The 288358-nt window shown below is 45.5% G+C and overlaps 1 protein-coding gene and 1 long non-coding RNA gene across 9 annotated transcripts; one reads left to right on the top strand and one right to left on the bottom strand.

Annotated features, from left to right (window-relative positions):
* Positions 1-108875: 108875 nt before the first annotated feature.
* LOC144781676 (uncharacterized) lies at positions 108876-190170 on the top strand. Of its 8 annotated transcripts, none has more exons than XR_013601029.1 (5): positions 108902-109099; positions 110975-111122; positions 112019-112084; positions 160742-160841; positions 189298-190170. It is a non-coding gene; the product is annotated as an uncharacterized LOC144781676 (long non-coding RNA). The 8 variants fall into 8 exon arrangements; XR_013601027.1 differs by having other exon boundaries at positions 160742-160856; XR_013601025.1 differs by lacking the exon at positions 110975-111122 and having other exon boundaries at positions 160742-160856.
* LOC144781675 (flavin reductase (NADPH)-like) lies at positions 164782-264646 on the bottom strand. Its single transcript, XM_078660649.1, has 5 exons — positions 264419-264646; positions 240396-240557; positions 220526-220615; positions 195070-195201; positions 164782-165785 (listed from the first exon to the last, which is right to left on the bottom strand). Exons 1-5 carry the CDS (start codon positions 264501-264503, stop codon positions 165634-165636), a joined length of 621 nt encoding a protein of 206 aa, XP_078516775.1. The 5' UTR covers positions 264504-264646; the 3' UTR covers positions 164782-165633.
* Between the last annotated feature and the right edge of the window lie 23712 nt (positions 264647-288358).

Genomic DNA, 288358 nt, shown 5'->3' with positions numbered 1-288358 from the left:
TGGTGCCTCAACTTGCCTGGTGATTGCCCGCCTCCTGCATTTTTTGAGACAGAGATCACTTGTTATAGCTGGCCCAAGCACATCACCCTTTTCCAGTGGACAATATCAATGTATCCTTATACCGTTTTCACACTTCAGGTCCAGGATCAGAGATCGTTTTTCCTTGCAGTAAAGAAGAAACTGCTCGACCTGGGTTTTCTTTATTCCTTGCTGTTTCCGGCTCGGCTGAGGGTGCAAACGGAAGACCAGGTGCACTTCCTCACAGAGCCTACGGCAGTATTGGACTGGCTCGAATTATAGGACAAATGCACTTTACGACCTGACACTCTGCAGCAGCAGCGACTCCCGCGCCCACAACATTGTGGATCCAGGTGCGGAAGAGCATCTCTGCCCACCAAGTCCCAGGTGGCAATGGAACAGACGAGGGCAGTGGAGACAGCTGCATCTCTCGGAGCTGGAGAGAACTCCCCGCAGCACACATTCCGGGCCCATTCTAGCTCAACTTCCGTCTAAGAGGACTCTGTGGTGCTAGTACTACAGTGCTTAATTTAAGCTGGAGGTTTCCGGAGCTCGGCACCGGCACTTAATTGTCAACACCGGCGTTTGTGACAGTCTGCCACAAGGTGCCGCTATCTGGCTAATTTAGAGATGACCACAACGACAGGTCATTATTAATTCAATATACACTGAAAATTACTATCACCTGCTGCCCAAGTCATTCTTTAGGGGCCTGAAATAGTTTGAATAGTTACACTCGTGTCATATGGTTAGTAGTTGTGTTTTTACTACCATTGGCGGCATGGCAAGGGCAATGTGTGGTGCAAGCTGCTGTGGCCTCCTGACGAGAGCCCTGGCACCTGTTGGTTTACAAATTAAGCACTGTGGAGAACCATCTTCTGGTTCTCCACAGCGGCTGATGACCTTGTGTAATGCAGGTCTACTTGGCAATGACTAAGAGTATCACAGTGGCAGTAATTATCCAGTCCTGCTTTAGGAGCTGCACCCTTTATTGCACTGTCAATTTCTTATGTTTTCCCATTCTTTTTGATTTGTATCAGCTGGGGGAGCTGGTCGGGAAGGGGGGGGCTTATGCAGGATGGTTGCACTGTGTTGGATTGCATTTCTTTTGCTCTGCCCTTTCTTTCCTACTGGCTGGTGGCTCAGTTACTCTACTTATGTCTTTCTTTTATGGAACTGGTTGGTCCTCTTTGGACTTTATTTAGCTTCTTGACAGGCCTGAAGCTTTTTGTTGTTTGGGCGAGATGGTTTTCTGTTGCAGTCCTTTGGGGGTGTTTCGGACTTATAGTTTGGTCTTATTGTTTGTGGGTTTTTTTTTCCAGTGGAAGTTGTATGGATGCAGATGTTTCAAGTTGCGAGTGGAGGAGGTAACCCAGGACGACCGGAGGGAGTGCTGCGGGCGGGGGAGTCCTCCCAGGGTCTTGTTTGGACAGATCTTGATGGTGGACCAGATTAAGTTGATTACATGGAATGTGCAGGGCCTCTCCAAACCTTCTAAACATTATAATGTGTTGATGTATTTGAAGCGTGGGTCGGTTGACTTTGCGTTCCTACAGGAGACTCACCTTGAAGAACCTGAGGCGTGGGCCCTCCGCAGGAGCTGGACAGCACAGCCATACGTTGCTACTTATTACGCTTTCTCACGGGGTGCCTTTATCTGGATTGCACCTAGGGTGCCTTTTTATTTGCGTAGGGTAGTTATTGGCCTGGATGGTCGCTTTGTATTGGTACTTGGCCATCTAGATGGTAGAGATGTCATCCTCCTAAACTTGTAGGTGCCAATTATGGATCTGCTTGCTTTTCTGTTGCATCTGGCACCTCTCCTCCCATTGATGATTTCTTATATGAAGATAGTGGGGGGAGACATTTAATTGCATGGTAGATCTGGGGTTGTATAGATCGCACCCACCCCTGAATTCCGCACCTGCAAGTGGATTAGCGGTGGCTATCTGTGCAGTAGGATCTGGTGGATTGTTGGAGAGTGCGGAACCCGGAGGCCCAGATGTATTCCTATCGCTCTGGATTGCATGACTTAGAGGTTCGCTTCGACAGGATCCATAGTTGCAAGGCAGCATATAGCAAAGAGCTTACTGTAGAGAACCTGGAGAAAACATACTCTGACCACTTTCCTGTGCTGTGCTCTCTCTGATGGTCTGCATATAGACCAATTGTCCCTACTTGGTGCCTAGATTCAGTCATGCTTGAGGACTAGGCTTTTCGGGTCTCATTAGGAGAACAGATTGCACAATATTGGATTGATAATGCAGACTCGCCTCATCAATGCTGGTGAAATGGAAGGCTATGAAAGTAGTTGTCCAGGGTTATTACGTTTCTAATAAGGTGGGAGTATGAGATAATTTATATTCCAATATTAAGAGACAGGCGGTGGTATTAGATGGCCTACTCGTGAATTAGCGAGGACCTCTGAGTGTAGGGAGTGATTGCTGGAAGAATAGGAGAAACAACTCAGTCTGATCAAATGTTTGTGGCTATTTGAGAACAAAGCCTATGTGCCTCTGGCCCATGTCGAGAGGGATACATCTGGTAGAATGCTCATGTGGCTACTGCAGAGTAAATATCAGGGGCACACCATTTTCCAAGTGCAGAATCCTTCAGGACAAGCTGCCCTTGCTCAGGAGGAAATTAACACAGCATTCCTCCTCCATTACTGGGAGTTATATTCGTCATCGAGTAGGGGTTGGGAGATGGATATGTTAGGCTATATTCTAGAGTCCTCACTGGAAACCCTTGATTCCACAATAGTGGAGCAACTGGATGCGGATATCACTGAACATGAAGTGCGGGCGATTAAAGAGATGGTGAGGGCGAAGGTCCCTGGATTGGATGGTCTGCCTATTGAATTTTATGCTTTGTACACTACGGAGCTTGTCCCTAGACTCGCAACCCTCTTTAACGACTCTCAAAGGCGGGGACTGCTTCATCCCTCCTTGCGCCAGGCCACTATTGTGTCCCTTCCTAAGAAGGAAAAAGACCCGCTTATCCTCGATTCCTATCTTCCCCTCTCAATGCTCAACCCAGATTATAAGATTTGAGCAAGGTCCTAGCAACCTGTATACTCCCTCAAATGTGCAACTTGGTGCATCCCGACCAAACTGGTTTAATTCCCACGCGAAGCACTATGCCTAATATTTGCCAATTGCTAATGGCTATGGACCAGCAAGAACAGTTACCACCGACTGCTCAGGTCATCTCTGTAGATATCTGCAAGGCAGTTCACTCACTCCTCTGGGAGATTTTTAACGCCACCTTGTTTGGTATGGGATTAGGGGTGCCCTTCGTTAAATAGCCGAAGCTTCTTTACACTAGCCCATTGGCTAGAGTTTGCACCGACTCTGTGCTTTCAGTGTCATGCGCAGTGGAACAGCGTACCCTTCAGGATGCCGTTTGTCCCCGCTACTATTTACCCTGGCACCTTTTGCCTGCACTGACTGGGGGGGGTGTGTTATTGAAGTTTACAACTTTCCTCCGATTGTTTATATCTCTCCTTATTTGCGGATTACATGCTACTATATATGAGCTGGGACGATGCTGATTTTGAGAAAGCAGTGGCCACACTGACGGACTTTGGCCGTCACTCTGGTCTTGAGGTAAGTCCTGTGCCTTTACCTTCTGCTGTGATGACAAGAGGTGTAGACGTCTCTTGGCTGCCCTGAAGCTACGCTGGGAATCAAGCACCATTTGGTGCTGGGAGGGGGGAGGGGGGGGGGGGGGAGAGGGGTCAATATTTACTGCTTGGCTGATTTATTATATGAGGGCAATTTCTGCTGTGCAGTCACTACACTATGACGATTGGTGGCCTTCTGGACCACACTATCGCTCAAGCTGTGTGGCCGGGTATCTGTTTCTAAAATTGTGGTGTTGCTGCAACTTCTTTTTTTGTTTGCTGCTCTCGTCATGAAACGTCCACATATATTTTTTCTAGAGCTGGATGTTATCATACTGATGCTATACAGGGGCACCTCCTGTTGCGTGGCTCTCAAGAAAGTCCATCTGTCAGTGAAGGAGGGTGGCCTGGTTGCTCCAGATTTAGAGCTATATTACTTGGCTGTGCAGCTGCAATGGGTGGCCCACTGGAGGTCTGCACTATGGAATGGGATGGGGTGGGGTGGGCCCTCGTGAGTGGGGCTCGCCCTTCAAAGAAATGCTGTCTGCCTTCTTAATGAGGCCAGTACCCGCCTCTATGGCGCAAGGTAAAAATGTATTGATCAAGACAATGCCCTACGTCTAGTCCAGGACACAACATAGAACGTCCACTAAATTGGTATATACGTGCAAACTCCTGCTGATGGCTGCCCAATGCTGGGAACGGCCAGGTGGATGGATGGGGCTTCATAGATGGATAGAAGTGGAGGTCACTATATTAGAGGATTTATTTGTGGGTGATGAGGTATGTCCTTTCTTGAACCTCCGGGAGACACATGACCTCCCTGTGGGACACTTTATACAAAAGATCTGTGACTGGTGGGGCTGCAGAGCAGCGGAGCCTCCAGAACATGAATGCTTAGGACACCTCTTCCTTATCACGAGCCAGATGAGAGCAGTCACGCTGCATTACAGGGCTCTGCTGAAAGGGGCGCAGCTGGACCTCACTCACCTTTGTAGGCGCTGGGAGGAAGATCTGGGGTCCCACTCGAGCGCACTCCTAGAGTGTCTAGGAATACTTGTTTCAAGCATATTCAGTTCTATTACTTGCACTGGGTATCTCACCTCCCCAGCGAGTACATGCCAGGTCCTGCTGTGACTTGGTGCGGTGTGGACGATACATTATGTTTCCATATGGTGTGGTCCTGTCTGATATTACTTCCATACTGGATCACTGTTCTCCATGTCCATGGGCAATGGATCAAGACCTCAAGCCCACCCCCCAGGTATCTCTTCCCGGCCTACACGAGTGCGACTCAGAAAGTGATGGATAGATTTGCAGATCTAGCATTGGTTCTAGCCTGCAGGCAACTAACAATGAGTTGGAAATCTCCCTGTGTCCCTGATATTTATAGATGGATAATGGAGTGAAGTGATCGGAATGTGAGAGGTGGGCTATTAGGAAGGAGGAGGCCAGGGGAATCCGAACTGTGCCAATACTACCTGCTGGGGATGTAGTATTGTTGGCTTGCCCCAGAGAGGACCCGGGTGAGCAAATTTTAGAAGATGGACTTCTCTCAGGGGCTGCTTCCCCAGATGCTGAGATGCAGGACAGGATCCCGATCCTGGGACACCAAGCCTGAATGAAGCTGAGGGTATGTGAGAGACAGGCCCCTAGATTTTGAATGGGTTTCTGGACTACGGAAATGGTAAACTACTTTCGCATATTATTGTTGTGATCAAAACAACCTTTTGTGGCCCTCCTCCTGTGGCCCTTCTGTAACAATTACATGTTACACCCTTTGGCCTACGACCTTCTCACTGAAATGTACAACGTTGCTGTATAACGTCCTGCTTGATGGCACCACTCCATTGCGATTAGTTTGCTTTGATTAAAACTGTTAATAAACAAATATTTAAAAAAATAGGAAATTGTGGATCATGCTGAGGAGCTTGGGGGTTGAAGAAGCTCTGGTAGACTTCCTTTGTTGTCTTCATTGGGACACGTTCATTAAAGTTTGATTTAGCCAAGACGGGGAATGTGCCTTCTTAATTGCATCTACTTTGGGTGTTAGGCACGGGTGCATTCTGGCCCTTTTCCTTTTCCTACTTTACATTAATGGTTTTGAGACTTTCTTAGCTCAAAATAGAAAGGATATGCCGCAAATAGCGAGGCGAGCAACCCTAGGACTCTTGTATGCGGCCAATGCTATTCTCATTGCGAGAACAGCAAACACACTACAAACTTTGTTGGTTTCTTTTATCCAATTTGTGAACGATTTGGGTTTAAATGTTAATATGTCTAAATTTGTTACTATGCCTTTGGGTCCACCGAAGACCAAGGTTAAAACACATAAGATAGGGACAAGATTGACCGGGTCAAACATTTGAATTATTTAGGTATTTCCTTTTGTTGATGCATTACACTGGAGATGCTTAATTGAGTTGAGACGTATGCAGTTTGAGAGATTGATTAATGCAGTATTTAGGTTTGCTTTAAATTTATAAATTCAAGTGTATGTCAGTTGCATTTTAAAGGGACTGGAGACTGGGGTCATTACAACCCCTCATGTCTTCAGAGGGTTGAGAACGGCTTCCTGCACACCCTTCTCGCGGGGTCACCTAAGAGTACAGCACATGCTTTGTGTCTTGATGAAATCGGGTTGAATTATCTTGAGGACTTAGTAGGTTTGGACCCTTTGTTATTGGGCCACAAATCTGGCTCCCACCAGAAGCTCGATTTTCAAGGTCATCGCTTATGGATATGTTAGCGCTTGATCATGCGGCTACAATTCCATGGTTTCTGTAGTTGGCGCCGCGGCCAAGGCGACTGACATCGAAAACTGGGGATCACGGTTCGATCCCCGGTGCCGGCGGCAGATTAGCCCAGCACCATGTGACTCTGGGCAATAGCTTGCTTAATCTTCCCGATGGCCCCCAGCGCCTAGAGACCCTAACGGGTGATTGTTCGCGCTTTACAAATGTGGATTAATATAATTATTATTATTAGTTGAAACAGACTTTTACCAAGATGGGTGTCCCAGATTGATATGATTCCAATGAATTGTTGGAAACTGTTTTCAAACAGGCCTTGAAAAAACTATATTTTAGCTATAAAGATGAATTACAGAAAAAGACGGTACAATCTATGTTGACTGTTGCTGCTCACTCTGCCCTTTGTACCTATAAGGCAGAGGTCTTCAAACTGGGGCACGGGGCCCCTAGGGGAAACAAAGAGTATCAGTAAGCCGCTCTGTAACGGGCCATGACTAACATCTTTTGTCACTTATATCCTAGCTGGGAGTGTGTGCCATAAGTGAAGGGACTCCAAATATTCTTCAAAACCCACACCCCAAATTCAAATAATCACAGTGTGAATACTTTTACACGTTAATAAGGCCTGTCTGACCAGAATAATATGTTCGGCAATCATGTATTTGGATGCATTTTTAAAACGGCATCAGAATTTAACTGCAATGTTTACATATGTCTCCTGTTTACATAAGTCGAGACATTTAAACACTGCCAACTTAATACCATAATTGTGAAAAACCAGAGAGGGGGGCAATTAATTGTATTTCTTTACTGGGGGGGGGGGGCTCAGCATTGAAAAGTTTGAAGACCACTGCTATAAGGGGATTGAACCCTATTTGATGCTTATCCAATATTCACAGTACATGGTTTATCTAACAAGCTTTAGATTGAGTTCCCGGCATTTATTGCTTGCTTTTCCGTCTAAGGGTACATGGTCTGATCAACTCCCCACCTGTCATTGTGACAAGTCACAATATTAATATAAACAAAACAAGTTGCCAGTACTGCTAAATCAATCAACTAATTTCACATGCACAACGACTTCAAACTGTTGCTGCATATATATAGACACACAAATGTCAGACTTAATCCTTTTTATTATTTTGACACTTTCATACATTTTTACACAAGAAAAGGGTATTTTCAAATTTTGTCAGGGCGGAGGGAGAGTGGAATGTCTTAAAAACTGTTTTATATGAAAGTAGTGGGTAAAGATAAGGAATATACCAAAGTGGATGGGAGAATAAACCTCAATCACACAAGCTCATTTAAACATCAACATTCATTTCGTGAAAAGCTTGCAAACACTTCTTACTCACTCAAACATACATACAAGTGAAGAAAAATGAAAATAAAGGTGAGAATCAGTGTGAAGATACCCTCATCTAGACACAGGGGAATCTATTATGGTTGTGAATGATGGGGTATTAATGGGATGATTTCACAATTTTTTTTTACAAATGACAACGAATGGTACCAAAAAACAGGCTGTCAGAAGAATTTTTAGACACTGAACGTTTTGACAAATAATAATAGCATATGATAGGCCTGAACACAAAAGACAGGGTCGAAGCGTTTCGAAGCCCTTTAGTCGCGGGCTTCTCATCAGGACCTTGGGGGATTCACTCCTGAAAAAAGACAAAAAATATTCCTTACTAGCCTCACTCCTGAGTTGAACCTTCGACTTCAAAAAAACCAGCAAGACTTAAAATGTTACCTTAAATTCTTTCCATCAAATAATGGTCAAGCTCGCATTCCCGTGTTTCTGCAAAGCGGATTTGGTAATGTCTGGTATTAAGCCCCAATCGTGGACTGTTGGTAAAAGAAGAGTGAATGATGTGTTTGCGTTCGTACTTGTGTTGAAACAGTCCTAAAGAGAAAACAGTTACCAAGCAATCGAATGAAAGTCAGGCAATTACCTTGGGGGTCTTCTTTCAACAATCTCTTCTGTTGTCGTTATGTAGTTTTCGACAGATCGTGTTAAACTTGGTTATGAGTCCCAGGGAACCAGATCCTATTAATTGTAAAGAGACGGGTCACTAAAGGACGTACTCCCGGGTACTAGATGTTCTAATACGGTTCGAACGTGTTTGACATGAAAGGAATGGCATAATTCCCCTAACGCGAGACAATCCGTTATTTGGCACGAGGAGGAATAGATATCTCCAATATCACATCACATAAGGGGCTCCTAGCCCGTGTCTATAGTCTCGGCGTGTTGTATGGCTTACCTTAATCGGGTAACGAGTCTCCTCTCCGAGTCGCGGCGTCTGTCAATAGACCGTCGCGCTGCGTTGAACGTCAGTGCCGGCTTGTAATATGTGACGTGAATGGTGCCCCGCGGCTTTATAGGAATTGTGGTTCCTTCGAGATTGAGTGGACTGTCGTGTGCTCGGACACATTTAAAGGTGGAAGCTACGTTTGTTTACCAAATGTGTCCTTAAATTGTATATAGTACAAAAGATTGGCGAAAGTTGGGGAAGATTTTATATATACTGCAGACATAAACCCTTTGAAACTTGACTATACAGGACGCTTGTTCAAAAATAACCTATGGTGGTATTTATAGGTGAAATAATTCAGACATCTCATTTAGTCCTGTATATAGGAAAAACGAGCCAAGAAGTCAGACAGCGAATAAACCAACACAGATCGCAAATTAAAAGAGCTGTCCTCACCGCACCACTAGTGCAACATTGGATTAACCATTCTCACACTGAAAATGACTTGAAATGGACAGTCATTTCCAAGGTTGACCCTGATCCAAGAGGAGGTGACCTGGAGGCAAAATTATCTTCTCGAGAAGCATTGCTCATTCTCAAATATAATTCGGCAGTCACAGGAAACAGCCTTACTGCGCTTTAGCCAAACCCTTTAGTTGTTTTCTTAAGTCACAATATTAAAGCACTAGTCACTTTACGCTCTTTTGCACCCTTTACATTGATCCCCATAAGCGCTTTTTAGCACCTTCCTTACGTGCTGCTTGCTTTATTGTTTTTACAACAATTGGCAGCTCCTGAAATATGTTTTGCTGTTTTATTAGGGTTGCTCTGAGCATTCGAAAGCAGTATAGTTTCTCTGTTTTTTCGTAAGCACTTATGATATTAGTAACATTGTTGATCCTCTATAAGATACTATTTTATTGGATTGTGCCAATTTATTTTTGGATGATTGTTTTTAGGATTGCACGGTTCTTATTGAGCCAAGTTTTATTTTTTCTAAGTATGTAAACTGTCGTAATGTTTTGTGTGCTTTTATGGTGATTTTGCCTAATATAAGAATTATGACTGACTTACTGAATTGGGGAGGGGGGGGGGGAGTAATTTTCAAGACCGATTTAATTATTTATTACAGTTGGTATGCTAGGCAAAGTTCTGAGATAACATGCTTTTGTGCAGAGCATACCCAGTTGTCATACTGCCAGGTACACTGGGGTCCATGTTTGGCCTCAAATGTATGCCTGGTTTGATTTACTCAATTTAGGCCATGCTTACAAGTGGGCTACAAAATTCAGGCCGTTTTTGGGAAGGTATCGTAATGAGAAGTTCTGTGGAGTTTCGCACACCTGGTGATAGTGGGTGTGAAAATGCCCTCCTCTGCACGTTTCTTAAGGTACAAACCCAGACGTGGATGTATGTGCAGAGGGCACCAAAATCCGCATGTTATTCCCCATTTTGAAAGGCCTAACTCATAATAATGAAAATAGCAACTTTCCAATCAAATCATTTCCAGATGAATACAGGAAGTATATGTCCTTTTTCTTCATCCCTCCATAGGCTTGCCTCCATGCCTACCCCATAAAGGACAGACTGCATGTGCAACCAGTTAAGCCGGTATATATCACCAGATCAGTTCTGTTTGTCAGTACAGCGCAAAAGACATGGCAATTTTGCACACACACAAAACCTTATTCTGCTTGCTTTACAGAACCAAAGCAAGAAACCCATTCATTTTAAGGCCTTGTTCCTGGCCTAATGCTAAAGGGCCACACTCATTCACAACGATAAATCATGTCAACAGATGTTAAGGCCTGTAATATATATATATATATATATATATCAACCCCTCTAATACAGAGGAAGAGATGTTCATGCCTTTCAAACAACCCCTTCCCCGCCTATGTCCGCATGTGAACATCTCTCCTTCTTGGGAAGGAAGAAAGGAAACTCTAGTGCTTGCATATGGCGTTTCATCATAGCCATTGCAGAAGAGCTTCTGCGTCAATTTCCGCCCCATCCCGGTACAAGATCAATGACATCAATGTATTCGTCATTGATGCACCGCAGATGTGGCTGCTACAGACATGTAAGTCTTGTAATCTGCATCCTAAGCCATATCTTCTCCCAGGACCAGCTTTGGGGCAGTGCGACAGGTGCGGCCGCACTGGGCGCTGACCTGTGGAGGGGGCGCTGTGACCTCAGGGGGCGCTGTGTTTCGCAATATCTTATGATAGGAGAAATGAGGGGCACTTTTGCAGGTGGTAGTGAGAGAATCCGATGACTCTGCCAAATCTCTTGGGGTCATTTTGGACCGCAACCTGAATATGATTGAACACATCAACGCGATGGCCAAAACTGTCAGATTCCATCTGAGCTACTTGAGAAAACTAACACCATTCCTTGGAACTGCCAACCTAAAAACCGCTGTGCAGGCATTAGTTATTTCCAGAATTGAATATGTCTGCTCCACACTATCTGGCCTGCCCAAGACTTCGACTGCCCCCCTAAAATCCTGCCACAACGCAGCAGCCAGACTCTTATCCGGTTCATAAAAATGTGATCATATCTCACCACACCTGAAGGCCTTGAACTGGCTTCCCCTTGAAGGCAGAATTCAACTCAAGCTGGCCTGCATCACTCACAAAGTCTTGTACACGAACTCCCCGGCATATCTCACCCAGAAAATCGAGCTATCTGGGAGATCCAGAAACTCCCGATCCGCCAGAGACCGTGTGCTCCAGCCACCCCGCTTCTGCAAGGCAAAAACATACACTTGAGCAATCTCCGTAGCTGTACCAAGAATCTGGAACTCGCTTCCTTCCTCCATCAGAAGAATACCTTCTCTGGCACGCTTCAAAAAATAAGCTAAACCCTTCTTAATTAGCAAATTCCTCCGATAACGCTCCATTGATGCACATACTACCTTTGTTGTGATCTTTTTTTCACGCTTGGCCTGCAACCTGTAACAACTCTCACTCCTTAAAAAGCGCCCTGATCTTTGTACATATCTTTGTCGTCCTATTGCTATAAAATCACCCGCTGATTTTGGATCTGCATTGACACCTGTACATATCCACGGCTTTGTCCTTCGTTTCTCATTTCCCTAACCCCCTTCCTTGTACTCTGACCACGCCATCCTGTACTTGGATCTGTACCTTTTATTGTATATATATCTCTTCCTGTGCCCTATTCTACTCATGTCATCACTGCTTTTGGAACTGTATTGACTCCTGTGTTTACATATCGTGCACTATCAATTTAAAAAAGATAATAATGCACGCAGATACTGAGTTTTTTCAGCTAGTTAAAATGGATCTAGATTCTAAGCACTCGCTCATAGTTATTAATTTATATAACAACATTCCTTCTAACAAGACAAAAACTGTAATTGACAACTTGTTAAATATGTTAAAAAATACAGGCAGTAGTAAAGATGCAATGCTGATTGTGGCTGGTGATTTTAATTGTACTTTATGTCCGAATGCTGGGGTCAAACTATGTGAAGAGTTAAACGATGATGGGGCATGTATATCTCATTTTTGACATTCGGTATTGGGGGAACAATTTAATGAGCTCATTTTCACCCTCGATCTGGGATTTGCTAATGAAATGTGCCCAATCCCTGTCCAAATGCCCCCCACATTTAATGGTAGGGGCTTTTGCTCCACCATTGATTATGTTTGTTTCCAATAGCCACGCACATAGTCTTCACTCATTCTACGTGTCTGATAACCCCCTGAGCGATCACTTCCCTCTTTGCTTTGCCTTTTCACTCCGGACCAAAACCATCTTAAGACGGGAAAAGAACAACCATCTACTCAGCAATTTAGCAATAAAGAGCTCCAACGGGTTTACACTGCGCTGGACTATGGTGGATCAAGACGCCCTGGTTAAATCAGTACTGGGTAAAATTAGACAAGCAATAGAGCTGTGCCTGAGTGATACAGCCACCCCAGAAGCAATCTTAGCTTCATTCCAGGCCATCACGAACGCCGTCAGAGAGTCCTTAACTAGACAATGTAATTTAAAGGGTCGCAATAAGGGTTGGTTTGACCCTAAATGTACTCAAGCTCTTTCCTATCTGAAAAAGGTACTACATAAAATCCCGAGGAACGGTACTGAAGTAAAGGTGGCAAGGGACGCATATAATTTAGCACTAAATGCTAGGAAGGCCACTATCAAAAAGGAGTTGTGGGAAGTATTAATCTCTGCGTAAACGTTTAATGACAGTGCGGCCTTCTGGAAAGTGGTTAGGGCCCCTTTCCTGTCTAGAGAGGATAGTCCATCACTCGAAATAGCTATAACCGAGGAGCAATGATTAACCATTTCACCAAGGTCTACCAGGGCATGGGTAACTCTATTTTGACAAACTGTTTTAAGCAGGATGTTCGCAATTTGAACTCCCCGCCCAAGCAAATGCTCTCATGTTCACCTTTGGATGAAGTAGAACGGGCCCTGTCCGTAAGTAAGGGCAGCAAGGCACCTGGGCCTGATGGGGAACCCATTGATTTGTTTAAATCTAATACTAACCTCTGGGGACCCATCCTAACGCAGGTTTTAAATGCTAGCTGTGAAGCAGATTTCCCTCCTACATGGGTAGAATCAACTATTGTCCCCATTTTTAAAAAGGGGGACAGACAGGACCCGACATGTTATAGGCCCATTTAATTATTAGATGCTTCAACAAAAGTATTAGGCAGAATAATATTAGAACGCTTCCAAGCATGGGCGGAGGAAAACTCCGTCCTATCGAACTTACAATACGGCATCCGAGCTAGTGTAGGTACAGTTGCGCAGGGCCTGAACTTGTCCCTTTTAGTCGGAAAATATACTAGGGCCAAGGGAGGAATTTATTTTTAGCTTTCGTGGACCTCACAGCCAGATTTGACTGCGTGGTCCACGATAAACTTTGGTCAATTTTGGACACGATGGGGGTTGATTCACAGGTTATTTATTTTCTTAAACGTTTTTATAGCGAGGCTAACGCTTGTGTGAGTTGCGGGCTGCAGGGTGAACGCACAGCCTCCTTTCCAATTAATAACGGAGTCAGGCAAGGTTGTGTCCTTGCTCCATTTCTTTTTAACCTGTATATCAATGGCCTGGGAGAGGCTCTCCTAAAAGATAACCATGATTTTCCCCAAGTGGCAGGACGACCTATCCCAGCCCTTTTATACGCAGACGACGCGGTACTGATGTCCCGCACCAGTATTGGACTGCAGAGGCTGTTGGATAGCTTCTCCAAATTTATGCATGAGATCGGCCTCCTCTAAGACCTTCACTATGCGCTGCGGCTCGAGTACTAAAACCTAAAAGTATGTTTGTGTCTGGACAAAAGATAGGGGTCACTAAGAAATTTTCATATTTGGGCATCCTTTTTGCACATAATCACTCCTGGTCACAGGCGGTGGCGGTCAAAAAATTGGCATTACTGCGCACCATGTCCGCACTTAGAGCCTTTGAGATTAAGCTCGGGAAAAGACCACCGGAGGCACTCATTAAAATTTATAGAGCTAAGTGCGTCTCTGCAGCAATCTATGGGACTGGGGTTTGGGGACCCGTTGATTTGCTCCCCATTCAAAGAGTAGAAAACTATTTTTTAAGGTATATTTCATCTGTCCCTAATGGTACCTCTGCGACTATATGTCATGCGGAGCTGGGGCTCTCCTTTGTTTCAGATTTAATAAAACTCGCGCCAGTGCTATTATGGCACAGACTCTGGTCAAAGGATGAGACAAAATTAAATAGAGATATCATTTTGGACGTTTTGAAATTGGATATGGCCTCGAGAATTCCTTGGATGAGCTATGTGCAAAGGTTTTTCCAAGATCTCGATCACCCTGAGTATTTTCCCAACCGCAGTACCATAAAGGAGTTAACCAGGAAGGAATTAAAACTAATGGGCCTGTCTCTACTTGACTCTGCTGGCTGTCAAATGAAATTGTAAAACCTACAGTCCTGAATAATCGATTGATTTTTAACTACTTTTAATATTCAACCCTACCTCACCGTGGTCCTCAGTGATTTTGATAGGTTCCTTTTAACTCGCTTTCGTTTGGGAATATTCTATAGATTAGTTACCCTGCCTAAAGCGAATGACTGGTCCCAAACTTTACAGTTGTGCCCTTGTGATAACAGCTCTAAGCACACATCAATCCATGTTATATTCTTCTGCAAATATTTCTTGGACGCCAGAAGAATGAGCATTGTCCCTGTGTTAAAACGGTTTGGCCTTCGTCAATGTCGATCTGCTCTTTTGGCACTAAAACAACTAGATAATGTCCACATTGTTTTCAGTATGGTCACTTATTTGAAACAAGTCCTGCGTTTAAGGAAACAATTGTTTTTATCTTAATCTTCCTTTTTCATGAATTTCAGGAAAGCATGTATAGTTTAATAATGTTTTATAAAATTGTCTAAGTGTATATTATATATATTTTTACCATGTATGAAAGGCTGCTATTGCGCTTTTATGATTGTTTGTCTACAATCGAATAAAGCTTTCTTGACTTGACTCCTGTATATATCCATGGCTTTGTCCCACTAGTGACTTTTCCCTATCCCCCTCCCCGTACTTTGCCCATGCCTCATGTACGTAACGTTTCTCTCCTTGTAAAGCGCTCTGATACCCTAACAGTTTATGTTCGCACTATATAAAACTGCAAATAAATAAATAAATAAATAAGTGGTCATGGGACGTGGGGGGCCAAAAGTGATTGTTACACCGGGCGCCACCAGTGCGAAAGCCGGTCCTCCTCCCTTCCACCGCTCTGCACTATTTAAGTTGGCAGAGGTGCCGTTGGAAAGGGGGAGGCTCCCTTTTCCAAAAGTGCCTCTCTCTTTTGGACTCCTGCTTGAGGATCGCAGTCATACCTCAATTCTGGAGTAGGAATCCACCATTAGACAACAAGGATAATTTTCTTTTTCTTTGTTGGGGGGCGAGGGGGGCTTAAAATGCAAAGTTCTCCCTTCTCTGGAGGGGCTGATCAGGCCCCGGCTCCTCTAGGGAAGGTGAAATGATGTTGACCATTTTCTTATTTTAAAGGTTGTGCCAAATGACTTTGCTTTGGCACCCTAACCCTCGGTCAACTTTATGCACATTAGGGGCACCACCGGAAAGGGGACAGTCTCTCCTTTCTGTGGATGTCCTTCTAGTATGGAATCCCACTTGGTGAATGCCACCAAGGCACAATCCACAAACAGGAATACACCCAGGACCGGACTGGCCGTAGCGGGCACCGGGCAATCCCCAAGTGCGTCGCACGGGTGGGGGGCCGGTTTGGGGCCCCTGGGGGCCGTTTTTGTTACAGGGCCGTTTTTGCATCATAGCTGCAAAATTAGCCCTGTAACAAAATTGGCCCTGGCAAAGAGCTCGGCGGCACCCACAACACCCGGGGGTCGGGCGCCGGCTGAGCACTTTGCCAGGGCCGGTTTTGGTTCCCAGTCCGTCCCTGAATACACCACTAGATATCAGGGATTTTTTTGATGCCACCATCGTAGGGGCCAGTCCCCTTTGGCGTGGCAGTTAAAATTTAAGCAATTTCTGTTCCCAGGTGGGGCCGATCAGGTCTCACCCCCTAGCCCACTGCCACGCTCTAGTAAAACAAAGAATTATGATTTTTGTTTAAGAGTTTTCACTGGCGTGTCTTGTGCCACCCCCTGGCAAATGTATGCACATGAGGGGTACCACTCAAAAGGGGACAAGCTCCCCTTTCCAATGCCGCCCCTGTGGGAAAGATTCCTCTTTGGGGATCCCAGGTGGGCAGCAATCATTGAGCTTGAATACTCTATGAGGCCACCAGGGATGGTTTTTTTTTCCGGGTGGTTTCCACCCCAGCACAAGGGCTATCCCTCCTTGGGGACAAACTAATTATGGCTGTTTTGCATTTGGCATCTCTGTGTCTAGTGTCCTGGTGCTCCCTGCTCGCACCAACATTCCCACTTCGGGGAAATACAAAATGTGTACAAACTCCTATGTTAGGAGAAGTTTGCTTATGAATTGTAATCCTATTTTGAAAGCACATGGGGGTTTGTGGCCTAATTGTTTTTTGCCGTCCAATTGCAGTCACCGTCTGTACAGTTTGCTTAGTTGCTTGAGTATTGTTCCTCAGTTGGCGTTTTTGTCATATGTGTTGCAGGTTGAAGAAAACTTTTGTATTTATCTTTCCCTGTAGGCTCTTTTTCGTCTGTCAGCGAAAGCTTCACCTGGACCGTGGTTTGATTTAAATTAATTGTTTGCATTCAACATTTTTATTTTCCTCTAATGCTTTTGTACCCCACTTTCACTTGCACTGCATTCTGATTTTCCATTCATATCTTACAAACTTATCAGCATACTCGATAACTAAACATTTCCACAAGTACATTTGTATCCTACCTAGCTCACAGTATTGGAGGAAAAAACATTAGGTGGGACAATATCATGACATCTTGTTGGGTGTCTGCTGCCGAGGCCTTAAGGCAGATAATGGAGGAGAGCGCTGAGGCTGGTTCACTTGCTGAGACTGCATCTGAAGGCGATGATAATGGATCAGAACCTGGAAGTGATTTTTTCACTTGGTGGACTTCTATCAGATGGTAACTTCTTTTCATTGATTCTGAAGATTATGGCCAAGCAGCGCAGGAAGGCAGGCGAGATGCTTCTTCACAAGCACTATCTGTGACACTGCCAGAGAGCAGCCCTATGTGAAGTGCAAACAGGTACAGCACGGGGCTCAGATAGAGAGCTCAATGGACAGCCCGGTAATAGAAAGAATGTTGGGGCTTTAAACTGCTCATGGGAATATTGAGCAAATCATCAGTATAGACTTACTGGTCTTCCTTTGCAGTTTGGGTAAAACCCGACTTCCCATCTGTCATGAGACAAAATTGTATTTTGATTCTGCATCTGGTGCTGCATATGGTTGTTAACTCTGCTGCACTGCCAAAGGACCATCCAGACTGTGATAGATTGTTCAAAATGTGGCCAGTTGTGGTACATTTCTAGGTCTAGTTTCATGAGATTTATACTCTAGGGAGGAACAACGAATCCTTAACCCTTTACATAGGGCAGCTGTAGTTCAAACCAAGTATACTATGCAAGAGATCTTGGTACAGCATCAAGCTTTATATGTTGTGTGGGAGTTCCACTGGTTATGCATACAGCCTGAGAACGTATACTGGGAAGGACTCTAAAATAAATCCTGTAGGTTGCCCTTCCACATTAGGAATTAGTGAAAAGAGTGTGTGGGATCTTGCTCAATTACTCTTTCATAAAGGTTATACGCTTTTAGTGGGCAATTTCTATTCAGAAGTACAGCTGTTCATTGAGCTGTTCAAATGGTAGGTAGCACTGTGGCTTGTAGGAAAGCTTGAAGTGCCCGCTAAGGCGTTCTTCAGGAGCTGGGTGTTAGCTCCAAAAAGTTTGGTGCAGTGCATTAGGTTGCCATGAACTACTTGCTGTGAAATTCTTAAACAAAAGGATAGTGTAAGGATGTAGTGTATTATGTGGTGATGCTGGTTAGGCTTCACCTTGAAATACTCTCACAGTAACCCAAAGATGATCCTTGGATTCACAATAATAAATCCTTAGCTCAGTCCTGGTAGAGTGGCAAAGAGCAATCAGGCTTTACAAGAGGATCATGTGTTAAGCATTTCAGAGTGCCACCATGGACGATAAGTAATTGACACGATTTAGAAGAAATCTGACACCAATTTATTAAAATAAAGGAGCTTTTTAAGTAAATTTAGATCCCAAAATGAAGTAAATCAGATAAGTATAACCAGAGTTATGGATTTTAGAAGCAATATTAAATCAGTGTAAAACATTACTGCAAAACCTTATCATTGCGGTCAACAGGAAAAAGCACTAGTGGCAATCGGTCACTTGCAGGTAAAGTTGTGGGTAACCCAAGGTGGGTAATGGTGATTTGGGTCCCAGGACCAAGCCACGAAAGACAGTTTGATTTTACCTGGTTTGAGAAGCCCAGGTGCAGAGTTGTCCTAGGTGCTGAAGCGGCAGCTGCGGGGAAGCTAGTTTTACCGCTTACACAGTGCTGGTGGGAAACAGGGTGCAAAAAGTTGACAACAAAGTCACTGCTGATGTCGGATGAAGGTTTTGCGGAGGTCTCTCGAGGTGCAGCGTTAGGTAAAGGGGGTGGTTGCCGGGCTGAAGACCATTAAGCCTTGGCAACGGTAAGCTCAGCAGAAAGTTATTTTGACGTCCTGTTACCACCCCCATCACTCTGCTCTTCTCAGCAAGTGCATCGTTTGAAAACAGGAGCCTGTGATGGACCACCCCTGCTCTTTCATGGTAAGAGGTTGGTCAAGATGGACTCACAAGTTCTTGACTAACAGTTTAGGTGTTGGAGCTGTGCCAAGTTCAGTGGGCCACCAATCAGAGGCCCCTCACTGTTGGGCCTTGTCAAACAGCATAATCTCTGTTTTTCCGGCATTCAACTGAGACAGTTCTTCGTCATCCAGGCAGCAATTGCTATCATCCCTGCTGTAAAGCTTTCTTTCGCTTTGATCAAATCATTGTCAAAGCAGGTTATAAGCAGTGTATCGTCAGCGTACAATATTAATTCGAAATCTAAGGATTTTACAATCTTGATGAGGTGGAACATATATGTTAAAAAGCGAGAGGTTGAGACAAGAGTCCTGAGCACCCCCTCGTCCAGCCTCATGGTGTTAGACTTATAAAAACTCAGTGATGGTTTGGGTTCAGTTGGGAAGGAAACTACCAAGCCAGTGTAGCGCTGTTCCATGAATTCCAATCTCCTGCAGCCTTAGCCAAGGATGAGACACAGTATCAAACACTGCGGACAAGTCCAGCCGAAAGAGCATGAATAATAGATTAGCTTCTACTGTGGTCAGTGACCACTACCAATGCTGCCTCTGTATTGTGTAATGGCCTAAAGCCAGATTGGGGTGGGTCCAGAAGGGGCGGGTCCAGAATCTTATTAACCTCTAGGTACTCCTTGAGTTGTTTATTTATTAGTTCTTCCAGTACCTTGCCCAGTAGAAAAAGCACCGAGATTGGACAGTAGTTGTTGTAGTTGTTTGGAGCCAAGTTGGCCTTTTTTTGAAACAGCATGACCAGAGCTGCCTTCCAAATTGATGGAATTTTGCCACTGTTAACTGATAGATTGAATAAGGAACAGATAGCAGGGTCAAGCTGGTTGAAGAGATCAGCAGTGATCCCAGGAGGACAGATATCTAAAGGAGAGCCTGATGTGGCCGATGCAAGCAGCTTCTGAGCTTCCTCCAGAGAAAAAGCATTGACCTTTAGTAAGCCTGTGGCACTGTCAGAGTAGGGTAAGATAAAATGAATCTCCTCAAGAGGGCTAGGGAAGTTCTGGTAAATATCTTTGATTTTGTCTTCAAATTGATTAGCCTGCAAATCACAAAGTGCTTGAGCCGCCTGTATTTCTTGAGAGCAGGCTCCAGGGTTTATGAAATCGTGAATCACTTTAAATAGCACTTTGGGCGAATTTCCGGCCTGGCAGATTTGGTTAGAGATGAAGGTTTTCCGGGTTGCTTTTATGTTGCGGTGGTACAGTGTTAAGGCTGCTCTGTAAACTTCCCTATCAATTGTATTGTTGGTTTGTCGCTACTGTCTTTCTAATCTGTTGCACAATGCTTTCTCTGTCCTTAGGTTCTGGTGTGTACCACGGCGCATGAGATCCATGTTTGAGATTGGGACTCAATTTATAAGGGGTAATCTTGTCAAGTGTCGAGTTTAAGGCTCTATGACAGGTGTCTCCTCCAGTTGATTCCAAGCTGCTAGTAGCTCCCAGACACCTTCAGAGTAGCTAGCAGCCTTGAGTTCCCTATTATATAAGCACAAGTTCATATTTTCCTTTTAGATTTTAAGAGAAGGCTGTGTTTATTTTATATTATTATCATCAGGCTGCAGAAAGCACAGTATGATAATGAGCAGGGCTCAGTCAGATTTATGACTCAGACAGGGGCTGGGTCACAAAGGTCAACGACTTAAGCACTGAGGTATTTAACATAAATAAAAGTCCTCGTCAACTCAATATTGGAGCTGAGAACAAAATGATGTTTCTGAATTCTTTAAAATGGAAGAAAATTAAATTGAAAAGTTACCTTAATGATTAGGTTAACTCTTCATTTTAATGTTCTCCCATTCAAAGTGTCGCATTTACAAACAGCAGGCCCCTTACTCCCTGGCCAGCAGACTCTATGCCGTAAGTATAACTAAAAAATACAGCCAAAGTAAGCAAAGTCAAGCGCACACAACCTGAGTTGGTTCCTGGATTAGGTTTTGTATCATTCAACGAAAGGATAAGATCAAACTCCAATTTTCTTGTTCGTTTTTAATTTTTTTCTCTGGTGAGTATTTGTTTCACAAGAAACCAGCCGACACGTGTTTCGTCAATAATGGGGTAGACCCGTGACTCTTCAGGGCTGTGAAGTAAGGTTGAGGGCTGTATCGTGGGGCCGGTGATAATTCCAACCTGGTCCTAATCGGGTGCAAGTATTACAAGACGCGCGAAGGGAGTGCTTTCAAAATATCAAGTAAACGTGTTCGAGGTGGCCAGGTCCGCCGCCAGGTACGCGGTCGGTCTTAACAGGCAAGCCAATCAGCTTGTCCTTGTTTGTAGGCTTATTGCCGTGTTATGCAGAGGGGATGTAGTCCGTGGGTTCTCCGGGTTTGTGGTCTCACAAACCCGGGGACTACATCCCCTCTGCATAACACGGCAATAAGCCTACAAACAAGGACAAGCGGATTGGCTTGCCTGTTAAGACCGACCGCGTACCTGGCGGCTGATCTGGCCACCTCGAACACGTTTACTTGATATTTTGAAAGCACTCCCTTCGCGCGTCTTGTAATACTTGCACCCGATTAGGACCGGGTTGGAATTATCACCGGCCCCACGATACAGCCCTCAACCTTACTTCACAGCCCTGAAGAGTCACGGGTCTACCCCGTTATTGACGAAACACGTGTCGGCTGGTTTCTTGTGAAACAAATACTTACCAGAGAAAAAAATATTTTTTTTTAAAAACAAACAAGAAAATTGGAGTTTGATCTTATCCTTTCGTTGAATGATACAAAACCTAATCCAGGAACCAACTCAGGTTGTGTGCGCTTGACTTTGCTTACATGTATACAGGAGGCAGAGCTCCTCTCCCGCTTCTTTTCTCAGAGACTAGGGTTATCTCTGACCAAGAAGCACCAACCACCCTAAACCTCATAATTACTCTCTAACCACTACCTGTAGAGCGCCATCATATTTCTGGACACTCTCATAACCCTTCGCTGAACCTTGTAAAAAATACAGCCATTTGTTAAAATAAGAGAACTTTTAAGTGAAAAAAAGTTCCACATTATGAACATTTTTGCTGAACACTTTTCTGCACTGTAAATTTCTCACATGTAAAAACGTTATTGTAGATTTTTGTTATACATGTAACAGTGCCACACATGGTGAAAGGTATATATATATCCTGTGCTGAAAGTACACATGACACAAGCGCTCAGTCACCCAAACGAACATATCCCATTCATATGCACACGTGTTCATACATCCCCAAAGACTGCACTTTCACTGACACACATGGCAACCCTGTCATAGTGCTCTTAGTCAAAGTATTTTGTTCAAAGCATAGTATCTGGCTCAATGGAAATTAGGCTCAAAGTCAAAGAAGCTGGGTGTGGGGTGTCTGGTAACAGTGCATGAGTTGTTTAGCCTTCAGTAGCTCTCAATGATTTTCACTTATCAGAAATAGTTGTCACTACAGAAAAGGGTGGAGACCAATGCTCTACGATAATCTAAGAGTGCTTGAAAGACATCTAAATTTGCTGATGTGATGGTAGTCAAACTCCTTAGCAAAAGAGTCTAGAGTGATTTTCCGCCAGTGTCTGGATACATTTTTATGGGCTTTGGGTATTTTATCAATCACATTTAGCTTGGTAATCTTGAACTGGATAAGTGAGTGGTCCGTCCAGAGTAAAAGTTGGGGCTGTTCCCTTGTTAGAAAGATGACGTTATTAAAGATTAAGTCTAATGTGTGACTGGCAGCATGAATAAGTCCATTAAATCTTTGGTGCAAGCCAAATGTGGCTAGATTAGAAATGAGCTGACTTGCCTAACAAAGGAAATAGGCTTGATGCCAGGACATAGGGTTGCGGTATATTCGATTAGGCAATGGCTGAACTCCTTTTTTGGCCCTGGCGGGCGATAGACTAAGGCGCCTTTCCAGCAGTCCTTGGGAGAAAGTTCCAGTTTAAATATACATATCTCAGCTCAATCCACCATTAAGGTATTTATTATACAAAGTTTGATGCAATCTTTAAAAACAAGCATTGGCATAGCAAATAGGACTCTGTATGTATTTAACCATGCAGCACATTATCCTGGGTACTACAACATCTACTGATACTTTACGTGCCACTGGTGAACAAGGGAGCTAGAGCCGCGAGTTAAGCTAGAAGGGGCTTGCACGGGCCACAAGAGAGTGAACAAGTTGCGAGTGTCAGGTCCTACACTATAAAAGGGCGGTTAAAACTTGCAGTCCCTTGTAACAGTAACAGACGTGATGGTGAAGTGAATGTGTCTGCCCACATGTTACAAGAAGAGAAAAGACCGGTATACGTTTATTTGCAGAGATGCGCACATACAAGCAGAACACAGACTGCCACTGCAATACACAACCTGTGCTTCAGGCTGAGGGGCTAGCAGCATCTAGAGGGTGGGGCTTACAACGGGTCGCTCTAGAGCTACATCGTTTTTACAAAGACACGCACAGAAAAGTAAACAAACACTGGAGCATATAACTAGGTTTCTGGGACAACTTGTGTTCCCGTCTATAAGGACATATAAGCTTGCCCTTACATGTCCATACCTTTAATAAAATGCATCTTGCTTCCTGAGCTTAGGAGGCCTTCCTTAGGTGTGACTGGCATATATTAAAAGTAATGCATTGACTTTGCACACATGGCGAAGGCAAAGTTGAGTTTGAGCAGTTTGCACTGCTCCTGCATTCTGGAATGGCAGGCTTGCTGTCAGTAGTTTACTTTGGTCACTCCAGGTAGAACAAACAGTGCTTCAGTCCCTGCTGACCCCTTTAACACCCATACCATGGGTACCACTGGCCCCATATACCAGGGACTTATAAGGGAGTTAAGGTCCTTGCCAATTGGGGTTACTCAGGGCCGGAGTGGCTGTAGCGGGCATCGGGCGTTTCCGCAGTAGGCTGGAAGGGTGGGGGCCAAATTTGCAGTGGTGGGGGCCATTTTTGTTACTAGGGGCCGGTTTTGCAGCGATGCTGGTATATAGGACCCAGTAACAAAAGCAGCAGGGGGGGCTGGTCCGTCAACATTGCCAGGGCTGCTTTGGATTCCCAGTCCAGCCCTGAGAGCACTGGCACTGGGGCCAGGACAGCAGGCTCCAGTGCACTTTCAGAGTCATAACCATCAGCATTGGAGCCAACAGTGTGTGTGGGGGTGGGGCAGGAGGGAGGGACCAAACAAAAAGGGCACTTTCCTAAAGATTGTACATGTATTCAAAACAAGTTGTGATGAGAGCACTTTTCCTGTCATGGTTTGGGACCAGTGGGCAGAGGTCCTTAAGCCCAGCTATACAACTTATTACTACAAGTACATGGGAAGTTCTGGTTAATCTTACCAGCTACTTCAGCCTTATGATGAGACTTGTAAAACTCTTCATTGGTACTTAAGTGTTGCTGTCTGCCTTCACAAATTATAGTGTCAGATTACTTACCTGGAAGTCCACATTTTACCCACAAATCCAATGTACCTCAACGAAAAATCAAAGTTGTCAGAGCCCCAGAGAACCTTCGTTAATACTTTAGAAGATTGGGAGTTTCTGAGTAGAGGGCTTCAGAGCGGGCATCGGAAGCCGTCGGTTGCAGCAGCGCAGAGCAAAGGGGCTGGGTGGGGGAGTTAGGTGGGGGTGGATGATGCATTCACTGTCTCCAGGGACCAGTGAAGTGGAGCAGCAGAGGCGCGCGCAGACGCACAAACGCGCGAACCGACCAGCAGCCAACCATCTGCACCACTGATTGGAAAGGCGGCCAGCACTCCCTCCTTGTTGCTATAGGGCAGCCACAGACTCCATTATCAGCTTGGAGGAGGGACGGGGCCTGGGAAGCAGGGCGGGGCCGTGGGGGGCGGGGCGGGCGCTTTTTCAGACTCTATTATCAGCCCGGAGCAGGGGCGGGGCCTGGGAGTTAGGGCGGGGCCGGCGCTTTTACGTTGAGGTCGCCAGTAGGCGACGTGGCCGCCCATTATCTCTTGTCCCTCAGAGGCAGTGCTACGTAACGCAGGTACGGTGAATTCCGAGTGCTGGCTCTTCCTGGTATATCTAAATCTCCTGTTCACACTTTTCTGCAAAACCGGCCAGTTCTCAGAGGGACATTTCGTGCCTGCTTTCTCAGAAAGAAAGAAGCAAGCTTTGATAGACGTGCCTTTTTCTTTTCTTTGTTGCGGTCACCGGCTCCAAGAAACATCACCCAACACTGAGGGAACACCGCAGGCCCGTTATTTATTTATTTTATTTATTTAATGCATTTTTATAAAGCGCGGACTTTACCCGAACGTGTCCGAGCGCTGTACAATAGAACCAGTTACTGCCCTTAAGTAGATTGGGTAGATAGTGATACCTTACTCAGTACACGATTTTAAAATAATGATACCACGTTATATGTTAATATGGTTTAGCTGGGGAGGCTAATTAAAAAGTTGATGCCATTTCCTAGTGGAAATTACGATGTTCTTCATAATCTGCAAAAAGCAAATGTTTTGTATACCCCTGTTAGATGAAAATTCACGGAGTCTGTTTATCGCTGTTTTCCATTGGGGTCCTTTAGATAGAAAACATATTTTTTGCAACAGAGAAATTAAGAGTTTGTTCAAGTACCATCAGAATTCGCCTGGATTTCCTCCCGCGTAAGGCAATGCTGTTTACCAGAGATCAATAAAAAAAACTGCAGGCTTTTATTAAAGAAAATATGGTTTCTTTAATGGTATTCCTCATTAAACTGAAGTCCTGCCCTGCATTTAAATTTTGTTTCTAAAGCACGAGCTAGGCTCATGGTCATCGGAGCACTGTACAGTGGAAGTACAGTCCAAGTATAGATTTCATGCATCATGTGTATTATTCGTGTAGATTTATACAGGGAGCTGTAATGGGTGCGAGATTACTGTGTCCGTTGGTAAAAAGTTTGAATCATGAGCTCGGAATAATTATAATCAGTAAAGAGAAGGTAGACATATTATACATAGAGGGTTAGTTTAATGTAGCAAATTAAAACAGTTCCGAGCAAAGGATCAAATGAAATGGTGTTGCAGGGATATTTAAAATGTCTAGAAAAAAATAGATGCGTTAAGTGTTGACCGGTTGATGTGGTTGAGATTTATTATGTAGTATACCTTTTCTTTGTAAGAAAGATTTGACTGAAACTGAGTGTTAGTATGTGGTATGGAGATGGGCAGTTTCAAAGATGTGTGGTCTCTTGAGCCTGCGTCAGGGTCCAGTGTTTTATAAATTGGAGTGATTATAGGCACATCCCTTACTCCTCTTTCTTACTTTTGGACAACTGTGTACCTTTGGTGAGAGCTTTAATTCTTATCTCATTACTTAATGTAGGATAACTCAGATAGACACTTCGAACATCTTCAACCAGTTCCGCAACTAGGATTGACCTTTCCGGGGAGTGGGAGTGGTAGGGTAAGATTGCAATTGAAGGGATGTGCCATTTTTGGACCTTTAGTCAAAATTATTTATGGCGATTTCCCTCACTACATGAAAGGAGGGTCATTCTTTTGGACAGTATATAACAGTACTACAGCCCGCTTCAGTGACACCTAGATTGTTGCTCTCTTTTAACAAGGCTTTACTCTGCCCTATCAAGACAGCTTGTAACAAACCGACTTTAGCCTTGACTTTAAAACAGATTAATTGATCGCTGGTACACATCGGCTACAGGGGACCCTGCTTTTTTATAAACACTCCCTTTGTCAGAAAGATTGGTAGTATATGTTTCTTCCTGCCTAAGAAATTGGAGGCAACTGTGCTCCATGAAAGTCATGTCCACTCGCCAGGTTCACCTTCACATTATGTCAAATGCAAACCAGGTGTTAACAAGCTTACCAGATCATCTAAAGTAGTACTTTGCAGTAGTGGTCAGAGACGGCCAATATGCCCTCAGGCCTGAACACAGTAGATTTCCAGCCAGTAGAATGGACTCCCCTGTAGGTCTAATGTGGCACACATGGGTGAAGTCCACTTGCTTCTCTGACGATAAGCAGACCAGTTTCATGGTTATGCCATTTGATGTCTTTCTCCTGTTCAGTGAATAAGCCAAACCCGTACTAAAGAGGTGTAAGGGGTGGTAGAGCAAATACCTTATCCTTAGGACTTGTGTCCCCAGATTGAGACTACGGACAATATCCGAAATTTGAGGCTACTCAAAAGTGTTCCCCTTTCGCCAATGCTAGCTCTCCCACCCTCTGCAACAGCTGAGACAGTTTCTCCGGCAATATAGGGACAGATGAGACAGAAGAAAAGGATGACCGGTCCAGCAAACCTCCTCCTCTCCTGTGCCACCTTGAAAGATGGTTTAGTTCCCCCATATGTTGTTGTGAGTATATCATCCTTTCTACATCCCTAGGGCATTATAATGAACGTGTGGGCCTTACTGAGTATGGAAAGGGGCAGGGGCACAACACATACCTCAGTGCTCCCGAATTCTTCAGGGACATCCCATATTCTTCAGGTAGCCCCCGTTCACCCCAAGGCTAATGACTCAGTACGATATGGCAGACTTGGGCCTCTCATCACATTCTGCAGAGGGGCCTCATCATTTTGGATTAAGCCACTGGAAGGGGTATATGCCCTTCCGTTCCAGTGGGGTTCTTCCCAAACTCCAATGCTTCAGCCACTTCAGTTGGAGGATCGCCTTCAGATTCTGCAGCAGGCGGTGGTGGCCATGTTCTAAAAAGGAGAAGTGAAGTTCATCCCAGAAGAAGTTGGCTAATGGACTACTCCTAATATTTCCTGATTCCCAGGAAGGTGATCTGTGTCTGAATCTAGAACTCAGGATGTTAAAATGTTATATTTGTGAGAAAAAGTTCAAGGTGCAGTGCTCCGCTCAGGTACTTTTGGCACTAGAGTGGAAAAAGGGATGGTGTCCCTTGAATTGCAGGACATATTTTCAGATACTGATCCTACACTCGCACAGGAGGTACCTGCAGTTTGTGGTAGGTTCCACCCATTAAAACATGCCAAAAGTGCAAATGCCTCCAGGATTTTAATATGTATCTGAATACCATGTCTCTCAGGGATATTTAAAGTATTAAGATAAAACACATCACCCACAAAACGGTGGCATGCTTCATCCTCAGCGTCTTTTCTTACCCTAGTTGGTAAATACCGCTAGGGTTGGCTCAACCAGTTCCTGTGAGCTCTTATATATTTGTGACTTCTGGACAAACCGCTCTTGGTTTTGAAAATTACACTGTTTTTTACTTTTTTTTTTGTAGATAAAAGAGTGAAGATATTTTCATAGTGCTGTTGCCATTCGTATGACCTTGCGGTGCTGAAGAACCAGAAAATGGGACATAGGTTATGAGGGAGGGGAGACAAGAATGATATGCTGGTTCGAAGAAAAAAAAGTAACAACATCCTAGAAATAGGAAACACCCATAGGGAGTGCAAGATTAAGCACAGCATGTGAAATATAAGCAGGAACAACATAGTTACCTCATCGCTTTTACACTTATTATTCAGAAATCATTGAGTGTTTTTGCCTGAAAAGTTAAGAACATTACTACAGGCTGGAAAGGACCTCTTTCAATGTCCATTGCTTATATTCTTACAAAACACAAGCGGTATAGTTTAAAAAGACCACATCCCTGAACACAGGGCAGCTGTACACATTTTATCAACTAAAATAAGGAAAACCGATGATAAGGAATCACATTTAATGTTTTCCAGTTTAAGCATCAATCAGGTATTGCAGTACCTCCAGGAATAGTGTACTTTCCCACTCGGGGAAAACAATGCTGTTCAAAGAGAGAGGAGAAAACGAAAGTAGAGCTTCCCTGGCAAACTCTGTAAAGTGGCACTAATCTGTGTGGTTGTGAATAAAACCAATCTGGCCACTTTGCGACCACTTTGTCTTAGTGTTTATCTTTTATTTTTTGGATTTTTAACCTTTTTTTTTCTCTACGCCCAGATGCTGCACTTTGGAATCAAAAAATTTCTGAAAAAGACGACATTTGAAGCCAAAGTGTTGTTTTTTAGATCCATTTGGCAAGGGAACAAATAAATAAAGGAAAGTAGAGGAAAGAGGGTAAGACTCATTTGTTGAAGTCATGGTTTTGAGCAAGTGAGACGGAGCGAGACGGACAGAAAGAGGGAATAAGAGGAAGAAAAGGAGGGATGGGGTAGCAGTGAAAACCTCTGAGGCATGCTTTGTAGTTTGTAGCTCAACTCCTCTCACACTCTCAGCCGGTGTGCTTTGGGTAGCTTCCTTGTGACATGGCATGCCTTGGAGTTAATGCGGAAGCATTCAACATAAACAAACGGTTCAAACTGTAACCATTTTTCTATAGAGAACTACCTCACCTCTTTCAGTGGAAGGGATGGAAAATCTGCTTGATTGCATTTAAATTACATTGGAAACGAAAACTGAAACATTTGGGCTCCTCAGGTTAAAAAATGATTGCACTGCCCAAATATTGTAATCGGTGTAACGATCTAGACTTAGCACAAAACTTTAACATAATATTTCAGTTCAGTTATACCAATGCAAACAACAGTTAGTAAATGTAGGCCAACCAAAGTTTACCAGCGTCCGCACTTCTCGGTGAACATTGGTGAAGTCAAGGAACAGGCAAAGCTCACTGTACGCAGCCAATTCTATGCAGCCCCTCCAATTTGGAATGTTTAAAAAAAACAAAACTATACTGAAGGAAAGTGTCTGCAGATCCTGAATCCTCGTGAGACAAAATGCAACACTACAGTCACCATTTTCAATTGGGAGCTTTGAACACAAAATAAATGAGGGCCTGTTCAATCGTCTTGTGAGCTGCAGGGCTCTCAATAAGTAAAAAAAAACAAGTTTGATTTTCAGGCTAGTAATGTGGCATAGCTTACAGATCTGCCAACCTTGTGCCTGGGGAACTGGGTTCAAGTCTCAGCGTCGGCTCTACAAAAAAATGCCAATCCTAATAAGTAAAATTGAACTCCTAACAAATAAATTGAAACAGTGGCGAATCTGAAACAAACGGTGCGGGAGCAATTTAAAGAAAACAAGCTGGCACAAAGTAAACAACACAGGAGAGGTAAGTGCAAAAACAGTCACCAATGGAACGATTCTGATGAGCAGGAAACCAAGAAATGCAAATGACAAGTCTGTTAGTCGGAAGCGAAAAGTCAACCACAACAAGAAGCAGCCGCCATTGCTGAAGCTGGCTTACATTAATTAAGTAAATAGTTCTCCTGAAATGCAACTTCTCTCTGCCCTGCCGTGAGGGAAACTGCTTACCTTAAGTGAATTACCGGCCCCTGGCTGCCACTAACTTTGACAGTATCTCGCCGTGAGGGGAATGGCTGACGGATTCTCTTTGCCTCACTGTCTACATTTCCCAGAGTGCCTTCCTGTGGACGCCTGTCACCGCGTCAGCAGAGGGCGCCGGAGGCCCTCAAAGGACGCCCGGCCCTCACGCAGCGCGGGAAATGCAACTTAGCTCTGCCCTGCCGTGAGGGAAACTGCTTACCTTAAGTGCATTACCAGCCCCTGGCTGCCACTAACTTTGCCAGTATCTCGCCGTGAGGGGAATGGCTGACGGATTCTCTTTGCCTCCCTGCCTACATTTCCCAGAGTGCCTTCCTGTGGACGCCTGTCACCGCGTCAGCAGAGGGTGCCGGAGGCCCTCAGAGGACGCCCGGCCCTCACGCAGCGCGGGAAACGCAACTTAGCTCTGCCCTGCCGTGAGGGATACGACTTACCTTAAGTGAATTACCGGCCCCTGGCTGCCACTAACTTTGCCAGTATCTTGCCGTGAGGGGAACGGCTGACGGATTCTCTTTGCCTCCCTGCTTACATTTCCCAGAGTGCCTTTCTGTGGACGGCCTGTCAGCAGAGGCCGCCGGAGGCCCTCAAAGGACGCTCGGCCCTCACACAGCGCGGGATGCGCGCGGGCATGTCAGCGTTGCCCGGGCCAAGGGCGGGCCCGTCCCGCGCCAGAAGGAGCCAGGCCAGGGCCACCCCCCTTGAGTTTTCGTTTAAACCGGCCCGTGAGTTGGTGGCATAATAGATGTCTTCCACACAAAGGTACTGTCATTCTGTCTGGGACATTTGTTTTGTTCTTCAAGCCGGGGGGCTCATTCTTTTCCATTCTTTCCTATGGACACTTAGTGGACTTTAAATTAAGTTGCGTCTTATTGTTATTATTGTTTTTTGTTATTCCACTAGAAGGGGGCGATTCGGATGGGGAAGCGTAAAACAATGGAGGGGGGTAGTGGGGGGCTCGAGACTGGAACTTCTTCTAAGACACGTAAGGGCAAAAAGGCAAGGAAGGTGGCTAGACATGCAGCAGCCAATTGTGTCCTTGATGGTATTGACAATCTGGTAGAAGAATGTGAGGCAATTCTAGGCAGTGATCTTAATACAAAAGTAACTGGTGTGGTCTCGCAAATTGTCATTGGTGAGGTGGGGATAGAAAAAGGGGACAATGTTTTGCCTGTTATTCCTGCCATGTTTCGCACAAAACACAAGGGTGTTACTGAATCTGACCCTGGCACAAGAGTCTCTAACTGCACCAAGTATGAATATTATAGAGAGTAATACTGATAACTTGAATTTAGTAGATAATTGCCAGCCTTCTCTAGCTAATCAATTTGTCCCATGTGTTAACAGGTTCTCTGTCCTGGCTAATATACATAGTGATAGTACTACGATAGATATACCCCCCTTAACTGACAACAGTTTAGGCACCCCCGACAACTCTATTCCTAAGCTCTTTCCAAATGGAGTACATCAAGTTTCTCTAGTACAACCTGGCTCTAAGGGCAACAATGTTTCGCAGGAGATCAGTATGTTAACGAGTTTAGTTTCCCTTTTAAGAGACAAAATCGAATCTATGAAAACCCTAATTTTAAATTTAACAGCCATGGTTGGACCCCAGATAAGTGAGAGGTCACCCCTGACATTGAATTTAAGCTCGAACAATGGCAATGCGTTCCCCTTGAAAATCAGCAGTGTTAGGCTGAGGTCTCAAGCTGAGGGTTTTATAGCCAGGGGTGGGAATATAACACAATCCACAGTTATGGAACAGGCTAGGGCAAGTGAATTCATTACACTTGGGAAAGGTCAAAATAAATTACCAAAACCAATGGAGTATAAGTTGATGCACCAATCGAAGACACCAGTGAGGGAGCATCCCATACCCGTTAGTGGAGAGGGTTTCGCTGATACGGTTCACAATAGAGCTAAAACCCCATCTAGGAGAGAGGGTCCGGAATCTAGTAGGCTCCACAGTTCTAACAAAATATATATGATAAATGTCCCCAAGTTAGGCATGGGGGGTAAATTCGAGAGTGCAGACTCCCTGACCAATAAAGCCATACACTTGCTACGTTATGTTAGAGGCTGCCGATCAGTAATTAGGGAGGACATTACTAAGGCAACTAGGCTAATCTTGGACGCAGGCCAATACGACTGTATAGAATTGGTCTTAAGAACGGAGTCACTGGCCGATAACTTGTTTGCCTTAGAATTCAGAACTAGCCCCCCAGCCCACTCTCGCATCCAGCTGAGGAAATCTCCCCTAAACTCATCTTATGAGCAGAAACCACGGAATATCAACGGGGGTTCGGGCTTAGAAAACATTGACTGACTCCCAGGTGTTGTTTCTGCGATGACTTTCCCTGGCTCAAGTTCTGGGACCTTGTTAGGGGTGGAGTTGATATAGATATGAATATAGTTGATAGTAGTTTAGGGTCCAGTAAGAGGATAGTAGTACAAACGGGTAATGATAATATGGCCGACCACTCTATTAAAGTAAAATCTTGTAAAGGGCCTGATTCCCCCCCTGGTGCTTGTTCAATTACTAGGGCAGACTGTTCAGTACGAATTAATATATCCCCCTCTTCTGTTTCTAGTCTGGATATGTCTATTAGTTCAACTCAGCCATGTACTGCTCCTGACATAGGGATGGACGGGGGTTCTAGGGCAAATGTTGTGAACGAGGGCAATGTTCCTTCATTTGTGGACGGTGGCCCCAAGGGGGGACACTAATTTCCTGGAATATTGCAGGCTTGGGCGCCAAAGTGTCATCACCGGAATGGTTAGCATTCATTGGAGGTTATGATGTCTGCCTCTTCCAGGAGACTTGGTTACTTCAGCTGCATTTTTGCCCTGGCTATTTAAACTTCTTTGTACCTGCAATAAAAGGGGCTAAGGGGCGTCCAATGGGTGGGTTAACTATTTGGGTGCGGCAGCAACTCCCTTTAGCCATCAAAGAACTACCCTCAGGGAGTAATGATATTCAAGTTCTAAGACTGGACTTAGGCTCTATGGGATGCTTGGACATTTATAATGTCTATATGAGGGAGGTCCGAGGGGGTAGATCACAGGTTATAGCGGCCTTGGATTCCCTCATCGAGCTCCACTCGCAGGGCACTAATGTGATTGTTGCAGGCAACCTCAACTCTACCTTTGAGCCCCTGGTAGCTACTGATTTGTATCCAGCCGATGAAGATGAAGATAGTCAGTGGGGGGTACCAAAAGTAGAACTTGAACCTGTCAAGAAGTGGTCAGAGGTAGTCATACAGATTAATACAGTCTGTTATGAAAGGGGCCTTAGGGCACTTAATGGCAGGACTCTGAATGATAGGCTGGGGGCTGCTACATTCAATAACGGGCGTAGCAAAAGTAGAATTGATTATGTCCTTTGTAGCCTGAAGTTCTGGTATACGATTGCCAACATGGTGGTTAAAGACCGCATGGAAAGTGACCATAATCCCCTGTGTGTCGTACATGACTGGTAGGAGCAGGACCTACCTCAAGCAGAATGTGTTGTGCCTTGTCCCCCTACTATTGTTTCTACCAATGATATGAGGCGTATCAATTGGTTAAATGTAGCCTCCAATTCAGAGGTTTTGAATAAAATAGCTAAGGAGGCAGACAGTGCTTTATTGTTACTAGAAGCGGCTACTGTCAATCCTGATTTGAGTGGTGTCACTCCAATTCACAATAGCCTGTTTAAGTCCATTAGTGCCCATTTTCTAGCACCTGCCAAAACTAAGAAAGCAGCTACCCCAAAAGCACTAAGGTGGTATCATGACGATTGCAGAAAAGCTAGAGCTGACTTGGGCAAGGCCATAAGGGATGGCAATCTGGATGCTGTCCGTTGTGACAGACAGATGTACAAAAGAGCTATTCTTAATGCCAGAAGACAATGGGGCGAGCGCCGATGGCTGGAGCTTAAAGAAGCTAGTGACAAAAAGAATTCCAGATTATTCTGGAACATTATCAAGTGGGGCAGAGGGGGCAAGTCTGAACGGCCTGAACATTTTGTCTCTCAAGAAGGGTGGATTGATTATTTCAGACCGCAGTACGTGTTTAATCCTGTAGGAAATCAAGTGGAGGATTAAAATTTTTTTTTTTAAGACGATGCTTTTAACAGTAATGATGTTTCAATTGTCCTCAATGCTGTGGCAGGAGGTAGAGCTCCGGGGCCCGATGGTGTCCCTGCCGATGTCTTTTTCTATGATAAGGCTCGTTGGGGTAGATACATATTGCTGCTGGTAAATGCTACAGCACAAGGTGCCCCGGTCCCGGCCTCCTGGAAAGGGGCGGTGATAATTCCTGTGTACAAAAAGGGTGACAAGACTCAACCTGGAAATTACAGACCTATTAGTCTGATAGACACAATCCAAAAAATAATCGGGAGGATGACCCTGAATAAGGTTCTGGACTGGATCGAAGAGAATAATGTACTGTCCCCCTTTCAAGCGGGTTTTAGAAAATATACCAGTACTATCGATCAAGTCTTTCGATTACTCTCCTCTACTGGAAGTCTGTGTTTCTGGGCAAAGGCAGTCTTTATGATGCCTTTGTCGACCTCCGTGCAGCCTTTGACCGTGTACCCCGTTTACAGCTATGGATGACATTAGAGCAATTAGGTCTCCCTGTGGAGATTTTAACTATGGTGATGCGGCTGCACAAGGCCAATTATGCTAAAATCCAACTTTGTTCTCTTTGTACATTAACGGTATAGTTGATTGTTTGTCACCTGTAAATACAGATGCCCCTTCGTTAGATGGTGTTAAGGCTCCGATTTTAATGTTCGCGGATGACACGTTAATTATTTCCAAAACGCCAAGTGGCCTCCAGCGTGCTTTAGTAATTTTTGAAGAGTTTTGTTCCGCGAGGGTCCTTGAAGTTAACGTGGCTAAAACTAAAAGGATGATTTTTAATCCACATCCTACTTTTAAGGGGAATGTTTTTATGAATGGGAAACCTCTCGAACGTGTCAAGGCTTTTACTTACTTGGGTGTCCATTTGGGTAAGGACCTTAAATGGGAACATCATATAGATATAGCTGCCCTTAAACATCGCCAAATTGCAGGAGCTCTCAACTTGGAGCATAAAAAGTCGTTGACTAAACCAATCCAGCCTGTCTTGCACGTCTACGAATCTAAAGCTGTTAGCTCCGTGCTCTATGTCGCTGAATTATGGGGCTATGAGAAGTTGGCACCACTGGCATTGTCTGAAAATAAGTTTTTTCGTAATATTATTAGTCTCCCGCAGAGCACACCCCTATTGCCATTAAGATATGATCTGGGAAGAAAAGCTATTGTTGAAATTGTCAGGTTACGCCCCATTTTATATTGGCGCAGACTCTGGTCGACACCTGAGTTCTCTGTATATGCCGCAGGGTTTATAGACGTTATGAAATCAGACTCATTCCATAAGTTTAGCTGGTTTTGTCACTTAAGAAATAGTCTGGTAGCCCTGGGCATGCAAATGTCCTGGGATAGCCCTACGGAAGCCTCGTTCCCGTCTAAGAAAATCCTGAAGGAAAAATACTGGGAACTGATTGCGCACCAGGCATGGAGCAACATTGATTCATCCACCATGGCGGGGGTCTTTTTAGGGGCAAAACTTGTGCCCAAACTTGAATCTTATTGGGAGACTATTACCAAGCCTGGGGATAGGAAGCTCTATTTTCAGCTTAGAGCTGGCTCCTTGCCCCTGAACGCACTGACCTCTAGATGGTCTGCTGCAAGTATTAACATCTGCCCGGCCTGTGGGAACCATACGGAAACCCCCGCACATCTTCTTTTTGTCTGCCCAGGCTATACGATCTCGAGGCGTGTTTGGCTTACGCCAATGTGCAAGTTGCTGGGTACCAACAGAAGCTCTGTAGCGGAGAGGCTGATACGCACTAGCACCATACCATTCATTTCAATAGCAGTAGCTAAATACCTGGGTTGGGTATGGGTGCTAAGGCAGAATGCAATTCGAGGCCAATTGATTGTTTCAGAATAATGTACAATTGATGTCTTTGACTATGTATCGACGATCTGTTAATCACTTTTCAACTTTGTATCAAATGATTCTATTTATCGTATTTTATGAAATTGGTTACTCATCCCCTCCACTTGCTACTTCTATTTCTACTTTTAAACTACTATTGTTTACCCTATTTCTTAGTCCAGATTCATGTAATCATGTTTGAATTATGGATAATTTGTCTTGCTTTTATGAGTTTTTATTTCGAATAAAGCAAATTTGACTGACTGACTAACAGTTCTCCTGAACTGCTAATGAAAGCTACAGAGTAAGGACACATGTAAGAGGGGCTGTCCTTATTATGGGAGGTAACAACAGGAGAGAGGGAGGTACTAAGGAGGCTACTAAGCCTATTGATGAATCAAAAGCCATAATTTACAAAGGCCAGGAAGAGGAGCCAATTGTAAAGATGGGCAGAACATGGGCAGAGCTTAATCCCCATATACTGAAAATACAGCATGTCTCAAAGAAACAGGGCAATCGCTGCCTGGCAAACCTAAACAAGGAATAGTATGTCCTCTGGGAATACAATGATTCCAGGATCCTTAATCTGCCTACATGTTTCGGCCAAATTTATTACGCCCAAGGGGTCGCTCAGCCTTCTCCAGGGCATCTAGACTTTCCTGCCTACCCTCAACTGTGTGTAGGGAAATAAATGGGAATAAGGAGTCATAAGTTTCTCCTATCCTTTATCCTCGTAGACCTCTGTGGCATTCATAAGAAAAAAACTTAGCCTGATATGAACCATACTAATAAAAGTATAATAAATGTTCTGGGCTCTCCACCCCACTCATGTTAACTAAAAACCAGGGACCCCATAGTGAACAATGCTGTGACACCATCTCCACAAAACCACACCACGTGGCATGCTCGGGGATTTATTTTTGTCTGTATTCAGACTCTCACAAGGGAGAGACCCATGGGAGTGGATTATATGTATGTTGTAGTGCATGAATCATTATTCTAACCTAATCTCAGGTCTGTATGTGCTCCATTGGCTGTGATAGGGTACACGCTTCCTTGTTGTCACACTTGGGAATTATATTAAAAGTCAAAAGTTAAAAACACTAACTACTCTTTAATACTCTCACTAAGATTGCCATTTTAACCCATCTAAATCTGGTACAGTCAGTGCATGGATCCCCCAACTAATCATGCCTAAGGTGCTTCTCATTTACAAAGGCAATATTTGCTTTAAAGATATTCAATAGGGGGCGTGGCCAAGATGGCGGGCTGAGAGGTCGCTCTCTTCGTGTGCTCCCGAGGACCCGGAGCCCTTGTGCCGCCTAATACCGCTGATCTCCCCCAGGTTGCGCGGAAACCGCGGCCGAAGCGACAGGACGAGCACCAGTCCAGCTTTGAGCCCCGGCGACTCCTCGTTCATCGAGGCGCTGTGCCGGAGCGGCCCCCGGAGCAGGGTTGGCCTGCAACGCGACGGAGGACAGTGGAGCCAGTGACCGGGGCCAGCCGGGAGTCCGGTGTATAGCCTAGACGACGCTGCGAGGCACAGCGCACCGGAGACACCCCCCCCACGGGTGCCCGGGGAGGCGGACAGACAGAGTTCTCCAGCCGGTCGCCGACGCGCCGGCCTGAGGGGGCGGATCCGGCGAGGCACTGCTATGACGGCCCGGGGATCCGAGGGGCCTGGAGGCCTGGTTCTGCGCCCTGACCTTCGAGCCTCCTTCCCGAAACCCCACAAGATCGGGGGTAGGCGGGCTGCAATTCAGCTGGTGCCCCAGTGACTCCCTAGCCGCCGCCGCGTCACACAGGAGCGGACCCCGGAGCGGGGGGTTGGCCGCCGAGCCGGCGGAGACCGAGGGGGTCGAGGACTGGGACCCACCGTTGGCCAGAAGTATAGCAGCGGCGACTCTGAAGGGGACCGACAGCCTTGAGACGCACTCCGCACACGCCGCCATGGTGGCTGAGGGAGCAGAGGTCCCGGTGAGACGACAACGCGCCGTCCAACGACCCAGGGGACGGGGACGGCGGGAGGCAACTACGAGAGCCCGGGCTTGAGTAGGCCGGGAGGCCTGTATTTGCGCGCCCTCCTCTGTGCACCCCCCCCCCCCCGGGGCCCCACAGGCCTAGAGGCGGAGAGCGGAGGTGGGGAGACACCCGGAAGAGACTCGCTGGCCCCACACACGACGAGGGGCCCCCGCCCCCGCCACAATTCCGAGGAGGTCCTGGCTGGGCCTATTGTGCGGAGGTGACGCAGATCCTGCGGGCCTGGCCGGAGGAGGGCCTCTGCCTCGTCGCCCTCCTCTACATTGGGCCGGAGCTCGGCCGCTACACTGGGCTCCCTCGAGGGTGGCCTCCTTGGAGAAGCGGAGACCGCCTAGCCCCTGCATCACGCGCCTCGAACTGCGGTGCCGGGCGCCGACCCCGGGGGGGGGGTCTGCCCGCAAAGCCTATCACTGGGGCACGGTGGAGGTGACCTCGACTCCTGCAGACGAGCTGTGCCACGGACATCATCCCAAGGGTGTGGAGGGAGCCCTGACGACGAGGCGCTTTGTTCTTGGCTGGGAAGGGAGACACCCCACAGTCTCAAACCTATAGACATTCCCTTGTACTTCGCGAAGCAGAGGGGGTGCCCTGCAGCTGAGGGGGGACTACCCCGCCTGTCCTAGAGGCGACACTCCTGGGGTACGGGACGCTCCCCGGCTGGGACTTCGCCGAAGCGTGACGCACCAGAGGGAACCTTTGCGTGAATCCCAGCCCTTACGTCATCCGGTCATTCAGAACTTTTGCGGCGCACCCCCCCCTCCACGATGTCAGGCAATAGGGGGGGAAAGAAAGGAGACCGCACCTTGCCAGAAATGCTGGGCAGAGGGGCCCCAAGACATGATAGGACTCAGCCGGTCCTGAGCCCCCCGACTAGCTCTCGAGGTGCTGAAGGAGGGGAACCCCCAGTAACTTGAATCTTTCCTGGAGTCGCTGTTCGGCACCCTCAGGGAGGACTTTCAATCACTGAAACAGGAGGTGGCCCGGGAGATCCGTGAAGTAAGGAGAGAAGTCGACTCCCTTGGAGAGCGTGTGTCCACCATGGAGGAAGGCGGCGACTCCCGTGATGAGGAGATCGCGCACTTACAGCAAGAGGTCCTACGACTCAGAGTTCAACAGATTGACCTCCAGGCCCATGCCGAGGATCTCGAGAACAGGTCCAGGCGCAACAACATCAGGGTCCGCGGCGTTCCATCTAACGCGGAGGGGGACGACGTAGCCGCCTTCCTGAGAGACTTGTTCCGCGACATTTTGGACGAACCCAGCGATTTCCCGGTGAGAATTGATAGGGCGCACAGAGTGGGCCCCCCTCGGCGCCACCACCAGACATCCTGGCCTTCCTACCGGACTTCCCTTTGAAAGAGCGAATTCTACGCGAGGCAAGGCGGCGGCGGCGGAGGCGGCGGCAGCCTGTGAGCTTCCGAGGACATCAGGTGGCCCTTTACCAGGATTTGTCAATGGTCACATTGCAGAAACGCAAATCCTTCAAGATTGCCACGGACTTTTTGAGAGAACATGACACGCAATACTCCTGGGCCACCCCTTCAGGCTCATTTTCCGTTGGAACAGGACTTTGCATCAGCTACGGTCCCTTCAGGACACCTGTGGTGTGTTGGGAATCACCGCGACGGACGAAGATGCTCCCACGCCTACCCGCCGACGCAACACCAGGGAGGGTTGGCAGACAACTAGACGGCCACGCTCCACAAACTTGCCTCTGCGACCTGACTCGCCCACGATCCGAGCAGAAATGGACGGCGCAATACGAGAGGTGTCCAGAGACACCTCATCTGGTGATGTGGCCTTGACGGCTTGAGCAAGCTCCGGGGGGAGATCTTTTTTGCATCGTCATCATTGCAGGTGCGAGGGTTCCGGGGGGGGAGGGGGGCAGCGGGAGGGCATCGGTGGTGGCTGGACGTCCACTCTAATAACTTTCCACGGGCTGGTCCGTCCCGGACCAGACTGGGACAATGGTGTTCTTTGACCGGTTGGGCTTGAGGGGGGCGGGGAGGGGGGTGGGGGGGCCTCCAGTTGGGGTGAGGGGAGGCGGGAAGTTGGGCTGGTTGGGGGAAGTTTGGGGGGGATCTGGGGTTTGTGCTGTGCTGTCGTGTTTTGCTGTTGCTCCTGCCTTGACCTCCCACCACGGGTACAGTGTTACGGGTGTCGTGCTAGTTGGTTATTGCATTTTTTACGTCCCACACCACCATACCACACGGCAGTCACTGCTGACTCAGGTTCATTGAGCGCCACCCTCACGATGATCATTCATGACCCTTAAGATAGTTACCCTTAATGTGAAGGGGCTGAACAACCCGGTCAAGCGTAGAGCTATGTTGTCCCTACTTGAAAACACCCAGGCAGACATCTGTCTTTTACAAGAAACTCACCTCCTAGCCCGAGATTGCCACAGGATGAGGTCACCGAAATTCCCGGTACAGCTCTTTTCCTCAGGGGCTACCAAGACGGCGGGGGTTGCCCTCTTGGTGTCTAGAAAGTTTAAGGGTGAGGTCCTGCACAAGGTAGCAGAGCAGAGGGGGAGGCTCCTGGCTTACAGGATCAAGTTGGGGGGATTTTTGTTTACTGTAGGTTCAATATATAGCCCTAACGACCGCCAAGACCAGTTTTTGCACTCAGCCCTTGAAGACATTGCGACTACCCCGGACAGGCACATAATCCTTGGAGGGGACTTGAATATGGTCTTTAACTCATCCTTAGATAGATCCGCGCAGCGACGCCCAAATGCCGGGGAGTTCTCACAGCTGAGCAACTCCCGCTTAGGTGATCTCGATATGCATGATTTGTGGAGACGCCTACACCCCACCACCCAGGCCTATTCCTACTACTCCCACGCGCACAAGACGTACGCGAGACTGGACCATCTCCTGGTTACAGGACCGGTTGCCGAACTGGCGACGGCTTCCGATATAGGGGTTCTTACGTTGTCTGACCACGCCCCGGTATCGGGCTCTTTCCAATTGCCGCCGGTGTCTCCCTCAAGAGGGGTCTGGCGCCTTCGGGATACCCTGTTACATAGGCAGACGGTAGTAAAACGAGACGCGATCGCTGAGTATCAGAAACATAATGATAATGGAGATACCACCCGAGCGACGCAGTGGGCCGCCTTGAAGGCGGTGCTCCGTGGTGGGTTTATCGCCATTTCCTCCGCGGAGCATAGAGAACGACAACAAAAAAGGGACGAACTTACGGCTACGGTGCGGGAACTGGAACAGGTGCATCAGAGGACGGGGGCCCCCAGAGTCTGGAGGCAACTCAAGGCTGCCCGGAAACTCCTATCCGCACTGGACATGGACAGGGCGGAGTATGCAGCGCTCCGCCTGAAGCATGCGTATTACACTGGCGGCGACAGGTGCGGGCGATTACTCGCGAACAAACTTCGGGTAAAACACCAACACCAGCGGGTTAAAGAACTGTCCATTCCCGGCGGGGCGACGGCTACAGAGGACCACCAGATAGCGGACAGGTTCTGTTGCTATTACGCCGCCTTATACGTGGGCGAACCCCCCTCGGCATCGGCCGAGGCTGATTACCTCGCATCGGTCGAGCTCCCCACCCTCGCCCCGGAGCAGGCAGAACACCTGGAGCGGGACATTCGACCAGAGGAGGTGATTGCGGCTATATCCTGGCTCAAGCATGGGAAAGCCCCGGGTCCCGACGGCTACACCCCGCTTTTCTACAAAACGTTCTGCCAGGAAATGGCGCCGCTGTTAACGCGACTCTTTAACTCCTTTTCTGAACCAGGAGCTATCCCTCCAGACCTGCTCCAGGCAACGGTGTCGGTTATCCCCAAACCGGGGAAGGACCGGACTGAATGCAACTCCTACCGGCCGATCTCGCTATTGAATGTGGACCTCAAGCTCTACACGGGGATCCTAGCGGCCCGTTTGGCGCCCCATCTGCCGGGGCTAGCGGACCCGGATCAGGCCGGGTTTGTCCCCGGTCGGCAAACGGTGGACAACACTAAGAGGGTGATCCACATCCTAGAGAAGGCCTCCCGTATTCCCGGGGAACGCATGCTGCTCTCGGTTGACGCGGAGAAAGCGTTCGACCGAGTGCATTGGTCTTACCTTGAGAAAGTGCTCTGCAAACTAGGTATAGGTGAGAAATTCCGCACCTTCATATTTAACTGTTACAGATCCCCTTCCGCGTTGGTGCGGGTGAATGGGTGCGGCTCCAGCCGATTCGCGATAGAGAGGGGGACCAGACAAGGGTGCCCACTGTCACCGCTTCTCTTCACTCTCTACATGGAGCCATTTGCTCAGAGGATTCGTCGGAACCCGGAGGTGACTGGCGTCCGGATGGGGGGCTACGTTCACACCATTAGTTTGTATGCAGATGATGTGATCTTAATGCTTGATAATCCGAGGGAGGCGCTCCCCGCTTGCATTGCCGAGCTGGACGCCTTCGCCAAGGTAGCGGGTTTCAAAATGAATATGAGGAAGTCGGCAGCCCTAGACATCTCGCTAACCACTGCGACGAGACTTGATTTACAAGGACGCTTCCCCATGCGTTGGTCTAAGGATCTGGTCCCGTACTTGGGCATACTACTGGCACCCTCTTTGCCTGCCATGGTGTCGGCCAATTACGCAGCCTTAGGCAAGAAAATTAAGGAGTAGCTGTCCCGCTGGAGCAAAGGTACGTTGTCATTGCTGGGTCGGATTGCCGCGGTGAAGATGACTCTCTTGCCGCAGGTACTATATTTGTTTCGGGCCCTACCGCTTCAGCCACCGAAGGGGTGGATCCGACAGGCTCAGGCCGACGTCGCACGCTTTGTCTGGCAGGGCCGCAAGCCCAGATTCAGGAGAGCCCTGTCCACACTGGCACCTTAGTCCGGTGGACTTGGCGTGCCGGATCTACACAATTACTTTCAGGCGGCGCAATTGCGGTATTTAGTGGAGTGGAGCAAGTGGGAATCTGACAGACACTGGCTGTTTCAGGACCAGGCGGTGGCGGGCAGGACCCTACAGGAGATACCCTTCATGCGCAGAGCTCACCGCCCCCCAATCTCTATGCGTCCTTTGTCACACAAGTTCCGCTCCGAGTATGGGATGCCGTGAATGTTACGCATGAGCTCACCACCTTCCCGTCACCACTTACACCACTGATTGGGAACCCCGACTTTCAACCCGGGATGGAACCTGGTGCATTCTTGCTCTGGCGGGCTGCCAGATGCTGCGCTTTGTTTCACATATACGGTCCGGAGGGAGCCGTGTCATTTCAAGACCTCAGACGGGACTACCACCTACCCGAGACTGAACGTATGCGGTATCTGCAGGTACGCCATTGGGCGCTTCAACCGCAAGTGCGGGACCTAGCCGACCGGAAACTCACTCCATATGAGATGTGGCTGGCGACACGCTCCTCGGACGCCAGGCTCATCTCGGACATTTACCGACTCTTACAGCCCCCCCCTTTCCACATCCACAACCCCGGACGGGATCGCTGGGAGCGGGAGCTGGGGAGGGAACTGAGCCACAAAGACTGGGACAACATTTCCTACCGGGCGCGTCATTCAGCATATCACACTGGGCTCACTGAAACCTTCACTAAGATATCCACTTACTGGTACTACACGCCTCAGAGGCTGCATGAAATGAACCGTAACATCCCGAACACTTGCTGGCGCGAATGTGGGCAGGCTGGCACACTTACACACATTTTGTGGGACTGTCCGTTACTGAGTCCTTACTGGAAAGAGAGCTTAGATGAGATAGACCAGTGCTTTAACATTGAATTGCCTCGCTTCCCAGCCTATGTCCTGCTGGGATTACCTAACGGCTTGATGTATCCTCTAAGGTCTAGGAGGGGTAGGCAGATAGCGATCGCTTTAGGCTCGGCGATTCAGAACATACTCATATCTTGAGCACCACCAACCTTCCCACCACTACAGGCTGGTTACACAGGTTATGGCACGTTTTGGGAATGGAGAAACTGTCCCTCACAGTGGCAGGAGAAGTGGATAGGTTTGAGGACCTGTGGCAACCTTTCCACACCTTGCTACTGTCGGAATTCAAAGAAATCACTTGTTCCCGATATCTCAGACTAATGCGGCTAACATCCCTGACTAACCCGCTTACCTAGTTGGTATGCATGGAGAACATGATGAGAGGTGTGGATCCATCACGGAGGTGATGGAGGTGCAAATCTTTCGCTCAGCAGAGGGGGGAGGGGGGTTTTGCAGGGGGGGGTAGGGAGGGAGGGAGTTGGGGGTGGGGGGTTGTTGGTTCTGGAACTTTTCGTCACTGCACTCACACCTAGCCTGAAGCTCTACACAGGGTTCTGATTGTAATGTCTGGAATACTGATGGCGCTCCTGGAGCAGAGACTTTGCACTACATCCTTATGGCGACTGTATTCATTGTTGTATTGTTTCCCTTGTTCATTAAAATGCAATAAAATGCTTTAAACCTAAAGATATTCAATAAACCTGGTGCGCATCCCATGCATCAAAAAGAGATGCAAACTAATTTTCAGCTGTTATTTATGAGCATGTATTCCCTAAGTGTCAGTATATTGCTGGTTGTCTATGAAAAGGTTTGTATCTACCATAGTCTCATCCTTCTCAACTGGATTATTTGTAAATGTCCATATATGCAAGTACATTATCAATCGTCTTGTGGTATCTCAAATAACTTTCACTGGATGAAAAACTCAGCTCTCCACTGGTCACAGTATCGTACTTATCCACAGTTGCATATGCCCCAGAGGCTCGTGCTCTCTCTCAAATATTTAGCTAATTAGAACTGTAGTATCTGTAACACTTTTCTTTATTCAAAAAAGTATTCTGTATCATAAGCCAAGAAAACAGAGCAATGGTACAGCTCGTGTCGTATTTCTTTTTTTTAATCTTAAATATTCTTGAGAGACATGGCATTCAGATACATATTAAAAACCTGGAGGCCTTTGCACTTTTGGTGTATGTTTGGCTAAACTGGAAGAACGTGCACAGGCCTTACTACAGCTGGCTCTCTGGTAATTGTGTTAGAGTAGGTTCCATCCACTACTAATTTGCGGTCCTCCCGTTTGAACTGACATCAGCACCATGCAGCTTCACCAAGGTAATGGCAGTGGTTTCTGCACATCTGTGAAGGTTGTGTGTCTTGGGGTTTTCATATCTCTATGATTGGCTACTTGTGTCAGACCACCTGAAGGAAATAGCATACCTGCTGTCCAACTTGGGCTTTTTATCAACTTTCTCTATTCACACCTACAGCCCTCTCAGCATGCTTCCTCTTCATAGGTACAGTTCTGGAACAACAACCTTACAGGCTCCCCCCCCCCCCCCCCCCCAAGAGTCTAGAACATTGGGATAGGATTCTGATGTTTCGGGAAGGAGCTCGAGTTCAAGTCCTGACAGTTCTATTCTTGCTAGATCTTCTGGGTTCCTTTATTTTGGTCATGTATGCACGCTGGCACATGAGGGCTCTCAAGCGGTGCCTCCGCTTGCAGTGGTTCCAGCACTGGGGTGATATGTCAGACATAACCATAAATTCCGTGGACACTACAATGGATTTGCTATGGTGTTTGGTCGAGGAGCAACCTTTTTGAAGCACCTTTGCCCACCAGGTACAGTGGCCACAGTAGTGATGAAGGCACCCACCTTGGTGTGGGGTGCACCTCTGGAGGAATTGAGGTTCATGGGTCTTTGGTCTCTAGAGGAACATGTATTACACACCAGCCAGCTCGAGCTGCAGACAATTTGCTTGGCCTTGAAAGCTTTCCTGGCTTGCCTTCACAGTTGATCTGTCCAAATCTTGATAGACAATCGAGCTGTGATGTTGTATGTCAACAAGCCAGAGTCTTGGGGTGTCCCTTTCTTTACGAGAGGCATGGTGGCTGGGTGCAAGGACATGGAGTCTGACTGGTCGCTAACCATTTAGCAGGCTACCTTAGCACCAGAGCCAGCAGCTTGAGACAGCATTATTTGGACAACCCTGAGTGGCATCCTCATCCAGAAGTGGTGGAGACCATCCCCTGCCCATTTGGAACTCTTCAGATGGACCTTTTTGCCACTCATGAGAATGCACACTGTTCACAGATCTGTTTTTTACTGGGACCGATGCAGGATGCCTTAGGGGATGGATTTCGGTTAAATTTTCCCTCATGCCGTTGATTCCTCGGGTGTTGAGGAAATTTGCCATGACCGGCACAAGTCATCTAATCGGACCTAATTGGCCAAGGAGGGTGTGGAATGCAGACTTTCGGTGACTTGACTTATGTCTTCTGCTCCAACTGCCTCTCTGAGTGGTGAGTGGATCTCTTCCCAGTTGGAGGGTTTCTGGTGCTGCACCTCATCCTCCTGAGCTCCACCTTCATGCATGAAGATTGAATAAGGACAGCTCAGCTCCATTCGCCTGCTGCCAATGGTGGTTGACATTATACTTTCAGCTGGCTACCCTTTCACAAATTCGGGTACTCTGGATGGTGGAACCACATTGTTGCCTATTGCAAATAAGAACCTAAATCCTCTGAAGGCACACCCCTCAAATGTGTTGTGGTTTTCTTAGCACAGCAAGGTTCTATGGTGGGAACACTAAATAATAAATTGCAGCACCTTTTGTATTCCTTTTTTTAAAATTTCAAATAATTTTTATTGAATTTCAAGAAAAGAGCAAATAGTGATGACGTAGTAATAATGCAGCAATTTAGGTTACAAAAATTAGTTAGCCCGGGTTACATTGCTGTTAAGTCATATGGAGTGCAAGAAAGTCAAAAGGACATCAAACAAAAAACAGAGAGAAAGAAAGAAGGAGAGAAAAGAATAAATAAATAAGTGAATAATAATAGGAATAATAGTAATAAGCTACTCAAGTGCCTCGCCACGTTAAATACAGTGAAGCTGTAGAGAGACAGCAGACATAGTCAACATTTGTCTAATACTCAGATTATTATAGAGTCAAGGAATATCAAACAAGTATAGGTATCATAGTTGCGCTATTGGAAAGTACAAAACGTTATAGTCCAGACATATCAAGCGGGTACAGTTCTACATTTGCGGTAGGGAGCAATACAATACATTACATGTGTGTGTGTCATCACAAATGTAGCCTTCTGAGTAAGGCTATGTGAGGAGATAAATCTACTTTCACTGTGGGTCATATGAGAAAGAGTGAGCGTCCAGGGCCTTCCATAGCTTTCTGTATGATTTCCGCCATGGAGAGGTTTGAAGTGCGACGTTGTCTGCTCTTCTGAGGAAGGATAACCACTCCTGTCACATCCTGAATGAGACCTCTTTGGAGTTTTTCCTCTTGTTCAGAATGATTTTACAGGCTAAAGTAAGCATTAGATCTAACAAGTATCGATCATTTACATCAGTGATCTTAGGGTCTAGAGAACCTAGCAGGACGTAGGAAAATTCCCCGGGAGGGGGGGTTAAGTTGAAAGTATTGCCTAAACACTCGTATATCTTATCCTAATATGTTTGTAGAATAGGGCAATGAAAGAGCATGTGTGCAAGGTTACTGACGTGAGATTTACAGTTCCAGCATGTGGGACTGTGAAAAGTTGGCCTGGTATATGATGTTCACTATTCTAGTGAGCCCCTTGCACCAGTCCAAACAACCCTTATGGTGATGGTTGCAAGTCAACCTTATAGACCAGCTATCCTAGTGGTAGCGTGGACAGAACAGTCTTAGGCTAAAAGACTCTTGAGGGCGTGTAAAGTCAGCTGTTTTACCATATGCAACCCCTTGAATACCAAATGAAAGGACACCACACAGGATATATATAAAATATATTTGTATTTATTTACTAACACACTCCTCTGAACTCTTTATGAGATCAGAGGCAAAAGCACATAACAAGTTACTTAATCAGAATACGTTAAGTTGCACAAATACAGTTAGGCCCTAGGGGCGAAGCAAACCATATAGTAAGAAAGTGGTATAAGTACCACGTCATGAGAAAAGGAAAGGCCTAGGGCCTAGAGAATCGCTGGGGCTACACTATCTGACCCTTAGGTTAGGAGTAGGAGGCCCACAGGCGGCGCGTGCAGTGTCTTTACACACATGCTAGAGTCAATGTTAAGTCAATGGGAACTTGGAGTTTAGAAAAAGAAAGATTTAAGACACTTCCGGTCTAGCTAGAAGGAAACAACTAAAAACCTAGTCACTTGGATAGTCAATACCATTGGGAGCACCGAAGTACTCGCGTTACCTCACCCACAGGAAGCGGGTGCATAGGTGTGAAGATGTGTCGGGTTTCGCCGTTGAAGTCTATGGAGCCTGTGAAAAAAGATGCTGCAGGCGACCAGGAGGAAGATTTCCGGGTGGATCCAAGGGTGGATCGAGGATGAAGAAGACCTGAAAGCAGAGGGGACAGATTCTGGGTCACTAGCCAGTGACCGGGTGGAACCAGGAAGGAACCAGACGACGTCGAGGAGCAGTCAGGTGCTGTCGTGAAGCTTGTCTCTTCAGCCACGCGGACCAGGAGGCGTCGAGGACGACCAGATGCTGGAGAGGAGCTGTCCCACGAAGGTTCTCGCAGATGGAGGGGTCGACTGCCGGATTGGAGTCAACAAGCCTTGGCAAAGGCAACCCACGCAGGATTCAAAGAAGGCTTCGGATGCAGACCAGCAAGGTCTGAGGTGCCTCACCTTTGTAGGGAGGCGAGGGCCAGTCTGGAGCAACCAGACCAGCGAGTTGATTCAAAAGGATTGTCGTCACAGAGGCTACTAGCCAGTGGGCCAGCAACCGGACAACACGTCAAGCAGAACACAAGCAGAAGGGCCCCATGCAGAATTTGTGGAGTGTGGAGGGCTGATCTTCGGTGCAGGTGGAGCTCGGATTCTGGGCTTCTCAATCACCAGTGCACAGCTGCGAGGATACCTCAGGAGCTGCACAGTTAGCAAGTCGTGGACTTTTCAAGATGGCCGGTCCCACGTGTCTCGTCGCCTCCACGGATCTCATCTATGCTGCAGACGTGAAGAGAGGATCAGAGAGGTCTGGAAGTCTGGGTCTTGTCAGGCTCTGTGCTCGGGTCCCGGCGGGAGCGTCGACAAAGCAAGCCGTTGATTTGCTGGATGGTGCCTGGTTGCCCAGGGTGATTCAAAAGGGGGTGGTGATGGACAGAGTATCTGAATCAAGCAGAACACTCCTACCCAGTCAAAAGATCAGGGCTTGACCCATCACCGTTTTTTAGCTCACTGCACCATCCCAGTTCAGAGCCTGGCTACATGCAAATTAGTCTGACCCTGGCCCAGTGCATCATGGGAACAGGGCAGACCAAACTACCAAGCCAATTCTTTACTGGAAAGGAAACAAGCTTCCGGGGACCGGTTTCTGGCATTACAGCCGTCTTCGGCCCGGCTTGCTTGAATCCTGATGGTGCAGTGAGCAAGGGACTCACATCTGAGCATACCCTTCCACACTTGTGGTGGCCAAAACGATTCAAAAGGGGGTGGTGATGGACAGAGTATCTGAATCAAGCAGAACACTCCTACCCAGTCAAAAGATCAGGGCTTGATCCATCACCGTTTTTTAGCTCACTGCACCATCCCAGTTCAGAGAGGTCTGGAAGTCTGGGTCTTGTCAGGCTCTGTGCTCGGGTCCCGGCGGGAGCGTCGACAAATCAAGCCGTTGATTTGCTGGATGGTGCCTGGTTGCCCAGGGTGGTCACTCCTTGGCCACAAGGGAGATTCTTCAGTCTTCAGCTTCAGCAGAATGTCCAAGGTCCAGAGTTTTGTTTCAAGTTTCAGTTCAGGATCAAATCTAAAGTCCTGGGGGTCAGCTCCTACCTTAATACAACTAAAGGGGGCTGGATTACTTTCTAGGTCCCTCCTATGGGTGGGACCAGGAAGGGGGGTAGTTACACCCCCTTTCCTTTGTCCAGTTTCGTGCCAGAGCTGGGGCAGGAGTGCCCCAGCAACCGGTTTGAACCTAGTGTGCCCCAGGCAGTGTCTCATTCTATTCAGCCCTCCCTGTCCCAATACACAAAGTCCTGTCTGGGGTGGTGCTCGCACCTCTCGAGGCAGGAAACCTATTGTCCAAACCTCCGTGACTGGAAGGACTCCCAGCAGCAGGAGGTCAGACTTGTGTCTGTGGCAGCAGCGTCCATTTTGTGACGCTGGGGCTCTGGTTAACTTTAACCGGAATAGTCAGCTACAACATGTCTTCTCCCTCTAGAAGGGTGGAATGCTACCCCCGTTGCCAGAATTGGCGAGGGGGTAGTATTCCAAAGCGAATGACACCTTACACGACATGTTTAGATAAAGCCAAACCAAAGTTAGCATTCAAGCGCGAGGATTATAATGCACTTAAGAGTATATGGTATGGCGATATCATAGAACAGCTATAAGGACATGGTTCCGAAAGCTGCAGACAGGCTTAGCTCATGCTAGAGCACCATCTCACACATAACCAAGCACTCTGCCTCCAGGATTGTTAAGGCCTGACATAGGAGTGACTTGTAGGTTACTGTGTGTCTATATTTAAGGGTAGATATAGGAATACTATACCTAAGCAAGGGGTGATTACACGACCTTGCCCCAGCTGAGTGGCCAGCCAGGGGTGGCATAATACATGCTGCAGCCCCTGGTAGGCCTTGGTTACACCTATGCCCTGAGTACCTAGGGTACACTTCTACAGGGGCTGAAAAGGTGAACCAATTCCCAATTGTGGATGTACCTAGAGTACATGGTGTGAATTTAGAGCGAGTGCATCTGGGCTGTGGGTCTGATTAGCAGGCCCACAGCCACATCTAAGTCGAAAACCAGTAAAGCAAAAGCAAAAAGTGGGGGTGACCATAGGAAGCAGACCCTACTCTCCTACAGGGACTATCACTGAGATTGAGTTTAAAATTCCTGTCAGGTGTCCAGTATGTCCTATTTATTAGCATCAGTTTGGTTTGCGATAATATTGGAGAGATTTTGTCCGAGAAGGGGGTGGTATGTATCTTTTCCCATTCGAATTTGATATTGCTAGAGTTGGCGTTGGGATTCCCATTTTTCTTTACATTTCATGTGAGATTTGCGAGGTTTGGAGGATAGGAACTTATATATTTTTGAGACAGTGTGTGCTGACTTTAGTAGTTGTGACATCTTTAAGAGTATTGATGAGTCGGATCGTTTAATAGAGCGCATCGTGAGGCGAGATTTTAGTTTTAGGAATTTCTAAAAATCTTAACATGTTTAGCCTGTGGCGAGTCTGAAGCATTGAGAAGGATAGGAGGAGGTTTCCTGTAAAAAGGTCTTTGACTAGATTTATGCAATTTTTTGACCAATGGGCCCAGTGGAGCATATTTCCGTCAACCTTCAGATTCTGATTATTCCAGAGCGATGTCAGGTTGGATTTGTTAACCTTTAATGATAAGAAGTGTTCTAGTCGGATGTGAGGCGATGATCCACCGACCCCTACCAGGAGGGCGCCCTCCCCCTCGCGTACCTTGTCCGGCACCCCCGGGACTGTCTTCAAGACGCGAAAACGCCGCAACCAAGGCAGGAAGCCGAACACCAGCCATCACCAACGAAACCCCGCCCTTCTCTCTCCCACAGGAACCAACCAGAACGACAGGGCCAGAGGAACCTTATCACGATGACCCCGGAAGTCCCGCCCCAAAGGCAGAGCCAGCACAGGATAAAAACAGGGATTCAACACAACACGTCGTCGGAGTTTCGTGGCAGGACCCTCTGGCTGGAGACGGAGAAGGAGAACAGACGTGCGAGGACGAAGTGTGGACCGAGGAGTGGTGGAGTCCCTTGGAGGTGGCTGGAGAGCGGCCGTAACTCGGAGGAGAGTTACGGCGGACCGCGTGAGTGCCTTTTTCCTCCTTTATCCCTACTCATTAGGAGTCCGTGTTAAAGTCCCTGTACATATTCCCTCTCTCCATAGTCTCACCGCCCCTGCACTGTATTATAAGTATACAGCACTTCACTCGAAGACCCCTTCCGTCCCTCTCACGCCCCACCCCAGCACCCTCTCTATCTTCCCGACCTATATTCCGTCCTCCCGGTGCCTTCCTTCCCGCACTGTCGCTTTCCGCCCCTTCCTGCACAACCCGGGTGTCGGTGTCCAGTTGAGTCTCGGTACTTGCTGGATAGGACTAACGGTCCCTTGTTTTTCCTCTCTTCCGGTCCTCCTGGGAGCCTCCCCGTCACCGGAACCTTCCCCGGACCATCGGTGGACGCCGAGTAGCAGAGAAGCACCGACCCAGAGACCATCGCCTGGAGCTACACCTTCCGCCTCTTGGAGCTCTCTGTACTGTACAACCGTAATAAAAGCAAACTATTGCCCACTACATACGGCCTCCTCGCCTGCTTTTCCGGCCCGCTACACCCACTCCACCACATCGTAGTAGGGCTCTTTTGGTATTAAGCTAGATATACTTCGAGTGGGGTAAGGAGGGTATATCTATGGTGAGGAGAGCAGATAAAGGCATGTCGTGGATGATTGATCTCTCTATGTCCAACCAGACTGGTTTGTATTCAGTCTGAGGGATTAGCCAATTAGATCCCTGTTTACATAAATATGCAGTTTGATAGTTCCTAAAGATCGGAAGGCCCGGACCACCTTTTTCTTTGGGTAATTGGAGTTTTTTCATTGATATTCTGGGGTTCTTACTTTGCCAAAGGAATGTGTTAAAAAGCTTATAGATCTTGTTTAAAAAATCGTTTGAAAAAGTCATCGGTAGCATGCTGGCTAGATAGTTGACAAGAGGAGTAATCCTCATTTTTAATGTCTTAGCTCTTTCCCACCAAGATAGAAATATAGGTGGCCAGCCATCTAACAGCGAAGAAATTTTCTTAAGGAGAGCATTTTCATTGGTCTGAAGGGTGGTGATCAGATCTCGCACGAAGTCTAGACTTAGGTATTTAAAGCACTTGGGTTGCCACAATAGGCCGGAGTTACCAATGATTTCTTTTCCCCCTAGGTTGTTCAGGAGTCTTGTCTCCGTCTTGTCTTTGTTCAGCTTATACCCGGATACTGCAGCGAAGTCATCAATTGAGGACATAAGTGCAGGAATAACTGCTTCTGCGTGTTCGGAGACAACTAACACGTCGTCAGCATAAGCTGTAATTTTGACAGTGCAATCGTTGAAACATATCCCTGTGATCTGTTGATTGTTCCTTTGATGGTGAAGGAATGGTTCAATTGCAAGGAGGAATAGAGAGGGTGAAAGGTGGCAGCCCTGCCCAGTTCCCTGTTCTAATTTAAAGGAAGATGAGAGGCAACCACCCGCTTTGACTCTAGCTGATGGGTTAAAATATAGAACCATTACCATACGTTTAAAATTCTCACCCAGATTACATTTATCAAGTGTTGCTTCCAAGCGACCACTGTGCCCTCGGCCTGGTTGCCCCCTCGCTCCCCGCCTGCTGCCTGCCTCGTACCTGCCTGCCTGCTACCTGCTGACGCCGATCCAGTCCGGAGCCCCAGCCGCAGCAGGGCCGCCCGCCTGGTTTTTCGCGCCGGTTTTGCCGCGACCCCGCCCCCACGCCTGCCGATAGGACCACGCGCTCCCCGCCTCCCTGCTGACCCGCCCTCCCGGCTCCCTTCTTAAGGGGACCCCGACCCCGGATCAGTAGCGACCACGGTGCCCTCGGCCTGGTTGCCCCCTCGCTCCCCGCCTGCTGCCTGCCTCGTTCCTGCCTGCCTGCTACCTGCTGACGCCGATCCAGTCCGGAGCCCCAGCCGCAGCAGGGCCGCCCGCCTGGTTTTTCGCACCGGTTTTGCCGCGACCCCGCCCCCACGCCTGCCGATAGGACCACGCGCTCCCCGCCTCCCTGCTGACCCGCCCTCCCGGCTCCCTTCTTATGACGCCCCCTCAGCGACCGCGCAGCGGACGCGCGCAGCGGGAGCACCGACTGAGCGCCGAAGGTGCGCCAAAGGTAAGCCCGTCTGCGCCCGTCCGCGCCTGGCCCGCGCCCAGCGCCAGGACCCCTGGCCCTCGCAGACCACAGCCCACCCGCCGGACGTACGACGCCGCCACCCTCAACGCACTCAACGCCGGCCGAACCCCTGGATGCTACCGAGCCACCCCGAGACGCACCCACGGACCCTTCATCTGCCAGTCCTGCAAGTTCTCCTGCATCCGGACCTGCACTGCACCAACGTCCACCAAGCAGAGCACCAGCAGCAACCACCTGAAGTGCATCCTGCTCAACACCCGCTCCGTCCACAGACACGCCGTCGAGCTCTGGAACCTGCTCGACACCACAGCCCCAGACGTCGCCTTCCTCACGGAAACCTGGATGAACGCCTCCTCAGCGCCCGACATCGCCATCCCGGACGGCTACAAAATCATCCGGAGGGACCGCGGCAACCAGACAGGAGGAGGCATCGCCATCATCCACAGGAACACCATCCGCATCACGACCAACACCGATGACAACATCGCACCCGCCGAGCACCTGCACTTCCAGATCCACGTCAACCCCAAGACCACCCTCAGAGGCACCCTCATCTACAGACCCCCGGGACCACGCACACAATTCAGCGAGGACATCGCCGACTTCATCAGCCCGCTCGCCCTCCCCTCAGCCGACTACATCCTCCTCGGGGACCTCAACTTCCACCTGGAGAACAACAACGACCGCAACACCACCACCCTGCTGGACAACCTCGCAAACCTGGGACTCAAGCAGCTGGTGACCACCCCCACCCACTACGCCGGACACACACTTGACCCGATCTTCTCTTCCAGCAAGGACATCGCCTTCAGCCACGCCACGGGACTCCCATGGACGGACCACAGCTGCGTCCACTTCAGCTTCAGAAGGACCACGCTCCACCATCACCAGCAACAGGCTCCCCGCAGAAGCTGGAACAAGATCACTGCAGACCAGCTCACCACGTCCTTGAGCAAGAACCCTCCCACCAGCACAACGAACCCCAGTCAAGCAGCCACCAACCTCACGAAATGGATCAGCGACTGCACAGACGAACTCGCCCCGCTGAAGACCCCGCCGAGCCGACCCGGCAGCAAGAAAGCCCCATGGTTTAACGACGAACTCAAGAGCTCCAAGAAGAACTGCAGAGCACTCGAGAAAACCTGGCGCACAGACCCAACACCGGACAACATGACTGCCCTCAAGCTCGCCACCCGAAAACACCACCAGCTGATCCGCGCCACCAAGAAAACTGCATTCAAGGAACGACTGGACAACAACGCACACAACAGCAAGGAACTCTTCAACATCGTGAAAGAGCTCTCCAACCCCAACGCCGGAAACAACGACATCACCCCTTCGCAAGACCTCTGCAACTCCCTCGCCTCCTACTTCCACAACAAGATCGCGGACATACACAACAGCTTCAGCACTCAACCGGCGCACGCCACGACCGAACCACCGCCCCCCACCACCACCCTCCGCGCCTGGACCCCGATCAGCACCGAAGACACCATCCGCACGATGAACTCCATCCACTCCGGATCTCCGACAGACCCCTGCCCGCACCACGTCTTCAACAAGGCCGACACTGTCATCGCACCCCACCTGCGGGACATCATCAACACCTCCTTTGACATCGCCACCTTCCCGGAGAGCTGGAAGCACGCCGAACTCAGCGCTCTACTCAAGAAACCATCAGCAGACCCTACCGACCTCAAGAATTACCGCCCCATCTCGCTGCTCCCGTTTCCGGCCAAAGTCATCGAGAAGACCGTCAACAAGCAACTGGCCGCCTTCCTCGAGACGAACGGCTCCCTTGACCTCTCGCAGTCTGGCTTCCGGGCCAACCACAGCACCGAGACCGCCCTGATCGCAGCCACAGACGACATCCGAGCCCTGCTCGACAACGGAGAAACAGCGGCCCTCATCCTCCTGGACCTCTCCGCGGCCTTCGACACGGTCTGCCACCGCACCCTAGTACAGCGCCTCAGCAACGTCGGAATCCAGGAGAAGGCACTGGAGTGGATCACCTCCTTCCTCACCGGAAGGACACAGAGAGTCCGCCTCCCCCCGTTCAGATCGGAGGCCACCGAAGTCATCTGCGGCGTCCCTCAAGGCTCCTCGCTCAGCCCAACACTCTTCAACGTCTACATGAGCCCCCTCGCAGCCATCGCACGCCAGCACAACCTGAACATCATCTCCTACGCCGACGACACCCAGCTGATCCTCTCCCTCACCAACGACCCCGCCACCGCCAGAGCCAACCTGCACGAAGGGATGACAGAAGTAGCCAAATGGATGTCGAACAGCCGCCTGAAACTGAACTCAGACAAGACGGAAGTCCTCATCCTGGGCTCCTCGCCCTCCGCCTGGGACGACTCCTGGTGGCCCCCCGCCCTGGGCAGCGCACCCAAACCAACTGACCACGCACGCAACCTGGGCTTCATCCTGGACTCCTCCCTCTCCATGACCAGACAAGTCAACGCCGTCTCCTCGTCGTGCTTCCACATCCTGCGAATGCTACGCAAGATCTTCCGATGGATCCCCACCGAGACCAGGAAGACGGTCACCCAGGCCCTCGTCACCAGCCGTCTGGACTACGGCAACTCCCTCTACGCCGGAACCACCGCCAAACTCCAGAAGAGACTCCAGCGGATCCAGAACACCTCAGCACGACTCATCCTGGACATCCCCCGCCGCAGCCACATCTCCGGACACCTGAGAGACCTGCACTGGCTCCCGGTCAACAAGAGAATCACCTTCCGGCTCCTCACCCATGCACACAAAGCCTTACACAACCAAGGACCAGGATACCTCAACAGCCGCCTCAACTTCTACGCTCCCACACGCCAGCTTCGATCGACCAGCCACGCCCTCGCCGCCGTCCCCCGCATCCGAAGAGCCACCACAGGAGGAAGGTCCTTCTCCTACCTGGCCGCCAAGACTTGGAACTCCCTTCCGGCCCACCTCCGCCTGACCCAGGACCACCTCGCCTTCAGGAAGCAGCTCAAGACCTGGCTATTCGAGCAGTAGCGGACCCCCCCCCCAGCGCCTTGAGACCCTCCGGGTGAGTAGTGCGCTATACAAATGCTCTGATTGATTGATTGATTGATTGAGTATGCCCAATCAACTTTGTCAAAAGCCTTTTCAGCGTCCAAAGTGATAGCGACTGTTGGTGAATCGGTAAGTTTGGCTTTCTCTAAGACATGTACTAGGATACGTGTATTGTCGCTGGAAAGTCTGTTTTTTAAGAAACCAACCTGCGAGGGGTGAACGAGTTTTGGCAAAAAAATTTGAATACGTTTAGCAAGGATCATTGCATACATTTTGCAGTCTAAATTAATTAGAGATATTGGCCAGTAGTTTTTAGGGAGTGTTGGATCTTTACCATCCTTTGGGATTACTGCTATGATGGCTTCTACTGGTGTTCCATTAACCTTGCCAGAGTCACTAAGGGCCATATGCAGGTAACTTGGAAATACCGATTCCTAAATACCGAATTTTACCAGTTCGGTATTTAGGAATCGGTATTTCATATGTAGGGAATAATTCGGTAAAAAATAGAGAATCGTTAATATTCCTTATTACCAAATCGGTAATACCGATTCGGTAATAAGGAATCACCTACCCATTCATTCCTATGGGCTTGGAGGCCCATAGGAATGAATGCGGAGAAATTTGGTATTACCGAATCGGTATTACCGATTCGGTAATCGTGGGAGGTATTTCAAGGGTGCCAGGGTGTCCAAATGACACCCTCTGGCACCCTTGAAATGTGCATGTGTGCACGTGGCGCATATACATGCCCTAAGGGCTCACTCCGCCCTCCTAAAGGGACTAAAGGAGATACCAAGAAATAAAATAAATATAGTCCAACTTAGGAAAGCATACAAACAGGCAATTTATGCCCGGAAGAAGCAGATTAAAGAACAAGCATGGAATGACCTCCAATCAGCTGAGGTCTTGCGGGATAGCTCCAAATTCTGGGAGGTGATTAATCACCCCTATTTTTCAGGGGTGGAGAATCACTCCGCAGAATGTGTTATACCAGATGAGCAGTGGCTTTCCCATTTTGACAATATTTATAGTCAGCCTACATCTGGCCACACGCAGGAGTGCCCCACCCATTTTCACATGGAGTTAATTCAAGCTTTTGAGCCTGAGGATGTAGAAAAAGCCATAAATGATACATTCAAGAACAAGGCACCGGGGCCTGACGGGGTCCCTGCGGACCTATATAAAGCGGCACCGAAATTTTGGGCCAAGATTTTGACAAATGTGTTTAATTGTGCAAGGGAAAATAAGTTTCCTCAATCTTGGGCAAGGTCAATAATTATACCGATTTTTAAAAAGGGCCTAAAGAGCGATCCTGCTTGCTATAGACCCATTTCCCTAATAGACTCTGCCGTTAAGATCTTGGGCAGAGTCATTTTGGGTAGGATAACATCTTGGCTAGAAGGTAGGGGAATTCTATCAAATGCCCAATACGGATTTAGGCCCAAAAGAAGCACCCTGGATCAGTGCCTAAATTTACATCTGATCATTAGTAAATACACAACAGTGAAGGAAGGGGCTTTGTATATGGCATTTATGGATCTCTCCTCAGCCTTTGACCTGGTCAACAGGTCAAGGCTGTGGGGAGTCCTCTTGGAAATGGGTATGGAGCGACCACTGGTGGGATTTTTGGCAGACCTTCACCAAGGATTGCAGGCCTCTGTTAGAGTCACTCAAGATGGAAGATGCACTGGACTTCTTAAATCACAGAGAGGGGTGAGGCAAGGGTGCATCCTTGCCCCTCTCCTTTTCACTTTATATATAAATGGACTTGAGCCAGTGCTCTCCACCATGGGTGTCGACGTCCCGCGTGCAGGAGAGATTAACATTCCGGTCCTCCTGTACGCGGATGACGCAGTCCTATTGGCCCGAACGGGCGTGGCCCTTAATAAGTTATTAGCTTCTTTTGGGGATTTTATGACCTCGTTAGATCTGAAAATAAACACACAAAAATCCCACGTCATGATCACGGGACTCAAGGGCAGGAAAAAGAAACCCATAACCTTTAGCTGCACAGGAAAGGAAGTACAAAGGGTTTCCTCCTTTACCTACTTGGGCGTGATTTTCGATGATAAAGGAACCTGGGGCGGCCAACACAAGTTTAAATCAAATGCAGTTACCAGATCCGCCGCAGCCCTTCTGAATTTTGCTAAAAGAATGGGGTCACGCCCAATGGAAGCCATTCTTAAGGTGTATAAAGCCAAATCCCTAGCAATTGCTACCTATGGAGCTTCAATATGGGGATATACAAACCCAGACAATATCCAGAGGGCGGAAAATAGATTTTTTAGATCATTACTTTCCGTCCCCCAGTCCACTCCCACTTTCACCATCCATTCAGAGCTAGGCATTGGGTTTGTTTCAGACCAGATAAAATCTGCCCCTGTCATCTCCTGGCTAAAAACTTGGCTAAATGAGGAAATCTCCCTAAACCATCAAATCCTCAAAGATTGCTTGGCCATGGATGGAGCCCTAAAAATCCCATGGCTGGCCTATGTAAAATCTATGTTATCTCACGTGGGACGCATTCATCTTTTCTACTCCCCGATAGCATTCAAAAGGAAGATGTCATGATGATAAAAACATCATTGATAAATTCCTTTATAGCAGAGCGGGAGGAAACAGAGCTTAAAAAAACGACTGTTAGAAGAAATTACGCCCTCATTACTGTCCCAGGCCCACAACCCTACCTGGTCTTTGTTAATAAATCATTCCACCGTTTTCTTTTAACTAGATTTCGTTTAAATTTGATACACTTTTTGTTAGGCACCTATACTAGATGGGAAACACCTGATAATGCAAGTCCTTGTGATTGTAATCATTTTTCATCTCAGGACACTCTACACTTCGTTATGTTTTGTGATCATTATGCACAAATCAGGAAAAAATACCTTTTACCAATTCTTCGTGAGGCTGGCTTTCTACAGGTCAGGCCAGCACTCTTATTTCTGCAACTTTTGCACAATGCACGAATAACTTTTCATGTTGCAAACTTTTTAGTAGCAGGAGTCCGTATAAACAAAAGGCGTAACAAAGGAAGACAAGGACAAATTCTAAACGAAATATTTTAGCAAATTCTGATGTTTTAAATTTTTTACGTGAATTAACCATTTTTTCTGGTTAATTCATTTCGATGTATAATTCGTGTACATATATTTTTTATGAACTTATGAAATCTGTTGATATGATGTATGATATACTATGTAAATATTTTATTATTGTTGTACTTTACTGTTTATTTCATGATCTGTATCCTGTGTCTTTTTGTGATTTAAAAAAACCCGAATAAAAGTGTTTGACTGACTGACTGTGTGCCTCATGGCATACTTCAAAAAGCAAAGAAATGCTTTTTTAAAGGAAATCGCTATTTACCACCAACTAGGAGGTAAATAGCGATTCCTTAAGGCTGAGGTGTACTGGAAGTGCTACCTACATTGCATTTAAGGAATCGGTATTACCGATTCCTTAAATGCAAGGCCATAAGGAACCGGTATTAAGGAATCGGTATTTACCGATTCCTTAATACCGAATCCTCCCTACATCTCTAATGGCTTAATACCGGTCGGTAACGGTGAAATTTAACAAATTTCACCCTTACCAACCAGTATTGGCCCACCTACATATGACCCTAAATTCCTAGAAAAGGTTTAGTAGTGGGAGAGACAGTGTCGAAGAGAAGCAGTAATAGAATTTGGCTCTAAACCGATCAGGGCCCGGGGCTTTCCCAATTTTGAGAGTCTTGATCGAGCTTTCAATTTCTGAGACAGAAATTGGGTTGTTAATTTCAGATTTTTCTTGTTCTGAGAGTACAGGTAGTACGTATTTATTTAGATATTCCTGTGTTTTCATGTTATCCAGATCTTGATTCTTACCATATCTGGTGGAATAGGAATTCTTAAAAACCTCTGCAATTTTTTGAAGGTCAGATTCAACTAAGCCATTTTGATGTATGAGGTTTTCAATCGTGTTCTTCTGTAGTTTGAACTTTAAGTATGATGCTAAACTCTTCCCTGCTTTGTTGGATTCACAGAGTTTGATTTAAGGCTCTCCTCACTTCTTCACAGATCATCTGCAGCTGAAAAGGTTCCTTGATGGACCAGATGATCCTTCTATGGAAACGAAGGCCTCTGAATCTTCTTCATAATTTCTTAAATCTCCATTATGTCAAATCACAAGAACACTACAGCGAATTTCTCAGCGGCATCTTGAATACTCGACTTATTTTAACATTTCCAATCTATCAGTCATCTTCATATGAAAATGTTTATGCGCTCTTCTGGCCTCATCTGAAGCTGCATGTTCTTCATGTGACATAAAAGGAAGACTCTATCGATGTATTAGTATTGCAGTCCTTGTACCGGTGATATCTATCCTTACGGTAGATTGAGTCACTAATGACAACTCGAGCACAAAGATCTGGTTCGTATATCCTTTCCTTATTAATTCTGGCTTCTTTGTTAGACCCTCAATACAGCTTTACTCAGTGTTATACTTAATGTGTTAGACTGTCAGGGTGCATAATGTACAGACTAGTAATACGTTCATGTTCTGTGTTAATTATGCAACTCATTGCTTCATACCTGGTTTGCTATCCTTAGTGTGTGTGGATTTATACTGGACCTTAGTACAGGACGTCAGACAAACTGTTATTTGCTAAATAGTTAGATAACCAGTATTGCCAGTATTGTCCACCTATAGTCACAACCAGACTACGTAACTAGACTATTAATACGCAGAATGCATAGATCTACATGCTTAGACAAACAGTACATCTATGGATAGCAATGATCTATAATACAGTCTAGCTGCACTCAGTTTTATTAGTTCTCATGTTTTTATTAGTTCTCATGTTTTTAACCCATGAAGTTTAATATCCCCTATGCTATACCATAGGCTGGCCTCATGCATCCAGGGCACTATGTCTGGTTCCCATGGGAGGAGAGCTCTCTTCCCTTGTCACCATGCAAGCATCTACCTTCAGGGTCGGGTGGGTAGGGTTGGGGTTTTGGATCTTCTTTTACTTATTGTATTATTAGTCTTCTTCCCCTTCTTCTTCTTCTTCTTCTTCTTCCTCCCCTTCTTCTTCTTCTTCCCATTCTTCTTCTTCCTCTTCTTTTTTGGTGTAATTGTTTTCCTTACTCAAGTGCCTTGCCTCTTTCCTGTAGCAATGATGTTTGCAATGTTTCACACAATGTTAGCCTTGCACATGCAGGTGAAATTACGGTGGGAAATATGCTTGATGTACATGTGATACCTTCTTCATCAGATGCCACGCTCACTTGCTCAAGTAGATTGCTCTACTGCACTGTCAATATATTTGTACAGAGTATCAAGATGAATAGTATACAAAGAGAAACAACCCAGCGTATGATATACTTTTTATTGTTATCTTGATTCAATTGTTTTACTGTGACAAGACTGTATATACACGTAGTTCCTCTCCAAGTGGCAAGCTCCACACACATGTCTTGTACAGATGGCTAATCAATTCAACACAATTGAGCCCAACAACTTCACCACAAGCACAAGAAGGGATTACAACTTCCCTCCAGATTGTAAGTAAACCGTACAAAACTTACTCTAGAGCTAAAGAGCCACTTACAATGTATATAATGCACCCAGGATATCGCACATCTCTGCCACTACTTTAACACATAGCTCCCTCAAGATAGTCTCACTGAATGTCAAGGGCGTAAATCACCCTATCAAAAGGAAAAAGATCCTTGATTATCTCCATAAACAGACAGGTGACGTCTTCCTGCTACAGGAAACGAAGATAGACTCCAAGCAATTCAACTCACTTAGAAATAGGTTTTAGAGTGACGTTGATGGCTCTAATGCAATGGGGGAAAAGAACGGTGCCCTGACTCTGGTAGCTAAAAAGTCAAATATAGACCTGGTGACAAGCACATCTGACACTAAAGGGAAGTGGATTACGAAAAAATTGATAAAGGACAATACGGAATTTTACATTACAAATATTTATGCCCCTGGACGTCAAGATGGCCGCTGTGTGAGTGCTGTGGACGTCGCTTGCCCAGTGCTCCTCAATGGTTTAAACCTTCCCACTAAACCCTCCACCAAATAACCCTTCACTTTGATGGGTAGTGTGTGCTGGGTTTTCTTGCTGACAATCCGGAGACGCGACTTAACGGGGAAACCGAGAATACGAAGCTTTCCTCGTCTTACTTGCTCGCTTACCGGCAGACTGTTGAAGACGGCTTTGAAGGCATGTGCGGCGGCGGTGCTGGAATCAGCTGAGGAAAGATCTAACATGCCGCCAAAGCAACCCAGGCGGGATCGCGGAGACAAGCCTGATAAAGCCGCCACGGCCGGTGTTACAACAGAGACAACAGCGGGGCATGCTGATCCACGCAAAACAATAAATGGAACAAAAACCGGGGACGTTACTCCTGCAGCAGGATCAAATGATGGGGAAGTGCTGAAATCTAAGATGCACGAACAACGCCCCGGTGAAGTGACTGGTGCTGCCAAACAACGAGTAATCCCCGGAATTTTTTCTGGTTTTGGCAAATTTTCCACAAAACCGAAGAGCGCGGGGAAGGAGACACCACCAGCACCCTCTAAAAGGCAACCAGGAAATGTGGAGACTGTAGAAACAAGTGAGATAGCAGAGAAAGACACTGTGAGTGCTATAATTTTTACTAATAATAATCTCACTAATGTGATGGAATTAACTGATCCTGGCTCTATACAAGTAGCCTCAGGAGACTGAAGCCTTAGAATTGGAGTGACTGATGTTGCTAATAATGATAAAGATGTGGGCAAGATTGGAACTACGGCTGGGATATCGCATATGAAAGAGAACTTAGTCATACCTCCTAAAAAGCTGCCAATCGCTACACCGGAATATGGAGAAAAATTCTCTCTCAATGAGGATTCAGAATTGTCCAATAGTAGTGATATATCAGAACTTAATAACTCTGGGACTGACTCTGACAGCCCTCTTTCTAATCCCAGCACACAAAAAAACTTTCTTCTCTAATCAAACGAAGAAAAAATCTAAAAATAGTGGCGCATTCCATGAGTCTGGACAATCCGGATCTGATCATAGTTAACTTAAATGGGACTATTAACTACTCAGCTATTGGGCGATAAAGGCGACAGTTGCGTTGGGACGATCACATCAACTGATAAACCTGGCAATGCAAATGAGCCCCCCCCTCAAATAATTTGATCTATGCTATCTTGAAACAAATACAAGGGGAATTAAGATTAGAACATAAACGTGCTCATCTCGCAACAAAAAAACTTCAGGGTGCAATACGTAAAGTGAATCAATATTGTACCGAGATATCAGTGAGAACTACCGCTTTGGCAGAGCGAGTGGTAACACTAGAAACTGGCGCAGAGGTCTCTACTCGGCAAATTTACTCAAACGAATTCCGAATGACCGACGTTATGTGGAAACTTGAGGATTTCGAAAATCGCTAGCGCCGCAACAATTTAAGACTTCTTGGCATCCCTGAACATGTTGAAGGGGATGACAGAGGTTTTGTCTTGCGTTTAATGAAAGGGGGCTTTCCTGACCTTGGGCAGTGGGATTGGTAGAAGGAAATCCAGCGGGTACACGTTTCCCTCTCATGCTTAAAAAGAAACATGACCCCAAGAACTCTAGTGACGAACCAAGAGCTATACTAATCTTTTTTGGCAACTTGCTACTGCTCCAAGCAGTGTTCGATAAAGCTAGACCTGAATCACGACGCTCAGCGGAGGGTTTTTCCTTTTTTGTAAGACCAGACTTCTGCCATTTCACGGTAGAGAGAAGGTGGAGGCTTCGCCAACTAATCGCTCCTTTCCAAAAGAGCAGGAGCAGAGGCTTTTTTACTCAGTCCAGCTAGACTTAAAACTATCTATAAGGGTACTCCTAGAATATTTACTTCGGAAATCCAAGCCGAGGAGCACTTGAAGGTCATCTCGGGGACCCGAGGGATAGCGGAGAGTCAATCAAGGGATGATTAATGGACAATTTTGACTCCTTGGGCCGGATAGAAATTACTTTTTTTTCCCTTTGTGTTGGGCTTTTTTGTGGATTGAATAGGCTCTATTTAAACCAAAATGTTTGAATCACTCAGCACTACTGTGGACATAATCTGGAGGGGGAAGGTTGGGGAGGGGTCTATCTTTTTATTTCTTGGTGTTTTGGGGGGAGCCAACTGGACGGGCAGTGGGGGTAGCAACTCCATACAGGAGGCATCACGAGGGTTTTTGCGGTGGGTCAGAAGGGGGTGGGCACACAAGGGAGGGAGGGGGGACGGCATGGTGATTTTGTCTGATATGTTGAAGATGTCAGAATCTGTGGTTTTTATGTGGGGTTTGGTGTCAAAAAAGGAAGAAAAGCAGAATGGATAGGTTATATATCAAAAATGGTATTAAATAAATTAAGGATGCCTCAATGTCTGTGGCCTGAACAACCCTTTGAAATAAACGCAGGATTAATATAGAAGTACAATATCTAAAAAAGATACAGTTTGTCTCCAAGAAACCCACATTGAGGCTAGCAGAATTAAGATTAATGAATTAGAAGGCTATCATTTAGTTTCTGCCACTACACAAGGGACCCGAGGAGTAGCAGTCATGGCAAAAAAGAACCTAGGTCTAAGGTTTTCACGTTCTAAATCGGATTTGTATGGCAGATGGGTTATTACCCAATGTTTTATCGGGGCTATACTTTTACTTTATGTTCTTTGTATGGCTCGATACTAGATGATCAGGCTCTATTTGACTGGTTAAGCATTGAATTAGTGGGCTGGCCTCTCCCTGTCATCATCTGTGGTGATGCCAATATAAATTTATGTAATCAAACTTAGGGTAATTGGTGGAGTTCTTAAACTGGACGTAAACCTAACGTTTTTAAGGCATTATCTAATCTATGTAATACTCATGGCCTTTTAGATATATGGCCTAAGCTTAATACTCAGGATGTGGGCTATATACTTTTTTTTCTGCCCCACATCAGACTCGTGCTAGGCTCGATAACATTTTTGTATCTCAAGAAATATTAATGAAATCTAATATACAGAAATATCCACGGGTGATGTCTGATCACAACCCACTAGTCTTAGAGATTCTGATACAGACAAGAACACCACCTATTTCTCGCTGGACGTTTAATAGAGCATTAGTATATTAAGATGAATATGTACAGCATATGAGGGAGTGGATTCCTCAATTTTTAAACGAGAACAGAGGAAGTGCACCGGTCAAGATAATCTGGGATACACTCAAAGCTGGGATTAGAGGGGAAACAACTGGGTATGGGTGGGCTGCCCAATCAAAAGAGAAAAAACGTATACATGAACAATATCAGAAATTGAGTATAGCCGAAACGCAATTGATTCAAGCCATCACCAGTAAGTAAGGAATAGAACAGGCACTAAATAGGGTTGCTACCACCAAATCTGTTATTACAGAAACAGCAATTAAAGTAGCAGGGAAATATACCGATTTTCGGCCGTTACCGACCGGTATGTGGATACTCAGATGTAGGGCATTAAAAAATTCAGATTAGGTAATTCTACCGATTCGGTAAAATTACCGAATCTGTATTTTGAAATGTAGGTAGCACTGTAAACAGTGCTACAGGGCTTTAAGGATTCGTTATTTACCACCAACTATTACTTGGTGGTAAATAACGAATTCCTATGTAAATGCAAATATGTGCATTTACACCTGTGCCATGTGGCACACATACATGCCCTAAGGGCATGTATGTGTGCCACATGTCACACAAACACTAATCAGGGGTGCAATAGGGTGTTAAAGTGACACCCTGCCACCCTTGACTATTTCCCAATTTTACCGAATCGGTATTTACCGATTCGGTAATTGACATTCATTCCTATGGGCCTCCAGGCCCATAGGAATGAATGGCAATTACCGAATCGGTAAATACCGATTAGGTAATTACCGAATCTTACCGATTTGGTAAAAAATACAGAATTATTACTTACATCTAATTTACTGATTCTAAAATACCGAATCGGTAAAATTCGGTATTTTAGAATCGGTAAAAAAGATTTACCTACATCTAGCCCATGGTTCATGTAATATGTGATTGATTAAAGTGGAAACATGACTTGATTGTGGATAGCTTCCCCTTTGAGAGATTATTCTTATTTGTGAATTAGAGAGTTATAGGGCAATCCGAATCTGAGGTTCTAGCACGAAGTAGAGTAAAATTCTGTAATGTATACTTGTGCGGTGGAGTATAACAATTTCTTCCACAATCCCATGTGAGCCTATTGACCAAGTGTTTTGTTTTGTCCTGATAAACAAGAAATATCACAATGCTCTTCATTGGTCTTTAAATATTTGTATGGGGTCTTCTAGTAATATCGCCACCTCGAGAACCCAAGAGTTAACACACACAAATGATGGGAGGCGAATAAAGTGGCCCAAAGTAGTATTACATCAAGGACTCAGGGACCACATGATTACAGAGTTGATGAAGTCTATTCCGGTCTCAAGAATTTGATGTCCAGCACCTATGATCTAAAGGCTGTTGCTGAGGCACACCACTCCACACCCTTTTTGTAATTTTGTGTGAGTGTTTTTTGTTGAGACTCCGTACCAGAGCGAATGCACCTAAACCATCTTGCACCTGGTATAATAAAGAATGTGGCAAGGCCAAAGAAGAGCTCATGAAGGCCTTGAAAAAAGGTGATTTTCCATCTATTACAGATTGTAGGACAGCCTACAAAATCCACTATGGAAAAGGCACTGATGGAGTGGGAACATAGGTTTTGGGAGGATTTAAATGCTACTTCGGAGAAGATGGGTTGTAAGAGGTTCTGAAAATGAATAGCAAATAGAGGACCACAGTCTAGCAGTAGATTCAGTTATTGTATTCAAATGGACACATAGCATACCCACTTTGTAGATCTGAATGGCTGCTATATAGCTGGAAATAAAACTGAGACTGCTGCATTAATTGTGGTGGATTATTTTCCATGCCCACCAGCTAGTTCACTCCACATAACCTTGGTAGATACTAAGAGGGCAATTAAATTAATATCCCCTGGAAAAGAGTGGATAGAGAGCAATTCAATACTGTCCAATCTTCAGGCAGGCTTCAGACATCAAATTAGCACTATCGACCAGGTTTTTAGCTGGTAGCGGTTAATTGGAAAACGGTGTTCCTGGAAAAGGCCCACCTATACCTGGTCTGTATCTGAAAACTGCTTATGATCTGGTTACCCGTCCAAAAATGTGGGAGGTGTTGAGAGATATGGGTTTACCCTTTTGATCTTTTAGAAGTTATTATCTGTCTTCACTATGACACTTACGCACAGGTTCGATGGAGTCCAAAGGAAGAACTCGCAGAAAAAAAGTATTTTTTCAAGGGATTCCGACAAGGATGTGTAATGACCCCCACTTTGTTCTCTTTGTACCTGAATGGGGTTGTATCACATCTTGAAGATTGTGTTAATGATGCACCTAAATTGGTGGGCAGGAGAATTTCTGTTCTCCTGTTTGCCAATGACACACTCCTAATTTCTAAGGCGCCTCGAAGGTTGCAGCGGCTGGTGGATAGATTCCCTGAGTTCTGCAAACAAAAAGGACTAGTGATCAATCCTGAGAAATCTACGTTCATGACGATGAACCCGCACAGATCATTTACTGGATCTGTTTGCTTGGAAGGTGTATCCTTGAAAGGAGTCTCTGATTTTAATTATTTGGGGATTAAGTGGACGAAAAATATGTCTTAGGCGAACCAGATCAGAAAGAGTGCTCTTAGCTTGTCCCGCCACGCAGCAGTCATTCTTAGACCCTTAAGATCCGCCAGAACTAAATGGATCCTCCAAATCCTAACGGTCTGTAGGGCAGAGGCTAGCGCCTTATATGGGTCAGAGATCTGGAGCTCTTTAACCGCATGCGTGCGGGCGGAATTCCGCCCGTACGCTGGGTTTTTAAAAAGCGCACTTTACGTGACGAGCTGGGCTCGTCATGAGCGTGCGAGGAGGCTACGCCATGACGAGCCCAGCTCGTCATGAGCGTCGAAGGGGTTAACAATAACAGATCTTAGTAGAGCTGAAAATAATGTTCTGTGTTCTCTGGTCAATCTTCCAAATAGCAACCCCCAGACCTCCCTTGTACTACTGACTTATGATTTGGGGCTGCAACTAGTGGCTAAAAAAGCCAAACTACACCCTTTCCTTTTTTGGTGGAGACTTAAAAACACACCGGCTCTTGTATAGTACTATTTAGCCTATAAGGAAGTAGCTACCTTGGATAAGTCCTGTTCCATTAAGTGGGTATCTTACATCAAAACTAGGCTGATAGAAATTGGTCTGGGTACATATTGAGCAATGAACTCCCCACCCTTAATCAGAGAAAAGCTCAGAGCTACATACTGGAATTATGCTACTGGGATGGTGCTTTGTAGCCATGATGGTGGTTCCCTGTAAGAGGCCTTTATAGCCGCTCTGTGCCTTTGAGCCCCTGATGGATTTTCTGACAGTACCAGGGGATAGATCAATATTTCTTAAATACAAGTAAGGTACACTGCCTCTTATGTCTTTTACATCGAAGTGGAAGCATCAGGCTGGTGGTGGGGTCCACTGTCCTGTTTCCTCCAGTGCTGAGGATTCCCTTGCTCATTTTATGTTTTTTTACCCTGGGTATCTCCAACCAAGGAAAAATGATGGAAGTTATGCGCAATAGTGATGATGGATTATATGATAAAATGGTTAAGGGCCAGTTAGTTATGGCAGCACCTTGAAGGAGTCATACTGACTTGGTTTTATACTGTATATTATACTTAGGCTGGGAATAATGATGATCTGATACATTTTAAATAGTTTTAAAAATGTATATTTTACTCATTTAAAGATGTATTTGTTACTTTTATGGTCGTTTTAAATGTACAGAGTAAAGGAATTGAAATGATTAACTGTAAATATGTGCTCCTTAGAAATGAACATTTATATGTTGTTTTTATCAATCTCAGGGCGGCATTTGATCCAAACCCCGTTTCACCCTATGGGAAGTGGTTGGCTTGATTGAGGTCCCTGAGCAGTTGTTTAATGTACTTCTAAGGTTGCATATGGATAACTGCGCACAGGTGAGGGAAGAAATGGGGAGTTGTCAGAGCGCATCAGTGTACAGAGAGGGATAAGGCAAGACTTTGTCCTTGCACCTACTTTGTTTACAATTTATATCCATGATATTATCGGTCTATTGAATAAATACCCAAATGACTCACCTACACTAGTGTGCTGTAAAGTCCCAGTATTGATGTAGGTGGACGACACTCTCCTAATCTCCAGAACCCCCATGGGCCTAATAACTTTGATTAATTAATTTTTAAACTTCTGCAACCGGCACGGCCTTGAAATAAAAAAAAAAACTTTAAAACTAAGATTGTTAATTTACATATGAATTATAAAGGTGTTTTTATGATGAATGAGATTGCACTTGAGAGAGTAAAAGAGTTTGATTACTTGGGGTGAGTTTGTCACTTTTCCTTAGTTGGGAACCACAGATTTGTAAAAGTTCTTTGTCACTGAAGCGCAGGGCTACATCTCAACTTAAATTGTTAAAGTCCATGCTCTCAAGAGCAGTGTCCCCCTTGATGCAAATTTCTTGAGCTCAATGCTTATTATAGTCTGTGCTAAATAGAACTGAGATTTTGAGACAGTGTAATGTCTTGTCACTTGTAGTGGCTTAAAACAGTTTTGTAGATATTGTTTCAGTTTTTCTTTGAGTTCTTCATTGCTCCCTTTGATTTTTAGGCTTCAGCTTGAATAGGGTAGGTGGTACAATTTCCTTGAGACCGTTAATGTATTGAATTTGTATCTGGACTTTTCAGTAACTTGAGCCCTGAAGAAACTCTCTGGAACTGATCACACAGGACAGATCATTCAAAACTCCCTGGCTACCCTATGTAAAATGCAGGTTCCACAAATGAAACCCAAAAAACTGTGGGTCTCACCTGAAAATTTAACCTGGAGGTCAGGTACTGTCCTCAAGACCTCATACTGATCATCTGTAAGAGAAAGATGTATTGTGCAGGCCAGGACTAATTGAAAAATAGTCCGTTTTTAAGACCAAAAATAGATCTCAGCTTTTGAAGACTATATGGATAACATTATACCCCCTTTGTTAAAAATTGTCTATCAAGTTCTGTTTGAGAATACTCCCACTTAACGATTTTACTTGCAAATGAGCGACTGGGAAAACCAGATGTAATCTTTGTCCAGTTTGTAAATTTTGTGTTTAAACCGAAGAATGTTTTCTGCGAGGGTTACACTCAGTTAAGCATAAAATGGATCACTCCAGTTTGTAGGTCCTTGGCGTAGCCACCATCTTGTTACACTGTGCTTATTGAAATCAGAGACAAATTATTTGATTATTTTTGCCCTAGCCAGGTTTTTACATTATCCTTGGATTGTAAGGAAGTGTTGTGTTACACAGACCCTTAATTGTATAGAGCTTGAATAATCGTTCATCTCGATTTTATGATCCTCATTTTTATGTTTTTGTATGAATTATTCCTACAGATTTTTTTATGTATATCTGTATGTGTTTTTAAGGGACTCACTCTCGAAATAAAAAATTTCGGACTGACTGACATGTTATTTTGCAGATGTATTACGCCATCACCTACTGATATGGCATATGCAATGAAAGTCAAATAATCAATCCTAGCATTAGCGCTTTGCACTTAATTCCAATCTTTCATTTACATAGATGTGCAAACCTGAAAAATCAAACTATGACCCCTGAGAGTATGGCCAAAATACTGCAACACAATGAAAGGTATATTATTTTCCACTGCAATGCCACCTCAAGGCCTCTTAAGCCCCCACTGGCAGCTAATGATCCATCACTATTGAAACAGCCAAGCCCAAAGCAGATTGTTACCGAGGAAAATGAGCGTTTTCAAAGGAGCCCATGGAAGGCCAAGAGTCTTGTGCATATTTTAGGGTTGCGGAGAACCCCCCCCCCCCCTCCCTTGACTACCACAACCGCCTGCTTAGAAATAAAATGTATATTAAACCTTGTTTTCTCACAGTGGGAGACCAGAGTCTGATTAGCAAGCAGCACCTAGACGAAAATGAGGCAAGGGAAGCCTCCACATCAGTTCTCTTTTGTCTGAAGAAGAAGGACATGCCACAGCATCCTGTTAAAACACAGCCTCACCACAAATGTGAATTTGTGTCCTGCTTTATCTTAACACAGAACTTGAGAAAACAGATGGATCCTGTTAAATGCAAAGCCCCAGCAGAAACAAGTAATACAGTATCCAAGCCTGAACATAGAGCAAGAAACTGAGAGTAGATCTTCCAGCAGGTCACAACAGGTTCACCACACAAGACCGAACCTGTAGGCTATTCCAGCAGACACTTTCTGGGATGAAAATCCCTTTAAATGGAATACCTGACACATTGTCTGCTTGAACGTTCTCTGCTCATGGATTGCCGAATGCCAAGAGCAAAAAGAGATGAATCACTGCCCAAATTCCTATAACACAAGATAAGACTACCGACTCCTCAGTGATTGTCATGACTCTTTGCAATCAGATGGTTCATCTTGACCAGGATCGCCTGATGGAAAAAGACTTGAGAAAATGCTTTGAGCCTGAAAAATCTATGACTGTTCTTTAAGTTAGAGAGTCTTCTTGCATCGATTGGTAAGCAAACACCCAAAATTGACTCTGACTTTGGAATTGCCCCCATTCTTTCATGCTAGTGTTCCTGGTTAAAAGAATTCAGTGACCTGTCCATTGCCTCAAACCCCTCTTCTCACACATCCACTGGGATGGGATAGACAAAACCCGGGGATCAATTACTTGTGGTTGAGCATATCGACATGAAGTCTGGCCCAAGGGCACTGAAGATGCACATACCTCCATGTTCCCCTAGACTTGAAGCCACTGACATGTTAGCTGTCTCTTCCTGCACAAGGTTTGTAATGTGACCTGTAAACATTTGAAGATGAAGAATGCATTCCTTCATTTCAAACCATTAATTCCTTTCTTAACAGGGCACCAGATAAGATTTCTTGATACTCAGTACACACCCATACTCTCTTACGGCTCCCTGTGTCTGCTGCAAAGGGAAAGAATGGACCAGTCCATCATCCATTTCAAGTTGATCAAGAGTTCCTGCAGTATACTGTAGGGCATGAAGGAGGACAACACATTTGTGCAGATGTGAGGAGCCAACTTCAATATAAACAGAAGGACTTTGAATTGGAAGCATACCCCAGTATTTCGAATGCATTTGTTTAATTAAAATGTATATGAACCACCGCATGCACTTCCACCAACCCCCCAGAAACTTCTACTCCACACATCTTGTACAGATCCCACACATATGCCTCTGTCACGCCGGAGGGTGCTCCTTCTCCCATCTAGCCACCAAAGTCTGGAACACCCTCAACCTCCACACCGCTGCCTCGCTGACCCACTAGAGGAAGGGGCTTAAGACCTGCCTCTTTGACTGAGACCTGCTGCAAGCACCTGGATTCCCTCTTGGGTGACAAGCCGCGCTTTGCAAGTACGGCCTGATTGATTGACTGGTCTAAGGAGGACAGATGCTACCAGGAAAGAGGAAATATCAATGGACACTCTCCATAGATTTTGTGATTTTTTTTTAATGCTTTCTAATTTTGAAGATGGGTAAAAAATGTTCTGACACCTTCAAACTAAGAACAGGATTGAGCCCTATTTAGGTCGAACCTGGGGAGCACATGCGCTGCTCTACGAGGCATGATGATGATGATGAGAAATTTATAAAGCGCGATAAATACCCTGGGGTGGCTAGGTGCTGCGTTGGATCCAATCAGTGCGAACAGAAAAGTAAACAACTAAGCCAAAAAAAGCCAAATTTTAATGGCCTTCCTAAATTTGAAGAGATTGGGTTCTTTTTTCAGCGTGGTAGGCAAAGAGTTCCAAAGGCTAGCAGTTGTGACTGTGATTCTCTTACCGCCCCATCACACCCTGCTGACTCTAGGAACAATTAGGTTTCCCAGTTTAGCAGATCTGAGGGCTCTGGCAGGAGTGTATGGCTTAAGGAATTTCGTCAGCTGTGTTGGCCCATGTTGTTAAGAGATTTAAAGGCAATACATAATGATTTAAATTGGATCCTCTTGGCTACTGGTAGCAAGTGGAGTTGAACTAAAGCTGGAGAGACCAAATCAAATTTAGAAATGCCCAACAGTACTCTTGCTGCTGCATTCTGAGCCGTTTGGAGTTTGTTGATGCTACGCTGCGGAGCACTGAAAAATAGGGCTTTACAGTAGTCCAGTCTTGAGGAAATCAGCACTGATACCACTTTCTTCCTTAGATCCTTATGTATTGCTGGAAGGATTTTTTTTTTGCTCAACATTTTTAAGATAAAGAAACAGGCAGAAGTTGCCGAGTTGATTTGTGCCTCAAAGGACAGCTTGGTGTCAAAGATGACACCTAGTAGTTTGGCTTTAGGCACTGATTTCGGTAAGGAGCCCAATTTGACCGGCCACCATCTGTTTGTCCAAAATGTTGGATTGTTCCCCAGCAACAAAACTTCAGTCTTGGAAGGATTCAATCTCAGACAATTGGCTGACATCCAATTTGCAGTCGCACAACCTGGGAGCTGTCTGGCTGGCGGAACTGCTCACTGAGACAACGATCTGAGTATCGTCCGCGTACGACACAAGGGCAAAACCGTAGCTTCTTACTAGACTGGCAAGAGGGGTGACATAGAGGTTAAAGAGCGTTGGGCTCTGGGAAGAACCCTGAGGAACCCTGCAAGGCAGCGTATTTCAGGTATTCAGGTAGGGCCTTTAAGTTACTCTCCGCCCATATTTTTCATTGGCTTGTATCATTGTCCACTGTAAACTGTGGCTGTTCATTGGTCAATAGGCTTAGTGGTCCCTCCTTAGTACCGGCTTGTCTCATTTTGTAACCTCCCATGGCTACACCCCCTGTTATGTGTGTTGTTACTTGGTAGGATTTAATTACAGCCTCCGAGCTCTATTTTCTCAAATAGCTTTGTCATGCCTGCTGTTGCAGGCAGGACAAGCTCTCTCCTAACGCTTTTTATTTTTATTTTTTATTTTTATAGCACGGGCGCGGCATTTGCAATGCAATAGCTCTCGCATTTGTGAGAGTTTAGGCTAATGGCATTGTAAATGACAATGCCTTTTATTTATCTGTTTTAAAAACAACACATAAATAAAAGGCATTGTCATTTACAGTGCTGATAGCACAAACTCTCTTAAATGTGAGACCTATTTCATTGCAAATGCTTGTTATTAAGAATGATGGCACATTTTTGTAAAAGTTCCTGAGCTTCTTGAAATAAAGCCTGAGATTTTTAAATATATCTCTGAAATTGTGGCTCGATAGTTCATGAATGAGTCCGAAGACATTTACCAGTGCCAGACCGAAGACCCAAAGGTCTTAAACATGTCTCTAAATTCAAAATCCAGCCTCAGAGTAAAATGTAATGTTGTTTTAAGGATTCCTGTGGTCCATAGCAAGGCGTATTTTGGGACACCCTGTTCTGAACAACTTTGAATTGATTACCCATTTTCAACAAATGAACAGCGATGATGCCTAAAATATTAAATTATATGATAAAACAGCTGAAACTGTAAGCGGTGCAGCATCTGCCAAGCAAATAGTTCCAAAACAAAGCTCGAACAACGTTTCATGAAGCCCTCTCTTTTTTGCATCTGAATTTAGATTTAGCAAGAGAGGAGGAATACTGGTAGAAGGGTGGGAGAGATAACGTGAGAAAGAAAGATCAAGAGAAGTGGAAATAGGAAGTGATATGTAGAGAAAGAGCGGTAGAAAAAAAGATAAGGTTCAAGAGTGAGGTAAAAAGACTACCATTAAAGATAAGGAAATATAGCAAGAAGGGTGGGATACATCGAGGTATGAGGTAGAGAGAAAAAAGTAGAAGGGTGAAGTTAGAACGAGACAGAAGCAGAGATGGATAGAGTTAGATAGAGTAGTGTGGTTGTGAGAGACGTCTATTAGGGCAATGCAAGTTAGCAAGAGCAGAGGTAGAGACAACAAAATGAGAAGAGATAGAGGAAGACATGTCTGCTAGAGAGAAAATAGGCAGAGAGAAAGGTGGAGGGTGAAAGGTGGAGGGGTGAACGGTAGAAAGAGTGAGGGTAGAGAAAGAAAAGTGGTGAGGTAGAGAGACAGAATGTCAGGATGCACTGACCTGGAAATCCAGATGAGAGGGGAGCTATGGTAAATTCCACACTTCGCCAAACCCACAGTTTACCTGAAACTACTACCAGAGTCATGCAGCAGGCCTGGGAAAAAAAGAGAGTGGGATAAAAGAGAAACAGAGACACAGGATAGCGACCCATGCCTGGTTGCACAGCTGGGCTCAATCAGCACTATAGGAGTGTTGATTTCTAAATACATTAGATTAGCTTAACCATGGTTAAAGCATTTAGATTTAAACTTGAAACGTTGCCTTTTGTGTGTCAATGGACACTTTCAGTATGTCTACACTATCATAATTTGAAACTCGATCTTTTTCCTGAAATTGTTAAGTTTCTACATATTAACTGAATAACAATCAGGATTACAAAAAGTGTGTTTGCTGACATGAACTATCTTCAATGTTGAGATATAACTTGTTGTGCTTAGTTTGTGTTCAAGGTGACTATTAGCTAACTGTTACATGAAAATATTTGTTAGAATTGTATGTTTAGTTTCAACTCCTGTCAAATTGTTATTCACTATCTTTGATATTTAGCAGTTCCATACATCAATAACTCTTTGCTAATACACTTCCAGTGCAGCATGCAAAGGTTCATAACCAACGTGGGCAATTCCTTGTGAAGTAAAGTGCAATAGAGTACTTTTCCAAAAGATAACTTGTGGTGAAAATAAGCATGAAAAATTCATAATTTTCTAGGATGACCTCAATGAACAAACGAGTGCTCTTGAGTTTGTAATTTCTATGGATTATGAGCAGTAAGAATGGTTTTTAGATGTCAATCTGGATGGGCGCACTGCCAGTATGGAAGCACTATTAGAGGTAGTATGTGGTGCAACTATGTGAGTGGAAAACCATGTAACCACCCAATGGAGATGTCCGCAAGCTGAACACGCCCTATAGTTAATGGAGAGACGTACCCTGTGCACACACTCAGTGATATTGCAGACGTTAGTCAATGTATAAATTCCTGATAGTTAGAAAAATATGCAGAGGAACAACAGAATGATATCATTAGAACAGTAATGTCCAGTATATATGATGACAAGAAAGAATCGTAGTTTCTTCGTTTAAGGGCTCTAGGTGGCTGTGCTTAAGCCAATCGGTCGCTCTTCCGGTGATAATTCCGACCCGGAAGGGCCCAAGACCAGCAAGTATCCTACTATCCTAAGATTGTAATTCTTTAAGCGAAATGCGCTTCTAAAATCACCCGGGAGATATTGTATTTGCTCAGTTGAACAGGTAACTTCCGTATCCGGTGGGTTTGTAGTATGTAGAGGAGCAAAAAAGAGGTAGCTCTATGCTCACGTATGGACCAGGAACACGGCGAGCCGGGAGAAAAGAGTTCACCAAGACGTTCAAATATAACCTTTTTATCACGTGAGCATAGAGCTACCTCTTTTTTGCTCCTCTACATACTACAAACCCACCGGATATGGAAGTTACCTGTTCAACTGAGCAAATACAATATCTCCCGGGTGATTTTAGAAGCGCATTTCGCTTAAAGAATTACAATCATTGGATAGTAGGATACTTGCTGGTCTTGGGCCCTTCCGGGTCGGAATTATCACCGGAAGAGCGACCGATTGGCTTAAGCACAGCCACCTAGAGCCCTGAAGATTAGCGTGATGCGATGAAACATGTCGGCTGGTTGTTGTCAAAGCACTGATAATTAAACGAAGAAACTCCGATTCTTTCTTGTCATCATATATACTTGACATTACTGTTCTAATGATATCATTGTTTTTTGCTGTTGTTCCTCTGCATATTTTTCTAAATATCAGGAATTTATACATTGACTAACGTCTGCAATATCACTGAGTGTGTGCACAGGGTACGTCTCTCCAGTAATTTCTATGGATGACTCATTATGAAACCAAACAAGTGCTATAGAGTTTATGATAACTATGTATGACTCCTGAAAAACAAGCACACGTCTATATCTTCCATGGTTTTTCTCAGGTTCCAAGATGTCTTTTTTCAACTTCATGTAAAGTCAGATGACAGAATTCCAATAACAAGTCCCGACTGCGGCAACTATGTATCACAATTGCCTAAATTGCCTAACAAGGACGTTATGGACCACGAGGAACTAACACTGTATGCTTTCAAGATGGCCACCACCTTCGGCAAGACTTGTGAGTTCTGTGGCCTTATGGAACATGTAGTCCTGTTCTCTACTCAGCTGTTTCACAAAACTCTTTTTTTAGGTCGAGCCTTGGCAGCGCATGTGCTGCTCTGTGAGGCATGCTGTATTCAGGTAGGGACTTGAAGCTCCGCCCACTCTCTGCCCAAATGTTTCATTGGCTTGTGTCATTGTCCTTTGTAAACTGTAGCTTTTCATTGGTCAATAGGATTAGTAGTCCTTCTTAGTACTCATGAAGCAAGATTTCGCATATTACGCGACTTGCTGAAATCAAGAACCTCGAATCATTTATAACACTGTAATCCAATTGTACATCCTACTAAATTTCCTTTATTTTGATATACATGTATCTTAGTGATGCTTGCCTATGTGTTCCACTAATACGATTAATCATTGTTTTAAAAATGGACGCTGCTTGGGAATTTACTACTGCGCATGCGTTAGTCACACTCACGTGACGTGACGTAGTCGCAGTTGTGGTGGGAAAATGTGCGCATGCGTATTTGCCTTTAATATGGCCGTCTGTATACTCACATGGTGAAGCTTGCGCAGATGCTCTCGTGTTATTGTCTGTTGCGCTAACCCGTACTTGCATAGTGTATTTTTATAAGTAAGAAATATAAAGTAGTTACTCATGGTATATGGTACATTCATTTATTTCTATGTTTAATTTGTTCTCGCTTACTTTTTCATGTATCCACGGCATGGAGGGTTGATGGGATGCTTGGGAGTCCATTTTGAAGTGCAGTACTGCGCAGGACCAGAAGTGGCAAAGTGGCATTGAAAAAGGGCCAAGTGAAAGACTCTGCCAAGATGCGCCTGGGAAGATGCACCTTCACCCAGCCAGAGCAACTAAAATGTCCTACAGTGGATACATTTGTATATTCTCTATTGTATTCTGTCAAATCTCTCATGGGAACCCCAAACCTGCTAGGCGGTGCCATAAAATGTTAATGTGGGCTTGTAAAAGTTTGTTCTGATTGGTGTGCTGACCTATCCTACTTGGGGACCAATCGAAATTGGGAATTCTGACACTTTGCAACATTGGGGGGTGGTACACTGACCCGAAAACAGTATAACTAGCCTATGTTTAGCTAGAGAATTTGTCCGACTTGTCTGAATAGCTGACCTGTCACTGACCCAACGCACTCAATAGGTGACTGATACAGAGGTGCTGCGGAGCACTCTGTCCGAAATTGACCATAGATTTTTAAAGGTTTTACTAAACCTTAAGTGCTGGCGGAGCACTTTGCTGGGGAGTTCGCTAACCCAATCGGGGTTCTGACTGATAGCTGCAGAGAGGGTGGAGCGCAGGCGTTGCTTCCGAACTGCGGGTGCTGGTCGTGCCTTGGTGGTCCTGTCCTGATCCTATTCTGGTTTTCCTGTCCTGTCCTGGGGTGTCCAATCTGCACCTGCTGTCCCATAGATGCCTGTCCTTCCTTGGGGTATTTCCTGTCCTTGACTGATCCGTGGCCAGGGTTGGTCTGCACACCTTTCTAGGTAAATATAGTGCGAAAACTCTTCACTGCATCTTCTATTTTTTCTGTCTTTGCTTCAATAAAGACATTCCTTTGCATATGTTAATTTTCCATGCTTTCCGCAACCTACTATAAAGTCATTCAGTATATTTTCCTTAGCATGTCCCTATGTTTCCCTACCTTTTAGAACACATTCTCTCCATACTGTTTATGAAACATAACTGTGGTGTATAAAAACTTCTCCTAAATCTGATTTCGCGTTAAGATACTAGAACTATAGTGTTCCAATTTTCCCCTCCTATAGATGTATAGGATTAACTTTCTGGTAGACTCATAAATGGTAGCCCTAGTATACTTACTTTACGGATATGTGATTTTCGTTATCTTAATCATTGATTGCCTATTAACTGTGAATTTGATCCTATCTGAATTAGAAAACTAGATAAAGCTTTTTAAAACTTCCCGGTAGTCTGTGGTCATTTGAGGAATACAAATGAAGTAAATTTGGTATTGTATTTTGCCTGCCTTTCTTTTACAGCTAGCTCCCTGATCCATTGTGGATCTTAGGTACCTGCAACGGTGGATTGGTAAGTCAGGTACAATAGAAATAAATAGGTAGGAACCAGGGTTACTGGTAGTAGAGTTGTTAGGTCACCCGATTAATGTATATGATAAATTGGAAATTTATGGGCCTGGTACGTGTATGGTGAAATTGTTGGCCGGGTGACCTGCGATCTCTATCAGTAATTTACTGGTAGCAGAGCTATGGTTAGGGACTAGTTAAAGTTAGGTAGGACTAGCTAAGCTAGATAAGTTGGATGCTGCTAAGTTTTTATGATAACATTTTTTGCTGCTAAAAATAAACTTTCTCGTGGACTGATCACTCACGTGAAATGTTTGCTTTGAAAAACTATGAAATGTTTTAAATTGTTTTTCTTATTATTGTACTGATATATGTATTAACCCACTCGTTAAGTAAACTGTTACATGTTTGTTGGGAATCCCCGGGGAATTGAATAGCGAGTGGTGAAGAGAATCCACTTGCTTTGAGGTCACGGACTCCAGGAAAGTTGGTGCAGGTTAAGCAGAACTGGAAGCACTAACTAGGGTTTTTTCTCTGAATGTATGTTTGAATAAATGATAGCTACGAGATCACTGGCAAAACTTCTGTTGTGAGGGTCACACCGGAAGAAGTAGCAGGTTCATCGGAGCTTGGGTGATAGCACAGGGGTTCGCTGGTGAAACTTTAGGCTCGGTATATATCCCGAAAAGAAGTGGATGAGTCAAAGAAGTAGCAGGTTCCCTAAGGCTTGCGTGAAGGGTAGGCGGAAGAGATCTATCCGTAGTGTATGAAAAGTAAATGGAAGTAGTTTACTTGCAGTGAAACAAATCTTTACTGTCTAGACACTTGAGTACAGTGGCAAATGTGTATTCGTTGTTAAATAACCAAGCTCTAGCACTTTAAAAGGAAAGAAAGTTTCCGTTACCTTGTGAAGGAGGGAGTCAGTTGCGAAGCTGCTCTGACGTCATTCCGTGCCGCGCTGGGATTGGTAGACGCAGCGGGTGTGTAGCGGAGCTGGAATTGTAAAGGAGGGGTGAGTGCCGAAGCGTGAGAACTGTCTCACGAAAAGGCCGCGCACCCATTGGTCGAGATTATTTGAAACCGTGCACTTCATTGGTTGCACGAAAATAAAAGACGCATTTAGATTGGAAGTGAAGTTGTAAACAAAGTCGCTTGTAGGAGGTTATATGTGGCACTCATATAAACCACATACTAGACCTGATCCTCGACATTTAGGGTTTGAGAACGATCAGTGGAAAGGTCACAATACCAACATTATGTACGGAAATAAGAGAAAATTGTCTTTTGTAAACAAAGAGAAGAATTATTTCAAAAAGGAGAAACCGATTAGAACCAGAGAAGGTGTTGTCATACCGCCACTGAATACTCCCGCATCTTTTATGATGTTCGATAAAGGGTATCACTCGTGTGTATGGTTGGAAAATTGGGCAGAATACACAAAGGATGACGGAGTATTGGCTTTTCCGTTAGAGGGTACATTCAATGGCAGGATTCTATTTAATTTGCGAACCCGAATGAATGACTTACATCCCAGACCTAGATTAACACAATACGAAGCTTTAGAGGAATGGGAGATCGAAGCGTTTGAGACAAGCCCAGAATGGATAAAGGGTTAACAAAATTTTATCCAAAATTAAAACAAGAGACCCGTGATAAAAAGATGAAACAGTGGAGACAGAATATGATTGTAGAAGGGCTGTGCCCAATGATGTCAATGGGTGGTCCTCCTGCAGGAGAGAAGAAAACAGAAAAATGCAAACATTGGGTACCCATTGGGGAGTCGGATGATGAATTGTTAGATGACATGTTTTTAAGAAGTCCGCCTCCTTATTATGAAGGACACCGACCCTCTAGTGAAGGGGATAATTCACGGAAACCTCTTCCCCAGGAAGAGGCCAGATCAGTAAGTGTAGGAGAGAGTCGGCAAATACCTCCATATGATGAGGGTTTGGGACCTCTAGGTGCTAGAGATAACTATCAAAGAGCACCACTATATGGGGAGTAAAGATATTCGAGAGAAAGAGACTTCTGCTCTAGACTTCCCTACGAGGGTGAGGCAAGGCCTTCCACGTCAGCACTTCCGTTCTCAAGGCCCCCGTCAGAGGAAGAACCAAGATCCCTAGGTACAGGAAGTCTGTTCCCAAAACCTAATTACGGTGAAGGACCAAGTGAGACACATCCCACTGCCCCGAGTTATGCCCCAACTTTGACCCCGCAGGTATTACATGACAATTCTTTAGGCAGGATACTGGAGGACAGGGAACGAGAAGCATTAGCTAAGCAGAGAGCCGAGATAATTCAGAAGATTTCCCAGCTAAATAAAAGTCCTGAAGCCTTGACCATCCCGGTAACTATTGGACCAGTTGTTCCGCTGTATGGGGATAGACCGGGAAGTCCGAAAACTCCAGTTATTACCCCAGTTATAGCACAGCCAAGACCAGAACCTTTAATTGTGGATGATCAGACAAGTGAATGCAAGTCTGAGGTCTCGCTAATGGATCTGCCCATTAGGGGTGCAGGGAAAAGGTTACAGAAAAGACACAATCCTTTTAACACGAGGGAGATTCAAATGGAAACGACTTCGGGTACCAAGAGTGTCACATTAGTGACTCCTGAAGAAATTGAAAGATGGAGTCGAGACTTAGAAAAACAAACTCCTCAGTCGAAACCTTTAGATATTTTCAAGCTCAGAATAGAAATGGAAGAACTAATGGCAGGAAATGTAGGTTTAGACAGATTAAATACCTATTCGGAAGAAGAGTTGCTGTTTATCGGCAAGAGTTTTACCCGGAACACCAGAGTGCTCCATGAAAAATTAACAGACACTGCAGCTAGTATGGGAATCGATATTTCAAAATCAAAGCCCCTGCAGAAACCCTATAGAGCTGATTTTTCAAACAAAGATCTGGAAAATATGAATGTGTCAGGAAAAAAGGCGCAGGTTAAAGAATTATTGACTGTGTTGCAAAAATGGGGAGACGTAGAAAAGTGGAAAGCCAGGTGGGCAAAGAAGAAAGATGAGGCCAGATCTAAACAGACGACTTCCAAGTTCGTTCTGAAGGAAGCTGACAAACCTGAGCAGTTATACCCTATGCGTGAAGTGCCAGGTGGAAAATATGTGCACGTTCCATGGTCCCGACAGGATATTGTGTCCTTTACCAATGACTTTCCAAAATTACGAGAGAAGCCTGTGGACTGGTACAGGCAAGTAGAAAGGTTTGTAAAGGTGCAAAAGTGCTTGTGGAAAGACCTGGATGGGTTTTTCGACATTGTGGTTCCTGTGGATTTATGGACCGAATGCAAGGTTGCCATTGATTGGCCCAACAAGGAGTATGATAGGGACCCAGTAACAGGTGCTCCCTCTGATGAGGTAATGAGAAAATATGACCAGGTCATGTTACATCTGAAATTGAAGGTGCCTGCAAAGGAAACTGATTGGACTAAGATAGATAGAACTACGCAGGAAAGGGATGAGTCTGTGCACTCCTTTTATGAAAGACTGTTACAGGTGTTTAAAACTTACAGTGGAATAGATAACATCGAGATGAAGGATATGACCCACTTCATTTACAGGTTTGTAAATGGTTTAAGACCCGAAATTTGTCAGTGGATCAAAGATAATAAAATATGTTGGCAGTCTAAGAAAATGGATGAGGTCCTACGGTATGCAAAATACTGTGAGGACGAGATGGCAGATAAGAAAAAGGCACTCAAGGAGAAGGTCATGTGGGCACAAGTGAAGTTAGCAGAACAACAAGAAAAGCAATTGACTAAGATGAATAAAAATACCCAAAATCAAGGCTCTGGGGGTGGAGGGAAGCCCAAAGTGGAAATGAGCAGGGAAGAAGCTAAAAAGAAATTTCCCTGCCACCAGTGCGGAGAAATCGGGCACTGGAGAGACGAGTGTCCATATTTACAGAATGATAATGCCCAAACCCCTGATTTAACTCCACAGACGCAGAATGGAAAACCAAGAAAGACTCAGCATCAGGTAAAAGCAAGTCAATTGCCCCGAGCGCCAAAACCGAATTATAAGGGAAAATCACCACAGGGTGATGACATAGAGATCTGGGGAGGCGATGAAAATAGAAATGCAGCAACTTCGCAGTTTTTGTTGAATGATACCTTTTTCTGTGATGACCAATACTGACGAGGCCTGAGAGGGGAGGACAAGGAGTGTGTTCTTGGCGCCTCCTTGCCGGTAGACCAGTCAGGGCCATACATTGAAGGAAAGGTTGATGGAAATGATGTCACCTTTCTATTGGACACTGGTGCTACCCGTTCTACTGTGAGAACAGCGGACGTTCCAAACCTACCCCTCTCGGGAGAAGCAATCCAAGTAGTGGTGTGTATCTAATCAATTGATTAGTAGCCCAGTTACCGAGCCCATGGAGATCACAATAGGGAATTTTAAAGAAATGCATAGATTTGTAGTGTGTGATACCAGTCCAGTAAACTTACTGGGACGTGATTTGTTGTGCAAAATGAACTGCACCATCTTTTGCACACCAAAAGGCGTCAAAATTCAAACCCCAGACGAGGATGGCATATATAAATTAATGTTAATCAGACCTGACTCAGAGATTAAACGAATGACTATACAAGACTTACACGAAGAACTCCAAAAGACAGTGAAATCAGAAGTATGGGACTTTACTGGGAAAGATGTAGGGTTAATGGCCAATGTAGACCCAATACAAATAGCCATGAAAGAAAATGCAGTTTACCCCAATACCAAGCCATACAAAATGAATGCCGAAGTGAGAGCAGGAGTTGCGATTGAAATACAAAAATTGCTAGAAGCAGACATCATACAAGAAGTAATGAGTAGCCCATGTAACTCACCCATAATTGGAATCAAGAAACCTAGTGGCAAGTACAGAGTAGTGCAGGACCTGAGAAAGGTAAACAAAATTGTGGTTCCTTGCTGTCCTATTGTTCCAAACCCAGCAGTGATCCTATATCAGATTCCCTGGGATGCTGAGTGGTTTACCGTGATAGATCTATGTCATGCTTTCTTTTCGATCCCATTGCATCCAGATAGCAAATTTCTTTTCTCATTTGCTTTCGACAGTCACGTGTATGTTTGGAATCAGGTCCCCCAAGGGTACACCGAAAGTCCCTCTATCTTTAATCAGATCCTGAAAAAGTGCCTTGAATCTTTAGTCTTACCTGGAAAGTCTGTATTGGTGCAATATATAGACGACCTTTTGGTAGCGTCTAAAAGTCATAGAGATTGTGTGATTGACACCATTGCCTTGCTGAATCACCTAGGCGAAAAGGGACATAAAGTGGCCCCTGAAAAATTGCAGTTCTGTTCAAAATCAGTGAAATATCTGGGGCACCAGATCGAAAAAGGCATCCGAAAAGTTACTTCAGAAAGAGTCAGGATAATTCAAAAGATGCAGTTACCCCGTACCCAGAAAGAGGTCAGAATGTTTCTTGGAGTGGTAGGTTATTGCAGGCAATGGATTGTGGGATTTGCAGTCCTAGCAAAGCCTTTGATAAAAATGACAAAGAAAGGAGTAAAGGACCCAGTGGAATGGGATGATGAAAGCTTAACAGCTTTCACTAAACTACGAGATTGTCTGTGTACAGCCCCTGCTTTAGGGATGCCTGACTATTCTAAGGAGTTTGCACTGTTCTGTGACACACGTGACAACTGTGCATTGTCAGTTTTAACTCGGGAGCATGGTTCGACTAGACGTCCGGTGGCATATTTCTCTGCCACCTTGGATCCAGTAGCTGCTGGACTACCCGGATGTCTGAAAGCAGTAGCTGCAACCTGCACAAGTTTAGAACAGAGTGAATCCATTGTAATGGGACATCCTGTAACTGTGTATGTTCCACATGCAGTTGTGATTTTGTTGACCCGAACGAAAACTCAGTATCTCACCCCTAGTCGGCTGACTAAATACGAGAGGATTCTCATGGGTGCTGCAAATGTGGTCATTACTCGGTGTAATATCCTGAACCCAGCCACCCTACTCCCTGACACCATGATTATGGAAGCCGAGGGAGAGGATGAGCATGACTGCATTGATCTGACAGAATTCAGTACCAAACCCCGCCCAGACATTAAGGACACACCTTTGCCTGTGGAAGACTTGGAGTTATTTGTGGATGGCTCATGTATGAGACACGAACTTGTAGGCCTAAGCGCTGCTTATGCTGTAGTCACTTTAAACAGCATTAAAGAAGCTTCCTGTTTATTTGGAGTGAAGTCTGCACAAGTAGCCGAATTAATTGCATTGATAAGAGCCTGTAAAATTGGGAAAAATCAAAGTATAACAGTGTATACTGACAGTCAGTACTGTTATGGGGTTGTGCACGACTTCGGCCAATTATGGCTACAAAGAGAATTTCTGACTTCATCAGGTACTCCCATTCGAAATGGAAGGGTTGTACAAGATTTACTGGAGGCAATCCAATTACCAAAAGAATTGGCAGTGGTCAAATGTGCTGCTCATAAAAAGGGCCTTGACGCTGTATCTTTGGGAAATAATTTTGCTGATGAAGTGGCAAGACAGTACGCTAGGGAACTCATGTCTGTAAATATTAAACTGGGAGGAACTGGAAACAGCTGCCAACTTATGATGTTTGAGGAAGTGCCGACCTGGGAAGAGGTGAGAGATTGGCAGCATGCTGTGCCTTTGAAAGAGAAAGAAAAGTGGAGAAAACTTGGTTGTCGACCGAGAAGTGAGGATGGTGTCATTGTGGGCCCAAATGGTATGCCTGTGTTGCCTAGACATCTGCTTGCCCCAATGGCCAGGTTGATACATGGAGATTCACACATGGGTAGGGATGCCATGGTCCTGGTTTTCCAACAAACATGGTATAATCCGAAGTTCAGGAGGGTAGCAGAGTCACTCTGCCAGAGGTGCTTATCATGTCAACATTTCAACGCTGGGAAAAGAACAGTGGTTGAATTAGGCAAGATTGGGAAATCAGGGGGTCCCTTTGTGAGAATACAGATTGACTTCATCACCATGCCTCGTGAGGGAAAAAGATATGTCCTTGTGATTGTCTGCCTGTTTTCAAAATGGGTGGAAGCCTACCCTACTAAACAAAGTGACGCCATAACGGTAGCCAAATTGTTACTACGAGAATTGATACCTAGGTTCGGGATTCCAGTTACTATTGAATCAGATAGAGGAAAACATTTTCAGAATGAGGTAATCGATCAGCTCTGTAAAGCATTCAAGATCACACAAAAACTGCACTGTGTATATCGTCCAGAGGCTTCTGGAGTAGTAGAGCAAATAAATGGCACTATAAATTCGATATTAGCAAAAATGTGTGATTCTACTGGCATGAACTGGATAAATGCATTGCCTCTTGTTCTGATGGGACTCAGAAGTATTCCAGACCGAAAGACAGGCCTGAGTCCTCACGAAATCCTGATGAGAAGAGTGATGAGACAAGCATGGGTACCAGGATACAAACTGTTAAACATTTCTGATGATTTGGTACTTGAGTACTGCAAGCAACTAGGTGACCAAGTGCGTTCTATCTCTCGCCAGATTGGGGAAGACGCCGTCGCCAATCCAACAACTCCAGTCCACAAATTGGTTCCTGGCGACTGGGTTAGAATCAAGAAACATACTCGTTCAAGTTGCCTTGCACCGAGGTGGGGAGAAAAACGCCAAATAATACTGGTGACCACGACAGCGGTGAAGTGTGCAGGAGTTCCCAAGTGGATCCATGCCAGCCATACAAAGAAGGTAATTCCAGACAAGGAACCTGGAGCTGAAGGTTGTCCTGCTGAGGGGTCTACAGACGTTGGTCCTGAAGTAGCTGATGACGAACAGCCGAGCACCAGCCAAGAGGATTGGATACCATTAATAGACTCAACTGAAGACCCAATCAGGACAAGAGAGCGAACCTACACAGATAGAGAGTGGGATAGAGAGGAAGAGACAGGCACAGGCGAAGACCCTCAGATAATTGAGATTCACGTCAAATCTGAGGAAGAAGAGGAAGGTCAGACAGGGACAGAGCAAGTGATTGACACACCTCCACAAACTCCTGAAGTCGAAAAGGGACAGTCTAGATCTAGTGAAAAGGTTCGAGCAGAAGAAAATCAAGAGATCGAAGTGCTTGAACAGGATCAGATAGAATTAGAAGAACGTGTTCAGGACACAGAATCAGAGACATTCAAAAGCCAGAACCAAAATTTACCTGAACCAGGCCAGCTTAGTAACCAGGCAGAAGAAATAGATACAAGACCTGGAACTAGTCAGACAGGAAGGGAAGAAAAGGAGACAGAAGTGCCACAAACAAACGAAAATAAAAGAGTGTTAGAAGAAAGCCAAATCACAGTGCCAGCTAAAAGACTTAAGAAAAAGAAAAATATTGAACCAGGATATATTAAGAAACTGAGACTGAGAATAAAAACAGTAGAAGAAAAACTTGCAGAAAGGAGGAAAAGTCCGCGAATAGCAGAACAAGCTGGAGAAAGCTCCAAAAGAAGAAGTGATCGAATAAAAAGACTGAACGAAAAATACCAAGATCCTGAATGGACTTACCTAATATTGGAGGAGTTTGAGGATCTTGATATAACTGACGAAAGTGACGGAGAACCGATTACTGATCAGTCTGCAGAGGAAGAAGACGAACTCACCTGAGGTTGCCCAGTGTGAGGTATCTGGGTAAAGTTACGAAGAGGGGTTGAAAACTTCTTCTGAGCAAATGTCTGATTCATACGTGAATGGAGGGCCTAGATGCAGTTGTTGTAAAACATGCTGCCAAGTATGTTTATGTAGTGTAGCTATAGTACTGATCCTTTGGATAGGACTAACTGTAACACTTCCTTCCCTGATAAGTAAAAACCCAAATTTGTACCCGAATAATAACTTACCTGACGATACTGTAGAAACACATACTAAGAATGCACCACGAAGAATAGACACCTTGGACAAACCCCTGAGCCTGAAACGGAGACAGTTAAATTTAGAAGCACCAGATGAGGATGAATTACACTTCAATAAGATTAAGAACAAGACGCATTTAAACGTTTTCGCGAACCTATTATTGCACTATGTAGAGACCATGGAAGTAGAAGACTGTTATGTCTGCATGAAGCTACCTACTTCTGTAGCTGAAGGCGTGACCTATCACCACTTGCCCTTAATCTATGGAATTTCCTGTAGCATACTGACTAGCTTATTTTACAAGAAAGGACCTTTACAGTATTCCTATTCAAACTATGATATGACGTTTTCACGACTTCCTGTTAGAAGAGACCTAAATCCTGTAAAGACGACCAGAAACATAGTAAAATCTATGGGTGATTATTTTCTAACTGTAGGAAAAATTAATATAGATGATGCACATAAAAACAACCTGACCTGTTCTTTACATGAAAAGGAAAAGGAATTCCTGGACATGGTAGAGAAGAGAAGAGAAGAGAGTTTTCAGAAGAAATCTAAAGACAAGAACCATAAAGTTCCTAAATGGGCTGAAAACATAGAAAGCACCTCAAATGGTGGAGCTGCTACTACTATGCTCCTGGACTTTGAAAAGAAGGGAAAGCTCTGTCTTAAAAGGGAAATGACTAGTTATTATAACAATGTTTTCATCGGTTCCAGTGAATGTGAACATGCTTATAAGGTAATTGGGGGTTGGGGTTTCAAAGATGGGACAGAGCCTGTGTTTCCTGGAATCTATTTTATTTGTGGGAACAAGGCTTACTTCAAACTGCTCGACCATTGGTACGGGAGTTGCTACTTTGGTATTGTCTTCCCAAAGATATACCATGTGGGAAAAATCACTGGAAGCAATGAAGAAACTAACCCATTAGTGCGCAATAGAAGAGAAACTGCTGGAGAGATGGTAGGAGATATTTTTAGCGCAATAATACCTGCAGTGGGAGTGGTTCTGAACTCAAACAAAATTTGCAAATTGTCATCAGTAGTAGATCGGTTATCTACCGACACTGCTGGGGGTTTCCTAATGGTCAGTACCGAAATGGTTGCGATCAGATCAATGGTTTTACAGAACAGACTTGCACTTGACACCTTATTAGCAAAAGAGGGCGGAGTCTGCATAATGTTGAAAACGCAACATTGTTGCACTTGCATACCTGACAAAAGTGTAGGCATTCAAAGGTATGTGAGGAATATTACAAATTTGGAAAAGGAACTTAAACCACTGGAGGTTGACAGTGCCTGGAAAAGACTCACTGATGGTCTCGCTGCTGTAGGTCATTGGTTTGCCCAATTAGGTAGAGGGTTGTTGTTTACGGTACTGATGCCAATTGCCATAATAGGTTTCATCCTATTCCTCATATTTGTCTGTTGTAAATGTCGTAAGCACACCAAAAGATACACTGTAAATAAGAGAGGTGTGAAACGAAGTGTGGATGAACTTGAATTGGAAGAACTGAATAATCAAATTTACAAAAGGGTGAAAAATTCTCACCCTAACAAAGATGTGAAAGAGAAACTGAATCGAATGCTGGAAGAAATAGAAATGAATAAAGTGTGAAAGAAAGTTGGCATCTGTTTCCATTAGTTTGTGATGATAGTAAATATCATCAAAGAGGGGATTGATGAAGCAAGATTTCGCATATTACGCGACTTGCTGAAATCAAGAACCTCGAATCATTTATAACACTGTAATCCAATTGTACGTCCTACTAAATTTCCTTTATTTTGATATACATGTATCTTAGTGATGCTTGCCTATGTGTTCCACTAATACGATTAATCATTGTTTTAAAAATGGCCGCTGCTTGGGAATTTACTACTGCGCATGCGTTAGTCACACTCACGTGACGTGACGTAGTCGCAGTGGGAAAATGTGCGCATGCGTATTTGCCTTTAATATGGCCGTCTGTATACTCACATGGTGAAGCTTGCGCAGATGCTCTCGTGTTATTGTCTGTTGCGCTAACCCGTACTTGCATAGTGTATTTTTATAAGTAAGAAATATAAAGTAGTTACTCATGGTATATGGTACATTCATTTATTTCTATGTTTAATTTGTTCTCGCTTACTTTTTCATGTATCCACGGCATGGAGGGTTGATGGGATGCTTGGAGTCCATTTTGAAGTGCAGTACTGCGCAGGACCAGAAGAGGCAAAGTGGCATTGAAAAAGGGCCAAGTGAAAGACTCTGCCAAGATGCGCCTGGGAAGATGCACCTTCACCCAGCCAGAGCAACTAAAATGTCCTACAGTGGATACATTTGTATATTCTCTATTGTATTCTGTCAAATCTCTGATGGGAACCCCAAGCCTGCTAGGCGGTGCCATAAAATGTTAATGTGGGCTTGTAAAAGTTTGTTCTGATTGGTGTGCTGACCTATCCTACTTGGGGACCAATCGAAATTGGGAATTCTGACACTTTGCAACATTGGGGGGTGGTACACTGACCCGAAAACAGTATAACTAGCCTATGTTTAGCTAGAGAATTTGTCCGACTTGTCTGAATAGCTGACCTGTCACTGACCCAACGCACTCAATAGGTGACTGATACAGAGGTGCTGCGGAGCACTCTGTCCGAAATTGACCATAGATTTTTAAAGGTTTTACTAAACCTTAAGTGCTGGCGGAGCATTTTGCTGGGGAGTTCGCTAACCCAATCGGGGTTCTGACTGATAGCTGCAGAGAGGGTGGAGCGCAGGCGTTGCTTCCGAACTGCGGGTGCTGGTCGTGCCTTGGTGGTCCTGTCCTGATCCTATTCTGGTTTTCCTGTCCTGTCCTGGGGTGTCCAATCTGCACCTGCTGTCCCATAGATGCCTGTCCTTCCTTGGGGTATTTCCTGTCCTTGACTGATCCGTGGCCAGGGTTGGTCTGCACACCTTTCTAGGTAAATATAGTGCGAAAACTCTTCACTGCATCTTCTATTTTTTCTGTCTTTGCTTCAATAAAGACATTCCTTTGCATATGTTAATTTTCCATGCTTTCCGCAACCTACTATAAAGTCATTCAGTATATTTTCCTTAGCATGTCCCTATGTTTCCCTACCTTTTAGAACACATTCTCTCCATACTGTTTATGAAACATAACTGTGGTGTATAAAAACTTCTCCTAAATCTGATTTCGCGTTAAGATACTAGAACTATAGTGTTCCAATTTTCCCCTCCTATAGATGTATAGGATTAACTTTCTGGTAGACTCATAAATGGTAGCCCTAGTATACTTACTTTACGGATATGTGATTTTCGTTATCTTAATCATTGATTGCCTATTAACTGTGAATTTGATCCTATCTGAATTAGAAAACTAGATAAAGCTTTTTAAAACTTCCCGGTAGTCTGTGGTCATTTGAGGAATACAAATGAAGTAAATTTGGTATTGTATTTTGCCTGCCTTTCTTTTACAGCTAGCTCCCTGATCCATTGTGGATCTTAGGTACCTGCAACGGTGGATTGGTAAGTCAGGTACAATAGAAATAAATAGGTAGGAACCAGGGTTACTGGTAGTAGAGTTGTTAGGTCACCCGATTAATGTATATGATAAATTGGAAATTTATGGGCCTGGTACGTGTATGGTGAAATTGTTGGCCGGGTGACCTGCGATCTCTATCAGTACCACCTAGTCTAATCTTGTAAACTCCCATAAGGCTGGCCCTCTTACGTGTGTTGTTACTCGGGAGGCTTTAATTACAGCCTACGAGCACTATTTCCTTTAATTAATTTTACCTGCCTGCTGTTGCAGGCAAGATACGTTCTCTCCTAATGCTTTCTTTTATTTATAGCAAGGCACTACTCTTATTTATTCACTTTTAATTGAGGCTGTGCCCCTTTCTTTAGATTATCCGCGTCTAAAGAAAGGGACGCGCCCGCCATTAAAGTGAACCCGCGGCATGGGGCGCTTTTACCAAAAAGTACATTTGCTTTTCAACTCGACAAACAAATGCTTTTTTTTTTTAAGTACCCCGTACTGCGCTTTCACTTTAATGGCGGCCGCGCCCCTTTCTTTAGACGCAACTCATTTAAAGAAGGTGGTGCAGCCTCTATTAACGTGAAAGTGCGACGTGGGCACATGTAAACAACAAAAAGTATTTGCAATGCAGTAGGTCTTGCATTTGCGAGAATTTAAGCTGTTGCCATTTACAATGCCAATAGCTCAAACTCTCGTAAATGCGAGACCTATTGCATTACAAATGCTTGTTTGTCTTTGCAGTGCACAGCACGTGAGCACCATTCCATCCTACTCTGCCCATGAAGAAATGCATGGTCACGAGCCTCAAAGTGTGCACCTCTCAGGACCAATGTGCAATAGTAAGTGCATCCTAAACAGAAGTGAGGAAAAGAAAGGAATGGCTGGTATAGAGGTAGCAAGACAGCATACTAGAGAGAGTAGCAAGTTAGAGATAGAGATAGAGGTAGAGACAGAGATGAGGCAGAGAAATATGTTAAGAGAAAGGCTTAGGTGAGATAGCGAGGGTAGTTTGAAATGAAAAAAGAGGTGCAGAGACAGATAAGAGAAGAGGTAATGATAGCGAAAATATGTAGAGGTAGGGTGAACGAAGTAAGATAGGGAGAGTGTGTGAGTTAGAAGAGGTGAGGATAAAGACATGAGACAGAAAATTCTTTTTTACCTGCCATCACCTGCCTGAGAGTGCAAGGGGCAGCCAAAGTGTATGCCCAGCTGTAAAAAAAAAAAAAGGTTTTATGAACACTATTGTGCAGGAATTGGAAGTATTTTGCTCACTTTACCTTTGGCCTTCTTGGAAGGTGAAGGCCCTGGCCAATTGCTCAATTCCCTCGTGCCATAAAATGCCTCAGACTTGATGTCCAGGAAGCTGCTTAATTTAGCTGCATCACCAAACTGTTGACCAAAACATTTCTACCATCTTTTCTGATTTGTCCTTCATTAATGGAAGCCAAAGTTTCTTGATGCCATTGCATGGACACCGCAGCAAATGCTGAGGTTTTGAACCCACCGCCAGTCAGGAAATGAACCATCAACCACTGGCAACCATGGAACAGCCACAAACAGTCCCATCCATACTTGCTGTTTAAAGTGACCAATAATTCAACATCAGCCAAGTTTCCAGTACTTTACTTTGGTCAGTGACCATAAAAGCAGTACCAAATAGAAAGCACATAGTGATATTAATCAAGTAAATAAAAGATAAACATTTTCCAGGTAAAAGGACCGCAATGTAAAATCAGTCATTATCTTGAATACACAGCGATAAAAAATGGAGGCAGAAGATATCTCCAGGAAGACCTCTTCTGGGCTATCATGGGACTACTTGGGTGAAGTATCCCCTAAAAATACTGTTGTATGTCTGGTGAGAAGTGGTGACGTAGAGTTCACCATCAGGTAACCTTGTCACTAGATTAAGTGCAAACGTTGCTATTCTTGAACCTTGGAATTCCCAACAACTTCATTTCCAACCATTCTCTCTTGCTGCTCTTGTTTTCCGCTTTAGGTGCCCGTATATAGGTTTTCCTGAAACATGTCCTTAATAGGCACAATTCGTATTGCCCTTATATAGGCATAAGATCCCAGTCCTTATTTAGGCATTAGCCATGCTATCCAAATACAGGCATGGTTACCTACATCCGTCCACCCCAACGTCACAATGAGTTCTTAGAAACCAGACCCTTAAGCTCTTGGGGGTTTCCCCTAGCACAGGATTATTGATTTCTCCAAGAACTCATTTATTATGCATCAACTGCTATTCCTTAAAGGTTCATTCCTGACGTCTTCCTCTTCCCGACTTTACGTCAATGCTAACATTCCAAGGTATAGTACAGTGGAGTAGCAAATATCCAAGGGGCATGACTCGTTGAAACACAGCTTTCTCTGACGCAACGTGCTATGCAGGATTGCAAAGATGAATGCACGTTTTTAACTATGTGTATTTTATCAAAGCAGTGTATCATATTGCAGATGTTCCACAGTTATGGTGTTTTCTGGATATTTGTAAACTTGACTTTTATGGTTTTTTACAAAAGCCGAATAAAGTATTGTTGTTGTTGAATACAGATTAGGGGCAGAATCTCTTCCATGATGTCCCTCCTTATGTATCTGCTACTGGACCTATGCAGATCATTTAAACCTTCCTGTTTAGAATCAGAGAAGTATTGTGAGAGAGTGCCTGTGCTTCACAGAGTTATTTAGGATTTTCCTAAACTTAACCCTTTTGTACAATCTCCTCAATCTCAGTGTTCTCAAGAAGCCTCATTCTTTGGTCTCCTAGAAAGTCAGCATGCTTCCTACTCTGCTTGTGCTTGCAAGGGTCACAGGTTGCAATGACAATTTGCCTTCTTAGCCTGGTACTACTTTGTTTTAGATCTGCTGTGTGAAATGTCGGAATGCACCATAGAAGTGTACACCACAACCAGAGTCTAATATATCGACCTAAATACACATCCCTCCATCTACTTCCTCCCTTCCGCCACCCCATCTCTCCCCTGGATATATAGAAAGGTCAGCAGCTTAAGAAGTTTGTGATGAACTTCCACACTCCACTACCGAGAAAAAAGACACATATTTAGTATGTCTGCTCTCGCTCTTTGTCTCACTCCCCATCAATGCACTCTGTAGGTGCCAGTCCTTTTCTTCAAGCCTCGTGGCAGCTAGCATTTACTTTGCTATAATTTTGGTGGTCACAGATGTTTGAAATGAAATTAAATGAAAATAGGTATTTATAAATCGCATGGCTACTCACATAGAGTGTCTCGGCGCTTAAACCACCAGAAACCGCAACAAGAGGAACTCAACCTTGCCTACCAGAGTGCTATTGCTGAAACAACCACGTTTTTAGTTGTCTCCTAAAAAGCAGCAAGTTCTGGACCTGTCCGAGATGTAATGGCAAGTCATTCCACAGACGTACTGCTAAAACCGGAAAGGAGCATCCCCCTGCCCGAGAACGGGCAAACTTGGGGTGAGCATGAGGGATTGCCCTGAGGACCTCAGGGACCATTGGGGCTTGTAATGTTGGATCCTCCTTCTCAGATAAACAGCACCAGTACCATGGAATGCTCGATAGGCCAGGGCAAGTGCCTTAAACTGGATCCTCTTTCTGACCGGGAGACAGTGCAGTGCCTTCAGGTGAGGTGTCATATGTGTTCTGGGATTCACCATAAGAATAGCTCTGGCTGTGGCGTTCTGAACAACCTGCAGCTGATTAAGTATATATTCCGGTAAGCCCACGTATAGGACATTAACATAGTTCAACCTGGATGAAATTAAGGTTTGCACTACGGTTTTACGGTATTCAACCGGAAGCAGAGGAAGAACTTTTTTTAGCAGACCAAAACATGTGCCAGCAATATTTTGAATTTGAGTATTCATTGCTAAATTAGCATCCAATATAACTCCCAAGTTCTTTACCGAACTAACTGGAGCAGAGGGAGCAGACATGTCCCGGGGCCACCATTGGCTCCACTTCTCACCTGGAGGACAGCCCAAAAAGATGATTTAGGATTTTTCTGGATTGCACTTTAGTTGGTTGAATCGCATCCAAGAAAAGACCTCTGACAAACATCTGTTAATCTCACTCCCTCTGAAGTTCATCCCATATGTCGCACGTGAACAGCAGTTGCTTAACATCTGCGTAAGAAATAATCTTCGCAACGTACCACTGATGTTTGAGGTGATTGGGCTCCTCTGCTCAGAAAATGGTTATCCAAAACACCCTTTGTCAGTTAATCTCACTCCCTCTGAAGTTCGTCCCTTTGTCTCACGTGAACAGCAGTTGCTTAACATCTGCGTAAGAAATAATCTTCGCAACGTACCACTGATGTTTGAGGTGATTGGGCTCCTCTGCTCAGAAAATGGTTATCCAAAACACCATTTGTCAACTTCACTCTCCGGATAGCTAAGACGTGATATAGTAGAGTATGGCACATTAATCATCCAAAATAAAGATACATCTCTAGTTAAAATGTTCTTTTAGAAAGCACAGACACAAGTACACTGAAATCATTTAATGTTAAAGTCTATAGCTAATGTCAGCTTGTGATGAGAGCTCCAGAAGTCTTTGAAACAGTTCCAATAGCAAATCTCAGTCTTTCACAAAGGGGAAGTCCTATAAATGAATAAAAGGCCATATGGGAGTATGTCCTCTGGATACCTACCTACAACACTGCACTAAATCATAGTGCGACTAACCAACAAAATTTTAAAATACCTTGTTGGAAACTTCTACACCTAAATTACACTTTGCTATAGTGACACTAACCCCAGACTATGCAGCATCCTATACACACTACGCTTAATTGGTAAAAGAATAATTGCCTAGGTCTAAAGTATTTTTCAGAAGCCATGGGTGGCGCTCCCAAATTTTGGGGGTGCCAGATGCCAAGGCAGCCTAGTCTTAACCACACCCCTGGTCTCTTTCATCATCCACCATATACTCTGTCCTTTTATCTCACTCCCGTGGGTTCTTATTTATCCCTAACTTCTCCTTTCATCAACATATTGCTATCTTTCTCTTCCTTCTTATTTCCATTCTTTTCTGCCTATTCCTCTCTTTTCTTCTGGGTCAAAGGTTGATGATAAAACAAATAAGTTTTGGTCCCCAAAAATGAGCGCTGGGAGGTCCCACCTGGAACCACTGGCTCAAATTAACCACCGCCAAACCACTGAATGACACTATACTGTATCCTTGGGCATCAAACAAACACCATTCACCATAGGGATACTAACATGTTCCATTGACTGTCCTCAGGACACTAACGTACCCCACTGCACCCACAGTACTGACAATAAACAACAACTCTGCACTGTGATGTATGGCTACTGACCTACCACACTACTTTGCTACCCTTGGGAACCAGCTTATGACACTGCATTGCATTCCAAGGACACTAACCCATCACTATGCTCTGTATCAAAGAGACACTAAACTACTACACAGTAATGCATCCCATAATCACCGTACCATATTGTTCTCTAGGAACACCATCCTATCACAGTGTTTCCTAGTCAACCAATCCACCACTCCAGACTGGATCATACCACTCAAGACTGGATCATACCACTCCAGACTGGATCCTAGGAACATTAACCTCCCTCAATACATCATAGGAATACTAGTCCCCCACACCTCACATAAATGCATCTTATGGACACTAACCCAGGATCTCCAGACATTAATCAACAACCATGCATTGCACCCTAGGTCAAAACACTACATTGCATCTTACTGGTGCTTACTTATCTATCCCACTACCCTGCACCCTGTGAGCACTGTGCATTTAGCTGGGTCTGGTGGCTCAGTGGACTAATGCGTCCACTGCAGGGGCCTGTGTTCGATCTCATGGTCACAGGTTCAAATCTCGGCTTGTCCGCTCAGCTTTTTATCCATCTGAGGTCGATAAAATAAGTACCATTGATTTGGATAACAATAAACATCTGTTATTCAGGTCCAAGATGCCTACGGGTGAACGTGCGCTACAAATGCACATTATGTTAAAACAACTTAGTTAATTTTCTTAAAAATTAGGAGGGTCATCGGGGCGTGGCCTGCAGCCGTGCAAGATGGCCGCAGTCTAAAGGGACTCCGAGGGTGAGACTGTCTCCCCAATAATCCGACTATTTATCCGTCCTTAAAATCATACCCAGAGGCTATATATGCATGGCGGAGGAGGAGCGGAACGAAACAGGCCGACACTAATGATTCTCCATGGTCGGCTGCGCAATTTATTGATGGCGGAAGACTGAGGCCTGGTCGAGTGGTGGGAGCCGGGGGCTCAATTTTGGTGGCTGGCCCGCGCGACTGGAGAGCGGTCTGTTGTGGCGGCCGCGGAGGAGACTGCGCCCCTTGGCAATAAGTGCGAGTGAGAGCAGAACTGATGGCCGATGCCCGTGACGGCAGCAGAGGTGAGGTGAAGCCCTCCCGGGGAGCCGTGCACTGTGGACAGGGTCGGAAGCGGAGGCCTGTCAGGTGACGTGTCCGGAGGCTGACGCCTTGAAGTCACGAGCCCTGAAGTAGTACCCTGGGCAGCTATACTGTGGGCCGCGCTGGGGCATAGGTGGCGGCCCCCTGATGGGCATTGACTAAGCGGGTACAGGAACACTTGACCCGGGCGGCCCGGAGCCTCACTGGTGGGAGCCGGGGGCTCAATTTTGGTAACCAACCAGCAAGACTGAAGCGCAGACTATCTTGGAGGCTGCGAGGAGAAGGCACCTCTCTGCAGGGAGGGCAGGATCGATCGGAGGAGGCGGCGGCGCTGACAGCCTGGAGCGGAGATGAAGTGTGGCACTCACGGGGAGCCGTGGGCTGAGAGCCGAGTCGAGCGCGGAGGCCTGTCTGGTACCGGGTAGAGAGGCTTGCGACATGAACTGAGCAGGCCCTGTGGCATATTATCGTGTGGCTCTACTGGGGACAGTACCAGGACGTAAGCGGCGGCCCCCTGGTGAGGCCTTGAACAATCGCCCTACTGTAAGTACTCTATCTTTGGAACACGGACGTAGGTACCAGGAGGCAGTGCGGGGCGCAAGGGTTGCGAGGTGCGGCACTTAACGGTGGGCATGAGAGTCTCTTGCACCCAGTAATACATCAGGTGAACTCTGGCGGGGAGGCACAACCCAGGTGAAAGTCGCAGTGGGCAGGACTGAGTGACCTATTGCGAATTCTGAAGTGAGCAGATAACGGCTGGAATTGGCGGAGGCACAAGTAAGATACCTCCCAGGGCGGTGTTGATCTGCAGCAGGTCCCAGAGTTACACATCACAGCGGCGGTGCAACGCGTGTGGGGCCACTGCGTAGGTGGCAGCCAGTGGCCCTCCGGGCATAAGCTATCACATACTCTGGGCAGGTGTGAAGTCGTGTAAGGGCGCGCCTCGCAGTAAACTAAGAGTGGAAGGGGATCCCGCACAACCCAGCAGGGGAAGCTGGACAAGTTCGCCTACACTAAAGATTTTCCGCCAGTGCCAGAACGGAAAGGTCAAGCAGATAAGGGAGTGGAGGAAGCGGGTGCGCCTAAAGTAACACTGGAGGACATTATGGCGGCCCTCAATATTGTACAGAGGACGGTGGGCTCCATTTCAGCAGACGTAACGTTCCTACGGGCGAATTTCCCAAAAATGTCCGCCAGGGTCACGGAGATGGAACAGGCGACAACATCACTCACTAAAGACCCTACAATTTTGATTAAGAAGGTAGCGCAATTGGATGCCGATAATAAGCGAATAGCAGCAAAACCAGATAACCAAGAAGGGCGATCTCGCCGGAATTATGTGCGAATTACGGGGATTCCCGAGAAGGAAGGGGGCCCCGCCATGGACCTATACATTGAGGACTTAATAAAAACAAGACTACAGCCTAAGGGTCTTTCTAACTACTTTTCAGTAGAACGCGCGCATAGGGTGCCAGGTGGCAGGCCTAAGCCCGGTGCCCCCCCCAAGACCGGTGCTGACCCGCATCTTCAACTTCCGTGACAGAGACGCCATTCTTCAAACGGCCCGAGTGGCGCCGCCCATCCGAGTACAAAATTCTGTGATCTCCTTCTTCCCGGACTATACGGCGGCAGTCTCGGCACACCACAGGAGCTCTTTGGAGGTCAAAAAGGCGCTGAGGGTCCGCGAGCTAGCATACTCAATGCTCTTCCCGGCAAAGTTACGAGTGGTAGCAGACAATAAGACTTGGTTCTTTGAAACACCGGACGAGGCGCACGACTGGCTAGAAGGTTGGCCACAGGTGGAGAAGCCTTGACGAGAACAAAGGAGGCGCCGCCGTCTTGGGAGGGAGGACGATATTGCAGACACTGTGCAAGAAGAGGGCGAGGATGACCAATTGCGCCAGGATTCCGGAGAATGAGACCTTGTGTGACTTCACACCACCATGTGACGAAGATATAGACTGATGTAGATTCTGGCCCTCCTCGGTAATATATCAACGATGGAGCTATCGCTGAATAAGGACTCTGGGGCGTGGGGAAGATGTGGTCTTCCTTGGACTTCTCGCTCCCAAACGTGCAAGTAATGGTTAAGGGATTGGGTTTTAAGCACTCTGCTGAGATGGGGAGGCGAGCAGTTCTGGGTCCGCATGGCAGGGAGGCAGGGAGGGGGGTGGGGAGGAAGGGTTTGTTTCAAGTTTTTTCACAAGATGGTTATTAGATGATTATGTACACTGTTAGTTATGCAGTCATAGCACGCACTGAGGAACGCTCTCAATCTATCCTGGAACATCTCAATTGTTTTCACGGTCATTTCGGGCATGAAACAGAAAGGCGCAGCGCAGGTTGAATCAACTGTAGATCCTAGTATTATGGTGCCCACTCTCTCCCTACTCACATGGAACTTACGGGGTCTTGGTGATAAGATTAAACGTGGCTTAGTTCTACAATGCATTAAAAGGGGTGGCCCGGCAGTAGTGTTCCTGCAAGAGGCACATCTTACTGGCACGTCAAGTAAAGCGATGGACAGATGGGGATACAAAATGGTGGCTCATTCGGAATTCATGTCAGGGTCCAGGGTGGTGGGCATACTGCTGAAGAAACAATTCCCATTTATAATACATGATGTTAGGTCTGATGGCTCGGGGAGATTTGCCGCCATAATTACGCAGTGGGAGGGTCGACCCCTAAACATAGTGTCTGTTTACATCCCCCCAGCGTTGCACGCAGTGGCCTTACCAGACCTCAGTGAGTTCTTGCTCGGACTGCCAGAGGGGGAGCTCATTATTGGAGGGGATTTTAATGCAACTCTGAATGAAACCTTAGATAGATTCCCTATCAGGACTGGTGCATCGGAAGGGTCACGCCTGGTGAGCTTTCTGGATGCCATGGGCCTTATAGATATGTGGAGAAGACACCACCCAACAGAACGACAATTCACGTATCACTCCGGGGTCCACAATAGTCTGACAAGCATAGATTATCAATCAATCAATCAATCATGCCATTTGTATAGCGCACTACTCACCCGGGAGGGTCTCAAGGCGCTTGGGGGGGAGGGGTATGCTACTGCTCGAACAGCCAGGTCTTGAGTTGTTTCCTGAAGGCGAGATGGTCCTGGGTCAGCCGAAGGTGGATGGGGAGGGAGTTCCAAGTCTTAGCAGCTAGGTAAGAGAAGGATCTTCCTCCGGCGGTGGCTCTTCGGATGCGTGGTACGGCTGCGAGGGCGAGGCTGGTGGACCGTAGCTGGCGGGTGGGCGTGTAGAAGGTCAGGCGGTCGTTGAGGTACTTGGGGCCCAGGTCGTGGAGAGACTTGTGTGCGTGGGTGAGGAGCCGGAACGTGATCCTCTTGTCGACGGGGAGCCAGTGCAGGTTCCTCAGGTGGCTGGAGATGTGGCTGCGTCGGGGGACATCCAGGATGAGTCGCGGAGGCGTTCTGGATGCGCTGGAGCTTTTTCTGTAGCTTGGCTGTGGTTCCGGTGTAGAGGGCGTTTCCGTAGTCCAGTCGGCTGGTGACGAGTGCCTGGGTGACAGTCTTCCTGGTCTCGGTCGGGATCCAGCGGAAGATCTTGCGAAGCATACGCAGGGTGTTGAAGCACGATGAGGAGACGGCGTTGACTTGTCTGGTCATCGAGAGGGAGGGGTCCAGGATGAAGCCCAGGTTGCGTGCGTGGTCGGTTGGCTTGGGTGCGGTGCCCAGGGCTGGGGGCCACTAGGAGTCGTCCCAGGCGGAGGGCGAAGATCCCAGGATGAGGACTTCGTCTTGTCCGAGTTCAGTTTCAGGTGGCTGTCCTTCATCCACTCGGCGACGTCTTTCATCCCTTCGTGTAGGCAGGTTCTGGCGGTGTCGGGGTCTCTGGTGAGGGAGAGGATCAGCTGGGTGTCGTCGGCGTAAGAGATGATGTTGAGGTTGTGCTGGCGTGCGATGGCTGCGAGAGGTTTCATGTAGATGTTGAAGAGGGTGGGGCTGAGTGAAGATCCTTGCGGGACGCCGCAGATGACTTTCTTGGGTTCGCTGGGTAGCCTTAAAAATGTAGAGACTATAGAAATCAGGCCCAAGGGTATATGCGACCATTCCCCAATATTGCTTAGGTACACCTACCACCAACAGAAGAGGCGCCGGATACGCCCGGGTTATTTGCAAGTCGCGAAAATTAGAAGGGCGCTAAAAAAGGAACAGACGAGAACTTTCAAGAAAATATGGGTTCCGTTACCTCACCGACCACCCTCTGGGAGGCGTTTAAGACAGTTATCAGGGGTCAAGCCTTTGCCTCTATTACGGCACATAAAAGGGAGGGGCAGCTAGAACTGCAGAATCTAGAATCCGAATTGCACACTGCAGAAGCCCAACTCGCTAATGAACCCACCCCTGACACATCCCACAACCTCCCACTGAAGCAGCAGCGACACAAAGAACACCTCACAGCATTGACCAGACGACAGCTACAGGCAACGCAACACAAAGTATACGACATCGGCGATAAAGCCGGGAAGTTATTGGCGTGGCTAGATAGAAGAGAAAAAAGTGATAGGTGGATTGCGCAGCTCTGCACAGAACGGGGGCGGGTCACAACTGACCCACACACAATAGTAGGCACACTGGCGCGACACTTTCAAACCATTTACTCGTCATATTCGGAGATGTCCATAGAGGAGGCGCTAACTTATGTACAAGACCTCAACATGCCCAAACTAACTCCGGAAGCGGCAAAAGAAGTGGAGAGTGATCTAACGGTCGACGAGCTGCAATTGGCCATCGGAGCGCTGCAGTCGGGCAAAGCTGTAGGTCCGAACGGCTTACCGGTTGAGTTTTATAAAAAAAACTGCAGAATCGGCTACACTTCACTCATTAAATATGTTTGTCGATAGTCTGAAGGTGGGCGAACTCCCACCCTACCAACGCACGGCCACAATAGTGGCTATTTTAAAACCTGGGAAGCCTGTGGATAGGTGTACCTCGTACCGGCCTATCTCCCTGATAAATGCAGATGCCAAAATCCTAGCAAAATTGTTCGCAGGTCGTCTCACACAGCACTTGTCAGCACTCATACACCCAGACCAATCGGGCTTCATGCCAGGCAGAAGCACGGCCCTTAATCTGAGGAGACTCCATGGGGTACTTTCTCGCGCGGTCTATGTGGAGGAGCCGGTGGTGGTGCTCTCACTGGACGCACACATGGCGTTTGATATGGTCAAATGGCACTTTCTATTCGCAGTGTTACAGCACCTGGGGTTTGGACCAAAATTTTGCTCCTGGGTTAGGCTCCTATACACCAAGCCGATGACACATGTCACTGCCAATGGTCACATTTCCGAAGACTTTTCTTTAGCGAGGGGCACACGCCAGGGCTGCCCACTGTTGCCGCTACTTTTCGCGCTGGTGTTGGAGCCTTTGGCGGCATGGATACGATGGGAACCGATGATACGACGCCTCAAATGGACAGAAAGTTGGGAGGACCGAGTGTCCCTCTACGCCGACGATATCCTGTTGTATCTGACCACACCGAGGCGCTCCATACTGACCCTCCTTAATGTTTGTACGGTTTATGGTACGGCTTCCGGGTATACCATAAATTGGTCTAAATCTATACTCTATATGCTGCACGGCCACCCGCCACATCTTCCTGAGAGTTGCCCGCTTAAGATTGCGGAAAGTACGTTTAAGTACTTGGGTATCTACGTAACCGCCGACTCTGGGGAATTTTTTAACAGGAACCTACAGCCGCCACTGGAGCGTCTCAGACGAGATGTGCGTCACTGGGGGACATTGCCGCTAACATTAATAGGAAAGGCAGCGCTTTTTAAAATGATGGTCTTTTTCGCTTTTTATATGTTTTAGAGAATACGCCATACCAAGTACTGCCAACCTATTTTAAGGCTATCTCGGCACAGGTTTCTAGCCTCCTATGGGGTAATAGGCCAGCATGCATCGCACAAGCCAAATTGGTGCGAGGATGGTATGATGGGGAAATAGCGCTCCCTGATGTTCAACTCTATTACTGGGCAGCGCAGCTGAAAGTGATTAACCAATGGTTGCATGTCCCGCAATCAGATCCGGCATTTAATGGAAGACAGAACGCAGCTTGGCACGAGGGGTATGCTTTCTCCACTCTATGACAAGAAACTGGCATCATCAATGTTTGGTCCTTTGTGCCACACTCTGACGTTATGGCATACCGCTAAGGCCAAATTAGGATGGCGGGGGGGGGGGGGGTTTAATGACCCAGCTTACTCCACTATGGGACACGAAAAGACTAGGCAGACTTCGAAACAGCAAAGGCTTCGGTCAATTGGATGATATAGGAATATCAACGTGGGTGATATGTGGCGAGGAGGTGAAATAGTGTCATTTGAGCGTCTACAACAACTCTACGAATTGGCTCCCTCCGAATTATTTAGATACACGCAGGTTAGACATGCCCTGATGTCGGCGCTGCCACCCGGCTCCGAAGTCCCGGAGGCATCCCCTATGGAGGATAGGCTGCTAACTGATTATATGCCAAAGAAGGCCACCTCTTTTACATACCGCAAATTAGTTAATAACCTGCCCGACCCGACGGGACCACTGACAGCTAAATGGTCTCATGACATAGGTGATATTAATGACTCAGAATGGCAAGAAGTGTTGGCGTCCCCAAGGGAGGTGGGCATACCCTCACGCCTTAGGCTTGTGCAGCTCCGAATTTTGCACTGATCATATTACACCAGACGCGCTCTGCACAAGATGGGAAGAATAGAACACCCCTTCTGTCTCCGTGGCTGCGGAGAAGAAGGAACCTTTTTTCATACTATGTGGGACTGTCCTAGAATAGCAGCATACTGGACACAAGTACTGCGCACTATATCACATTCAGAATGGGTGTCGCTCAGCCTGAACCACGACGATGCCTGTTGAATATATGGGAGCCAAATGATCTCACACGACATGGACAGAGTTGGGTTGCGCTTGGATTAATGATTGCCAAGAGGAACATAGCACAAAAGTGGGGTGGGGCGGAGGTACCATCTCTTACAGCGTGGGGGAGGGACATGGATGAAGCCATTATAGCTGAAAGGACAGTATTTAGTAATAGAGGATGCCCTAAAAAATTGACTAAAATCTGGGGGGCATGGAATGCGTACAGGGGGGGTATTTGTGATCTACCGTCAGATAGAGAAGATGATGACTCAGATTCGGATGAAGGATGAGAGGCTGTGGGTGGCAGGACGGGGTTTGATTTTAAATGATGAAAGCTGGCAAAACTGTACCTTGTGCTAATTGATGAAATGTGTAATAATGAAGTGTGGTGCTATACTGATTTCCTATGTAAACGACTGCTTCATTTTGTTGAAATAATAAAAAAAGTTTTTATAAAACAAAAATTAGGAGGGTCTATTATGCAGTCGCTTTTTCTTCAGTTTATTTTAAGTAGCACCTACATTTTAAAGCACCAACATTGTCCATGATCCTGCTCCCCTGCGCAGGAAGTACCAACAAAAAAGAAATACTCTCAATACTATGACTAGAGGCAGCCTATAACCATATTCCTCTTTTCTTTCTGCTGAAGTTAAGTACTTGCCGAGCCTTGTACTGGAGATGCTGTGATGTTAAAGTGAATTTGGCGTTTTGTTTATTGTTCCTGCATAAATTGGGTTTGTTAATGATAATCAGTTCATGTTGAGGCAAGAACGAGATGCAGACAATATTATTAATTTTCTTTGGGCAGGTCAATTGCCTTTTTCCCTTAGGGGAAGCTTTTGAGCTTCTTGTCGCTTACGATATTTGACACTGTTGCTTGGTTTAAAGGGAAGCGTTTGGCAGGCAAACAGCTTGAGGAATTGTAACATCATAGCATTGTTTCCATCGAGCACGCATTGCTTTCATTGCTCCCGCATCTGAAAGCTTTTGGTTTTCTGGCTCGTTCCAAGCTGGCTAAAGGTGGATTCTCCCCCCCCTGCCAAAGATTAAAGAGTTACTGGTGGCAAAGGCGTCACTGGTGGCTTAGCAGTTAAAGTCTTAGGGGAGTTTACTAAGATTTTACACCGTTTTTGTGTCTCAAAAGTGACGCAAATCGGGGCAAAATCTTTTTTCCCCGATTTACTTTCTAGTGCTAACCTTGTTCAGCGCTGGAAATAATGGGATAGTAATGCAAAGCAGCGCATAAGGGGGCGGACCGTGGGTGGAGCATAGGCGTTCCATGCAATCACCCAAGGTTTCTCACGCTACACCCAATTTACTAAACAATGTAAACAGGGGTTAGCACGAGAAAACTGCGCCCTTTCAAAGTAGGCGCAAGGAAAGACAAATGCTTTCATTTCTCCTTCCTTTTCCAACTTAGCATGTGTGCTGCACTGTACAGCACACGTACAAAGAGGAAAAGTACTTAAAGTTAGTCTAACCATAGTATTTTGTACGGGAAGGATTCCCTTCCAGTACAAAACCTATGCTAGACTCACAGAGACACCCTTGCACCCTGGCGCAAAGGTATCTCCGTGGCGCACACCAGCTAATTTCAGCACCGGCGCAAGAGAGAGGGGAGGAGAGTGCCTTATTTTAGGTAATTGGGCGCTCTCCTTTTCACGCAGCGCAACATTGGCGGCTGCTGCTGTGCATTACGTCAAAAAATTGTATATCTCCCCCTTAGACCTCCAACCTGTAAGTTAACCATTTGAATCTTGATATCTATATGTTCACATGTCTGTTCAAAATCTGGTCTAACATAAATGATCAATGAGTAAGCTAAAATGTGATTGTTTTTTTTTAAATTTTTGCTTATCGAAAAAAGTACAAAAGTAGCAAGAGAAGAGAGACACTGATAATAAACGTTCAAAACAAAATTCTGATACACAGACAACTGTGGGGTTAGTTCTTTAAAGGATGTTATTCATTTTAAATAAATTCACTAGTTGTGAGGGTTCATTTCTTATTTGGGAACATTATGAATAATAATTAAAAGCATGCTGCAAATTCAGCAACGCAGCAAACTCCATCCCTGCAAAGCAGCACGGCTCTCCTGCGAATATCCAATGCTGCAGACATCTTCTCCCCCGCAAATCCAGTAACGCAGTGAACACCATCCCTGTAATGGTGCACCTAAAAGGAGGAAACATGGTTAAGTACCACCCTTAAGGATAGTACACTAATGGAAAGCATATCAGCCAAAGGCTTGTTTTTATGATGCTGAAAATTAGAAAACAGGACAACTCTTGAACATTGAGACATTGTGGATATTATTTAGCACGCATTCAGAGGCCTTGGTATTAGCCCCCAGTGACATTCTTATGTGCCTCCATTTATTGTGCTTTAGTCTGTGAATCCAAAAGCTTACTCTTGCACACCTTGTGCCTATTGGTGATCAAACAAGGTGTACCTTAGTGAATGATGTGAAAACACAATATAACGTCTGTTAGAAGTGCCACAACTCCAAGGGTAACACTCGATTATTGGAAGTCTATGCAGCAATTGATTGATTCATCATCATGTAAAGGACTGTTAGTATACATGTCAAAGCCAGGAGGGAATATTTCATGACTACTCATTAGTTGAATAACTTCTCTTCTTATATTTGCGGTACAGCTCACTGCACACTACAGTATCCACATATCACAATGACGCTCTCCAGGACTGAGAAGAGGCGTATGTCTACTCCAAGAAGTTGGTGGCTGTGCTCGAAGGCACGTATTTTGTCCCATCCCATCTTCCCTTCTGGGCGGCAGTTGATTCATGGTTACAATTCTCTGATTAGACACCACCCTTGGAGAGATAGGAGGTCCAGCATCCTCTCTGCAGACAAGAGCCAGGTGAGTGGCATGACATTGAAAATTCTCAAGGGAATGAATATGATGTTGATGGTCGCAGTTTCGTTCTGCAAGGTGAAAAGAACTTAAAAGTCCTTGCGGCAGGATTTTAATCTTGGAACAGCTGGCCCAGACAAAAATGTTGTTGAATGATTTATACGATCAATATTGGGATGATTTATATCACAATGATGCATTTTGTGCTGATGATGATGCCACTAATGGCGCTAAGAAGTTAAAATCAGCTGATAAGCCACCAATGGTAATATTGGATGGCGAGGGCAATCCCATGTTTGCACCAGGTTTGTTGGAATAATCACACTCTGTTGAGTGGATTCCTCTATCTGTCGTCGATGAGTATCTGTCACACTTGGTGCTTAATTTGTAAAATATTGCAAGCCGGTGCCCAAAGCGCTGCTCAGAAGTCCACAGCCGGCGCAATTAAAAGTTAAGGCACCGAATACTAAGGCTGCGTAGTCCTGAATCCACATCAGGTCTCTTTATTTCACTGCCAGACACTCTTTGCCCCTTTATCTCACTCATCCAAGTTCCTGCTTTCTCCCTTGGTGACCTTTTTTCGGTCTTTCTTTTGCTTCTACTTTTCTGTTTGTGTGTTTCCCTTTGTTGCTCTCAAGAAATATCTGACAAGGAAAATAAGTGCTGGCTCCCACAAATAAGTGCCATGGCTCAAATTAAGCACTGACACTATTGTCAACCAGGTTTCCTACTCCAATCCAGTTTTCTCAGGAAGGGATCGATTTGATTTCCATGGCGGCACTAGATTTACTCCTGAAGGAGGCAATACAGCCTTGTTCACTACATCCTCAAGAGATTTGTAAGCAATACATTTTTGTTTCTGAAGAACAAAAAGTTTCAGCCAGCCAACTCAAACAGTTTGTTCGCTATTGCCATTTCAAAATAGAGTCAATAATCATTCTCAGAGATATTGTTCTTCAAGTGTACTGTATGATGCATCTGGATTTGAAATATGCTTATCTGTCAATATTTCACACTCACAGAAAATATTTGCAGTTGCTTTGGCAAGTGCAGGCGTACAGGTTCAAGTCGCTACCATTTGATCTGGTCTGCTCCTTGGTATTTCATCAAGCTTCTAAAAACCAGTGGCCGCAACTGTCAGGTCCCAGGCAGCTGATGATATACTTCGACTACATGGAATTTTTGGGCCAGGAGGATAGTCTTTTGTTGAGGAATGTACAGGCGGTCATAGATTTAATTTGGTTGACGGTTTTAGCATAAACGTGGAGAAGTCGCATCTGATTCCTGTAGAATAGATAGAGTTCCTTGGGTTTGTGGTAGACTCAGAAAAGAAAAGACTTTTATTTATTTAGTTTGTGAATCGTCAGCTTTCTAGCTACAAAAAGTCCAACAAGCTATTCCTGTCAGTCAGGGTTCAGACCCAAATTTAGCACCAAAACTGCCCTTCTGGAAGTCCCTGAGGAGATATAACTCACCTTAGATGTGGGGCGGGGGGGCAAAGCAGTCCTGGTTCTGTTAGATCTCTCTGCTGCCTTCGATATAGACCAGACTTTCCAATGACTGGTCATGGAATGCCGTGGCACTTGGAGCGAGGAAGGAAGAAGAGCAGCGCCGACGGTTGGCGACTTTATGAAGCTGGCCGTTTTGTTTTGTTATAACAATAAATTCTTTCTTACAACGTGGTGACAAATGACCCTGCTTACGACTCACTGCGTGTCCCCGAGCCATAAGAACACATAGAACTCACCTACTGAATTTCTGATTTAATTTGTACGAGGTCTACACTGACCATACTATTTAAAGTGCATACTGTGGACTGTGGAATTGTGGCTAGCACAGGTACTTGACTTGCTGCTTTCTTTTTTCTCTTGAATGGCAAAGTTTCCACGCACCCAAGCTCCAGCACCAAGAAGCTTGCATGGCTACTGCTGTTTCAGCTGCTGACGTCATTACATCACACTGCAATCCTGTAAAATCATTGCTCTGTTGCAGCAAAGTCTATGCCAAATTTACAGTGTTTTCCACCGTGGTGAGTTATTGATTGCAACCTTCTGACTCAATTTTCTTTTGTTGGTTGTTCCTCGTTTAAAATACTGTCTGTCGCCTGGCTGTACTCATCTACGATTTCACGTCAATTTCTACATAATTATGCCTAATGTGGGCACAAACTTTCTCGTTACACCCTCCTCAGCCATTTCTGCCTGCACCAGGTGCGCCTGTAATGAAGCGGCCATCATGGTGGACATATTTTCTAAATTACATCTCAACCATCCAAGAGGATGTTAAAGAAGAATTTTTCCCTCGGAAGAAGAAAAGTTTGTTGTACACATTAGGTCTGGAAGGATTAGGGTTATATGAGCAAATGGAGAAAAAAACTAAATCTGTTGATGAGACAGGTGTCTTTGCACATGCATAGGAGGATCTAGACAACTATTTTACACCTTCAATTTGCATTTCTGTTGACAGATGGCTTTTTTTCTAAAGAAATCAAAGCACTGAAGAATCGATTGAAAATTTTGTGCAGATCTTAAAAGGTAGCCATAATGTGCAAGTTTGGAGCTTTGCATGATGATCTCGTACAAGATCAAATTGTCATGCACACTAATGATTCTAACATTCAGGAAATATTTAGGGCTAATGGAGAAGCCACCCTCAAGGAAGCTATTGCTATTGTCAAAAAGGCACAGCAGGATGATGAAGATGTTTGGTGTTTTTTGAGTATCGAATATAATGTTCTTTGGTTACATTAGGATTTAGAAAAGAAACCTACCTGTTCCGTTATTTTAAGTGGAGTTTCTCTGGATATTGTGGCTGAATCTAGTTCGATTTATACTTTAATCAATCATTCGGTCTGGGTCTAAACATTTCAAAATGTTTTAGATGATAACCTATTACCACCTGACATATATTCGGTACATTTTACAGGAGACTCCATTCCGATGGTTGGCTATTGAAACCTGTATTTTGAATTCAAATGAAGGGAAGCAGATGGTAAGTTATATGTTTCAGAGAAAGGTAAATTTGTGCTACGTTGGATAGATCAGGAGAATATAGGCATCACCTTAAACCCAAAGAGCCCTGAGCAAGTTTAAGTTTCTAAATCAACACCTACCTTTTTACAGTCTTTATGTACGCTATTTCCCAATGTCTTTTGAGGCAGCGGTGGGACTATTACAGTCTTTTCAGTACTGGATACTTTTGAAAGACATTTAAAACACCCTTTACACATAAAATAAGGAACATTTCTTTTAAGCATCCGGGATGAAGCAAAACAGGAATTGGATTATTGATGGCTTTAGGTGTTCTTTTAAAGAATTGATGCAAGTAAATGGTTAGCCTCCTGGTTGTGGGCAAGGCCAATAGAAAGGTCAGATTATGCTTTGACCACCGTGATTTAAATTTGAATATTCTAGCTGACAAATTTTCCCGGCCAAGAATTTGTGAGCTGCTTACCATGACGAGCGGAACTAAGTGGTTTACCTCATTGGGCTTAACTGCAGCATATCACCAAATTCCTGTATACCCTGATAGTAAATATAGCACTGCATTCACTACACTCTATGGTTGCTTCCGATTTAATTGCATATCGTTTGGACTTGCTTCTGCAGCTATGTTCTAACGGTTGATCTATTAACTGTTCAAACACAGCAGGGTGAGGTTTTTTCATAACAATATATTGGCTATGGGAAGGAATAGAAAAGAGCATGATGCTAAACTCCGAAGGTCTTACACATACTTAGCAACAAGGGTCTTACTATAGAATTTAAGAAATGCAAATTTGCACTAAATGTAGGTAATAAAATCAGTTGAAAGGGCTTTTTTCCAAAGAAAGACCTACTGGACGCCATTCACAATCAATTGTATGTAGAGGCACGACTGGATAAACCACACATGCCTCCACCACGAATGCGCCGTAGCCACACATTCCTTTAACACGCATGCATTTACCACGTAATTTCGTGATAAAGGCATTAATGGCAAAGGTCGCAACCACCCTCCCCCGCCCTGAGCTACAAATTCCCCCTGCCCCCCTCCCCGTCCGAGGTCCAAATACACCTTCCGATTCCCAATCCCTTGCGCTGTCCTTTCAACAAAACCAACCCCTTTTACTGCCCTTAGGCAAAACCCTATTTTAAAAAACTACCATGACCCCCCAGCCCAAAAAACGACCACGCCCTCCCCTAAGCCCTAAAACTACCATGACAACCCATTCCCCTGCCCTTAGGCCTAATACCCTGTCTCTTAACCTGACCCAGCCCTAAAAACTACCCTTCCCTCCTCTAAGCCCAAAAAACGACCCTGACTACCCATTCCACTCCCCCTGAGGCCTTCTAGCCTAACCCCTAATTTAGAAAACTACCGACCCTCCCCAGCGCTGAAAACTACTCCGAGCTCTGAAAACACCTTGATCCCCTCCCAGCCCTGAAAACTTCCCCCAAACCACAGCCCTGAAAACTACTCAATCCCCTGCTTTGAAAACTACTCCTGACTTCCCCAGCCCTCAAAACTACCTCGACCCCCCAGCCCCCAAAACTAGCCCAAACCTCACCCAGCCTTGAAAACCACTTCCAACCCCCCCCCCCAGCCCTGAAAACTAGGCCTGAACCCCCCAGCCCAGAAAACTACCCCGGCCCCCCAGCAATGAACACTGCCCGACCACTCCCCAGCCCAGAAAACTACACCCGACCCACTCCCAGCCCTGAAAACGACCCTCGACCCCCCCAGCCCCGAAAACAACTCTGACCCCCCAGCACAGATATGACCCCTGATTCACCCCAGCTCAGAAAACTAACCTGACCCATCAGCCCTGAAAACTACCCCGACCCCCCAGCCCTGAAAACTAGCCCAAACCACATCTAGCCTTGAAAACTACCTCCAAGCCCTCAGCCCTGAAAACTACCCAGACCCCCAACCCAGAAAACGACACCAACCCACCCCCAGCCCAGAAAACTTCCCGACCCACCCCAGCCCAGGAAAGTGACCCCAACCCCCAGCCCTGAAACCTACCCTGACCCACCTCAGCCCATAAAACTATCCTGACCCACCCCAGCCCAGAAAACGAACCCGACCGCCAGCCCAGAAAACGACCCCAACCCACTCCTGTTGTGTTTCTATCTAGGACCCTAATTCGATATTCCCGATTTATGTCCTTATATGGTTATAATAAATAGTATCCTTATAAAGGCATAAGAATCATATCCATATTTAGTAATAGCCCATGCAGTCCAAATACGGCAAGGCTACTCCCCTAGACTCCTAGAAAGTACAACGCGTTCTTTAAACAAACCAAGCCTCCAGCAGCCCGGAAATTCCCACTGCTTTTGTTTTGATTTGCACAAGAACTCCTGGAGTCCAGAAAGAACTGTTAGTTCTTATTGACATCTTATGTCCAACCTTACGTCAAACCCGGCACCTTTCAGGTATAAATATACCAACGTTGCCTTAAGCAAACACACGGTGGTTTGGAGCAGAGCGGCTATCTACTTGCCCGACGCCCAGCTGATGTGAGAGCCGAAGGAAGCCGACCCTCCCTTGACGCACTGAGAAAGCCGCTGTCTTTTCTCTTGCCGAGAAATCCCGCTCCGTTGTTTCCAGTCAACCTTGCGGGTTGCTGGGAGATCGAGTCCTGAGAGAGAGATACAAGACCTCCTACATTCTAGAACCAAGGTACGGAGCTGACTGAACCCTTAAGAGATTTCTTGATTCAGATTCTTGGCAAAAAACCAACTTAACTTAAACTGCAACTTACTTACTCCTTCAAACGTATTAGGCTTAGGTCAGGTACACTGGGGTAGGCGTATCTTAGAAGCACCAGTTGAGTATGTTAGTCAATGTTTTTATGTATGTATATATTTTATCCATTTTAAAGTATCATATGGCTAAGAAACCATATCAATGCTTTTACAGTATTATTTCATAATACTCCTTTTACTGTACGCACTTTACTTTATGATAAGTATTGCAACTGTGGCAATTCATTTCTCTTGCATGAGAAAGAAGACTGCTCAATAAATAACACCTTTTATTGAGAACGCCCGTCTCTCTATTTCTCTGCACTCTGGTGAAACTAAGTATGCACGATTGACTGAGTGAAATAACTGTCTATTGTTTTCACACGACTCTAGAGATATACTCTTTATTCTGAGGGAGCAAAGTTGTCATGTTTATGCGGTTCTCAGAAGCTAGTCCCTTCTTGTCTAAATCAGGAGAGTTAACTCTTTCCTGAACATTCAAGAACGTTTCTAGTGACCTCTGAGCTAGCTGGCAAAACTAATTAAGTCTAATATAGTCAGTAGAGACCTAGATGACCTCAGTCCTACGTCTAAACTGCTGTTTATATTATTCCAATGCGCAGAGCCTATTGGGAATATACACTACACTCCCAGCCCAGAAAACTGCCCCTGACCTACCCTGTACCCCCAAGCCAGAAAACTAGCGCCCACCCCCACCCCAACCCAGAAACCTACCCCAACCCCCAGGCCAGAAAACTACAGCCCAGCCCCACTTACCTCACTGCGGATCTCTTCCTGTGAGGTCTTCCTGCTTCCGTCCCCAGCAGCGAGCAGCTAGACCGCGCATTGCCTTAACCACGCATATGCGTGGTTAAAGCATATGGGTGGTGGGTGGTTAAGGCAAGCGTGGTTTAGCTTACGTAGTCAGAACACACGTGGTTGAGACCCTGGTGTTCCCGCTGTTTCCCTTCGCAATCCCCCATCACCCACCTCTAAGGATGGTGAAGTCTTGGGATTTGCTGAATTTTATTCTACATTTGTTAAAGATTTTGCACAAAAAAAGGTTCAAATGATGGAATTGTTGAAAAAAGTGTAAACCATTTGTGTGAGCAACTATAAATCAAACCTATTTCGAAGGTATCACAAATTATATTTGCAATACCATTCCTTTGCAGGGATTTGAGCCTAATGATAAAACCATCTTCTCTACTAGTGGGAGGGGTCTTGGTGTGGTGCTGTCACATAAAAGGATAGGGGTGAATTTGCCATATCATTTGCATCTCTCTTACTTACCTCTGCAGAAGAAACGTTCTCCACCATTGAAAGAGAGATGCTAGCATATGGTTGGGTTATCAGCAAGTTGAGACAGTTTGTATGGATGTCTCATTTTGTCATTCACACAGACCATAAACCATGAACCAAAATTGTTACCATTGCTGGCATGGACAAGATTACACCCAGGTTAGCACTGTTGTCATTATAGTTGTTAAATTATAATTACAGCGTAGAGCATTTGCCAGGTGTGAAAAACAAAGTCGCTGATTTCTTGAGCAGGGCTCCGTTATGGACGTAGTCACACCTTAATGATAATGTGTGGAATGAGAACACAGTTGTAGTTGTGGACAAGTTGGAGTGTGTGGCTATATCCAAGGATACAAATTGTATTCAGTGTTAAATAAAGTACAGGAATACATGTTGGAAGGTTGTCCCCCTAAGAAGAATGCAGTTAGAGAAGCTAAACACTTGAGAAATCAGACATGACATCTCCTGGGAAGAAGACACATTTCAAGTGAGAGTTGAGCATGAGTTACGACCTTTGAGTTTCCTGGAAAAAAGTTCTACAGATTAATCATGAAGGACATCTTGGTGTAATTAAGAATAAGCTTAAGCCTCAATATTGGTGGTCTGGCATTGATATTGTAATGGAAAGAATGGTGAAGAATTGTCTGGAGCAGTGTCTCCTACCAGTTGATCACGAGCTCCCATAGCTCCCAGACACCTTCAGAGTAGCTCGCAACCTTGAGTTAATTTTTAAATGGGCACAAGGTCATATTTTCCTTTTAAATTTTAAGGGAAGGCTGTGTTTATTTCAAATTATTATCATCAGGCTGCAGATAGCACAGCAGGAAAATGAGCAGTGCTCAGTCAGAATATGACCCAGGCTGGGTCACAAAAGTGAACAACTGAAGCACTTAGGTATTTAACTCTTAAAAGTCCTTCTCAACTCAGTATTGGAGCTGCAAACAAAATGATGTTTCTGAATGCTTTTAAATGGAAGAAAATTAAAATGAAAAGTTACCTTAAGGATTAAGTTAACCCTGCATTTTACCGTTCTACCATTTACAAACAGCAGGCTCCTTACTCCCAGTGGCCAGTAGATGATGTGCCAATAGTATAACTAAAAAATACAGCCTTTTAAAAAAAAATGAGAGAAATCATGTAGAGAACCCATATGGTGAAAGGTAAATTTTAATTGTAATAGATTCTTATATAGCACAGACTGCCACCCTACGGGTATCCTGGCGCTTAGACTTGCGTGTGACCATCATATGAGCAGACCGGAGTAACAAGGGAGTCAGGGATCAGTCCTTAGGAAAGAGCCAGGTTTTCAGACTCTTTCTGAACTCGGTCAGGGAATTGACTTGTCTAATGCTCTCGGGGGGCTCGTTCCATAGATGTGCAGTGGCCACACTAAAAGCCCTCACCCCCCCCCCCCATCCTAGAGCGCCTAAATCTGGCAGTCGTCATCAGATTTGAGCTGGAGGAGCTGAGCTGCCTCTTGGGATTGTACCAGGTGAACTTCTCCTGCCATGGGGCTGGGCCCAAGTCATGTACTGCTCTGTTTACTATGCAGAGCGATTTAAAGCAGACCCTTACCTTAATAGGCAGCAAATGGAGATCTCTTAAGGCTAGAGTGGTAGAGGACCTGCGTTGCCTGTTTAGCACCAACTTTGCTGCAATGAACTGGACTCTCTGCAACCCCATAAAGATGTATTGTGGTGCTCCCAAGGACAGGGAGTTGCAATAGTCCAGCCTACTCAGCACTATATTCCTCACAACAAGGGAGCGCGAATCCTTTGGCAGTAGCTGGAGAATCTGCCATAGCATGCGCATCAAAGAGAAGCACACGCTAACGGTTTTGTTTGCCTGCGACTCCATTTGGAGATTACCGTCTACCAAAACCCCCAAATTGCGCACCGTATTGACTGGAATCAGAGGTTCCTCCTCAGAGTGAGCCTAAACTCCAGCGGTATCTGCTGGGACATTCTAGCAGTGGAGCAGTATACCACCTCTGTTTTCCCCCCATTAAATTGTAGAGAATTTTTCCTGAGCCAGCCAGCAGTCTTGACGCATACACTCCTGGAACGTATCCATGGATACTGCTTGATTCCCTTCCAGGGAAAACACCAGTTTGGTATCGTCAGCGTAGCTGACCAGGTCGATTCCAAAGGATTTAATAATGGGGAGCAGGGGCCGTAGGTAGATATTAAAAAGAATAGGGCTGATCGCAGAGCCCTGTGGTACCCCATGGTGTACTGGAGATTTGCTGGAAGTGAACTGTGCCATAGTCACCACCTGTTGTCTTCCTGATAGATAAGACTGTAACCACTGTAGGGCCCGTCCTTTCAGCCCTATCTTCTCTAGTCTCTCCACCAGTACCGTATGGCTCACCGTGTCGAATGCGGCTGACATATCGAGTAGCACTAGGACGGTAGCATTCCCATTGTCGGCTCGCATTCGTAAGTTGTCCAACATGGTTGACAGAGCAGTCTCGGTGCCGTGACCTGGGCGAAACCCAAATTGGTCCCTATCCAGCAAATGGTTATCCTCCAGATAGCATGATAGGGTCTTGCTTACTGCTTTTTCCAAGATTTTAATCTGATTTGGCAGAAGGGAGATAGGTCTGAAATTTGCTGGGATCGTAGGCTCCAATGAGGGCTTCTCAAGCAGGGGTGTCACTACTGCCTGCTTCCACACCTCCGGAACTATTCCTTCTTCCAAGGATTGGCTGCAAATCTGTCGCAGCCAGGGGAAAGTTTCTTGACCAAATGTTTTCCAGATTCTGTGTGGAAGGGGGTCAAAAGGAGAGCCCGAAGACACACTGCGAGCCAGGTTGTTAAAAGAGTCATTAGTGAGGGCATGAAAAGTTTCCAAGGAGGTGTTCATCCGAGGCTCCACATCCAGCTTCTGGACAAGATTATCCTAGTCACCAATATTGTTAGGATGGAAATCTCCAACAATTTTGGCAATTTTATCTTAAAAGTGAAGGGCAATCTCATCACAGAGTTTCTGCGATGCAGCCACCTTATTGCTTGTACAGGTCTGGCTAGAGAGGTCCCTGAAGATATTAAAAAGAGCTTTAGTGCTAGTGGGTGCTTGTAAAATTGAGTTAGCATAAAAGTCTGTCTTGGACTTTAGAATAGACTCCTTGTATTTAGCCTGTGCTAATATCAGTTCTTTCTTGTCTAGCTCTAAGTAATTCTTTCTCCATTTCCTCTCAGCTTTCTTGCAGGACACTCGTAGTAGTTTCAATCCTTTGTTGTACCAGGGGGCTGAGGTTTTCTTCCTATTTTTCAGTCTTTTTACCGGGATTAGCAAGTCCAGAGTGTCAGCTACGTGGTTACAATATATTTGATAGTTTTCCTCTACGGTGATGGAGGAGGCAAAGAGATTTAGGTTTGGAAAGATCGGATGGGTCCTGTTTTTTCTTAATTTAGCCCACTCTCTTCCTTTCCGATATGTCACAGAGCGATTATTATTGTCCTCTAATCTAGGTAACTTGATGTTAAAATGGATAAAATAGTGATCAGTCCAACTTTGCGACAGTATATTTATCACTTCAGCCTCGGTCTGATTAGCTAAGAAAAGGTCTAGAACATGCCCCCCTGGATGAGTAGGTTGTTGTATCAATTGTTGTAAATTAAGATTCGCACATGTGTGCCTTAAATTTTTCAGGTGACTGCCTAAACTCCGGTTATCCCATAAGTTGAAGTCTCCCAGTAAAATCATTCTGGAGTGAGTTAGGGTCAGGTTGGTAATGGTGTCCAGAAGTGCTTGATATTGGGTGTCTTGTCCTGGGGGTCTATACCATACCATTCCTGTGTGTACCCTACCTTTGGCCTCCTGTAGCGAAAAGCCCAGGAGTTCGATCCCTATGAGATCATCTATCTTTAGGGGCACAAAGTACATATGACACAGGCTCTCAGTCACCCATACAAATATATCCCATTCATATGCACAGATTTTCATACATCCCCAAACACTGCACTTTCACTAACACACATGGGAGCCCTGTCATAGTGTCCTTAGTCAAAGCATTTTCTACAAGCCATAGTATCTGGCTCTATGGGAATTAGGCTCAAAGTCAGTGAAGCTGGGCGTGGGGGTGTCTGGTAACAATACGTGAGTTGTTTAGTCTTCAGTAGATCGCAATGATTTTCACTGATTAGAAGTAGCTGTCACTACAGAAAAGGTTGGAGACAAAATTTCTGGAGTGTGCACATGCTGAGAAAACTATGGTTACCTTTAGACCATCTTTGACTTACATAAAGGGTCCTGACGGACTTTAGGAGGCACCAGCCATAGATATCTTGGTACCTATATTGAACATAGTTTTGAATGTTATGTCCCAAAATGGCCGGAATTGTGCATACTTTTTTTTTTTTAAAACTCTTTATTCACAGCTGTATCATCAGAAATACGACATTGCAATAAACTTCTGCATTACATCAGCTGGTATTTTTCATTTTTCTCCCAAGCATAACCACCCACTTTGTCATATTTAGTCCTGAACGGGGAACTATTGATAATACAGTTGGTCCAATTACGATGTGCAGCACATCTCATTCACATGACTGTATTTGCACTCTATAATTTCGTGGGATCAAACAAATGGCTAACTCATCTTCCCTCCCCCCTCCCTTCCACCCCCTCTATACCATCCCTTACCTATCCGTGCAATTCTCGTCATTTAAGCTCGGTCTGTGCTGGCTTTCACATAACAGCATAAGCGTTGTATCCTGGCGTATCATACGACCTGCAGGGGCCATCGATTCCCATCTATACGGTTCCTAACTCCTGCCTCTTAACTCTGAGAGCCAGGTCCCGGTGCCGGGGCCAGGTCTATATCTTCAAGCGCTATGAGCATTGCCTCCCAGTCTTGGGACATGGGGTGCTTTCTGTTGCCCCGCATTTCCTCCTTCCTGAGGGCTGCCCCCTCCGCCCTGCCCCATTTCAGTACCTCTGTTTGCCATAAGTGTGGTCCCGGTGGCCTAGGGGATTTCCATCTCATTGTTATCGCCTGTATTGCCAGTAGGATAGCTAGGTCCAATAATTTCAGCTGGCTTTCTGTGGTTTAGGTCGTCTGCGCAGCCCCAGAAGACAGGGCAGTGCTTCTACCGGCACCGGCAGGTCCGTGACCGTATGTGGCACCCGGCACACCCCCGACCAGTACTCGCGAAGTCTAATGCAAGTCCAAATCATATGGAGGAACGCAGCTTCATCCTTTCCACAGCATGGGCAATTATGGGGGACATCTGGGAACATTAAGTGTAGTTGTTTAGGGGTGAGGTATGCTCTGTGCAAGACCATGACTTGTATGAATCTGAACCTAGCGTTGCGTGATACCCTTCGGGGATGCTCCAGCACCATGCACCATTCTTTCTCTTTCATTATCCTATCCGTGTCCCGCTCCCAAGTGTGTTTCAGTGTTGTGATTTGTATCGCGGCGTGTGCCCTGATGCCTGTGTATAGCTAACGTACTAGGTGATCCCCCGGGCCCATGTAGTATAGTAGGTGAACTAATTCATGTTGTGGGGGTCGGAGACGTTGCGGTGCCCATTTTGTGCGTATGAAATGTGTGACAGTGGCATGAAGCAAGTATAACTGTGGGGGAGCACCAGTGGCCTGCGGGAAGGCGTCGTGGTCCAGCAAATTGTCATCACCGAAGAAGTCACCAACTTCAAACACACCAGCCTCCTGCCAAGGGCGCATTGTTCTGCCAGTAAGTCTACCCTGTGGTGTCGGGATTCCCAATAGAGGGATATTATCCGCTTACGCTACCGTGAGAACATCATCACTGATGAGGTCAAGGATATTTTGAGTGAAAAAACCTATGTCAAATACAATATTAAGAAGACTGAAAGGGCAGCACTGGATACTCTTAAATCCAATCCAAATGTGGTTGTGAAGCCAGCCGATAAGGGTGGGGCCATTATCATACAAGACGTATCCAAATATAAAGACGAGATCCTGCGCCAATTGAACGATGGTGTAAGTTATAGAAGACTAACATCTGATCCTACACGTGATCTGGCTACTGAAATACAACGGGTAACCCAGCAAGGAGTCCAACAGGGTTTCCTAACTGATCAGGAATACCAATATCTCAATCAGAGTCACCCACGTATACCAACGATATACACCTTGCCGAAGGTGCACAAAGATTTACGCAATCCCCCGGGGCGACCTATTGTCTCCGGATGTGGTTCCATCCTTGAGCCTCTAAGTCGCTATATAGACTTCTTCTTAAAACCACTAGCAGAAGCTACTTCCACCTATTTGAGAGACACCACACAGACCATCACCCTGGTAGACGACAAAGCGTTCAATCCGGACGAAGAGCTACTTGTAACCTGTGACATAGTGTCACTGTATACGAGCATCCCGCAGGACGAAGCCCTTATGGTGGTCACTGAAGCCCTAGACAGTCGTGAAGCCCCAGTACAAGTGCCCACCTCATTCATAATTCTCCTACTGAAAATAGCAATGATGAGAAACTTTTTCATTTTCCAAAATGTATTTTACTTGCAAACAAAGGGCGTGGCAATGGGGGCAGCCTTTGCCCCAGACCTGGCCATCCTTTTCATGGCCTTCTATGAAAAGACATTTGTCATCTGTGACCGTAATCCCTATCAACATCATATACAACTTTGGGTTCGGTACATAGATGATGTGCTGTTACTTTGGAAAGGCAACAACAATGAACTCACACTTTTTCATACATGGCTTAATTCACGGTCTCCTGACATCCAGTTCACCATACAAGCCAGCAATGAAAAGATTGACTTTCTAGACATCACGGTAGTGGCAGAAAATGGCACACTACATACTACTCTGTTTAGAAAACCTGCAGAAAGGAATTCCCTGTTACAGTATTCTAGCCACCACCCTAGGAGCCTTCGAGATAACTTGCCCTATGGGCAGTTCCTTCGTGTCCGAAGGAACTGCAGTAAAAAAGAAGATTATATGCTGCAATCGGAGATTCTGATGAAACGCCTAATAGAGAGAGGCTATCCCAAACGGCTCACCAAACGATCCAGGAAAAGAGCCTGGTTTTGTCACCGCGAAACACTTCTTGAACCTGCAACACGTAATACCCAATCAGAGGAACGCATGATTTGTGTGACTACTTTTTCCACGAAGAGTAATTCCATTAAGAAGGTCATCAACAAACACTGGAGCATGGTTGCTAAGGATCTTGGAATAGCAAACGTACCGATGCATGCATTCAAAAAGGCCAGGAATGTTAAAGACTATGTAGTCTCATCGTTTTTAGAGTGCCCACCTGAACCTACTATAGCCTCATGCTGGAAACTCCCGCAGATAGTGGGACACTATAGATGTGGGAAATGTAAGGCTTGCCCTTCAACGATTCAATCGAAAGACTTTGTTTTTAAGAACCATCGCCATACTCACAAACACCACACGAACTGTAACACTAAAAATGTGATCTATGGAATAATTTGTCCATTCGATCTCATATATGTGGGTCAGACTCAGCAGTGCGTAAAGGCACGTTTCCTTTCACATTGCAGTAGAATCAGATGCAAGGTACCTGGTGCACCTCTAGTTGAACATTGCACGAAACATAATCATTTACCTGAATCACTGAAATGGGTAATTTTGGAACACATCACACTTGGCCCAAGGGGCGGAGATTTGTCCAACATTCTGAATATTAGAGAGCTAAAGTGGATGCATATTTTTAACTCTGTGGCTGAAGGTCTTAATGAATCCGAAAATAGCTTTGCACAATTAGTGAATCTCTAGGTAAATACGTTGTACTCTCCCCTAGTCGGATAACTGTGAGCTTTAATGTATAACTTTGCTTCAATAATAACATAGTAGAAGGGTAAATATGCCGTCAAGGGAATTCGTTTAGATAGTGCTTAGTAATTTAAAACTGACTTGATAGGATTAATTAATAAATCCAGAATGAACTAAATTCAACAACATTAATTAAACCAACAACAGATAAAAAACATGAAACATGAAAAACAAACACAAAGGTGTATTGAAAAAAGAATTTATCAGAAGTTCAATGGTCAAAATTTTGTATACAGATAAAGTTCAATTAGAGATATTTAGGTTTGTAGGTACAAAGCAAATTAATTGTGAGAAGACTCAACAAAACCTAAATCCACCTATCTAAAATCAATATGAAATAAAACAGAAAATAGATGAGGTGATAGTCGACGTTTCGGTCTCTTAGATGATACTTTGTGAGACCATCTTCAGGACAGAAGTAATGTGTTTACTGTATAAAAGACCAGCGTAATCTGAAAATATAAATATTTACAATTACAAATCCATATTTAATATGTACATTATAATAGCACCTTTGTAAACAGACAATTTACACTAGCTAAAAACAAGACTCTTACAAAACTCTTTACACTAACTGAAAACAAGACTCTTACAAACATAAAAAATGTGTAAACATTCAATGAAATAGCTTTACACAGATGGTATAATTAGACATTTTAAGCAACCCAATATGTGTAGTTCTACACATAACAATTTAAGTACCTAAGAAAAAAGGGTTAGTTGCAATCATTAGGACGTTCACATTTATTTAGGTCATCTATTTAGATTTACTCTTCGACATTTCAGTGAGATATCATATCTATATAAAAAGGCAGTTTGCGCATTATTTCAAACCATTATAGAACAAATCTCATCAACGTTTAACATTTCAACATTTCAACACAGGTGTCAATTATGGTTGCTCATCTCTATACATGGTGCATTTTTCAAATCCATAGAGTGAATCAATGCGAATGTTTTGTGTTGGAGGTACTTCGTTTACCTTAGTCAGTAAGAGGAGCCTTACATGCATCTAGTTGCGCTTTTCGGATAGAGGCGATTTATTCTTTGCAGCCCCTAGAAGAACCATACACTAAGTCAGAGACACAACTATACAAAGTTCTAAACCGTCATTATGGTCTAGCTTTCACAACTACCTTAGATCAATACAGTAGCTGTCTGTCAACCGCTGTAAATTAAGACAGACATCCAACTTGGACTGAATTAGCCATAATACAAGCAATATGGGAGACGGAAACATACCTATTCTCCAAGGTAGTTGCCTCGCTCAAACAGGTTAAAATGTAAATTTTGCGTTCGTCCGCAGGTCCTGGAAATCAGGACGAGCGCCCAGGCATCTAAATGGAAATGTCAACATGAGGAGATTTTTTAATATACGGCATTTGAGTGCTCTAGTTGAGTTAATAGTCAAGATTTAAAGACAACGTACCTAACGGATCAATGTGGCAGCCTATCCAATAGATTCCAATATAATTGCCGAAAGAAGTTGTGGCGATCAAACAGTATTATTATTTTTAAGGTAGGAGGAAGAATCTCGCCCAATGACACAGCGTGAGTTGTCAACACGAGGAAGTATTCACTCTGAAAGCGGAGAAAGAATATACCGTCAGTTTCAATGGTCTAAATACCGGGAAATCTGACCTGCGAACAATCAGATATCGTGGGCTTACCTCATATCTCTATGCGCATCGGTCATAGAACAGGAAAAAATACAGCGAGCAGGTAGCCGCCCGACTCCTTCATTTTAAGGCCAGTTTGGAGTGTGAAAGAGGACTAATGCGGGCCGCCATGTTGGAGAGGGAAATTCGAACCGATTTCGAACATATGTTGCAGATTATAAGGCAGCGAAATAAATCATGTTATAAGAATGTGAATTAACCCACAAGAACACGCAATTAATGCCTATGTGACAACGGGCATTTGATTGATTTTGAGCCTAAAAGGTCTATATTTGCAGAGAGTGTTGTGATGAAATCAATAAGGGCCTGAATGGGTCCTAGTTGGACAGTACGAGAGCCGCCATCTTAGAAGGGGTTATTGTATCAGAAAGGTGTAAACTTTTACTCCGTTCCCATTCGCAATTGATTCAGTCCGTATATCATAATGCACAAACACAGTTATAGATATATATGTACATAAACAGAAATAAGGTTTTCTAACAAACAGGGATTTTATACAGTAGCAAAGCATAACAAATAGTTCAGAGATATTTCATACAGATGTAGTCATACTCGTCTTAAATATAACAGCAGGTACTCTTTAGAACAATTAGGTCAGGCATGCAAGGGCATGCCATTCGCTTGCGGAGTTCAGGCCGCATTTGACAGTATTAGTGAGACAAATGAGTTTACCCTCCCTGAGTGAGAGGACTTTGTCAACATTATTTTGGCGTTTATTTGGTTTAATGACCTCAAGCACCCACCATGTCATCTCAGTTTCTTTATGACCCAGTCGAATATAGTGTTCAACTAGAGGTGCATTTTCTTTTTTACACCTGATCCGCGATTGGTGTTGCAAGATACGTTTCTTTATTGGCTGAATGGTTTTGCCCAGGTAATGTAACAGGCATGGGCATTGAATGCAGTACACGACGTTTGAGGTGTTACAATTTGAGAAGGTCTTGGCTGTGAACGTGATATCATTAATTTTACAGGTTTTTACAGTCCTTGTAGTGGCACAGGCAGCACAGTTGTTACATTTGTGATGGCCTAATAATGGAATTATTTGTCTCATGTTGTCAACCGTATTATCACAAGAGGTATCTTGGTAGGCATGAATCAGCCTGTCCTGCAGGTTCGTACCCCTTTTAAAAGCAAACATCGGTTTTTGCACCAATTCAGGGATGGCTTGCAATAATTTCCATTGTCTAGATATAATTTGCTTGATTGCATTGGACTGAGTGCCAAAAGTTGACACACATACAATATTTGAATTGCTCTTACATTTCTTACTGGTTAATAAAGCCTCACGGTCGTTGTACCAGGCCCTCTTCATGGATTTTCTGAGGAGTCTGGATGGATAACCTCGACTCTGAAGTTTGTCTTTCAGTTTTTTTGCTCCAGTGGACCATAGTACCGTTGAGATGCCATTTCTTGATATTAACATCAAAGTAGACACTGAATTCCATCTGTATACAACTTTATTCACCAAAAAAACGGCTACAAATACCCTCTTGCGCTACACAAGCCATCATCCTCAGGCGTTGAAGGATGGACTCCCTTTTGGGCAGTTCCTCCGCCTGCGTCGTAATTGTACGTTTAAAGAGGATTATTTTTGTGAAGCAAAAAAACTGAAAGACAAACTTCAGAGTCGAGGTTATCCATCCAGACTCCTCAGAAAATCCATGAAGAGGGCCTGGTACAACGACCGTGAGGCTTTATTAACCAGTAAGAAATGTAAGAGCAATTCAAATATTGTATGTGTGTCAACTTTTGGCACTCAGTCCAATGCAATCAAGCAAATTATATCTAGACAATGGAAATTATTGCAAGCCATCCCTGAATTGGTGCAAAAACCGATGTTTGCTTTTAAAAGGGGTACGAACCTGCAGGACAGGCTGATTCATGCCTACCAAGATACCTCTTGTGATAATACGGTTGACAACATGAGACAAATAATTCCATTATTAGGCCATCACAAATGTAACAACTGTGCTGCCTGTGCCACTACAAGGACTGTAAAAACCTGTAAAATTAATGATATCACGTTCACAGCCAAGACCTTCTCAAATTGTAACACCTCAAACGTCGTGTACTGCATTCAATGCCCATGCCTGTTACATTACCTGGGCAAAACCATTCAGCCAATAAAGAAACGTATCTTGCAACACCAATCGCGGATCAGGTGTAAAAAAGAAAATGCACCTCTAGTTGAACACTATATTCGACTGGGTCATAAAGAAACTGAGATGACATGGTGGGTGCTTGAGGTCATTAAACCAAATAAACGCCAAAATAATGTTGACAAAGTCCTCTCACTCAGGGAGGGTAAACTCATTTGTCTCACTAATACTGTCAAATGCGGCCTGAACTCCGCAAGCGAATGGCATGCCCTTGCATGCCTGACCTAATTGTTCTAAAGAGTACCTGCTGTTATATTTAAGACGAGTATGACTACATCTGTATGAAATATCTCTGAACTATTTGTTATGCTTTGCTACTGTATAAAATCCCTGTTTGTTAGAAAACCTTATTTCTGTTTATGTACATATATATCTATAACTGTGTTTGTGCATTATGATATACGGACTGAATCAATTGCGAATGGGAACGGAGTAAAAGTTTACACCTTTCTGATACAATAACCCCTTCTAAGATGGCGGCTCTCGTACTGTCCAACTAGGACCCATTCAGGCCCTTATTGATTTCATCACAACACTCTCTGCAAATATAGACCTTTTAGGCTCAAAATCAATCAAATGCCCGTTGTCACATAGGCATTAATTGCGTGTTCTTGTGGGTTAATTCACATTCTTATAACATGATTTATTTCGCTGCCTTATAATCTGCAACATATGTTCGAAATCGGTTCGAATTTCCCTCTCCAACATGGCGGCCCGCATTAGTCCTCTTTCACACTCCAAACTGGCCTTAAAATGAAGGAGTCGGGCGGCTACCTGCTCGCTGTATTTTTTCCCGTTCTATGACCGATGCGCATAGAGATATGAGGTAAGCCCACGATATCTGATTGTTCGCAGGTCAGATTTCCCGGTATTTAGACCATTGAAACTGACGGTATATTCTTTCTCCGCTTTCAGAGTGAATACTTCCTCGTGTTGACAACTCACGCTGTGTCATTGGGCGAGATTCTTCCTCCTACCTTAAAAATAATAATACTGTTTGATCGCCACAACTTCTTTCGGCAATTATATTGGAATCTATTGGATAGGCTGCCACATTGATCCGTTAGGTACGTTGTCTTTAAATCTTGACTATTAACTCAACTAGAGCACTCAAATGCCGTATATTAAAAAATCTCCTCATGTTGACATTTCCATTTAGATGCCTGGGCGCTCGTCCTGATTTCCAGGACCTGCGGACGAACGCAAAATTTACATTTTAACCTGTTTGAGCGAGGCAACTACCTTGGAGAATAGGTATGTTTCCGTCTCCCATATTGCTTGTATTATGGCTAATTCAGTCCAAGTTGGATGTCTGTCTTAATTTACAGCGGTTGACAGACAGCTACTGTATTGATCTAAGGTAGTTGTGAAAGCTAGACCATAATGACGGTTTAGAACTTTGTATAGTTGTGTCTCTGACTTAGTGTATGGTTCTTCTAGGGGCTGCAAAGAATAAATCGCCTCTATCCGAAAAGCGCAACTAGATGCATGTAAGGCTCCTCTTACTGACTAAGGTAAACGAAGTACCTCCAACACAAAACATTCGCATTGATTCACTCTATGGATTTGAAAAATGCACCATGTATAGAGATGAGCAACCATAATTGACACCTGTGTTGAAATGTTGAAATGTTAAACGTTGATGAGATTTGTTCTATAATGGTTTGAAATAATGCGCAAACTGCCTTTTTATATAGATATGATATCTCACTGAAATGTCGAAGAGTAAATCTAAATAGATGACCTAAATAAATGTGAACGTCCTAATGATTGCAACTAACCTTTTTTTCTTAGGTACTTAAATTGTTATGTGTAGAACTACACATATTGGGTTGCTTAAAATGTCTAATTATACCATCTGTGTAAAGCTATTTCATTGAATGTTTACACATTTTTTATGTTTGTAAGAGTCTTGTTTTCAGTTAGTGTAAAGAGTTTTGTAGGAGTCTTGTTTTTAGCTAGTGTAAATTGTCTGTTTACAAAGGTGCTATTATAATGTACATATTAAATATGGATTTGTAATTGTAAATATTTATATTTTCAGATTACGCTGGTCTTTTATACAGTAAACACATTACTTCTGTCCTGAAGATGGTCTCACAAAGTATCATCTAAGAGACCGAAACGTCGACTATCACCTCATCTATTTTCTGTTTTATTTCATATTGATTTTAGATAGGTGGATTTAGGTTTTGTTGAGTCTTCTCACAATTAATTTGCTTTGTACCTACAAACCTAAATATCTCTAATTGAACTTTATCTGTATACAAAATTTTGACCATTGAACTTCTGATAAATTCTTTTTTCAATACACCTTTGTGTTTGTTTTTCATGTTTCATGTTTTTTATCTGTTGTTGGTTTAATTAATGTTGTTGAATTTAGTTCATTCTGGATTTATTAATTAATCCTATCAAGTCAGTTTTAAATTACTAAGCACTATCTAAACGAATTCCCTTGACGGCATATTTACCCTTCTACTCAATTACCGAAGCCCTCAAGGGTCTATTGGGTCGCTCACTGTTTTTCTATCAATAATAACATGACAAAACGGTAGAGTCTTCACTATCCTATGAGATAAGTGCACTCTCCCTGTCTTCCAACTAGTAATTTCCCATAGGGAACAACACAGTAGAATGTGATATGATGGTGAATAATCCACTCCGTTTTATATAATGTCCACTACAGTAATCACGTGATTCATTGAATCTGTACCGCTCTGTGTGGTTTGTGCATGCTTCAATTTCCACACTGAACATCTGAATAGATGTGCAATAACGTGATTATACGTGACAAATTGCTGGGAAACCCCTTTCTTCATTTTGTATATAGGAATTCTTGTAGAATTTAATCGCATTGTTCACTGTAGTGATGAGTCTACACTAACCTGCGAGTCAAGTGCACTCGAATCGCTTTTTTGTATATAAGAATGTGTGTGGAATTTAACCGCAATTTTGACTATAGTGATGAGTCTACACTAACCTGCGCGTTAAGTGCGCTCAGCACATGTGAAAATGGTATGAAAGTAAATAACCATCAGGCATGACCATAAATGAAGGCTTTCGCTTGACCAATCTATATGAATATGGGGCCATGTTTTGAAAGTGGCACGATGAGTTTTGAGTGATTTGTAGTCCTAATAACCCAAGTGTCTTTCGAACTACGATTCCCTAACCAAGGATAGTCTCTTTTCTAGCTCCACAATAGTAGTCCCGCCCCCCCTCAAGCAACTAGGAAGTGCGGTTACCTCGGCGTCAGCTCTGAGTGAGAGTTACCGGCGAGTTGATGTCAGTGTAGCAACGGCTTGGCGTTCAGAGCAATCATATATTTGAAGAATACCCGACGATCTTTCGAAATAATTCAAGACGTCTTAAGGTATTTACTGCGAGCCCCGCTTTCTTTTAAAAAAAAATCGCGCTATAAACACGAGACACCGTTTTAAAACGTGGTTGTCTGCTTTATTGTCCAACAGAAAGCTGTGAACAATCATATATTTGAGGAATACCCGACGATCTTTCGGACCAATTCAAGACGTCCTAAGGTATTGACTGCGAGCTCCGTGTTCATTTAAAATTCACGTTATAAACATTAGACACCGTTTTAAACGTGGTTGTCTGCTTTATTGTCCTAACAGATAGCTGTGAACAACCTATAGGATCCAGTCTTTCTCCCTTGACAGTTATCATCTGTTGAAGGTATAAATTAAAAAATTTTGTGATTCCTCTGAGATCGCGAACTTCTGTTAAATATTAATTACAAATGACTTTCTCTTACATTTTTAGGCTTTATCCCTTACTTATCCTACCTGACAGAAGCCACATTAAGGAAAAGCGGTAATTTCGAAGTATGATCATAATAGCAATAGTATACCCTCTTTCTTTGAGTGATCACGCATACTAAGACAATCAATGTATGATTTTACTTGTCATTTTACGATTAAGGTTTCACCTACCCTTCACGCGATAATGATTTTGAAATAGAGCTCACAGGAAATAGTAACTCGATGCTGAACCCAATAATACTACCAGATTAAGCCGGATGGTTTTTTGAAGCACGCTTTGAGGTACGGACATACTAAATATATTGTGGTAGAATACCAATCACGCCTAGAAAATGATAACCAACCTCCTTTTATTTTGTAGGGTTCCATAACTAACTGAGAAAGAAAATTTATCATAAATCCTCTTAAAGCTGACTTTGTAGAGGCCAATAGGTAAAATTATAATGTGTTATTCTCTAACGTGTGCGTAAATGCTCTCAGTGTTTTTGAGGTCTTGTTGTGGTCTAGGATTAAAGACGATTGAATTGGTTACACTGAGTCTTAATTTTCGTTTTCCTTAGACATTATCAAGTACGCTGCACAAACCAACTTACTATCTACGTCACAAGAAAAAAGATTGTATCCAGGATCAGATAGTCCATCTTGAAGTAGTTCCTCCTTCCCTCGCCTTCGGCGTTAGGTGAGAACTAGTTGTGTACGTAGTGTTAGACGTAACAGTGTGCAATTCAGACACTGATTGACGACACGGTTTTAATTGTCATTATTTTCCACCATCCATTGAAAATATAACTGGATGTGTCGGTTTCTAATTAACTTTTTAATTATTCCCTAGGAGGTTGCCCGCCCACAACTTCTTTGTCCTGATGAAGACCCAATTGTAAGGAAAAGACTCCTACTGTTCTTTCGGGTCGAAACGTAGACGACTACACATCACCGACCAACTCCTGTCCCAATATAGACACTGACCGCTTCCAGGGAGTTAGGTTCTTTCTACTTGACTAAATTCGGACTCTCTACGAGCCTTGTAATGTGGCCTTTATCTTAAAGGACCACCTATATGTATTGTTTTGAATAAGAATAAGATTTGTCACTGAATGACTCAGATCACGTTTATCCTTTTCCCGACACTCCCTTCACTTCACCCCTCCCTGTTGTGAATGTGGGCACAAATATGTTCAAAAATGTGTTTATTGTCACATAAGTTCTAATCCATTGAAAAGGATATATATGCAAATTTCGAATTAAATTCTTTTGCATCAAATAGCTTTGCTTTTTTGAATTGATTCAATTTAATATAATGGAATGAATTTGTAAAATTAGTTGTTCTAAGTCTTAGGACCTTTTTCTTTCATTCTATACGCTACCGTCGGGGCTCTATATGCTAGAGCCCTCCTCCAGCATGCCAAGGCCGTGCGTAGGAGCGGATGGCAGTCCGCGGGGATGTGGCTCCGCGGGAGTAGCAATGTGTGTAGTTCACCCCGGTTTAGCTGCTCTGGCGTGTAGCCTATTTCGTGTAGGTTCCGTCCTGCCGTCCAGTAGGAGAGCCACTGGAGCTGACTAGCCAGGTGTAATAACCTTTGAAATCTGGGGCCCCCAGCCCTCCGTCTTTAGTCCCCAACTGTAGCTTCCGGAGGTCTATACGGCGTCTCCCGACCCCCCATATTAAAGTAGCTAGTAGCGTATTAAGAGTGACAAAAATGGACTGAGGCAGACTAACAGGGAGGTTAACAAAGAAGTACAGTATCCGGGGGAGCATCACCATTTTGGAAATGGCGATCCTGCCCATGACCGATAGTGGCAACGCAGTCCAGAATCCCACGAGCTGCGGAGCCGCGTAATGGCCCTTTTGATGTTTCCGTCTATCTGGTCTTCTGGTGTCCTGTACACCTGAATCCCCAGGTACTTAAACGTAGTCGGAGTTACTGGGAATAAGATGGGCTCCAAAGGGAATGGGGCCCGGATTTGGGATGTCCCGAAAGTAAAAGCCGTTGGACTTTTCTGGGTTAATATCATAGATCGCAGTGTGATCAATCCCCAAGGCTTGCACGTATAACGGGATATCATCCGCGTAGATCGATATCCGGTCATACGTACCATTATTCGGTATACCTCTCTGTCCTTCCTTCGTACGCAGGGCTATGGCCAGGGGCTCTAGGGCAAGCACAAATAGCATCGGGGACAGGGGGCATCCTTGTCTGGTGCCCCTGTGCACTGCATACTTGTCAGACACATGACGCCCTGTGCGTGCTCGTGCCGTGGGTGCCGTGTAAAGCAGTCTGATCCACGCCAGGATGGAATCTGGGAGCCCAAACCTCTTCAAGGTTAGAAACATAAAAGCCCAGGATAGGGAATCAAAGCCTGTCTAAGGTCCAAGGCTATGCAGCCTGCTCTGGGGAAGACCTGTGGGGTCATTGCCATGAGAGCATGTAATCCTCTCGTGTTCATGGAGGTGCTTCTACTCGGGAGGAAGCCGCACTGGTCTCTATGGATCAAGGTAGGGAGGTGTGCCTGGAGTCGTAGGGCTGTCACTTTACTAAGAATTTTATACTCAGTAGAGAGCATCGATAGGGGCCTGTAGTTGGACATGTCAAGTTGATCCCTACCCGGCTTCGGCAATGAGACCACCAATGCTTGCATAGTGGAGTCAGGGAGATGGCCCTCCTCCAACGCCGCCCGGTACACCTTTTCCAATACAGGTACCAGGGTGTCTGAGTAGGTCATGTAAAATTCCACCGAGAGCCCATCCATGCCTGGTGTTTTGTTACGATTAAGGGACTTGATGGCAACACGTATCTCATGTTGCGTAATGGGTCCCTCGAGGTCTTTCTTAGCATCCGCAGTTAGTGTTGGGAATGGAAGGTCGGCCAGGAAATCAGACATTCGGTCTATATCCTCCCGTTCAGGTCGCGCATATAGCGCTGTCAGATGGGCACAGAACGCCCGGTGGATATCACTCTGTGTACCAACCAAGGCACCTTCTCGAGTTCGAATTTGGGTTATTAACGGGACATCCGGGCGATCTCTCACCAAGCGGGTCAATAATGCTCCGGACCTGTCCGCCTCTGTGTGTTGTCGACGAAGGTATTCTTTGTGATCTATGACACGAAGCGTTTCTAGTGTATCTGCGTGTTCTATGTTTTCCCTCTGCAGATCTTTTGTTTTTTCCGGATCTACTCCAACTTCTCTCTCTAGCATCTGTAATCTAGCCTCTATGCTGAAAAGTTTCTGATGTATTTCCTGTCGGGCACCTACGAACTGTCCTATCGCTGCGCCACGAATCACCACCTTCATGGCGTCCCAGACCACCAAATTAGTTGAGGCAGAATCCCAGTTGTCAGCAAAATACCCAACTAGAGTTTCGGACAAGGATGTCCGGAAGGGGCAATCCTCCAGTAAGAGCGGATCAAGGCGCCATGTGGGGACCGGAGTCGGAACCCTGCCCCACAGGAGGCGAAACGTCAAAGGCCTGTGGTCAGAGAAAGTTTTTGCCAGATATTCCGGGGTCTCCACCTTCGCAACTATGGAGTCGGAACATAGGAACCTATCTATTCTAGTGTGTAGCATGTGTATATGTGAATAGCGGGAGTATTCCCTGGCCTCTGGATAAAGTGCACGCCATATGTCCCTCAGGCTCCAACCCGCCGTCCATGTTCGGAACAAGTCCGTCAACCTGGACACCCCAGCCACCTGTAGGGGGGGATGTGATCTATCCAGGTCTATATCCAGAATCATGTTCCAATCTCCTCCAATGACCCAAGGCATGTCCACCCTCTCCAGGAATTTGTCCTGGTCAAAGTTCGGTGCATAAACACAGCCCAGGACTATCAGTGTGCCGTCTAACTAATATGTATCTGCCCTGTTCGTCCACCCGTTTCTCCAATGCTACAAACGGTGTAACATGCCGGACCCAGATTGTCGCCCCCCTAGAGAAGGCGGAACAAGTTGTAGAAAAAATTGTGCCCCTCCACTTTTTCCGCATCTTAGTGGCTTCAGAGTCAGTGAGGTGGGATTCCTGAAGAAAGGCAATTTGCGTGTGATGCCTAAGCAGAAACGAGTGTATTCTATGCCTCTTCTGCACCGTCCCCAGGCCTCGTACATTCCAGGTTGTAATTCTATAAGTTCCAGTTACTTCAGCCATAGTCTACCGGGCACTTGTATTGCGGCCGCTCCAGACGATTTACCTGAACTCTGCGCCCTAGCCACCAGGAGACGTCCCCTCCCCAATCCCATACTCAAAACTGAACAATAACGGCGCAGCAGAAGAACAAAGCTGTGCCCAACAATTAACCAAGGTTAAACAAGTTTAGAAATCTGGTGCATTCGCCTTCGGGGGGTTGGCCCAGCACCATCTCAGTCCACTGTCCCACCTAGTGGGCTCTACTGGCTCAACGGCAGACTGACTTCGGGGGCATCGTTACCAAGGTACATTTGCAACAGGTGAAGCATGAAACCCCAGCACTGTCAATCCCGTGCAACAGCAAAAGACTTGTACAGAGTGTCTTCCACCCTTCCCCCACCAAGGAAAACACCTCAAAGCATAGTATAATTAAACAGCAAGATACAATACAGTTCGCAGATGGGTCAGCCGCTTCCAGTCTGGTCCTCTCTCCCACAGTTGTTCATCACGTCATCAGCTGCGCGCGGTGTCATGGTAGGGAACAGTAGCACACTGTGGTCCGAGTCCGAGTGGACCGTGCTTTCTTCCGAGTCCATTGTAATTTTCTGAGGGTCATCTCTGAAAGCACCCATCGTGTCCCGCTGATTCTCCCTTTGCTGCTTCCGTGAGGGTCTGTGTCTCGGCGGTCCCCGCCGCTGTTTTGGGTGACCCCGTCGGGCCACGTGCTTGCGTGTTTCCCGCTCCGTCGGCGTCCGGCTCCTGCGTGGTCCTTTGGCTCCCGTCAATACCCATTACCTCCAGCCATTCCTAGGCATCCGAAGGGCTCTCAAAAAAGTGTGTCTTCCTATCATGTATTATCTTCAGGCGAGCTGGGAAGAGCAATGCGTACTTGATGTTGGCCTTTCGCAGTAACTTTTTCACCTCAAGATATGAGGAGCGTAGTTTTTGGACCGCGTTGGTGTAGTCTGGGTAGAGGGAGACTTTCTGGTTCTCGTATTGGATGACGGACTTCTCGCACGCTCCCTGCAAAAGGACATCCCGATCCCGGTAGTTCATGATGCGCACTATGAGAGGTCGCGGGGTGTAGCCAGATTTAGGTCTGCCCGTCGGGATCCTGTGTGCTCTCTCCACGCAGAAGTGCGGTGATAGTCCCTCTTCAGCAAAGTGATCTCCGAACCAGCGCTCCATAAAGTCAGCCGCCTGAAACCCCTCACACCGTTCCGGAAGGCCTATAACGCGAATGTTCTTAAGGCGATTCCGGCCTTCCGCATCTTCAACTCGATCTATGAGAGAGGTGACCTGTTGCTGGAGCTGTTGTATGGAGACGGTATGTTCCGTCACCGCCGGCGTGATCTCCCCCAACCCCAGTCCGTGGTCCCTGACTTTATCCGCCAGTTTTCCGTGGTCCGCCTTGAGCAGGGACAGATTTGTCGTCAGGGTACCCATCTGCTGTTCCAATACCGCCCTAGAGTCTCTGATTTCCTGTAATATAATGTCCAGTTTATCCATGGGTTGGCCCTCTACTTGATGTTGCTCAGCGGACGTCGACGAGGCTCCCTCCCCCTCTGTGAGCGGCATTGCACGGGCCGTGGTCAGTCCTCCCAAGTTGTCCGCGGTCTTGACTCCTTTACGGACCATGGCGCGTAGCACTCCCGGTCCCACCGTAGCCCACCTCGTGGGTGCTCCCGCGTCAGAGCCTCTCGAGCGGGACAATTTCCGCAGCCACCGCAACCGGCTGGATGTAGGAGTGGGCAGCCAGTCCAGGGGGGAGGGGGCCCCGCAGCTCACTCGGCTGGTAGCGCTGCTCTTGCCCAATCTTTGCCCCGCGGGGGGGGGCACCAGTCCCTCTCCTCCTTCTCCCACAGGAGTCACCGGTGTGAGCACGGCTGGGGGGGAGGAAACCTTTTGCCCGCGTGTGTCGCTGGGGGGGAGGGGAAGGCTGGCGTCTCCAGTCAGCACCCCGCACTCTCACCGAGCGGCCCCCGGGCCTCCAAGGTCTCGTTGCCGCCGGGCGCCTGCTCCAGACCCTGCGCTCCCTCAAGTCTGCACAGTGCCCCCCTCGCTACCGCTGTCAATATTGGAGCGTTATGTAAGGAGCTCGCCGCCGCCCACCGGCAGTCCCCTACGGTCCTCGGCTGCTGATGCGCCACAGTCCGGAGAGTGCGGGGGGGGCAAGGAACGGACACGGGTGGCGGGAGGGGAGGCAACTCAAGTCCGAACTAACCTCCTGGGGCGCTAGATCGCTCTCGCCCCCGGGCCTTCGGCAGCACTCCCGGTCTCTTCTCCTGGAAACGGGCCCCCTCGCGTTGTGCACCGCATCACCGGCCGCCTCGGCAGTCCTCCTGGCCCCCGCAGTCCACACCCCGGGGCCGGAGCGACAGCGGGCCCCCCCCCCCTGCCACCGCTGTTCACAGTATGTTCCTCCGTCGGTGGCCCGGCGAAGTCCTCGGGCGTCCCCCGATGGCTTCCGGCGGCGCCGGCAGCGGGAATCCCGGCCTGTCTTGCCACTGTTGGTTCCGGCTCCGGCCTGCCCGCATCCGCCGCGGGCCTCAGTCCGGGGATCTCGGCGAGGTGCACGCCGTCCGCGCAATCAGCCAACTTCGAGGGCACCAGGGGTCCCTAGCTATGCACCGGCCACAGAATTCGGCACCTTGAGGCCCCCCAGGATATTTTAATACCGGATTAAGCCCACGTCAGCGCCGGAGCTCAAGCAGGGCCCGTCTTCTCACATGGCCTGCTAGCCACGCCCCCCAATTGTGCATACTTATGGGAGTTGATTCAGTAGCCATAACTATGTTTAGGGATGAGGTATTATTTTTGCATGAAGTTGTTCCCAAGTCTTTGCAGAGTGACAACACAAATCAATTCACTTCAATAGCATATCAAGATGTTTTAGCTAGGGATAATATTTCTTGGGGATACACTTTACTTTATCATCCTGCTGGTAATGGAGTTGTGGAACGCTTTAATAGAGTTCTTATGGGCAGCATTTGTATGGCTATAAAGAGTTGCAAGGGATATAGAGATCAAGAAGTTGTGGGCATACCACATTTTACCTACTGTGATTTTGGTACAGTCTTTCAGGTTATCCAGAGGGAGAGATCCTTGCAGTAAGGCAATCAAGCATGGATGAAGAACAAAATTATTAATAACTGGTCTTTAGAAAAAGTCAGAGAGAACATCTGCATAGCACAACACCATTACAAGGCACCATGACCTACAGCATGGTTCTGTTCAGTTTAATTATTTGCATAGTTGCAATGCAATAAAACTACAAGTTAAAACAATTCTATATATGATATTAGAAAAAAAAATCATAGTTTATGTATTTTTTAAGAAGAAATATAGCGAATGAGAAGTTCTCCTGTCCAAACTGTTTTTGGTTCAGCGCATAATGTGAGGGATCAAAGGTACTCAGTTCCAGTCTACTACTTTCCATCACTCTTGATGCCAGGCTTCAACTGAAGTGCTTCTAAGTGCAAAAAGAGCTCAAGTCTTTGATAAAGTGCATTATTTATTTGTTGTAACTGAATATTACCAGGACTGATGTAATAAGTGCAAGTAGCCCTCTTCCAATCCCCATGATTAAAATGCAGTTGTTCCAAGGGGACTGTCCTAAATCAGGTTTATGTCTTTTGTACTGGCATTTTTTTCCACTTACCTCAGGAACTTCACTAGACAGCAATTCAACTGTGGGTCATTAGGTGCCAAACAGTCCACCACTGCTTGTCTCCTAGTGTATAGCCCTCGATGGTTGAAGTGGTGTTTTAGTAGTTTTTTACGTTCTTCCGTGTGCCCTTTTCAAGAGAGATTCCTTGTCCTTGATCCACGAAAGATATTTGACTGTCTTCCAAACCAATTTTTTTAATGTGATGTTGTTTGTAGGAGTGTCCCAGAGCTGGTTTAGCCCCAAATTAGTCAGGCTACTTTTGAGGTATTTAGCAGCGGGTGAGGCGGCCTGTTGTTGTAGCTCCTTCCACAGGTATTCATTAAGAGTTCCTTGTTCGGATTTCCGGACTGTGTCCCAGGTGATAATGTAAGCCCACTGTCTTGCCAAAGACTGTTTCTGTATACCACATTCTAGCCTGATTTGCGCTGTTGAGGTATATTTGGCAGACCAAGAATAACCCTATATGATGCTGTAACTGTTGTCAAGTACCTTTGCATCTCTTCCCCTCAGCACTTCACTGCCATAGGCAGTTGTTGGCAAAAGCTTGACACGTACCACTTGTGCAAAGGGCAGAATCGACGGCCTGCTTAGTTTACTATTTAGTGCTTTTAGTGAGATTGCCATGGCAAGGCCTTTACGTCTGATGCTGTTTTTGAGAGCAATGAAATGCCGCCTTTATCTATCGTCACACCAAGATATTTGTATTCTGATGTGACTTCAATATGGGTCCTGCCCCAGAACCAAGCTGCTGTTTTTTTTCTATTTTCGCTGACTGTCATGGTTCTTATCTTCTCGAGGTTAATGGTTAGTCTGTTGACTTTAGAGTAGTCCTGTGTGCTGTTCAAGAGGTGTTGTAAGCCTACTTGTGTGTGGCTGATCTGGTTTATGTTGTCCGCGTAAAGGAGGCATGGTAGTGTTCAGCCTCCTAATCTTGGGGCATGTGAATTACAGGGGTTTAATATCGGGACGAGGTCTGCTAAAAACAAATTGGTCAGTATGGGTGCTAAGACACATTCCTGTTTAAGCCCTTTTTTAGTTGGTATGCGTCTTGACAGGAGTGACCCATCACCTAGCTTTATCTGAACCCATGTGTAAGTATGCAGATTGATTAGCAGGTGTAGCAGAGGCTGTGAAATCCCCCAGCTTCTCAGTTTGGACCATAAGCTGTTGCGATTTACGTGATCAAAAGCGCCCTTATAGTCTATAAAACATAGGTGTAGTGGCATTTTTGTTGATTCCGCCTTGTCTATTAGCATTGCCATAGCTAGAATATTTGTATTTGTTCTAACTGTTTTAGCGAAGCCAGTCTGATTGGGTGGGATTACAGATTTCTCTTTGGCCTAAGCCTGGCGCTCCTCTAGTAGCGTTCCTGCAAAAAACATTCCCTCATTATCCACGAGAGCCACTAGCCGATAGTTTTGTGGCAAAGACTTATCGACTGACTTGAAAATTGGAGAAATAATTGATCCTCTCCAGATGCGATGAAGTATGTTCAATAGCATTATTTACGTGAAAAGTGTTCTGAACGCTACGGCCCATACGTTTGCATCCTGTTTGTAAAGTACCGGTGGGATTCCGTTGGGGCCTGGAGCCCCCTCTCTGCTTCTCTTCCCTATTTGCCGCTTTATGGTACTGATTTTGCTCTTTCATGGTACATCCGTTGGTAAATGTCCCTCTGGCTTCCCAAGGGCTATGTAATTACTTGCTGCCCAGGCAGTGTCATTTGATACACATCCTGAAACGATTTCGGTTCTTAGCTCCAAAGCCATTAATGCAGTGCTCTGATTGAAATGATTCCTGAGGTAATTTATCAAGTCAAGTCAAAAAGGCTTTATTTCGATAAAAAAATTATCATAAAAGCTGCACAAAGAACACAATACACAGTAATGTATAAAATCAATAAGCACATATAAAATATTTCCCAAATTTTGCTAGCAATTCATTAAAAGAATGACTTTTCTAAAAAAGAATTAAACAGTTGATTTTAGCCTTTTGATACGAATGGACCAAGCCCATGATAAAAATTTAGCTAAAACACAAACATAGGTGGGACGGCTATCAGACATTAATATCCTGATTGCAGTCACATGACTGTTGGTACCTAACTGCCGACATAAGTTTTTGAGCCAGACCCTCCTTGGGATTGCATACTCTGTGCATTCGAACAGAAAATGCGCCAATGTCTCTGATTTTGTTGAGCATGCTGGGCAAAGCTCAGTGGTTTGAACGTGTGATTTCCAGCTTGAGATAAAAGAATAAAGGGGAAGGGTTCCTGTTCCAAATTTAAAATATAGAGCCCTATCAAAGGGTTTTTCTATGATGTCGAGGTACACTTCCCGTTTGGGTTGGTCTTTAAATTTCAGGAAATCCTCGCTAAGTCTGCCAATGGTAGTACTGGTATTTCTTTTTGTGGAGATCCAGTCCCAGTAAAGTTTCTTCAGCATAAGCTTCGGTGGAGAAGATCTATTTATCCACGCTTCATTTAGGCCCAAATTGGCTAGCAGCAACCTCATGTCTCTTAACCATTTAATTTTGTACCACCCTGGTGATGACATGATTTCTGCAAGGCCTTGGGCGTATTTGCTGAGTTCCTCCACACGCCACAACCGCGCCCATAGCAAAAGTGGTCGAAATTTTGCAAGATCATCAATTGGGCGACAACCTAGGTCTAGCATTAGCGGGACCGTGGGGGTTCCCTGCGGTAAAGACATGATCGCTCTGCAGAATTTCTTCTCAGATCTTGGTAGAGCATCAGAAATGGATGACCCCCAAAGTTCGGCCCCATAAAGAGCAGAGCTGACACCTTTGGCCGAGTAGATCTCTAGGACAGTAGCTATAGGTCTTATTTTACAGGAGCATTGCTCTTTCAAAAGAGCTCCTGTAATTCTCTTATGAGTTAGAAGCATTTTGTCCAAATGTGGAGTCCAGTCCATTTTATGAGAGAGGCGTATCCCAAGATAGTCAAAGACTTCAACCCTTTCCAGCGGTTCATCATTCAAGATAGGAGAGCGAACTGGTTTTTTGGGGGGATTCAGCACCAGAAATTTTGTCTTACTTGTATTGATTGTCAGGCCACGATTTGCACAGAAAGATTGAAAATTATTGAGGAGTCTTTGGAGTCCAATTGGGGTCTTAGATATTAAAAGCGTATCATCCGCGAAGAGGAGGGTTGGTATACGTTCGCCAGCCAGGGATGGTTCGTCTGAAGGATGTTTTCGTAGATGCTCAACCACCCCATTGATGTAAAGGGAGAAGAGGGTGGGAGCCAGGACACATCCCTGGCGCACACCTCTCTCTACCGGGATACTATCAGTTTTTTCCCCCTCTGGGCCCCACCTAATCTGAGCAAAACTGTTTTCGTGCAGCCTAACAAGCAACACAAGCAAGTAATGAGGTAGCCCCATATCGGCCAGTACACACCATAAAGTCTCCCTAGGTACAAGGTCAAAGGCAGTCTTTAAATCGATAAACGCGAGATAAAGACTGCCCTTGCCTACGACGAAAACCTTCCAGTATACCATCATGAGCCTAAAAGCTTGCTCGATTGTCCCAGTTCCTGCTCTAAAGCCCGCCTGGTAGTCAGTAAGGATTTTGTTTTCTTCTACCCAATTTAGGATTCTTAACAGTAGAACCTTGCCAACTACTTTTTGGCTAACATCCAACAGGCTAATGGGCCTATAGTTTGACGGGTCATCCCTGGGGCCTTTTTTGTAAATAGGGACCACCTCCGCCCCTTTCCACGAGGAGGGGACGGGGGCGCCCCTACAGATAGCAACAAGTAGGGAATGGATGAGTTTTCCCCACTTTGAGGTGTCTGATCTTAGTAGGTCACCAGGTATACCATCCGGGCCAGCCGCTTTCTGGGGAATGATGGTGCCTATTGCGTATTCTACCTCCTTGATAGTAAAATCAGAGTCGCTAGGCTGAATATTCCAGGTTAAAGGGAGCAATGGTGTGCCCGTAACCCCCCCTTGGGAAACGCTCAATAGCGATTGGTCAGCTTGGCGGGTATATAACTTAGAAAAGTGTTTAACCCAAGCCTGACTAGGGATATTACAAGTTATCAAATCGCTGTCAGGCCTGTTCCGAGCTCTAATAGCATCCCAAAAACATTTAGGATCCTTCTTAAGACTAGCTTCTTTAAGAGTAAGCCAGTAGGCCTCCTCCCACTCCTTTTTGGCTAGACCCAGTATTCTCTTATATTCCTTCCTGGCTAGCTGTATTTGGATTTGGGATTTGCCTTTAACGGCTTCAATTAGTCGAGACTTAGCTTTCCTACAGGCTCCTGTATACCAGGCGTGCACTCCCTTTAATTTAGTCTGGGGCCTAATCCTCCCTGCGTTACCCTTGACCCAAAAGGCTTCCCCTATAGACTTAACTGTAGCTTCGAAAATGGATGTTACTCTGTCCACTGCCGTAGCTAAATCGATAATACAAAGTTCGGTTTGTGAGGCCACAAGAGCCGCCTCTATATTAACAAGTTTGTCAGGGTTATTGGCAACTTTGTCCCACTTTAGGCGCCTTCCACAGGAGGATACAGTGACCTTTTGCAAGCTTTTCGAGGGTGCTGGCAGTACTGCATTAGACCAGGGATTCATAATAGTTAGAGAAAGCGAGTTATGGTCGCTCTCGACAGTTGGTATGACTGTCATGTCATCAACCCAACTCCAGAACCCTAAGTCCAGTAGGATGTAGTCAATCCTCGAGGTATGACCAACCCTATTGAACGTCGGGGCACCCATCCGATCAGAAGATGTACGGCCATTGACGGCTCTAAGCCCAAACTCTAAGGTCAGTGCATTTAGCTGCACTGCACTGCGAGTCCAGCGTCTAATCGGAGGGATGGAGAGTGAAGGGATGCCCCACCTACTGTCTTCTTCACCCAGGTCAGGAATACCATCTAGGGGGAGCGGCTCATAGGTGCAATTAAAATCACCTGCTACTAGGGTATGATAAGCTTCTTTACAATCCCTAAGCTGGACCTCAAGGTCTGATATTACGGTTGAGGTATTCCCATTTTTTATACCTCTTACATAGACATTGTAAAGAGCTAAAGACAAAGCTCTACATGGATTATATAAAACAATGCCCAAGATATCTGGATTGTTTAACTGCTTAAATGTTATTCTACAGTTTAGGGAAATGCTTACCCAAATAATAAGGCCCCCCGATGGGCGCCCCCTCCCATTGATGGGTTTTACAGCTGGGACAAAAAAGGTGACAAACCCAACCCGATGGAATGGTTCTACACTCCAGGTCTCTTGGAACATGCAGATCTTATGTGCTTCAACCAGGTCACTCCACTCAGGTAGGTCCAGTTTCCTATAAATACCTGCAAGATTCCAGCTAAGGATTTTTATTTTCTCCTTGCTGATTTCTCCTCTATTGCCAACGGTGTCTCCAAGGCTGAGGGATTCTGTACATTCTCTCTGGATGACGGAGGACGGTAAACTAATCAAGCTATTGGAAGCCACAGTTGGAGGATTAGGGCATGACGGGTGAAACTTAGCAACTAATCCCTCCTCCTCACCCCTGTTGATGGAAAGATACATGGGGAGAGCTTCATTAAGTTTAAGTCAGTCCACCTCTTCCAGCGCACTGAATCTATTCCAGTGGGCAAACTGGGATAAAAAAGGGTCAAAGGGAGGAGGTGGACCTTGCCATGGATGCTGCCATTGGTGAGCAGTATGATGGGGAGCGTGTGTATACCCTCTATTAATTGGGAAAGTGAACTGAGGGGGGAATTGTCTTGGGGGCATGGGAAGGAAATAAGACAAGGGAAGAGGATGTATTTGGGAAACCGGCCCTCTATTAGGTGAGTTGCAAATGTAATTCACTACCTCTGTGTTCCTAAAATTAATAGTTATAACATCACCTGCTATAGACTTTGTATTTCTGCCTACCCAGTCACCTCTTCTAACTGCGTGTATTTCGCCGCATATATGATTGGGCAGAGGTTTATGCATGTCAAGCCACTGGGCACATTTATTTTTTAATTCGGCCAGAGTTTCTCTTTTTCCCTCCTTCAGTGGTGGCACCCCCGTCAGTACGACCACAAAGGGTGAGACTTCCGGCGGCAAATTAATTGATTTAAAACGAGGCAGTCTAGGCTTAGGATCATCAGGTTTGTTTAGAGAAGTGGTTGCTGTCGTAGCGGTGGCTAGATTTTTAGGCCCCTTGGCAGATTGAATGGGCACTCCTTTGGGACCAGAGGGTGATTGGGACTTTGAGATAGAGGCTGCACCACTAGAAGTTGGTGGGGGTGCGGAAGCCTTTTCCCCCCTTTGGGCCGAATGGTGCGTTACTGCTGCTGGATTGTCCGGTATGGTTCTAGCATTTACAGTGGAATCTTTTGGTGGGTTGCTATTAATGACATTCGTCGAAGATGGATCTTTAGCATTCCCTTGTAGCAAAGTTGGCACATTTCCACTTGCCTTATTGGACCATTTAGTATTGATAAAAGATGTTAGTCTATCAATTTTGGACATTAAGGGCTTAATTTGGGCCGATATTGAGGCTTCAAGATCAGATTTTAGATCTGCTACCATATTTTCCACCCAACAGGGTATGCCTGATGTTGAGTTAGGAACTGATGTCACAAGGTTATGGTTCCTGATGTTGGTTTTGGATTTTTTCTTCATCTTGGACATATTCCTTAGTTCTGGCGCTACGAGAGTGCGTCCTTTCCCTGAATCCTGAGGACAGTTGCCTGTGGTAGGCTCTGGCCTATCAGGTGTTTGGCAAGCTTCAAGATCTGGAGTGGTCTCTAAATCAACAAACGATGAATCGGACTCCAACTGTGAGACTGATAGATCTACTAAGTTTGGTACAGTAAGTGTACCAACAGCAGGTTGAGGTAACGGAGGAGAACGATTAATTACAATTTGCTGGGGAGGCGAGCTTACAGTTGATATAGGGCCCAAGGACGAGCGTTTAGCGTTCATAAGGTCCAATGATACTCTTCGCTCCAGTAAGGAGATACTTTGGTCGATTGTCTCGTTGACCCGAGATATAAATTGGTCAATTGGCCCAGTTATTTGGGCTACAGCCATTGCAGATTTAGTTTTGCTCCTGGTTCTTCCAGGCATGACGGACATATATACTAACTTGTAAGGTGGCTGTGCGGGCAGTGTAAAAGAGCCAAGGGGGGTGGCCCGGTCCGGACTCTACCGGGCACTAACGGGCAACAACGGGCCCGCCCTTGGCCCGGGCTTCGCCCCGGGCTGCGGCCCGCGCGCATCCCGCGATGCGCGTTGTAGGCCTTGCTTAAGTGTCTGCGAGGAGAGAGGGGGCGAGGCACTGGGAGGGGGCGCGGCTCACGCGGGAAGAGGGAACAGCTGATGTTGCTGGCGCTGTCCCTCGCAGTCCCGGGGCCGCGCCTCTCACCTCCTCTGCGGCCTCGCTTCTCCTCCCTCTGGGACACACTGAAACGATGTAGGCTACTCCTGTAGCAAGGTCTGGTCAGGACGTGGCAAACGCTGGAACAACCTCTTATGCGAGCGGCTCCCGCGGAGCGGGGGCCGCGAGAGGTTAAGTACGCCTTGTTGGGGGCGGGGCACTGGGAGGGGGCGCGGCTCACGCGGGAAGAGGGAACAGCTGATGTTGCTGGCGCTGTCCCTCGCAGTCCCGGGGCCGCGCCTCTCACCTCCTCTGCGGCCTCGCTTCTCCTCCCTCTGGGACACACTGAAACGATGTAGGCTACTCCTGTAGCAAGGTCTGGTCAGGACGTGGCAAACGCTGGAACAACCTCTTATGCGAGCGGCTCCCGCAGAGCGGGGGCCGCGAGAGGTTAAGTACGCCTTGTTGGGGGCGGGGCACTGGGAGGGGGCGCGGCTCACGCGGGAAGAGGGAACAGCTGATGTTGCTGGCGCTGTCCCTCGCAGTCCCGGGGCCGCGCCTCTCACCTCCTCTGCGGCCTCGCTTCTCCTCCCTCTGGGACACACTGAAACGATGTAGGCTACTCCTGTAGCAAGGTCTGGTCAGGACGTGGCAAACGCTGGAACAACCTCTGATGCGAGCGGCACCCGCGGAGCGGGGGCCGCGAGAGGTTAAGTACGCCTTGTTGGGGGCGGGGCACTGGGAGGGGGCGCGGCTCACGCGGGAAGAGGGAACAGCTGATGTTGCTGGCGCTGTCCCTCGCAGTCCCGGGGCCGCGCCTCTCACCTCCTCTGCGGCCTCGCTTCTCCTCCCTCTGGGACACACTGAAACGATGTAGGCTACTCCTGTAGCAAGGTCTGGTCAGGACGTGGCAAACGCTGGAACAACCTCTTATGCGAGCGGGGGCCGCGAGAGGTTAAGTACGCCTTGTTGGGGGCGGGGCACTGGGAGGGGGCGCGGCTCACGCGGGAAGAGGGAACAGCTGATGTTGCTGGCGCTGTCCCTCGCAGTCCCGGGGCCGCGCCTCTCACCTCCTCTGCGGCCTCGCTTCTCCTCCCTCTGGGACACACTGAAACGATGTAGGCTACTCCTGTAGCAAGGTCTGGTCAGGACGTGGCAAACGCTGGAACAACCTCTTATGCGAGCGGCGCCCGCGGAGCGGGGGCCGCGAGAGGTTAAGTACGCCTTGTTGGGGGCGGGGCACTGGGAGGGGGCGCGGCTCACGCGGGAAGAGGGAACAGCTGATGTTGCTGGCGCTGTCCCTCGCAGTCCCGGGGCCGCGCCTCTCACCTCCTCTGCGGCCTCGCTTCTCCTCCCTCTGGGACACACTGAAACGATGTAGGCTACTCCTGTAGCAAGGTCTGGTCAGGACGTGGCAAACGCTGGAACAACCTCTTATGCGAGCGGCTCCCGCGGAGCGGGGGCCGCGAGAGGTTAAGTACGCCTTGTTGGGGGCGGGGCACTGGGAGGGGGCGCGGCTCACGCGGGAAGAGGGAACAGCTGATGTTGCTGGCGCTGTCCCTCGCAGTCCCGGGGCCGCGCCTCTCACCTCCTCTGCGGCCTCGCTTCTCCTCCCTCTGGGACACACTGAAACGATGTAGGCTACTCCTGTAGCAAGGTCTGGTCAGGACGTGTCAAACGCTGGAACAACCTCTTATGCGAGCGGCACCCGCGAGAGGTTAAGTACGCCTTGTTGGGGGCGGGGCACTGGGAGGGGGCGCGGCTCACGCGGGAAGAGGGAACAGCTGCTGTTGCTGGCGCTGTCCCTCGCAGTCCCGGGGCCGCGCCTCTCACCTCCTCTGCGGCCTCGCTTCTCCTCCCTCTGGGACACACTGAAACGATGTAGGCTACTCCTGTAGCAAGGTCTGGTCATTTATCCATACTTCTTCTTAGATGTTAGAAGAAATTCCCTCATGTGAGGGACGAATGAATTGGTTTATTGTTCTCCAAAATCTAGCGCTGTTACTCTGTTTGGTGTCGGCGTGTACCCAGAGTTCGTCCTCCACAGATCTGTTGGCTTCCCAGTTGTATTTTCAAAAACAGTACATGCGATAAATTGAGTTTTTATTTAGCTTAATTTTCTTTTTGACAGTTTGTGACATATGCTTCATACTGCTGTGTCTCTGTTGGACTATTGGCTTGATCGAAGTAGCATATGCTGCCATTGTTGTAGTAAAATTCTCCCTTTTCTCCACTTCACTTGATCCGACCCTTGATTTGAAATGCTGTATTGCATTGGCTTGGCCATTCGGTCTGGACTAACGGGCAACAACGGGCCCGCCCTTGGCCCGGGCTTCGCCCCGGGCTGCGGCCCGCGCGCGTCCCGCGATGCGCGTTGTAGGCCTTGCTTAAGTGTCTGCGAGGAGAGAGGGGGCGAGGCACTGGGAGGGGGCGCGGCTCACGCGGGAAGAGGGAACAGCTGATGTTGCTGGCGCTGTCCCTCGCAGTCCCGGGGCCGCGCCTCTCACCTCCTCTGCGGCCTCGCTTCTCCTCCCTCTGGGACACACTGAAACGATGTAGGCTACTCCTGTAGCAAGGTCTGGTCAGGACGTGGCAAACGCTGGAACAACCTCTTATGCGAGCGGCTCCCGCGGAGCGGGGGCCGCGAGAGGTTAAGTACGCCTTGTTGGGGGCGGGGCACTGGGAGGGGGCGCGGCTCACGCGGGAAGAGGGAACAGCTGATGTTGCTGGCGCTGTCCCTCGCAGTCCCGGGGCCGCGCCTCTCACCTCCTCTGCGGCCTCGCTTCTCCTCCCTCTGGGACACACTGAAACGATGTAGGCTACTCCTGTAGCAAGGTCTGGTCAGGACGTGGCAAACGCTGGAACAACCTCTGATGCGAGCGGCACCCGCGGAGCGGGGGCCGCGAGAAGTTAAGTACGCCTTGTTGGGGGCGGGGCACTGGGAGGGGAGCGGGGGCCGCGAGAAGTTAAGTACGCCTTGTTGGGGGCGGGGCACTGGGAGGGGGCGCGGCTCACGCGGCAAGAGGGAACAGCTCTGGCCCCCGCCCGGCCGCGCCTCTCACTCTCTGCGGCCTCGCTTCTCCTCCCTCTGGGACACACTGAACGTGTAGGCTACTCCTGTAGCAAGTCTGGTCAGGTCTGCATCATGGGGAGCGGGGGCCGCGAGAAGTTAAGTACGCCTTGTTGGGGGCGGGGCACTGGGAGGGGGCGCGGCTCACGCGGCAAGAGGGAACAGCTGATGTTGCTGGCGCTGTCCCTCGCAGTCCCGGGGCCGCGCCTCTCACCTCCTCTGCGGCCTCGCTTCTCCTCCCTCTGGGACACACTGAAACGATGTAGGCTACTCCTGTAGCAAGGTCTGGTCAGGACGTGGCAAACGCTGGAACAACCTCTTATGCGAGCGGCTCCCGCGGAGCGGGGGCCGCGAGAGGTTAAGTACGCCTTGTTGGGGGCGGGGCACTGGGAGGGGGCGCGGCTCACGCGGGAAGAGGGAACAGCTGATGTTGCTGGCGCTGTCCCTCGCAGTCCCGGGGCCGCGCCTCTCACCTCCTCTGCGGCCTCGCTTCTCCTCCCTCTGGGACAGACTGAAACGATGTAGGCTACTCCTGTAGCAAGGTCTGGTCAGGACGTGGCAAACGCTGGAACAACCTCTTATGCGAGCGGCTCCCGCGGAGCGGGGGCCGCGAGAGGTTAAGTACGCCTTGTTGGGGGCGGGGCACTGGGAGGGGGCGCGGCTCACGCGGGAAGAGGGAACAGCTGATGTTGCTGGCGCTGTCCCTCGCAGTCCCGGGGCCGCGCCTCTCACCTCCTCTGCGGCCTCGCTTCTCCTCCCTCTGGGACACACTGAAACGATGTAGGCTACTCCTGTAGCAAGGTCTGGTCAGGACGTGGCAAACGCTGGAACAACCTCTTATGCGAGCGGCTCCCGCGGAGCGGGGGCCGCGAGAGGTTAAGTACGCCTTGTTGGGGGCGGGGCACTGGGAGGGGGCGCGGCTCACGCGGGAAGAGGGAACAGCTGATGTTGCTGGCGCTGTCCCTCGCAGTCCCGGGGCCGCGCCTCTCACCTCCTCTGCGGCCTCGCTTCTCCTCCCTCTGGGACACACTGAAACGATGTAGGCTACTCCTGTAGCAAGGTCTGGTCATTTATCCATACTTCTTCTTAGATGTTAGAAGAAATTCCCTCATGTGAGGGACGAATGAATTGGTTTATTGTTCTCCAAAATCTAGCGCTGTTACTCTGTTTGGTGTCGGCGTGTACCCAGAGTTCGTCCTCCACAGATCTGTTGGCTTCCCAGTTGTATTTTCAAAAACAGTACATGCGATAAATTGAGTTTTTATTTAGCTTAATTTTCTTTTTGACAGTTTGTGACATATGGTTCATACTGCTGTGTCTCTGTTGGACTATTGGCTTGATCGAAGTAGCATATGCTGCCATTGTTGTAGTAAAATTCTCCCTTTTCTCCACTTCACTTGATCCGACCCTTGATTTGAAATGCTGTATTGCATTGGCTTGGCCATTCGGTCTGGACTGTTCCCATGAGGCACAGGGTCAAGACTGATTTGCATATGGTTGGGTCTAAACTGGGGTGGCATGGTGAGCAAAAGAACAATGGATTTAACCCAGATCTCTTGACTGGGGGTGAATGTATGATTTATTCAGCATTCCGTCCATCATTTTTTGGCATAGCGTATTGCATTTTCCAGCATGCTACTATCTGCTGCTTGCGCAAACTTAATTCTTTTAAAATTGATTGTAAAAACTGATACTTGAGGGTCCAAAGACCGCTCAAACATAGGCATGTTTGTTCTAAGCATGATTTCTTGAGGCCGATGGTCACTATCAGCTTTATCGCCCAGCTGAAATGAGGAAATTTGGTGAAATAGGGCTAAGGACATAAAAGTTTAGTATAGTATTGCATTAAGTGTTGACAAGCAGTGTGGTATTGAGGGGGCGTTATCCCCAGCAGATCTTCCATTGATTGCTATGAGGTAAAGATGTTCAAGTTTCTCCAGTACCCGCTTTCAGGTTTTGATTTGTTTGCCTGGTGGCGGTTTCCCTTGCGGTGGGATGTTCCAAATTGAATTTTGAAGTTACTTCTTCGTCTGTTGAGGCACCCATTAGATTGAGGTTTAGCTCCCCGGTGAGAATAAGGTCTGTTGTGGGCCCTTCGCCTATGCATGCTTCCAAAAAGTCACACAGTTCCTTTGCTGGCTTCGTTTTACGTTTCGGGTGGACATAAGCAGTGATTATCATGATGTCAGTACCCCTTTTATCTGATGTTGAAGACGTAGTGAGGAGGTTCAGTGCAATTGTTACTAAAGACATTGGGCCAATTTCACGGGCTGTAGATATACTTGTATTTGAGACAAACATTACTAGACCTCCTTGAAGGTGACCGTATTTTGCCCCCCTAGGTGCTATGATGAAGAAACGCAAAAATCCCTGAAGGTGCAGAGGATCTGTTTGCCAAGTTTCTTGTAATGGTGCGATATCAAATGACCTTATGTAGGTGATAAAATATAGGTCTGTTATTTTATTAGCTAGACCGTTTACATTCCATGAGCATATTCGTAAGAGTCCATTTATGCTGGTTCTTCGCGATGGGCTGGTGTGTTGTCAAATTTTTTGTTATTTATTGTCCTTGAAATCCATCTTAGGTCTGTTTGCCAGTTTGGTGGCATTGTAGAATCCTGGTGGCTTCTGCGGTTTTCTAGAAAAACTAGTTGTTTGTTCGACAGTGCCCTCAGCTCCTCTAAGCACTGATGTTTCAGGTCTTTTTAGAATTGCATGTGCCGCCATTGTGTGTTCTGTGGTTAGCAAATCAGGGTATCCTGGTTTGGTGTATGGAGTGATGGCTATCCCCCAGCTTTTAAATGTATGGCCCTTTAGAAGTATTTTTTTGTGCAATTGATGACGATCTACATGTTGTTTTTGTTTTTTCTCCTTCCACAGATTCCTTGCATTTAATAAATTCTATTGAGACCAAGTCCAACGTCGTCACCTCTGTCAGACTTGGTATATGAGACAGCAGGCGCAGTATGTTACCTTGATTCATGATGTCTTGTCTGCCTTTAGATCTATATTCTGGTGTGAACCATAGGGTGCTTGTTTCCCTCCCTGTTGTCTCAGGAGGGGCTGTTTTGTGATTTTTTTAGGGGCTGAATGATGGTCTTGTTACCTAATACTTCTGATAAGGCCAGGTGCCTTGGGGACTCTGTATTGTCTTCCTCGTTTTGAAACTTTGGGTTGTGTACAGTTCCAGGCGGTTGTCCTATGCTTCCCTGCCAGAGAGATTCCAAGCTGCTCCAGTTTTGCTTTGGGGATACCTGGAGTCCCTGCCTCCCTTGAGCACCTGGTTGTATTATAGAGTCTAGTTGTGTAGTATTTATACTTTTAGAGTAGGTTTGGCTTGTCTGGATGTTGTGTTTTTTCAGACTTCTCATGATTGCCTGTTCGCCCTTAGCGGCGCAATGATTAGTGAGTGATGTTGAGGGATTACTGATTTGCGAATGTTTTCAATTTATTTCAAGCAATGGGATACTCGTTGTTATTCCTACTGACTCCTCCACTTTGTTACTTCGAGAGTTAGTAATAGTGTCTTTTAGATGAGAGAATTTTATCTCTTCATTCACAGCTTTCACAGATGAATGAATCTTATTTAGACCTTGCGTTTCTCTTAAGTAGATTTGACTTGATCCTGTTATAACGTCTGTGTTCTGTTTGTATGTCCCTTCTAGTTTGGATTGACTTTCTTGATTTATCTCTTTTTGCACTGATGTTATCCCAAAGAGGCGCAGGAAACCATCTTGATTAGAGTTCATTTTTTGGTGTTGGCCTTTCCGTCTTTGTGCGCATCTTTGCCTTGCATTCATTTTGTTATCCAGCTTATTTTCCAGAAGGCCAGAAAAATGGCCTGGTGTTATTGCAGTTTTTCTCTCCTCATTTATTATGATGTTGTATTTTGGTTTTGTCTCTGTGGAGGAGATCTCTTCGTTAAAGGTTGGGATCAAGTGTGTTGCCATGGATTCTAGAATTCCAGTAGTGGATTTATCATCTAGAGGCCATGTGTTTGAGCATTGTGAAGCCCTTTTAAGTTGTATGCACAAGTGCTCAGCATAGATGGGAGGGAAGCTAGTTTATCAACAACCGGGCCACATCCACAGATTTGGTTGTTAGCTTGTGTGTAATCCTGTATATTTTTTAGAAAGTTGTTTAACATGCCTAGCTTTCCATCGATGGCAACCACAAAGACTGCCAGAGTGTTCAGTAGAGTTAATTGTGTGTCCATTTTATCGAATTGGTATTGAAGGGCCTCTACCAGGAGTTGCACTGTTTTTAACAAGCTTGTCCAGGCACTTCCGTGATCTGTTTGTTGCGTATCACCTGGTGGTCCTCTGGTATCCGTAACTGAATTACACCCCTCTTGAAACTCCCCAACTGCCTGATGTGCCTGGTGCCCCTTGGCTGTCGAGTTTGCAGGTGGGTCATTCTTACACTTATCCTGAGAGTAGGTTGCCAGGAGGTCCTCCCACTCTTCCGTGCCTAAATAGGAAAATTGTTCCGGGTCTTCCGGCTCCAAACTTTATGACCTCTCCAATTTCGTTAATGATGATGATGGAAGTGATTTTTTGTGTTCTATGTCAGATACGTTCATTGATAGTGCAGTTAATGCAAATTTGGGTTTCGTATCTTTCCTCTCTTTCGCTGGGTCTTGCAGTGTGTTGTCCAACTGCGGATTTTCCGGCAGGCTATCCAACTCGCATATAGTTAGTGCCTCAGTTGCAATGCAGTTACCTCCTTTGTGTTTGCTGTGGAGTGCGATTCCAGCCATCGATAAATCTGGTATATCTGATGTGCGATCTCCTGATCCTTCTGCAGAGGTTTGCCACACTTCCTTGGGCATGTGCTCTCGGATTGTGGCTATATCGGCCATAACCAGCTTGACCGGAATTTGGGGGTTCTGGGGCCAGAGTTTAGTTTGGCACTGTGGAGTCGATATTGAGTACGCTGGCCTGGAATTGTCCACTCCAGTAATGGGGCTTTCCCTATTGTTATCATTACCCTGTGAACGAGTAGGTTGTAGCAGCTGGAGGGGTTTCTGAAGACCCGGCAATGCTGTGGTTCTCGAGAGGAGAGTGTTGCCCGCATTTAAAAAAAAAAGCAAAATTTCATGTGGATCTTTGGCTGAAAGAGAGTTTGGCAAGGTGTTAGGGATTTGGTATTTTCCATTTTCGAAAAGGCGTCGCTTGAATCGTTTGTGTCAGAAATTATTTCAATTAAAGAGCAGTCTTGCTGTAGGTCTGGCCTGATCCTCACCTGTGATTCTTCCGCAGAGCCTTCCGATGTCTTGAGTTTTCTTTTACACTTGTGTGCGTTGCTTTTAAGCGTAGGACCTCTTCGTACACAGCCTGCTCTCATGGTGTGCTGTAGCTGTCCTTTTGTAGGTTGGAGCTTGGTATATCCTGAATTAGTCTTGGTTGTCTGAGACTGTATTACTTTCTAGCCTTCTTGCTTGATTGAGCCTTTCCTGATGGGGTGATCAGCAAAGAAGCTATAGTCCACTAGTGGCTACTGCAGACTGGAGTATTGACTTATTTTCCCAGGACCAATTTGTATTAGTTGATATTTAATTAAGCGATAAGCCTTTTGTTCGTTTGTTCATATATCCTGGGGCCAGCAAGGTTACGATGACACTCTGGCTCGTAACGAGATGTTGGAGAGCAAAAGAGGCTAGTTTGGCTCCCTAGTTGGCACCCTTGTAGTTTTTAATAATGGCCTGCGGAGGCTTTAAAAAGAGATATGCAGCCTGAGTCTCAATATGCTGTGTTATTGTTGTATTGTTTTTCATTTTAGTCGCAATTTAGAAGCTGAAGCCCTAGAAACTCCCGACCTCCCCCTTCTGTGTGGCTGCGGGTGCAGCTGCCTTTGCAGTGGTGGGAAGAGAGGGAGAAAGTCTCTTGCCACCCTTAGCCTTATCCTCATCAAAACCCCTTGCTGCTTACCACTTGATGTTTTGCTCTTGATGCTGAGCCTGTCGTTGGCAATTTACCCCCCCAGGTCCCCACTGTGGCAAGCGGGGCCTCCTGGCGATACTGCAGGCCGCACCCACACCTAGATGGGCCACCTTCGCAGTAACACCAAGGGTACGCTCTCCGTGACCACCAACTAACGGTGGCTGCACTCGCCTGCTCTGTCGCACCTCGCTTACCGCACAGTGTCTCTACATGCTGGTGCTGCTGGTACCAGCGACGTGTCTTCGGAGGGGTGGACAGGCAGTCTGCGAGTCGTAGCACGGGCCTGCAGAGTAGCATTTTTCTCATGTGGCGGTGGTGGCGATCCTTCCGCCCTGGCTCCACACGGTGCCCGCAGGCTGGGCTGCCACTGCCTTGGCCTGCCGCTGCCTCGGTGTCTTCCTCCCCTGTACTGCTCCGGGCTCGCCTGCTCGCCACGCCCACTGGTTACTGCTGAAAATGATGCCTACAGCATGGTGTAAGGCCTCTTAAGTTTAGCACTGGGGGTTGGTTAATTTGAAGGAGCAGAGGATACAAAATAAAGGTAGCTGTAGGTTGAAAATCCCTTTCCAAGTATTCAAATTATTGCCTAAGTCTGCAAAGTTGAGTGTTGGAGAAGTTTGGCATTTCAACGACAATGTTCCGGACACCAGCACATATGACTCCTTGAACAACAGAGTTAAAAGTTGGCTGATGGACCTTAATGTTGAAGATCGCAGGATTTCTAGAGATGCTCATGCAAAGGAGTTTGATAAACAGTTTGTGCTGAGTTCTCTTAGTTCTTCAAGGCGTTCTCTGTCATATCACCCAAAATCTGGGGACAATGAGATGATAAGTGAGGCGAGTGTTACCATATCGGCACAAGTTCTTGACAAATATATTATTTTGAGGGTGTGGTTGGTTAGTTCCCATTAGTATGTTTTTACACAATTCTCACATTCAGCCCTAATGATATGTGCTTGATGTATGTAAGTGAATGTTACTTAGTACTTACTGAGTCACTCAGTGCCTACTTTTGAATCTAGTTCATTTAGTTTTACTTTGTTAGTTTATTTAGTTTTTGTCATCTTTAGTGTGTTGTACCCAGTTAAGGGGGGAAGTTGTGTGGCATTGGAGTGTGCACGCAACTATTTTCCAGGCTTTCTAAAGACTGGTCATGGAACGCCGTGGCACTTTCAGTGAGGTGGGACAAGAAGAGGAAGCGGCGAAGGTTGACGACTCTGCGAAGCCAGACGGCTTTTTTTAAAATAGAGCTTATTTTAACGGATGTATGACGTTACAACGCATACTTTTACATCGCACGCCTTTACAACGCAGTATTTACAACGAATACCTTTACAACGCATAGTGCTTTTAGGCGCTGGATAGTGAATAGTTTAATTTACTATTCCAACTCCAGTCCCCGTGGATAGTAGGGAAGGTGTTGGATAGTACATTAAACCTATTCCCTATCCTAGAGCGCCCCCCAGCGCAATGCGTTGTAATGGTTTGCGTTGTAAAAGTTGCATCGTAAAGGCACTGCATGGTAAAAGTTGAGTTGTAAAGGTTGTTTACCTATTTTAACCACAGCTTCCAGGGTTCTGTCATCCTTAAATTGGGCAGATGGGAGGATGCATGTAACGATGAAGGGATCGCCTCTAGCTAGGGTCTGCCTCACATGCTTCGCTCGTTTGTTGTCATTAGGCTTTGGTTCACAACAGGGGGACCGAAGTATTTAGATTTTCTGGCTACTCCATTGATAGTAGTGGCGGTCACTAGCAAAAAATATTTGTGCCACTATTCTCTGGTGTATATACGGTAAAACTTTGGGTACCGCAAACAACCCCCTAGAACTGCCTTCAACATCCATACTCATTGATATGTTTCCCTCAATTGCTTCTACATTTTCTAATTGAGGATCATTTTGCCAAAAAATAACAAGTAGAGGCAGTGTTAGTGAATTTTCCCTTTACAGTTCTATTTAAATCATGTCCATTTTCCAAGATGTTACAATCTAAGTGTGGTGTGAACCACTTGCCACATTTCAATCATTGGTGTGCCAACAAATTGCCTTGAAATCCGATCCACTTGATTTACAATGGTCCATTGTGCTTAAGTGTACTATTTAACACATTTCAAAACATTTTCCTGGGGGTAAGCTCCAAACATGACACTAGTTTATCTCCTTACCTCCCATTGTTGTAATTGTTAACGATCCAAACTAAGGCCCTTAAAAGAACTGACCACATGGTACATACAAAAACCAGAACCATTAGCAATCGTAAAACTACGAAAGGAAGAGGCGAGGATTGAGTGATAGGCTAAAAAGCGTTTGCTTTACAGTGCTTAATTTCTGCAGGGATACGCTGGTGCTCAACATGGGTATTTAATTCTGAACACTTTTATAATGACAATCCACCACATGGCGGCGATGTCTCTCTATTTTCAGCAGAACACAGTTTAGCAAATTTATATACAATAAAAATTAATGAAAGTAGCACGTCCAGGTCATTAGTCCTGGAATTTGGCAACACTTGCATTGGCAGTGGGTGGTGCAAGCTGCAGTTGCCCCCTAAGGGATTTCTTGGGCCGTGAAACATATTTTGTCAAATTAAGCACTCAGAGGGACCTTGCAGCACTTTTGTCTGGGTTGCCGTTGCTAAGGTGTGCTGCGCCACGGAGTATTTGCTATTTTCTTCTCTGTACAAGCATGCACTCTTTCTCTGTTTTTTTTTTGTTCAATTACATTTCTGCTTCAGAACTAAGTCGCACCAAGACTGGTAAAAGACCGTAAGGAAAACAAGACGCTGCCACCTTCGAATTAAGACACCTTGGGTAAACAACGTCGAAGCAAAACAACGTGGGCGTTGATTTGTACGTATTCCCATAGAACTACACAATTTACAATTTAAGTGAGAAATGTGATAATACTTAACCCGTTGCTGCCATCCAGTGGTTTACAGTGCAACTGTTCAGCGATTTAGTTTAGAATCTGATGTTTATGACATTCGAGGCTCAAAACTCCTAGATTCGGGTTTGCATTGCAACCCCTCCTCGAAATGGAAAAAATATACTCCGGGAACACATAAATTGATGTCAAAGTGTGGCAGCAGCACGGGGGCGCAGTCACAAGAGGAGTTCTGAAAAGCGGAGTCTGACAGTAAACGATATATGTACATTGTTGATGAAATTGAATTGCAAGAAGTTGTAAGATTGTAAATATCAAATGTATTACATATGCAATAATACATGGAAACACACAATGCACTGTTACTTTAAATGGTGGAAAAAAATCACTAAAATAAAAGAAAATGAAAAAAGTGTGGGTATAAAAGAAGTCAGGTGACTGACTCATGTGTCATGTGATCAAGGCACTTCGGTGCTGAAACGCGTAATGGCCGACAGAGCACAACCCAAATAAAGGAGATTCTGGGCACTTAATGCACTTAATCTTCTCCGGTTTCACACGGACCCCCCTTCGATATTCAAGGGCTGACATCACGAAAGGAAGATATCGTCTGGCAACAGACGAAAAACTGCATCTTAATCCAGGAGGATTCAGTCCGTGAAACAGCCCCCCAACAACGCCAAATCTGTGGATTCCTACAACAGTGAGCGGGACAACGAACCTGTGTCGGAGGACCCGGGAGAAATTGTCAAGAGCCGAACGCGCGATTACGTTGGGTGAAGGGTGTACCGAAAATGAGTTGCAAATCGAGTGTAAGAACATTTTCAGGTTACACCGATCGTGACTAACTCAGTAGAAGATTGCCATAAAGAGCGTTGAGCAATGTCGGCCAACACGTTAAGAGACCGCGAGTCCGCTGTGGCAGAAATGTTCGATGATCAGAACTCGCCGCCAGTGAACTATAATGCCCAGAATGCACCTAGCGGAACAACAAACAGCACGCTTCGGGATAAATTCCGTACCCTTGAAAAACGAAATAAAAGCGAACAGAGCAAATGGTGGGAGGGTCGCTCCCTCCAACTCTATTTAGACGTGGGGCGCGTACCAAGGGGACTGCGCTTATTAACTGCACCAAGCTATGAGACACCCGATCCCCTAATGATGAAAGAATGGGCGGAAACTAATCTAGAGTCATCCCGTAAACTGATGGTGATACTGGTAAAATATGCTGAATCAGATCGTTTAAAAATACAGACACAAATTGAAAATCTAAATGAAGACATCAAAAAAATGGGACAAAGTGAGGAGGCAAACAAATTAAGGAAAGAAATGACCGCACGACTAAAAAAAGTGGAGGACAGAATAAGAGAACGCAAAATCTACAAATACCACAGAGATAAGGCTGATTATGAATGCGGGCGAGTCTTCACCTTTGCTAAAAATTACGAAAATATGAAAATATAAAAATTCAGCGGAATATCCAAGAAAGCAGCTAGAGGCAATCAAGGGGCAGCTCAAGGGGAATCATCTGCCTCAGAATGGAGTTCGGCAGTAGAAAGCGAATATTAAGACACAAGAGACAGGAGAGTACCAACGACAATCTCATTAGCAGAAGAATTAGATTTTTTAGTGGAGGAGCGCAAACAGACACTGCGCCCAAAGAAACAGCCACTAAAACCAGAACCCGCAAACGTAGAGAAAGGCGAAGGGCAAGGCAAAGGCGAAACCATCAGATGGTATCAAACACAAAGGTGGAATCGGAAATAAACAGTGAAGATGACTTACAAAAACATAGGGACATAGCCATCACAATAACAAATGTATCTAATATAACTCTAAATCAAGCGGAGTTACAGCTTTTGTCCTTAGGCCTATCATATGCACCTGAAAGTACCTTTGACTACGCAGCCATGAGAATGGATATTTATAGGGGTATAAGAAACTAAAATTGAAAAAATATCACCTACGTCCCAGATTTTTGTTATGATTTTCTTAATCGCTTGGGAATGGGTACTATAGGTGAGGATGAGTCTAGGTGAGGATGATGTCTCTCCGTCGTTCTTCCATACCTTAGTGATGGTTTTTAGTCCTATGTCTGATATATGGATTGATGTATTGTGACATCGATTATGTTTTTAATCAAATGATGTATTTGTTTACATTTCAGGAGTAAGAGAGGGGGCCCACTTTATCTGCACTTCACTTCACGGGATTCCTCCCCTTCTCTGCCTCCTTCATCACATGGGCACTTTTTGCTGGAAACCTTGGTACTTTGATGGACGGTAACTGAATATGAATTCACTTGGTTGGTTATTGGGCACTTGCCATTACCCACAGTTTACCTATGTGTGTCTCTATGATACAGGACTATTTTGGAACCTCAGGGCACTGGCCAATATGAGGTTTATTTATTATTTTTCATGACTCATTTCCCTTCTGGGGTGATGTTCACGTGGACACTAGTGATGTTGGGAGTCTACACTCAGTTTCACACGCATCCAGTGTGAGAATGGGAGGGGTCACGGCAGTTTCGACCACGTGGTAGAACTGCAGGGTATGCCCCATGATATCACAACATGGCTCAAACATAATGTGCTTCTCACGCTATTGATTTAACTGACTTCGGTTTGAAAACGTTGCAAATTTATGAGAATACACGTATGTTTTTTGGAAGTTTTTTGGAACTTTTTGGACACAAGTGCAATTTATTTTCTTGTATTGTCTTGTGGTGAATAACCAAGATGGTATTATTATTTAGTATGTTTATCTGAATTGATATTACATATGAGGCAATGTCACGACTTATACGTATGAAGGGAAATGTTTGTACTAAATGTTTTACAATACGTAAGTCCTCTTTTCATGACCATGTGTACACACAACAAATACCAATGGTGAAACAGCAATTTTTCACGTGATCAAGCCGTTTGTCGGCGAAACGCGTTGGGGAATAATCAGCACTATGGAGATTGTGTGATTACCTTGTTTTGTCCTGAGAGCGTGCTTTATGAACTTTGGGCGCAAGAAAGCAGAAATTTGTCGGCATTACTCCGCCGGCGTGCACGCCACCTCTCACGGGTCGCAGGGGATCCAGAAGGAGTTGGTTGTTTGTGGATATATATATATATATATATATATATATATATATATATATATATATATATATTTGGACCCAGCCAAATGCAAATCAGTCTTGACCCTGCGCCCCAATGGGAACAGTCGAGCCCGAACTGCCAGGCCAGGTCCTCCCTGGACTGGAAACAAGCATCCTAGGACCGGTTTTGGGCTTTCAAGTCACTGTTTTGACTCATAAAGTAGTGTAGAGGTTTAATGTTCCTTCTGCAAAGCACATTGTGTAATAAATAGGCAGATCGCAAACTTGTATTCTCCGTAGATAGTAAGTAGAGTACTGCTTTTGACACAGAGATCTTTTTGTTACTTGTTGTTGGTGCCGGACAGGCCTTTTATTCCACCGGGTATTTGCCCAGTGGGATGGAGCACTTGGAGGCCAGTTTTGAAAGCCCAGGGGCAATCCTGGTGCCTCTGCCACTTCCCCAGCATCCTGCAGCAGGCAGTGGAAGCTCATAGAGAGAAAATGAGGGTAGAAGGAAAGAGATCAATGAGGGACCAGAAAGTGGTGCCCTCCATGCATAGTCCAGTTCAAACCAGTTCAGGGAGCCGTTGGCTTCCGCTCTAGCAAAAACCTGGACAAAGGACAGTGGAGTATCCTCCCCCTTGTCCAGCCCCTCCTTAGGGCGGGACCCCTGTATCGTCCCAACCCTTTCCTTAGGTATTTAAGGGCTTACCTGTGGGTGGGTCCTCAGAATCATCGTCTGACAAGATATATTTCCGACATCACTTCCTCTTCAACCGTCAAAGCACTCTGGACTTTGCTGGACTTCGCTCTGGGCATCAAGGCTGCAACTAGGAAGACTCCTGCTGCTCCTGATCTCATTGTCCAGCTCGTCTGCTGCAACGTATATGCCTGTGCACCATACAGGAACCTTCCAAGGACTGTGGGGATCCAAGACACCTAAACGAATTTCCCTCGAAGTGAAGGAGTCACTTCCCTGCATCTGCAGGCACTGCAACTAAGCTGACGGGTCTGCTGATCCTGGGCTTCCATGGGCTCCAAAAGGCTCAGCAACACAGGTGGAGGTTCTTCACATCCCTCTAGGCCTGCTCTGTCCTCTCACCAAGTTTGAGGCCAGTATCCCTCATCTGAGCCACAGGAACCTAACCTCTGTGCACCGCATTGGCTTGCAGTTGCAAAGGCTTGTTGGCTTCTTTCCACCAAGATCTTTGGGCTCCAAGAAGCCCCAACCTCAGGCACCTCTAGTGACCAATATCTTCATCCTTACCGCTTCTCTTGCCTAGTGGGCTTGCATCTTTGGTGAGCTGCTCGAGGTCCTCTTGCGACACCAGTGCCTCCAGCCTGTGGGTCCTCTTGAGGGTCATCTTTATATTCTTTGGGCTCCCCTGATTGCTTGGGCCTGCCCTGACTCACCTGCTTGTGGCGAGTCTCCTGGACCTTGCTGGTCCGTTCATTGCACTTTTCTCTACTTCCACGTTGGTAGTAGTTGCCAAGGCTTGTTGGTGCTCCCGCCGGACACCAACCTCTCAACATCCGATGTGGGACAGCTCGTGTACAGCTCCTGGTCTTCCACAGCATAACCCGGACCACACAGCTGCAGCTCCAAGGTCACCGTCAACTCTCCTGCAGCACTCGACATTGGTGGGCATACGTCTTCCATGCCTCCTGGTCACTTCCAAGTGGCTTAGACTCTGTCCCCTCTGCCTTTAGGTACTTCTCGACTTGATTTTGTAGTACCTTTGGGTTCCACTTTCTCCTTCTCCAGCAGTGGCGTCTTCCTGAAGTCCTCCATTGGGTTCGGCAGCGGTTTCCGACGCCATATCACACCAATGCACCCGGCTCCCCTTGGGCAGGTATCCTGGTTCCTAAAGTATACATGGGTGGGGTGGCTCTCCAACCTTCTGTCTTCCACAGGGTTTCTTCAGTGTTTACTGGGAAGGGCCCTTCTTTAAAATTGCAATCGCGACTTACCCATTGATTTGCATTGATCACGTGTTCCCACTCTGCACACGGCCTCCGTGGGGCTCCTAGTTACTTGCCTTGGGTCCCCGACACTTATACGTCTTCTGGGTATAGTCTTGACTCGAATCGTGGTTCACATACCACTATTTTAGTATATGGTTTGGTCCCACCCCGGTGACCACTGTGTACTACTTGTTACTTACCTGTTTCTATTGAAAAGTATTGTGTGCATTTTGTGTATCTCCAGCTAGAAGATACCTGTATGTGTTAGTGAGTGTTATATAATAAATACATATTTTTATAAATACACTGGGTGGTTCTTTTTCACTTAATCTATATCAACAAGATTATGATCTGGTAAAACAACTGCTTTACACTCCTTCTGGACTAAATCTGAAGGCTGCTCTCCACAGCTACCAGGTAGAGAGCTTTCTAAGGTTGTCTAAGACCACTAAAATCACCATAAGGGCTGTCTGGATTGGTGCAAGGTGCCCACTTACATTAGTGTGCATCATATACCAAGCCAGCTTCTCACAATAACTCACGTAGATGTGAGCTTACAACTCTCCAAGCATGGATGTTCTAAAGTTTTATCAAAACAAACTGAACAAGAACAAGTCCTAAATCGGCAAGAAATAATGAGCCTGGGAGGCATCACTTCACAAATGACGAGCAGCACCAAGTCCTCCCTACTTCAAACCCCCTTCGCACAGAAAACCAAAAGCACTTGTCAGCCACTCTTATTAGTCCGAAGAGTGAATTTGTCTTCCATCTGCAAGGCAAATTCAAAGTTTTTAAGTTTCATTTTGACTGGGTCAACACTCAAGTTGCCAGTATACCCAGTGGCGTAGCTAGGCCTTTGGCCGCCGGTGGCGGCCCCTGTGCTTGGCACACGCAGCCGAAATTAAGAGCAGGATGGTGCTGACGATTCTCCCGTGGTGGATGCAGGCGGGGAAGGCCGCCACCCCCAAAACTCGTTCCCCCACCCCCTTGCTACACCGCTGAGTATACCAGAGACCTAGCAAGCCTCTTGAAGAACATAGTGCCTGCTGATGCTCGCATAATAAAAGGCCTCAGTAAATTCAACTGGATAACTACTGGTTACAGCTACCAGCAGGAATCCTGTTAAAAACAACCTGCACATATATGTGTAAAAAGAATGAATGTTTCATTTATACGCGCGAGTGCTGCTTTGTAGGTAAAAGAGAAAAGCACAATAACAGCCCAATGTCAAAAGTAATTTACACAAAATGAGACTGAGACAAAAGGATTCTCACCTGTCACTTCTAGTCAATTATAACAGTCCAAATATAGGTGGTGCACAGATCTTGAAGATCAATCTCCTAATCTTCCACATGAGCCAAGTTCCATTATATCGTTATATAAGAGTATTCTGCACACACCTTCCATCACATACAATTTTTATCAGTTGCAAATTATTTCATTTAACATAATGCACAGACTCCATCCATCCATCCTGCAAAACAGCATTGTGTAGTCAAACAGAATTCGAACTCTGACTACACAACGCTGTTTTGTGGGATTCTGCGCATACAGATTCAGATAATGGCTATACAGTCGGGACTATGAAAAAATACATAGGAAATATAAGATATCACAAACTGACTTCAAATTGAAGGTGGAAGAAAGATCTGATATTTTAGAACGATTGCCCAGCCATATGGTGGATTCTAATTATTAGTCAATATTGGTGTTACCGCATCACAAGCACTGAAGAAGTCTTTTCTAAGAGATTAAACATGTTGGCTACACTAGAGAAAGAGTTTTTATAAAAAGAATAAAAAGATGTGAATAAAGGAACCCTTTTAGAAAAACATAGATGAAGTCTGTGCATGTTAAATATGTCACTCTTTTGTAGTCCAATGTCTAAAGACCAAGTCTTTAAAGGCCGGACCATCTTGAAGAAGGACGGGAGACGTCAGATACAACCGCTGCTGGGCCCTTTAGTCTGGATTGGAAATGTCGCTGCTGGACCAGACATTTCAATAATCTCTGGAGAGTGCGACTCGCTTCCCATCATACTCCGATGTGGTCAGGCACTTGAGGAAGAAGTGAGCCAGGTCATGTTTGGAGATGACGTCTCCACCCGGGGAATCGATCGAAATGCTGTAATCTCCTGTGAAGGGCTTGTCACCTGCAGAAACATATAAAAAAAGTAAATGTTACAGATTTTCCAAAATTTCCTTTGAACTAGTTCTGAAATTCTTTTTTTGCAATTAAATCCAATCTACCTTGATTTTCTCCTCTCTACCTGCGTGCTACAAGCTGTATTTAGATTCATTGGATTGCTAGGAAACTGATTCTACTGGTACTCTAAGGGGCATATTTACTAGAAAATGACGCAGTGCACTGCTGCAAGCCATCTTGCTGCACAGAGCTGCGCACTAGGTAAGTGCAGGGATGAGTAGTATTTACGCAATATGACACATCCCTGTGCTGGTGCAGAATTGGCTGCCTAGCGCCAACGCAGGCATGATTGTTTTTTGTGCTGGAAGGGAAACCTTCCTGCACCAAAATAATCATTGATGGCATGGGTGTCATTTGGAGGTAGTCAAGGGTCGAAGCTGTGACCTCTAGCGTGCTCCCTGCTACTCCTAGCAGTTTCTTGGTCACCCCAGGCCTCAGAGGAGGCAAAGGTTTTGCCCCCACTGAGGCCAGGGGTCGCAAAGGAAGTGCAAGGAGTAGCAGGGAGGAAGCTAGAAGTCACAGCTGCGACCACGACTACTTCTGAGTGATGGCGTTTTCCTTCTTCTAGGTGTGCTGTAGAATGCAGCACACACAGAAAGAGCACAAACCGAGAAGAAATAAAGGAATTTCTCCTTGTTGAGCCACTTTAACGCCTCTCCTCTGGAGGCAATGGAATCGGACACTTTCACGGTTTATGAAACCTCATAAATCTGGGAATGGGTCAGAATCTATGGGTGTTGCGTGGAATACCTATAGCAACACCCATGGAATGCCCCTTTCTAGCGGAGTAATGCGTGAAAGGGGGACATATTTACTAGGCCATGAAAAGCCATACAGGGTGGCTTTGTGTGGCCTTGTAGAAATGGTTCAGCATTGTGCGCCACTGTAGCGTCATAAAAAGTGACGCTCCGATGGCGCAGGGGCCTTCTAAATATGCTCCTATGTCTACTACTCTCGCTCTCTACCTATTCCAAAGGAGAAGCAGGCCCTACTGTGATTTCAGAGATGAGGCATGCAGGCCACATCTGGAAGCCTCAGCGAATGCTTCGATATTGCTGCCCATCAGGGAACACTGCATTGCCGGTAGATCTCCTTTCCTACTGCCTTCTCTTTTGTACCCCAATCACGGAGTGGTGTGGCTCACTGGTTAGAGGCGGCAGACCTGGAGGAAGAAGTAGGCCCGGTCCAGGGTTCGATTCCCGACGCGGCAGGGTCGTGGACCAGGGTCAGTGGACTCGATAATTCTCGCCTCGGTGCCTACTCTAACCAGGGTCCCACGTGGCAACTCTGGGCATTAGCTTGCCTAATCTCCACAACGGCCCATCAACGCCGGGGATGCCTGGCTCCACCTTGGGGATTCCCAGCAGGGACCATCCCACAGGGAAAGCCAGGACGGGTTCCCCAGCGGTATACAGCGCCAGGACGCCGACTGGCAACAGTGCGCTTTACAAGTATACACATCACATCACTGTCCTATTTAAATTAGCTACACAGCTCCTACTGCAATTTTATTTGTTTCTAGACTACAGCCAATGGTATGCTCTGACAGGCCACTAGATGTCAGTATTACCACTTCACTTGTCTCTTTTGTTCTCTCGTACGACAACGTCGCATAATCGAATCCACCTCTGGGCGTTTAAACTGCACCCTTTTCTGCAATCTGGCATGCTATAAAACAAATCAAAGGGAGGTGAGATTCAAGGGGCCTGATTCCGAGTTTGTAGTTTTCTGAAAATCATCCTTTTCTGGGAAAACTCTAAATACGAAGTAGATTGGACCATCTGAATTGCTTGACAATAATTTCCTAATGGAGAAAATAAAGCCGATGGTTTCTGCTGCCCCCTACTTGCCCGTGAAAGATATTATCATTCATATAAAGCCCATACTGTGAAAAACGACATGTCCCTTGAGGCCCCATCCTTTATGAGTGGATGTGTGCTACGTTTTTTTTTGCCGAATTAAACAAAATTACACCAACATTATATGAAGTTGGATTAAAATTCTAATGACCTTTAGCACAATATTTTAGATGGCACAAGAACGCATTTCGTGCTAAAAAAAGTGAAAAACATACAAGTGCTGTGAACAACAGCCGCTCACGTTCTAGTCGTCTGCGTTGTTCAGGGGCCCCTTCGCATAATTATGCCGCGTGCCATATCGGCATAATTTGGGGAATTTTGCTTAACAGGTGTATAGCAAAATTCCATAAATTATGCAAGATTACGCTGGTAAATCCCTGTGTACAACCTTGACTGTGCTGGAATATGCCTTCTCGTACATCACCAAGGTACTACTAAAATCTAGAAAAAACAATAGGATACAATAAGAAAACAAGCATTTGCAATGCAATATGTCTCGCATTTGAGAGAGTTTGAGTTATTGGGATTGTAAAGGATAATGCCTTTTATCTATATGTTTACAAAACTTGCAAGTGGTGCGTAAACACTTCTCGGTGGTTTTGTAAACACATAAATAAAAGGCAATGCCAGTAAGCTCAAACTCTCGCAAATGAGAGACCTTTGTGGCACCCACGCTTTCGCTTTCAACATCGTAAGCTAATGCATGGGTGCAGAGTAGCTTGAAAAGTTTCCTATTTATTTACTTTTGAAGCAATCACGGCACCTGCGCTTTAGCTTGAGATGTTGAAAGCTAAAGCGCCGGTGCCTCAATTGTAACAAAAGTAAATACATTTTTTTAAAAATTGCGGGAGCACACTTTTTCCCTTACTTATTTACTTTTATTACAATCGCGGCACCTGCACTTTAGCTTTGAACATCTTTAGCTAAAGCGTGGGTGTCGCGATTGCTTCAAAAGTAAACAGAAAAAAAGCAACATTTTTTTTCTATTTGTTTACTTTAGAAGCAATCGCTGGGCCTGCGGTTTAGCTTAAGAAAGGCTTGAGACCGCGTTCGGCCAGCAAATAATAAATGAAAAGCGTGGCCGCCATTATTCTTGCCAAGGCGTGCCACGAAGATTAAATAGGAAAAAAATATACGCATTGAGGGGCAGCGGGTCCTACCTTCTGACAAAGCTATTTAAGAAAAATAGTTCTCAGAGGCTGTAATTAAAGCCCTTGTGGGAGAGGTGTGGCGCCGCGGCCAGGGCGACTGACGCTGGAAGCTGGGGACCACGGTTCGATCCCCGGCTCCGGCCGCAGGTTAGCCCAGCACCATGTGACTCTGGGCAATAGCTCGCTTAATCTTCCCGACGGCCCCCAGCGCCTAGAGACCCTTACTGGTGATTGTGCGCTTTACAAATGTGGACTTTACTTTACTGAGTAACAAACAACACATGTAACAGGGGGTGTCCTCATGGGAGGTTACAAGAAGAGAAAAGGTGGTACTAAGGAGGGACTACTAAGCCTATTGACCAATGAAAAGCCACCATTTACAAAGGTCAAAGACAGGAGCAATTTGAAAAGATGGGCGGAGAGTGGGCGCAGCTTCATGCCCTATCCTGAATACGGCATGCCTCGAAGAGACAGTGCAAGGGCTGCCTAGGCGAGACCTTAAAAAGATCTTTTAAAGCAAAACCTTTCTTTAAACTACATCACTGCTGGAATTTGTTCTACCATCTCAAGACTTAACAGAGGCTCCTCAATTAGGGAAGACCATTCTAAGGCTCACGCTCTTTAGGTCTGCATTCAGTCGAAGCCGGCCCACGCCACACTTGTGGGGGCATGAAGACTTTGGGACCTCCAGAGGGCTAAAAGAGGACATCCCACTAGACCTATCACTTTTATTTTTCTGCTGGTACCAAGTATTTACTAATCCTCCCCCACCCACACAGACACAAACACACAAAAGAACATTCCGTTATGGCTCACACGCCAAAAGGGATATTAACAGCCTACTTGAAAACTGCTGGATTGCTGAAACTCTTACTTATGTATCATTGATTGGTACAGCGAAAGTTGTAATATCTCCCCCACCGCCACAGTTTTCCCCATTAATTGGGTAAAGAGAAAAGAGGGGTCACTGGTAGTATGCCCATTCGGATATTTATGACCTGAAACAAAAAAATAACTGCAACAGTCAACTTCTCTAGTACACATCCCTCCCATACTTGTGCACATCCCACTTACATGCTGCTCTCTCCACCCCCAATAGGGCCCTCCTAGCTACCCAAGTCACTTGTAAAATTGGATGAAGTATGCCAAAAGTATACATACGGTCATCTGTGCTATCTGAACACCAAAAAGAACCAGTAAAATATCTTTAAGAAGGGAAATAATGTCCTTTATCCAGATTATTATTCCATTCTTAAGCCTTTAGCATTAGGGCTGTCCAAAGCCTTGGATCAACCTTTGCAAAGCACACCTCTGCCATTAGTACTGCTTTGTAGTGCTTTTGGCCATAGGGCATAGGATTCCAGATGATTCCATGGATTCCTTGTGGAAGGGAGTCTGAGTACCAGTATGATGATGTGTTTTGTGAACTGTGTTATGTATAATTAACTGCAGGAGTACTGTTTGTGGTGATGTTAGCACAGAACAGTATTGTTTATTAGTTGAAGCAAATAGTTTTAGTCTAAGAGAGTTGTAGCCACTAGGAGTTAGCATTTGCTTTGCCGTGTAGTTCCTGTAGAAAATATACAGGATTTGCGCGTTTAGACAACATACACAGTAGGACTGGTGTCAGACGAACTCTGATCATCCCCACCGGGTATGCTGGCCTTCTTGTACCAACTAGCTCACAGTGCCACTAGAATCTCCTCTTACCAGGGAGAGAATAGTTCCTGGCAACCTTCGAAAATGACTACCCTGATCCCTCAGGACCGTGGAAACAATGTACTAGCTTTCGCTCAGTCCCTCGTGCATACTTAGTTTCTCTCAGAGAGATGCACTGAATGAATCAAGCTGGGCGTTTTCAATAATCATTTATTGAACAGTTGTTATTCTGGTGTAGAATAGATGTGCTGCAACAACCATTAGACAGTATAGGATATAAATAATTATCAGTACTATGAAAGTAAAAGGATGGTATAGTTCTGTCATAATACTAAAATCATGAATACATTCAAGTATATAAAACACATGATAATAAAAGGTGCGTACTCCTACAATGCCTCCCTATCTAGATGTACCTAGCATGGGTGTAGGTGTTAAGCCAAGAATTCCTCTAGGATCTAGTCAACCCCATTACTTTAAGTGAGACTGTGGAACCCTGTCCTGGTCTCGAGTTGGACACCTCGCAAGGGATGTTTTCAGACCACTGCAAGCTGGAGAGTCTGCATGCAGGAATTTCAGCTTCCCTGGTCAGTGTGTCGGCCGGAAAGCCTCGGTATTCTCTAACTATCTTAGCAAGATGTGATGTATATATACCAATAGGTCTCCCCAGGGGTCCTACCTTGCTGTATTACTTTGTCGGCCTAAGGATGACGTTGGGCTTGAACATTGTACATAGATTTTATACAGGAGATGGCAGACCTGCTGTGCCTTCAAGAATCCTCATGCACATAGTATGAGATTTCGAACTAGGGAAAACCGCGTTCTGAATGCAGTGTAATATCTAGGTAAAAAGTCCCTGTAAACCATGACAAGTGTAATGTAGGGAGAGAATATAGGTGAAGGGTAACGAGTTTACAGAGGCCTATATTATAGTATCTATATGGAATATAATAGCTTATGAATATATTCTGCTGGTGTGATAAAAGCTGCAGTTAGAGTTAGTTAGTGAGCGGTGTTGCTGGCTATTTTTCAGTTTTTTTTTGCATCAGTTAACTAAAACCATAGCAAAAAATATAAATCACAATAAATAAGTACATAGCTACAAAGGTTAAGTTTAAAAGAATAAAGTGCTTAGTGCAATTACCGGTTTATGATAAATTTGATCCTAAAAGTGTATTCACTACAGGCTGCGCGCTCCTGGGACTACGTTTAGCAGATCATACTTGCTTCATATATCGTTTTTTGGTGTTGCACATTTACAAGGTATTCTAGTTTCTATATTCACATTGAATTTTGCTCTAGTGCTGCCGTTACGTTGAGCAGGAATGAGGTCAGGGGTTAGCCTCACCGCATCTATATCCAGAGCATGTTGGAATTTAATAAGAAATTTAATAAAACAACAATTCAGAATGGGATCATCAAGATTTAAACAGGCAATAATGGTCTGCCTGCAGGTTCGAATACCTCTAGAATTGAAGGCATCTTTCAGTAAGTCTTGCCCTGCTTTCTTTAGATACGGGCAAATACAGACCAGATGAAGTAGGTCTTCTTTTGGTGCGCCCCAAATACGACATACAGTTCCTACTTTTACGAGTCAAGGTGGTTTCTCTGCTAGTGATGGAAATGAGTCATGACAGAGTCACAAATTTCAGTATCCTCTGTACTGGATATGTAGAACCAAAGTAAGGTGTCTGTTTCAGTAACTTGTAATTATTAACACAATAACACTTATTCACCTGTCTCTCATCCATTGCACAATTAGGAACCTTAAAACATAACCCACAAACTTCACCACCACCCCCAATAATCCATACACTTTCCACCCTAAACAGACACAAACAAAATTAACAACATGCCACACTTCACAACTTCGCATCTCCGTGTCTATTACACTACAAGGCTATTCTACATAAAACAGCACAGCTCACCAAGTCACTCTCAATCACCATCTCCACCGCCCACACAAGCAGACCAAACAAAATGCCTTCTAAACCTGCTAAATGAGGATTACAATATAGAAAAACAACATGATGGCTATCTTCATACAGTTAACACCAACGATAATAATACACATACTACAAGTTCAAAGAGTACTACTCCTTCAGCAAACAAAATTCACACCACCACCAAAACACAGTCTCTAGACTGCCTACTAACAAATGCTTGATCACTCTCTAAAAACAAGCACCACATCTACAACCTACTCACTGACACATGACCAGACTTACCCTTCATAACTGAATCAAGGTTGGGAGATGACGTGGCTTCAGTATTGCATGAAGATTTTTCTCCAGGCTATCAAACTGTCAAAGCAAATCGCGTAGGCAAAAGAAGAGGTGGACTAGCTGTCATATTCAAGGAAACAATAAATGTCAACAAAGCTAACCACATTTCTATACAAGGTTGTGAGGCCCTCCTAACCAGAAGCAACCCTACACCATTGTCCTTCTGTAACTTCCTCCTTCTTTACAGTCCACCACCAAGCAATGCAGCATTCTCACATACGTTTCTAGACTCCGTTTCAAAACGTATGACACTACACTCCAACTTATGCATCCGTGGTGACCTAAACATATGGTTTGAAAAACCTAATATGCCCCATCCAAGAACTATCATCACAGGTCGGGATACACTGAAACTACATGAGATCGTCTACAAAGCCAAACATATAAGTGGATACCTCCTACATGCAGTTTTCATAAATCAATAACTAGTTACCTTTCAAAGGATTACTCCAGCCACATGGTCAAACCACCATCTGGCCGCTACTTATCGGCAGTGGAACAAACTAAATTTTGAATACTTACAAACATAACTAGCTTCCAACACAAATCTATGCACAATCATTCCATTCAAAAACTTTATGAGTGGCTCAAGGAAGTATTCGATAAAGTAATACCACTAAGAACAACAAAATTATAAAACAACAAATTTCATAGCTGCAACGTACCTGGCTCAAAACAAATAGCAATTAAGACAAACGTCACCTACACAAACTGACCAGAATATACGAGTTAACAATCAAAAAAGCAAAACAGGTACTATTCAGACAGAATTCAAAATGCTAAATGTGTAAAGAATTTGATAAAATTCTCACAGAATTTTGCAAACCATAATAACCAGAAGTTACTCATCCCATGATTCAAGAATTTACAAACAAACTGGCAAGTTATTACACAACCAAAGCAGACATGCTGGACTACTATTTAAAACAAAAGAAAACCACCAGCACCAACCCATTTCCAACAATCTCCTCCAAGAGTAGGCTATCCCAAGCCACTGCATCCCTTCAAACAACTATCACAAAGTGAATTCACGGTCCTGGTCAAAAAGCAAGCAAGCCAGCCAGCTGCCCTTCTGACCCCTGTTCAATACAAATCTTCAAGAACATTCTTTTAACTACCTCTGTTGCCACACCAGTAAGAAAAATTATCAATAATTATTTAACTACAGGAATCTTTCGAGAAGACTTTGAAAAGGCATATATACGGCCCATGTTAACCCCTTCCATGCTCATGACGTGCTCAGCTCGTCATGCAGTACAGTGCTCCTGTGCTCATGACGAGCTGAGCTCGTCATGACCACACCCGTTTTTATTGCTGGCCAGCACAGCAGAGGAACATGTGCAGCAGCCATGTGGTTAAAGAAAAGAATCCTAGACCGCAAGACCAAGACAACTACAGACCGATTACAAATGAACCTTTCCTAGACAAACTGATAGAAAGAGCAGCATTCGCCCAGATGTCAAAATTCATGGAAGATAACTCCAAACATTTCAACTTCCAAATAGGTTTTCGTCCAGAAAAAGGCACTGAATCTGCCCTCATCACCATCTGGGACAACCTTAAAAACACAGTAGACGAGAGCGGGGTTGCTGCACTTCTTCTGTTGGATCCTTTATCTGCCTTCGACACAGTTGAACAGGAAACTCTAATCCAAAGACTGTACAAAGCCAGTATAGATGGGACTGCTCTAGACTGGAACACATCTTACCTTCAAAACAGACAAATGTCATCCATACTCCCCCTAAACCGTACTACACAAAAGCAGGAGTCCCTGAAGGCTCCATTAGCTCACCCATGCTTTTCACCACCTAAATGAAGATGGAAGTCTTTACCAGCAATGATCAATTTCAGCCCACATGCTATAACCATGCAGATGACTCACAAATACTTCTTAATCTGGAAAACACCAAAGTCACTAGACACTCAAAAATCTTCAATTGTCTCAGAGCCGTTGATCAGTGGATGACATGGAGCCACCTCAAATTGAATGCTTCCAAAACTGAAGTACTCGCATGTGGCAACTGGAAAAACTCTGCCCTGCTCTGCGCCTGTCCTGACAATCTGACACCGCCCCCTAAAGTATCTAAGGAAGTAAGAAACCTTGGAATTGTTATGGACTCCAAATTATCAATGAATGCCCAAGTGGACTAGTTAGTACGATCCAGCTTCATTACCATGAAAGCTCTTCGACGCATCTTCCCACACCTAGGATTTCCACACAAGGTCCAAGCTACTATCTCTCTTGTACTGTCTAAACTTGATTATGCCAATGGCCTCCACCACAGATCATCTTTATCAACTATGAAAAAACTACAACGAATTCAGAGCTCTGATGACAGACTACTCGTACATGTAAAGCCACAAGCCCACATCTCCCCTGCCTGAAGGCCCTACATTGTTTACCGGTTCCCAGAAGATCCACATTCAAGTTGCTTTGAATCACCGACAAAGCAATACATGGAACTGGACCACTTTTACTCCGGAATAAAATCACCAATTACAAACAACAAAGGAACCTCTGCTCAAGATTGACACCTCGCATCAAAACTCCAGCATACAATAAAAAAAATATGTTATACATCTTTCTCTGTTCAAGAAGCCAAACTATGGAATCCATTGTCCCCAAACATAAGAGCCACGGATAAGTACCTCATCTGCAGAAGACTACTCAAGTGCTGGCTCTTTCCTACATGACCACCACACTCTAACACAAACGTGCAGCATATGCCTTTGCATGGAAATATGTATAATTTGATTATAGGTATGTATTTAGATATTTGCATTTCTTTGTACAAACATGTCGATACATTATTATGGAAGATTTAAATAACCAAAATCTAAGACCTCAGGTGCTTGATTGTTAGATTGAGCATTCGAGTCTGGATGTCTGATTTTGCCTTGGATCTGAGTGAGAAGTTCCAGCCTGTTGGGGAGCTTCTCATGCAGATGTACAGATCTGGAGAAGGGTGGACAACCACAGTTGGCTGGCCCATGTCTGGGCTACCAGGAGGAGGGTTAGGGAGGGGAGGTCTGCTGCATCTTCCTGACCACCTACGGAAGGAGTGGGAGAGGAGGAAAAGCGTTGGCAAATATCCCTGACTTGTTCATACATAGTTCATTGCCCACGGACTGTGGGTTTGGAAACCTGGAGGCGAAGCTTTGGCATTTTGTGTTTTCGTGTGGTGAAGAGATCTATTTGCGAAACCCCCACCACTGTAAATAGCAAAGCAGGACTTGTGAGTGGAGGTCCAACTTGTGGACCTGTTGGTGTGCCCTACTGAGCAGGTCCCCAAAGTTGTTGTCTACTCCAGAGAGGAATTCTGTTGAGAGATGTATCTGAAGGTAAAACGCCCAATGCCAAATCTTCTGCGCCAGTGCTGTCATCTGTGGCAAGGGAGTGCCTCCTTGTTTCTGGGTGTAATACATGCTGGTAAAAAGTTTGGTTCTGACCACTACTACCTTGCCCTGAATATTCTGAAAGAAAGCTTTGATGGCTAATCTGGATAGAAAGGAGTTGAAGTAGCAGACGTGAACCCCATTTTGCTTGGGTGACCAGAGACCCTAAACTGTCATGCTGAGGAGATGCAGTCGTCCCCCTCTCCTCACCCCCAGTAGATTGTTGTTGCTGTTCCATCACTGCAGAGAGCGATAATTACTGGCCTCTACCAACACTATATCTTGTAGATGAAACTCTGCCTGTGACCACTGTCTCAATAGACTGTGCTGCAGCAGATGCATGTGCAATCTGAAGCGTGGGACTAAGGCAATACAGGAAGCCATCATTTCAAGAAAAAGCATAACTGTTCTGTGAGATGAGGATTTAGCTGAAAAAGAGGCAGAAGCTGCGAGAAGGCTAGCACTCTGTGGTTAGCGGTAAGCCGTGCTGGTGATAGCATTTACAATTGACCTCAAGAAAGGTTGGAGCTGGGATTTTGTGGCATTTATTGTGAATCAATTTGTGAAGGAGGGAGATGGCTGTTTGATTGTGTGCCAAGCATTACTGTTTGTCCGCGCTCTTGATCGGCCATCATCTAGGTATGTGTGTGCCTCACCTCCTATGGTGGGCAGCAATTACGGCTAAACAGTTTGTGAATTTCCTTGTAGCTGTAGCAAGCCCGAGGGAAGTATCTTGAACTGATAGTGTTGTCCACTTACCACGAACTCAAGGTAGCGCCGATGAGCTGGATGTATGTTTATGTGGAAGTAAACATTCTTCTGTTTGGGGGCAGTCATGAAGTCGGCTTAAAGTGGTCATATGGAAATGTTCCAACAGGATGTATCTTTTGAGGAGACTGAGATGAAGGATTGGTCTTAGTGAGCCATCCTTTTTGGGGACCCAAATGTACAAGGAATATGCCCTCTTTTCTTTGTATTCTAAAGTTACTGATTCTAAAGTCCCCTTAGGAAGGAGCAGTTGAACATCTTCTCGAAGAAGGTGGAGGTGTTCAGTGCTTAGAGCATGTGTGAGCGGGGTGGAATGTTTGGTGGGGTTGAAATCAGTTCTAAACGATAGCCATGTGGTATTATGTTTAGCCCCTAGCGCTTTGAAATTATCTCTACCAAGTGAGGAAGAATTCCCTGATGTTTTCCATCGACAGGTTTAGTGTGATCAGAGGGGGATGTGAGGCAAGTTAGCGTATTGTGGCAGAGGCTCCTTTGTTGAGAGTGCCTCTGTTTTTACCATGGGTGGAATTGACCCTGTATATGTCCCTTGAGTACCTCCTGCCTGCTTGCTGATGGTAAGACTAATCAGTGGTATGATTGTGGGTGTTCTGGGGAAGTGGGTTCTGCTGCGTTCCTGTACTGACGCCTCCGAAAGAGGCCCCTGGTTGATGGTGTTTGAATGAGCTCCATGGTCTTGCCGATCTTTATGTCTTTTTTTTAATTTATTCTAACGTGTGGACCAAAGAGGTGTTCTCCATCAAAGGGCAGACTGCCTAAGTGTTGCTGCACTTCTGGTTTGAAACCAGAGATATGAAGCTAGGAGTACCTGCGTAGAATGACACAAGTGTTAACCTCCATGACTGCTGTATCTGTGGCATTCAACACACACTTTATTGTGGCGTTGGAAGTTATTTACTCTCGGGATCATCTCCTCGCCCCCTCTTTCTGTACCATTCAGGAGATGTTGTAAGAGGTTCCCTTCTCCTGCGATTGTGCCCTATCGTACCTAGAGAAGAGGCCTCGGAGGTGGAAATCTGTCAGTGAGTGGCGGCTCCTACAGATACTCTTTTGCTTGCAGCATCTATCCTCTTGCACTTTAATGTAAAGATCCAACACATTTTAAGAATGATAATCAAGTAGTTTAATAACGCCCAACAGGGAGGCAAGTAGTTCAACACCAGTCCAAGTTAACACTGCCACCCCTCAAAACATCACATTCCAAACCATGACCTAATGACATTCCTAGCAAGGAATGCACACAATTAAAGGTAAAGATACAACACATCTCCCTTATTATAATAATAAAATAACAATTAGATAAAATAATCATGAAAAAGAAACAAATAAAAACAATGAAGATAACACAGGAAAAAGTAAAGAATACAAAAATGGAGAAAGTCATTTAAAACAATGGTCTTGTAAACACAAAAGAATCACTTAGAACAGTAGTCTTGTAGATACTTAGGAGGTCTTCTTGTTCTAGTGCTAGTGCTGCGGAAAGGAACATTCTGTGGTAAGTGATTAAAACATTTTTGACTCACAAAACCATCAGAACTAGGTTTCACAACACCATCCCCCTCTGCACACCTTGATAAACGAGACATACTCCAAACATCACCCCCTGCAAGCAAAACAACATTCTTCATGACCTTCACAATGCGCCTAGGCCCAGAATACCTAGACTCACCCTTCGGTGACCAAGCTGCCCTCTTAATGAAAACAAAATCTCCCACTTTCCATGAGATACTCTTTGCCCCTTTTAAAACATCAAACCTCCGCTTATACTTCTCTTGATAATTCTTCAACCTCCAATCATTGACCACACATCTCCTATCCTTCACCGACAGCCACAAAGGATTCAGCTTAGAACCAGCAACCCTTTCTTTCAGTTTCTTAAAAGGTGACAAACCAGTCACACTATTAGGAGTGTTCCTGTGTGCCCTCCGTTTTTCCCTAAGAATAGGTTTTAGTGGGAGCCTCTTTTCCAAAGCAGTCTGAGCACAAGCTCTAATTAACCTATTCATGCTCTCCACTAAACCATTTGCCTGCGGAGAATAAAGAGCAGTTCTATGATGGGTGATGGATAAATCTCTCAGAAAGTCAGCCATTTCCTGTGAAGTGAATTGAACACCATTATCAGAGACAAGGACGTCAGGAACCCCTTCGCAAGTAAAAGCATCCTTCAAAAATAATAATGTTCCTGCTCAACACAGAACCCATACAAGAAGCAGACAACCACTCTGATGTATAATCTACTAAAACAACAACAAACCTCTCAGAAGGAGCTAGGTTCTCAAAAGGTCCAATTATATCCACAGCCACGTTAGTCCAAGGACGCTCAGGTATGGCAACAGGAGAGAGAGGGGTGATCCTCACTTTTTTGGACTTATCATTACCAGCACAAATGTTGCAGTCTCTTACAACAGTCTCAACTTCACGGTCCAATTCAGGCCACCAATAGGATTCCCTAACTCTCGCCTTCGTGAGGCTACGACCAAGATGTCCCTCATGTGCTAAATTTATTATCTTCTCTCTCATCCCTAAAGGAGGAATCAACCTGTCACCTCTGAACAATTCACCCTGAACAATATTCAACTCATCTCTTACATTCCAATAACCCTTAGCAGAATCAGGAACTTCTTTCAAAACAGGTCATCCGTAGATTCCAAAACAAAAACTCTGGCTGGATCACTTGAAAAACTATCCTTCCATTCTACTTCATTCAACGCTGACTCACTTACCCATGAAACACCTGGAGACTCAGAATCGCACACAACCAACTTATCAAGGGGCGATCTTGAAAGAAAATCAGCAGGTATATTTTTAAGGCCAGGTAAGTATTCCACACAGAAATTGTACTCCATGAGCCCTTCGACCCACCTCTTAATCCTTGGAGTTGTACACTCAACATTTCTACAAGAGAACAACTGCACCAGAGGTCTGTGGTCAGACCTGACAACAAAAGGTATGTCCCATAAATAGAATCTGAAATGCTTGATGGCCCAACCAAACCATGACCTAATGACATTCCTAGCACGGAATGCACACAATTAAAGGTAAAGATACAACACACTTCTTATCCAGTGGAGTTGCATACCCTGTGGTTTGTGCAGAGGCCGGTTTATGGGCTGTCTGCACCACATGAGAGACATGACCTCTATTATATTTAGAATCTATGAGAGAAGCTTTGTACTTCTTTCCCACCCTAGAGGTGACCGCCCTTGTTCTAACTGAATCTTTAAAGCTGTCTGGTGCTGGTTTGAGTATTATCTTTAGCACTGGCAGGAACTGCATTTACATTGACGACCTAGATAAGATTTCTATGAAGAAGTTCTCTTCCTATGGAATGGTATGCATATCTATGTTATGGTAGAGTGCAGTCCGTTGAATAACCCTGTGGTAAGGGACTGTGTCATCAGGGGAGATGCCCTGAGTGGTACAGGCTCCACGTTTGCATCCCATGTGGGATCCACATAATAATACAACCAAGGAATAGAAGATGGCCTGGTAGTCCTCAGGAGGGTGTAAAGATTGGAGCTGCAATTGTCAGAATAGGACTGTGGAGACTCCGGTGGAGAGCGAGAAGATGATGTGGAAGTCACTTTCAGTGGTGGGAAAGTAGATGTAAGTTGTGCAGGGCGACTAATGCCAGCATCCTTGAAGTGCTTAGGTTATGGTGCACTTTCTGAAACAAAATCCAATGCAGGCAACTCCTCAAGCATAAGTCTCCTTTTCTAAGGGAAGGGGTCTGAGATCTTGGGACTCTAGAAAGGATCTTACTAGTTTGTGTATAGATATACATATGGCGTTGCCTTTCATCCACCTCTTCCTGCATTCTCTAGAATCAGTCTTAGAAGGTCCTAGGAACCAGTGGCTGATTTGGGGCCGAAGGTGTTTGAGGCCATCGGTGCTTTTGGGGTTGGCATGGTTTTAAAGTAGGCTTCAAGGACTGAAAACATACTTTGCCACCAAAGTAGGGCTTGAAGTACTATGTAAATGCTACAATACTAGAACATAAAAAAATATTTTCTCAGGTTCTCAAAAAAACAAATGGCACTGCGTCAGAACCCAATGTTTATGCCCTAAGTACCATCAGACCTCTATGAGCGGTGGCCCTCAGTTCTTTTTTTCTGAACCCTGACTCAAAGGCGGAGTGATCCTTGCACTCTCTGGACAAGTGCATGCACCTTAAATTCTATCTGAAAAAGACTAAAGAGATTAGATGCTTCAACAAAATCTTCATGGCCATTGGATAACCTGGGAAGGGTTGACAAGTTTCCATGTAAGTTATATAACAATGGGGTAACCCGTAGGACCACTGGACCCAGGTGTTTAAAGGTACAAAAACATATAGTCACAGTGGTAAACAATTACACTTGGATAATACATTGATGTATACTTTATGAATAAAGCAAACTAGACATCACCATAAAGAGATCAGTATAAATGTGATTTTATTTCATCACATGATGGATAACACAAGAATGAATCAAACAAAATGGGACAATCCATGTCCTAACTTAGCATATGAAATGGTGCTCGGAAGGGAAGTGACAAGTGTTTGGGAAGGATTAAGTGATGGTGATCAGAAAGGGGAAGGCAATGTGCATTACATACATCATAAGATTGTTAAACCTATCCAGCCAAAAATGGCACAAAACATAAATAACAAATCATAACAGGATAAACCGGGTGCAGATAAACATTCTCTGTAGCCTGTGTTTGACCAATGGAAATAAAACTGTCAACGTTTCGACCACCGTAAGCATAAAGGTTGTTTGCGCCTTTTTGGGAGGTCTTCATCAGGACCAAGGGAGGACTTGTGAGGGAAAAGCACCAAAATAAGAAGCAGCATGATGAATCAGGCTGGAGAGTTATGGGTGGCCTCGTGGATTCAGTCTGAGCAGTCAGGTTACTAATCAACCGTTGTTGATTAAACAACCACCACCTCCATTTGCGGAACATGTTTAATTCCAAGTAATTTTCAGAGCTCTCAAGCCCATCCATCACTCTCCAGCCTGATTCATCGTGCGGCTTCTTATTTTGGTGTCTTCAATACACGTCTGGGTTGGGTGACAGCTACATTTTGTGAATTCCCTCTAGACAGCCACAAACACAGGAAGGTTAGGTGTGTCTGAACACTCATCTGCATTCTATTGGCTCTTACTGGACAGGAAGGGAGGGGGGAGCAGACATTTGCACTTAAATAGGTAGTGTCCTGTCCCCACACAAAGGGCTGATTACCCACTACTGATAGTCTTGAGCCACATATGGGACTAAAGGACCTCTGTGCACTTCATAGATCCTTGTTTGTAGTCACTCCCACTTCAAAGGCACAACTGGGTATAAGTACTGGGCCTCTGACCCCTCTAAGACAGATACTTCCTGACCTGTAACTGAACTCTGTCAGAAGAACGGCTGTGCTGCTTAAAGGACTGCCATTCTGCTGGACTGCTGACCTGGAAGGACTGCTTTTCTCTTGTGCTGTCCTGCTGCTTTCTGACCCTGCTGAGGGAGTGCTGAACTCTACCTTGCAACCCACGGTGTTCTCCAAGGGCTTGTTGCTTTCTACCCCAGCTCCTGTGCCTAGTTCCCTGGAAGTGGACCCTGAAACTTGCTTCGGAGGCACCTACCCATCCGCTGACTGCATGAGAAAAAATCAACATATCTTCCCTGTGGCAGGAGCAGAACCCTGCACATTGCATCGGACCCAACGCATTGCATGCAGAACCCAATGCACAGAACCGCACATTGCGGCCGTGGCAGTGTGGAAGAGATTGATGCATCCTTTGACTATGTGGAGAAACTGGTGCCACACACCTGGAACCAACGCCTCTCTACTACAGCGCTTAATCTTCGGAATCCAATGTTAACTTTGCCCCAGTCCAGTGTGACCAGATAACCCCCATTGGCACTTATTGCCTCTTAGCTCTACACTTATTTTTAATTTAGAAAAATGCATAACTCAGCGTCTATATATCGAATTTGTCGTTTTTGTCTTGATTTACTTATAAATTATTATTTATTTTTCTAACACTGCGTGGAGCATTTTTGTGGTGTTTTCACAGGGTTACTGTGTGTGTGTGTGTGTGTGTGTTGCACAAATACTTAACACACTGTCATTTTAGATAAGCCTGACTGCTCTGAGCAAAGCTACCAGAGGGTGAGCACAGGTTATCTTTTAGTGTGTATCTAGCTTACCCTGACTAGAGTGGTGGTCCCTACTTCGACAAACTGCATACCAGTGCCAACTAGCGACCCCATTTCAAACAGTGATTTATCAAGGTTTTATGGATAGGCACCCACTACTCCCCACTGATCCCAGAGGCCATCTTGTGTCTGACTGGTTGTTTAGCCTTCTTCGATAGAATAGAAAGAACCTATGTGGCTGAGCTTGTTCAATTGTGGTGGCAAATATACTGAACGTCCTCTTGACAAGAGGCTATAGAAAATCCCCTGACCTTCTCGTGAGACTTGTCGCCCACCTCCCGCTTGCATCACATTGCAGTGAAAGCACTAGTGGTAATGTACTTTGAACTGGAGCATCTAACAAATCAACCCACCAAAAAAGTTTACTTGGACTTGGAGAAAGAACAATAAAGAGGGACAAAATCAGATTTTAATTCAGAAAAAAATCAGAAAGCCTCAAAATTAAATGACACAGTTCACATTCAGAACCAATTTGAGAGGCACAGCAAACATACAACAGCTGCAGGTTTACATCAATGTAAACCTGCAGAATGCTTAAATTGCCACCTGTGAGGGATTAGAATTAGGCCTGGGTGAAATTTAAATTACAGCAACGGAATTTCTGGAATTTTGCATTTAACTTGTTGTGCAAAATTCACAAACTTACACCATTACACCACTTCCTGTATTTATGCTCCATTCATGGTAAATAATTACAGCTAATCCAGCCATTCCTGATAAAACTTTACACCAGCTGCACAAGAACAGTGGAATGCAAGCACTTATAGTTCGCAGTGCTTTGTTTACATGTATGCTTGTGCCAAAAATTGATGAAGAACAACACATTTAGCATTAAAACATGCATGCAATTACATATTTGGCAAACTTCTGCATATTTTGGCAAAAGCAAATTACAAAGATTTCTCACACCCATAATTAGAATCCATAAATAACTATAGTCAGCACACAGAATCCATGAGTTGGACAGGGACTAAGCGGAATCGATGCTTTATTTGCAATAAATGCATATATCTGAGAATCATCCACTGTGATTATGCAGAATCTGTGATTTAGCTATGGTGAATGATTAAAATCCTTAACTATCCTCAGTGAACGTGCATACATTGCCACAATGAGCAGCAGAATCCATGAATAAGCCCAACTAAGAATGCAGAATATGGGATGTAATCACCGTAAATAGACTTAACCCATAACCCACTAATAGCAGGCATTAAATGAGCAGATTATGGCATCAAATAGCTCTGTAGTGGATTCTTATAACCCACTATTGATGATATACCTGTACTGGGCATTTACACTTTATGTAATTAGGATGCCGTTATTGACTCTTCAATTAATATTTATGTTTGATATGGAATAGTAATTGTAATCTCAAATTTTAACCTAAAATGGTTGTAACTGAGAATTGATTCCAGGAACCGTGTACCGCAAATTTCTATGTATAGGCTGCTAAAACTATAAAATTGCACTTTAGTTACTGTAATGCTAGGCACTATGCACTTTAGGGATTTTTTTCCCCTTTTTTTACGTTTATCCTGCTAAAATTGTAATTTGCACTTTAGATACTGCTTTCCAATTGGAATGAAAATGGACGTTTTTTTTATATCTTTTTAATGGGAATGTTTTGTTTTAACTGCTTTGATGATTCTGTGAATCGAATAAAGATGCTTATAAGAAATGAGCAGAATCCTTGAATTGGTCAATGCAAATGTGTTGAATCTGTGCTTTATTTATAGTAAATGTGCCGAATCCTTGACTCATCCTCGGCAATTGTGCAGACTTCACTAATCATCATCTACGTTTAATACGTAGAATCTGTGATTAATCACAGTAATGCACAGAATCAATGAAGAATTCAAAGCAAATACACAGAATTCTAGAATTGGAAAGGGCAAACTACCCACAATCTATTATTTTACCGCAGTGAACTTGCAGAATCCAGCACTATTCCTGCAGACCTGTATAATCCATGCATTACCACTAGGATGGTGAGTGTGGAGGGAATGAGAGGGAATGTAGGATATCGGCATAGTCAAAGACTTCCCACTGCTTCAATTTTCTGCGTGAGGAAATCTCAGTTGATCATTTTAGGTTTCTAAATACTTTCTCCAGCAGTGAGGAAGCAAGTTATTTTATCTCACGATCAGAAATGATTCGCTCCACAAAGATTTAAATTACATTAACACTGAGCACATTACACCGATGAACAGTGATTGACCCATCTACCTGTGACTCAGGATTCCAAACCAGGGAATTATAATCAAAAAACATCTACAGTCTTATTTATATCTTGGGAAATAATTCAGATAAAGAAAACAAACTATGTTACATGACCTCACATTTGTGAAGGAGTTGATGTTTTAACCTTGTTACGAGTGAAACTACTGTGTGTATTACATGAAAATGTGCAATGGTGGCAACAGGATAACACGATCTACATTTATCAGAACTCAATGCAGCATACTGTCTGTCTTGATGCCGCACAGGAGCTTTCACTGCCATACATATATATATCAAACTTTTTTTAATAGTCTCTGCTCTCCCAGCATCTGTGCTACTGGGCGGTGTGTGCCAAATCTTTTGTTTATCCTAACAAACTTACAGATTATCCTGCATAAAAAAGAGGACATAAAAGTGTCAACTCATTATTAAAATGCCCTTCATCATCTTACCCCCCCCCCCACCACCTGAGAAATCCATACTTGATAGGTCTGCAATCACCATTTTAAAATGTGGAAAGCAATAACTGATATGCTCAAAAATATCAAGACAATTAGTATTATATAAAATTACTTTGAACCTGGTTAAACTAACAAGTATTTGACATGCGTCCCTCAGATATATTTTAAATATATTTTGTAAAGACCACAAATATTTATAAATTGCCTCTGTGAGTATGGTCAAAGAGTTCTCGTGCTTAGAAGCTCATTCTCGTATGTAGTTACAGAACATTCTGTAAGGGTCCTTAATTTGTACGTTATTTTAAGGCAACTTTCGAGGTAGGTTTGCTGCTTTATTTATGTGTTAAATGAAACAAAAGGAACCACCTCAAAGGGGATTATTGTCTGCCTAGATATGTAGGGCATACACAATGTTTGTTAAAATACCCCTCACACACCAAAAAGGCCCTTGGTGTCCTGCTTCATTATAGGGGTCTTCCCGCCCCGCTGCGGGACGGGGCGTGCTGCGACTTGGCGACTACGCTGGAGCACTAATATTTGTGAGTGCTATGTGAGGTGTATTTGTTGTGAGTGAAAAAAGGGTCAAGGGTGGATGAAAAAATTATGTTAAAAAATACCTGGCCTTATGGATTCAAAAAAACTTTAATTGGTCACAGGCTGGTATTGTTAAAATGTGTGGTCGGAGAGATCACGCTAGTAATGTGCGTATTCTCCTTTAAGTGACACCTAAAGGAGAATACGCACATTACTAGCGTGAGAGACCAAGGGTGCCAACCAATATATATACATGGACATCAGCCTTTCTTATTTTCGCCAGTGTATACTGCGAAAAGTTTCCTGATAGGTCAGGGTAAATTTTTGTATTTGGACACGATTCGGAAGGCCGCTACGGAATTTGGGGGGTATGCCTGGTTGCATTACGATGAGGAGTTTAGAGCCAGACTAGTTCTAACGCTGGAGAAACCATGGGGGGAGGTAGATAATGAACTCTGGGTCCATTGGATGTACCCTCAACGGCCTCCGACATCCAAGCATATGGCTATCGGCTTAGCGGTTCCTAATTGGCCCTTTCAGAGCAGACCCACCCTGGGGAGGAAGGGGTTACTTGGAACAGACCACAAACGCTTGTATCCGGCGCATGCTGGAATTCTAATAAAGGATACTGTACAAAAAACCCTTGCAAATATAAGCATGAGTGCTCAAAGTGTGGGGGAAAACACACAGTTATGCAATGTTTCGCAGAGCAATCAAATTGGGGAGGTGGGTTTCCAAACAGAGGAAAAGGTTTTGCTTTTCAGTCTGGGAACAAGGGCTTTTACTCCAGTCAAGGTGGACAATTTATGTAAATGGTTAAAATTCTATCCTGATACGCAAGAAGCAACAATACTAGAATGGGGTTTCAGAGAAGGATTTAAATTGGGATATCAAGGGCCCAGATGTCGCAGATTTGCACAAAACTTGAAATCTGTAAACAAATCCCCACACATCATTAGGAAAAAACTGCTGACAGAAGTGAAGGAGGGGAGGATCATTCCTGCAGTGGTGTTTCTCTTTTCGTACAGGGCATAACAGAGTTACACACTATCTTGATGATTTTTTATTCATGGGAAGTGCTGGTTCCCAGCAGTGTGAAAAGGCACTGAAGGATTTCAAAGAATTTGCACAAGACATGAGTGTTCCTCTAGCAGAGGACAAAACAGAAGGCCCCAGTTGTCTCACTTACTTCGGGCTTGAAATAGATACCAATAGAATGCAAGCTAGACTCCCTGAGAAGAAAAGTATTGAAATAACCAGATTATTGGGATATGCAAGTCAAGCGGACAAACTCACATTGATTGAAGTTCAATGTTTGTTAGGTCATCTTAATTTCGCCTGCAAGGTCATAAGGGCAGGCAGAACATTTTGCAGGCGTCTGGGTGTTTCCATGTCTGGTATTAAGCTACCACATCATAGAATCAGGATAACTGCTAACATGCGGGCAGATTTCGAGGTATGGTTATGGTTCCTGAAAGAATTTAACGGTGTCACACTCTGGTCATTAGATGAAGATTTCGTCTGGCAGATGCAGTTATTCTTGGATGCTTCTGGTGCCAACGGTTTTGGCCTCTTTTGGGAGGGGAAGTGGTGCGCGGAAAGATGGCCAGCCAGGGAGGTTGCAGAAAAGAAAGGCATAGCTTTCCTGGAATTTTTCCCGTTGATAGAGGCTCTAGCTGTTTGGGGAACGAAGCTGGCAAATAAAACAGTGCTGTTTAATGTAGATAACAGGACCGTAGTGGACTTAGTGAACGATGAGAAGGCCAAGGACAAACAGTTGTTAAAGTTATTGCAAACATTCATGCTAGACTGTTTAAAGCTTAACATAATATTCCAAGTTAAACATATTGCAGGAGTTGAAAATAACATCACAGATGCCCTATCTTGTTTTCAGTGGGAGAGATTCCGTGGTTTAGAGCACGGAGTGGATCTATGGAAGACTCAGGTATCCAGTGAGATATGGGATTTGGCAAAATTAATGCTCATCAACTCATTGAAAACTCATTAGCAAAGAGTACGAAACTGGCATACAGAAGAGCTTGGCTGGGGTTCTTAGATTCAGGTGCAACGTATAGAGTTCATGATTGCGAAGGGTTGCGGCAGCGCAGAGAAGACATAGTTAAGTTCATTATGCTTAATATAGAAAGGAGCATTTCTTCTACAACAATAGCTGGAAAGCTAGCTGGAATATCATTCTACGGCAAGTTCTTTTGGGGATACGAGCCATCGGCAGGGGAAATGAGTAGGAGGATCCTGCAAGGCTGGGCAAAAACAAAAAACGGAGGGCTATATAAAAGAGAGCCAATATCTTTAAAATTACTGTATAAGATAACACTCAGTTTATACAATATTTGTTTTTCTACGTTTGAATACCATTTGTTCAAGCTATGCATGATTTGGCTCTTTTCTGGTGCCTTCAGGATATCTGAATTGTGAGGCACTGCTATCAATGATGATCTCAAAACACAGAATGTATCTCTGGTTCATTCAGATATAGAAATGTTTCTTGAACGCTCAAAAACAGACATAACAGGCAAAGGTTCAAGAGTAACTTTACACACCATAGGCGATCCTTTATGCCCTAAACAAACATGGTTAGATTTTCTAGAAATAGGAGGTGCAACTTCAAATTTTATTTTCCGACACCTGGATGGATCTCAGCTAAAAGCTTTCCAGTTGCTGTCAATCTTGCGGAAATTATTAAAGAAAATTGGGAAGAATCCTGTCAATTTTGGTACACACTTATTCCGCATTGGGGCGGCTTCCGAAGCTGCCAGCTGGGTATTTTCTATTAGTGACAATAAGAAACTAGGGCGCTGGTCCTCAGATTGTTATTTGTTATATTAGAGAGTTAGAATATGAAGTTTAGGAGCAGAGATATTAATTGTTTTCTCTTTTTTTTATGTCTGACGGCAGGTTTATCAATGTCACAGCGTCAAGTTTGGATAATTGGACACTCATTCGTCAAATGGGCAGCAAAACAAGCAGAAAAAGGCATTATGGGAAGAATTTAGGTTTTAGTTCTGAAGAAGTGTCAGTGTCATGGTGGGGAAAAAGTGGCATGAAGTGGGGTCAGTTCATGCCTTTAATGAGCAAGCTGTCTTTTAAGAATAAACCCGAAGTTGTTCTGATTCACCGGGGGGGAAATGACCTAGTGCAGTTGTCGGGGCTTGGGCTACTGATAGAGATGAAAACAGATGTGGAACTTTTTTCAAAGACTTGGTCCAAAACACAGCTCGTCTTAACAGCACTGATACCATGCAGAATTTGGAGGGGGCAGAGAGACTTACTGCAGTTGAAAGAGCAGAAAGGAAAGTGAACAGAGAATTGCATCGTTTTTGTTCTATTAACGGAATGTATTGGTCACGACAAAATCACAAAAGAAGATTACCAGTTTTTTAGGCACGATGGCGTTCATTTGTCCTTTATTGGCAATTAAATGTATATTCTAAACATAAAATAGATGATTTCTAAAATTCTTGAAATACAAACATGGTGTTGAAAACATGCTGTTGAAGCAACAGCATTACTGTTTATTTCAATAGTTACATAAAATATTCTTCAAAAATTTTTCATTATTAAAACTCCTGCCCTCCACCCGTCCCACCCCTCCCTCTCTCGTCCCCCCCTCTCTCGTCCCCCCCTGCCCTTTTTTATATTAGATTATGGTGGTAGTTTCCTTGTTATATATTGTGGCTATGTTATCACCTGTTTGGCGACAGAGTGCATTTGTGCTTACAGATATAGGACATGTTAACAAATGAATAAAGTTTTTCACCTGTTTGGCGACATTGGTGTTATGTTTTAATTTAACTGATGACAAGCATCCAGTGCATATCGTGAGTTTCTGGTAAAAATGGGGGGGACAGGAAAAACTCCTGAGTTAGGGGTTTTCCTGGTGGCAGAGTTGGAGGAGATCAAGACAGGCAGGAAGCGTTGGGGGCATTAGGAATAGCTTCGGACAGAGGGAAACAAGGGAGCGAGGTTGGAGGCAAGAGGTAGGCAGGAGATATAGATAGGGGTTTGGGGTGGAGGATTAGGCTGAAACATGTTGAGTAATAGTTGTTATGGGGTATATTGCTTAGGGGCGGGGGTGTTAGGGTGGAATATGTTTTGAAGTATGATCTGTATATAAATATGTATTGAATTGCCTACCTGTCCAATAAAGCGGCCTTTTACCCCAAATTTGGGACTTGGACCTGCTTATTGTCCAAAGACGGCTCCTGGGGGTGGCATTCGCAGATTGTCCACCCCCGGGCAGCTTCGGGCACTTAGTATGGCCCTAGGACAGGAGGCAATTCTGATTGGCTGGCGCTTATCCGCGCGAGCATCATGAGCGCAAAATCTCTGTGGCGCACTTGCTCCTGAGTGCGGTGAGGAAGGGAAACTAAATTTGGTCCGCCCACCCACCCTTGAATTTTGTATTTTATTTTTTTCTATTTCATATAAAAAATTTGGCATGTACATTTTTGCTTGGTGTTTGTCGCTTGGACAGGGGGCAGAGTTCAAGGAGCTCAAGACAGGCAGGGAGGATTGGGGGCATTAGGAATAGCTTCGGACAGAGGGAAGCAAGGGAGCGAGGTTGGAGGCAAGAGGTAGGCAGGAGATGTAGGTAGGGTTTGGGGAGGAGGATTAGGGCGAACAATGTTGGGTAATAGTTGTTATGGGGTATATTGCTTAGGAGCGGTGTGTTAGGGTGGAATATGTTTTGAAGTATGATCTGTATATAAATATGTATTGAATTGCCTACCTGTCCAATAAAGCGGCCTTTTACCCCAAATTTGGGTCTTGGACATGCTTTTTGCCCGATGTTCAGTGCAGGCCGACTGGTTTGAGTGAGCGAGTGGCAGTTGGATTTAGGAAGGTATAGCAGCAGGGCATTTAGCGCTGACCCATCAGGTTTTATGTGAAGGACCCAGACATCCAAAATCCCATGGTAGTACTTATTTAATGTCTTACCCCCTAACCCTCATCATGCTAAATGGGGAGAGGAGCAGTGGCGGCTGGCATCTACTGGGAGGGAGGGGGCGCGCGCACGGGAAAAATAAAATGAAATATTAAAAAACTTACCATAGTCCTACATCGCGCCCAGGACGGCTGCTTTCCAGACTGCACTGCAGTATCCACTACATCAAGGAGCTCATGAAGAGGGTCTGAACTTCCACCACTGCCGGCCTCCTCACATAGAGAGACACTGGCACATTCTGGTGCCCAATAAACGGGGGCTGAGAGTCGAGCATTACAAAGCGCCCGCCACCAGGATACTTGTTGACCAATCAGAACGCTGCTCTCCCAGCATGACAGCAGCACCCTGATTGGAGGAAGTGGCATGCCTCTGCGCTCCACAGTGCTATTGAGGCCTGCACCAACTCTCAAACCAGCTGTATTAAGACGGCCGGCCAAAAAGACATGCACACTGCTTTTGCAGCTCTCTGATGACCACTCCTCCTCACTGTCACTCTGCAAGCCCCATCCCGACACTCTGTTCGAGAGGGGCAGATGAAAAATAAAATGTTAACGAGTTACCATTTTATTTTTCATCCCAGGGGGGGCAATTAAGTGGGGCGACGCTCCTCAGCTCCAACGGACAAGCCGCCCCTCGAGAGGAGTTTCATGGCCCAAACTGGTGAAGCTGACCCTTTCTCTCAGAGAGGTAATACTTACTCTTGAATTACAGAGTGAAATAAATATATAAAACTGTCAAGAACCATTGTGGTGACACTGACCAAGCACTACACCTATGATGACAGAGACTTGCTGAAGGATAGTACTGATAAATGTGAACAATAGGACAGATAAACAACAGAGTGAATAAGGTGACTGAATGAATACAGACAATTGAGGAGCTTATCTCATAGACTTGGACAACGTAACAGAATCCACAGTCTGATGGGTTTTGAAACCGCAAATATTTAAGCAAACCTCTGTAACTTGTGCATATGTGTTTTCCAGAAACAGAATTTCCCAGAGGGAATTATTTGTGTAGTTTGGTCCAAGTGACCTAATTTGAAACTAGAATTCAGTGACACACATAATTGATGTTGGAGTCTTAATTGATCACTACATATTTGGACATTGTGCACAGAGAGATGTTATAATAGATATATTGACTACTGAACGGCACTGTGCGGATTTCTTTTAGTATTAGCTACTCCTTGTCCTTGTGAGGGAAATTTCCTATCTATTCTTTCCTTTCCGAAAGGAAGACAAGGCGGAATCACGTGTTAAGAAACAACCCATTGAGATAGCTGCTGTGTTTTTTTGAAGAAGCACATTTTGAACACGGCATCCATCTTTATTCCAGGCGAACCGTTTTCCTGTCCCATGGCTGAAGACTTTAGCCAATGACCCTCAAAGTCATGAGGAAATGAGGTCCTTCCAGTGTTACATCACATAGCACCTTCATCTGTGTATAGCACACTAAAAGGTGGGATCGATAGGGTGCCTAGGGGGCAAAAAGGTGCTTTGTGCGGTGTAGCTTTTTGTTAATAACTGTCAGTGCGTGGCTATAAGGTTAGTAAATAGATAATAGAGTGAGTGAGTCGTGTGAGTCATACATAACACTAGCCAGATCAGTGCCAGTGGAAGATGGATCTATTCAACAGTAAGGATGGGTGCAGTGTTTACAAACCACTTTGTTAGTAATCAATGAGAACTAGCTCTGGTTTAAATTGTTTGTATGTCTGCGGGTGGAGGAAAACCATTAGGTTTTATGAAGGCTCTCACCCACCAACCTAGTTGGTGGCATGCTTCATCATCGGGCCCCACCCGAGGTACTGGGTGTACCTCAGGTGTGCTTCGACGCCAGATTACTGCGGAGCGGGTTTTTTGGTTCGTGAGGGTGCTGTGAGTGTGCTCTGAGTGAGGTTTAAAATACTGTCCTGGGTGTCCCAAAGACTGTTTTAATGGTGGGCCCCAGGCAGTCAATAAAAACAAAGGCTTTCGGACACCTGACACAGGGAACCGCAACACCTGGCGTTTTCTACTGGTATTTAAGCGCTCTCTACACTGAAGCTCACTTCTCACGGAGCCTCTGCCCGGACAACAGGTTCATTGCGGGCCCAGCGACATCGCAGAGTAAGTACCTGAACTCGACTTTGTTAACGGTACAGCCACCATTCATGCTGCCCCATGCCGTGTCTGTGTGTCCATCCGTTACCTTGTTGGGTCCAGACTACCCCCCTCCCCCAACAGCCTTTTTCCTTTTCTTCCCCCAATTTAGAGTGCACATGGTCCTGGCCCCCGGCTGAGCTCCATGCGGAGTTGTTCGCTAAAATCAGGTAAAAGCAACTCCATTTTAATGGTTTTTATTCCTTCACCACTGTTTACGCCAACTCCGGTTACGGTACTTAGGTCTAATTTCACATATAATTACGCATATTGTGAGACCGGCCACACTTTCACTGCCCGCCACTGATGCCAACACTATCGGCTTGTCTGTGGTCACCGCTAGGCACCCAGCGCGGCCTCACTGAATGCTTTTAGCCCGCTACAAGGAGGCTTGACTTAAATGTTATGTCTGTCCTTTTTTACCCCCCACAGGTACAACTCGTGAGGAAACACCTCTTGCACATATAAGCACCGTAGCGTGTGCTTTACACACAGGGCACTGACAAACTCATACAAACCCCTGTAACACCCTACACATATAAGGTCCTGACGAAAGCCAGTAGAAGAAAAGGCCTGGCTGAAACTAGTTGACCGCACAGGACGTCGGAGGCCATAAGCCTACCGTGCACGTCCGAAAGCCTTTGTTTTTATTGACTGCCTGGGCCCACCGTTAAAACAGTCTTTGGGACACCCAGGACAGTATTTTAAACCTCACTCAGAGCACACTCACAGCACCCTCACGAACCAAAAAACCCGCTCCGCAGTAATCTGGCATCTAAGCACACCTGAGGTACTCTCGGTACCTCGGGTGGGGCCCGATGATGAAGCATGCCACCAACTAGGTTGGTGGGTGAGGGCCTTCATAAAACCTAATGGTTTTCCTCCACCCGCAGACATACAAACAATTTAAACCAGAGCTAGTTCTCATTGATTGCTAACATATAAACTGGGGAAACGGACTAGCCTCTCTAGTTCTCCTCTCTCTTTTTGATTACAACACATACAAACCACTTTGGTCATCTTGATCGATAAAAAGTTCTCTGAGAGGTTATTACAGTGAGAGAAGAAGGGAAGGAATAGAAAGTTTGGCTGAAACATTAAAAAGAGCACATAATTTGCTTATCAAGGTTCCTAAATTCACTGGCAAACTACTTTATGGGTCCAGAGAGTCTAATTGCTCCACAAAGTAGCACAGCAAACTAATGGGATTGTTTCTATGTCAAATGTGCGTTTCTTTGTGGAAGGTAATTCTATCAAATCCTCTCTCATTTGCGGCACTTCAACTAGCCAGGGAGCTTTCTGGTCCATGAAACTCTTAATGGAAGGCGTCTTTAAGAACACTATATTTTTACAAATAACTTGGGATAATCCATGTACAAAAATATACCATTGGGAGATCTATTAACCCTGTGTGTAAATAAAGCACCCAGAGGACTTAATAAACCAAATCAAATCAAGCCTTCTTATCTCCATCTCTTACCCTCACATTTAATATTAAAAGATAACTCTTGAACTTTCAGCGATAGTTCCCCAAAACTAGTAACATGGTCCTCTGACTGAGAACTTAACCCAACCTACCTGCAATATAAGGAGGGAGCACAGCAACATAGTCCAATCCAGACTCCTTTAGGACTTCATACATGCGGATGTGGTCTTCGGTCACAGGGAGGTAGTGAGGCGGCACCTTAGCGATATCCCAGACCAGGAAGTCTGAAAAGATCAGTTAGAAATACATCTTTTTTTTAAAAAAAAAAAACAGATTTTATTAGCATTTGGTTCATATAGCATTAATTTGAGCAGTTCTCACAACAGTCATCTGTTCATATGTTTACATTGGAATGCTCTTCCTCGTTTCTGTTTTAATATCTTTACAGAGTAAACTTGTTCAACATGTTCAACTGGTTCCGAATCCCCCCTCCTCCCTGAGCTAGTCGCTTGATATCCAGTTTGTTTGTGTCAGCGGTGTGTGCTCATTCCTCATCTAACTGTGCTATGTGTGTCTGGGGTCCGTGCTTGATAAGGGGATGGGGGGGGGGGGAGTGGCGTTCGCAAGTCTCGTCTTATTTTAGGCTCTCTATGTCCCTGTCTCATTTTTCCTTGCCTGTGATGGCGAATTTGACAGGTTGTTCATTGTATCATCTTGGTCTGGTGTTCCTAAGTCCTCCACTAGGCTCCCCCAAGCCCTCACTGTTTCCAAGTTCCCTATATCTATATTCGCCGCACGCAGCAAGATTCCATGTTCTGCGTCTGCCCTCTTCCCTAGTTCCCTTCTCCACCTCTCTATTCGTGGGCCTTTCACGGATTTCCAGTTCTTCGTGATTTCCCTTTTCGCTAGTACAAATGCTAAGTCTTGAAACCTCCCAGTGACCTTTGTCTTAGCCGTGTGCGGAAACCAGTGTAGTATGCAGCGACTTGGTGTATTATTTTCTCGACTGTCGTTATTACCTCCTCCCAGAATCCCCTACGACCCGGACAGTCCCACAGCATGTAGCGGGTAGTCCAATGCTTCCGGAATGCCGCTGTAACGGCTCTATGTAGTAGAAAATTACCCTGCGGGAGGTCAAACTCCTCCCAGTGGTCCTCAAATGGGAGCATTTGGGATTCTCGAAAGAGATCCCCGACCACTCGTTGCCCCGCTTCTTTCCAGTGATCCAGTCCAGCCCAGTTCCCTCCATGCAGTAGCTGTCGGAGCATTTCAGTGGGAATGTCTGGGGAATAGGGGATCTTGTAGCCCACTCGCTGTAGCCACCTCGACTCGCACCGCATGATTACTGTCTCCTTTTCCGTCTTCTTGCATGGTCCATGCTTCAGCCTTAATAGTATTTTCGTTAGGATTGGGGTTCTGGGGCATATGGTGACTGTACCCTGTGTGAGTTTCTGCTGTCTGCCAGACATCTCACAAACCACTGCAGCTGTGCTACCAGGTAGTATGCCTCAAGGTCAGGCACTGTCAGCCCTCCTGTGGAGGTGGAGTGTTGCATCGTACCCACTCGTCTGCTTCCCATCCCCCACAAGAATGTTATAATCTGCTAGTGTAGGTTGCGGAATTTCACACAAGGTAGCCACACCAAAAGTATTCCGAACATGTATAGTAGGTGTGGTAGCGTCACCATTTTCAGGAGGGCCACTCTACCTGTGACCGACTGTGGGAGGGATCCCCACAAGTCCAGGAAGTAATTGAGAGCTCGTATCCCCCTGCCCATATTGCCCTCCACCAAGTCTGCTGTGTCATGGTATATTGTCACCCCCAAGTACTCTAGGCAGGTGGGTTCCCATTGCAGGGTACCCCAACCCCTCTGGAGGGCGTCTATTGTGCGTAACGGGGAATACCTTAGATTTCTGCCAGCTTACCCGCAGCCCCGAAAGAGCGCCAAATTCTTCCAACATACCCCTAGCCCCCTGCAAGTCTCTATCAGTATTTTGTAGGAAGAGGAGTAGGTCGTCGGTATAGAGTGCTATGCGATGATAAGTGTCCTTGATTGCCAACTCCGCGTAATCCTGTCCCACTCTGGCCAGGCATGCCAGCGGCTCCATGGCCAGTGCGCACAACAGAGGGGACAAAGGGCATCCCTGCCTAGTCCCCCTTTCTACCCTCACGCTCTGGGAAATAACTCTCCCCGTCCACATCCTGGCTCTGGGTTCCGAGTATAGCAGTTTTACCCATTCCACAGACTCCATGCCTAGACCCATCGTCTCAAGGACTCTATAGAAGTACTGGCATTCTAGGCTGTCAAAGGCCTTTTCGATATCAACTGCAAACATTGCAGCCTTGTCTTTGGCATAATCCTTCGCTCTCATTATGGCCATGAGGCACCTGATATTAAGGGCAGTGTTCCTCTGTGGTATGAACCCCGTTTGGTGTGCATGTACTAGCTGGGGCATGTGGGGAAGCAGTCTGTTCGCTATGATTTTGCTCAATATTTTATAGTCAATGTTTATCATGGACAATGGTCTGTATGCGGTTCTGTCGTGAGCCGGTTTCCTGGGTTTAAGTATAGGAATTATCAGGGCTTCCTTCGTGGTGTTGGGCAGCAGTCGCAGCTTTCTTGCTGCCTGGTACATCGTGACCAACTTAGGAGCTAGTTCCTCAGCGTACGTCATGTAGAATGCTGCTGGGAGTCCATCTGTTCCTGGTGTTTTGTTGCGCACCATATGCTTAATGGCAACTTTCACCTCCCGTAGGGAGACGTCCGCTCCTAGTTCCTCTGCCTCCTCAGGGTCCAGACGAGGCAGTTCTAGTACATTTAGGTATTCTAGGGTCTCACCCGCCCCCAAAGCACTACTGTACAGTTTGATGTAGTATTTGGCAAAGATATCGTTAATACCCCCTTGTGTATATTATCTTTCCCCAGTTTCATCTTCCAGTTTCACTATAGGTGACCCCTATTGTTTGGATTGGCGAGCCACACCAGTAAGGAGCCCGACTAGTCTCCTTCCGCATGTGCGCGGTCCAGATATTGCTTATAGTTGAAACGCCTCAGTCTCACCGTCTACCGTGAAACAGATTCTCGCGCTTCTAGAAGTGCCTCCTGCAGGTCCGGGCGCTCTGGTCTTTTCTGTTCTAATTGTCTAAGTTCCCTTTCAGCTGTTAGGACCTCTGTTGTCAGTGTAAGTCGGACCCCCATCACCTCCGCTATACAATGCCTTTGTATAGTTGTCTTAAAGGCATCCTATTCCTGGAGCGGGGAGGACGCCGATCCTTCATTGTCTTGGAAGTACTGTGTGACCTTTTCTCTGATACCTTCCTTAAAGATCTGATCCTCCAACGCCTCCAGGCGTAGACGCCAAGTAGGAATGGCCGGGGCAGGACTTGCCCAATAGAGGCCCAGTAACCCGGGGTTATGATCGGATATCCTCCTAGCTAGGTACTCAGCATTGCCTACCTGTCCATGTATGTCCAGGGTACATAGAAATGTGTCCAGTCGCTTATGTACGTCATGTGTCTCGAGAAAAATGAATAGTCCTCGTCTTGGGGGGTGCAGCGTCCTCCAGGAGTCCACCAGCCCCCAATGTCTCTGCCAGTCTCCGAACGCTCGCCCATTTCGGAGTATTGGGGAGTCTAGTAATGGCAGATGCAATCTATCCAGGGCTATGTCGACTATAGCATTGAAGTCTCCAACCATGAACACTGCGGACGTCAAGTATGGGGCTAACTGTTGGGATAGCCACGCCAGATATTGTGGTTGGTCCACATTTGGGGCGTAAACAATGATAATGCTCACCTCTCTACCCTCCAGTCTGCATCTCAGCGCCACCTACCTGCCCTCTGGATCAATTAGCTTACTGGTGACTTGGAAAGAACTACCGCCCACACTCAGATCATAGCGCCCCTGGCATTGGCAGAGAATGTAGTGTAGAATGTTTGTCCCCGCCATCTCTTCTGCAGGGGTTGTTGAGATAAGAGAAGACTTTATATCACTTGGCCATCGTATGCATGCCCCGTATATTCCAGGTTAAGCACTTATACTTCATGTCATTCGCCATATCTGCATCTCTTCTTGTAATGCCCATCCCCTGTCCTCATCCCCCCACACACTGTCCAGATGTATCATCCCACAACTGCTGAAATGCGCATGCAATGCGACCCATGTTCCCAACCCCAACAATTTCACAACATTATGACAGGATCCGGAACGCCCCTTCCCCAGGACAAGTAGGTGGTGCCCTCACATCCAAACTAGTAGTCCGAGTCCCTGGACTATTGTCCACAAAGTTAGGGGGGTGAGTCTCGTTGCTCTTCAGGTGCGTCTGCCCGCCAGTTCACTGTCCAGCACCTTTATTGTATTAGTTTGCCTGTGTGCCCCATTGTCTCTCTCTCACCTTCCCCCACATTGGAGCCCTCCTACCTGCGTCTTCAGATGATCTTGTCTGCTGTACCAGACGTCACGATGAGGAGCTCACTGCTTGGTGCTTCTGATGTGTTTGAGTCCTGTTCAGAGCTCAAGTCTGTGCCGGATCTACCCGCTTCTAAAGTGGTCCCAGGTGCCACTTCTTGCATGGCATTCCGTCTTTCCATTTGTGTCTTCGCCTGCAAGAGTGCCAGTATGCCTCTCCTGGTTTCTCTGCTGTGAGATCTTCTGTGTCGGTCTCCCCGGCGTCTTAAGTCTTTTGGTGGCAATATTCCCGGGTGATGCTCCAGCCAGGTCCACGCCTCCTGTGGGGAAGTGAAGAATTCCGTTCCGTCCGGGGTGTCCACTCGCAGTTTCGCTGGGTATTGCATTGCATACTTGAATTCCAGCTGATGGAGTTTGGCTTTGACATGAAGGAGCTCCATTGCTGCTGAACCTCCCTGGTGAAATCCGGGAAGAGGGGCACCACCACATTGTTTACTTTGATTTTGCCTTTCCTCCGAGCTTGCGCCAATATATGGTCTCTGTCGCGGTAGTGCGCTCTTTCTAGGGCGTGGAATGGCGAGAGTCCCTCTCGTGCAACTGTTGTGCGGAGCCATCCCTCAAGATACCCCACCTTCTCCGTTCCTTCTATTTTCTCCGGGAGACCAGTCACCCTGATGTTATTCCTTCTCGAGCGGTTTTCCGCATCCTCCGCCCTAAGTTCTAGTACTTTTACCTTTGATTGGAGCCCCGCAAGTTGTGCTTTAATTTCTGTGAGCGCCTGGCCGGTTTCAGAGATTTGCCGTTCACATGTTGTAACGCTTTCTGTGAGTCGCCTGTGGTCGTCACGTAGCAGCTCCAAATCCGCCCCATCGAGTCAATTTTGGTCTCTAACCTCTCACTAGAGGCATTGATGGCCTCATGGATATCCTGTAGGGTCGGGCTCTCAGGGGTATTCGTCGTGGGGAAATGCGTACCACTCTCCTCTGAGGGTATGTCCGTCAGCGCATCCTCCTTTTCCTTCCACTTAGTCTGATTCCCCATTCTCTTCCCACCATGTCTAAGGGTGTCCTGTTTTCCTTAGGTGGGGGGTAGATCCATTTACCCCCTTCAGGGAGTGCCCAGGGTTGTGATAGCTTCGTCTGCGCTATGTCTCGCGCCTCCAGTTGCGCGTCTCTGGTGTGGCTTGCGCCTTACCATCCTGTATCGCAGACTGAACTGGCTGCTTCGCACCCTGCGGCCTGTTGCCTCTCTTTGGCCAATGCGCTTTGGCCTCAGAAGCAGATCGTTTGTGGTAGCCTTCAGCCTCTTGTCTGCGTTGAGGAGGGGGCGCCCTGCTCTATTTTGCCTCCCTTATGTCACTGTCCTGGAAGTGGGGCACTCTTCGCGGCTCTCCTCTTTGCACGACCCGCTATGAGGCAGGTGGGCACAGATCTCGCTTTGTGCTCCCTCCTCTGCCCGGTGGCCCGTTTTTGGCCCAACCCTTCTGGTCAGCTGTCTCTTGGTCCTCAGTGCTCCTGGCGGTTCCCCTGAGGAGCAGCTGGCCCCTTACTTGTTGCTCCAGTTCAGTTTCCTCCAGGCAGCCCCCTACCTCAGTCTCCTAGGATGTGGGAAGTGGGGCCCATACATCTCTCTATGCAGACAGCATTGTCAGTGCGGTAATCGTCGGTTCCCTGTACCTTATTGCTTTCTGTTTCCTCCAGAACCGTGTTTTGGCAAGGTGCCGAGTCCCACAGGGGTATACAGAAAGTACCTAGATCTTTACACCTTCAATGCTCATGACAAGGTCAGCTCGTCATGCACTGCAGCCAAGCTGACCATGTAATTTCAATGGAAATTAGAGTAAAAGTGGGAATTGCCTTAGCACCAAAGGGGTTAATCAGATCCTTAAAAAGAACCTTGAACCTTTGTGATGCCCTTTAACTCTGTCTTAGTGCAGTACATTGATGACCTTCTGGTTGCATCAGATACCCAGGAAGCTTGTAAACAAGACACCATTGCACTGTGCAACCCTATATCTGACTTATGTTTAGAGAGAGAAGGGAAGTTTCTTTATGGAACACAATTTTGCTTTAATTAGTTTCTATATTATAGTGGCTATCACATTCTGTATCTCATTCTGTTGCGCCTTAACTTACTGAGATAATTCAGCTTTCTTATTGTATTGACATGCTTACTGAACTTATATTTGATTTCCATATATACTGGATTGATTGAAATCCAAATGAAACCGGTAAATATATTCAGCGATTCCTGGTCCTTATTGTGGAGTCACATTGGCTTCACAAGTTAGAAGTGTATAGTTGATGTTTTCTCCCTTTCAATGTATTGTGCAGGCTAACAAAGGTCCATACGACCAGTAAGGTAAAATATTTAACCACTTGACTAAGAGATTACATTGCAAGGCGCAGCGCTCCAACATAAGTATACTTAGTTGGTTAAGCCCAGCTGCACTGGAGTGATGAGGAAGAAAAAGAGGGGATTGGGCGTTGTGCGGGTCATGTCTGTTATAGGTTCAAATCAAAGTGGAGTTCATTCAGGCCTTCCTCCTCTTGTGTTAAAAAAAGGTACAGTTGAGCTAACGGATAATAACATTTCATATTATGGTGAATTAATTCTCTATAAGCGCAAATTGTGAGGAACCCAGGAGCGAGATCTATCATGGAGTACACCTCAACCCAAAAGAAATACTTCTGAAAAAGAGAACCAACTTACGTACTTACGAATATGCAGCAAGAGTTTCCACACCTTCAAAACAGATCATTAAGTGGAACTAACAAAAAATTTAAATGTTATGCACCGCACAAAAAAATAAAGAAACTTGAGCAAGGAATGGATGACAAGAAGAAGTGGGCAATGTATTGCACCCTGACCAGGAACTTCTGTTTAGTCAATGTATTGGCCAGATGCAAACCGAAATACAGGGGCTGAAAAAAGGAGACATGTTCGAGGGTACGGGCCTCAAAATGCTGTCAACCATTTGCTGCTGCGGCAGTGCTCGCATATTTTTAAGAAACAATTTGGGTGAACTCTGTATGAGGGCCTCACCTGAGTGCTATGAATGAAGGATGGGCCAGTGCTGTTAGATCCCACCTACAAGGCCTTTCTCATGTTGGCACTTCCACTAGAGGTACCAGTGGCTGTGCCAAGGTCCTATGATATTCGCTTGTGTATCATGATCCCCGCTGTGATTGGTATCCAGAAACACAGGCCAACCTGCCACTGATGGGAGGCAGGAGCGAAGCAGAGGAGTGAATCAGGACAAGGAGCTACCGCCAGGAGGGGAAGAAAGGATGAAAGGAGATGGAAGAGAAAGAGAAGAGAAACAGACCGGAGGAAGATGGGAGACTGAAAGGTCACTGAGAGGTAGAACACACAAAGTGGAAGAGAGAAATGTGAGGATGGTTAGGAGAGGGGGGAGGATGATGTTATATAATGGGGGACAGCAAGAGAAGAGAAATAAGGTTTTATGCCACTTGTCATAGAACAAAGCAAAAACCCAAGACTAGACAGCAAATACGAATGGGGTAAGCTTCTGTTTATAAAGAAAATCAACAAGGTGGCTGAACATCTGGCAAAACTAAACTCCCTCATCAGGCTCAAAGCAAAAATAAAGGCAGTGGGAGGAGTGGTCACTGGTAGGAGACCGAGGTGACTGCACTAAGATGAGAAAGGAAAAGTCACCTGTGGTCAGTGCAAGGAACTAAAAGTGATAGGGTGAGTGAGTAGAAGGCAGTGATGGGCAGTGTGAAGAGATGCCAGAGGTGGGCAGTGAAAGGATCATGAACTAGAGAGCAGTAGGAGTAGCGTAAGGAGCAGGCACAGGCAGGTAAGTGCAAGGGGTTCACATTAGTGAGTAATGTCAGGAACCTGTAATTGTTGACAGCTTCATAAGCTGGTACATGTGAGCAGTGTGTGAAGCAAATAGTAGTGGGCAGTCTGGGGAGTTGTTCCTGTTCATTAATGGCAGTTTGAGAAGCTGGCACTGATGGAGAGTGTGATGGGTCTGCACTGGTGGGAGGCAAGAGATACTGTGCTCAAGTGCAGTGGGCAGTGTGAGAAAAAGGCATGTGTGGCTAGTGTTAGAAGCTGTCACTGATGGGCAGTGTGAGGAGCTTAGACTGATAGGCTCTAAGGATATGATGCTGCTGGCAGTGCGAAGTTCACACTGCGGCAGAACGCCTTCCTTTCCCAAGCACCAAATGTACTCAAATTAATTATGCAAATGTGTTGTAAAAAGTAGGACTGGGAGAGACCAAGGAGCTGGAAATGGATACAGATCAAAACAAATTTGTCTTCTCCTGGTCACACACCAACTTACCGTATTATTTACAGAGAACACAGAAATCATGTTCAGTCTTCAGCATCATTTAAGGCGGCTTCACCAATTAGTTTGTGTTTTATAGTCCCTGACCTTTTTTTACATTAGCAATAATAAGGCCCTTCCCGCTTCTAGTCACTTTTCAAGCCACAGCAATGAAACAGTTACTTACCAGTAGGAGAAGTTTTGCAGCTTGAAGAGTTTTCTGAATTCACATGCTGTGCATTATTCCGTCATCTAGTGGCTAGGCCCGGAATTGTCCCATTTTGTTTTCTGTGGGCATTGCCGACCACCATTGGTGGTATGTCCATCCCCTGTGTGATGTCAGACGCTGCCCTGGATGTTCCTGTGCACCATCTTTGGATTCTTTTTTCGTTCTTTTCTGGCATACTTCCTTCTTGTTCTTTTCTTCTCTACCTGGTTGCATCATCTACCATTTCCGGGGAGGTGGGTAGGTCACATGAGAGTCCAGAAAACTCTTCAAGCTGCAAAACTACTTCAATAGGTAAGTAGCCATTTCGTTTTGAAGCATGAATCCTTATCTGGATTCACATGCTGTGCATTAGATTATGTAGCGGTATTCCTTTTCATGGGTTGCTTGGGGTGAAATGAGGAAGTGTTAGCCAACGGGTGTTACATTCTGTACAACCTGTGCATCTTTTGTCATTTTGTCATTGAATGTCCACACAATAATGCTTTGAAAAGGTATATGGTGACGCCCATGTCTCTGCTGTGCAGATTGCGTCCATGGGTACATTTGCCAAGAATGCTAGTATTGCGGCCTTTTTCCTTGTTGAGTGGGCTATTTGACATGTGGGAGTATCCTCTCTGCCCTAGAACAACAAGTCTATATTGTTTCCAAGATCCATCTTGAGATTGTTCCTTTAGTTACTGGGGAACCCTTGGCAAAGGAGACAAACAACTGGTTCCCTTTACGAAACTTCTTGGTTTCTTGCAGATATTACATCAAAGTCCTCCTTACATCCAACGTATGTAGGGCTCTTTCTGGCTGGGTCTTTGGTTCTTTGAAGAAAACTGGTGCTGAATGCCTCGATTGACATGAAAGTGGGTCACCACCTTGGGTAAAAACTGTGAGTTAGTTATGAGAACTAACTTTTCCTTGTGTATTTGTAGGTATGGTTCCTATATTATTAGTTCTTGTAGCTCGCTCACTCTCTGTGGTGACTGCCAATTAAAAACACTGTTTTGTGTGCGAGTGATTCGAGATCTGTCTTGTGCATGGGTTCAAATGGCTTTGTCATTAACTGTGTTAGCATGGTGTTTAAGATCCATAATGGTGCTGGAACTGATCTTGGTGGTGCAATGCTTTTATTTCCTTCAAATATTCTCTTCTGCCACTGGTGACATGAAGAAGCTGTTAAGTGAAATGCCCCAGGTGTAGGCTTATATTGCTGTGAGGTGTAACTTTAAGGATGAATAGGCGAACCTGGTGTCTAACAGGTGAGTGAGGTTAAGTCAATACAGTTTCCTGTTTTGTCCTTGTCCCCATATTTCAGTTCTTTGTGCACCATTGAATGTATCTGTTCCATTTTGCAGCATAACATTTTCTGGTGGTAGCTTTTCTTGCCTATTTAAGGATTTCCATTGTCCTGGGCAGTAGTTTCAGATTCCTGAATTCTAGGTATTCAGATGCCAGGCCGTTGGGCTGAGAGATTCTGGCTCTGGGTGGTATACTTGACCCTCCTGCATTGTTAGCAGATCCTGTTCCACTTTGATTGCTAACATTTGTTTGTCCCCTGAACATCTTTATTAGGTCTGAGTACCGTGTCTGTCAGGCCCACTGTGGAGCTTTGAGGATGAGGTTTGTCCCTTGTTGTCTGGCTTCTTCCAGCACCTTTGGTATCAGGGGAACCGAAGGAAAAGCATATGCAAATCTCCCTGACCAGTTTACTGACAGGCATTCCCTTATGACTGGTGGGTTGATACCGGGAGGCGAAGTGTTGGCATTTTGAGTTTTTGGCTGTTCCGAACAGGTTTATTGTTGGCCTCCCCCAGACATTAATTATTTTCTCCAGTGTTTTTTGTTTTAGTGACCACTCGTGGGAGCTGCTTTCTTGTCTGTTTAGTTTGTCTGCCTCCATGTTCTGTATCTCTGGTAGGTGGACAGTTAGTGGTGTGATCTTCCTTCATACTGCCCATTCCATATATCTTGGGCTAGTTTGCGTAGGGTGAACGATTTTGTGCCTCCCTGTTTGTTGAGATTAAACTTGTTTGTTGTGTTGTCTGTTTGCATTAGTACGTTCTTGCCTATTATGGGTGCTTGGAAAGCCTTCAGGGTTAGGGAAACTGTCTTCATGTCCAGGTAGTTGATGTGTTTCAGCGCATCTGTGTTGTTCCACTGTCACTTTCAGGTTGCCAGTGTGTGCTCCCCAATCTTTGTGGGATTCATCCGTCGTGATGGTCACAGTTGGAGTTGGTGTTTTGAATGGTTTCCCTATGGTCACGTTTTTGGATTTCCACCATTGTATCTCCTTTTGAATCCTTGCTGTGACAACCACTAGATCCTACCAACTTCCCTTGGCTTGTGACCGTTTGTTGTAGATCCATTCCTGGAGGGGATGCATGTGCAGTCTTATATGTATTATGAGTGGTATGTATAATGTGATAATGCCCATTAGCTTCATGACAGTCCTCACTGTCAGAGACCGACCCCACTGGTAGAGGTGAGTCTGCTCTGTGATCCTCTTTGCTCTCTTTGATACTAGGTATGCTTGTGCTGACCTTGAGTTTAGGGTTTCTTCCAAGAACACCTTTACCTATTCTCATTGTAGTGACGACTTACTGTGGTGAAGCCCAGTGGTTGCAGTTTAGTGATCACTTTTTGAAGGTCTTTTTGGCATTTTTGTTTTGATTGTGCCTATACTAACCAATTGTCCAAGTATGGCTAGGCATGGATATTTATCTTCTAAGATGTGCTGCTAATGCTACGATGCACTTTGTGAAGACCCATGGGGCTGATTTTATGCTGAATGGTAGCACTGTGAACCGGTAGTGCACCTTGTCCAATACAAATCTGAAGTATTTTTTGTGTTTGTTTGATAGGTGTGCGTAGGTAAGCATCCTTTAGATCTAAGGTTGCCATGTAATCCCCCTTTCTTAGGAGTGGAATTACTCCTTGAAGTGTCGTCGTCTTGACGTATTGTGCACAAATGAATTTGTTTAAGAATCTGAGGTCCGCTGGAGGAGCCTACCCGCGACCATGATGGCCGCCTGATCCCTCGGCTCCGCCGACCCTCTCGTTCTTCTCCCGAAACGCTGCTGATCCTGCATGTTATCCTGCCCGCTTGTCGGCGTCCCGGAACCGTGAAGCGCTCCTGAGTCCAGCGGTGTGCTCCCCGGCACGATCCAGCTGTCAGAGGCGGCGAGGTGTCCCGGTCTTTGTTTCAGTGCTGCATTGCCGAGGCCGGGTCTTTGTTCTCCGGAGGCTGCCGTCCCAAGTTGCAACAGCGGCTGACATTGTAGCAGGACGGGGTCGGCTGACGGTTTGCTATTGCCGCATTGTTTTCCTTGCTACAGCGAGCCGCCCTGTCCTGCACGCCTTCATTCTCGACTTGTGTCTCCGCCGTAGAAGATATATTCTACCCTCTTTTCGGCTTGTGGACGGCTCGGAGCGTCTTCTTGTTCTCCAGCACTGAGACGGCTGCCATTTTGACCTGGGCGCTCTGCATCTGGGACTCTCTACCCCCGGCGGCCATTTGGGGTACCCATAGCGGTTTGCGCTGCATTGTCGCCGGGTGACAGGCGAAGGGGTCCGTCCCGCTACTGTACCCCCTGGAGTGGCAGTGATTTGCGGATCGGCTACTGGTGGGCTGCTGATGTGATGGCCGACGGCGACCAGTCTCGAGGGATACGGTGTGACCCCGCGCCCAGGGTGCGCGAGACGGCAGCGCCCTCTTATCCTGCGGCATCCCTCAGGATTGCTGATGTTATGTATGCCCTGGGTGATCTACATGTAGCTGTGCGTGACATGGCCTTGGACCTGGAATGCCGACTGGATATCTCTGTGCTTGCAGTGCCCTCGGATGATCATGCTGAGCTCCAGGTGCGGTACACCTCGCCACACCCTGTGTTTTTATGCGACTACCAGTCTGCTCAGATGTACTTAACGGTGCTGGAGAAGAGAGATGTGGTTGCTGCCGTACTACCCAGTATTGATGCGGAGATGTATGGAGATCTTGGTCCTCGGCAGAGGCAAGAGGTTTGTGTCTGGACGCCTCGCCACACGGCTGTTTCGGGGCTTCATCGCGGGTCTCCCTGGCCCATCTTGGAGTTGCTCCTGCGGTTTTGGCCGGCTGCCCTTCAAACATTTCGATTGTGCATTGCCCCTTCTTGGTTGGACGTTCGCCGTTTGGCTCTGAGGTGGACGGACTTTGGTGGATGGCATTGTGCTCTGCAGTGGAACTTTCTTTTGTCTTCTCCGTCCAAGATGGCTGCTTTAGAACTGTACTCCGTCGACATACTGGATCGAAAGGGACAAGGTTGAGGATGTTTTTCCCTTTTTGCTGCATCCGGTTGTATGCATTGTTGGGACTGTAATGGACCATTGTGGGATCTGCATGTTGGTCGGGTGTTGGTTCGGGGTACGGGGAATGGTGGCCGAGGGTAAAAGTGCTGATTGTTTTGGTCATTTTCCTGGCCCTCCTCCGGTCTTTTGTGATTTCTTTTCCTTCTTTCTCTTGCTCCTACATTTCGGGTACTCTTGGGGCGACAGACACCTGCTAGGGGGGGGTAGGCCGTAGCCTCTGCATGCGTGTAGGGTGGGGGGTGTTCTTTCCTTGTTGGTTTCAGTTACTATGGGCCTTAATTTTCTTCTTCTTTTTTTTAATTCTTTTCTTCTCTTCTTTCTTCGGGTCAAGGGGTGGATTGGTGCGTGGTGGGTCGTGGCTGGGGTATACCAGAATGTTTGCTCGTCCTTTCTCCTGTGCTACTCTCCTCCAGCCTTTTGTTTAATAGATAATGATCGTGAATTTTTCTGAATACTGTCGCCCATCTCGGTCCTGGTGCGGATTGTTTGGACTTTGATCCTTTTTGGCTCCTACTACTTTGGACTTCGTTTTAAAAAACTTTTAAATTAAACCTTCAATTCTCCTACCTCTCGGCAGCGCAACTAATTACAGTGTAACTTGGATTAATCTTGTTTGCTTTGATATGCTGCTGAGTTGCCCGATTGCTCGCTACTGTGCTTTAATCGATTTCGAGGCCGGCCTCTGGGTTGTAGGCCCGTATTTGTTTGCCGATATTCTCCAATAAAGGTTTTCAAAAAAAAAAAAGAATCTGAGGTCCAGGATTGGTCCTGGAGTTAGATCTTGGGGTCAGGAAATAGGGAGAATGGTTTCCTTTGTTTGCTTCCCTTGTTGGCACTCTTTCTATGTCCTTCTTTTGTAATTGTTCCAGGACTTCTTTTCAAAAGTGGTATGATTTCTTGTCCTTGAAACCTCTTTGATTAATTCTATGCAGTCTCTGTGACGTATCGTGTCAAAAATACAAATGTTGGAGTTGATTCTTTCCCACTACTGTGGGTAATATCCTATTCTGCCGTCCACTGGTGTTTTGTGGTGACATGTGTTGTTGTTGGACAAGTCACTTGGCTATTGTTTCTTACCCACTGGGGGTTTGGCCTCTTCTCCTTACTTGCCTACCAGGGTGTTGTCACTGTTGGTAAGAGGTTTGTTGAGTGGCTTGCTGTGAGCAGCACAGTGCCTGATGTTGCGGATGGCCCGCTGTAAATGGAGCACTGCCAGTTGGCCTTCGGGATACTGTTCCCCCTCTTCTAAAGGAACACCTGAATTGTAGTGCCCCCATTGTCTTTGCCATCTAGTTATCTTTTTTGAGTTGCTGTAGGAACTCATCTACTACTTGTCCAAACAGGGCCACTCCAGCGAACTGCATGCTAATTATAGATGCTTTTACCTTTGGCTTAAACCCAGAAACTATGAGCCAAGCATGATTTATTAGTGTAGTGCCTGTGCACGTCTGCCTTCTGGCAGTGTCTGCGTCGTCCAAGGCTGATTTCAGGCAGGTGTTTGCATTGTTTCTTCCCTTTTGCATCACTGCCTTGACACTCTTTTTGTACTCCTCTGGGAGGCGTTGCATAAGGGACTCCATATCATCCCATTGCTGATGTCCGTACCTGTTCAACAGGGCGTTTGAGATGGCAATCTGCTACTGGGTTGCCGCCTCCCTATTTTCCTTCCCATCAGGTCAAGTCGACTGCTTTCCTATCTAGTCAATGGGCCTGTGGAGGTATGGGCATTGTTTCTCCTATGGTGGTTGCAATAATGACTGAATCCGCAGGAGCGTCTTTCACTGGATGTATTTGGAATCTTGAGTAGATGGCTCGTATTTCTTCTCTGCTCTGGGTGTAACAGCGGTTGCAGTGACTGGTTCACAAAATGCCATCTTCCCCTAGTCCAATATGCTGGGGAGCATGGGCAAATAAAAGTTCCCCTTGTTTGATGGCATTAAGGTTTCAAGGGGAAAACATTACTCTCCTCTTTCCTCCTCTAATTGGACCCCATAAGGCTTTGCAGTGCTCTTTAGGAGGCTGTTGTAGAGGGATGGTTGTTGGTGGTGATTTCCTTGAAGGGTAGTTGTCCACACTTTGTTCTGGGGACTGGGTGTTGAGTTCGTGGCAGGATTCTTCCTCGAAGACTGCTGCCTCTTCGGCCTCCTAGAGTTCGTAGAACTCTTCCTGTTCCTCTTCGTGAGGTTTGGGTTTCACAGGGGCCTCCAAGGCAGCCTGCTCATCCTCCATAGACATCGAAGGCTTGGCAGAGATCCTTCAAGGAGTCGTTGAACTCCTTTGCAGGAGTGCAACCATTTCGGCCTTGAGCCTTCTCATTGTTCACCTCGAGAGCTTTCTGTTCAACATCGACAAAGTTCTCTGCGTCAACAGGTCTACAGTCTCTGGATCTTTGATCTCCTCCCTCGCTCCCTCTTGAGCAGATGGAATCGCCAAGGGTTTCAGCAGTGTCTTGTTACCTTAGACTTCTTTTTTTCAGTATCCTTCGCTGCTTGTTTTTTCTCAGCATCGCCAGCTTCGATTCCCATGTCAGACTCCCCTCCATGCGATGTCTCGGCTTCTTTGATGTTCTTGTGGTCGTCGCTGGACAGGCCGAGGTCTTCTGAGTGCTGGCCATGCTGGTGTAGTGTTCCAGCCTCTGTCTTCGACGTACCTTTAGTGTTTTGGGTAAGAACACAGCGCACGCCTCGCAGTCCTCACCTCGGTGGCCTTTTGGGAGACAGAGATTGCAGACTCCCTAGGGGTCTCTCTGGGCAATCATTGTTTTAGCAGTTTAAGCTGAATTTAAAGGGGAGGAGGGGTTTCCTGACCCCTACCTGCCTTCATTCTCCGACCATGTGGCTGGTACTCACAGGGTCCCCCGTTGAGTGGAAGAGAGAAGGACTCCCTTTTCTTGTCAACTTCCCTCTAGCGGTCTTTGGCGAATTATTTGATTTTTAAAAAGAATGTTTGATTTGTGTAGAAAACTTTCAGAGCTCCTCTGTTGCTTCAGACCAAAAGGCAGAAAAAAGAATCTGAAAATGGCGTCTAGGTACAGGAACATTTGGGGTGCAGTCTGACGTCACACATGGGACGGACATACCACCAAATGGTGGTCGACAACACGTCAATTCTGGACCCAACCACTAGATGGCGGAATAATACAGAGTATGTGAGGGTTGTCTAAGCGGTTCCCTGTCCGCTTTGTGAACTGTTGTGTTGGTCTCGGGTGAGACTACATCCCCAGATGCCAGTGAGGCCAGGTGGGGCCCAGGAGGTATGCGCTTAAGAGCCTAAGGAGTCCAGCAGCACGGGTCGTCTGAGTGGTTGCTTACCTGCACGCATTATGAACTGCTCTGTGAGTCTAGGGTGGGATTAGGTCCCCAGATGCCAGTGAGGCCATGCAGCGCCCGGGAGTGATGCGCTTAAGAGCACCTAAGTAGTCCCGCATTACGGACGCGCCCAGGCGCATGCCCATCTGCGGCTGGGCCCACTCCTTTTGAGGCCTCATTTTGCTGGTTCCTGTAGTGGTTGTTCTTCTTTAGACAGCAGGTGAGAGTCCATGTATTCACTGAATTTATGAGTATGCGTAAAATGTCTAGCACTGTCGCTGTTTCTTGGCCAACAGTTACCATTGGTAGTATGCTGGAGGTGGGCAGTATGGATGTTCTCAAACGAGATTGTACTTGCGGAGCACAGACTTTCCTTAGAACCAGGCCCACTCTTAAGTAATACAGGAGATTGCATTAATCTAAATGACAGCATTCCAGGGCCTCCTGAATCAGGAGCTGAATTAACACAACCATCTGCTCTGACCAGTGACTATGAGGAATCAGTTGACAGTACGGAAAATGCTTCTGAGCTGTTTAGTCCACCCATTATCCAGACCACAGCTCAGACTCGCCAAGGGCCAGCTGTAAAGACAAAAAGGCCCACAGGGAAGGATTTCACCGCTAAACGTAATCAACCATCCCACCAACAAAGTCAACACGGCCAAATCTTGCTGTGGATTACACCCCAAACTCAATCTCAGTTAACCCAGATGCATGCCATATGCCCCTGCATTCTCTACATTGTGCTGATCTAAGTATGAAACTCAGAACTATTCTGGAGAAGTTGAAACCAATATTCGACTGACTTGACCGTATTGAGAGTCTTATATCAGGTCTGCCTAATCAACAAACTGTCAGCACTGATAGAAGCAGTCCTTCTATTACAGGTACAAACTACTTCCTAACACTCTGGGATCAGTAACTCCCAAGAAATGGCTGAGAGCTCTGCAATGGCTCTAGATGACACTCGTAATGTATGTGAAGTCGGTGGGTGCCCTTCAGCGAATGGCTATGAACATTATTGAGCAAGCCGCAACAGTATGCATTAGCCCCAAAGAGCAAAACATAATCACCAGTGGAGCCCTTGGGCAAGATCCTATCCCAAATAAGGACTTACTGAGTTTACCACTAGCGGCCTGTCCATACTTCCTACTCTTCGCGATACATATTCAGATCCAAGTAACGTGAAACATGGGTCCAGCTCTGTAATAGAACTGTTCGCTGGTTGATCCAGCATAAACAATTTAATGCAAGGGACTGTAATTGGATCATCTTGGCGAGAAGGGAGAGCTGGGTGGGCCAGTCTCAAAAAACACCAAGGGAGATTAAATTGAAATACATTTCCTGGTTTCTTCTTGTGTTCGTAACATGTTGGGAGGGAAGGAAGATAGTTACCACACTGAGTCTAGGGTTACTGCATTCCCCCTAAGATATTTTTACAGGCACCAGCCTACCCACGCACCTATGGCCCCCTAAAACAGGTACCCCCGTTTACCTGTGCAAAAAGTTTTGCAACTCAGAGGGATTTCGAGGGCATAGAATGACTTTTAGGGGAGACACCAGCTCAACAGGGATTATCATTTAACAATGTTGAGTTTCTATCCCAATCCATTGTTACCTGCTTTACTGATGCTCGTGTTGATTTATGAGCCACCCTGTTGAGAATATAAAGTTGGAATATTGCAGGGCTTCGTTAGAAGATTAGTCTGCCTGAATGGTTATCCTTTATAAAGGGACATGATGTTTTTATGTTCCAAGAGATCTAGGACATTTTACCTTCTGTGGTTGATGGTTTTCAGTGTTCAGAGTCCCTCACCACGGTCGATTGGAGACACTAACTAACATACCAGATACATTTTTCCTGTAGAAGTTTGGGTCCCTGTCCATGCAGGGCCCTAAACATTATGCATAGGGCCTTGAATTGTACTCTCTGCAGGACTGGCAGCCATTGCAAATCAGAGAGTGCCAGGGAGGCAGAGGGGCAGCGTGATCGCCCTAATGCTAATTTTGCAGCCATGGTCTGTATTCTCTGCAATCTATCAATCAGATATTGCGGAGAATCTAAGAGCAAAGCATTGCAGTAGTCCACACTGCTAAGAATAGTACTCCGGACTATCAACGTTCTAACCTCCAAGGCGAACAACGGAAAGATTTTCCGGAATGCTCTAATCAGACTGAAGCAAGTTCCAACTGTCTTATTGACATGTTTCTCCAGTGTCAGTTTGTTATCAAACATGACTCCCAGGTTGCGCACAGCATTACTGGGAGCCAGAGAGACACTGGAAGAGGTTGGCCAAAAGTTCATCTGAAGTGGAGAGGGAATTCTCCCTACTGCACTATACAAAATCTCTGTTTTCTCAGAGGAGAACCAATATGGCCGACTGTCCCCTGTCTACTCGCATCCGTAGATCGTCCATGACGGTCACCAGGGCAGTCTCTGTCCCATGACCTAGGCGAAAGCCAAATTGTACTTTGTCCAGAATATTATTTCTTTGTAAGAACTGGGAGAGCGCTCTACTAACCACACGTTCCAGAATTTTCACTGGATATGGCAGGAGGGAAATTGGTCTATAATTTTTTTAACAGGCTGGATCAAGTGTCGCTTTTTTCAGCAGGGGTGTTACAGACGCCTGTTTCCTGCAGGCCGGCACGAGCCATTCATCATAGATTGATTACAAATTTTCCGTAGGTCCGGAAAGAGCTCAGGAGCCAGCCCCTTCCGTATTTTATGTGGCAATGGATCTAGAGGCCATCCTGAGGATACTCCCATGGCCATTTTTTCAAAGTCGTCCGCGGAGAGCATATCAAAATGATCTAGGGGGTATAATTTCTCCCCCTCTGCTCGATTAGCAGAGAGTGGCTCTTTGGGCATGTTGCCCAAGTGTAACCCGTTAAGGATGTTATTAATCTTGTCCTCAAAGAAGATTGCCAGTCTGTCACATAATCCCTGACTAGGCACAGTCTCATTATTTGAGCATTCTGGGTTAATCAAAGTATCTACAATCCTAAACACATCCTTGGTACCGTTTTGTGCCTTCAGGATGGAGTTTGCAAAATACTCTGTTTTAGCTACCCGAATTTCTTTCCTATATTCCATAATGGCTATCCTCTGGGAAATTTTGTCCCCCTCCATGTAAGCTCTACGCCATTTCCTTTCTGCTTACTTGCAGCCAAGTTTCAGAGTTCTAAGTTTCTCATTAAACCACAGGGCTGACGGTCTGCCAAGTCTCTTATGGTTTTTAACTGGGGCAATTTGCTCCAACCTGGTGGTTATATTATCGCAATAAATTGTGTAATTCTCCTCCACTGTTTTGTTAGTGTCACAGTTCTCAACGGGCACAAATATTGGGAGGACTGTTGCCTTCTTCATATTCCTTGTATTGTTCGACTACATTCATATATTGTCAGATGAAATTACGAACAAAGGTCAGTCAGTTTACCTTTCCCAGGCAGGAAGTTTTAATGTGAGACTGCCCCAAACATAACTCAACTTGCATTGACATATGTCCTGTAAATATTGACCCCAGTAGGCAGGAGCTGGTGTCCTACCTTATCCCTAGTGATTTAGTAAATGTAATGGAGGTAGCAGGTACAAATGATTTTGCTCTACCTACTTATAGGGGCAGAGGCAGCCCCTTCACAATAGATTATATTTTTATCACACGCAACCTCATATGGAACGGTAATTGCTTCAAATTATGGTGATCACAACCCTACAGAGGTGGACTTCTCAATAGCTCCAAAGGAGAAATTTATAGTAGATTAAGGAGCAAGTAACCTTCAGCCATCAACAGATAATGTAAGATTGATGTGGAGATTGCACGTACCGGCCACATTTTCTAATTCATTAGTCAAGGAGAACATAGAGCAGGTGGAAGCTCGTATGGTTGAAAAGGATGTTGATCATCAGGTTGTTGAAGCATCTAATGATTTATGCTTAAATATCAGGAAAGCTCTTCTAAAGCGTCTCCACTCTGTAGCTAGTTCTCCTAGATGCTTTAACTATGATTGCTCAGCTGCAAATCCCATGTTGTAATGGGCTTTTGTAACCAAACTCAGGGACCACTCAGCTGTGGCCATCTTACGTAAACAATATAAACAGGCCACCTCTAAATGTTGGATGAAAGTATTAGCACAGCAGTCGGACAAGCTAGTATGGGCAGTCTCTATGAAAAATAGTAAATCCTTTCGGTTTATTTCGGATATGCGACGTAAAAATCAGTCTCTGTCTTTGATCACTTGCCATATTGCCAGTATGACTTGGGAGGCCCACTTTGCCAAAATGTATACAGCTTCCCCTTCAGCTTCAGATGTTGTATCTTTAATAAATACTAACAACTAGACAGGTTTTCAGATAATCTTATGTGAAGTAGAGGATGCCATGCAGCAGAGCGTTAGTAACAAGGTGCCGGGCCCTTATGGTGTCCAAATCGATCTGATAAAATGAAATACTGATTTCTGGGCTCCATTACGGACTGATGTTATTAATAATCTTGTCCATTCCCCGTGCCAGCTTTACTGTCTACATCTATCATAGTACCTATATTTCAAAAAGGTGACCGGTCTCAATATGGATGTTACAGGCCCATTTAATTGAACGGCACTACAGTCAATATCCTAGGAGGGTTAATATATATCAAAATTAAGGAGTGGATTCAAGCTGAGCGAGTTCTATATCCATGTCAGCATTTGTTCAGAAGTGAAGTAGGGATGATCGAGATATGTTTAAATTTGAATCTAGTACTTGGCAAATACACAATTGCTAAACAAATTCCCCTTTATTTGGCATTTATGGACTTGACCTCAGCATTTGACTGTGTCAACCGCTCCAAGCTATAGCAAATGCTAATTTCTCGTGGGCTGGATGAAGCTGTAGTGCACTTTCTGGCTTATTTGCCCAAAGATTTGAAGGCGAGAATTAGAATCAGCACTTAGGGAGAGGTATATGGTGACATAGATTTTTGCCATGGCATAAGACGGGTGCGTGCTAGCACCTCTTTAATTTATTTGATAAATTTATGAGCTTCACCAGTTTTTACCAACTATCACCTTCGATGTAACTAAAGTTAAAGGCATGCTGCTACCATATTTTTATATGCGGACGACGCAGTGCTTATGGCACATACGCCAAAGGCTTTACGTCTCCTGGTGCTTGCTTTTGTGGATTTTATGGCCGCATTAGATTACAAACGAACTTTACAAATTCACACATTATGGTGTGCGGTCCGAAGTGCAACAGATTTTGACTCTTTCTGTTGGCACTAACCACCTGAGCAGCACATGCACTTTTTAGGTCTCAGACCGAAGGCTGGCTTGCCAGCCGGAAGTCAGAGATTTAATGATTTTCAGTAGGGCAGTTTAACCCGCCTCTCTCCTCTGCCTCTCCTCCATTGGCTGGCTTCCTAAACGGAGGCGAGCCATTGGAGGAGAGAGGTGTCACTCGAAACAAGCTCCGTCTCTTTCGGATTCGGGGGCGTGTTTTTGGTGTTCTTTCGTCCTGTGACGTCAAACGTCACTCAGAATAACAAAACACGCCCCCGAATCCGAAAATTTTCGGAGTTGCGGCCGCCATTTTATTTTTGTGTTGTTGTCAGCTAGCCCGTTTAGGACCGTGCGTCTGCCTTACACACGGTCTGTGTTTGTTTTATTTTACCTCTCCCCTTTTGTCCTCCCCTCCCCAATGTGCCGTGTCTTTTTCCCGCCGCCCTCCCGCTGTCCGAGTGTTTGTGCCCGCCCCCTCCCGCTGCTTGCAGTTCGCTCTCTTGGCGCAGCTGGTGCTTGTTTTCACGGTTTCCGAGGATTGACAAACCAGAAACAAAGTGTGAGGCTTTCTCCAGTGCCGCGGACAGAGAGCCCGGGCAGTGCAAGCTGGTGAGTTTGCGTGGTCAGGACAGAGTTGGCAGGATATGTTCTGCCGTTTAAAAAGGTGGGAAGCCGAGTTAGTGCTGGGCGCCGGGCACAGATAAATGGTATTGTGAATCTGCATCAGGGCTCTTTGTTTCACTTTTAAGAGAGTTCGGGGACAAGTACACATAGGCTAGTGTTCAGCTTAGTAAGAATCGTATGTATCCCTGCAGCACGGACAGGCTCAGATAAGCATGCACCTGCAGCCCAGTGCCCTTTCCCCTTACTCGTGCGTATGCCACATTTGGTAGCGGGATCTAATGTCTCCTATTGATGCATTTACTGGCTCTATGACTGTTGCATCCGTAACCGCTCCCCGTCTGCTGCAGCCCTCCCCCTTCTCCCCACCCCAACTGCCCTTTGCCTGTCCTGCAGCAGCTCGTTCCCTAATTCATCATGCAGCGCCTGGCCCAGGATCACACTATGCGGTGGAGAGTGGAAGGCAGGATTAAAAACCGTGTCCAGCTCGACTACCGGGCCTGTCCTGGCAGCAGTTTCTCCAACCCCTTTCGGGAGAGGGGCCAGAGATACTTATTAAAATCAGTGTGCATTAAAGAAGGAAAGAGATGCGTCTTTGTGATGCATGTCCTGGCCTCGCTGGGCATGCACCTCCCCCCCCCCGTTCTTCTCTTGGCCTGTGGAAGTGGACACTGGCACAAGCACCCTTGAATATCACAATATCTGTGGCCTGAACAACCCCTTCCTACAAGCAGGCATTGCATTAAAGAAGGAAAGAGATGCGTCTTTGTGATGCGTGTCCTGGCCTCGCTGGGCATGCACCCCCCCCGTTCTTCTCTTGGCCTGTGGAAGTGGACACTGGCACAAGCACCCTTGAATATCAGCATATCTGTGGCCTGAACGATCCCTTCCTACAAGCAGGCATTGCAGGCACTACCATTTAGATGCTCAGACTAATATCTGCCTGACTCCACCCCGGCCCTACCAGCCTGCCACAAAATATCGCTGAGTCCCTTTTGCTCACTCTGTCACTGCTCGGTGATTCCAAACTCCCCTTCTTATGCGAAGCCGATGCATGTGCTGACACTGCTTCATTTTCAAGAACACAGCAGCCGAAAACAAAAACTGCAGCATTTGCTTATTTTGCGTTTTGTCTTTTTCGGAATTGGACACACAAAAGTAACAACAAAGACACTAGCTTGTCGCCTATTGGTCCCTAGACACACCACGAGGTCACCAGAGTGTAGATACAAATAAACCTTGACTGAAAAGCAAGCAGTGAAACATTCCTGCTGTCCGTGTAGCACGGTTGCCTTTTCCAGGGCTTTAAGTGGGATGAAAAAACTGGGGGTCTCTCAAAGGGGCGTGGAAAATGTAATTAGGGGCGTGGCTTAAACATGTATGCTAAAAATCTGTAATTATGTTGCTAATATCGCCTTACTGCATGAATGCTATCTAACTGCTGCTATATCTATCATCTTTTATTTGACTTGTTTTTATACTACGTGATTTTAAAGGTTATGGATTGTTATGAAACTTTTAAGGATGTTTATTTCATTTGAATAAAGATTTACTGAACCTGCACAGCATGTGAAATCAGAAAAGGATTCATACTGCAAAACTTGACTGATACAACCCAGCCTGTTCACTTTGGTGAGCATGTTTCAGGACACCACATTCTTTGAATGTAGTTTTCTTGTACACTTTGAAACGTTGATAGGCAATGTAAGGTATGCTGCTATTTTCTCCAAGGAGTGCTAGAGCAAATCTTTTTGTTAGCCATACATTTGCATACAGCATTATCACTATGCCTTGCAAACCAGTGTGCTACAGCAGACACTGCAAGCCTCTGGAAGCACTCTTTAATAAAGCAAGACTTGTAAAGCTCTTCGTTTCTTAACTATGGCCCATTTTTTAATTTTATTGTGACTATCAAACAATTAAATGACCCTAGGAGTCAATACTATGCAAGCGGGTGAAACCTGAACATAGAAGAAAACCGGGACAACTAGAAGATGCGATACAAAGCGAGCAGTGGCTAAACTTAGGGAGGTGATATGACCTACCAGACAGAGCTGCTGACTTTGGATTTGGGGAACTGGGTTCGAGTCTCGCAGTGACGCAGTCGGCTCAACATCCTGCAATTCAAGGCAAATCACCTAATCTCCCTGTGCCTACCAAAGACGAATGCGTCCTTGGGCAATGTAACTGGTGCTCATGTAAAGAGGTTCAATACCTCCGGGTCGAGTTTGCGCTATATAAGATTGCAAAAAAAAAAAAAAAAAAAAGCTCACACATGTTGCTTGCATTATATTGACGTCAACACATGAGCTGAAAAGTAATGAATGCATGTAATGCAGAGGGTAGTGCAATTATCCCATGCATGCACAATTGTGAAGTAGAACTGGACTATCCATACACATCAATAACATAATGTAAAGTCGACGGCACTGTATGACCATCTGCTATGTGCCTTGGTCCCCTATTAAACTCTTTAGCGCTACAAAGGACAGCTAAAGCTAAAACCCAAACTGTTTGTGGCCAAACGTTAAAAAGATTGTCAGTCTGGAACTGAGACCGTGGAACCCCCAAGTTGGACTGAAGGTTCTAGTCATATTGCGGCACCCACCAACTCACTTCGCCGTGCAGAGAAATGCCACTACTTCGAAGACATTCCCTATCCCCCATTCGTCGACTGCACCACTGAAAATATTAGGGCATAGTCCAGCTGTCAAAGATGTGACGGGAAACGTTGATGGTGTAAGGTGCACGGTCAAATGAAAATTTGTGGTTAAAATTGCTTCTTCACTGTACACCAAATGCAGGATGAGAATTCAACAGGTCTTTGTGAAAGCTGGAAATGTCAGAAGAGCTGCCTACTAAGTTATCAGGTGAAGGTAAATCAAAGTTCACAACTACAATAAGCTACTTCTTAAAAAATACAACTATATTGATAATGTTGAAAAAAAGTTGTTTGCAGATCTGGGCAGCAAAATGCAAATGATAGAAGCCTAAACTCTAACACAATCAAATGATATCTTCCTTCCTGTGTAGGGAACTGATAATAGTTTTCAGTCGCAGATGTGTTGTGTATTACTAAAGAAATTACAGCAGATTTCCTCTACTGAACAAAACAGAATGCAACGGTGGGTCCACAGGAACTTACATGACATGCAGGCGAGAATTTTTCTGATGCCATGTTTCTTCATCGCTTCCACTATATTCTTGGTTCCCTCAGATATCACGGTGGTGGGACCTAGATTCGTGGAAAAAAGGAGTGGGTTCATCAAATGGACAGGACAGGAAAACCAATCTGATATTTTTCAAAACAGCCACCCAGATATGTGACTAAGGTGTCCAGTTCCACAGATCGCTCAAGCTCTCAGCATCCGAGGGTGTAAGCAATGTTTCACTTCAGTCAAGACAAACTACCAATAAACAGTGAGAACTAGAAACTTGTATTTTGTGCCAATAAATTGTAAATTAGTAACAGACTACAATTCAGCAAACGCTAATATACCCAAGGATCGGAGCACACTTTACAAAATACAAAACCTAATACTCCAGCAAAGTGTATGGGCCTGAGTGATTACCAGTGGCGGAGATTAATTCAAGGATTCCATCCGTCACCTTGCTGTTTTTGCATTTGAAACCCTACTTGCGCCGGGGATGCCCAGACATGGGTCCCGGGCTCACTGTCCCACTGGAACTAAGCTATACCTGGTGGAAGAACTCTTACTAGGGTGAAACCGGTCCTATGTTGCTTGTGTTCCAGTTCAGGGAGGTCCTGATCTGGCAGTTCAGGCTAAACTGTTCCCATGATCTGCATATGGCTGGGTCCAAACTCAGGTGGCATGGTGGGCGAAAATATGGTGAACAGGGATGTGGCCTCGAGCGATTGCCAGTGGCTGAGATTAATTTAAGCATTCCATACATCACCTTGTTTTTGTAGCTTACCCACACACATCACTACACAACACAGGCCTAACCTACCTAAATTGCTGTGAACATTCCCTCCAACTCTGCCAGATACCGCCGCTCAGCTGCACTCTAACTAGCACACGCTCCATGCATACACAAAAGCAGGTTATGAATTCGAGCCATCTCATACATCTCTCCTAAAATGTGGAACAATCTCTCACACCACATTAGAGCCTTCTCCTCTCTTTTTGAATACCACAAGAAGTTGCAGGCCAGGTTCTTTGAAAACTCCCTCAAGGTTAGCCTCACACAGCTGCAAAAGTGCCAGGATACTCTCATGTGTGATAGGCCGATATCAAAAATACACATAACATAACATTACATATGTTACGGGGAAGGAGGACGAGATGTGGCATTGCAGTTACAGCTACTGACTTTGGAGGCGTGGAACCAGGTTTGAATCCTGGCTCAACATACTATGATTCTTGGCAAATCACTTAATCGCCTCATGCCGTAAAAAAAAACGCATAACGTATTCATGTGCCAATATAAAGTGCCCTTGGGCCAGGTTTGTGCTGTATAAAACCGCAAAGAATAACAAGCATTTACAATGCAATGGTCTCGGCATTATTAAAGGTAGAGCTATTGGCATTGTTCATGACATTTTTTTTTTAATCATAAATAAATAGCATTGTCATTTACATTGCCAATAGCTTAATCGTTAGATAAATGGCATTGTCATTTACAATGCCAATAGCTTAATCGCTCGCAAATGCATGACCTATTGCATTTACACCCACACAGAGCCACACACACAAAGCCACCCACACACACATACAGAGCCACCTACACAGAGCCACCCACACACAGACAGAGCCACCCACACATAGAGCCACCTACGAAAAAAGCTATCCACACAGAGCCACACACACACACAGAGCCACACACACAGAGCCACACACACACAGAGCCACACACACAGACCGAGCTACACACACACACACACACACACACAGCACCACACACACACAGAGCCACACACACACAGAGCCACACACACACAGAGCCACACACACAGAGCCACACACACACACACACACAGAGCCACGCACACACACAGAGCCACACACACACACAGAGCCACACATTTTTGCCATCCAAATTTCCATGTTAATTTAAAGTTTCGATTAACTGTAACAACAAATTAATGTTCACGTCTGAACCCGTGCCTTTGATGCCAGATTGCTCGAAACTGGAATTTGTGAAAGTAAAATGGTGTTCGTCATTAACAGAAACTAATAGCATTAAGAGCTACAGTGGTCCCTGCATGATGACGTAAGCATCACCACACATGACAAGGCTTGTGCATTTTTTGTACTCAACCCATCCAAGATGGTTAAACAGAAGTATGTGAAAGCAGATTATCAAGCTGACCAGTAGCAAATTGCAGTGGGGGGTGGGGGGGACAGAGAGAGACCGAGAGAGACAGAGAGAGAGAGAGACCGACAGAGAGAGAGACCGACAGAGAGAGAGACAGAGAGAGAGAGAGACAGAGAGAGAGAGACAGAGAGAGACAGAGAGAGAGAGAGACAGAGAGCGAGAGAGACAGAGAGAGAGAGAGAGAGAGACAGTTAGTAGTTGGGGCAGGGAGCAAAGAATATGGGCATGGGGGGATGAAATGGCTGCCAATGAGCAGTTACGAACGAGAACAGGCAGATAACTGGCATTTTATTTACACACAAAAAAGCATTTGCAATACAATAGGTCTCGCATTTACGCGAGTTTGAGCTATTCGCATTATAAATGACAATGCATTTTATTTATGTTTTAAAAAACATAAAACTAAAAAAAGGCATTGGCAGAGGGCAGAGTCGCAGTGCCTGCTCAAGAGGCCCAAGGCCCAACGCCCAATCACCGTGCGTGCACCAGTGCAGAGTGCCCAATCGTTGAGCCTGCTCCAGAGGCACAGGGCACAGTCACCATGCCACCTTAAGAGGCTCAACGCAATGCCAGTCGCCGTCGAAGCGGAAGAGGTCGCCGTCGAAGCATAAGAGGCCTCCGGCGAGGCGTAAGAAGTCGCCGTCGAGGTCGCTGTCGAGGCGGTCGAAGAGGTCGCCGTCGAGGCGGTCGAAGAGGTCGCCGCCGAGGCGGTCAGGCACAAGAGGTCGCCGTCGAGACATAAAGGATCGTCGTCGAGATGGTCGGGTTCGACGTCGAGACACAGAAGCCGTTCGACGCCGACGCATGGGAGACGGTCGACGCCGAAGGGGCGCTCGACGTCGAGGGACCCGCGCTCGACGTCTGAACATCACTCTTCGACGTCGAGGGGTCGTGTCGACAGGCCTAGGACTGTGGGGGGCTCCCCTCAGTCCGGGAAGGATGGCGGGTCACCAGGATCGGGGTATTCGGAGGTGTATACTCCAAAGAAGTCGGTTACACCTCCTCCTCCGTTGCCAAGAGGTCTACCTCCGAGGGCTCCCACCCCTCCTCCATTGCCTCCTCTGCCTCCGCTGCCAACAGGACCACAGACCCCTGTGCCGGTCAAACCTCCTCCGGTTCCGCCGAGGTCGGTCTCGTTGCCCAGGCTTCCGACCCCTCCCAAGAAGACTCCTAAGTCTAAGGAGCCTCCTAAGCCCAGGACGTCCGCCCCGGGGAAACCGGCAGAACGTCCAAGACCCAGAAGATCGAGGTCTCGCTCTAGGAGGAGAGATAGATCTAGGAGCAGGCACAGGTCCTCCACTAGATCCAGACATCGCCATAGGAGGCATAGGTCCAGGTCCCTTTCCACCTCTAGGACCCGTTCCTATTCACCGACTTTGTCGGACTCCCCGGAGACTAGGGTGTCTCCCATCGATGACATCAGTACGTTCCAGGAGGTTCTCCTGAGGGGGGCTGCGAAGCTGGGTATCCCGGTGTCGGCTCCTACACCGATGACGTCCGTGATATTCGAGACTTTGCACAAGAAACACCTGTCTCGCCCTCTACTGCCGTTGGTGCCAGGACTGGTTGAGCCTGCGGAAGAGCTTTTTCTTGCGCCAGCGGTGGTGAAAGCTGCTCCCTCCAGGCTTCTGAAGAAGTATAGGGCGCCTGACTCGAACCCGGCCTTCTTAAGGATGGAGCCAGTGCCCGATTCAGTGATTGTGACGGCGACCAGGAAGCTGCATTATACATCCCCGTCCTCCACCGTGCCTCCGGATAAGGAGAGACGCTGGATTGATTCGGCTGGAAGGAAGGCATGTGGGACTTCTTCCACGACTATGAAGGCTTCCAGCGACTCGGCGTTACTGGGACGGTACGACCGTGCGCTGTGGGATTCCATGGAACAGTTCGTGGACCTTGTCCCGCGTGACAGGAAAGAGGACTTCATGGAAATCGTCCAGGAAGGGATGTTGGTCTCGAACCAGTCCATTAGCGCCGCAGCGGATATCTCCCTGTTGGCCGCACATGGATACTGCCACGGGATCAATCAGCGCCGACATGCTTGGCTCCGGCTTACCTCACTGAAGCCGGAGGTGCAACAGCGAGTGGCCAATCTGCCGTTTTACGGTGGGACTCTATTCGGGAAACATGCAGACGACGAAATGGCCCGGATGAAGGCCGAGGCAGAAACCCTGACGGCTGTGGGCTTGGAGAAGCCCAAGGACAAGAAACCCTACCGCCAGTTCCAACGACGGTTCAGCTCGCAGGGGAAAGGAAGAGGGCAGTCTTCTGGACAACAGCAGCAGCAACAACAGCAGCAGTTCAGGAGACCCTTCCAGAAACATCAGAGGGGTAGAGGTGGACAGCAGTCCTTTACCGCGAACAAGGGCCCGGCCGGGTCTCGACCCTGAGCGGTTACTTCCCCTTCGTCCGTTACCCGCTCCGGTGGGGGGAAGCGTTCAATTTTTTCTGGCAGAGTGGAGAAAAATTACTCAGGACAAGTGGGTGCTGAATATTGTTTGCAATCGATACAGTCTTCGGTTCACCAGCCCTCCTCCATCGATTCCACCGGTCAGCTCGCAGTATCAGCTGTGCGAGCTCCAGGCGGAGGCCGATATCCTGTTAAAGAAAAGGGCGATAGAAGATGTACCTCTGTCTCAAAGAGGAAGAGGTCTGTACTCCAGGTTCTTTCTGGTCCGCAAGAAGGACAAGAACGAGTTCAGGCCCATTCTGGACTTGCGACAGGCAAACAAGTGGATTCGCAGAGAAAAATTTCGCATGCTGTCGTTGCATCAGATTTATCCTCAACTGCAACAAGGGGACTGGCTTTGCGCCATAGACCTACGGGATGCATACTTCCACGTGCCCATTGCACACAAACACAGGAAGTTCCTGCGATTCCAAGTCGGCTCCAATCATTATCAGTACACAGTACTTCCGTTCGGGCTGAAGTCTGCGCCCAGGACGTTCTCGAAGTGCATGGCAGTGGTAGCGGCACACCTGAGGAAGAACAAGGTGTTTGTCTACCCGTACCTGGACGATTGGTTGATCAAGGCCTCCTCCTTCTCGGAAGCTCAAGCACACTTCCGGAAGACGTGCGTTCTCTTGAACAAGCTGGGGTTGCACATCAACATGTCCAAGTCTGTCCCGACTCCGGTCCAGTGCATCCAGTACTTGGGAGCCTCCATCAATACGCTGTCGGTAAGCGTGTCTCCTTCGGAGGAACGACGTTTATCACTCCTTCGAAAGGCTCAGGCTCTCATGTCCACTCCATCTACGACAGTGAGGACGATGTCTTCTCTACTGGGATCGATGGCCTCCTGTATCTTCCTGATGCCACATGCGCGGCTGCACATGAGACCGCTGCAGGAGTGCTTGGAAGATCAGTGGGACCAGAGGAGAGGATCTTGGGATGACAAAATACGACTGTCTCTACATGCTCTTCAGTCTCTGAAGTGGTGGTGTTCAGCTGAGAATCTCCTACGAGGGGTTCCCTTCCACAAGGACATTCCCACTCAGACTATCGGGACGGATGCTTCTCTCCAGGGATGGGGAGCGCACTCCGGAGACCTACAGATTCAGGGGACGTGGTCCCCGACGGAGTCCACGTACCACATCAATTTCTTGGAACTCAGAGCTGTTCACTTGGCACTGAAGGCCTTTCATCCGTCCTTTCAGACCAACTCTCTGCTTGTACAGACGGACAATACGACCACGATGTATTACCTCAACAAGCAGGGGGGCTCGAGATCACGCACCTTGTCACAGGAGGCGCAGGCGATCTGGCGCTGGCTTCTGGCTCGAGGACTGACGATAACGGCCACCCATCTGCCAGGTGTGCAGAATGTTCAGGCAGACGCACTGAGCAGACTGATTCAAGAAAACCACGAATGGGTCATAAACAACGAGGTACTAGGAGAAGTCTTTGCAAGGTGGGGAACTCCAGACGTAGATCTGTTCGCCACCGCAGAAAACAGCAAATGCCGAGACTTCGCCTCCAGGTACTACCAGCAGGGGACGCTGGGGAATGCATTGTGGATCGACTGGTCGGGGAGCTTTCTGTACGCTTTTCCGCCCATTCCCCTGATTCCGACGGTTCTCATCAAGCTGTCCCAGTCCAGGGCGTGGATGATACTGATTGCCCCGGAATGGCCCAGACAGTGGTGGTTCACGGACCTGCTTCACCGGTCTCTCCTTCCTCACATGAAGCTGCCGTGCAGGCCGGACCTTCTCACGAAGTTCGGGGGGCGGATGTTGCACCCCAACCTCTCGTCTTTGAGTTTGGCGGCATGGCTCCTGAAATAGTGCAATATGGCCATCTGAATCTCCCAGAAGATTGTATGGACATACTGAAGGAGGCTAAGCGGCCTTCCACTAGGACTTCCTATGCTTACAAGTGGAAGAGATTTTGCATCTGGTGCAAGTCCAAGAACTATGACCCGACGACATGCAAGGAGGATGTCATCCTTCCATATCTACTTCATCTGGCGCAGTCTGGCCTTAATGTTCATTCCATTAAGGTTCATCTGGCTGCTTTGACTGCCTACAGGAAATGCCCTTCACAGACTTCCTTCTTCCAGATCCCTGTGATCAAAGACTTTCTGGAAGGCTTGAAGAAAGTATTCCCTCCTGTCAGGCTTCCTTCGCCTTCATGGGAATTGAATGTGGTGCTGTCCAGGCTGATGAAGGAGCCTTTTGAACCTATTCATAAGGCTTCGTTGCAGCACCTGTCCTGGAAGGCGGCGTTCCTCGTGGCCATTACATCGGCCCGCAGGGTGAGTGAAATTCAGGCATTGTGTTGCCAAGAACCTTATACTGTATTTCATGCTGCTAAGGTTGTTATGCGTACTCACCCTAAATTTCTTCCCAAGGTTATTTCTGATTTTCATGTCAACCAGACTATAACTTTGCCTACGTTTTTTCAGAATCCTTCATCTCCAGAGGAAAGGTCTTTACATTCCCTGGATGTTAGGAGGGTGCTGAAATTTTATCTGGATAAAACCAAGGATATTCGTAGGTCAGACCAATTGTTTATCAATTATGGATCAGTCAGGACGGGTCTTGCTACCTCTAAACAGTCCATCTCGAGGTGGATTGTGTCCTGCATACAATTGTGTTACCAAAAAGCTAATAAGACCTTAGGGGGCAAACCTAAGGCTCATTCCACCAGGGGCAAAGCTGCCACGACAGCGTTGCTTCGTAATGTTCCCATTGCAGAGATCTGCAAGGCGGCCACTTGGAAGTCGGTCCATACCTTTGCTAAGCATTACTGCCTGGACGCTGATGCCAGGGCAGACGCTCAGGTTGGGCAGGCTTCGCTGCGGAATCTGTTCGCACAATAGTGGCGTAATTTCTTTTTCTCCACCGCCGCTTGGTGTGGGGATGGGCTTGCCATTCTATTCACTAGATTATGACTATACACAGAGATCCCCTGCTACAGAAGGAGTAGTTTCTGTCCTGTAACTCCAGTTCTGTAGTAGGGGTATCTCTGTTATAGTCATAAGCGCCTGCCCTCCTCCCCGGTGGAGAGAGATATTCATGTACGGAATGCTACAGGTCTGGCGTGTTACGCCTTCAAAAAGAACTGAAAGTAACTGGGACCTGCAGGGCATTCTGGGATACTGTGAAGTTCTGGAAAGTTCTCTTAAAGGCACAGTATCCTGTTCTGAGCCACATAATGGCAGCCTATGGGGCTGGTCTGTCCAGGTTCTTCTCTCTATCATTCCTGAGGGATTTTGCTGTAAAGCAAGGGAAATCTGTACAGGCTTTGCTGTTTTGTGGATTTTGTGGTGGAATTTCTAGTTGAAGTACTGGACGGTGTAGCCTTTTTTAGGCTGCATTATCTGTCTTTAAATTCTCTCTTAAGTGTCTGTGCAGTTCTGCATTTTTCGACACTGTAAGAGATTATTTTTGATTGCTCCGGGGTCCACGCACATGGGCGGGACTATTCACTAGATTATGACTATAACAGAGATACCCCTACTACAGAACTGGAGTTACAGGACAGAAACTACTCCTTCTTGCCCGTGGGCCAGTTGCAATGCCTGCTCTGGTGGCCCGGGGCCCAGGCTCTGTGCCTCATCCAGCAGTCATTACAGTCTACAGATAATTATTTTCTTTGAGTTTGTCCTGCAGAGCGCTGCAGACACCGTTCATAACCTCAATACATTCATACAAAACCTTCTTTGAACATTTTTCGTCTTGGTCACCAGCCGTGCACATGAAATGGGTGTCAGCGCCGGAAGCCTTTACGCCGAGAACATTTCTCACTCAATGAAATCCCAAACTGCCTTTAAACGGGGTGACGGTGCTTGCACCTCTCCCAAAGACCGGCGGACACGTTCCCAGTCGTTCTAAGTACAAAAAAAGCTTGTTTTACCAGCTGAAATCTCACAGGTGCTCAGCGCCTCTGAAAACAAACATCGCGATAATGTGCAAACTACTTCTTGAGGGGTACGAGCAAGCAACAGTTGTCATCTGTTGAGTGACTTACATATGCGTTTTAGTCACTTATATGTATGTAAATCCTGTTCAGTAAGACCTGTGTTTGAACCTGCCTACATGCACACGTAACTACATACACCCAATCGCTGAGCATGCTCCAGAGGCACAGGGCACAGTCACCATGCTACCTTAAGAGGCTCAACGCAACGCCAGTCACCCTGCCTGCACAGGCACTATATCTGCTCCGCAGCCACAGGGCACAGTCGCGGTGCCTGCTCGAGTGAACACCTGGCCTGGTTACTCTGGCTGCATCCGTGTAGAGCGCTTTGTCAATATCCCTTCCGAATTGGCACAGAGTTGAGCTCAGTCACCAGGAGTGTTGCCGAGACTCAAGGTGCAGCCACTGTACCCGCACCCGTGCACCTGACAAGTGACGTAACGAAGCTGGAGCACCCCCCTCCCCTCCGAAAAGTGCACGGAGGTCGCCGTCCTCCCCTGAGGGGGGGGGGGGGGGCTGGAGTTCAGCCCCCCCCTCGCACCGCTGGCTTATGTTACACCACTGCCCAGTAACTAAGCCTGCCTGCGCCGCCCAAACGGGGTGACGGTGCTTGCACCTCTCCCAAAGACCGGCGGACACGTTCCCAGTCGTTCTAAGCACAAAAAAAGCTTGTTTTACCAGCTGAAATCTAACAGGCGCTCCGCGCCTCTGAAAACAAACATCATGATAATGTGCAAACTACTTCTTGAGGGTACGAGCAAGCAAATCATTTGTGACTGCTTGTACCCCTACCAGAGACATCTCATCAACCAGAAGAACAAGAGTAATACACCGCGCTGCAATTTAAAACAAGGGATAGTTACCTCATGTCCGACGCTGCTCTCCTGGTTTTACAGAGCAGCAAAATGGCAGCCGCAACTCCGAAAATTTCGGAATCGGAGGCGTGTTTTTGGCGTTCTGAGTGACGGATGACGTCACAGGGCGAAAGAACACCAAAAACACGCCCCCGAATCCGAAAGAGACGGGGCTTTAATGGAGTGACGCCCCTCTCCTCCAATGGCTGGCCTCCGTTTAGGAAGCCAGCCAATGGAGGAGAGAGACGGGTTAAAGCCCCCATACCTAAAAACATTAAATCTCCCACCGGAGACTGCGCAAGCGCAGCCTTCGGTCCTCGACCTAAAAATGGCAACAGGCAAGGGGATACATTTTCAAGCATTTTTCGTAGCAAATGTCTAGTTCCTTTCTGCTGAAAGACAGTCAGCAAGGCAGTTGCAGACATGACCAAATAAAAAAAAAACATGTCTAGCTGCAATACTAATGTACATTACATTGAAGTTGCATGTACACACATACTGAACAAGTTAAAAAAACTAGTTTTATTGTTTTTTTCGAGGGCATTGCGTACCAAAACATTACAAAACAGCGCATGCTGTTCTGGACAAACATACACTATTGCTTCCGTCTGTACCTTGGAAATCATTTCGTAGAGCTATTTAAGATCGGTTGTTTGTGAAGTGGTCTTGCAGTCTGCATAATGCAGCTATCTTCCTCATGCACAAATGAGTGTCCCTGCCCATAGTGACAAATTAATAGTCCCTCCAACTTTCTCAAACTCTCTGAGGAAGCCTCCTGCTTCATAAATCACTTTCTGTGCCCCACATAGGGAGGTCCACTTTCTGTAATCAAGTTGTGGTCACACTGCAAGTGTGGTTACACATTGCATATGGGGAGAAACTTTTCACACACTGAGATGTGAGAAGACATTTGTTGGGAAGCAGGGGGACTAGGTCCCGCGACGCATATTTAAGGTTTCACGCTACATCACCCTCATATAATCAGGCCATCTTAAAAGATATAACTCTTTAGAAGATTGAGCTAATCGAGTGTGAATACTATTCATGTTGTATTTGAGCTTTAATCCTCTTTACTACTTCCTGGAGAATGCCTCGACTGTTTGCGATTTCAACTTTGACAGACAATTTAGATAAAAAAGAATCAAATTGAATGACATTTTCTTATGCTTTGAAACACCAGTGGTAAATACCAGTACCTATTATTTACTCTGCCAAGTAACCACTTACGCTACAGGATCTGGTCCAGTGGGTAAGTTTTGGCCATGGAACTAGGATACTAGACATCTAGGGGCATATTTATCAAAAAATTACGCAGCGCCACAAGCCACCTTGCTATGCTTCGCTGCGTGATAGGGCAGGATTGAGTTGTATTTAACATTATACAGCTCATTCCTGCCTTCTCCCTGCATTGGCGCACAATGTGCTGCCTAGCGCCAAAGCAGGCACCCTTCTCGTTACGCCTCCCGTGGGGATGCGTAGCATTTTGAGGCATTTCCAGGTCAATCAGTAATGGTAAATCTGGGATTCGCCAAAATCCATATGTGGATGTGTGGGAACACCCACCATACACTCATGGAAAGCTTCTCTGGGGCAGAAGAACGTGACGCAACGATGTGTGCTGCATTGCATTACTCTAGAACTATCAAGCCAATCAGGGCCTTGCGTGGCTTGATAAATATAACTTAAGAATTGCGTCACCACTGCACCCCATAACGTGGCCCAAGGGCAACTTAACTCGTTGATAAATTTGGTCTTTAATATCAACTTTATGACCACCTAAAAATGGTGGAAAAACACTGTATTCTAAAGCTAGACATGGCCTAGAATACAGTGACATTTCCCTGGGAAGGACTGCCCCTTGGCTTTGCCATTTAATCGCTGCCACCCCAGTAGTAGTCTGGCTGACTGGATAGAAATGTAGAACCAGGAGACCCTGTTTTTAATCTGAGCCTCCCATTTGGACACATTGGGTACTCTTGGGCAATCACTTTTTGAACTTATTCCTCTGCTCTCTTCTTTTTACCAGACAGGGGGCATTTAGAATTAAAGTGAATGCTGCTAGTATGTGGTTAAAAATGGACTGGATCACTGCAGGCCAAGAAAACTGGCTCCAGTGTTGACCCCGATATATTGTACAGCGCAGTAGAGAAGGGTCCACAGATCCTGATTCTGGATATTAATTCCTATAATGCTGGAGAAACTTTGCTCGAGGCTCTGGACCTTTCCAGCCTCGCATTGTTGAGTAAAGATGGGGGTGTGAGCATTTGTTCCTCCCTTAAAGAGAATCAAGTTTAGCCAGTAGGGTGATTCCTTTTTGTAACACAGAACAGTAGTCCACATTAGTTTAAATGGAGGTGGTTATTTTATTTTCATTAAAAAGGAACAGCCGACAAGTGTTTCGTCCTACGTGGTAAGTTGAGCCAGGGCTTTCTCAAGGCTAGTCATTATATTCAGCAGTAATTAAATCAAAAGATAAATACATTCCAGTTTGCTTCAAATATTGGATATAAACGTCCAAGGTAAATAGTATCCCAGTTCTGTCAGTGGGCTCCAGTAAGGTCCCGGGGTAATCTCGTATGCGAGGCTTCAGAAACACGTGTCGACTGTTCCTTTTTAATGCAAATAAAATAACCACCTCCATTTAAACTAATCTGGACTACTGTTCTGTGGTACAAAAAGGAATCAACCTACTGGCTAAACTTGATTCTCTGGAAGGGAGGAACAAATGTTCATACCCCCATCTTTGACCCCGATATATTGGCTTGCTGGACCCAAAGGGCTATATGCTTACTGGGGAACGCTAATTGCACTGTATCAACGGAAAGGCACACATCACTCCTTATGCGCATGGATTCTCACTTAACTGAACTCACTTTGGCTGAGGTGGGTCAGGTTTGGAGATACGTTTTTCACAGATGTTTCCAAGTATGTGAGTACCTTTACTTCCTTGGATAAGGCCCAATCCAATATCAAAGGTTTTGAGGCTGGCCTGTTCAATAGGGCCGGGCAAGGCAGGGGCTGCTCGCCAGGCCATTACTATTACTAGGTCCCTTCTAGAGGTGGATATATTGTGGTATAGGAGAGTGGCAGGAATCTACCAGGGTTGGCCCATTCTACCCCACCAGGCAACAATTCTCCCGATGACGTTTCAACAGAGGCGGTCACAGAACGGGATTCCAGTCCCAAATTTCGGCAGGTAAGAATTCTAGATACCTCAGTAATTCTGTTGGGGGGGTTGTATTCAATTAGTTCTCTACAATAGGAGGATTCTTACACAAGATGCATAAATACTGCAGACTGTTCAGGGTTTTCACCTTTAGTTCTATCAGGCTCCATAGCAAGTGTCACTCCCTCAACCGTTACATTATCCCTACAAGAGTGCACTTTTATAGACGCAGAAATAGGAGACCTGCTGCAGAAGCGGGCGGTGGCATATTGCAACAACAGCGCCAGTAGTTTATGCAGCAATGTCTTCCTAGTAAAGACAAGGGGATGTGGACACAGATTGGTTCTGAATTTGAGAGACTTCAACCATGTCATTGTGTACAAGCATTTCAAGATGGAGGGTATCCATATTTTAGTGGATATGTTGCGGAAGGGTGGTTTGGATGTTCCGGCCGGACCTCAAAAATGCGTATCTGACCATTCCTTTTTGGTCCTTCCTTTCAGGCTTACTTCTCCGCTGTGGTGTTTCACCAAGGTGATGAAGCCAGTGGTAGCCCATCTCAGAGAACATGGCATACGCATGATAGTCTACTTGGATTACATTCTCATCATGGCCCAGTCCCACTCATTGGCCACCCTTCACTTACAGATGATAACGTCTCTCTTACAGGATTTGGGTTCGTCATCAACGGAACCAAATTGATTCATTGTCCCTCTCAGACGATAGACTTTCTGGGGTTTGTGATCAATTCCCAGTTGGAGCAGCTGAGGCTTCCCAAAAGCAATCTGCGACACATGAAGAAGGAGCTGAAGTGTAATGGCTAGGAGGAGAGGCACAGTCAGAAGTAGGACATAATGCATTGAATGAATGACCTGGGGTAGAACTGCAACTCCCATAATCCTAGAGTGAGGAAAACAGGTCACCTGACCTGTATACTTAAGCCCCTCCTATGCTTTACTCGGGGCTTGTCACTCGAGTGTTCATCGTGATCATGGTGGAGAGAGAGATGCTGTAACGGGCTGGCTAAGCCCTTCTGGATTCTCCAGAACTTGGATATTCTCCTGTTTCAGACCGGGGGATGCACTGATGAAACAAGGATTTTGCATTCCGGTCTGCCCTAAAGATCGTTGGGGCGGTATTTGAGGAAAGCCAGGTTCGGCTTCATCAGGAATTATATTGCACGAGAACTTGACATTCGCCCTTGCAGGGTTCTTAGTATCGGGTGCTGCCGTTTCGCCTGTAATTACCTGCTGCGTTATGTTCTCGCTTCCGCGGAGCTGTTGCAGGTTGCGAAGGATACCTACCCGGCCACGAGGTCAGATGCTTATTCTCATCATGCAAGGAACAAGCCATTGATATTAAGCGTTACAGAAACGCTAACTTTGGGTTATGTTTTTTGTTCGTTTTTGCCTTTTGCCGACCTGCTGAATTATCGGCAATTTCCCCAAAGAAGCTGAGGCGCTAGATGGCGCTCTAAGCTTATTTTTGATATCAAGACATCCTTATCAGTTTCAAACACACTATGGATATGTGGTGACATTGTATGATCAACCACCTTGGATTTGAGAAGTCTGCAGATCCAGAAGGATACATACCAGAGGATTATCTGCTGTAAGAGAAGTACCTCGAGTATAAGCTCCCAAGACTATTTATGGTTTTTTGTTTTTTTTTCATCTTTAGAGTCCTTTTATGTTGGGAGATATGCAGTTGCTTGTTATGTAAGTACCATTACACATCGGGGCACCAGTGAGTGGTTGTTTAGGATAAGTTGTCTTATGTGTGTGTTGTGATTCATTTACAGGGCAGGCGGGGTAGAGTGTCAGAGAGTGTGATTCATCATCTCAGAAGACATCCCTTATCTAGCCTAGCAGCTGCAACGTTATTGTTTCCTTTGTCACTTTTTTCCCTTTCCCCGATAGTGGTGTCATCCGTGTAGTATTTATATATATATGCTCATGGGTAGTACCACGCAGGGGAAGGGATTTATTAGCATCTCATCGTTCCTGCTGTATCTGGCTATAAAGTTAGTGATAACCTAACTCTATCTGACATGAAGTCGGTCCTTTCTCAACAGGTGGTCTCTTTACGGGTGATTGCTCCCGTGGTCGGCCTGTTGGCATCCTCAATCTAAGACATTTTCTCAGGTCCACTTCATTACCAGGCACTCCAAAGGTAAAAAAAATTGACATCTTCAGAAGGGCCTGTCTTATACAGATCAGATTTCCCTGACAGAGGAAGTGAGGGAAGACCTCTGCTGGTGGTTGGGAGATGTGGATCCCTGGAATGGCAGGGCTATCTTCGGGTCCCAACCAGGGGTGATAATAGAGTCCAATGCCAGCCGTTGGGGCTGGTGAGCATGTTATTGTTATTGTTATGTTAGATTTATATCGCGCCAAATCACCTACAGGTCTCTAGGCGCTCGGAAATCGATGGAATTTATACAATAACTTCATGCAACACAAAGAGGTAATGCAGCAGCCAACTTACATTGCACCCAGAACCTTTCCAAACAGCAATGTTTTTACGGACTTTCTGAACCGCAGGAGATTCACTTCTCTGCGTAGCCCCTCAGGCAGCTTATTCCATAGCTGAGGGACCACCACTGAAAAGGCTCTCCCTCCCTTGGTTACCAGTTTGTACCGAGGGCAGACCAGCAACTGAGAATCAGAAGATCTGAGTGTTCTTTTAGGGCTATACACTTTCAGACGGTCTCTGATGTAAACAGGTGCATGGCCATAAATTGCCTTATGGGCCGTGCATAGACTCTTAAACTCTACCCTCTCTTTTATGGGGAGCCAATGCAGGCTCTGTAGTAGGGGAGAAGCCTTGGTCCTTCTGGGGAGTCTAAAAATCAGTTGCGCCGCGTCGTTCATCACAACCTGCAGTCTACGGCTACATGTTACTGAGATATCTCCACCAGCGGAAAGTGGCCTCTCCAAGAAATGTCCCTTCATATCAACTGTCTAGAGTTGTTGCCAGGATCCTTTGCAATCCAGACTGTATCCCCCAAGAAGATATCTTGTTGCAATCTTCTTAGGATGGACTACATATCTGCAGTGAGATACATCAACAAACTGAGGGGCACAAGATCGTCCCTTTTAGTGGAGATAGCATAGTGCTTTCAGCACTATTGCCCGAGTCATCAGATATCAGTGATAGTTCAGTACTTTCTGGGTCAGTCTTAACTGTGGCGGATTGGAACTTCAGGTATCCGACAGATGACAGCAATTGGCAGCTTCATCCGCATCTGTTCAGATGGATACAGACACATTGGGGTCCTTGCACAATAGATCTTTTCGCACCCATACTGAATCGCCAGTTAGAGACTTTCTTCAGCTGTAGGTCGGAACCGTAATCAAAGTCGACAGATGCCTTTTTACAGGATTGGTCTACGACTCTAAATTATGCCTTTCCCCCATTGTTCTCATCTCCAGAGTGGCGACTCAGATTAGTCGCCAAATGGCGGAGGTAGTATTAGTCATTCCTCTTTGGAAAGCTCAGCCTTGGTTTCCGATTCTGTTGGAACTGATGTGTGATTAGCCATGACTCCTGCCTTGGTCTCAGACGATGCTCCAGGGCACTCATGTAGAACTGCACCCGCTGATAATGTCAGGGCAGTTGCCCATGATGATCTGTAGGCTTTCAAGCAACAGTGGGAATTGGCAGGCATTTCAGACACGGCTTCAAACTTCATACAACAGGCCTTGGCGCCTTCCACCAGGAAACGGTATTCCTCAGATGGCAAGGTTGGATGGGTTGGTGCCTGGAACGGCACATGGATCCTGTGGGGGCAGAGTTATCCCACATTGTACATTTTCTGTCTCATAAGTCTTTAGCAGGTTTGTCTTACAGATCTGTGAATAATGTTTGGTCTACTATTCCTGCTGGTCATACACAGGTTGAGGGCAAGCTGACAGGAATGCTGCTGGCTGCATGTAAACTTCCCAAGGGTATCCTGGTGGCTGATCCTCCCAAGGCTTCCTTTTTGTGGGATGCAAGTATTCCTTTTTGTGGGATGTTTCAATGATTCTGGCTCTTCTTGAAAGGTGGCCAAACAATTCTCATTTATCTAGGAAACAGTTGTCAGATAAGCTGGCTATGCTCTTAATGTTTATCCACCTGTAGACGTACTTCGGATGTGAGAGTTCTGAACTTAATAGGTAGAGTATTTACTCCAGAAGGAGTTTCCTTTACAATTACTGACAAACAAAAACTTTTCCCCACTGTATAGAGTATAATGCATTTCCGGATAATGTTAAATTGGGTGTAGTTCACTGCTTGAAAGCCTATGAAGAATGTACTCATACGTTGCGACCTGAAGGTTCTACATAATTGTTGATTGCTTTGCAAAAGCTGTTTAAACCTGTTTCATCTGCCACAATTGCTAGATGGCGGAAATCAATCATGGTAGAAACTGGTACTGATACGCAAGTCTTTGGAGCTCATTCTGTTCGAGGGGCGATGGCCTCTAAATCCTTTATGTTGGCTTCTACCATTCAAGATATTATGAAATCGGCTGACTGGTCATCTAAATCTACATTTAAACAGTTGTATTATAAACCTGCGGGCGATTTTAATTCTGTGTGTTGAACTAGCGATAAACGGAGCGTTCGTCCTGAAACAGAATAAAACATTTGTTAGCATTTGCGCCAAGAATTTTCAATTCTATTAAGGAGATGGAGACAGGGGGTCTTTTTTTATTTCCAGATGTGGATCAGAAAGCGGAATGATCTTGTTCCAGTCTTCATGTCGACACTTCGTGTTCCTGTTACTGGATGAGCTGTTGCTCCTATGTTGGGGATGGCCGCTGGAATTGGCCCTACAGGCGATGCTGGTTCTTGTCGCAGTTTGCGTTGATGTACTGTTTGGAGCAAAGAAAGGCTCTTAAAATGGCGATGCCATTCTTAGGCCTCTGGACCATGACTGGAGGTTGTGAGCAGGGTACCAAGGGAAATGTAGTTTGTAGTAGGTTAAAACATTTTTCATTGGTTGCTGTGTTTTTGCAGTAAAAGAAAGAAGCAATAATCCTCGGCTCCATGTCCTTTATAGAATGGAAAATTCTTGGCGAGAATGCTAGCAAATGTTTTACACTGATAGTTCCCCTAGAAGTTTGCTGCATTTGTACGTCAACAAGCATTATCTTAAAAGACATGGAACTTAACACACCCACTTCTGGAGGTAAGCGAAAGCTACACAGTGCAAACATTCTGCTTGGAAAACCACACCCACTCTAAGATTTGTAACAATACAAGCCGGAGAGATTAGAGTAGCCGTTTATTTCGTACTTTAAAAACAAACTGAAAGGACACCAGTGTTTTACGCATCTCTAAATTAAACAATCCCTCTCTCAGTGGCAAATGTTTTAATCCTTTTGCCCACTGTTGGATGCTCTTGAATTACTATACCTTTCAAGCCTTTCGCGCCTTTTGTTTTTAGCACTATATTTTAGTACTAAGTATGTCCTTGTGTCCATTTTGGATGCAAGGATGCATTCTGCGCTAATTAAACAGCGCAAAAAATATAAGAACCAACAGTCGCTCGTGTTCTTTTTGTTAGCGATGTTACCATGCTCCCACAATAGTTTTTTTTACTAGAACAGATTAGAAATTACATGACGTGGCATAATAACATACTTTTGGGAATTTCGCATTACAAATGCAACCGGACATTTAAGTAATTATGCACAATTACAATGTTGCCTGCTTAATGAAATATTAATTTATTTTATATCTTTCTAAGCAACATGCCTCCCTACATGTAGGTTACTTAATTGTGTATTTTTTTCATTTTATAGCTGTAGCTCAAAGTGATGCACATAGGGAAAGACGTACCTCAAAACATCAATGTCAAGAAGCATTTTGAGCGATTACACAAAGCTGAGAAGTTTAATTACCCAGCTTTGAAATCCTTTACAATACCTGATTAAATGACATCAATATTTTAATTTGCTGTGACATCATAGTCGTTGTTCTGAGACAAATATGTGATGAAAGACACTGATATATAAAACTGTATCGATTATTCATTGGATTTCAATTCCTGCATTGCTTTTAAGTATTATCTAGTGAAAGCGTAGATCATTTTAAATGAACCATTGAACTGGGATATCCCATCCCACTAAAAATGTCTCCAGTCTTCTACTTGTAAGACCCGAGCCTCGCAAATCTGTCTCCTTCAGTTGCCCAAGAAATTCCTGGGCAACACAGACAAGAGTTCCTGCCCTACAGTTTGCTAATTTCACAAGTTCAACTCAAGCACTCATAGGGTGAGGGTTAATCGAGCCTCACAGGCGGCCACCCAGTCAACTCAGGGACATCTTCAGGATTTCGGTGGCCCCGGGCCAAACGTAATTTCGGACCCCCTGCTCAGATCAATTCTCAATTTATTATATATTTTCTGCTCAATCAAGTCCTAAGCAACTATGGTCTGATCAAGAACCTCTTTGTTGGCCTCCAAACCTTTACAGGGACTCCAGTGCTTCAGGACCCCCCCATTCAGTGCAAAGCCTTTGAATATTTAAGAGATATTAGAGACCTGGAAGCCCCTTCTCATATTGTGAAGGAGGCCCCATCATTTTTGCATTATGCCACTGCCTGGAAGCTTAATGGAGGAGCCGCCCCATACAAGGTGGGGACCCTGGGCCTGGGCCCTCTTTGTCCATGCCTTATGACCTCTCTGATTCAACCCAGGATTAGTTCATGGTGTCTGGAAGCCCTGTGTAGACTACTCCAGTCAATGGCAGTGCCAACACTAGGCATTTATGAGGTTGCCATCTTTGGACCGTGAAACCTGGGCCTCCCTGAAGCCTGAGCACCTAGGGAAAGAGCTCATGCTACCTTCTGGCCCCATACTCTGCTCTCCCTACTACACCCTTCAGTTGGGGGGTTTCCAGGAATTAAGCTGATTAAGGAGAAGCAGCATGAAAGGTCTAACTCCGGACGCAGTGGGGGTGCAGAGAACAGCATCACACAACTTCCGGGGACCTCTCTTGTGAGCTATAGCCCTTCTCTAACCACCTCTCATGAGTTACACCTCTCCATCCAGGCCAGTCAAAGCGATACAATATCCCACTCCATTCACAAGACTCCCTTCTCACTCTGATTCTCTTGTAGCCTTACCTCTCCCAGACCCTCCATTCCATCTCCTTCTACTTTCAGCACAATGATGTCATCTTAAGGTGGCACGAGGAGCTATACAAGAACATTCCTATTTACCACAAGCAAGGCATTCTTACTTAGGTCGGTCCCATTGCCCAGGATATCGATGACTGCGTCCTGCCCTTCCACCGCTTTGCTGACATCACTCTTATTCAACACGTCCCCAACGATGACCTTGCCCACTGCAACGTCAGCAGGTAGTCGTGATGCGTCTCGCACCAGCACTGTGACGATGTAGCCTAAAAGATAAAAGCAGACACTGTTTTAGAATAGTTTGTTCAATTATGGCCAGAATATATGAACAGAAATGACATGCTATGCAGGTTTCACTTCTGTGTAGTGCATGCAGACAGGCACCCACCATACTGGTACACATGCACAGAAAGAGCACATACGTAGACCAACAAGCATACATGCATCATGCATAACCATTTGCAGAAGGTAGTATGAGGTGCATAAATAGGGCACAATATAAAATGAAGCAAGGGACTGACAAGAAAGCGCAGCAGCGAGTACAGGGTAGTGCGTAGCACAGGGAAGCACAGTGTGATGCGTTCTAAAGGCATCAGGCTGTGGTGCTCGCAAAGGGCGCATAGGGTGTTGTGCTTTAGAGAAGCACACGGCAATGATGTCTAGGGGAGCACTGGGTTATTTGATTCAAGGGACCATGAGGTGATGCGCTTGAAGAGGAATCCTGGTTGTTCTGCCTCAGGGAAGCCCAAGGTGAGGCACAGTTCATGTGCACATGGTTCCATGCATTATGGATGTACAGTGTGGCACGTGGTGAAATGCAATAGTATGGAATTTGATGATGTGATCCATGTCATGAGCGACAGACATCTTCAGCCTGTCATTTCTTTTTTGCATAGCAAATTGTGCATGGTGCAATTTTTAAGCTTGTAATGGTATAATCAAACTACAAGTCCCACAATGCAAAGTTCAGACACAAACAGCCCATGACAAAATCATTATTTGGCGATATGCAAAAATGGGTAAGAAACTTGCTGAAGATAACTGCCACCTTTCAATGCACATTCACATTTTTAATACCTGTGTACCACACATTTCAAAACCAATGAGAACATAATTTGATGTCGGTCTGATTTTGCGCAGGCACAAAACTCCACAGCTGAAGCATGACCAGGGCAGCTCAACCAATTGCACAGCTAATAATTCCACTTCCCATGTCACAGTTCATGTTACCTCCATTAGGCTTTGGCCTATAGGAATGTTTTTGCTTTGAGACATTCATGAGCCAGACCTAAAAATCAGTTTGGTGAAACAGAAATTGTTGCTTCACAGGCATTTGGTGTTCAGTGTGTCGGACTCAACCCAAGGGTTGACGGTTCTGTGGAATATTTTTGCATAATGTGAGTGTGGAATTGCAGGCAGTGGAATGAGTGGAGGCTAACGCAGAGCCAGACTGGGAACTTAAAGCAGCCCTGGCAAAAATTATAATTTTAGTACCCAGGTGCAGACGTGCTAATGCACCCTAGAATCAGAGCAACTCTTTCAAGTTTCCAACGGGATCGTGAAATGTGGACCACCACTCCTGGAGGCCGAAACCAGCCTCCACGTGTCAAAACCGGCCTCCTGGAGCTCAGCCTCCTGGAGGATTGCCAGTCCGGCCATGATCTGGTCTGACAGCTCAACATTGAACTCTGACCTTATACTAATTACCATCTTGCAGTCAACCTATAACATTGGCAAGCATAAAGAAGGATCCTACATGATCTACAACAGAAGAGTCTCATAATTGCTACTAGACCCTGTTACAAAAGTCCCAGATTGGCCACCAAGTTAAACACAAAGATGGACAACGGGCTAAACCAGTTGACATGGTTTCTTCAAAGAACGGTGCCAAAAGAGATACGGATTGCACTGCAGGGAAACAATTAGTATTGTCACAACCCATTTTGTAGGTTAGTTGGCAAGCAGGAGCTACTGGGCCATAGTCATTGAGGCTGGGATAGTTTCATCCATATGTCCTGGGGTCTGTACTCCCATGGCTCTGCAAACTGGGCCATGTACGGCCACTTCAGCACTTTACTCTTACCTGTATTAATGGAGAGCTGTCTCAGGGAGGTAGTGTGGAGGTGCGTAAACTCAGAACTCAACAACCAGCCAGCAGCACAATGAATTAATGTCCCACCCTCTGCTTTACTCACATATGAAACATACGTATTTACGTACACTTAAAATGGAATACCAGACAAAGGGGAACATCCTTTACAACGCGGATGTTACCCCGCACTACAGTTACGACGCGTCTTTTACAACGCAAGTCGTAACCACGACTTGCGCTGGAGGGCGCTCAAGGACAAGGAATAGGAGATTTACTATTCCAACACCTTCCCTACTGTACATAGGCTGGTATTGGAATAGTAAATTTAACTATTCTAAGTTCATTACCCCTACAAAAAACGCGTTGTAACGGTACGCGTGGTAATACCACGCGTTGTACCGCCATACATCCCCAGACAAATAATAACAGCAGGTACAATGATAACTCTGGCACTTGGGCTATGGCGCCTTGGGATTCCGGCCAACCCTTTCCATTCTTCACACGTGCCCCTTCTTTTGTGAATCTAGGTTCTTTTTTAGGTTATAGTTCTGCGCAGCATGAATCAAGGCTCCGGTGCAGATACCCCAGTTCAACAATGGTTCTGCTCAGTTCAGGACATTCCCCCATATACAGTCTCACCGCAACGCATGCCTTCTTATCCTTTCAGTGGTCCTTGGGAAACCGCAACACAGGTCTCCGATCCCACCCTCTGGGAGGAGACTGGCTACGGGCATGACCCTCTATATCCCTTTTTACAGTTTCCTCACTACAAATCCCCAGTCCTCTTCATATAAACATCTGTGTACATTATATGTTTTATTTTAATTTGACACAAGAGCAAATACATGTATACACAGTTAATTTCTGGTGTGTCAGCAGTAATAGAGCATCATTGCAGATATATGTCCCTTCATATAAATCAAAGTAATTATTCAGCATAATTCATTGATGATAACCAAACATACAATGGTCCCCATTTCCTATAAAACAGCCTTTCCCCCGGCCGACTTTAATTGTTTGCAAAGCGACTTCCATTTCATACATATGGTAGACCAAGTCCATCAATTCTCAATATTTGGAGGGTACAAGCTAATCCATTCGAGGGCTATACATGACGTTGCACCCGTGATTGCATTGCAATTAAATTATGCGGTTGAATGATTGTAACGCCGTAGACGAGTTAGATTATTTTAGTCGTTAGCTCGATGCCTAGCTTTATTAAGTCAGAAATAACTGCAGTGATTTTAGTCCAGAATTCTGTCAGGCAATTACAGCTTACGGGGATATACAATTCATCCGCATTTTCTAAATCAGTGTGCAATCAAAATATATAATTATTGTAATAGGGACCTTTCAAACAGCTCTCAGCTTATCCCATGCAGTATGTGTGAGGTTCAACCAGCTAAGTTTTTTTAGCAGACATGCATTTTGATTCCAATATCTGTAAATAGAAAAATAATACTACATGTGTCAGAATAAAACTATATGTTGATGCCAAAGTCGGGGATTTAGGAACATTTCACAACTCACATAGGACAATCCTGTATCTACTGAGTGCTTAGCACAAATTAAATTGTGTTTATACGTTATTTCTTTTGCACTTCATTGACAGGTTGGATAAAAGTGATGGATCAAAATTCTTGAATCTATCTGAACCGCTTAAAAATTCTCCGGGCACAATCTGATACATGGTTTTACCAGATTTTCAGTGAAATTTAAGACAGAGATCTACCTTATGCCCACTAAGGGATCTCTTTACTAAGATTTAACGCTGTGTTTGCGTCATAAAAGTGACGCAAAAAGACACAAAATCTTTTTTTTACCAATGTACTTTCCAGAGCTAAATTTGTTTAGCGCTGGAAAAAACTTGAAAGCAATATTATTCAGCGCCAAGGGGCCATACCATGGGTGGTGCATGAGAGTTCCCATACAACCACCCAAAGTTTCTGACGCTAAACCCTATTAAAAAGTAGACAAGGTTTAGCGTGAGAAAATGGTGCCCATTTCAAATAGGCCCTATGAAGGAGAAATGCTTTCATTTCGACTTTGTATGTGTGGTCAACTGTACAGCACAAAAAAAGTGGGAAAACGTTTAGAGTTAGTCTTAGCGTAGTAGTTTGTACTGGAAGGCTATCCTTCCAGAATGAAGCCTATGCCAGACTCACGCAGATACCCTTGTACTATGATGCAAAGGTGTGTGCCTGGTGCAGGGCAGCACATTTCAGCACGGGTGCTAGGGAGAGGGGAGGAGAGAGCCATATTTCTGTAAATATGGTGCTCTCCTGCTCTTTTTTTCTCGATCAACGCCTGCTGCATGACATTATTAGTAAATCTGCCCACAATTGTCTGCAGATTGCTTGCATATAGTTGTCTCTGTTTATAATGGCACATCGAGCAAAAAGGACCATGGAATCTAAAGATGTCCAAAATATATCTGCAAACTGAGAAGCTATGCTTTTCCTACAACGCCCCATAACCCTTGTAACACAACAGTGCTGGGCTCAGAGGTTTCATATCACAGAATTTTAAAGACGTCTCAAACATTGCTGATCTGCACGCTTAAAATTAGGAAGTTGCTTCAGAGAAGGGGGTTAACAGAGTGCACTGGTACTTGGCAACTGCTCAGTTATTGTTGTTGATTTCTGCTGAGTCACTGTGCGCTCAGCAAAAACGGCTGAACACTCGGGCCACATGGGGCTAAGCACCGGCTGCTGAAAAGTGATGCGGTAGGCTTATTTTGTAGTTTTCAAGCACATTCTTAGCAAGCCCACGATTACAAACCAGCATCCAAGGTTATGCCATGCAGTAATGAGTTCACAATTTCTCAAATTGCTGTCAATAAGCTCAGGAAGGACTGGTACCCACGTAGGGTCTTTTTTAGGCTACACCCAGAGGTAGCGATGAAGAAACCAGATAACACCATACTAGTTGTTATCCTTGAGGGTTATCCCCAACTACCACAGCTGTGGTGCTATGGACTAGTTCCAGAAGTAGTGCTCGGCAGCTCAGGAAGGACAGGCACCATAATGGGCCTTTGAGCTATGCCACAAGCGGTGTTGTGGCAGCTCTGGAGGTGACATGGTACCACATTAGTGGCTCGTCTGGGCTATGCCAGGAGACTGTTCAGGAAGGACGGATATCACTGGAGCTTTCTTATGCGCTAAACCCAGAACACCACCAATAAGTGTTAAAACAGTTCAGGAAGGACATTTATTTCTGTAGTGTTTCTGGTATTACCACTAGGTCACAGGTTGGAATCCTAGTAAGACCAACTTGGCCCTTCATCCTTCTAAATTCATATAACATCGAGTCCCATTAAATTAGGTATGATTAATTTAGCAAAATATAATGTCTGCCATTTACAGTGCATTGAAATGACAAAAACTGTGAAATAAAGTGTTGCATTGGAACAATTTATCATATGCTCTGAATTTGCAGGGGTTGTGAAACCCAGCAGCCCAGATGACTGGTCATAAGACCCCTGCCCTACACAAATTTTGGAGAAAAAATTCTATCAACATCTGAAACTATGTTAGACAGAAATATATTTTAAAACTCTTTAAACCTAGGGATTTTCCCAGAGATATTGGAGAAGGCATACACACACCTATTACTTAACAAGAGCACCTTAGGCCCACAAGATCCTAACAGCTACAAACCAATCTACACAGTGGAGCTTTCTTAGGGAAACTTATAGACAAAGCAGCATTTAGCAAGATCTCAGACTTCACAGAAGAAAACCAACATCTCTGGGACTGGAAAAAAGGATTCAAGCCACGAAGAGAGACCAAATTTGCCCTAATTACAATTTGGCATACATTAAAAAAAGACACAGTTGACAAAAACAGTGTAGCTGCATTACTACTCTTGGACCGTTCAGTGGCTTTTGGCAAAGTACACCAAGATACCCTCATTCTAAGACTCAGGTATTTAAAAGGTGGCATGATTCGTTCTTGGATGCTCTCATATCCAAACAAGAAGGCATACCTGAATCGCATACCCTCTTTTTCATCAAATCCTTACTGTATAGAAACAGGAGTCCCACAAGGACCTACAATCTCGCCTCTATTTTATAACATATACATGAAACCACTACTAGACCTTATCAACAGTTTTGAACTCACCGGTTACAACTATGCAGATGACATACAGATAATCCTGAAATTTTAAAACCCTGAGGACATCGGAAAATCAAAACATAACACCTGCCTAATTGCCGTAAATCAATGGATGAAGGAGAATGATCTCAAGTTAAATGCTTGACATGCTGACAAGCGCTGAATGAAAAAAATATGGTCCTCTGTTTTTCCTCTGTCTTTCTGGGTGAATGTACTTGGACCTTCGTCAAAAATATCCAAAGAATTACAAAATCTTGAAATTGTCTTCCACTCTATACTCTCCATGGATGCTCAAGTGGACAAGCTATCTCAATCAATTGTTTACACAATGAAACACTTAGACAGGTCTTTCAACATCTTTGATTTGCACAATAAGTACATTCAACATCACTCAGCTTCTCTGAACTTAATTACGTACTGGGCTATACCACGGCAATCCACTGCCAACCATGAGAAGGCCGCAAATAATCCAGAATTCAGCAGCAAGACTATTTCTTAATGTAAATATACAAACCTGCATCTCTCCAATCCTGTAGGCTTTTCACTGGCTCCCAACTGTAGGAAGATCCGCTTTCAAGCTAGTAAGCAACGCTCACAGTGATAAATAACAAAGGAACAACATTTCGACAATCAAAACTCATCAAATACTCACAGTCAAGGGAATTACATTTCAGGCTGGTGCAGCATTTAATAATTCCTACTTACATGAAGAAAACTATTGACGGAACTACTTCCTCCATTCAAGCAATCAAACTATGGAATTCCTTAGCTGACAAAATTTAAGATGTTGAGAATCCCTTAAAGTTCAGAAGAATGGTTAAGAGCTGATTATTGGCAGCTTAATAAATCAGAGAATCTATATGATCTCCTTCGCAAAAACGAGTATCGTCACAAATTTTGGTCTCTCTGCCTATAGAACGATGCCCCTGTAGGACCCTTAATATCAAGGGAGAACCAAAACAACTCAAACAACTAAAGAAGCAACAGCATATAGCACCTGCCTCCGAGAGACAACCATTAACCTGTCTTTCTACACTTGCAACATCCTCAGATTGCAAGACATCGTCCTCCTCCCATTATACATCTTGCTTGCCTTTGTATCAAATGATCCTTTTCTTACTCTCCCTCAGGCCCATTTCTAGCAGGGGAGTCTGGTGGGCCAGGCCCTCCGAAGGAAGCCTCTTGGCCCTCCCAATGCCCATTTACAAGTAGAAGAAACATTTTGTTTTCTTCTTAATGATCCATGTGGACCTACAGCCTTTCTTTCTGAGCCTAATTTTTTTACTTCCATGACAAACACCAATACTGTGGGCTACTTGAAGTGCCTTGCGACAAGACTGAAGTCCTTGGGGGATGGTGGCTATTAACAAGCACATGTGAGAAGCAGGGGTACCTGTGACTTGTCTACTGCATCAAAAGAGGCTCGCAAGCTCACATTACCCAGTACCTAAGAGATGTCATTTGGCAAGAGCCATAGGGATTTTGTCATTCTCTAGATGTGGTGGTTTCCGCACGATTATTGAATGGGTGCACTTGCCACATATTCCATCTTCTTCTGAATAATGTGGCAATTTTAACAAAAAAACAAATCTAGCTCAAAAGGATCAAAAGTTACTAACAATGCTGCTGCATGTTTTGCCACACAGTGACACATCTTTTATCATGAAGAGGCAGGTCACCTGATTGCCAGTGCTTTAAATGGAAAAAGAAAGGTGCAGGTACTCACCAAATTGAGCTATGACAGAGGGGCAGGACGAGGAGGTGGGTTTAGTGGTGGGACCAGGGGTGGGGCTACTGGGAAACATTTACTAGGAATCAATATTTTCTTAGCTTGAGTGATAACTGATACATTTCTGCAGTCTATCTTGTTTGAGAAGCGTGGTGCTAAAATAATTTTCAGGGTGGGGGTGCGGAAATTATTTTTGCATCTCGAAAGTCATAGAGATTGTGAAAAATGCAAGCGTCACACAAAAAAAGTATAGCAAATGAGCCACACTGAGCATTAAAGTGGTAACGGGGTGGTATGTAATAGGTGGTGCATGGTGTAGTAGCACACTGTCACTTAGAGACGGCCACTAAATTTGCACAGACATGCAGTTTTACTGATAAAACTATACAGCGCACCAAACATCTGAGGGATCTGGTTCCAGTAAGTGGCGCAGCTAGTCTGTCATGGTCCTGAGGACAAGGAAGGAAATTGGCTCCTGTTTGACCTATGAAATACTGCAAAATGTTGGGTTCAGTGAGCCCTCTAGGCCTCTGTGCCACTACACCTGCTACACGAATGCAATCTAAGCCACTAGTTCCAGAGAATATGTATCTTGTGCACATCAAGCTATAAAGTATCATGCTGTGTTTTGATCCTATTAAATTCTTCCATGGCACTTCAGAGTTACAAAAGTACTGCTTCATTTGTCCTTTCTTATTTCTAATTTTAAAATATGTGTACAGTTATTTGACAGGTTTTTACGTTTTGTTGTTTTAGCAAAAAAATAACATCCTACTGACTTTAAAAAATCCTCTCAATCAGCAGTCATAGAAATAAAAGTAAACATCAAACTTCATGTTAAAACAATAGGCATCAATGTGTCAGACTTATTGCCTGACATTTGACCTCTGTGACAAGGGGAAAAAAAGTATTTAAAGGCAATTTTTTGCTCTTTCGGTTTTTTAACTCCATCTTGGTTTTTTGGGGAGTCGCCACATACTACCAGCTTGCGTGTCGCTTCCTGGGGGTTAACAGCTCGACACAAATGTCAAAAAAACGAAACTAAAACTAGACCGACAATAATACAAGAGATTGTGCTCACTGAGCACCAGCCTTGACCTCGATGAAAGTGATGGGTCTAACTGACCATTTTTTATGCCCTGAAGAACTCTGCAGCAGGCATCGAGTCCTGGGTTCTCATGGACACCTCATAGATGAGCGGCCCAGTTACACAAAATCTGATCCTTGCTTCCTGGGTCCCGGATGGTGCTAGATGGAGAAATCCTGGCCTGGGCCCCCTGCTGGCACTGGAGGGATCCCTGTTCAGTGGCTGCTGATCAAGGTGGCCCCTCGTCGATGACCCTACTGCTGTGTAGCAAAGAAGAAAGGGAAATCCATTGCAAACTGCATTTTCAAAGGGCCTGACTTCCCTCACACCGCACAACAACCTGATTGGTGAAGTCACACGTTGTGCTGATGCCAAAGTGCTTGTCACTGCCAGTGTGAAATGGTAATCATGTGAGCACATGCTGCAGAGTAGAAATTTTGTGCATGCTCATATGATCACCATTTCTTTGGGAAATCCAGACATGCTGCAGGCAGTACCATTACTCTCCTTGGACACAGAGACTTTCCAGTACTCATGGGGGAATAAAAAACAAGTGCCAGAACTCAGTACCAGCCCATTAAAAAAACTGCTGATTGCTGTATTTAAGTGTCAAACTGATAATAATGAGGTGAAACCTTTGCCCATACACTGTTAACATGTGTGAAATGAGAAGATGGTGACTACTGCTTCAAAATATGCCACATTAGGCCGCATAATTTGAGTCTTGGCACATAATTTAGTACACCCTGCCACATAATTTGGCCTTCCCTTGCCAAATTATTACAGTGGCCCTGCATATGGCAGAAACAGTCGGATTTTGCCATCTCAAGAAAAGTAACTGAAAATATGGATACAATCAATGTATATCTTGGTAATGTTTTTTTTATTTTCTTCCTGATGTTACCCTATTCTTAACTTGTGGCGCTGAATGAAAAAGACACTGCCAATGCCACACAATTTGACTTTTCTGACCTGAAAATACCTTTTCAAGATTCACTGGCAGAACTCAGATGGAGTATGGTTAGGCTGTCTGGTTTTAGGTTTAAACCTATAATAACTGATAAAACCCCACTGAAAGAGAAAGAGCCCTCACTAGTGAAAACATATAAACACTGAAAAAACACCTGCACAACCACAAAGTAAATGCAATTTAAAGAAAGGAAAAAGAGAGTGAAAGAGTCCTTTTTTTCTTCCTGAAGGGGCCAATACAATGTAACTTTGTTATACAAGCTAGCAGTAAAAAAGATTGGGCTAACATTATTCTGCTTGAGTTTTGATGTTTAGGGATGCCACTCAATTATTGTGTCTTCTTCCTTTTGCATTTTTCAGCTTTGTGATCTTTGGTCTAAAGATGCAGGGTTTAGAAGCATGTTATAGGTCTTGTTTAATTATTTTATAAACTGTAGAGAATCAGGAAATATCAAAATCATATTTGATATTTTGGCTGTGTTTGATTCTTTCACTGATAGGTAAAATAGCTGGGGGCATATGTAGGTAATTTCCATTTTGCGATTCCCAAATAGCGATTTTTAAGGAATCACTAATTGAGAATAGCAAAATGTAATGTAGGTAAAAATTCGCAATTTTTTTGCGAATATTTAACATTCCTTATTTGCGATTAGCAAATTGCGAATCTTAATTAAGGAATGAGTGTCCCATTCATTCCTGTGGGCCAAAAGGCCCATAGGAATGAATGGGGATACATTTTCAAATTGCGATTTTCTGTGTGAAAATCGCAATTTGAAAATCGCAATTCCAAGGGTGCCAGGGTGTCCAAAGGACACCTGTTGCACCCCTGGAATGTGCCTGTAAGTACATGTGGCGCACATGCATGCCCTAAGGGCATGTCTCTGCGCCACATGGCACTTTGATTTTTTTTTTTAAATTCATTTTTAAAGGAAATCGCAGAATACCATCTACTTGAAGTAGGTGGTATTTTGCGATTCCCTATGCAAAAATCGCAATTTTTAAAGCACCCCTACATAGCATTTAAGGAATCGCAAAATTGCGATTCCTTAAATGCTATAAGCAAAATAAGGAATCGCAATTTTTGCGATTCCTTATTTTGCTAAGTGGCACCTACATATCAAAACGCCGTTTGCGATTTGCAAACGACGAAATTCGCCGAATTTTGGCGTTTGCGAATCGCAAACGGCTACCTACATATGCCCCCTGGTTTCATAAGACTCTTTCCAAATATGTGTCATCACATTTACCCACAGAGAATGGGTAAAACCCTTAATACATCAGTCCCCAGTTTCTAGTGAGCCAGTATTGAAAGTAGGTGAATTGCCAACACCTCAGGCTTTGAATATTCAATGCAAGGTATTTGCAGTGATTCAGCTTATATATGAACATTTTGTGTTATGCCCAGTCAAAAGTGATACCTGGGCTGAAGTGATTTCCTGTAAGAGATCCTTGCTACTTGTTAGATGGTATGCTGAAAGTATCTTTACTATCTTCAGAGTTAATGAGGAATGCTATTGACATTTTAGTCCATTCTGGTGCACCGTTTTCTTATGCACAGGAACTAAAATGCAAATATTATTTAGTGCTTTGTATGGCATCAAAGAAAGAGTCATCCCAACAGTGTCCTTAGCGGATGGTTCTCAATGCAAGGGGCTATGAATGCTATTTTATCCATGTGGGAACCATTTACAGAATTTTTGCTGAGTTATGATGCCAGAGGCAAGAAATGTGAGGATCATTGGTCGCATATTGATAGTGATGTGAAAAAATACACTTTACTGCATTCTTAGATTTTTACAGGAAAACATAATTGTTGGAAGAGGTGTGGCGCCGCGGCTAGGGCGACTGACTCCGGAATCTGGGGATCACGGTTCGATCCCCGGCTCCGGCGTCAGGTTAGCCCAGCACCATGTGACTCTGGGCAATAGCTTGCTTAATCTTCCCGACGCCCCCCAGCGCCTAGAGACCCTTACAGGTGATTGTGCGCTTTACAAATGTGGATTATTATTAATTGTTGTAGTGGACATAATAAAAAACCTAGAGTCTGAAAACACCCTTGTCTGCCAAGATTTCAGCATACTTGGTGTAGATGTGAAACATCTCCTGGAGAGTAGGCTGGGTGACACCTTTAGTGACTTCGGCACTGCAACATGTTCCATGTTAGAGTGCTTGCCATTTGGTAAGCAAAGCAATGTTGAAGAGCAATTCTGAAACTTTTATTTTACAATGTATGAGAAATGGCTTGCAATGACGCATAGAACTGTCCCTTCACCACCAATGGCATTTGAAGTCAATGAAACCTCACTGTGGTACTCTGTACACGTTCTAGATCCCTTCCCTAAAGGGGAATTTCCTTTGTAGTTTGAAAAGTGCTGCTTCATTTTTGACTGCTTCAATAACTCTGAGTGGTACAAAAGGGGGTGGTGATGGACGGAGCATCTGAATCAATCAAACATTAACACCCAGTCAAAAGATCTGGATTTAATCCATCACCGTTCTTTAGCCCACTCTGCCACCCCAGTTCAGACATGGCTATATGCAAATCAGTCTGACCCTGTGCCTCATGGGAACAGTCCAGCCCGAACTGCCAAGCCATGTCTTCCCTGGACCGGAAACAAGCTTCCGAGGACCGGTTTCTGGCATTCCAGCCGTCTTCAGCCCGGCTTGCTTGAATCCAGTGGCAAAGTGAGCAAGGGACTCATGTCTGAGCATACCCTCCCACACTTATGGCGGCCAAAAGTGGTACAAAAGGGGGTGGTGATGGACGGGGCATCTGAATCAATCAAACACTCACACCCAGTCAAAAGATATGGGTTTAATCCATCACCGTTCTTTAGCCCACTCTGCCACCCCAGTTCAGACATGGCTATATGCAAATCAGTCTGACCCTGTGCCTCATGGGAACAGTCCAGCCCGAACTGCCAAGCCATGTCTTTCCTGGACCGGAAACAAGCTTCCGAGGACCGAGTTGACTGGGGGTGAGTGTTTGATTTGCTCAAACGCTCCATCCATCATCCCCTTTTGTATCGCTTTGTTCGCCCTAAGTGTGGCAGGGTATGCTCAGACGTGAGTCCCTTGCTCACTTGGCCACTGGATTCAAGATAGCCTGGCTGATGAGGATTATGAATCCGAAACCGGTCCCAGGATGCTTGTTTCCGGTCCATGGAAGACATGGCTTGGCAGTTCGGGCTGGACTGTTCCCATGAGGCACAGGGTCAGACTGATTTGCATATGGCCATGTCTGAAATGGGGTGGCTGAGCGGGCTAAAGAATGGTGATGGATTAAACTTAGATCAGTTGACTGGGGGTGAGTGCTTGATTTGCTCAAAAGCTCCTTCCATCATCCCCTTTTGTATCAATAACTCTGAGGACATATGCGCCCAGCTCAATGCAGTTGTTGCAGAACCTGCCCTGAGAATTGCAATCTTCAAGTGCACCAGTATTGGCATGGAAGGCTATGTCAGTGGCCAGAGTTAACAAATTATGCACTGGCTGTTTTGTCGTTGCCTTTCTCAAGTGCCAATGTTGAGAGGGCCTTTTCACAGAAGTTTACATGGGAAAGAAAAAGCGAGCGCTCATGAACAAAGACACACTGAAGAAGTATTGTATGGTGTACTACAATAAGTTTAGTTTGCAAAAATCTATTTTGACCTTATATATAATATACATGCACTGTCTATATACCATGCGCTATCATTCAGAAAGCAAGCAATAATAAAAGCAAACCGTTCCATCAACACCAGAAAAACACTGTTTCTGTTGTTTTTATAAGTTGGTAGACACAAGTACACACCTAGTACAATAAATTGCTAGGCTGACAAACCATTTGTGTTTGGTCACTTGTATTTTTATGAAAAGAGATTATGAAAAAATGCCTTGGCATCAAAAGGATTCACACCGCATTTACAGAGGTTCACAAGTACATTGAAAAAACCATAAACAATACATTAAGTCAAAACATACACATGTAACAATTGTGATGACAATGAATATAGACAACTGTGGAATGCCTCAAAGAATTCCCTTTGTTGAGGCACCAATCCTGGATGAAAATAAACAAGTGGACAGCTAAGGTGACAAACTAGCCTACTTGTTTTTACCACCGCTAGATACACATTAATTGATTTATCAAATGGTGCAAAACATAGGAAGACACAAAACTATGCAACAATGTAGAATTGTGTGTGAGTTATATTCCTATTGTGCCCTGATAGTTCAGTATCTGGGTGGAGCAGGACGCCGACGCGTTTCGAACCCGTTCAGTAGTTTAAAGGGTTCTCCTCAGGACAAGGATTGGGGAGGTCGTTGTCGCTTATGCTGGAAATATCAGGATGCTACCTTGATGTTTAAAGTGCAAGCACATGTAAGGGATGCTGATGCGCCTAAAGTCGATAGATGTGCCTTTGTTTGCAAGATTTAGATTCAATGCGCGAACACGAGCGGCAGCCGCCGCGGTAGTTCGGCAAATTTTGGACGAGTAAATCGGAGCTGTACTTCAGGCACCCAGGTGGACCTGGGTGCCTGAAGTACAGCTCCGATTTACTCGTCCAAAATTTGTACTTCAGGCACCCAGGTGGACCTGGGTGCCTGAAGTACAGCTCCGATTTACTCGTCCAAAATTTGCCGAACTACCGCGGCGGCTGCCGCTCGTGTTCGCGCATTGAATCTAAATCTTGCAAACAAAGGCACATCTATCGACTTTAGGCGCATCAGCATCCCTTACATGTGCTTGCACTTTAAACATCAAGGTAGCATCCTGATATTTCCAGCATAAGCGACAACGACCTCCCCAATCCTTGTCCTGAGGAGAACCCTTTAAACTACTGAACGGGTTCGAAACGCGTCGGCGTCCTGCTCCACCCAGATACTGAACTATCAGGGCACAATAGGAATATAACTCACACACAATTCTACATTGTTGCATAGTTTTGTGTCTTCCTATGTTTTGCACCATTTGATAAATCAATTAATGTGTATCTAGCGGTGGTAAAAACAAGTAGGCTAGTTTGTCACCTTAGCTGTCCACTTGTTTATTTTCATCCAGGATTGGTGCCTCAACAAAGGGAATTCTTTGAGGCATTCCACAGTTGTCTATATTCATTGTCATCACAATTGTTACATGTGTATGTTTTGACTTAATGTATTGTTTATGGTTTTTTCAATGTACTTGTGAACCTCTGTAAATGCGGTGTGAATCCTTTTGATGCCAAGGCATTTTTTCATAATCTCTTTTCATAAAAATACAAGTGACCAAACACAAATGGTTTGTCAGCCTAGCAATTTATTGTACTAGGTGTGTACTTGTGTCTACCAACTTATACTGCCCAGCAATTTGGTTTGTTTGTCTCATAAGAGTGGTCCAGCCGGTCAGAGACAGGACCCAGCCTTTCCCCCCTTTTTTTTCTGTTGTTTTTATGGCATGAAAATGTGCAACCACTGATAACCACTGTTTGTTAACGTACTGAAATCACTTGAAAACACTGGGAAAAAAACACCAGAATTGTCCAAAAATAAAAAACTGAAAACAGGAAATCCTAAGTATGGGCAGGAGAAGTGCAAGTTCCTGTTATAAAGAACAGTATCTGCAGACATTCTGTGGCAGCACTGGCAACATGTACAGTCACCTTCCTACCTGACCCCAATATCCAGGGGTGCTAGCTGAGTGTAACATAACTAGATGGAACTTAAGTCACGGACAGCAACCTTTGGGGCACAGAGGACTGTGAAGGTACTCTCCCAACAAATTCCCTCTTTTTGTCACATAGACAGAAATGGATCGCATGTCAACTATTCCTACTAAGCCTTTAATTTTAGACTCAAAATTAGGACAGCAGGCGCTGTGAACAAATGTGGATGTCTGCCTTCAGTAAAAAAAATCTGAGCTTCTAGGTGTCTCTGATCTGGATAAACAAGACACTTATTTGAGCTTCAAATAATTGTGTTTTAGCAAATTATGAAAGGCAGAGCACATAACCCGCTTAGTCCATTAGTGTAATTAACTATTAATTAAGTTGCACCTTTAGATTTGATAGTGTCCTTTTTTCAGAAGTCTTAAAAAAGTCCAAGTCTACATCTTCCACAACTGTGGGTCTAAGGGTTAGTGAACTTAATCAAAACTTCTAAAATCCTGACAAGAGGAAATGGTGATGAGAATGACGCAGACATGAAAAATGGAGGGGAATTAGAGGAGAGTGTGAGGATAAAAAAAAGAAGATGAGAGGAAGGAAAACAAGCATTGTAAATGCAAAAGGCCTCATATTTGTTGGACTTGGCAATGTTTTTTACTTATGTGTTATGGAGTGTATGTATGTGATGTGTTGTGGAATTATGTGGGTTGGACTGGATTGGTTAGGTGTGTAATTGTGTGTCCAGGATTTGTGGGGTGTAGATTTAAATAATGTGGCATGGTGTGCTGTGGAATTATGTGGTATTGAGTGTACTGGAATGATGTGGAGTGGGATTGTGTGGTTTGGAGTGGAATTATGTGGAATTGTATTTTGTGTTGTGGAGTAGTAAGCAGTGGAGTTTAAGGATGTGGTGTGCTGTTGAGAGCTGCACAAAAGCGCCTATAAATAATACTTTTAAGATTACATGATGTAAACGGCCAAACATTAATGCACTTGGTAAGGAAGGGTATGCCCTTCCCACCTTAATAAAAGAAAGAACTTCATTGTGTGTCTTTTTCTGTAGAACTATGTCCAGCATGCTTATTACTTAGTGAGTCACATAGTGCAGCTGGAAAGGAAACTAGAAATAATGATTAAATGCTATATGTGACATAGGCTATCCTATACATTGCAAAAGCAGGACCTTTGCATGATGATGCAACTGGGCTTCATGAACAAGACTTTCTATACACGCACAGGTACGCTTTAACTCTATTTTCTCTGTAGGTTTTTACAGCCTCCATAACTAGAAAGGCCACTTCAGGGCCGGCTTTAGCACTGGTGGTGCCTGGTGTGACAATGTTTGTTGGCGCCCCCAATGGCCACCTCCACCATGGATTCTCCCACTATCAGCCTTTAAAATTTCCCCTCAAGTATCTATAACCACTCTCTCTATTTCTATTGTTTTATAGCACCACTCATACCAGTATAGGGTGTCAGAGCATTTTACATCACACACACATTACACAGAGACAGTCAATCATACGTCAGTAAATCAGTGTATAGGAAATGTCCCATCAGACAGAGGACTACCAGGTGTAGGAGTCACATGCCACCCATACGCTAGGCAGTTTAGTTTAATAATTCTTGGTCTGGAGTAGCACAACGTCAGGTTTAAATTATAATACCATGGTTAGGGGTTGCCTTTACTAATAATTGATTTCAACCCAAATGAACCCTTTAGGCAACATTAGAATAATGAAATGCTGGGGAGGAAATCATCACGCTCTAATCTATATCTTGTAGTTTCCATGCAGCTCTCCGAGGAAAGCTAATAGCTCACTGTTCTTTATTAGGATTTTAACTTATAAACTGCAAGTAACAAAAGGATCTCTAACAAAAGCAGTAACGCACTGACCAATTTACATTATATGCGCTCTATGATCTGCATGGTACACGTTCTTAGCAGTATGCATATTAACCCTTTGAGCTACCTTACTTCCATTAGAGAAATCGGCAATCTCTCCAGGAAGAACATTAATCACTGGAGTTATTTTGACATTTTTATTGTTCCCTGAAGATTGTTGGGAAGCCAGGAACGCAGCAGCAGGTGCTTTTGAAACTATAATATGCTTGGAAAAAATACGCCGCCACCTCAAGTCAGTGCCCGGTGCAGTGGCCCACTGCCCAACAGCCCTTGGCCAGATCATTTCTTTGGAGCACAGTGACCCTGGCACAATCCTCTTAGAACCCAAGAGGTACACTCCTTGGAATCAGATGGGCCTGGCCCTTGTAGAAGATAGAAGTTTAAAGAGCATCTCAAATTAACTTCCAACTGCTGTTCCTTAGCAGGTTAAATGTTGTTCTTCCCCCATATGTGAAATAAAACATAAAATGAAACTGCTTCTTCATTCAGAAGAGTCGAGATATGTGATCCAGTAGGTAAGTCAATGGCAAGTTGTTTCTGAGACACACATTTGAATCCTAGTTTGCACAGTTCATCAGTTTGTGTGATCCTAAACACATCATTTTATTTCACTGTCTGCAAACGCTTAGAGTGCAGAGAAACAGGTGATCGGGATCCACCAGCTCAGCACTATACAAAAACATGCACTTTGTACCACAGCTCCTTGTTGCCGTAGATCTTGTTCCTGACAAAAAACAGTGTCACATTTTGGACAGCCCCAAAAAGAAAACTGACAAAGAATGGCCCAATCCCCAATACTATAACAAAGTGAAACGATTTTCATCCCAATTTCGACATTCATGCAAAATCTAAAATTAGCACGAAGATTAAAAAAAAATCTTAATAACTGTCATGTAGACCGAATGTTGTGTCTGCCATGGTGTTTTTGTACCCCTGTGGTCCAATAATGGCATAAACAAAGGCTCGTGGTCACCAAGAGAGCTGCACTAGAGGATTCTTGCAGTAAACACAAAACATCACCTCTGCTGGAGCAGCGTTTGCAGGCCTAAGACTGCCCAGGAAGAGATATTCATTGAAACCTGAGAGTTTTGAAATAAGACTTGCAGCTTGATAAATTCAAATACAAATAAATTCAAATACAAATAGACCTGAATTGCAATTAGCATCGATTCCTCTCAGTTTCCCCAGCTGAGTTCAATTTCAGCAGATTTGGCTGGAAATCAAACTTGTTTCCTTTATGGCTGCTCTAACAAACGTGGGCAGCGTCTGATATGACAATTTGATTTATTACCCAGGGTTCATGCCTGACCGTGTGTTTATTCAACAGCACGCCTGCCAGCTCGGTGAGGAGTCAGGGCTGGCCTAGCAGGGATGGGCACTGGGGGCAGAGCTTGGCACAGCAGCCGGGGATCTGGCATAGTGCAAGGAGCAGTGGCCTCGGGTTATACAACTAATATGAGTCTAACGCAGATGTTACCATGCAGTGGGGAGGCGCTTCATACACGTTTCAACCCAAGGCATCACAACTCCATGTCAAAGTCCTACTTAATATGAACGCAAATCAGCAACTTTAAACGAATGACTACGTTTGACAAAGAACGACGCTTCTCTCACCCAACAGATAGCTTTCACCGATAGAGGTATGACTACCCATGTGAGGTTGTAAATAGTAGCAAATCAATGCGCTCCATGAAAAACAGAACAGCTGTTGTTGATTTTAACACTGTCTTTTCAACATTATTGCAAGCAAAATGTTAGAACAAACAGCATACGCAGGGGTAGGTAGGGAGGTCATGCAGACATGGAAGGAGGATGTCGTATTGTGCTTTTAAAATGCTTCACATACCTGTGCTGATCAAATAAAAGGCCTGTTTTTAATTGTGCTCAAAATCGAAAGGCAGGGGGAGCAGCTGTGCAACCAGAGAGCTTTCCCATGCCTATTTACAGAAAGTCAGAGCACTGAAAAGATCATAAAATGCAAGAAGCTAATGGACTGAGAAGAAACCCAAGAAAAAAATAGTCCCCCAAAGAGCATAAATACAATCAAATCGTAATGATTCAGTACTTAGTCCCTGCTGCCTGGGAGGAATGAAAGAGAATAAGGAGGGACAAAGAGGCAGGACTGACCACTAGCAGGCAAGGATTTTTAAAGGAAATGAAAACAAGCAAATAGATTGCAGGGGGCTGGCTTTACGTGCACAAGAGAAATATTACCCAATAGGCAGCAGCAGTGAAAGTAAGGCTGACAAAAGAGGGGGGGGGGTAGAGAGAGAGTCATGGTTTAGATGGAGAGTTGTATTTCAGTCGAAGCATGGAGAGGGGAGTGAGATAGCTAAGAGTGTGAGAGAGAGGAGAGTGGGGCAGAGAGGAAGAGAGTGAGGGGACGAGGTGAAGAGAAGGAGGCGGGTGAGAGAGAGAGAGTGAGTGAAAGGCATGGCAGAGAAAGACAGGTGAATGAAGTAGAGACAGAAGAATAAGGTGGGAGTGAAAGCATGGTGAGAAAAAGAGAGAGCGCAGACTAAGGCAGAAATTAATTAGGGTAACGTGGAGAGAGAGAGGAGGCATCTGCAGAAGAACAGGAGGATTAGATTGCGAAAGAAGGGTGAGGCAGAGAAAGAGGAGGGTGAGGTGAGGTGAAGAGAGATGAGGGTGAGGCAGGAGGATTTAGAGGATGAAAGGAGCATAGGCGGAGACAAAGGAGGGTGCAGCCGAGAGAAAGGAGAGGGATTCTGGGATGCAAAAGAGATAAATAACCTAGGTACAAAACAAACACTCAGAAATAGATTTAAAACCAGTAAGCATAACCCCTCCCCCCAAGGATACAGAGTATGCAGCTCCAGTGGCGGCTAGGATCTCTCAAAAATGGTGATGCATGCTTAGGATGCATTTTGGTTGTCACAGGCATTAGAGGCATCATGCAGCTGCTACAAATGTTTATCGTATTTCCATAGCGCAAATTCGTTCTGACAGCATGGTAGCGGTTTACATGAGCACCAGCTAAATTTAAATTACACAGGACTGAAAAAAAAAAAAAATTAACTTACCTTATCATCTTTCCACATCGGGTCGACTCTATCAAATCCACTGCGCTGTCTGCTTCACTGAAGAGCTGTGCATGCTGGACATGGGAAAACTAGCACCACACACCTCAGCCAATGAAAGCAGGGCTCTCACACTGTTTTTTAATAGTAAACAGCATAAGAGCAGCGCAAGGATGGGCTGGGACAGAAGACCGCAGCGCTCCACATGAAACTGATGGGGCTCCCCATCTCCCAGACAGTGATGACTGGGAAAGCCTGAACTGCGCATGTCAGGCTGGCCACAGGCAAAATATCGGCTAACCTGACATGCACAGTTCAGATACACAGCCCGATTTGGCCATAGGAATGAACCATGCCTCGCAGCAGTACACCTCCTGTCTGTTAGGATAATGTATGAGATATAATTGCTGGCAGGCAGTGAGTCAACGCCCCCTCGCCCCTATGAAGAAGCCGCAGCTGTGCAGCTATAAGACCATCCAGCATGCCCAGATCCACGCAAGTCCATTCTTCATTATGGCCCATCCATGCTCCTTCATGGCCATCCGAGATCCCAAATCCTGGAGCCAGGCAGTAGCGGCTGCCATGGCTCGCGGGTGGGAGGGGAGGAAGCAGGCAGCCAGGCTCCCTCCTCTAAGCCAATCACAATGCTCCAAGCAGCGTTGGGATTGGTCAGGGCGCCGCCCAGAGAGGGCTAATGAGGAGGCCATGTTCTCTGCATGGAGAAAGGCAGAGTGCGAATGACTGGTTTAGGCGGCTCATGAGGGCCAACCAAACAGTCTTTGCGCACTCAGGAGTGGGAAAAACCCTTCCTCCCCTGCCCTTCTCAAAGAGCAGAGCAGTCTCGCCTACCAGCCCGCCCGCAATGCGCGAAGCAAACATAAAATAGTAATATCTTAAAGTTATTATCAGTTTTCACAAGATAGATAGGTTTGTGCCCACAGTGATTATATTAAATGGAAACAGGAAGTGGGATACTATGTTGTTATAGTCTTATCCTTCTTTATTCGAATGCAAGTGAAAGCAAAAACACTTGCAGCTGCCGCTCATTCAGACCGCATAGAATTTTTCAAGCATCCAGCTCTAGGATGCCTCTCTAATCGGATGATCTTTTGCTACGACTGTAGACTTTACAATCAGAAGCTGCTATAACTAGCCTTGAAGTAGCCCTGGCCTGCTGGCCTTTGGGCAAAATACATGTTGGCTGTTTTTGCTTTTTTCTTTGCAGAGAAGCAGGTTGGTGGCTTTAGGCCACAAAGGGCATGTAGGAATGACAGGCACCAAACAGAGGATGAGGGAAAGATACTGGTGGCCCTCCATGGATCGTGACGTTGATGTGTTTGTTACTGCCTGCTCAATTTGCAATGAAGCTGACAAAACTTTGACAACACGATATTGCCCCATGACCTCCGTTGAACTAACAGAAGGGCCATGGATCAAAGTCGGCATTGACTTCATAGGTCCCATGAATGCTTTGAGTCTAGAATTATGCTATGCCATAGTGTTGATTGATTATTTTAGCAAGTGGGTGGAAGTCAAATTTGTGTCTCAACCACCACACGTGAGGAAATTGACTTCTTGAAGGAGTTGTTTTGCAGGGAAGGTTTTCCCCATCGGCTTGTCTCCGACAATGAAGTGCAGTTTGTGTCCTCTGAGTTAGTCTCATTCTTTAAAAAAAAATGGCGTAGAGCATGTGAAATCCTCTTTATATCACCTACAAGGCAATGGCCAGGTGGAACGGGCCAATTGCCTGATTAAAGAAATCATCCAAATGGCCTTGAAGTCACATATTCCTGTTGAGGCAGCATTACGAAGTAGGTTGTGGTCGTACCATACCACCCCCCACAGTACCACTAGTAGAACCCCATTTGAACTCAACAGGGGTAGGGCAGCGATCACACGTTTGCAACCACATTGGTCACTGGCTTGGAAAAAAATGGGAAAATGAGAACCACGAAGAGAGTGAGAGCAGGATGAGAAGTCTGGTGGATGAGCGCCAGAAGCACAAGCGCACAAATTATGACACAAGGAATGCTATACGAAAGATGTCCGTGAAGGAAGGTGATGTGGTGAGAGTGAAGTATCCCAGGAAGGGTGCCAACATGAGCATGTATAGTGAACCTAGGTGTGTGGTCAAAATAAAGGGTACTGCCGTTCTTCTTGACAATGGTCAATGGTGGAATAGTTCGAAGGTTGCAAGAAGCAGGATCTCGGAGCCTGTGAGCAGGCCTAGTGGATTGCAAAATGATCGTCTGGTGTCTTCTGCTGAGTCACGCATGGGTGGAACATGTGGGGATAACACTAATCATGTGTCTATTGACGATATTCCCAGAGTATCTCTTCCTGGTGTGGCTACTGGTCCTGTTAATACCATTTGTGATAGAAGAACAATTGTTCGGCCCATAAGATTTAAGGATTAGGCAATGTATTAGCTCATTTTAGGGAAAGCAACAAAAATGTTTCCCTTGCTTATTTCAAAACTATGCATTCCAGAGTTGTTTTTTTAAAAAGGGAGAAGATGTAACATGCTGTCACTTCGCACCCTGTCTTGTCCCTCCCCCGTTCCCGTCCTACCTGCTATGAATGTTCGCTTGACCCGGTGGGCGTTTATAACGTTGGGATTCAGTGAGTGGAAGCCGTTACTCTAACAGGCATTCCGTGTCTTGCCTTGAATAAAATAAGTCGCTTCCTTCACCTTCTGCTATCCACACATGCTAACACTGACTCGTTTGTATACTACAAACCTGCGATGCTCCTATCCCGCCTTGCTCTGATGGTGGGTGGGCTCATCTCTGAACCACCATGAGAGACAGAGGCAAGGGAACTCATCCAAGCGAGCACCTGCTCCAGTGACAGATGGAAGCGGATTTTTTTTACTACATCACCATGATTTAGTCTTCACAGCGCTAATGCTGTGATTGAAGTGTGCCTGAGATTTATTGCAAGCTTCTTTCACCGATCTGTTCAAAGAATAGAGGGAGCTGCCTGCACTGCTCCCAGAGATTGTGACACTAACTTCCCACCATTGCACAGACCGCACGCAACCCTGAGGGACTATGTATATGTGTGCGGATTTAAACGAGGTCGAATTGGCCATTTATGACTCTGGGCATTTCAAGGAGTCTGGAGACATCGGAGGCCGGGTTTGGCAGTTGAGGGCCACTGTCTTTAGCTCCCCGGTGTTTATGGCAGCAGCACAGGCACAGCAGGTAAAAAACAAGCATTTGCAATGCAATAGGTCTCGCATTTACGCGAGTTTAAGCTATTGGCATTGTAAATGACAATGCCTCTTATTTATGTTTTAAAAACCAAAACATAAATAAAAGAAATTGTCTTGTACAATGCCAACAGCTCAAACTCACGTAAATGCCAGATCTATTGCATTGCAAATGCTTGTTCTATTTAAGACCTTGTGCCATAGTTGAGGTGCAGTGACGTCAAGCTTTGTTTTCGTGAGCACGTGCATCCGCAGTCACGCTTTGTTTTCGTGAGCACGTGCATCCGCAGCCCCCACCATGACGCTGTCTGCGTGTGTTACGTAAAGTTCATGCGCCTCCTCACCTGCTTGGACGGCTTGCTCCAATACCGTCTTCCCCGTCAGCCCCGTGGATCCGAAGATGACGATGTTTTTAGGCCGTGTTGCCATGTTGAGGGGTCTCGAGGTGACAGGGCTCGGGGAAGGACTGCGAGAGCAGCCGGGTGGCACCGTGACTTGTCAGATGTATAGCACTGCAAAAACAGACACACCCTCGTCAGTGTGGCAGGCGCGTGGAGTGAGGTTTACTTCCTGTGCAGTCAGGGACCTGCCTCAAAGGGGGAGAGCCGTGTTTAGGGGTGGGAGTTAGATTCAGTGGGGTGCATTTTCATCATAACCCGCGGTCTTAAAGGTACAATATATTTACAGTTCTGAGGCTAGGGAGAGTTGCAAAACCTGCTTCCGAAGTTCCAAGCGTTTAAGCGATAATGTAAACACAATGCAATCGACAGAAGTTTGTGGCGGCGTATTTGGGATGTTTGAAATAAGAGTGTTTAGCAGGGCACAAGTCCTAAAAAAATAAGTGGGGGGGACGCTTCAAATTAGGTGACGTCACAACAGGAAGTGACGTCACGAAATTTGCCGGTCTCCGTCTGAAATGCGTGAATACATACAATAAACAAGTAGAGGTATAATACTGCAATAAGTGGCAGTCACTCAAAACACAAGAACACACTATACACAGGACACATTCTTCGGATTACAGGGTTACAGACTCGGGCGTAGGCACTACGGTCATATGTCGGTGTCCCTGAAAGCAGGGCTCGAGTCGGGGTACCACGCGGGTGGACGGCGTCCCCCCACTTATTTTACCGGGCTTTTACCGGGTGGACGCCGTCCCCCCTGCCCAAATGATGGAGCCGGTACCGAGACTGCACTTGCGCGTGAATTATAGCCTTTCAAATGCACCCGAGCCTCAGACTAATCTCCCCTTCCACCTCGCGCCCTCCCCTTGCCAGCCTTTCTCAGAGCACAGCAGAGGCGCCAAGGCTTCAAGAGCTGCGCTGTCAACACGCCGAGCATGTCACTTTCAGGGACACCGACATATGACCGTAGTGCCTACGCCCGAGTCTGTAATAACCCTGTAATCCGAAGAATGTGTCCTGTGTATAGTGTGTTCTTGTGTTTTGAGTGACTGCCACTTATTGCAGTATTATACCTCTACTTGTTTATTGTATGTATTCACGCATTTCAGACGGAGACCGGCAAATTTCGTGACGTCACTTCCTGTTGTGACGTCACCTAACTTGAAGCGTCCCCCCACTTATTTTTTTAGGACTTGTGCCCTGCCTGAAAGTGACATGCTCGGCGTGTTGACAGTGCAGCTCTTGAAGCCTTGGCGCCTCTGCGCCTCGGCTGTGCTCTGAGAAAGGCTGGCAAAGGGAGGGCGCGAGGTGGAAGGGGAGATTAGTCTGAGGCTCGGGTGCATTTGAAAGGCTATAATTCACGCGCAAGTGCAGTCTCGGTACCGGCTCCATCATTTGGGCAGGGGGGACGGCGTCCACCCGGTAAAAGCCCGGTAAAATAAGTGGGGGGACGCCGTCCACCCGCGTGGTACCCCGACTCGAGCCCTGGTGTTTAGGAACATGAGTCATACGATGGATTTTAGATGAGAGAGGAATACTAATATTTTTGATCCGATACAGATGGCAAAATGCAAAATGTTTTTGGCTAATGAGCCAGGACGCATGAACTTGGCAACTGGTACGGTGTCACTATAAACTGAGGGGCTTATTTACAAGTTCTTTGCGCCGCAGCTGAGTCACTTTTAAAATGGGAAAATGTACCTGTGTCACAAAGGGCTTGTAAATAAGCCCCTGAGTGCGCTTGTGAATGCACCTACCGAGTCATAGGCGTGCATAATTGTTGGTAAGAGTGAATGCTCCCCTGCCACCTGTCCTAAGCGACAACTAAGCTGCAGCTACCTATCCAGAACAACCCAATAAAGCAAGCCATAATTTCTTTTGTTTCACAAAGTTCAAATTTGTCAGATGCCTGCATAAAACAAGCATTGGCATAGCCAATAGGTCTCGCTTTTGGGACCTTTTAAGTATTTAGTTATGTAGCACAATATCCTTGGTACAACAACACCAACCGTTGCATGGCTAAACACTTATAAGGTCCCAAAGGCGAGACCTATTGGCTATGCCAATGCTTGTTTCCTTTATTACAAGCATATTCACAAGAAAAAGATGAAAATATGTCGCTGTTTAAAAGTTTAAGTGACATTCTTCCAATAAACACATTTAAATAAAAGACCACATCTAATCTTATAACAGGTGTTTCCTAAGGCAGATACACTCAGAATAGGTGCAGAAATTTTGTTTTTAAGCACATCACAGTAAAATAGAATTTTTATTAGTGCAAACAAAAATACTATTGGCTGTGAATGAATGCAACCTTAAGACGTCTAAAAACACAAGGATGACCAAAAAAGTAAACTAAGGGCAAAACATTGAAAGAAAAAAGCATCGGCAATGTAAAGTATTGGACCATCAGCTTCGGCAAAATGCTGTTATTTCACAGTGCTAGAGAGCAGACTGACCCTATAGATATTTTACCGGTTTGAGTGCTTTTAGTGCACAAATGGAATAGTATAAAAACCGATATTTCACAAGGCACCGTGAAATATGAGAAATATTTCATGGTTCCATGTGAAATAAGGATTACACCATCTTAATGACTGCCATCAAGCCACTCGGCAGAGGCTTACCATTTGCCAGAAATATTAGTGTTATTTGGCGAGATTATTCAAGGTTTTTTAAATTTTTTTTAAAATAGATTTTTTTCATTGATTTTGTCAAAAGGTAGCAACAACAGTTACATTAAGGGGGGGCCGTGGCCACAAAGCGGATGGGATCGGAAGCGTGAGCATAGAGCTCCGTGCTGACCCCCGTCCTTTATCCTGCACAGAGTCGCAGTAAAAAGCCCCCGAAAATGGGGCGAAGGAAAGGGGAACCTAGAGCCACCAGTTGCCAAGGGAGTGAAGATCGGAGCAACTTGACCAGGTGAATCGCTGATGGCAGGGAGTGCCGAGCCATGGACCCAAGATGGTGATGACCGAGCTCCGAGACCCTGAGGACAGCGAGGACAGCTGGAGCAGCAGGGGTTGGTGAGGGCCGCCAGCGGAGAGGACACCGCCTGCGAGCCCCGGGGGCGCTCATTGCGGGAGGAAAGGAGTGTTTGAAAGCCCCTTTAATACCAGATGCATTAAAGGCTCCGGCAGAGGTGACGAGCTGAAATGGCGGTGTGAGGGACCCGACAGAACCCAGAGCGGCGGAGAGCGGCAGCCGCGAGCGGGTCTAGGTGTCGCAATAGCAGCAGAGAGACTCGGAGCTCCTGCTGGGACCTATGGAGGATGATTGGACTGTGGCCCAACGAGGTGCAGGGTTGCGGGCGGTCTCCCTACCCCCCCTTCGGGGGCAGTATCAACAGCCGCCTTGAAGATCCCGAGATACACCACAGCACTGCTAGGAGCGGATCGTCCCCGCAGGTGACTGGAATGTAGCGCGGGGGCTGCAGAGGTCGCACCAGTTGCCGGGATGTACTGCGGGGACAACTGCAGTGGGGGCAGGCATGGGTGCGGCCGCTAGGAGGCGGGAATCTGTGTCGGCAACAGGGCAGGAAACCGGAGCTGCTGGCAACGGTGGCCTGCTGGCTGTAAAGGAGAGTAGCCTGGATATTGTTGGGCACCTGGATGGAGAAATACAAGAGGGCACTCAATGAAGCCAAATCCACCTTTTACGCCGAAAAAGTTGAGAAATCTGCCAATGCTCCGAGAGAAATGTTTCAAATTGTAAAAACATTGATCAAGGCCCCTGACCCCCCTACATCCGACTTCTCCCCGGAAGAATCCGGTGCTCGTTGTAATGATTTAGCAAATTTCTTTGCCACGAAAATTGAAACAATTCTACTTTCCCTCCCCCCACCCTCAGAAGTAGCGCCCAACCCTCCATCGAGGGACGATACTAATCCCACCTCACCCCGTTTAGCATTTTTTCACCCCCTCAGTGATGAACTTTTCCCCTCCCTTTTCAACTCCATAAAGAGTGGCTCCCCTCTTGATCCCGCTCCTATGTCCATTTTGAAACTGGTCCTTCCCCATGTCAGTAGAAATATCATTGATCTTGTTAACAGCTCCTTGGACTCTGGGATAGTCCCTCAAGATTGGAAACTAGCCATGGTAAAGGCCTTGTTAAAAAAACCAAACCTCAACCCTGAAGATTTCTCTAATTACCGCCCCATTTCCCTTCTCCCCGGCATTAGCAAGCTGGCCGAAAAGTGGGTCAACAAACAACTGGCATCATACTTGGAGTCTCAAAACCTGCTCCATCCTACACAAACAGGCTTCCGAAAGGGACAGGGAACGGAGACAGCCTTGCTGAGGGTGGTTGAGGTATCCAGGAGGATTCTGGACGCAGGTGGCAGTGCGGCCATTATCCTCCTGGACCTCAGCGCCGCCTTCGACACGGTTAATCACCGTGTCCTACTCGCCCGCCTAGAGAGAATTGGAGTTACAGGCAAAGCTCTCGTATGGCTTGAATCTTTTCTCAGTAACAGATTCTTTAAAGTCTTCTCAGACACCAACTGCTCCCTCCCAATACCATTGCAGTGTGGGGTGCCACAGGGTTCTTCCCTCAGCCCCACACTGTTTAATGTGTACATGGCACCCTTGGCAGAGGTAGTAGCCCCTTTCGGAATCCAATTGGTGAGCTACGCTGACGATACCCAGCTGGTAGTCTCACTCACCCAGGCAGACCCCCCTCAAAACAATCTCTGTAGCTGCCTGGTTGAAGTCGCAGGATGGATGGATGCCTCCCAATTAAAACTGAATGGAGGAAAGACCGAGCTGATGTTGCTCGGAAGAAAGGCCTCCTTTGACACCCCCTCCATGTGGCCTCCCTGTATGGGACCCGGACCCACCCCCAAAGCGGAGATAAAAAGCCTAGGGATCTGGCTTGACACAGAGCTCTCCTTTAAAACTCAGGCGAAAAAGACAGTGGCTACGTGCTTCGGTCTAATAAAAACAATCCGGAAAATTCTCCCCCAGTTGCCGGAAACTGCGAAGAAAACCATAGTCCAGTCCCTCATTCTTTCTAGGCTGGACTATGGGAATGCTCTCTACCTAGGAGCCCCCGCCTCAGTGATCCGCCAACTGCAGATAGCTCAAAACTCTGCAGCAAGGCTACTCACCGGAACCAGCCGTCGTATCACCGCAGCCCCTGCATTAAGGGCCTTACATTGGCTCCCCATAAAGGAGCGAATCCATTTCAAGACCCTCTGTCTGGTCCACAAAACACTTCAGGGGAACGGCCCCCCCATTTTGAAGGATATGATCAAACCATACATTCCAACCAGGCACCTTCGGTCCAACCATCAAAACCTCCTCATAACGCCCAGGACCAATAAAGCCCGGTCTGGGGACCGCCTTTTCTCCCGAAATGCAGCAAAACTATGGAACGCCCTACCATTATCACTCCGTCTAGAACCCAGCCTTCTGATGTTCCGAAAACAACTAAAAACTTCATTGTTTCCCAGGCCATAAACCATCCTTCTCTTTTTCCTAGTCTCTGCATCAACTTCCATCTTTTTTAAGCGCTGGGATGCTCCCGAGTAGCCATGCGCTATATAAGAACCTTCCAATTCCAATTCCAATGGTGAGACTGAGGCTGGGCGCCGTGGCTGACTTGGGGTTGATAATTGGCAGGGCCAGAGGAGAAGTGGAACCTTGGGGCCACACGGGCAAACAGAGGCAGGGGATAAGAGACACTGTGGAGGACTGAGGCGGGGCGACGTCCTCACAAAGAAGGTGCTGAGATAGGCGAGTTGCCTGCCTTGGCAGTCTGATTACAGAGTGGTAGATTCCCCGACGAGGGTGAGGGCGCAGTAGGGGACGCATGTGCAGCTGGATGAGACTGGCCATTGAGAGGTAGTGGTGGTACGTGTTGGTCACCCCCCTCTCGAAGGGTCAACAATCAATGGGGATGCGCTGGAAGAACTGAGGAATCGAGGATATCTGACCAGCTGGCAAGGCTCGGCAGGGCGATGGGGATACGAGTGGGCAAGAGCACAGGCGTAAGGAACCTCTGATGTGTGGACACAGCAAGAGGTGACCAGGGTAGCACCATTGCACCTCAGACGGGGCTGAAGGAAGTGGCACATGGAACATTCGCACAGGGGCCGTAGATAAGTGGATGCGTTGGGAACTTGGCAGGAGTAAGATGTGGGGGTGCCGTTGTGTCTGGGTTTCGCTGACCTCTGAAGAGGGAGGACTGTGGAAGAAAACAGTAGATGAGGTGCCACAGCTGGCCCCGCTGGTCGGGAGTGGACACTGTAAACGGAATAGAGCCTCGATGCCCTACTGGAAAGAGAACTGTCAGGTGAGCTGAGACTGTGTAGTGGCTGGATCTGACCGGGCTCTGAGGACGGCCCTATAGAGGAGGGTGCTTTTGAAGGAGAGTGTGGTGCGACGCAGTGGACATAGCTGGGCTGCCGGAGGCGAGGAGGAGCAGTGCGGATCTGCAGAGAGGAGGTGATCCGTGAAGGATAACTGGGCGATCTACTAGATCTTGAGGACGGAGGAAACATGGGGAAACCGAGAGGAAAGCAAGCGGGAGCACTAGTGGAGCAGGAAGAAGATACATCGGTCATGGAGGCGCGAGAGGGGTCGCAGCAACATCCGGAAGGGATGCTCCACCAGCAGGTCGATCAAATACTGAAAGCCATAACAGACACAAGGGAGGCACTGTAACTGGACATTGCACATCTGACGCAGGGCCTAGGACTGCTCAGAGCAGACCACGCCAAACTGGCTGATAGAGTGAAGCAAACGGAGACAGTCATAGGTGATAGGGAAATACTGGCACCCTCCCAGGAGCATATCATGAATGAAACTCACCAGACATAGCAGGTTGCTCAGAAACAAAGTGAACTTTATTACATGGTACCAAAAGCATGCATCTTTGCTAATTAGCAAGGAAGAAGTCAGATCTGCCACCTTAGGGGCTCTCAGACCACTTCTTCCCAGAGTGACAGGTTTCTAGGTATTATATACTGTATTCAATGCCATGTCAGCGGAACGTAGGATAAGGCACCAAGCCAAATATGGCTGACATGGATGTGCAATGTCTGCACCATGCAAAACAGCCAGATATGGGCAGACCAGAAAGGCAGGCTCTGCACTGTGTAACATTTGCATATCATGTAGTCAAGACAAGCAAGGTGACCTGTAAGGGTGTACAGAATAGCTTGTTGAAGCTTGTCCAGTCAAGGTCAGATAGGAAGCCATTTTGAGCTCCAGGCCTCATGTTAATGTGATCTTATATAATCATGAACTCTTTGGAAGTACATGCAAATGAATTTATATGGATATTCATATATATTTTGTAACAATCCCCCCTTTTGGATATACCTATCCAACATTAGTGTAAAACCAAAATATATATATATATGTCATTAGTTACATATCTTTGGATGGCATTACAGTCTTTGCATAAAATGCATATATTGTCACATTGATACATCTTGATGATATCGGTATTATATCAGCAGGCTGTTGTGATACGAGCAGCAAGTGTCCTACAAATATTGTCTCTGTGCAATGCATAGTGCTACAGTGACACTTCTAACTCAGTTCCTGGGCACCTTTTGCAAGTGTCAGTAGTTTAAAGGCACGCAGTAAGCGGTCATCTGCTTCTCCTCCTGGTCCGCAGTCGTCTTGTTCAGGGGCAGTGTCACAGACCTGCCCTGCGTTGTCCTCTTCAGTCTATATTTCTGCAGGTGCAGACCATCATGTGTACTTCACTCAACAGCATCAGTAGATGTCGATGTTGTGTCCCTCTGACACTTTATGATGGGCCCTCATGGATCGTGGAAATGGTCTGGTCTGTCCTCTTCTTGACTGCTGTGTTGCTCAGGTCCTCTGGTGACAGATGGTCATCTCTTTCTGTTACCGTCCTCTCAGGCGTTGGGGCGCTGCCGTGCATCTTCTCCCCTCAATCCCTTCATGGCGTTTGTTCACCGTCTGTGGTCCAGTCCACCTAGAACTAAAAGAAACAGCTTTTATTTTTCTCGTAATGACCATGTATCCATAATCACTTTAGAAGTCTTTGCCACATTGCAGGCAGTCCTAGATTCAGAGCACCAGGCCCTTTCAGGAATGTTCCATCAGGTGATTGTACTAATAATTTATTTCTTTATTTTTATTTTTATTTTGGAGTTAATTTACTCCTCCTGGCCTCAAGTTGGAGGGTGGTATGGGGTATGCATGTTATACTTTATTCCCAGATATAACCTCTTCAGCATAAATGTAGTCACTAAGTGATCCCCTTTTATCGCTATTTAAGCCCTATTGGGTCCTAACCTTGGAGAGATGGCTTTACTGAAGTACTGCACCCCAGTTGCTGCATTATTCTTCCCTGTTGGATACACCTCCATTCATTTTGAAAACATATCCACCCACACCAGCAAATATTTAAATCCCTTCACTGGGAAGCAACATGCATCTGCGCATTCATCCTCCCTTGTGCAATATCAGAGGTTCCCTTTTACTGGGAAGCAACTTGCATCTGCGCATTCATCCTCCCTTGTGCAATATCAGAGGGTCCCTGCCCCAGTCTTGTAAGGGAAAGTTACATACTGCGTGGGGACACAGGCCTCTATCTCATCCTGGTTGGCCCATACTCTCTTCATTATCCGGCTCACATCCATCATCACTCCTCCCTCTATGTTCATCTGTTGTTGCAGACCATTGTGCTTCCTTTACATTAGCTTACAACAATTGTCTCTGAATGAACTGTATTTTTGGAATGTTTGTTCATTAGTCCCATCTGCACTGGCTGTAACATGCTTTCGTTTAATGCTGTTTCAGCAATGGCATCATCTTTGGCTAACTTAGTATTAGCTCCTGTGTATGCTTCACATTTTATTACCGCTATCCTAGTGTACAATAGTATTTCCTTTAACAAGATCCTTAATAAAGGACCATTTTTAATAAGGCGCCCTGTTTCTGTTATGAATCTGTGATACTTCTACAGCTGGTCACAAATAAGAACTGCAAAGCATAATGTGAACCAGTTTAAATGTTAACAGTTTTACCCTTGACTAGTATTCATGCTTTTGTCACAGCAAACAGCTCATCTTATTGGGTAGATGTTCCACGTGGCAGAGCTGCACCTCAGCTATTGCTATGGCATATCCTGCTCTGAAATCAGTGTATATCAGGAAATCAGTGTCTATCAGTCTGCTGGAGGAACCATCAGTGTACCGCTCCTATAGTCTACCTTTTTTAATGGTGTCTAATCTTGGCGTGGTGCCCTTTTCTACAATCTCAACACCGACTTACTTGGGGGTCTTATCTGTTTCTAAGAGAATGGATCTAATCAGAATAACTTATTACAGGTAATACTTTTGACAAATTAACAGGTGGGCATTTTACATGGTGCCATTATAACCTGTGTGCCTGCTAGCAGAAAAATGTTGTGTCGATCCAGACAGCAACAACTGCACCCAATATGGCACCTAGACAATACAGGTATAGTCCAACACAATGAGAGCCGTCCTCTCCACCATCACAGCTGCTGACCCCCAATCACTGCAGATAGCAAAGTCACATAGTTGTGTCCCACAGGCCTTTCTTTTCCAGCTGTGTCAGCACATCATTGGCAGCATCACTTCATTTGCAATGTTATTTTGCTCTGAAACAGAGATGGAAAGGCAGTTTGTTGTCAGGCAGTCCCATGATGGCGCAGTACACAATGTCTCTTTCAATTTCTTGAAACAGTTTGCAAGTTCATTAGTCATAGCATCTGCATTCATTATCCATTGATGGCAGCAGTTCATTATCCCCAGGAAGGACACCATTCCTTTCTTGGTGGGCAGGAGCTGAATGCCCAGAAACAATGTAATTCTGTCAGGTGATATGCTGTGGGTACCTTGGAATATCACAAAACCCAGGTAAGTCATCTCTTTTTGGCAGCACTGGCATTTTGACAATGAGGCTTCTCTTCTCTCCTGGAGGTAGTTCAGCAGAGCTACAGTGTCTCTTGTCACAGGCTTTCACAGGCCTCAAGTGACGGAGAGGTCACACGGAGGTTATCAGCATACTGCAAGACAATGTACCACCTTCCATTCATCGGTGGCCCAAGTCTCTCTTTACTGCGTGCGGCTTGACATTGGGACTCACAGTGAACATAGTGGATTTGGTATCTCAGTATGATGGCAAAGAGGTTCACACCCAGTGGATGGACTTTAATGCTAAAACCCACTGAGGAGAGAAAAATACTTTGCCTCTACAGGTATAAATAATAAGCACAACAGGCTCTAAGGGACCCACAAGCTCAAAAGGTAATCAATTTATGGGGACTGCATTTTTTTTCACCAGCCTCTTCCAGGAAGGCTAATGTGATATCCCTAATATTATTACTATGCATTGAGAATTAATTTGGACCCTAATTTCCATAGGCACATTATATATTTAGACATCATTAGAACAAAATGTACATTTACCTGTAGTGTTGTACCCTACAATGGTAGAATCAGTATTTTTAATTAATATAAAGGAATTTTAAGTTGTTTAAACTACTCTTCAACATTACAAGCAGTGCATTTTTTGCTTAACACTTATTTGCTGTAGGCCAAAATAGAAACAAATCTACTGAAAATGTATATGTTCCCCCTTCAATCAAACACAGCCCTGTGCACACACACACAGTGGCTAACCTCAGCAAAAAATGCTCAAAACTCCCTGCGTGGACAGACTTCACATTACTTGTACAGGACTGCAGACACTTCTGAAAATTATTTCTTTTAATAAAAGCACCTACAGCAGGAAAATCCCAAACTGCTAATTTTACAGGCATTCTAGTGGGTACATTTTCTTCAAAATCCAAACTATGCAACATCAGCTCTAATAAGCATGGTCAGCTTATTTACACAGACTAGCTAATAAAGCAATGTAAACTACCTATCCTCTCAATAAAACATCAGACAGGATGGGCAGTACCATAGCATATACATATATATTCATTTTATTAATGCTAATACTTCTTAAAACAGTATTACTGAATAGCCTATTAAATGTCTCATGGCTATTTCATAGACAATTTAGACAGGCTCAAAAGAGATTGAGGAAAGGAGAGAGCAACCACATTTTTTCTGACCCTTAACTTTGACAGGAGCTAACCACCTTGCTCCATTTTGAAAGTAGAAAACCTGAAACAGTTTTCACTTGTGTCAACACTATCACCCCTATATGTAGAAACTGGGCATTAACAAACTCTGAGGAAGTAAATAGCATATTTAAACAGCATTGTTCCTTAGCATGAGTGCATATAGTTCTTGCTTTTAACAAAAATAAAGTACGCAAACTTCTCAGTCTCTCCCTGCACTGCCATCTCCTCTTTCAAACTTTTTAAGAGGTTAAAATGTCAAAGTCACCCCTTGCTCTTGAGCCCTTTTAGGCTTCTAAATGTGGACCTCAACCTTTTAACCCATAGCAGCTGTCTGTCCCAAGGCTTTCCCAATGTGTGTCATTTCTTTAAAGAACTTCTCCAGAAGCAAGACTGAGGGTCCGTGCCTCCGTGGTGATATTTTAAAAGGTACGATCACATTTGAAAGTAACTCTCTAGAAGCATGACTGAAAATCCTGTATGCTGACAAATGAAAGGTAGGGTACAGTTTTATTCCTTATCATTTATTCATTTTCTTAAATTGGCTCAAAGACTCAGCCTTCTGAATGCCATAGTGCGCCCAGAATCCTTGTGCATAAAAGTATTGTAGTTCTCATGTGTGTACGGCTACCCATTGCTTTACTTTGTAAGTGCCCTAATATTCAGTAATACTGTCATTACTAGAGAAACTTAATATTCACCCTTTTAATTTGGTGTAAGCACAAAAGCTTTCACTGAAACATAGAAACTTTCGTTCACCCTTTAGAAATAAGCAATTATTTACTATGAGATCCACAAATATGGAAAAGCAGGATAGGAAGTCCTGACTTGTATTCTTTCTCTTTTATCCACAATAATCAATTTCTATTTTAAAACTTTTGAAGAGTGCTGCAACATTTTGCATCTATTTATATATATTTTGGTTGTTAGATAAATCAATATCCACACTGGTGCAACAACATAGTTTAACCAGTTGGAGATACATTTTAATGTGCACATTCAAAATCTGAATATATATTTTTATATACTTTGCACAGAATATTTTTCAACAGTGCTAAATATTCCAAACCAGTCTAAATCTATTAGCATTTTTAATTTTACAGCAGCACATCCTCTGAGCAGCCACCCTGAGCAGCCACCAATTAATGTGAATGCCTTTTAATATTTAATATCATGTATCTAAGGCCACATCAATGTCTTTTTTAATATTTGTTATGTCCTAATTTTGTAGAAACACACAAATTCGTTTTTCTCCATGAGGCCTATTTTTTCCTATTTATTGCCTTTTTCCATGGCACAGCAGTGGTGCAGCAAAAGCACCCACTCAATCTCCATAGTTATAATTCTACCTCCTACAGAGCAGGAGCTAGCCTACAAATATCTCCAAATACAACAGGATGTAGAGAAAGCACACAAAGAAACATTTCAATTAACTGCCATAGATTTACAATACAACAATGGTATTGATATTGCTATCAAAAAGGAGGGATATTGTGGGGAAAAATATATCTATATGTTTGCATCAGCCAAATAAGTGAATCAATCCCATATTCTCCTCTGCACTATCTTGCTCCGTGCTCCTAAACACCCCTCCCTTCACAAATCTATTAAAGCTTGACCCCAGGCCCTCCACTGCCCTTTCTGTCACGTCCTGGGCCAACAGCTGCTGCCAAAATCTTCTTATTCTACAGAAGGTTATTCCAGTGAGGCTATGTATAATGCTCCTAGTAACATGAGGATGTATGCTAGTATTTCCCAAAATACTTATATTGGAAAATCAGTTTAACTAGTCTAAATACATTTATAAAAAAACAATATTAATAAGCATTGCCAAAGCCAGTAGGTCTGAAATTGGAGGCCTTTTTATTTATTTATTTATTTTCAATGCATGACTTTTTCTAAGCATTGTTTTTCTAAACCCATATCAGTGTTGGGGCTACTGGCATCTTACCATTCTAACAAGCATTGGCAAAAGCAAAAATCGTTTTTGGGCTCAAAAAATACTCATTGCAACAGGAATTCTGTGCACTGTACAAAACTACTTTGTGGGTCAATATGCTCCTTGTGCAAGAGCAGAATACAGTCACTCACAGTGATGCCAGCTGAGAGAGAGAGAGTGACAGGCATACTTTTAATATACACAAAAGTCAGGTCTAATAGGAAGCCCACTTATTAAACAAAGTCTCAAAGTGCATGCATGGTATATATCCTTGCATATATAGGTCAAGAAATAGTACTCCTAGAAAATGTTTGTCCATATTACTTTACTTCATATTCTTACCTTCATTTGAAGTTTTCTCTCCTGACAGTTTTTTAAACAGCTTTCTAGTGCGCTTACCATTATTTTCATCTGAGATCCTGTCTTGTGATGTCTGCTGTACTACTTTGTACTTACAATGTGCGCTTACCCTGAAAAATAAATTCAAAATATCTCCTGCAAAGGAAAAGTGTTAGGGCAATTTCCCTCTCTCATGCACTAATGCGCCTATTTTGTTTATATAAATCATGAAACATAGATATTCAGTACTGAAGATCAATACCCTATTCAAATGCTGTCATTTATCCATGACATAACTATGCATATTTCAAAATTATTCACTGTGTTCCGGTGCAACCAGCAATCAGAAGCTCCACTCACTATATTCTGGGAGTGTTTCTTTTTGTGGGTAAAATTAATACCCCCTCCTAGCAGAGCTCTCCTGAAATGGATTTTATAAAACTCCCAAAGAGTCTAGCCATTTGTCAATATTTATTGACATAAAGTAACTTAGTTACTTATCAGTCACCTGCTTCACTACTTCTTATATGTGTAGTTGCACATACATTATTCTCTAACCCAGGCTCTCCTGCAGTGTATCCACATACCAATTAGTTTATTGATACAGAGAATATTTTTAAAAACATTCTCTACAGTCCCCTGTCTATTTTAAATGCCAGTCAATGTCCCTTTGTATTAATACTATGAGTTAAATACATATTTGAAAGACTGAAAGGTCACTTGCAGCAAGGCAAGTTAGTTATTTAACTTACATCTCACTTATCAACTGGTGACATCACAGTCCTCCAATATGTCCCACTTCTGACATCATTCTGATAGGGAAATACTGGCACCCTCCCAGGAGCATATCATGAATGAAACTCACCAGACATAGCAGGTTGCTCAGAAACAAAGTGAACTTTATTACATGGTACCAAAAGCATGCATCTTTGCTAATTAGCAAGGAAGAAGTCAGATCTGCCACCTTAGGGGCTCTCAGACCACTTCTTCCCAGAGTGACAGGTTTCTAGGTATTATATACTGTATTCAATGCCATGTCAGCGGAACCAAGCCAAATATGGCTGACATGGATGTGCAATGTCTGCACCATGCAAAACAGCCAGATATGGGCAGACCAGAAAGGCAGGCTCTGCACTGTGTAACATTTGCATATCATGTAGTCAAGACAAGCAAGGTGACCTGTAAGGGTGTACAGAATAGCTTGTTGAAGCTTGTCCAGTCAAGGTCAGATAGGAAGCCATTTTGAGCTCCAGGCCTCATGTTAATGTGATCTTATATAATCATGAACTCTTTGGAAGTACATGCAAATGAATTTATATGGATATTCATATATATTTTGTAACAATAGGAGTCATGGAACCGGCTCAGAAATCGATGGCAGCGCAGATGACGGATTTTCAAAACAGGCTGCAGACCCTGGAGCGGTGCACGGAGGATGCTGAAGGGAGGAACCGAAGAAACAACATCCGCGTGGTGGGTCTCCCTGAAGGGGTGGAAGGACCCAGCATGGTGGACTATTTGGAGGAATGGCTAAAGGGAACCATAGCGCCAGAGGGTCTCTTGTCCTTCTTTACTCTAGAAAGAGTCCCCAGGGTGCCTGCCAGGCCGCTGGCGCTCGCCTCCGAGGCCGGTGGTGGCCAGACTGCTCCATTACAAAGACAGAGATCTCCTGTTGAATAAGGCTAGGACGGCGGGCCCATACACGGTAGACAACAGCAAGGTGACGATGTTCCCGGATTATACACTGGAAGTTCAGCGCTGCATGGTATCGTTTGTGGCAGTCAAGAGACCACTTCAGTATGAGGGTGTTCAGTACTCTCTGCTGTTTCCAGCGCGTCTGAGGATAATTGTGGATGATAATACGTCATTTCACGACAGCCCTGAGGAGGCCTGGGACTGGCTGGAGATGTACAGATCGGGTATTGGAGAAGCAGGGCGTGGGGTCACTGCAGGAGCAGAGGGACCTCGACCGCGCAGACTACAGCGTAACCGGCGACGTCAACTAGCGGACCAGAAACTCACAGAAGCACAGACGGAGAAGGAGAGAGCGGATGCATTGCAGACTGTCACGGCTATTTAGGGAGAGGAAGGGGTGGTGTCTCCAGCAGAGACGGAATCGGAAGGGCGTCTCTGGAAGGGGACAACGAACATTTGGATGCCGGCAGCCTACCACTACCTCATGTAACAGCTGGGACGACGGATGAGATCATAGATGGGTGATGCAGAACCATGCCGGTAAACCTTGTTCCCGACGCGTCTTGAAGAATAATTAGCCGTGTGGATTTGAGCCTCCAGAGAGAGAAGAATTGTATTCGATCCTCTTGGCCTTTTGAACTGAACTTTGCCTGTGCTGTGAAGTTTACAACCGAGTGGGCACTATAAGTGGGCGCCAACCCTCAGAGGTACCCCTCATTGGGAGTACCCCACCTTGGACTCTTCAGCCACGGTACACAGGGTCCGTATATAATCGGTGGATCCCTGTACTTTGGCCCTTCTGTCCTGAGGAAGCCCATAGATACGTGTGGCTGAAACGCGACCGCGACTGCATCGACATTCTGTGGAGGAGTCCGTTTCAAATGTGAATTTGTGCTAGATTGTAGCATAAGCGCCGGTTGAAATAATTAATTTGGGGTAATTGGTTTCCTCTGGCGTTGTTATAGGACTACCTGGGAGTGTAGCATTGAAATTCAGGAATGCACACATAGATATATAAGTGTTTTTGTGTAATTTTTGTTTTTATTTTTGTAGGACTGTATTGTTGTGTAATTAGTATGTAAATATGTATATGTGATGTATATGTTGTACATTGTATTATATGGAAAGATTGAGTGCAAGTGAAGGTACTCTCGTTGTATATAATCATTTGTTGATTTTTTTGTGTGCTCCACCTAGTTGTTTGATATATATATATATATATATATAATATAATATAATATAATATATATATATAATAAGTCCCTCACAAAGTATGCAGATGCAGGAAGAGTCCCGCGTGGACTACGTATATTACTGGCTCCTAGTTTTGAAAAACCTAATCCAGCGATGCTCCGCAAGTGGGGGGAAAGTAACTTACAAGCATCCATGAATCTTATACATATATTGATTGAATATGCTGAAATTGATCGCTTGGTAATAGTGACTGAAATTGAGGGCATTGAAAATGAATTGGGCAAGTCGGATAAACAAGATTGGATTACATTAAAAAGGAATGAAATTAAAGATCGTTTGAAAAAATATGAGGATAAAATAATTGCAAGGAAAATCCATAAATTTGCTAGAGATTTGGAAGATTACCAAAAAGGGCAAATTTATACTTTCTCAAAAAAATATGACAATCTCCGGAAATTGAAAGAGAAGCAGACCATGAAACCGAATACTTTACAAACTGGCGCTTCCAATATAACTGAAGATGACACAAACTCTGATGTGGAATCATTGACAAGTGGCTCAAGTGATGGAGTGGGCAGCAATAGTAGCCGAAACACTGAGTTTGTGGCACTAAGTATGGAGGAAGAAGTGGATTTTTTAGCGTCTGCCAGGATGAGGAGCTTGAGGCCACGAAACAAGCAAAATCAGGTCGGCAAAGGCGGAACACAATCAGACGCACAATCAGAAGGAAACGCAAGCGGGAAACCCAAAAACAAGAAAAACTTCTGGCGCAAGAAGTGAGGGTTGACGCACACACAGTGATAAATCTGACCACAATGGTCCTCACGAAAGCGGAGGAACAACTGTTAGCATTAGGTCTTAATTACTGTCCTAACACTGATTTCAACTATGCGACTACCCGGATTGACATTTTTAAATTCATAAGAAAGTTAAAATTGAGAAAATTCTTTGCAATGCGAAGTGTTTGGGATGAGAAAAAATCAGAAACACTAAACACTATAGGTTCAAACTTACGTGCCTCTGAAGTACCTACACTATGGACTTTACAGCAACTAGACAATGAAGAAGAAAGTGATCCACAATTGTCTACACAAACAAGACTACGTGAAATGAATTTACTTCAGAAAGGAGCAGGAGAAAGCCCCTTTAAGCCCAAATCGACATTCATTCCGCTCATGCCAAAAGATGCAATCGATGTATTCCACGACCGTGTTATAGATGAAATGAAGAAATTAAATTGCCAAGTCAATCGCAACAAAAGTAGACCTACTCAGCAAAATATTGAATTCACCAAATTAATGGAGAAAATAAATAAAAATCCAGAAGTAGTGGTAAAAAAATCCGATAAAGGAGGCAACATTGTCCTTTGGTGCAAAACAGATTATGAGGCAGAGGCAAAGCGGCAGCTAAATAACATAGACTGCTATGAAAAAACATCAATGAAAGTGTACAATAAAGCAAAAGACAGCATTAAAAAGGAATTGCAAAAATGGAAAAATGAGGGTTTGATAACCATTGAAGAATTCAAATTCATGTACAACACTCATCCAGCAATGCCCTTTTTATACCTGCTGCCAAAGTTGCACAAAGGACAAACACCCATACCAGGTCGCCCTATAATTTCGGCTATCAACGGTATGACGGAACAAATAGGACAATACATAGACTTTTATCTACAAGAACTGGTAAAAAGTCTGCCGTCGTACATAAAGGATACTGGCGAGTTCCTAAAACGGATTGACAAGATGCTATGGAGAGACGATTTAATGTTATTAACATTAGACATAGAATCGCTGTATACCAGCATTGATCATGAACAAGGTCTAATGGGTGTAAAATACTTTTTAGATACACGACCTGCAGAATATGTGCTTCACAACAAGATGCTCATATCACTAATTACTTGGTGTCTAAATAACAACTTCTTCACTTTTGGCAAGGATGTATTCAGACAGAAACGAGGGGTGGCAATGGGGGCCTGCTTTTCTCCGAGCTACGCGTGCTTGCACGTCGGGTTCTGGGAAAAGCAGGTCCTGTGGCAAGAATACCAACTAGAAATGGAAACAAGAGTTTGTCTTTGGATACGTTTCATAGACGATGTTTTTATTGTGTGGAGGGGCGATGGTCAAAGTGCTAAAGAATTTGTTGAAAAATTGAATATAAACGATTATAATTTGTACTTTACGTCACACTGCAGTAAGAACATGATTGAATTTTTGGATGTTCAAGTGCAGGTAGTTGAAAACACACTAACTACTACCGCATACAGGAAACCAACTGCAGGGAATGCGACCCTCCACGCATCCAGTGCACACCCAAGGCATCTAATCTCTAGTATACCCTATGGGGAAGTATTGCGTTTAAAAAGAATATGCAGTACTTCCGAGGAATACGAAAAATGCAAAACCTTAAGCTTAGAAAGACTGCGAGCTAGGGGATATACAGAGGATATACCATCAAGAAAGCTTCGAGTAAAGCTGATGCGAAACCTCGAATGGACCTTTTGCCCCCGGATATCGAGGAAGAAGTTGAGTCTATGAGTAGTAAAGAGGCACCGAGGTTAATCACTACATTTAGTAGACAAGAACGCAAGATAAGAGCTATCTTAAACAAGAACTGGCCAATTGTCTTAACTGACAGCATTTTAAAAGAAAACCTTTCAGAAAAAGTCCAGGTTACTTTTAGAAAATGTAAAAACATGGCCGCATATGTGTCGCAACCTCAGATAGCAGGGGCTCCTGCATCTATGTGGTTGCCACCTAAACATGGATTCTTTAAATGCACAACTTGTCGGGCCTGCAATTTCGGTAAGAATACTACTAAGTATAACACCCCCTTTTGTGATAAAGAATACAGGATCAAAGGCAATTATGATTGTCGTACGGAATTTGCTGTATATATACTTACCTGCACGTGTGGGCTCAGATATGTGGGCAGCACCATTAAACCAGTGCATGTGAGAATATTGCAGCATATACGTGCAATCATCAACAGTGACCCCACCTACCCTGTGGCAAGGCATTTTAAAGCAGTACACGCAAAAAATATTAATTGCCTGAGCTATTTTGTCATCGATGCAGTACCGGTACCCAAAAGAGGTGGGGACAGGGAAAAACTCTTAAGACAGTTGGAGACGAGATATATTTTAAATTTAAATAGTAAATCTCCAAATGGATTGAATAACACGGAGGACTTGCACACATTTCTATAAAATAAGTAATAACACGGCAATAGTAAGAAAAGTCCTTATATGCTAAACGCAGAAGCTGATCTCTCAATCTTAAGATATTTTAATACATTTATATTATATGCACTATATTGTACAAACACAGAGCACTTTTTGGATCAATACATATACCACACATGGCTTCTGGGCCCGGGCTCGGACTCAGAATCATATGAATTAGCAAAGATATTGCACGTGCCATACTATTTTAAGGATGTTGATGGTGTTAAATGACAGGCAGAAAAACCATTTGCACATAGCACTTTATTTGCGTAATTTTGCACATTATTTTGGTTTTAAAGCATTTTATGCTGTTATTCTTCAAAAACATTTATGTTTTAGAATTCCAAAACTGAATTGCGAATTTTGCACAATAGTGTTTGATGCTGCTATATTTAGTGCTCTGAAATGAAATGAATTTTAGATGTTCTTAAATGGTTATGAAATAATATATTTTTACATATGTATTGTCTATTTAATATTTATGGCATATATTTTGCACATTCCATAAGATATGACTTGTCAAGACAATAAGTACTGTTTTATCATCATTGCAATTTACAACATCGAAAAAAGTATATAACGTGCCAGAGAGAGGGAAATGTATTATCCATATCAGTATTTTTACACTTTTTATTATCACGTGGTACAAATGGGTGCAAAAAGACAAGTATTTAAGGTGGAAGTTACTGCATAGTCGCTATGTGATCAAGGTTACCTGTTAACCGAAACGCGTCATGCTTGAAAAGAAAAGGAGAGAATAAAACTTCCTGGAATACATTACTTGCTGTTTGGTGGTCCGTCATTCTGTGGTGTAAGCACGCTGGTTGCAGAAACTGCAAAGATATATATATATATATATATGTGTGATTGTAATTTATGTATTCATTCCTTAAAAAATTCATTTTTGGATATATCTGGGTTTTTAATTTAACCTGGATTATAAATAAATACTGAATCGATCCCTCTGTGCTCCTTTGTATTTGTATACATCTTTTTGATGTCATGTGCTCATGTACATTTGGGCACAACACCCATTTTTTCCTAGCAGAATCTGGCTGGACATGACTAATATGATAAGAAAGGGGCAGGATGTGTGGTGGCGGCTAGCTATGGACTTGGTTGGCTGGAACTTGACTATTGAAAGCCGGGGATAGATGGGGGCTGTGGAATATGTCTGGAGGAGGTCTCGCTGTTATGAGGCCCCGGAAGGGGCTAGATGTATATTTGGGGGGTTTGTGCGCGGGGTGGCGGTCCACTAGGTGGCCGACTCTCGGAAGCTTAGGGCTCACCTCCCGTAAGTTTGTGTGGGTGTTGCCCCTTAGGGGATTTGGGGGAACACTTGAGTTCTAGTTTGGATGGGTTCTAATGTTGTAGTGCTTGTTCTGGGGGGAGATGTTGGGGAGGGTTTGGGAGGTGGTGGGGGAGGGGGGGTTGGTATCACCAGTGTGCTCTTAGGGGAGGGGTGGGTGCCAGGGGAGAAGGGTCTGACAAATGGGGACATTACATGATTTGAAATGTATTTCCTGAAATGTGATGGGGCTTCATACTATGCAAAGGCGTCATAAGGTGCATGCTTACCTGCTACGACGAGGGGTGCATATAGCGTTCCTTCAGGAAACACATATTAACTGATCCGAGGGTGCAGCCCTGAAAAAATGATGGAGGGGCAGTTGTTTTACACAACTTACTCAGCTTTCGCCTGGGAAGCCTTGGTATGGGTTAAGAGCAGGAGTCCCTTTTCAGCCGGTACAGCACATGATGGATCCAGAGGGGAGGTTTGTAGTGGTGATGGGGCGGCTAAATGGAGTGGATATAACACTGTGTAGTGTGTATGCCCCCAATGTGGACCAACCTTCATTTTTAGGTTTTGCCTGGCGAAAAGATGCGCTCTGCGCATCTTTTTCGCGCAGGCGAAAACCTGATGAGAACTGTAGTGTGGCTTTGGGTCGGCCCTCGTCATTCATTGGCTGGCTCCATAAATGGAGCCTAGCCATTGGACGAAGGGCCTGTCCGTCAATGCCGGACCAGATTCGGGGGCGTTCCCGAGATTCTTTGGCTTTTGCCGACGTCACGCGACGTCAGCCGAAAGCCGGGAACGCCCCCGAATCTGGTCCGACATGGACGAGTCACCGAAAAGGCTTCTGTTTTGGTGAGTGCTTTGTTTGCTGGGGCTAGGGGAGGCTCCCTCCCGCTACCCGTGTGTCCGTTCCCGCCTCCACCCCCCCCCTCCTCTCCGTGTGTCCGTTCGGAAGCCGTCGTTGAGAGTGTCTGCTGGTTTCAGAAAGTATGCCCCTGCCATTCGTAATGCAAAGCATGCAATTAAAACAATGACTCTGAGGAATTAGATGCCCATGCAAAGATAATTAATCTCACTAGTTGGGACCAAACAGGGAAAAAAGTACACAACTCCTTACCTAAGAGAACATTTGAAAATAGTGTGCTGCGTTTATCTAAAACGGGGCACTTTGCACTGTATTTTGACTCCGCCTTCCTGCCGAAGGGAAGCAGCCGTCCTTCATACAGCCAGGGCCGCGCTGGGATTGGCCCAGCCGGCCGAGCCTCCGCCGTGTCATCGGGAGGAGGAGGAGTGGAGAGCAGCAAGCAGCCAGCGTCGTCTGTCCCGAGGCAAGGAGGAGCCCCGGGGAAAGAGCAAGTCCCGCCTCGGCCCCGGAACGAAGTCCAGGTGAGTGCTTTGTTTGCTGGGGCTAGGGGAGGCTCCCTCCCGCTACCCGTGTGTCCGTTCGGAAGCCGTATTGTAAAAAGGGGGACGCCATTCAGCTGTCCGCGATGCACATAAACAGAAGGTAGGACTTCAGATGTTACCCAAGCGAATTATTGCTTTTTAAACGCACAGTTTTTATTCCCGCAGTGCTGTAGCAAAGTAAGTCGCACGTCATGGGGAGTTTAAAAACATAAATGCAGCGAGGGTCGGCTCCCCTCGGAGCGGAGCTCACTCTGCCTGTACTGTGGGTCGGACCCGTGCGTGCAGGAGGCTCGGGAGTACAGGAGCCCCGGGGATCTCAGCCGCCGGCAGCGATGTGGTTCTGTCCTGGGGGCAGCGGCGGCTGTTGGCAATCCCGTGGCCCGGCCTGCATCTCTGGGTGTTGGCGGTGCTGCTCTGCAGCCTCTCCCGGTGCCCGTTCCCGCCTCCGCCCCCCCTCCTCCCCCCCCCCCGCTCTCCATAAGCCTTCATCGTGGGTGTTGTGCGACCTCTCCTTGCTATTGCCACGCTGTTTGCACTGCAGTCTTGCTCGAGAGCGACGAGGACAGATCACGATGACAAAGGCAATGCAACAACCTCATAATTATAGGGGCACTGTCAGTTTTAGTGTTTTTGTCACTGCTGCGATTATTACTGGGGCCCGGGGTGACTTTGATTCCGTCCCGTTGCCGAAGTTGGGGGAGGGAGGGTGGCTTAGGGGCCTTGCCTGATAGCGTTTGTTGTTGTAGGTTTTGTTTGTTGGGCAGCAGACAGTTTGAGGCTCTGCCGGGTGCGGCTTAGTTACTGGAAGTTGCAAAAAAATGCTTTGGGAGATCGGATCAGGAAATGGCGCCCTGGCCTGTTTAGTTTATTAAAGAAGACCCCTTGAGTGTTAAACGCCCATTGGTGGCTGCTTTAGAGTCACTGACTGTAGGCTATGCCAGAGGAGGCCCTGCCTCTCCCTTTGGTACATCTGTGCTGTCGTGACTCCTGAGACAGAGTCAGATTGTCCGGCATTTTCTTTCCCTCCTCTGTACTTTTATCTCATTCTCTCCCACTTACACCCTCTCACTTTCACACTCCTTACATCGCTCTCTCTTCACCCCTTCCTCTCCTCCTACCACTTCACCACCTCTCCCTTCCTATTCTGCTTTCGAGGAATGGCCGCATTACCCATCAGACCACGACAGTTCCAGGCACTGGCACTTATGTGCTAATGACAGGCTGTTTCCAGAATCCGGGCGTCTGCTTTCATACCTGTCGAGCACACCGCTGGAGGTGATTGTGAAAGCTCGTGCATCCGAGGGCAGTGACGTGACAGGCTGTATCCGGAAGCAGGGGGCTGCTTTACATTTCATATTTGCTGAGAACACCTCTGGGGTTGATTGTGAAAACTTGTGCATTCGAGGGCCAGCGACAGGCTGCATCCCGAGGCGGGGAGTCTGGCAGAGTTCCTGCCAATCCCCACAGGACAAACCAGAAAGGCAGTAAGGCACTTGAAAGAACTGCAAGCATGTACAAGCAGCACCACACAAGGTGCTTGCCTTTATCACAAAAATCTCGATAACCCCTCACCCCCTTAAAAAAAAAAGGCACATTAGAGGGTTTGCCGTTGTCCTTATTCATCTGTTGGTTAGAGAACCTGTGACTAGACAGGGCGTAGGGACGGTGCTAGTTCACTGGCTGCACCCAGGCTTGTGG

This window comes from Lissotriton helveticus, chromosome 9 (genome assembly GCF_964261635.1).
Source record: "Lissotriton helveticus chromosome 9, aLisHel1.1, whole genome shotgun sequence".
Taxonomy (NCBI): Eukaryota; Metazoa; Chordata; class Amphibia; order Caudata; family Salamandridae; genus Lissotriton; species Lissotriton helveticus.
This window is presented reverse-complemented; position numbering and strand designations above follow the sequence as displayed.

Coding starts and splice junctions, on each gene's coding strand:
- LOC144781675 (XM_078660649.1), bottom strand. CDS start 264,503: ATGGCAACACGGCCTAAAAACATCGTCATCTTCGGATCCACGGGGCTG. Junction 240,558..264,418: donor GGAGCAAGCCGTCCAAGCAG/GTGAGGAGGCGC, acceptor TTTATCTTTTAG/GCTACATCGTCACAGTGCTG. Junction 195,202..220,525: donor AATTCTCGCCTGCATGTCAT/GTAAGTTCCTGT, acceptor TGATCTTTTCAG/ACTTCCTGGTCTGGGATATC.